Source organism: Peromyscus californicus, unplaced genomic scaffold (assembly GCF_007827085.1).
Source record: "Peromyscus californicus insignis strain IS unplaced genomic scaffold, ASM782708v3 Scaffold_15__1_contigs__length_86483966, whole genome shotgun sequence".
Classification (NCBI taxonomy): Eukaryota; Metazoa; Chordata; class Mammalia; order Rodentia; family Cricetidae; genus Peromyscus; species Peromyscus californicus.
Genome location: NW_026294447.1, coordinates 50,376,698 through 50,641,642, shown reverse-complemented (window position 1 = coordinate 50,641,642; position 264,945 = coordinate 50,376,698). Strand labels below are relative to the sequence as shown.

The window sequence follows — 264,945 nt, the reverse complement described above, 5'->3', positions numbered from 1 at the left end:
TTGTTTTTCCATATGAAGTTGAGTATTATTTTTTCCAGGTCTGTGAAGAATTCTGTTGGTATTTTGATGGGGATTGCATTGAATCTGTAGATTGCTTTTGGTAAGATTGCCATTTTTACTATGTTAGTCCTGCCTATCCATGAGCATGGGAGATCTTTCCATTTTCTGACATCTTCTTCAATTTCTTTTTTCAGGGACTTAAAGTTCTTGTCATATAGGTCCTTCACTTGCTTGGTTAGTGTTACCCCAAGGTATTTTATGTCATTTGTGGCTATAGTAAAGGGTGATGTATCTCTGATTTCCTTCTCCGCTTCTTTGTCCATTGTATATAGGAGGGCTACTGATTTTTTTGAGTTGATCTTGTATCCTGCTATGTTGCTGAAGGTGTTTATAAGCTGTATCAGTTCCTTGGTGGAATCTTTGGGGTCGCTCAAGTATACTATCATGTCATCTGCAAATAGGGAAAGCTTGACTTCTTCCTTTCCAATTTGTATCCCCTTAATCTCCTTATGTTGTCTTATTGCTCTGGCTAGAACTTCAAGTACTATATTGAATAAGTATGGGGAGAGTGGACAGCCTTGCCTCGTTCCTGATTTTAGTGGAATTGCTTTGAGTTTCTCTCCATTTAATTTGATGTTGGCTGTTGGCTTGCTGTAAATTGCCTTTATTATGTTTAGGTATGTTCCCTGTATTCCTGATCGCTCCAATACCTTTATCATGAAGGGGTGTTGGATTTTGTCAAATGCCTTTTCTGCATCCAGTGAGATGATCATATGGTTTTTTTCTTTGAGTTTGTTTATATAGTGTATTACATTGACGGACTTTCGTATGTTGAACCACCCTTGCATCCCTGGAATGAATCCTACTTGATCATGGTGGATAATTGTTTTGATGTGTTCTTGGAGTCTGTTTGCCAGTATTTTATTGAGTATTTTTGCATCAATGTTCATGAGGGAGATCGGTCTGTAGTTCTCTTTCTTTGTTGTATCCTTGTTTGGTTTAGGAATTAGGGTAATTGTAGCCTCGTAGAAGGAGTTTGGTAATGTTCCTTCTGTTTCTATTGTGTGGAACAATTTAGAGAGTATTGGTATTAACTCTTCTTTGAAGATCTGGTAGAATTCTGCGCTGAAACCATCTGGTCCTGGGCTTTTTTTGGTTGGGAGACTTTTAATGACTGTTTCTATTTCATTAGGGGTTATTGGACTATTTAAATAGTTTATCTGGTCTTGATTTAACTTAGGTATGTGGTTTAAGCAATGGCAGTGCTGTCGCCTCACTATTCTGCTGGTATTTGTTTGTTTGTTTGTTTGCTTGCTTGCTTTTTGAGACAGGGTTTCATTTCACTATGTAGCCCTGACTGGCTTTGAATTCTCTATGTAGACAAAGCTGGACTTCACAGAGATCCCACTGTCTTGCCTCCTGAGTGCTAGGATTGACATGCACCAACGACCATGCCCATCTTCTGCTGGTCTTACCAAATGACTTTCAACATTTTTTTCCCTCACTCTCTGTAACCTTTCTGAACAGTAGCTGTATCCTGCTTTGAAATCATCTCTTCTCTTAGCTTGAATGCTGTTATGTTCTGCTTATTTTCTTAGCGCCTTTCTAGCCCTTCCTTTTCCTTTCTGTTGACTCACCTTCATGTACCTGACCTTAATTTAGCTATTTCTCAGGGCTCAAACCTAAACTATTTTTTTAAAATTCTACATTGACTCAGGCAACTTCATCCATTTCCATGGATGTTTGCTTATGGGCTGAAAGCTTCCAAATGTATATATTTATTCAAATCTTGTTTTCCATTTCTACTATTAGCTAATATGCACATATTTTTGAACACATTGTAAACTAATTTCCCTTTTTTTTCACAAATTTGGTATTCACTTTTCCCCATCTGAGTAAAAGGTTATCATCTGTCTGGTTGGCCATCCAACCTAGGGGTCACCTTCTGAACAGAAAAAACATTTATCTATTTTAAACACAACACCAAATATGTGTTTTCCATACCAAGTATAATAATTCTCCAATTCTTTGGGCACCAATTGGCTGCCATATAATTTAGCACAAGTCTGGCATTACCTTGAATTAATGCAGAGCCTACAGGTTAAGGCCTCAGTTTCACAAGGCTGCTGGCACCCTGTCCCAGCCCCAGCCCCACTTTATATGCTAATCACAGTGGTAAGGTTTCATGTTAACCATAATAAATGCCTTATTTGGTTTTGTGTTACAACTTGCTATAACTCTTCCTTGTAATTTTTCTTAGGATAGTTCACAGAATCCAGAGAAATATTTTATTTACATAGCAGTGTGTTATAAAGGACAAAATTTAGGAGCCATCACAGAAGAGAGATACATAAAGTATAGGCCATGATTATGGACTTTATATGTACTGTACTGGCTGATTTTTTTTTTTTTTTTTGGTTTTTCGAGACAGGGTTTCTCTGTGTAGCTTTGTGCCTCTCCTGGAACTCACTTGGTAGCCCAGGCTGGCTTCGAACTCACAGAGATCCACCTGGCTCTGCCTCCCGAGTGCTGGGATTAAAGGCGTGCGCCACCACCGCCTGGCTGTACTGGCTGATTTTATGTCAGCTTGATACAGTTATCTGAGAGGAGGGACTCCCATTTGAGAAGAAATCTTCATAAGATTGGGCTGTAGGCACTAATTAATTTTCTCAATTAGTGATTGATAGGGGAGGTCCACCCTAGTCTGGTGACCCTGAGTTACATGGGGAGCAAGCCAATAAACAGTATCTCTCTTTGGCTTCTGCATCAGTTCCTGCCTCCAGGTTCCTACCCTGTTTGAGTTCCTGCCCTGACTTCCTTCAGTGATGGACTATGGATGTGGAAGCATAAGCCAAATAACCCCTCCCCCACCACACACAACTTGCTTTTGGTCATAGTGTTTCATCATAGCAATAGTAACCCAAACCAAGACATAAACCTTCTTACACCACCTTCTTGGTACTTACTATGTTCACCAGTTAAGAGTATCTCTGAAACTATTTGGTTTATTATACAGGCCTTGATCAATTGCAAGCATTGGCTATAGCTGAATGAACTCAATCTCTAGGCCCTTTTCCTTCCCCAGGAGTTACTAGGTGGTACTGAAAGTTCCAGCCTCCAGATCACATGATTGGTTTCCCAGGAATTCAGTCCCAATTGCATATTTAGGAGATTTCCAAAAGCCAACTCATTAACTTTAGGGCACATTGAGAGGGGTTTGCTGTGACTAAGAAGATGATTCTTTCACCTTAATTGTTTTGAAGCTACATCAAGAGCTAGGCTTTAATAAAAAGTGCAACAGGATTATTCTGTGAACTTAAGGGCTTTAAGAGTTATGTGGCACTAATAGGGAAAAATTAAATATGTATTTATTATATCAGTGTTACATATTGGAACCTTTTCCTCTCTCATCTCTGGTATTTATTCTATTTAGAAATATACATTCTTAATAGGTCTTGAATCCACCCATTCTTCATCTCAAGTGTCTTTTCCTTATTCAGTGGCAACATTATCTTCCATTTGGATATTGTAGTTTACCCATAATTGACCTGTTGCCTGCCTTTGTTCCTCTCCTGTAAATTATCCCAGCAGCCAGAGGAATGCTTTTTAAATACAAATATAATTGCCATACTTTAGTTTCCATTATTCTTGGTATGAACTCCAAAATCCTTAGCAGTCTACCAAGTTTGTTTATTCTTTGGGGATCAATATAAAGGGACTTGTTTATTATACTAGCAAGTGATTGATTAGCAGGAGGAAAATCAAAGGCACATAAATTTTAGTAATATTTACATAGCTGTTATTAGAAAACAGAATTTGGGTTTATAAACCTTTTTAATGAACTTAGAGACTGAGCTTCAAGGTAGATAAAATGTGGAAATATGACTAGGATATGTTAATTATAATAGAAGGTAAGTGTTCTTTCAGTTAGTTCTGTTTACATAAACTCTTGATGTTAACTCTCTAGTAATAATCATTCCTTTAACTGGTAGTAGTGGAGACATTATAAAGGATAATTTATGTCCTCCTTTTTTTTCTAGGTAAGAGAAGGGTAGAGAACTGTATTAGTTATTTTCTGTTGCTGTGATGAAACACCATGACCAAGGCAACTTATAGAAGGATGAGTTTTTTGTACTTACAGTTCCAGGAGGATAAGACTGTTGCTATCTCAGTAGGGAAACATACATGGTGGCTGTAGCAACAAGCTGAGAGCTCACATCTTGAACTAAGCAGGATGCAGACAAAATGAACTGGGAATAGTGCATAGCTTTTAAACCTCAAAACCCACCAGTGGCATACTTCTTCCAGCAATGGCATATCCCTTAAATTTACCGAAACAACATAATCAACTGGGACCAAATACTCAAACATCAGTGCCTATGGGGACTGTCATTCAAACCACAAAACCTCTTCCTCTATCTATTGATTCTCGAATACCTTCAGGTCAAATAATTCTTATGCCAAAGTGGCTTATTGTCAGGTTCCAAATATGATCCCTTTTAGCATGTCATGCTCTAAAGAATTATTGAATTACTTAGAATTATGAGAGGTATATTGTTTGTTTTTAATGATCAATCATGTGGCATGGCATAAACCACAGAGAAGCTTATGAAAATGAAAGTTATGCTCAAAGGTCCTGAGATAAGGAGGTATGCCACATAAGGAGCCTTATAGAAGGAAACAGGCTTAACCAAGCAGGTGAGGAACAGAGTTTAGAAGAGGACTGGTAGGCAAGTGCTTTTTATTGGGGAACAAAGAGTACACAAGTGAATGGTGATAGGATTTCACATGTGTTTACATACAACTAGGTCACAGAATAGCAAATAGAAGGATTTATGGCAGAGACCTGCCACAGGTAGCATGTCATTGTCTGTGCAGAGTATTCATACACTGGGAGTATAGGGACGTGAGGCACCAGGAAAATGGAAAATTTCAAACATTTACAATAGCCCTGCATAATCTAGCTATGCTTTCTGTTCTCATTCCATTATAAACTACCCACTCCCTCAGTTTTCAGTGCTTGGAACACAGTCCAGATCTAGATATCTTTTTTTTTCTTCCTTTTTTTTTTTCTACTCTGCAACACAATTCAGCTCCACATATCAGCCACGGATTCCCCCATTCTTCCCCCTCCCGCCCCCCCTCCCCCTTCCCCCAATCCACCCCTCCATTCCCACCTCCTCCAGGGCAAAGCCTCCCCAGAGGACTGAGATCTACCTGGCAGACCCAGTCCAGGCAGGTCCAGTTCCCTCCTCCCAGGCCGAGCCAAGCGATCCTGCATAGGCCCCAGGTTTCAAACAGCCACCTCATGCAATGAGCACAGGACCCGGTCCCACTGCCTGGATGCCTCCCAAACAGACTAACCCAATCAACTGTCTCACCCATTCAGAGGGCCCGATCCAGTTGGGGACCCCTCAGCCATTGGTTCATAGCTCATATGTTTCCATTCGTTTGGCTATTTGTCCCTGTGCTTTATCCAGCCTTGGTCTCAATAATTCTCGCTCATATAAACCCTCCTCTTTCTCACTAATTGGACTCCCAGAGATCCACCCGGGGCCTAGCCATGGATCTCTGCATCCAGATTCCTCAGTAGTTGGATGGGGTTTCTAGCACGACAATTAGGGTGTTTGGCCATCCCATCACCAGAGTAGGTCAGTTCGGGCTGTCTCTCGACCATTGCCAGCAGTCTGTTGTGGGGGTATCTTTGTGGATTTCTGTGGGCATCTCTAGCACTTTGCTTCTTCCTATTCTCATGTGGTCTTCATTTACCATGGTCTCCTATTCCTTGTTCTCCCTCTCTGTTCTTGATCCAGCTGGGATCTCCCACTCCCCCAAGCTCTCTTTCCCTCGACCCTCGCCTTTCATTACCCCCATTCATCTCCAGGCTGTTCATGTAGATCTCTTCCATTTCTCCGTCATTGGGCGATCCCCGTGTCTTTCTTGGGGTCCTGTTTTCCAGGTAGCCTCCCTGGTGATGTGGGTAGCAGTCTAGTCATCCTTGTTCCACATCTAGTATCCTCCTATGAGTGAGTACATACCATGTTTGTCTTTCTGAGTCTGGGTTACCTCACTCAGGATGATTTTTTCTAGATCCATCCATTTGTCTGCAAACCTCATGATGTCATTGTTTTTCTCTGCTGAGTAGTATTCCATTGTGTATATGTACCACATTTTATTTATCCATTCTTCAGTTGAAGGGCATCTGGGTTGTTTCCATGTTCTGGCTATTACAAACAATGCTGCTATGAACATACCTGAACAAGTGTCCTTGTGGTATGATTGAGCATTCCTTGGGTATATGCCCAAGAGTGGTATAGCTGGGTCTTGGGGGAGATTGATTCCCAATTTTCTAAGAAAGCGCCATATTGATTTCCAAAGTGGTTGTACAAGCTTGCATTCCCACCAGCAGTGGAGGAGAGCTCCCCTAGCTCCACATCCTCTCCAGCATAATTTGCCTTCAGTGTTTTTGATCTTAGCCATTCTGACAGGCATAAGGTGGTATCTCAGAGTTGTTTTGATTTGCATTTCCCTGATGATTAGGGATGTTGAGCAATTCCTTAAATGTCTTTCAGCCATTTGAGCTTCCACTGTTGAGAATTCTCTGTTTAGTTCTATAACCCATTTCTTAATTGGACTGTTGGGCATTTTGATGTCTAATTTCTTGAGTTCTTTATATATTCTGGATATTAGTCCTCTGTCAGATGTGGGGTTGGTGAAGACCTTTTCCCATTCTGTAGGCTATCACTTTGCCTTGTTGACCGTATCCTTTGCTCTACAAAAGCTTCTCAGTTTGAAGAAGTCCCATTGATTGATTGTTTCTTTCAGTGTCTGTGCTACTGGTGTTGATATTTAGGAAGTGATCTCCTATGCCAGTGCGTTCAAGACTACTTCCTACTTTCTCTTCTAGCAGGTTCAGAGTAGCTGGATTTATGTTGAGGTCCTTGATCCACTTGGACTTAGGTTTTGGGCACAGTGATAGATATGGATCTATTTGCAGCCTTCTACATGTTGATATCCAGTTATGCCAGCACCATTTGTTGAAGATGCTTTCTTTTTTCCATTGTGCACTTTTGGCTTCTTTGTCAAAAATTATATGTTCATAGGTGTGAGGATTAATGTCAGGGTCTTCAATTTGATTCCATTGGTCCACATGTTGGTTTTTATGCCAGTACCAAGCTGTTTTTATTACTGTAGCTCTATAGTAGAGCTTGAAGTCAGGGATCGAGATGCCTCCAGAGGTTGTGTTATTGTACAGGATTCTTTTGGCTATCCTGGGTTTTTTGTTTTTTTCATATGAAGTTGAGTATTATTCTTTCCAGGTCTGTGAAGAATTGGGATGGTATTTTGATGGGGATTGCATTGAATCTATAGATTGCTTTTGGTAAGATTGCCATTTTTACTATGTTAGTCCTGCCTTATCCATGAGTATGGGAGATCTTTCCATTTTCTGACATCTTCAATTTCTTTTTTCAGGGACTTAAAGTTCTTGTCATATAGGTCCTTCACTTGCTTGGTTAGTGTTACCCTAAGGTATTTTATGTCATTTGTGGCTATTGTAAAGGGTGATGTATCTCTGATTTCCTTCTGAGCTTCTTTGTCCATTGTATATAGGAGGGCTACTGATTTTTTTGAGTTGATCTTGTATCCTGCTATGTTGCTGAAGCTGTATCAGTTCCTTGGTGGAATCTTTGGGGTCGCTCAAGTATACTATCATGTCATCTGCAAATAGGGAAAGCTTGACTTCTTCCTTTCCAATTTGTATCCCCTTAATCTCCTTATGTTGTCTTATTGCTCTGGCTAGAACTTCAAGTACTATATTGAATAAGTATGGGGAGAGCGGACAGGCTTGCCTCATTCCTGATTTTAGTGGAATTGCTTTGAGTTTCTCTCCATTTAATTTGATGTTGGCTTTTGGCTTGCTGTAAATTGCCTTTATTATGTTTAGGTATGTTCCCTGTATTCCTGATTGCTCCAAGACCTTTATCATGAAGGGGTGTTAGATTTCGTCAAATGCCTTTTCTGCATCTAGTGAGATGATCATGTGGTTTTTTTCTTTGAGTTTGTTTATATGGTGTATTACATTGACGTACTTTCGTATGTTGAACCACCCTTGAATCCCTGGAATGAAGCCTACTTGATCATGGTGGATAATTGTTTTGATGTGTTCTTGGAGTCTGTTTGCCAGTATTTTATTGAGTATTTTTGCATCAATGTTCATGAGGGAGATCGGTCTGTAGTTCTCTTTCTTTGTTGTATCCTTGTTTGGTTTAGGAATCAGCGTAATTGTAGCCTCATAGAAGGAGTTTGGTAATGTTTCTTCTGTTTCTATTGTGTGGAACAATTTAGAGAGTATTGGTATTAACTCTTCTTTGAAGATCTGGTAGAAGTCTGCACTGAAACCATCTGGTCCTGGGCTTTTTTTTGTTTGGGAGACTTTTAATGACTGTTTCTATTTTCTTAGGGGTTATTGGACTATTTAAATAGTTTATCTGGTCTTGATTTAACTTAGGTATGTGGTACCTATCCAGAAAGTTATCCATTTCTTTTAAGTTTTCCAGTTTTGTGGAGTAGAGGTTTTTGAAGTATGATCTGATGATTCTTTGGATTTCCTCAATGTCTGTTGTTATGTCCCCCTTTTCATTTCTGATTTTGTTGATTTGGATGCTCTCTCTCTGTCTTTTGGTCAGTTTGGATAAGGGCTTGTCTATCTTGTTGATTTTCTGAAAGAACCAATTCTTTGTTTCGTTAATTTTTTTGTATTGTTCTCTTTGTTTCTATTTTACTGATTTCAGCTCTCACTTTGATAATTTTCTGGCGTCTATTTTTCCTGGGAGACTTTGCTTCTTCTTGTTCTAGAGCTTTCAGGTGTGCTGTTAAGTCACTAGTGTGAGATTTCTCCAACGTATTTATGTGGGCATTTAGTAGTATGAATTTCCCTCTTAGCACTGCTTTCATAGTGTCCCATAGGTTTGGGTATGTGGTACCTTCATTTTCGTTGATCTCTAGGAAGTCTTTAATTTCTTTCTTTATTTCTTCCTTAACCCATTGGTGATTCAGTTGAGTATTATTCAGTTTCCATGAGATGGTAGGTTTTCTGTAGTTTTTGTTGTTGTTGAAATCTAACTTTAGACCATGGTGGTCTGATAGAACACAGGAGGTTATTCCAAATGTTTTGTATCTGTTGAGATTTGTTTTGTGGCCAAGTATGTGGTCGATTTTAGAGAAGGTTCCTTGGGGTGCTGAGAAGAAGGCATATTCTTTTTTGTTAGGATGGAATGTTCTGTAGATATCGATTAAGTCCATTTGAGTCATGACATCAGTTAAGTCCTTTATTTCTCTGTTAAATTTTGATTTGGGAGATCTGTCCAGTGGTGAAAGTGGGGTGTTGAGGTCTCCCACTATTAATGTGTGGGGTTTTATATGTGGTTTAAGCTTTAGTAATGTTTCTTTTACATATGTGGGTGCCCTTGTGTTTGGGGCATAAATGTTCCGAATTGAAACTTCATTTTGGTGGATCTTTCCTGTGATGAATATGTAATGCCCTTCTTGATCTCTTTTGATTGATTTTAGTTTGAAGTCTATTTTGCTGGATATCAGGATGGCTACACCCGCTTGTTTCTTAAGACCATTTGATTGGAAAGTCTTTTCCCAGCCTTTTATTTTTAGGTAGTGTCTATCTTTGAATTTGAGATGTGTTTCTTATATGCAGCAGAAAGATGGGTCCTGCTTTCGTATCCATTCTGTAAGCCTATGTCTTTTTATAGGTGAATTAAGTCCATTGATATTGAGGGATATTAATGACCAGTCATTGTTCAGTCCTGTTATTTTTGGTGGTAATGTGTGTGTACTTCTCTTCGTTGGGGTTTACTGCTGTGGCTTTATCTATTGCCTGTGTTTTGGAGGGTGTATCTGACTTCCTTAGGTTGGAATTTTCCTTCTAGTGCTTTCTGTAGGGCTGGGTTTGTGGATAAGTATTGTTTAAATCTGGTTTTTGTCTTGGAATGTCTTGTTCGCTCCATCTATGATGATAGAAAGTTTTGCTGGGTATATTAGTCTAGGCTGGCATCCATGGTCTCTTAGTGTCTGCATTACATCTGTCCAGGTCCTTCTGGCTTTCAAAGTCTCCATTGAGAATTCAGGTGTTATTCTGATGGGTTTGCCTTTATACGTCACTTGGCCTTTTTCCTTTGCTGCTCTTAATATTCTTTCTTTATTCTGTACGTTTTGTTGTTTAATTATTATGTGGCGAGGGGACTTTTTTGGGGGTCTAGTCTGTTTGGTGTTCTATAGGTTTCTTGTATCTTCATAGGCATTTCCTTCTTTAAGTTGGGAAAGTTTTCTTCTATGATCTTGTTAAATATATTTTCTGTGCCCTTGAGTGGTATTATTCTCTTTCTTCTACCCCTATTATTCGTAGGTTTGGTCTTTTCATGGTGTCCCAAATTTCTTGGACATTTTGGTTCTTGACTTTGTTGGCTTTAGTGTTTTCTTTGACTGATGAATCTATTTCTTCTACTGTATCTTCAATGCCAGAGATCCTCTCTTCCATCTCTTGCATTCTGTTGGTTATACTTGCATCTGAAGTTCCCGATTGTTTACTCAGATTTTCTATTTCCAGCATTCCCTCTGTTTGTGTCTCCTTTTTTTTTCTATTTCCCTTTTCAAGTCTTGGACTATTTCCTTCATTTGTTTCATTGCTTTCTCTTGATTTTCTTTCAGTACTTTATTGTTTTCTTCCAGGACTTTATTGTTTTCTTCTAATTTGTTTGCCCTTTCCTCTAGTTGTTTACAGCGTTCTTTCCATTTTTTTTTGTCTTTTCCTCTAGTCAAGCCTCTACCTTCTTCATGATGTCCTTCATAAGGCTGTTTTCTTCTGCTTCTTCCAATTTCTGATGTTCAGGTCTAGATGTTGGAGGAGGGCTAGGGCCTGGTGATGCTGTATTGCTCTTCATTTTGTTGTATGTATTTCTGCCTTGACATCTGCCCAACTCCTTGTGGTTCATTCTTGGTCTTATCAGAGCACTTGTTTCAGACAGAGCTGACAGATTCAGGAAGTCTTTCTCTCTTGTCCAGATGGGAGCTCTCTTGTCCAAATGGGAACTCCGGGACAGGATGGGAGCTCTTGTCTCTCTCTCTCTCTCTGTTCCAGAAGGGAAGTCCGGGGCAGGATGGGAGCTGGGGGCCGGCCTCTAAGTCTCAGGAAGTGGCTGGGGTCTCAGGCAGATGGGCGTGGGGGCAGGGTGTGGAGATTGCAGGGTCTGCCGGGGGTCTTGGAGAAGGGGATCCTTCCCAGTGGGGCTAGAAGGGAACCTGCCCAGTGACCAGAACCTGTGGCCAAGTTGGGCAGGTCTTCCCCGGAGTGGCTGGTGCCCAGGGATGGGGTCCGGGCTAAGCCAGGACACTTACCTCTGGTCCAAAAGGGAAGTCCGGGCTAGATTGATATCTTATTAGTGCTTGTTTCATCTATGTGGAATATTTTCCCTCTTCACTCTTCCCTTTGCTTGATTGCTCCCCTTTGCTTGATTGCTCCCATTTCCTCTTTCTCAGTAGCCCACTTAAGTCTGTCCCTCAAAAAAATAATTTTTTTACTTTCAAGTAATACTTGGTTCTGTTTTAATATGTTTTATTGTTTTTCTCTATTACAATTGTGGCTTGAGTGAGAAATGGTCCCCAGTAAGCTCATGTATTTGAATATTTGGTCCTCAGTTAGTGGTGCTATTAGAGGAGGTTATGGAACATTTAGGAGGTGTAACCTTCCTGGAAGAAGTGCATTTCTGGGGGAAGGCTTGGAGGATTTATAATCTTGCCCCACTTCCTCTTCTTTTTCTGTGTGCGTAAAATATGATAATCAGCTTCCTGTTCCTGCTGGCATGCCAATAACATACCTTGCCAATATGGTCTCTAGCCCTCTGGAATTTTAAGCCAAAATAAACTCTTCCATAGATTGTTTTTAGTCATGGTATTTTGTCATTGCAACAGAAAAGTACTAATACCAATATTTAATTGCAAAACTTTAATGTCTCTCCTGCATTTCTATGAAAGTAGAGAATTCTTTGCTGCACTCTAAGCCTAGTACAGTACCTGGTCATAAGAGGTACATAGTCAATATTTATTTACTGATTTAACTGATAGATAGTGTTTGGGATGTTGGGGCTATAACAGTGAACAAACAGAAAAAAAATGAACAAATACATTGAGTCAGATTTTATGAGTGAAAAAGCCAGTATCTTGAGAGATAATGCTAAATTATGTATCATTATTACATTTACTTTAAAAATTTTATTGATGTATTTCTTAATTATTGAAAGGAGAAAGGCTAATGGGCGGTGGTGGCGCACACCTTTAATCCCAGCACTTGGGAGGCAGAGCCAGGTGGATGTCTGTGAGTTCGAGGCCAGCCTGGTCTACAGAGCGAGATCCAGGAAAGGTGCAAAACTACACAGAGAAACGCTGTCTCAAAAAACAAAAAACAAAAAAAAAGAAAGAAAAAAAGAAAGGAGAAAGGTGATTGCTTCATATTTTAGTTCAAATTATCAAGACTTAAAAATCTTGAAATTCTAGATTGCTGAGATAGCCATAAAATTTTACCTTATTATTATTTGGTAGAAGCTTCATAGTTATCATTTTCAAGAATAAAACCTTGTTAATTTATTTAAAATACATTTTGCAAGGAATGAGTTAAATTTCATTTCTGTACAAAATATAATGAATACTTAGATTCGAGTCCAGTGTGGAAAACTTTAATATGTAAATGGCCTATTTAAGTAGAAAGAAACTTAGTAAAAATGGTTGCTATTTATTGGTCTAAACAGTGTTCAGAAGATTTCTGTAGGAAAGAGGGTGAATAGGATAGTAATATGATAGTTCAGTTCCTGGTGAAACAGATTGAGCATTTTGGAGTTCATTGGATTTAGCTAGGAGACTGTAAGAAAAGCAAAGCTAACCCATGCAGGTCTCACTACTAAGGATGATCTTCTTTACTTATCTTGGACAACTGATTAAGTCAGAGGTAACCAAGGTGGGAAGGACTGAGTAATGTCTTACCTCATAATGAAAGAAAACTTTTCAGATAAAACTGGCCAGAAAGAGACTTGTAAAATGAAGAAAAGCTGTTGAGAAAGAGTTAAGGATGGAAAAGTAGGAAGATAAAAGTACATTTGGGCAGTGAACTTATGTGCTTATTACTATATAAATTTATATAACACATGTTAGATTATGAAACTCTTAATTTAAAAATTCTTCACAGAAATGCTAATCTTCATTGTTTAATTTTTGATCTTCAAATGTTCATATCAATGATGTTATTAGATTATTATTCAGATTTTTTCTTTTTTAAAAAATGAGTACATTTAAATACATTATTAGAAACTGGGCATGGCAGCTCATGTCTGTAGTTCAACACCTGAGAGGCTAAGGAAGGAAGATCCAGAGTTCAAGTCCAGTTTTGGTTACATAGGAAGTTGCATGCTAGTATGGCCCACAGAGAAGGAGGTGAAGGTAGGGTTGGAGGAGGAATATGTATTTAATCCACAAAGGAAAAAAATCATATATCAAAGGATTGAAAAGAATCATCTCAGAATTCTCTTTTCCTCCCTCCCTCCCTCCTTCCTTCCCTCCCCTTTCTCTCTTTCTCTTTCTCTGTTTATTTTTTCTCCTCTCATATATTGTATCCTGACCACAGTTTTCCCTCCCCTCACTCCTTCCAGTCCCTCCCTCCCCAACTCCCCTCTCCCCTCTCCCCTCTCTCCCAAGATCACTCCTCCTCCTCCTCCTCCTCCTCAATTTCCCTTCAGAAAAGAGCAGTCTTCCCAGGGATATCAACTGAACATGGCAGGACAAGTTACAATAAGACCTGGCACATACCTTTATATCAAGGGTGGATGAGGCAACACAATAGGAGGAAAGGGGTCCCAAAAGCAGGCAGATGAGTCAGACACCCCCTACTCCCACTGTTAGGAAACAAACTGTTGTGATTGTTTAAAAAAATGCTCATTTGAAAGTCAATTTTTAAAAATCTGGATTACTTTTATATTTGGAATTTGATGGCTTTAAAAGTTGATAGAGATGAAGTTGGTTTTATAAATATTAATTTAATGTTAGTGACCTTGAACCAAAAAGTGACCATAACCATCTTTTGATTATAGGAAATTTTCTTTAGAAGACTAAAGAAAAAATATTTTCAGTTTTCTGTTTACTTCTTGTGTACATGCTCATACCTGGGTGTACAACACACATGCCTTTTTCTGTATAGCATTATGGAAATCATCAGTGGAAATAAGCAAGAGGCATAACCTAAAAGTGAGGCCATCGGCCCAAGTTCTCTGAATTTTTTAGGGACCTCCACTTGGGTAAGGAGGAATCCTAAACTTTACCACAGAAAAAAATTTTAGAATGAGCCAGTATTAAGTAGAGTTGAAGTTTATTAAAAATAGAATGAAAACACCCAGGGAAAGTGCAGGGCACACCCAAGAGTATAGTTGTGTTTCTCAAATAAGAGTGGCTTTTTGATGTCCTTGTGGTGACTATATACAGGATTTTAGAGACTTGGCATTTCCTTGCTTGACAGGATTCTAAGGGATCTTTTCTCCTCTCTTCTCCTTTTCAATAATTGCACATTATTGATTATATATATATAATTATATAAACAAATCATATATAAAATATATATCATTATAGATATATGTAGGGTTGACTTGGATGGGATTATAATCTTACCAAATAAAACCAGAACCCACTAGTGTTTCATAAGAAAGTTTGACTATGTTCTTATAGAGTAAATGAAGTTTCTAGTAAGATTCCTAGAAAAATGGGTGTCTTAGGGTTTCTATTGCTGTGAAGAGACACTATGACCATGTCAATCTTATAAAGGAAAATATTTAATTGGGTGCTGGCTTACAGTTCAGAGGTTTAGTCCATTGTCATCATGGTGGGAGGCATGGCTGCGTGTAGGCAGACATGGTACTGGTGGAGAGGTAGCTGAGAGTTCTGCATCTGGATTGGCAGGCAGCAGGAAGAGAGAATGAGACACCAGACCTGGTTTGAACATCTGAAACTGCAAAGCCTACCCCTAGTGACACACTTCCTCCAACCAGGCCATACCTATTCCAACAAAGACACACCTCCTGATAGTGCCACTCCTTATGGGGGTCATTTTCATTCAAACCACTGCTTTCTTAGTTCAGAAGACAGTAACTCACAGAAACAAGAGAAGAATAAAATGTTTGGAATAATGCCTTAGTTTTTGGCTTAGATTGCATATGGTTTGAAAGAATAGGATTTGCTCATCCTGTCTAGCATTCTCCCTCTGCTATATAGGCAATAAATAATAAATGCTCTATGGATTTCTATTCTTGGTTCCTTCTGGAAAGATGAGTTTGAAGTTTTTCCTGATAGTTTTACCTGGATCGATAAATAAAACAATTGTTTGTGACTATTTTTTTTCTTCAGTACATGTGAGGGATATCATGTACTCCACCACAAAAGTAAATAACATTGACAACCATTTCCACTCAGGTTGTAACTTGAAAAAGTCCTCTAAGCTGCTCGTTTGAGAATAACTGAAATAAGTAAACCATGATGAAATCCATACCTGTGTTCAACTATATATTACAGTTTCTTTTTAGGGAGTTCACACATTAAAATGTAATTAGGAGGGCTCAGCGAGATGTCTCAGAGGGTGAAAACACTTGCCACTAAATCTGATGACCTGAGTTTGATTTCCGGGACTTACATAGTAGGAGAAGAGAACCGATTACTACAAGCTGTCCTCTGATTTCTGTATACATACCATGACATGTGTGCATCCACCACACCACACCACAGACACACACATACACACACAGACACACACAGACACACACACACACACACACATACACACACAAACAAACAATAAGTAATAAAGTAATTTATAGCCAGGATTTTAAAATTTCACCATCACATTTTCCTTATTAATATTACTATCTTAATAAGGAGTAAGGGAAATGAGCTAGGCATATTATTTTAAAAATCAGGATGTTGAGAGATATAAATTTTTGGCCTTTGGTTTATATTTAAAAAACATTGGGTTAATAAGTCAAACTATTCCTTTGTAAAATAGAAATAATTCTTTTCAGAAACCTGTGTGATTGGTATTGCTTGCCTTATATAGACAGCATATGAGCCTGATTGTTGTTTGAGAAAGTAGGTGGGGTTAACTTGGGAGACCAAGACTTCTAGGGATGCTTCACTTAAGAAAAGTCTCTAGGTGCAGTCTGGGTCTAGTTATGTAATGCTTAAATTTTAATTTTGTTAAAATGCTAATAAGAATTGACTCAGCTAACAACACTTTCCAAGTCTAATGTACAAATACCAGTTTACTGATGTATAAATGGAAGTTATTCTCTCCAATGACAAATATTTATTATGTCTGCCTTCACAATGTTTCTGATTTATTTCAAGACATGTATGAATTTTAATCTTAGAAGTCATGTCATTTTTTTGGGGAATGTAAAATCAAAGCAAAGGGAAGGAGACTGGAGACAGACATATTATCCAGGCTGTAGCTGTGGTCATTGTAACATCCTGCCCTATACAGGCATCTACTAAAGAGCCTTCCCATCAGATGCCCATATTTAGTGCAGTCCTCACATAGCACATTTGCCTCTTTGATCTTTCCTTTTGCTATATTTCATTATAACCATCCCCACCTGTTTACATAGTCTTTGGTCAGGCGAGTTACCATTTTATTGATGAGATTTCAGCCTACAAAATTAGAATCACATTTTATGACTCCCAAACTTTTTACCAGTTCATCCTAAATGCAGATTTAGGAATTCTCCTCTTTTGCTAATAATTACATGTTAAAATCTCTGTTTCTAACTTTTTATTAGAAGTATTTGGAATGTTTGATACAATTAATATTCTCTTCCTTACCAGTTTAGTACACACTTGAGAAAGTTGTTTTGGTTTGGTTTTGGTTTTGGTTGTTGTTTTGCAGAGTCGTGGTGGTAATGTACTTTATTTCTAGATTTCTGGACTAGAAAGTATGACATCATTCATAAAGAAGCCAGGCAGAGTTTTGATTGCTAGTTGGTAGGCTCCTTACCCCCAAGAAAAATAAGAGAAAATGATCAGTTTCTACCTTGCCAAAGAAAATCTCAGGTCATCATCACAGTTATGTGAATCTACAGTCCAACAATATGTCATTTTGGACTTTGGATGACTGGAGCTGAGAGTTTCCAAATAGTGATCTGCTTTCCAAAGACAGGGAAATTTGTTCTTATAGAAAGGTCTATTTCTGTCTTCATGTGTTCTTCACACTCTAACAAAATTTTGAGTTATACTGCAGGGACATTTGAAGGTGTTACAAATGCACTTTTGATACAACCTGGCACTTTAATGTTTTTATTTGAAGGTGTCAATGTTTTGTCATTTTTCTGTTTGAGGAAGAAAGTGATTAGAAACGGAGTTTGCAGTCCAAGACTGGCGGAAGAAATGTAGTTTTTCTAGTATTCTAAAAATTTATGGATACTATAGACACAGTCTATATTACAATATTTTCTGTAACTTCTATCATTTCCTCAAAATAAGATCCATAATGTTACCTAAAATTTAAGGAAGAATACTATCTTTCTTACCTTTTCCTGGGGGCAAGGGTACTAAAAACTTATTTGAAAGAAAATTATTATCTGCATTTTTATGAAAATGCAATTTTTATTGTAATTTTCAAGTTATAAAAATATGAACATATCAAAAATACAGTCTAGTCCATATATAAGCAGTTCCAGCCATTTGAAAATCATACAGATTATGGAATTATACAGAATATGGATAAAACAACACACAATGGTTCAATTCTCTTATTATATGGAGCATATATATTTTAGCTTTCTGTGTGAACCAGTGGGTCTTTGTTTCTTATTGTGTCTTCTCTTGGGGCTCTTTTCCTTCTGTTGGCTTGCCTTGTCCAGCTTCGAAATGATGGTTTTTGTTTTGTCTTATTATATTTTATTTTTCTATGTTTTATTGTTATCTCTAAAATACATATGCAGAAGACCTACTGCAGACCCATGTCAACCCTGTGCTTGCCGCCTGGGTCTTTGTCAGTTCATAGGAGCTTTGCTTGTTGGATTTTGAGAGCCTTATTCTCCTGATGTATGTTCTTCATCACCTCTGGCTCTTACACTCTTTCTGCGTCCTCTTCTGAGGGGTTCCCTGAGTTCTTAGGAAAGGGATTTAATGGAGACACCCCATTTAGAGCTGTGTGTTCTCCCCATGTGTTATGTCTGGCTGTGGGTCTCTATATTTGTTCCCATATGCTGCGGGAGGAAGCTTTTCTGATGACAGCTAAATAAGACACTGATCTATAAGTATATCAGAATGGTACTCCTATCTCCTTCATTATTTGAATATTTCATTAGGATCACCTTCATATATTTTAGGAAGCTTCCATGGCATTAGGTTTCCATAGCACCCTCATATGCCTCACAATTCTAGCTGTCTCTGACCACATTCTTCCCTTAACCCCAACTTCTCCTTCCCCTCCCCATCTGATCATCCCATTCCTGTTTTTCCTACCTCAGTCCACCCATAAAATCTATTCTATTTCCCTCTTCCAGGGAGATCCATGTGTCCCCCCAAGTTCCTTCCTCTATACCTAACCTCTCTGGGTTTATGAATAATAGTTTGGATGTTATTTACTTAACAGCTAATGTCCACATATAAGCAAATATATACCATATTTATCTTTCTGGGTCTTGAGGAGCAGAAGGAGAGGTGAAGATCTTCAGTCAGCCTACCACTTCCCTGGCAGGAGTGACCTTTGGGTTAGAATGGGAATTCAGTAATAATAATGTATTAGAAATACAGTATGTATTTCTGGGCCAAAGGAAATTACTAGTTTTAAAATTGAATAATAAAATCTCAGTACCTGATAGCATTACCTTTGGTCTCAGAGTTTGTATGTGGATACCTTGAATGCAATATTGTCCTTTAGGACTGAAATTGTTTTCTTTTGCTCAAAATGCTTTCCCTAGTGACTTCTTCTTTCTCTTTTAGTTTTAACCATGTGGTTGATCTGAGAAACATAGGCCCTTAGAGCCAAAATAAATGTTCCATATTAAAAAAAATAAAAAACCTTGTCAGTCCCATGCAAGTTCTCTGGAGGTTTAGTCTCTGTGAGCCCCCATGAGCCCAGGTCAGTTGATTCTGTATGTTTTCCTGTGGTGTCTTTGGCCCATCTGGCTCCCATAATCCTTCTTTTCTCTCTTCCACAGGATTTCCCAATGTTCACCTAATGTTTGGCTATGGGTCTCTGCATCTGTTTCCATCCGTTTCTGGGTGAAGCCTCTCTGATGACAATTGGACTGGGCAATAATTTATGAGTGTAGCAGAATATCATTAGGAATCATTTCATTGACTTTTCTTTTTTGCAGTCATGTTTGGTTCTATCCTAGGTCTCTGGGTTATCCACCTTCTGTGTCCTGGTGCTCTAGGCATTGTTGTGGGTGGGCTCTCTCTTATAGTATGGGTCTCAAGCTGAACCAGTCATTGGTTAGCCACTCCCATAATTTCCATGCCACCTTTGTCTCAGCACATCTTGTAGGCAGGGCAAATTGTAGGTCAGAGGTTATATGGCCGGGCTGGGGTCCCAATCCCTCCACTGGGAGTCTTGTCTGGTTATAGGAAATGGCTGGTTCAGCCACCATATCTCCCATTGCTAAGATTCTTAGCTAGTGTCACCCTCATAACTTCTTGGGAGTTTCCATTGCAGTAGGTTTCTTAGCTCATCTCAGAGATGCCTCTGCTTCCAGTTGTCTTTTCCAGTATTCTCTCCCTCCATCCTCCCCCAACCTGATTCCTCCTGTTTCTATGCCCACCCACCCCCATTCAGACCTCTCCTCCACCCTTGATGTCTATTCTCTTTCCTCTTTACAGTGAGATTACACGTGCCTCCCCACCCACCTCCCCCCACAGGGTCTTCCTTGTTACTTAGCTTCTTTGGATCTGTGGATTGTAGCATGGTCATGTAGATGAAATTCTAAATAGTCTTAGTAAATAAGAAACACAGAGCCAAATACAGGGGTAATAGCCAAAGAAATCAGAGAATTAGTGAAGAGCCACTGACTACCCTTTAGCTTACCACCAAGTTGTAGTTTCCCACATGAGAGAGAGACCTTCTTCCTGTGTGACTTGTCTTTTTATTGCCTTTCTGTTCTGCCTTCTCATTGGCTCTAAACCCAACCAAGTGACTTCCTCATCACTACCTGTCTATACAGACCTCCAGGTCTCTATGATTGGTACTGGGATCAAAGGTTCGGGTCACTATGCTTGGCTGTGTCCTTGACCACACAGAGACTCTGCCGGCCATGTGATCAGATTAAGGGCATGTGCCACCACCGCTGGACTTCTGCTTAATGGCTTGCTTTTACTTCTGATCTCCAGGCAACTTTGTTTATTAACATACAAATAAAATCACATTTCAGCATAAATAAAATATCACCATATGGTTATCCTTTACAGCTAATATCCACCTATAAGTAAGTACATAACCACGTTTGTCTTTCTGGCTTTGAGTTACCTCATTCAGGGTGATCTTTTCTAGTTCCATCCATTTGCCAGCAAATTTCATGATGTTATTTTTAATACTCCATTGTGTAAATGTACCACATTTTCTTTATCAATTCTTTGGTCGAGGGACCAACAATTCTAGGGTGTTTCCAGTTTCTGAGTATAACAAATAAAGCTTCTATGAACATAGTTGAGCAAGTGCCCTTGTGTTGTGGTAGAGTGTCCTTTGGATATATGCCCAGGACTGGTATATCTGAGTCTTGAGGTAAATTGATGGCCAATTTTCTGAGAAACCACTGTATTGATTTCCAAAGTGGCTGTCAGGTTTTTATTCCCACTAACAATTGAGGAGTGATCCCCTTGTTTCATATCCTTGCCAGCATGAGCTGTCGCTTGTATTTTTGGTCTTAGCCATTCTGACAGCTGTAAGATGGAATCTCAGAGTCCTTTTGATTTGCATTTCCCTGATGGCTAAGGATGTTAAACATTTCTTATTCATTTGAGATTCTTTTATTGAGAATTCCCTGTTTAGATCTGTACCCCATTTTTAATTGGGTTATTTGTTTTGTTGATGTCTATTTTCTTGAGTTTTTTTTTTAAATATATTTTGGAAATCAGCCCTCTGTCACATATAGGGTTGCTGAAGATCTTTTCCCATTCTCTAGGCTGTCATTTTTGTTCTATTAATGGTGTCCTTTGCCTTATAGAAGCTTTTCAGTTTCATGAGGTCCCATTTATTATTTGTTGATCTTAGTCCTTGCATGATTGATGTTCTATTTAGGAAGTTGTCTCCTGTGCCAATGTGTTCAAGACTGTTCATCACTTTCTCTTCTATCACATTCAATGTATCCAGTTTTATGTTGAGGTCTTTGATTCACTTGGACTTGAATTTTGTACAGGGTAATAGATATGGATCTATTTGCATTCTTCTACATGCTGACATCCAGTTATACCAGCATCATTTGTTAAAGTTGTTTTATTTCATTGTGTACTTCTGGCTTCTTTATCAAAAATTTGGTGTCTATAGGTGTGTGGATTTATGTCTGGGTCTTCGATTCGTTTCCATTGATCAATGTGTCTGTTTTTAATGCCAATACCATATAGTTTTTATTACTGCAGCTCTGTAGTACAGTTTGAAATCAGGGATGGTGATACCTCCAGAAGTTCTTCTATTGTACAGGATTGTTTTAGCTACCCTGGTTTTTTTTTATTTTTCCATATGAGTATTGTATTTCAAGTTCTGTAAAGAATTATGTTGGAATTTTGATGGAAATTGTGTTGAATCTGTAGATTGTTTTGGGTAAGATGGCCATTTTTACTATGTTAATCCTGCCAATCCATGAGCATGGGAGATCTTTCCATCTTTTGATATCTTCAGTTTCTTCAAACATTTGACATTCTTGATATACAGATCTTTCACTTGCTTGGTTAGAGTTACTCCAACATATTTTATGTTATTTATGGCTATTGTGAAAGATATTGTTCCCTGACTTGGGCCCTCTGTACATGTGTTGCAGTTGCATGGCTTGGTCTTCTTGTGGGACTCCTGGCAGAGGGAGCAGGGGCTGTTTTGGATGCTGTTGCCTGCTCTTAGGACCCTTTCCTCCTTCTGGGTTGCCTTGCCTAGCCTTGGTAAGAGATAAGGTGCATAGTCTCACTGCAACTTGATATCCCATGGCTGACTGATACACATGGAAAGCCTATACTTTTCTGAAGAGAAGGAAGAGGGAGTGGATGGAGGGGGGAGAGACTGGAGGAGAGGAAGGAGGGAGAGGAAACTGTGATCAGTCTGGGAAATTAATTAATTGATTAATAGAAAAATTTTTTAAAAATTAAAAAAAGATGAATGATGGCACCTAAAAAAGAAACCTTGATTCAAATAAATGGCTTACATAAGTTTATTAGGTAATTAATAACAGAGTTGAGTCAATGATTCTTAGATATTAGGTTTAGTAATCAACAATTTAATAGATAGCAAGTACTTGTTATATCTAGAGGAAATATGTTGAGCAATATATTTGATTAAAATTATTTTAGAATATATAACAGCATTATAACATAAGTCACAGTCCATTTTAGTAGGAAAAGAGGAAATGTAAAATATTTATCCAGATAAGAGGCTTATAGTTTTATATAATTAAAATTTGATCAGTTTGTTATCTTTGCCATAGTTATTGATCAAATTATTTTTTATTTTTATGAAAGGTTTATTGTTTGTTATTTTGTTTTGTTTGTGAGACAAGATCTCATGTAACCCAGGCTGGTTTGAACTAATTATGTTGCAAAGAATGCTAAACTCTTGGTCCTCCTGACTACCCTTCTCAGCTGCTGGAAGTATAGGCATGATCAAAAACATTTGGCTTCATTGTTAATAACATTGTTAAAGTTGTCAGGGTAGGGATGTTTGCCTGCTTCTAAGAACTATTTTTTAATGTATATTTGGATCATCTGCTTTACCATTACATAACCAATTAGAAGCCAACCTACTCAATTATATTCATTCCTTTCCCTGTCTTAAGTGGTAAAATCAGGTTTTTTGATATGTCTAGAAAGGAAATATAACTTATTAGGAGTTTTTACTTTGCTGTGATGCTTTGTTGTTTCTCGATCATGTTTAAAAAAAAGAAAAAGGCATCTTACTTTTAGTGTTTTTGTTTCATTGTTTATACTGGGGACTGAACCCAGGACTTGGCACATGCAAGTGCCCTGTACTGAGCTACATCTCCAGCCAAAGGTTTTTTTGTTCCTTGTTTTTAAACACACATAAGTGACAGTAAAATGACCTTCATTTGTTGGTGCCTTCTGTTGTGCCCCTTTACTTTGAGGGTGAAAATATATTTCATTTAAATATATTGGAAAAGTTGGGTTAGAATTTTAGTGGGTGTTTGTTTATTGGTTGGTTTTAGTCAGTGGATGTTAATTCTACTTTTTTTATAGTGATCCTGTGAGATGCAAATCATGATAACATGTGAAGAAATTTCTCTATTTTTAAGTTTACAGGTAGTTTTACTGTAAACATCGTGAGTTGGTTTAAAATGTGTGCTTTGCTGCTGACTAAAACACTGCATTGTATTATTAAGAGCAAATACTCACCTTTGAAACCTTAATCTACAGTCCAAACTTCATTTCTTCTAAACAGAAATTAGCTTGATAATTAATAGTAAATAGTCATAGTACCTTTTGGTGGAACATATTAGGCAATATCTTGATTCTTGTAATAAATGAGTGTGTCTACCAAAGATACTATAGAGTTGACAATGTGCCTCTCCTTGATTGATCCCTAATGAACAAGACTTAGGGAAAAGACAGGATACAGCCTCTTCTCAATATATCTATCTTAGACAAGTTGCTCAAATGAAAATCTTGGGTTCTGTTTCACCTGCTACTTTACCTACCAAATGGCAGTTGCTTGTCTTTCAGAGTTTTAAGTACCTTAGACAATTTTCTATACATTAAAAAATTATCAAACATCAAAGAGATGTCAATATATAAGATCTACTTTAAAAATCTTAAGTTTGTTCTTAAATCAGAGAAATCAACAGTCAAGGGATAATCTTTTCATTTTAGCCTACCTACTGTGGTTACTGGTACAAGGTACCTTTTTGATAATGAATTTTATTCCTAGAGTTTCCTGTTGGCAGTATGGAGTTTTCTTAGCACTATGTAACATTAACTAGTTATGCAATATGTTGGCTCTTACTGCCAGTTCTTTGTTTAAAAAATATCAGCAGTGTTGTGCTGTGGGATGTTCTGTATGCTCTGAATGTTTTGCTTTGATTGGCTAATAAATAAAGTGCTGATTGGCCAGGCAGGAAGTACAGGCAGGACAAAGAGAGAGAAGAAGGCTGGGAAGTGGAATGCTGAGGCAGGGGGAGCCACTGCCAGCCACTGCCATTAGTAGCAACATGTAAGATACCGGTAAGCCATGAGCCATGTGGCAAGGTATAGATTTATAGAAATGGGTTAATTTAAGATGTAAGAACTAGATAACAAGAAGCCTGAGCCATTAGGCCAAACAGTTTAAATAATATAAGTGTCTGTGTGTTTATTTGGATCTGAGTGACTGCGGGCCTGGGTAGGACTGGAGATAACTCCAGCTACACTGTTGGCTAACAAGAATGTGAAGTCAGAGTTAGTATGACATCATTCTGTCATCTGTCACATGAATAAACTGGATTCATGAGTGAAATGTTATATATCCATTGTTTTTAAGATTGCAGCTCCTGCTGTCTCTCCTATGGATAGCTAGTTGATCTGTGGTCCTCCTATATAAAAATCTCAAGATCTGTCTAGAATAAACCTTTCTAAATCTTGAACCAAAATGTATCTGTAGTGTATGCTGGTTTTAGAGATGCCATAAACAACATACTGTTTGTTTTTAATCATTCTAATAATCATATTTTTAAAAGTTATTATCAAACCTAATTATAAGACTTAGTTCTTAACTTTGGCATTATTGACATTTGGGGCTGGAAAATTCTTTGTTGGAAAGGAGCTGGATGCTTTCCTGTGCACTGTGGAGTGATCAACAGAATCTCTGACCTCTACTCAACTGTAGATCACTGCCTGTAATTATCATTGTCAAAAATGTATCCAAAATATAGTTGGACATTCTGTAGGATTCAAAATTGTCATTGGTTTGAGTACCATTCCTCTAAGAAAATAGAATGTTAGAGAAAAGCCATAACAATTCGCTAATTTTTATTTTCTCATTTTTATATGGCTGTGACTTGCTTAAGATCTTACAGTTGTTTAGTTACAGAGATTGAAACTTGGCTCTCCTAACTTCCCAGTTAACTTTTTCCTTCCACCTCATGCTTGGTTTGAGTTTAAGATACTCCAAACATATGCCAGAGGAATTGCTTAGTGGTTAAGAACACTTGCTGCTCTTGCAGAGTATCTGGGTTCAGTTCCCAGCACCTACATAGTGGTCCACATCTGTAGTATCAGTTCCAGCAGATCTGACATTCTTTTCTGGCCTCCATGGGCACTAGGCATGCACATGGTGTACATATGTGCATGGAAGCACTTACATATACACATACAAATAAATCTTGAAAAAAAGTTATTCTGGATATCTGTTATGAGCTTATCCAAGTACGTGCATGAGTTCATTATAGTGCAGACATCTATTTAGTAACCTATACTATGTTTATATAATTTGTAGTTCTCTTGCCCATATCATTTTGGACTGTTTATCCCAAAAGCAACCCTGAGTTCATGTGAAAGTAGCTTACTTCTCAAGAAAAAGTGATATAGAAGTGAACAAAACAGGGAGAAGAAAACCAAACAAGGGTGCAATGTCAGGCAAAATTTCAAGCAAATAATTTTAACACAGTCTCACAAGAGAGCTCTGGAGACACTGCACTTCATGTTTTACAATCATTTAGATTATGTATAAGAGGAAAAATTGGAGAATTTATGCTTTCTATTAGTCACTGTTTAAGAGAGAATTTCTTTTTTTTTTTTCTTTTTTTTTTATTTCCATTTTTTTTTTATTAATTTATTTTGCAATACAATTCAGTTCTACATATCAGTCACGGATTCCCTTGTTCTCCCCCCTCCCGTCCCCCTCACCTTCCCCCCAAACCCCCCCCATTCCCATCTCCTCCAGGGCAAAGCCTTCCCCACAGACTGAGGTCAACCTGGTAGACTCAGTCCAGGTAGGTCTACTCCCCTCCTCCCAGGCCGAGCCAAACAATCCTGCATAGGCCCCAGGTTTCAAACAGCCAACTCATGCAATGAGCACAAGATCTGGTCCCACTGCCTGGATGCCTCCCAAACAGATTAAGCCAATCAACTGAAGAGAGAATTTCTTAATCACCACATTAGAGACATTTTCAGGAAAGTTCATTGTTCTTGACTATGGGTGTCTGTCTTGTGCATTATAACATGTTTAGCATCATCCCTGGCTTCTACTTGCTAGATGCCATGAATATACCAACCCTCTTTCCTTTTCTTGTGGTGGTTAATATTGATTGTCAGCTTGTAAGGCTCTAGAATCACCTAAGAGACAAGCTCTGGACATGTCTGTGAGGGGATATCTAGATTAGATTAATTGAGGTAGGAAGACCCACTCTAAATATGGGTGGTACCATTTCCTGAGCTAGAGTGTAGGACCAAAAAGAAGGAGAAATCAAAAATTAAAATGCTGACGCAAGTATTCAAAGCTATTTGCTTCTGAACTGAAGTTACAATTTGACCAGTTGACTCAAGCCATTGTAGCCATGACTTCCTTGCCATGATGGACTGTACCTTTAAACCATGATCCAAAATAAACCCTTCCTTTCTTAATTTTCTGTTGTCATGTATTTTGTCACAGCAAGGAGACAGGTAAGTACTACACTTCTCACTTAGGATAAAAATCTTTTCATTATTTTTACTACTGGAGTCAAAACTGTCCCCTCATTGAAAACCATTGATATAAGTGTTGCCCTTGATGCAGTGTAAATTCTGAGGAACTCTGGTATAACAGGGTGACCTTGACTATCAGGTCATTCTTCAGTGACATTCCTGATGGGGAGAACCAGCAGATCAGAAAATAAAGAAGATAGAAAAGTTGAGATCAGTAGATCTTTCACAAGCTGCCTATATCAAGCATGTTTGTTAAGAAGTGCAGCATCTTATACACTACATGCAGCGGGGAAATGGGACAAGAATCAGCAAGGTAGCAGTGTTGCATAAGGGAAACACGGGATATCTTAAGTGTGTTGTAGACCAAACACACAGTGGCCTTAGGACTGATAACTCCAGTGTAGGGTGAGGGGCAGATCAAATTCCCAGGAAACAAAACCTTAACATCTTTGAGGCTCTGCCCCTAGCCCCACAACCAACTTTGCCAAGTCTACCACGGGGGGACACTGAACTAGTGTTCCTTTTGTCCTTTCATCAGGGCATCTAAGAAAATCTTGAATTCACCTGGCTCCCAATACCAGGCAAAATATTGTTTGGTAGTTCAGAAGTATGAGGGCTCCTGTGGAAGGAAAATATAATATACATATTTTTTTCTTTACTTGCAACTTTCTCTTTCCCTAATAGTTCCCTAATAACCTATGCTGTAGAATGTAGAGGGTCCAAAGGGGGGGAAAAGCAGGTTTGAAGGGGATGTTGTGTACTGGATTATTAATAGTGATAAAAACCTAAGAAATTACATGTTGCCCAATAATTGATCCCTAAGAAAGTAAACCATGTGAAGATTTAGAAGAACCTTCTAGACAGAGAGAATATGGAAAAATCCATAGGATGCATTCATGAGATTGAAAGAAAGCTGGCTTGGGTAGCTGAGTGGGAACAATGAAAGGGGCGCGAGACTAAATTGGAGAAGTTAAAAATGCAGTAGGGGGCAGGCAGTGGGTCTAGATTATCAAGTAATGACCTCATCAGCCAGTTGGGAATTATTTGATTGTTCAATGATGGGAAGGCATTTAAGAAACTCACAAGTTTCTAATTCACATTTCCAAAGAGATTATTGTTGTTCCTGTGTTTTAGGATGGGAGTAAACAAATTACACTGGTGTAATCTTTTTGAGAGATAGTGATATCTTTTGTCAGACAAATATATCTCAATGGGAAAGTACAAAGAAACGAGATAAACTTTAGAAACACAACCAACTGAACAAATTAGCTGACAGAATGCTGGGATGAAAGAAAAGAAGGATAATTCCCAAAGTTTGAGATTATGCTACTGGATAAATGATATAAAAAATGCTGAGTAGAAGATCTATTGTAAAAGGGAGACATGATTAAAAAACAATTTTGATTATATTAGATTTGAGATGAGGCATCCCAATAGATTCAATAGGGCAGCTGGATATATGCAAGTTCAGACATTAAATCTGGCTTGGTGATATAGTTTAAATGTGTTTTATATGCTGAAACTTAGTACCAGTGTGGCAGTATTGTTGGGTAGTAAACCTTTAAGTGGTGGAGCCTCATGCAAAATTATTAGTTCTTTAAGAAGGGTTAGTGCTTTTTTTAAATAAAAAAATTGAAATGTTAGTTCAGGAATAGTCTTCAAAATATGTTGGCCTAAGAAGAGTGTGCCTGGCCCTTTTCAGCTCCTGTTTTCCTTACTGATGCATATGCCCCTATGAATATTTCTCTCCCAAGTTCATACAGACAGAGAGAACATCATAGAGATGCAGGTACCATATTGTGTGGGTCTCTAAAACTTGAGCTAAATAAATTTATAAGTCACTCAAGTATTTTGGTACACCAATAGAAAATAGATCAAGACAATATCTTCTCAGTGTAATTTATTTCCTTATTATGTTTCCATGTCTAGATGTGTAAGATTGGGTGCCCCAGACTTTGTGCATATATGTTTAGGATAGTAATGCCTTACTGTTGCCTTTGATTAGAATGAAGTATCTTTTCTGTTTAGTTTTAGTTTGAAGTCTATTTTGGCAGATATTAGGATGGTGACAACTGTTTGCTTCCTGGTCCTATTTGATTGGGATACTTTGTCCATCCTTTTACTCTCAGGTAGTGTCCATTTTTAAAGCTAAGATGTATGTCTTGTAAACAGATAGATGGATTTTGTTTCTTGATCATTCAATCAGGCTGTATCTTTTGATTGGAGAATTGAGGCCATTAATATTTAAAGCTATTGTTCAAATGTGTTTGTTGATTTTGGTTAATGTGTTGTTGATTTTTGCTGTTGTTGTTTGTGTTCACATTGAAACTTTATTTTTTAGTAACTATGGCTTCCTATTTCTTTCCATAGTCTCTTGGCTAGTCTCATTTACTTAGTTTTTAATTATTGCTTCATTTGACATTTTAGTGCTTGTGTAAAGCCTACTCTGGCCTGTAGTCCTTTATTCCACATCATTGTAAGTTCCTGAGACTTTGTTCTTGAGAGTCTCCAAGCAATGAAATTACTTGAAGACCTTGGGAAAGGAGATTGAGTTAATAAACAAAGCAGTTACAGGTGATGGAATAAACAATTGTGATATGAATTACATGGCACTGTTTTTCTACAGATAGTTCACCCATGCTATACTTGGAGGCATTATCTTTTGACATAAACAAGAAGACATATCCTGAATCTTCTCTATTCTATAGATATCTTCCTGGGGTTTTCATTTCCAAAGAGCATTTATCTGTGATTTTTTCCAGTAAAATATTTTTGCTTGAATTATGTTTTGGCTCTATTCACTACAGTCTTAATTACATATCTTAAGTAAAGCATTTTGCATTGATTATGTCTTTACCCTGTTGGTTTTATAGTTGTCTGTTTTTATTTTTAAAATTATTTTCCTACAATAGATATTTTTCAGGTGTGTTGTATTTCTCAGAACCCTATATTCTTGTTTGAGTGGTCCCTATTGTAGAAGTGTTGGTATGAAACAATGCAAAATGTTACATAGTCAATAAATATTTCAGCTATCTATTCAGATTGACCCAGGCTTGTGACCTAGATTTGATAAGTAAAACATGCCCCCATGAACAGAATCTGGAGCAGATTATGATGAAAGGAAGAGGGGCAATAGAGAATCTTAGTAACATGTAGTTTCCATCTGCTATCCAATGTTCAAGTGAGGTGAGATAGTGTGATAAGCTGTCAGTGGTTTGTGTTACAGCAGCAACAGTGTACTCATGACATGATACTTAGTTGTTGTCTTAGATCCTATGTTCTTGCCCATTTTCTGAAGCTGTTCTCCCAGCTCAGCATCCTGAGTAACTGGGTACCATGTATGCTCCACTATGCTCATCTGTCCTCACTATTTTTACCATATCATCCATGTAGTTGTCAACTTTTTATCAAACCCTTTTCTCCTTGAGCAGTCTATATTAAAAATAAATGTATAATAAATTTAGGTTAACTGAGTCTATTCAAACTGAATGGTGTTAACCTATCAGCAAATGAAGAATTAAACAACCATAAGCTACAGAAGACTATCAGGTGCATTGTAGCTTTGCCATAATTATTCTCAGCACAATGACTAGTAGTTATACATCTCTCCATTGACTACTGCCAATGCAAAAGAAACCTCTCTGAGTGAAGTTGATAGCAGCACAGGACTATGGATATAAACATAAATAGTTGGAAGACAATTTGACAGTATAATCATTTAACAAAATAATAAAGAGAAATTGCATCCTAGGGCCTATGACCTTCCCAGCTGTGAGATTACAATACCAGGGATGAAAGTTGAGTGCCCTAAATACAGCACCACCAAGGCTCAGAGAACATCATGAAAGAGGAGGTAGGAATAATGTAAGATCTAGAGGAAGAGAAGAAATGCTGTGAAATGCTTTTCTCTGGACATGAAAAGGCTTTCATACTCATGACTCATAACAGGTATGGCTATCTGTGCAAGAGTTCAAGCCAGCCAAAAATTCAGATAAATGGGGTAGATGATCAACAGGATCCATTTCTTACTGAGGAACTATTGACAATACATAGGTCCTGGGAGAGAAAGAATCATTCTTTTTGAGAATTTGGCCACTAGTAGCTTTACCACACGAATTGGATGGCACCCATACCACATACTATAGGCAGTACTGACTAGACTTAGTGAGTTAAAAAAATAATTTAAAAATACAGGAAGTGAGGCAGGACAGGTTTGGAAGAATATTGGAGAATTAGAGCTGGTAAATGAGGATTAGAAGTGATCCAGTCCTCCTCCTCCATTTCCCTTCAGAAAAGGACTAGCCTCCCAGGGATATCAACCAAACATAGCATATCAAATTGCAGTAAGACTGGGCACATCCCCTCATATTAAGGTTGGATGAGGCAACTCAGTAGGAAGAAAAGTGTCCCATAAGCAGGCAAAAAAGTGAGAGACAGCCCCTGACCCCACTGTTAGGTGTCCCACAAGAGCACCAAGCTACACAACCATAACATATATGCAGAGAACCTAGGTCAGACCCATACAGGCTCTCTGATTGTTGGTTCAGTCTCTGTGGACCCCTACAAGCCCAGATTAGTTGATTCTGTGGGCCGTTTTCTTGTGTCCCTGACCCTCTGGTTTTTACAGTCCTTCCTCCTCTTCCACAGAATTCCTCAAGCTCTGACTAATGTTTGGTTGTGAGTCTTTGCATTAGCTCCCATTGGTTGCTGGATGAAGCCTCTTTAATGACGGTTATACTAGGCTCTGGTCTACAATTATCAGTTTTGTTCTTAGTTCAAGACTGCCTTCACTATTCAGTCTTTTGTGATTCCACTTGAATTTTTATTGCATATATTTTTATTGGTACAAAATAGCTCAAATACATGTCTATGATACCTATTTCTGTTGTACTTGGAAGTTTAACCATCATAACATTTTATAGTAATGTATTATTATTTATTTGTGAGATACCAAAAACTGTGGATTTTTTTTGTGTCATGCTGCATGTAGCTGTGATACCTCATTAAATTCAAATGATCCCAATATCTCTCTCTCTACCTTTACCCTCAAGTTTCTTACCATGTGAATTCTTTAGCAATGCTCATGTTTAAGAGAATTTTTAACATTATATTAAATATATATTAAATATATTTTTCTATGAAAAACTTGACACAGACATTCATCAATGTAATTTAGTGAGCTATATTTAGTAAACTTTGTGTTATTGAACACTTTTTTTGTATTCTTTTTTTGGTTCATACTTTTTAAATATGCTTTTTTTTTATGAAGCTCTTCATGAAAGGTTGCCTTAAGTGTCAATGTATAGAGACAGGATGGCCTTTTGACTGTTATGTTTTCACTTATTTACTCAAATAAGCATCTGAACACTCTAAAATGGATATTATATTAAAGATGATAGGTTTGGAAAACTACTACTTCTCATAGATTTTCAAAGAAAATCTGCTATACTCTTGATGGAGGCAGTTAGTTGGAAATTCCAACTGCCTATCCTTTAGATTTTTCTTAGCAGGCTTCTGTACTTAGTAGCAGCTGATTGGCTGTTACCAAAGTTAAGTGGACTGTTAAGGTAGTCAACTGTAAAAACTCAGCTAAGGCAGTCAACTGTGAAAACTCAGCTCTTGATAGTTGGATCTTTAATCTATATAGAAGAAACAAGGCTAAAATGTAAACAATAAAACAAAAGACAACGAGGGAGACATACAATTAAAGGTAATTATAGTAATGAATACTAAAATAAGCTTCCTGCCATAATGTTAATTGATGTAATCACTTTTCTGTGACAATCAAATAGCTACAAATGAGACAAATGGGGAGGAGACAGGCTTGTTCTTTGGTTGAATTCACAATGTTTGTTGTCACAGACTAGAAACACCCCAAACACACTGTCTCAGACAGTTGTGTAAATTCAGTTCTTGATACTGTCTCTGCAATCTACACAGAAGAAACAGGAGTAAAACATAAAAAGAAAAGGCAACCAGGGAGGAATTAGAGGTAATTATTATAATAATGAATATTAAAATAAGCTCCCTGCTATAATATTAATTTGGTGTAATCACTTTTCTATGACAGTGGAATAGTTACAAATGAACTGGGTAGGAAGAAGGTAGGATCTATCTTTGATACAATTTGCAGTGTTTGGTACCAAAGAAGAGGGAAATTCCAAATGTCTGGTTTGTCGTAGACAGGTATATAAAGCCCATAATAATTAAAGTTGTCTGACTATTGTCAGTTTAGCTGTTAAGTGAGTTGGAAAAAAAATTAAAAGACATTGCCATTTATCATTGTGTAGCTTCCAAGTCTGACTCTGACTAGTGAAAAAGATAGTATAATTGTCTGATAAGATGAAACATCTAAATTTAATAAATTGAAATTTATGTAACTGAAGAAAGAAGTTGTAGAGGTAATCAAATACTTCCCTGTAAAGAAACTGTCAGATATAACAAGCACAGACAGTGTAGAATAACTGTTATATTAATCTGAATTAATATTAATAGTAATATTCAGTATTGATATTAATACTGAATAAAATGTGAACTTAGAGAAACAGCTTACTGAAAAAAATTTTAATTGTTCAAGATTAACTCAAACCAAAATTTCTCTCGATACGAAGTTCCAGTTGGAAAAAGGAATATCAACATAGGAAAAAAGGTTATATTGATGGTAAAATGAGATAAAGATATGTGTCACCAGTTTAATGATAGGTCAAATATAATAATTCCTCATACACTTGAATTTTTTTATTTTGTGGCATCTTCATGTGTTGACTGAATTTGTTAAGTCCAAAGATCTTGTTTCTAAGCTAATCTGTTACTAGGTAGTAATGATCTTTAACATGCTTTTATTAGTTACTTTTTTTATTACTGTGATAAAATGCCATTGCAAAGCAACTTACAGAAGAAAGAGTGTATTTGGGCTTCTGGTTCCAGAGGGTTACTCTCTATGATGGTGGAGCAAAAGCAAAGGGCAAGAGCAGGAAGCTGAGGGCTCATATCTTGACCTGCAAGCATAAAAGAGAAAGATTGAACTCTCAAAGCCTGCCTTGAGTGACATACTTCCTCCAACAAAGGTGGCACCTCATAAACCTAAACAGTGCCATCAGTTGAGGACCAAGTGTTCAAATGTCTGTGATTATAAGGGGCAAATCATCCAAACCACCATGGACCCTAAAGTTCATTCTGTCACTAAACTAAGAGAGTACATAAATAATCTTGAATCCTGAAAAAAGGTCTATGCAGTTAGTAACAGAGCCATAGGGAACCTGAGACCACTTCTGCTGTGTCTCCCTTGAATTAACTCTCTCAAATCTCTTTCCTCCCTGAGTGTTTAAAATGTTTCACAGTAAGTTCTTAGTTCTTTGGTCAAAGATAAACCATAGCCTAATCCAATAAAATTAAATTAGCTATTTTATGCCTAATTAATAAAAGGAATTAGAGAAATATTGAGGATAACAATAATATAGGTCAACCAAACTGGAGACCTAGAGTACAATGCATTTCTGTTAAACTAATGAGAAAAGCTTATGGGTTCTAATGGTGTTATATCATTTAATTTGAATGTTTAGGTAAATAATACAAGATTTTGATAAGAGCATTGTTTTCTAAATTAAACAATGACTGTATCTCAACTTACCACTCAAATTATTCTTACAAAAAAATATAATTGAGCAAGCACCATGCTGGTATACTTTATCATACTAGTTGTTTCCTCTTCCCTGTGACAACTTGTTTCTTAAGGTGACTGAAAGCATGGATTTTTTTTTAATTGAAAAAAATGTTTTCATACAAAATATTATGATCACAGTTTCCCCTCCTCCAACTTCTCTTTAATCCTTCTCATCTCCCCACCCAACTCCATGCCCTTTTAACCTCTCTCCCTTTAAAATTCAGACAAGTAAATGAAAGAGAAAAAACACAAGAAACACACATATACAGATACACAAAACCATAAAATCCCCAAATTGGAAACTATAACATATAAGCCAAAGACCAGTAGCACCAACAAACAAACAAACAAACAAACAAACAAAACCCCCAAAAATTTCTAAACAAAGCAATTTGAGAACAAAAGGCCACAAAAATTCCATTGAGTTTGTTTTGTTTTGTGTTAGCCATAGAACCTACTCTTAAGTTTGGTTAATATACCCAGTGAGACTCCATTGAAGGAAACTAATTTTTCCTTTGCAAGCTGATGTCAATTGGCGATAGTTTTTTGGTTAGGGATGGGAGACCATGTCCTCTTCCCTCCTTCATACTGGGATCCCATCTGGCTTAAACCTGTCTAGGTCCTGGGCATGCTACCTAATCTCTGTGAGTTCATATGTGGATCAGTCCTGTTGTGTCTGGAAGACACTGGTGGAGTCATCCATCCGTTCTAGCTCTTAAAATCTTTCTACCTCCTCTTTTGCAGAGCTCCCTGAGCCCTGAGGGGAGTAGTTTGATGAAGACATCCCATTTAGGACTGAATATTCCAAAATCTCTCACTCTCAGTGCATTGTCTACTTTTGGGTCTCTGTGTTAGTTCTCATCTATTGCAAGAGAAAGTTTCTCTGATGATGACTGAGTGAAGCACTGATCTATGGGTATATCAGAATGTTGATAGGAGTCATGTTATTGCTATGTTCCTTTAGCAGAACAATATTATTTGGTTTTACAGTAGGCCTATGACCTATCCAGTCTCAGGCTTTTGGCAAGCTGAGCAGTGTTAGGGTTCCATCTTATGGAGTAGGCTTTAAATCCAATCAGAAAAGTGATCATGCAGGCAGATCACCTTTGTAGATCACAGAGTTTGTAGCTGGGTTTGTAGTTACCTTTCTCTACTGGTAGCTTGATAAGTACCTTTCAGTACCATGAACTCTAGAGAGTAGGGGTGAAATCTCTAGTTAGGATAAGCTCAACATATCTGTAGTCACTGAGATATGTAAGCATTGTCTTCATCAATAGGGCCTTGCCATTAGTTTGTGGAGAACAAATAATACATGAATTTTTCAATTTTTCCAAGGTTGTTGTGATGGTGCATGCCTTTGATCCTGGCACAAGGAGGCAGAGGCAGGTGGATCTCTGTGGGTTGAAGAATAGACTGGTATCCATAGTAACTTGCAGGCCAGCATAGAGAGACTCTTTCTCTAAAAATAACCAAGTAAATAAAAAATAGACTTTCTTGAAAATATAAAAATGGTAAATTCAAAATCCAATGGATATTTGAATATTCTGCCAATAAATATTCTTAAATAAGCAAAGCAAATTTTAAGGGAGGGAACACACTAATTAGTTGAGACGTTATCAAGAGCCTTCCAGAGTCTGAGATTTCAGTCTACTTGAAGTTGTCAAGTCAGGCTTATACCTATTTTCTTGGGTCCTGACAATAGAAATGAAATTCCTAGGTTAGAGAAAAAAGGCATCATTGCTCACAGAGAGAAGCATAGCCAGAGTATCATCATGAAGCTCTTTCTAATTCCTTCACTTCCAAAGTCCAATAGCATTTCCCAAGGTTCCATAACAAAGTACCATACACTGGGTAGATTAAGCAACAGAATGTTTTTTCACAACATTCTTCTGGGGGCCAGAAGCCTGAGATCAAAGTGTTACCATGGTTGATTTCTACTGAGGGCCCTGACAGAATGATCTAGTCTGGCCTCTCCCATGAGTTTATAGATGATTGTCTTGTCCCTGTCTTTGCTTTATCTTCTCTTTGTGTAACTCTGTGCCCAAGTTTACTCAGCTTTTTTTTCCGGTTAGAGCATCTTTCAATGACCTCATTCTCTAAATAGGATCTCAATATAGATAGGGGTTAGGACTTCAATATGTGAGTTTTGTTATAAATTACTCAATCTATAACAGATACTTACACAGGTCATGAGATGAATCACAGGGGATTCACTAACATTAGGAGAATCACCATGGAAACTGGCCTGCTGTTGCAACTCTTTCACATCTTTTGGCAGCAAACACAACCCTGAGAAAAGCCCTGGATCAAGAGCACCAGAGACTTGCATTCTTACTATACTTCGTTTGGGACCATGTAGACTTCATCTAAATCTAGGTATTCAAAATATTGTCAAAATAGTAAAAGAAAAAAGAAAGATTGTCAGTTTTATCATCCTTAGAGCATTTACTGATCTAGGCAGATTCTTGATCTGTATATCTTATATAGATCATATAGATCTTAATCTAATATGAATCTCACTTCTCCTACTGTTACTTATATTGAAGAAAATCCCAAGCCCCAACCTCTCTGTTTCTCACTATGACCATACTTTACATATTTTAAATACAAATAGGAGATAAATTAGAATGTAGTCATGTTGCGTGTCTATTTCAGGGATTTGTTGGTTGGCCAATTGTTAATTGGGTGCTGGGGATTAAACCCAGGGCTTTGTGCTTGCTAGGCAAGCACTCTACCTCCCTCTTTATCATCTACTTTTTTCACATGATAAAAAATAGTCTTAATTTGAAGAGATGCTTTCTTTACCTTTGTGTAGTTGTTTTTATGTCTAAAAATGCAAAATAATATTTTCAGAGTAACTGAATAGAAATAACTTATATTTATTCCAACAGATGGAATCACCGCTTATATATGTTATGATTTTACTTTTGAATGTGTTTGAATTTTCATCAGGAATGATATATAATAAACGTAAGTATCAGACTCTCTCCTTTTCAGGAGTTCTTATTCATAACCTTTCCTCATTTACAGTTCAAATATTGTCCATTTAATATTTTTTCTTGACAATATTTTAACATTATTTTTATACATTATCTATTTGCTCTGGCCCAGGTGTCCAGTATTGTCATTGTGAACCCATTATTACCATGTTGTGTATTCCAACTTTTTTAAATAACATATTGTCACTTCCAAGTCATTGAATATTCACCATTAACAGCAGATTAATCATGGCAAATACTTTATTATTTGAACAGATATAAACTTTTTCCTTGATGTATGAATTCTTAGGCTATCAAATTAAAAGGAAATTTTCCTGAAAAAAAAAAAAAAGTATGTGGATAGAATTAGTTCACAAGTGAGTTACTCCACTCATACCCAGAGAGTCCTGCCCCTAGGACCCATCCCTGGGACACAACCAGTCCCCTGGAACACCCACCCAGCTCTGTCCCAGTTGCTAGCCAGCAGGCAAAACTCCTGCTGTAAGGTCCCCTCTCACCACCACCTCCACCAGACCCTGGAATCTACATGCCCTGCCCCCACACCCATACACCTGAGACCCCAGAAACTTCCTGAGGCACAAAAACCAAACTGCCAGCTCTCATTGGACCAAGAGGTGAGTGACTCTGCTCATACCCAGGGAGTCCTGCCCCAGGACCCTTCCCTGGGATACAACCAGTCCCTGGGAACACCCACTCAACTCTGTCCTGCCAGCCAGCAGGCAAAACTCCTGCAGGAAGGCCCCCCCCAAAAAAAACTCCCCCACCAGACCCTGCAATCTGCATGCCTTGCCCCTATATCTATCTGCCTGAGACCCCAGCAACTTCTGGAGGCATGGAAAGCAAACCACCAGCTCTCATTGGACCAAGAGAGGAGGAAATGGGCAGATGTCAAGGCAAAAATACATATAATAACATAAAGAGCAATACAGCATCACCAGAACCTAGCCCTCTTTCAACAGCAAGACCTGAACATCACAATGTAGAAGAAGCAGAAGAAAGCAACCTTAAGAATAGCATCATGAAGATGCTAGAGGCCTTTCAAGAAAAAATGGAGAATGAAATTGAGGAAAAGACAAACAAAAAATTGGAAGAAACCAATAAAGAAATAGAGGAAAAGACAATTAAAATTTGGAAGAAATCAATAAACCCTTAAAGCCATGAAAACCAAGAAAAAGCAATTAAACATGTGAAGGAAACAGGTCAAGAACTGAAAAGGGAAATAGAAACAATGAAGAAGACACAAACAGAGCGAATGCTGGAAATAGAAAATCTGAGTAAATGAACAGGAAACACAGATGCAAGCATAACCAACAGAATACAAGAGATGGAAGAGAAAATCACTGGTGTAGAGGATACAATAGAGGAAATAGATTCATCAGTCAAAGAAAATACCAAAGCCAAAAAAGTCATAGCACAAAACGTCCAGGAAATCTGAGACACCATGAAAAGGCCAAAGCTAAGAATAATAGGGATAGAAGGAGGAGAAGAATACCAACTCAAAGGCACAGAAAATATATTCACAAGATCATAGAAGAAAACTTGCCCAACTTAAAGAAGAAAATACCTATGAAGATACAGGAAGTCTATAGAACACCAAACAGACTAAACGCCTCCCAAAAGTCCCGTTGCCACATAATAAACAACTAAACGTACAGAACAAAGAAAGAATATTTAGAACAGCAAAGGAAAAAAGGCCAAGTGATTTATAAAGGCAAACCCATCAGAATAACACCTGACTTCTCAATGGAGACTTTGAAAGTCAGAAGGACCTGGACAGATATAATGGAGACACTAAGAGACCATGGATGCCAGGCTAGACTAATATGCCCAGCAAAACAATCACCATGGACAGAGTGAACAAGACATTCCAAGACAAAAACCAGATTTAAGCAATACTTATCCACAAATCCAGCCCTACAGAAAGCTCTAGAAGGAAAATTCCAACCTAAGGAATTCAGATACACCCATGAAAACACAGGCAATAGATAACCCCACAGCAGTAAATCCCAAAGAACAGAAAAATACACAAACTACCACCAAAAGATAACAGGAATTAACCATCACTGGTCATTAATATCCCTCAATATCAATGGAATTAATTCACCTATAAAAAGACACAGGCTAACAGAATGGATACAAAGGCAGGACCCATCTTTCTGCTGCATACAAGAAACACCTCGATTTCAAGGAGACAGTACCTCAGAATAAAAGGCTGGGAAAGGTCTTTCTAATCAAATGGTCTTAAGAAGCAAGCTGGTGTAGCTATCCTAATATATGACAAAATAGACTTCAAACTAAAATCAATCAAAAGAGGTCAAGAAGGACATTACATCCTCATCACAGGAAAGATCCACAAAGATGAAGTTTCACTTCTGAACATTTATGCCCCAAATACAAGGGCACCCACATATGTAAAAGAAACATTATTAAAACTCAAATCACACATCAAACCCCATACATTAATAGTGGGAGACTTCAACACCCTGCTCTCACCACTGGAAAGATCTGCCAAATGGAAACTTAACAGAGAAATAATGGGTTTAACTGATGTTATGACTCAAATGGACTTAATCGATATCTACAGAACATTTCACCCTAACAAAAAAGAATATACCTTCTTCTCAGCACCCCATGGAACCTTCTCAAAAAACGACCACATACTCAGTCACAAAGCAAATCTCAACAGATACAAAAAATTGGAATAACCTCCTGTATTCTATCAGACCACCATGGTTTAAAGTTAGACTTCAACAACAACAAAAATTACAGAAAGCCTACAATCTCATGGAAACTGAATAATGCTCAACTGAATCACCAGTTGGTCAAGGAAGAAATAAAGAAAGATATTAAAGACTTCCTAGAAATCAATGAAAATGAATATACTACATAACCAAACTTATGGGACACTATGAAAGCAGTGCTAAGAGGAAAATTCATACCACTAAATGCCCACATAAATACGTTGGAGAAATCTCAAACTAGTGACTTAACAACACACTTGAAAGCTCTAGAACAAGGAGAAGCAAAGTCACCCAGGAGGATTAGAGGCCAGGAAATAATCAAATTGAGAGCTGAAATCAATAAAATAGAAACAGAGAACAACACAAAGAGTTGGTTCTTTGAGAAAATCAACAAGATAGACAAGCCCTTATCCAGACTAGCCAGAAGGCAGAGAGAGCATCCAAATTAACAAAATCAGAAATGAAAAGGGAGACATAACAACAGACATGGAGGGAATCCAGAGAATCATCAGGTCATACTTCAAAAACCTGTATTCCACAAAATTGGAAAATCTGAAAGAAATGGACAATTTTCTGGATAGGTACCACATACCTAAGTTAAATCAAGACAAGATAAACTATTTAAATAGACCAATAACCCCTAAAGAAATAGAATCAGTCATTAAGTCTCCCAACCAAAAAAAAAAGCCCAGGACCAGATGGATTCAACACAGAATTCTACCAGAGTTTCAAAGAAGAGTTAATACCAATACTCTTTAAATTGTTCCACACAATAGAAACAGAAGGAACGTTACCAAACTCCTTCTATGAGGCTACAGTTACTCTGATTCCCAAGCAAAACAAAGATGCAACTAAGAAAATTACAGACCAATCTTCCTCATGAACATTGATGCAAAAATACTCAATAAAATATTGGCAAACAGACTCCAAGAACACATCAAAACAGTTATCCATCATTATCAAGTAGGCTTCATCCCAGAGATGCATGGTTGGTTCAACATATGAAATTTAGTCAATGTAATACACCATATAAACAAACTGAAAGAAAAAAACCACATGATCATTTCATGAGATGCTGAAAAGGCCTTTCACAAAATCCAACACCCCTTCATGGTAAAGATCTTGGAGACATCAGGAATACAGGGAACATACCTAAACATAATAAAGACAATTTACAGCAAGCCCATAGCCAACATCAAATTAAATGGAGAGAAACTCAAAGCAATTCCATTAAAATCAGGAACAAGACAAGGCTGTCCGCTCTCCCCATATTTATTCAATATAGTACTTGAAGTTCTAGCTAGAGCAATAAGACAGCAAAAGGAGATAAAGGCGATACAAATTAGAAAGGTAGAAATCAAACTTTCACTATTTGCAGATAACATGATAGTATACAGAAGTGACCCCAAAAATTCAACCAAGGAGCTCTTACAGCTGATGAACACCTTCAGTAACATGGCAGGATACAAGATTAACTCAAAAAAAATATCAGTAGCCTTCCTATATATAATTGACAGACAGGCTGAGAAGGAAATCAGAGATACATCACCCTTTACAATAGCCGCAAATGATATAAAATACCTTGGGATAACTCTAAGCAAGCGAAGGACCTGTATGACAAGAACTTTAAGTCCCTGAAGAAAGAAATTGAAGATGTCAGAAAATGGAAAGATCTCCCATACTCATGGAAAGGTAGGATTAACCTACCTATCCATGGCAATCTTACTAAAAGCAATCTATAAATTCAAGGCAATCTCTGTCAAAATCCCAACACAATTCTTCACAGACCTGGAAAGAATAATCCTGAACTTCATTTGGAAAAACAAAGAATGCACAATAGCCAAAAGAATCCTGTACAATAAAACAACCTCTGGAGGCATCTCGATCCCTGACTTCAAGCTCTACTATAGAGCTACAGTAATAAAAACAGCTTGGTACTGGCATAAAAGCTGACATGTGACCCAATAGAATTGAATTGAAGACCATGACATTGATCCGCACATGTATGAACACCTAATTTTTGACCAAGAAGCCAAACTGCAATGGAAAAAAGAAAGCATCTTCAACAAATGGTGCTGGCATAACTGGATGTCAGCATGTAGAAGATTGCAAATAGATCCATATCTGTCACCGTACACATAACTTAAGTTCAAGTGGATCAAAGACCTCAACATAAATCCAGCTACTCTGAACCTGCTAGAAGAGAAAGTAGGAAGTAGTCTTGAACACATTGGCACTGGAGATAACTTCCTAAATATAACACCAGTAGCACAGACACTGAGAGCCACAATTAATAAATGGGACCTCCTGAAACTGAGAAGGTTTTGTCGGGCAAAGGACATGGTCAATAAGACAAAATGACAGCCTACAGAATGGAAAGTTTTTCACCAACCCCACATCTGACAGAGGGCTGATCTCCAGAATATATAAAGACCTCAAGAAACTAGACAGCAAAATACCTAATAGTCTAATTTAACAATGGTCTATAGAGCTAAACAGAGAAATCTCAGCAGAAGAAGCTCAAATGGCTGAAAGACATTTAAGGAATTGCTCAACATCCTTAGTCATCAGGGAAATGCAAATCAAAATGACTCTGAGATACCATCTTACACTTGTCAGCATGGCTAAGATCAAAAACACTGAAGACAGCTTCCGTTGGAGAGGATGTGGAGCAAGGGGAACACTCCTCCACTGTTGGTGGGAATGCAATCTTGTACAACCACTTTGGAAATCAGTATGACGCTTTCTCAGAAAATTGGAAATCACTCTCCCTTAAGACCCAGCTATACCGCTCTTGGGCATATACCCAAGGTATGCTTAATCTTACCACAAAGACACATGCTCAATTATGTTCATAGCAGCATTATTTGTAATAGCCAGAACCTGGAAACAACCTAGATGCCCTTCAACTGAAGAATGGAAAAAGAAAATGTGATACATATACACAATGGAGTACTACTCAGCAGAGAAAAACAATGACATCATGAGGTTTGTAGGCAAATGGATGAAACTAGAAAATATCCTGAGTGAGATAACCCAGACTCAGAAAGACAAACATGGTATGTACTCACTCATAGTGGATACTAGATGTAAAGCAAAGATAACCAGACTGTAACTCACAGCTCCAGGGAGCCTAGCTAGTAAAGAGGACCCTAGGAAAGACACAGGAATCACATAGCAACAGAGAAATGGATGAGATCTACATGAGCAAACTGGGTGTGGGGGGGGCGGGTAATGGAGTATAAGGGTCGTGGGAAAGAGAGCTTAGGAGAGTGGGAGATCCTAGCTGGATCAGGAACAGAGTGGGAGAACAAGGAAAGAGATACCATGATAAATCCACAAAGATGACTCCACTATAGACTACTGGCAATGGTTGAGAAGGTGCCTGAGCTGACCTACTCTGGTGATTGGATGGTTGAACACCCTAACTGTCATGATAGAACCCACATCCAGTGACTGATGGAAGCAGATGCAGAGATGCACAGCCAACCCCCAGGCAGAGCTCCAGGAGTCCAATCGACAAGAGAGCGGACGGATTCTATGAGCAAGAGATATGGAGACCATGATTGGAAAAAATACAGAGACAACTAGCCAAATTAGTGGAAACACATGAACTGTGAACCAATAGCTGAGGAGCCCCCATGGTACTGGACTAGGCCCTCTGGATAAATGAGACAGTTGTTTAGCTTGAACTGTTTAGGGGGTCCCCAGGCAGTGAGAATGGAAACTGTCCTTAGTGCATGAGCCTGCTTTTGGAACCTAGTGCCTACGGTGAGACACTGTGCAGCCTTGGTGCAGGGAGGAAGGGACTGGACCTGCCTCATCTGAATATACCAGGCTCTGCTGACTCCCAAGGGGAGACCTTGCCTTGGAGGAGGTGGGAATGGGAGGTGGGCTTGGGGGGAAGGCTGGGGTTGGGAGGAGGGAGGACAGGGAAATCTGTGGTTGATATGTAAAATGAATAGAAATGAATAAAAAAAAAGATTAGAGACAGTCCCATAAAACAAAACAAAACAAACAAACAAAAAACCCAACCAACCAACCAACCAAACAAACAAACAAAAGAATTAGTTCACAAAACTTTCAGAATAGAAAAAATTTGTTAAGAAAAAAAATCTACTTCCATCGTGTACACATTTTTGAGTTCTTTCTGCATCCTAGAAAGCATGTTAGAATACAGTGATGTTTAATAAATAGATAGATAGAAGAATTCAGACTTTCTATTCACAAATGTGTTGCAGAGTTTGATGAGATATGAATTGTTCCAGTTTTTAGTTCCAAACATTGTAGTAGGGGATTTCTGACATATCTGTGGATATAAGCCAACATTGGAGAGTCACAGAAGGAGAGGTGTCAGAGAAAAGAGTGATTGTATCAGGCTGTGGAAAAGCAGGTTGTTAGGGCCAGCTTTATATAAAAGCAAACAGTCTGTCTAGGTCTTTAAAGTGGGTAAAATTTGCATATGCACGTATGAGAAAGAGTATGTTTCAAAAGCAGTATCAGGACACATGATAAACAATAGTTTGGAGATAGTAAATTGCAGAGTATGTGAGGGAAGCAGTGCATAGTTCAATCTGATGAGAAAGAAGGGATGCAATCAAACTATTCTGAAAGACTGGGAGCTGGTACATTTCAGAGGTGCTTGCACGTGAGGCAAAGAAATACTGATTTCAAACTATAATCATCGGGAGGCTATTTACACTGATATGTTTACATAGACAAATTTAATAATAACACTGAAAAATTATGTTGTACAAACAATATGCAGTATAAAGTAAACTTATTCTTAGTTCTTATGTAAATCTAATTAAGTAGGTGGAAGAGTAACATACTACAGCTATAGTTTGGATCAATATGGCAGAATAGAGTGAGAAACACTTTTATCCTATCCTGTTAGATTCTATGGCTGATGTTTGTGAACTAATGAAAGACAGACAAACAGGAGAAAAAGCATGTAATTTCACTTGATTTCAATATTTTATGTGTTATTGAGATCTTTGTAGAAAGAAGTGAGATTCTAAAGAAGTGGTTAAACCCATGGGTTAATGTACTATTATCAACGAAAAGTAACAAGTTGGGGAGAGAGGACAAGAAAAGAAAAAGGGTTTGGGGATGATAAACAGAGGAAGTCTGTTAAGAAATATAATATATGAGGGAAATGATGGAAGATAAACACTTTTAATACATTCAAAGAAACTCAGTATCAACTCTTTTGCTGTTGATGGGAAAAGTATGGTTTCTTTTAGCTTGAAATCATCCCAGTGGTAAAGTGCCTTATGTGCAGGGTAGCATGTTCTGATCTCTTCCAGCAGCAGTATGTGAACTAAATTGGTGATGGGAGGAGTTTTGTTGTTTCTGGTTACATCTTCATTGTTATACCTGTGTAACTGTGAGCAGAAAAATGAGTGCATATAATAAATGACACTAATCCTGAGTTTTCTAATTCTTGTCTATAATTTGGATCCTTCCAGGGAATTTTTTTAAACAATCCAATCCATTTCCATGTAGTGGAAGCATGGGTTTGAGTTCTAGTAGTTGCAACTACAGTCTCCAACCCAATGGAACAGTCCAAACACAGCTCTGTTCTGTAATAGAGGGATTTTAAAGACTTTATTATTTTAAGCTATTTTTTCTATGACTGTCTATACACATTTTCTTTCTCTCTTCAGCTTCTAAGCACATTTTTAAACATATTGTACCTTTTTAGGGGTTTTCTGTGTCTGTACATGGCTTTACTAAACATCTACAGTGTTATCTGATCACATGAGATGAATCTTAAATAGCTATGTCGGCCATCTGGCATGACTCACCTTAGTGCATGGTGCTGGTGCATGGCACTGGAGGCCAACTTCAGCCTGCAGGCAGTCTCTTTACACTGGGCCTATCCAAGAGACCTTTGTCACCAGGATGCCCTGCCAGGAAGGTACATTTGACTCAATGTTTTGATTTTTTTTTTTAAGATTTCTTAGGCCTTATGTGGATACATGTGGCTGGATGTTGGACACCATATGTAGACAGATTTTTTTTTGAGCCACCAGCTCACAAAAAAACAGACACAGACTTACTATTGATTATGATAGCTCACCCTTAGCTTAGATTTGTTCCTAACTAGTTCTTATAACTTACATTAAGCCATATCTTTTAATCTACATTCTTTTACATAACTTGGTTACCTTTACTCTGTACTGCCCATCCGGCTTCCTCTCCATCTGGCTGGAGACTCTACCTTTCTTCTTCCCAGAGTTCTCTGTCCAGAAGTCCCTGCTAGACCTGCTGCCTAGCTCTTAGCCATTTAGCTTTTTATGAAACCAATCAACATGACATATCTTCATACAGTATAAAGGAATATTCCATAACAAGGCTCCGAAAATAATAGTCTTTCTCACAATGCCATGCTTTGTCCTGTCAGACTAATCAACCCTGTTCTTTTGCTAAGTAGTCCAAGCCTGTGTTTCAAACTATAGGGTTACATGTTACATTTTCCATTGTACCCATTACAACCTCTTTTCTCCAAGGTAAGATGAAAGGATCCTCTTTCCAACCTCTTCCTGCCAGTAGCTCTCTATGAGAGCAAAAACTCCATCTCTAGCCTGGTGTGATGGTTTAAATCTGCAATTCCAGCACTCAGTAGGTGAAGATAGGAAGATGGTAGTTATTTTGAGTACATCCTGGGCAACATAGCAAGTTCAAGACAATCCAGCACAAAATTATGAAATCCTGTCTCAAAAGCACCAAAACTTTGCTCCAGTTTTTAATCATCTTATGCTTATAACAAGAGTGAGGAACTGGAGAGTTTGGTAAAGTCCATAGTTTTTGTCACCTTCTGCATTCTTGACATCATGGTCTAGCATACCTTGCACTATATTTTAATGCTTTAGCCAACCCCTCCTTTTATGACTCCTAATAGCATATCTTTAAGAAGAAAAAATGTGCACAGTTTGGGTTTTCTCTAAACACAGTGAGTTCAAAATTACAATTCTGTTCTTGGAGGATGGGAAGGTAATTTAGACAGAATCTCATATAGCCTAGGATGGCTTCTGACTGTTGATCCTCCTGCCTCCATTTCTTGAGACCTAGAATTGCATATGTGCATCTCCACACCCAGCTTTAAATTTATAATTCTTTTGTTTTTCAAGACAGGGATTTTCTGTGTAGCCTTGCCTGTCCTGGAACTCACTTTGTAGACCATGCTGGCCTTGAACTCACAGAGACTGACCTTCCTCGGCTTCTTAAGTACTGGGACTGAAGGCTAAGGCGTGCACCATCACTGCCCGGCTATTAATGTTTGTTCTTTAAAAAGTGATTTATCACCCAGCAGTGGTGGCACACACTTTCAATCCCAGCACTTGGCATATCACCGAGTTCAAGGCCAGCCTCATTTACAAAGTGAGTTCCAGGATAGCAGAGGGTACACAGAGAAACCCTGTCTCAGGAATAATAAAAAGAAAAGAAAAAGAAAGAAAAAAAGAAAGGAAAAAAAAACATGTTTTATCAGTTTGAAAAATGTGGTACTTTTCATGTAAGTCCTTCTGTTTTGACCTGTTTGTTTTTGTTGTTGTTTAGGTGAGAAGGAGAACTACTTTGTTTGTTCCAGTGAAGAGGTCCCCTCAGACAATCAAATAATCAAGTTGTTTCTTTCCATGGACAGTTTGGTAAAGTCCACTAACTGTATGTATTACAGCCCTTTGGGCCCTTTTAAGGCCTGATACAAATGCAATGGCATTATAGTCTCTCAAGTGCTTTTTACTGTCCAGACAGGAAGGTGAGATTCAATGGAATTGTGTCTGTAGCTGGATAGGGAGGTTTATTTCATTTAGCCATTGAGGATCCTGGGTAGCCATGCTCTGTGAGCATTGTTAATGAATGCCTACTTCCCTTTTCTAGACCAGCTGCAACAATCTTCAACTGATATGAAACCAATTTGTTCTTTTGAATTTTGACAGAAGTAGCATGTCAGAGAAACATACTTCACATGACCTTAAGAAAGAGATTGTTCTTGTATAACAAGGACCATGTTGTGGTTGTCATTTTGTGTAAGCGATAGTATGACCTTTCCAATCAAGTGATGGGACATTTTTAAACAATCAAACAACAAAATAAAATAAAACAGAATATTAAAATAGTCATGGGCTATGGCCATGTATAATGGCTTATTGAGAGAGTGCTTACCTACCGTGCTCAAAGCCTTGAGTTCAACACACACACACACACACACACACACACACACACACACACACACACACACACACACTTGAAAATCCATGTAGCAATTGCTAGCAAAAACAGATGTTAATAAAAAAAAAAACAGATTGTCTAAAAATCGATGACAAATACAATAGAAACACAGAATAACTTTCCAGGAAGACACATAATTTATCCCTAAGTCTCCTTTAACTTGGTCCCTAATTTGATATACAAAATATATACTTAATTTAGGTTTTGAAGTAACAATGCATGAGAAGCCTGTGCCCTTTTTGTTTGTGATTTTGTACTATAGGAAAGGAAAGGTAGACTTACAAAGCTGGGACCAGATTGCTTAACACTTTGGTTTTAGTTTTTTATTTAAAAAATTATTTGTAGAATTATTTATTTTATTTTATTTTTATGGAAGTTTTGCCTGCATCTCCTTATGTGTACTACATAGGTGCACATATATATATGCATGCCTGATCCAGAAGAGTTCATTGAATCTGTTAGAATTACAGAGTTGTTAGCCACAATGTGGGTTCTAGGTCCTGTGGAAGAGCAACAAGGCTCTTAACCACTGAGCCATCTCTAGTTTCCATTTTTAGTTTTAAAATTAGTATTCTAGCCCATTTTTACATAGTTATAGTGAAGTACATGTCACCTTGGCATTGTTTTAAATCATTACTTACATCTTTAAAGTGTTTGTGTGTACAATCAAAATGTTCTGTGTTCATTATGAAATTTAATTTCATGCATGGCCTTTTCTGAGGGAAATCTTTTGCTCTGATGACTCTATTAAAAATAGGACTTTCCAGACCAGATCAGTAAGATATCTAGTAAGTAAAGACAGTTGCCACCAAGCCTGATGACCTGGGTTTGATTAATAGATCCTATATGGTAGACAGAACTGATGGCCACAAATTGTCCTCTGACCTCCACATGCATGCATGCTGTGGCAGAGGTGCTCATACATGCATATGTACACACACACACACATATACACACACACACACACACACACACACACACACACAAATAAAATGTAATTAAAAATTTAAATCAGATGTACTTCCTCAACACCTGTGTTCCCACTCCCCCTTCACTGTTTTATTCTATGATTGATGCTGTATTTACTCTCTTGGTCTGTCTTTCCCTTTATCTATCTATAACTTCACCCACTACTCCATAAACCAGTTTGTCTGCCTGACAACCCCCACTAGACTGTACATTCTTGAGTGGCAGGGATTATGTCAGTTTATTCTCCTTCATATCCCTAACACCTTCTACTCTGCCCAACATATGGTAGATATTTTTAATGTTGTTGTCAAGGTCTCCCCCTTTATTTTCATTATTTAGGCAGGACAGTGTCTACCACTTAGCTCAGAATAGGCTGGAATTGGATATTCTTCTGCCTTGACCTTCTGAGTAGTAGAATTATAGGTGTGTGCCTCTGAGCCGTTTCCCCATTTTTAAGGAAGAGAACTTGAAATTTGGGAAGCTCCCAAAATATTCTTTTCAATTAAGATTCACTTATTTTATTTTCTGTGCATGCATGTTTTCACTGCATGTATGCGTAACATGTACATGCCTGGTGCTTAGAGAGGTCAGAAGTGCATGTTTTGGTTCCCATTACTGTAGTGACAAACTGTTGTGGACCTCCATGTGTGTGCTGTGAACGGAACCCAAATTTTCTGCATGAGGAGCAAGTGCTTCTAACTGCCACACCATCTTGCCAATCCCAGATAAAGTATTCTCAATTAGTAGGAGAGACAAGAGATAAATCTCAGTGTCTGTCTTAGGTTTTCAGTACAATTCAGCATTCATAATGTGACATTGCCACATCCCTTTTTAAAATTTTTTATTAATGCACATTTTTATCGATTCTTTGGGAATTTCACATCATGCACCACAATTCCACTTATTTCTCAGTTCCTCGGTATCTGCCCTTCATCTTTGTAGTGTCTCTCCCCAAAAGAAAAACTAAAAAAAGAAATAATAAGATAAAAAATAGTAAATAAATAAAATAAAAATATAAAAATAAAATAAAAATGAAAATAAGAATATTAATTAAAAAACAAACACAAGGAAACAAACTCCACTTCATTCCTCCATCTTCCCACCTCTCCATCAACTCTTCATTTGTCTTGGTGGCCCTGGTACCTGCTGTGTATCATGCCCTTTTGTCCAAACAGCTTTACTTGCAAATGTTAATTGTGTCATGTGTTGTTGGTCAGGTTCAAGTCCTCTGGCTTCTGATACTCCATCAATACTGGACTCTCACTGAAACTCCTCTCAGATATCCTGCAGTTATGATTCCATAGGACTAGTCCATTCCCATGCTCCAGGGGATTATACATGGGGTAGATGTTGGAGAGTGTCCACTCAAAGCCCTGGATGTGTGTCTGGGTGGTAGTCGGGTTATTCTGACTAGGCTGCTGTGACCACCCTCTGCAGCTTAGGAGTAGAGCTAGCTCTCCTACACCCGAGGTGAGGGGTGGGAGCAACTTTCCCAAGTGTGTGTATGTCAGGAGAAGTGGGGAGGAGGCATTCCTATTAGGGGTGGGGCCAGCTTTCCAGTCCAGGAAAATCAGGGTACCTTATCCCAGGGCTGGCGAGGGGTGGGGCTAGCTCAGCACGGGTCCTTGTACTTCAACACAAGTTTCAACACATGATTCTTATAAGTAAATTGTAATTCTGTGGATTTGGTCCCAGGTTTTGAAACCAAAATGTGAGTTTTGCAACTCTGAGGAAAGGGGTCCTGACTCCCTGGGAGTCAGGCAACACCTTGAGCTGCTAAGGGCGCTCTGGTGGCTGGAGCTAAAAGGAGGCAGCCCAACCCTAGATGGGTGAGGTATCCTGGACACCTCTGCTCTGGAGGTGTCCTGGACACCTGGAGCTGGTTAGGACAGCTCTGATGGCTGGTGCTGCAAAGAAGCAGAAATTTTCTGACTGCTCAGGAGAGTCAAGCCTGGAACTGCTTCAGCAGGGAAGGGTATCCTGACTGTTTGGGAAAGTTAGTCCTGGAGCTGCCAGGATCTCTGCAGGGAAAGATATCCTGACTGTTGGGGAGTCAGGCTATACTTGGTGTGATGGGGGATGGTCTCCCAGCAGGATATCGCAGTCCTTCTCCTCTCTTGGAAAGTTGCTACAGCTGAGCTTTGTTCAGCCTCCACCTAAGGGGGCTTCCTACAGAGCTCTGCTTCTCTGGCCTAAGAAATTGCAAAAATGAAGCAGCCTCCTCAGGCTCCAGAGAAAAGTGTTACTTTTTCAGCTCTCTCTTGCTCTGTCCACTGAGGGACATCTCAGCAAGGATCTTCTGTTCAGCTTCCCCTTTCTCAGTCCACTATGGGACGTCTCAGCAAGGTTCTTCTCTATGCCAGTGAATGAAAACTCTTTTGAGAAAGAGATTTATTTGGGTAAGAGGAGTCCAGGAGAGTAGCTGCCTCTACCAGGGTGGAGAGAACAGCTCACAACTGACCAGGCAGGGCGATTTATATAGGATGTCTTGGGGGTGGAGTCAACCAGTAATTATTTTTTTTCTGCCCAGGGATTGGCCAGTTTTGTGGGCTAGGGACAGAGATGGCCCTGATTTCAGGACCAAACTGTATTTCTTTAACTGACCTTTTTTGGCTTTTTGACACTACCTCTAAGGCCAGGGCACATTTCTTTCACTGACTCTGATTCTAGGGGCCAAGATTGTTTCTTTGGTACTGGTTTCAAAATCAGGGCATGTTTCCTTGGTTCATTTCTCTGGCTCAGGTCCCAAACCCAGGCTATGTTTCTTTCCCTGGTCCTGGGCTCCAGAGTCATGATTCTACTGCCTTGCTCTGTGATTTGTTGGTTTCACAAGTCCCTTAGCCAGGATCAGAGATGGCTCTGATTTGAGCCAAACTGTATTTTTTCACTGGCCTTTTCTGAGCAGTCTTTCCCTAGTTCTGTGCTCTAGGGGTCAGGGTGGGTTTCTTTTGCCAGCCCTTTTCCCTACACTTCTCATGGACCCCTGTGGTAACACAGGCAAGAGAGATCAACATAGACCCCAGCTGCAACAGAACCATGGACCTAGATATGCCATCAGTCCCAGCTTAAACCTGGATTTTACCATGGCCCTGGGTAGCAGTGCAGGCTTCTCAGATTGACCTGGTCCCCAGACTCCAACATGGCCCCATGTGTCACCTCAGACCACAGCCAGTGGCATAGCCTTCAGTGACCTCAACACAGACCCTAGCTGCTTTAGGATTGAAGACCCAGACATGGCCCCTCCCATATCTTGGGCCCATACATCAACACGGTCCCCAGTGGCAGCAAAGGCCAGCCTAATCTGTTTGGCCCTGGTGGCAGCATGACCCACAGGAAACCACATAGCCTCGCGTGTTGGCCCAGATCCCAGGCATCTGAACTGCCTTTGGTGGTAACCAGAGCCATGAACATCAATGCAGACCCTGGCTGCAATAGGGCCATGGGCCCAGACATGGCCCCCAGCAGCAGCTCAGCCCCAAATGACAACATGGCCACTGGTGGCAGCACAGGCCACTCAGGTTCACAAGGTCTCAGCAGCACCACAGCCCTTGGACCCCAACATGGCCATAGGTGGCAGCCCAGAAGCTGGGCATTCTTGTGGCCTTTGGTGACAATGTGGGCCATGGACATCAATTGCAGTAGGACCACAGACCTAGATATGGTCCTAGACAGAAACCCAAGCCTGGATGCCACCATAGCCCCAGTAGCTTCATAGGCCACTCAGATCTGCATCAATCTGGTGGCAAGGTGGCTCTCTGATAACAAAATGGCCCCATGTGGGGGGGCCCAGACCCTGGCATCCTCATGACCTTCGAAGGTAACAGGTTCCATGGATATCAACACAGACCTTTGCTGTGGTAGGTCTACAGACCCAAAGATGGCCCTCACCTCTCTCCATAGCTCCGGGTGGCAGCCCAGTCATGCAGATTGGGATGGCTTCTGCTGTCACATGGCCCTCAGACACCAATGTGGCCATATGTGGTAGTGTTCCAGACCTTGGGCATCCTCAGGGCCTTTGGTGGTAACAGGAGTTATGGATATCAACATAGACTGGCTGCTGCAGGGCCACAAACCTGGACATAGCCTTTGGCAGCAGTCCAGAACCCAACACGACTGTGGCCCCGGGTGGCAAGCAGGCCTCCCACAGTACTTTGTTCCTCATTGCCTTGGCCTCTTCACATCTGTGTCTGTCCACAGGACAGGAACCCTTCAGCCTCTCTCTCTCTCTCCCATATTTCACCATGTGTTTGCTCACCATAATGGTGCTCAACTGCCTGGCACAGTAAGGCAGTTGTGAGCCTGTAGTTCTCTCCCTGCCTAGGGCAAATCGCCTTATGTAGCAGGAATCTTAAAAGTTATTATTAATAAAATGAAACCTGAGGCCAGGTATTGGGGTGAATGCTGGAAGATCAGAGAAGCAGAACAAGCCACAGCTACCTCACTTTGCCAGTTCCTCAGCTGATTTTGTTTCCTCAGACTGGAAGCTTCTAAGTCCTTATCCAAAATGGGTCTCAGCTGAACTGCTGCTCAAAAGCCTAAAAGCTTAACCAGCCAAAATCTTAACCAGCCAAATGCTTCTAGTTTCTGGTCTCCATGCCTTACTGTTTTTGCCATCACTCCCTGGGATTAAAGGCTCACTTCTTGGGATTAAAGGCATGTGTCACCATGTCTGGCTGTTTCCAATGTGGCCTTGAACTCACAGAGATCCAGAGGGATTTCTGCCTCTGGAATGCTGGGATTGAAGGTATGTGCTACCACTGCCTATCCTCTATGTTTAATATTGTGGCTGTCCTGTTCTCTGACCCTATATAAGTTTATTAGGGTGCACAATATTTTGGGGAACACAATACCACCACATTTCCCCCTTTTTTGTCTAAAATTAAAAAAGCTTATAACTAATACAAGAAAAATTATATCCAATAAGTATATACAATATATACAGTCAAGAATTACATTAACAATGTTTAGTCGATTAACATTTGACAGATTCAGACAAAAAACTCCATTATATATATTAACAATGTCCAGTCCAGTAACATTTGATAAACTCAGACAAAACTTTTTCATTACTTATCCTATTTAAAATAAGTAGTTCCTTTTAAAAAGTATTTTTTCTTTTTAATAGATTCAGTAATCTACCTTTTGTCATTTTTATATCTTCCCCTTTTTCTTTATAGAATAGATTCAATGATCTACCCATTTATCCTGTATTTTTTTACCTTTTTCCTCAGAGTAGATCTACCTCATATCTATATTCTCTTTTTTTTCCTTTTTTTTTAAACAAAACCTCTGAATCTAATGTCCATGTTCAGCTTTCTTCCTGACCATTAACAATTAACAACTTGTAACCAACCATTGTAAACAATGACAATATCCAAAACTCATTAAACAACCAAAAACCTCCCATCCTACCTCTTGGGAATGTGGGCGTTGTTTTCTTAAAATTACTTCCTGCTTTCTGGGGGTGAAGTCGTCTTTAGGGAATCTTGAAAAGAAAATTTTGGGGTTAATTGTCAAGTCCTGTATCATTTGTCCAGTCTCTGTATAATAGGAAATTTCAGGGCTTGTCACAAGTCCTTGTTCAAGTAGTCTGTCAGGCTGGATCATCTCAGCTAGTCATCTCAAAATTGTCCTGACCATTTTGTAGTCCAAAGTCGATCTTTTGGTGGTGTTAATCAGCTTAATGTTTTTACCATAGTCCATGTGGAATCATCTTTGTGGAGTCCCATCTTCCTTTTGAAGATTTCAAAGTTGCTGTTAGGCGTGGTCATGGTTCCCTGCAAATTTATTTTATTTATTTGTTTGTTTATTTATTTATTTATTTATTTATTTATTTATTTTTGTGCCTCCTCTGTGGTTTGGAGCAATCACAGTCTGATAAATGTCTGTCTCTCGGAACCATGAATGTTCTTCCCTAGAAGAGAAAATCTTCACAGCAATTTCTCCCCACCATTTGTCTTGCCAAACTTTTCCAAGCTGACCTTTGCCAATGCTTTCTTGTAACATGATGGTCCTGGCAATTCTTCTCTGAACAAGCAGCAGTAAACTCCTCATCCCAGGTATCATCACCGCAGTCACCAACACAAAGAGAAGGAACCAGCAACTCTGAGCAGCAGCCACTGCCTCCATGGTCCCACCACTGTTTGTGGCTCGGCCATGGCTGAAGCTTCTCCTAGCTTGGCCTCAAACTCAGGATCTTCCTGCCTCTGCCTTCTTCAGTAAATCCAACCAGTGTGTCACCACAACTGGCTGAGTGTAGCTTGGGTCTGAGCTGGGGCCCGCAAGGCCACAGGCAAGAGGCTTTTTCGTGAATTCGTACCACGAACATTGGGCACCAGCCTTAGGCAGGTGTGTGTGTGTGTGTGTGTGTGTGTGTGTGTGTGTGTGTCCCCATCTCTGCCCGCTCGGTCCTAATGGCACCTCTCAGGTCTGTAGTTTCTTCTTCCTGCCCAGGGCAAACAGCCCTGAGAAGGCACATGTATGTCCATCTCTGCCTGTTCTCCATGTCCCTTTTAAAACTGGGAAGTGGACAATAAATTTAAATCCTTTTTAATTTAGTCACAAAACGATACTTTTAATAAAATGATATTTTCCTTTTTTTCTCTTTGGTTTTTCAAGACAGGATTTCTCTGTGTAGCTTTGTTCCTTTCCTAGAACTCACTTTGTAGACCAGGATGGCCTCCAGCTCATAGAGATCCGCCTGCCTCTGCCTCCCGAGTGCTGGGATTAAAGGCATGCACCACCACCATCTAGCTAATAATATTTTCTACATGTGAAACTAGTTGGTTTTCATTTTATGGTTATGAAAAATTTAAACTTACCATTTTTATGACTAAAACACTCTAATAAAGATGAATTGAAAAACCTTAGGGCACTAAATAAGTTACTGAGTTCCAAGGACATGCTTATAAAAATAGGTCTTCCTCACTGGAGATGGTAATTATTAAATATTTTTATCAGCAATTATTTTTAACAAACTTATCCTCACTAATATATTAATATAATATGCTTCTCCATGTCAAATTCTCATTACTTGTTATATTTCTTTCTTTCCTAAAGAAAGTCTACTGTTCAATCCGACATGAAAACAAAGATACTTCAAGGGCACTTTTGAGTGTATTTACATCAGGAGGCCTTGCTCCCAAACTGATAATCTCAAACAGTACATACCATGATGACTTCCACTTTAACTTATCTCTGGTAATTATGCTTTGTTTTATACTATGCTATGTTATTGAGAAGAAGCATACTTTCTCTTACTGGATATCTTTTTACAAGTTGGAAATTAAGTAATATATCTCTAAAAATGTTTTAAGTCCAATAATACACGTTGGAATATTGGAATATTTCTTTGCACTGTGTGAAAAAGGTATGTCACTGTGACTAGTTTAATAAAAAGCTAAATGGCCAATGCTTGGCAGAATTTTTGGGGCAGAGAATGCTGGAAAGAGAAGGGTAGAATTGCAAGGAGATGCCAGGAATGCAGAGCAAGCAGCACGGGCTTTGCAAAGTAAAGGTAACCAAGCTACATAAAAGAATGTAGACTAAAAGATATGGATTAATTTAAATTATAAAAACTAGTTAGAAACAAGCCTAAGCTATCAGCTAAGCTAGCTTGATAATTAATATGAAGTCTCCTTGTAGTTTTGGGAGCTGGCAGGCAGGACAGAAAATCTGCCTACAAGTACAGCATATGTTGTTAATTAAGAAATCATATATTTTTCAAGTACTTAGAACACATTAAAAAAGAAAATGATGATGGTGGTGGTGATGGTGATGATGATAAAAAACACATTAACTAGGCATAACGGCACATGCTTGTAATTCCAATTCTACTCAGGAGGTAGAGATATGAGAATTGCTGTAAGTTCAAGGCCATCCTGGAATACAGAGCAAAATCCTTTCTCTGCACCCCCTTTAAAAAATAAATCACTTAGAAGAAAAGCATTTGAAGCAATTAATTATTTCTGTTGCTTCTGAAGATCTGACATCATTTCTGGTAGCTTCAATTTCTTCCAGCATTTTCAGTGGCAGTCAAATGTCAGTGAACTACAGTTGATCCCCACCATCTATAAAAATTGTACATAATTTTAAACGAAGTTATCATGATGAATTCACATACCATTCAACTCACCCACTGTAAGTTCATTGGTTTTTAGTATATTCAGAGTTGTACAGGCTCACTAGTATATAATTCCAGAACATTCATCATCTTGAAAGACAACATGATGTCATTAACAGTCACTTCTCATACTTCTTCTAATTCTTCAGCCCTGAGCAACCACTGTTCTGCTCATGTTCTCTCTCCCTTTACATAGATTTTCTAAATCTGCATAGCCCATATAAATAAAATACAATATCTAGTATTAGTAGCTGCCTACTTCAGTTTTCATAATGTACCCAAGCTCCATACATAGCAAGGGAAATGTCAATGCTTTATTATTTCTATGAGTAAATAATACTTTACTATAGACATAGCACATTTGTTTGTCTATCAGAAGGTAAATATTGGACTTGTTCCTATCTGTGGTTCTTATTACTGCTGCTGCTGTGTATATGGTTCTTTTTGTGAAAATAGGTTTTCATTTATTTGAGATACATATCCAGGAATGGAATTGTTGGGTTATATGGTGAGGAACTGTTTTCCAAGGTAGTGGTACTCTTTTCTTTTCCCAACCCTGACTACTTGATCACAATTTGTCTCTGTCCTCAGCAATGGTTATTATAATCTCCTAGAATACATAAAATGCTACTTCATCATGGTTTTGATTTGCATGTCTTTAATGCTGTCTATCAATTCTTATGCTTATTGGCCACTTAATATCTTATTAGGGGAAATGGCTATTCTGATTCCTTAGGGTCCATTGTTAATGGGGACTTTTATGTTTTCATAGATAATTTATAGATGTTATTTATATATGAGTTTGCTCATAAGATATATAATATGCAAATATTTTCTTCTCTATGGTTTATATTTTCACATCATCCAATACAAGAAAGTTTTTTTTTTCTTTTGAGGACTTTTAAAGGTTTTGTTACTTGTGCATTTTGTGTCATGTGTAGAAAAATCATCTCCTGATCCAAGTTTACCCCTATCCTTGTTCCAGGATTCTATAGTTTTTGCTTTATTTTTTTGCACTTTGAATAACTCTGTCGTCCATTTTTTGTATACTACAGTACATAATAGTCATTTTTGGAGTAGCTATGGTTGATGTATTTAACGTTGAAAAATGAAAACAATTTGGGGGTCCTGTTAAAACATTTAAAATACAGACACAGTCAGGACAGGAATGATCTCAGCCCAATTCCTGAGGTGGGGTGAAGGAGTTGAGCCCAGTCTCCATCTGGAACAGGCTTCTCCTTCAAGCTGAGACAGTCTCAAGACAGGAAGACCTCAGCCCTATCTCTGTGAGCTGACAGCATTGAGTCATCACAAAGAAAGAGCTGCATTGAGTGAGGATTGGTTCCTGAAGTGTCCCTGGGTTTTCTGTAGGTGGCTTCAATTCTGAAGAAGAGAATAGTGGTCCTGAGTGGGTGTCTGAAGACAAAGAGCCAACACCCAACAGAGGTCCTCTTTCTTAAAAAGGGAACACTGTGTCCCTTTTTCTTAATAGCAAGAAAACAAAAATCCAGGGAAGTCATTAGAAATAATCCTCTCCCCTGCTGTACCTTTAAAGTGTCTGCCAGGAAAGATGAGAAGAGCTGACTACACTCTCAGTGGGGCTCTTCTTTGGTAGGAGAGCAGCCAGAGAAGAAGCTGCTATTGCTGGCCAGAGCTTATTTCTTCTTCTTCCTCTGGCCTTACTTTCTTGGGATTCTGTTGCTCTGTGTTTTGTGTCTGGGAGGTCTAGGGAAACAGCAAGACCAGTCTTCCTTAACAGAACCTGATCCATATCGCTCATCTCTTTTAGGATTTTGGTATTGGGAGTGGCACAGATGGAGTAGAAGAAGCTCAGTCCTGGGGTCACCTCTGTAGGTCCTCCAGTTTGAAGGAGCTTTAAGAATCCTGGTTCCGCCGGGCGGTGGTGGTGCACGCCTTTAATCCCAGCACTCGGGAGGCAGAGCCAGGCGGATCTCTGTGAGTTCGAGGCCAGCCTGGTCTCCAAAGCGAGTACCAGGAAAGGCGCAAAAGCCACACAGAGAAACCCTGTCTCGAAAAACCAAAAAAGAAAAAAAAGAATCCTGGTTCCACTCAGTAGTACCCAAGCTGTCTTGTTCTTGCTGGTGGTTCTGGCATTTTGTGGGGTCACAGCCACAAGCCACACTACAGTCCAACCCTTTTTTCCTGAACCCATAGTGTTTGTTACTACACCATCCTCTGCTAGAACACTCTTGGATGGTCTTCCTGAACACCTTAGCCTGTTTCCTTGGTTTCAACTCCTCATCATTGGCATCACCATCTTCAGACTCATTTACAGAATGCTCTGAAAGATATGTTAGATACTCAATGTCTATGCTCTGTTCCAGAAACTTGTCTCCAACACGGGATGGTTTGGGTGGAGATGGAATGTAGTCAAAGGAAGAATCTGGAGATAGAAGGTCATCCTTAGGAAGATGAGATTTCTGGCCTTTGGCACCTTGAAGGATGCCAAGTTTCTGTCTGATGGCTTCATTCTCTTGGAGAAGCTGCAGCTTTTTTAAACACAGTTCTTGCATTTTCCTAAACTGTTCCTCCTGACTCTGCAGTGTGTTCAGCAGCTGCTGCTCCTTCCCACTGATCAACACCTCCAGGTTCTCTGCTTCTCTGCTCTTTGTCTTTGCTGCAGCTGACTGAGAAGAGAGAGCACCTTCTCTTGGTGCATTTGCTCTACCTTGAGCAACTCAGCTTTCCATTCTGTCTCTACCACAACATGACTCTGCTCCTCAACCAGCACCTTCTGCATTTTAGAATAGCCAGCCTGGCTCTGTTTCAGGTTGTTTTCAAGCTTGATGACCCATATTTTGGAGGATACCAGCTCTCCAACCAAATATATTAGGGCACATTTGTCTTCCAGAATAGTATTGATATTCTCCTAGTGTCGTTTTGACCTGTCTTCACTTTCTGCATCCAGGAGCTTTTGCTGTAGGTCAGCAATCTGAGCACTCCTGAGTTCCATTTCAGACTCTAGGCTTTTAATCTTCTTTGTAATAGAATCCTCTGACTCTGAAGCATGACCACATACTTCATCTCTAGCAAAGATTCTCCTCTGGAGCTTAAGGGGTAGGTTCTCTCCAGGTTCCTTGTTTTCTTTAAGTTGACCCACAACCAGGGCTAGGATCTTTCGCTCTTCAAGAAGGTCATTCAGATGGTGTTTGACTTCCTCAGTACTGACCCATAACTTCAATTACGTTTCTAAGCCAGTTCTTCACTCATGTTTCTGTGCCTTCTGTTCCACAGCTCTGAGTTTCTTTTTGTTTATCTGTGGCTTCCTGTTGCTTTTGGAGGGCATACTTGAGGTGCTTGTTGGTAGCTGCTGCCTCTTCAGTTTTCCACCTGAGCACACTGGACTGTTTCTGGAAGTCTCTTTTAAGTCTGAGCAGCTTGTATTGCCTTTTATGGTCTTGTTCTTTTAACTGGATTACTTCTCTGTCCTTTGGTTTCTTCCACTGTCTAGACTTCTCAGCATCTTCCTTCATCTGACACACTAACTTTACTCACTGGGTTTTCATCATCTGTATCTCCAGAGTCAGTTTGGAGACAGTCTTCTCAGTGGACTCTTTCAGTTTCAGAAGCTTGGACTGTTCATTTAGTTTCTTCTTCAAATCAGCTATTTGAGCCTTCAGCTCTTGTAGACGTTTGTTGTGATGCTCATTCAACGTGGCCTGGTTGACATCCTTCTTGGCTGCCTGAAGTTCCAGAAGCAATTGTTCCTTTTCCTTCTGCAGACTGCTGACTTCTAATTCTAGACTTTTGATGTTAGCCTCATACTGACACTGAATGGGCTGTTGTTGGCCACCACTGAAAGTTATCTTCCTAGCCAAGGCCTCTTTCAGTGCAAGAGCTTTATTCAACTCAGTGAGTTCCTTAGACATCTGAGCTTGATGTAGAATGTGCTGTGTGGTGAACACATCAGAGACCTACTAGTTTCTGGACTGATGACCACCTGACCATCTAGTTCCATTGCCGATTCAGTGGCTGCAGCTTGGAAAGCAGCAGGTTTTGTCTGATAGATGAATAACAACTTGTTGCAGACTATGAATTATCTCTACATTTCTATTAATTCCTGGTCTTCCAAAGTCTCCATTAGCTTTTGAAGATCCAGTTTACAGGCTGCATGATGCCTGAGCTCTGGTAGCTTGGTGTTAACTTTCTCGTTTTTTTGTTCTGTAGCAATGATCCTTTCCAACATCTGCACTTTCTGACCCGCTGCCTCACTCAGAACATGACTTAAATTTTCATTCTCTTCTACCAGGGACTGGTTCTTTTTCCATCAGAGATTGGAGAGTCTCTGATGGTTCTACATTTATAGATCTATGCAAGCTACTTGCATGATCCTGTAGCAACAAGACCTGTAGCTATTGAACCTGATGCTTCAGATGATTAAGTTCAGTATTAAGAATAGATTTGTTCTTGATTTTTCTGGCTCTGTCAGCACAGTGTAGGGTATTTAATGTTTCCTGTAGACTGGAGTCAGGAGGACTCACACAAGCAATCATAAGACTGTTCCTGTTGCCTCCCAGAGAATCTTGAAGCAGGCGAGTTAACCTGGAATCTCTGTAGGGCACAAAGCTACCCTTTTTGCTGTCTCCAAGAGCACTGATTACATTTCCCAAGCATAGGAGTCCTTGGTTAATATGAATACCCTCTTTCAGGGGGTCCCCTTCGGCCTTGGTTTTCTTCTGTCTTTCTGATCCAGCAAGATCTACAAGACACAGCTTAGAGTGAAAGCTGCTGTTCTTGTCAGTTTTCTTGCTTTGCCTTATGGAAATTGTGACGATGGCATGAGATCGGAAAGACTGTGAATTCATAGCTGTGGCAGCCACAGTCCTAGAATTGTTTCCCTGCTCTAAAAAGGAAACTGAGGGCTCACAGTGGCACCATAGAGGACTTCTCCTGCCTCCAACCTCTAGAGACCTGATTTTCAGTTAAGTTTTGGTATCTGTTTAGTTCTCAATTTCTGTTTCAGTTTCAGTTTCTGATAAGGCAGGTAAAGGAGATATTGCATACCAGGCATGATTCCGCACTTATAGCACCAGTCAATCAGAAACATTAGTGTGGCTGCTGCTTGTTTAGACAATCATGTTTAGGATGACCTAATTCCCTCCTGGTTGTCTATAAAAGGAGCCTTCGAGCTTCTCTGGGATTCATCACCATTTTGTTGTGTGGCTGACCCCTGCATGCAGAATTTTTTCTCTCAAGAAATAAATGATCTTGCTTTTGCATATGTGAATGGTGTTCTTTTTTGGGTTGATCTGCAAACTCTAACTTTTAGGGGCTCCTCTGGGATAGCCACCCCCACAAAGACCCCCAACACATTGAATATTTAAGGAACTGGGCCAGTAAGTGAGAGTTCTCTGTCTTTGTTCATTTCTGTTATATGTAAGTTTGTAACTCTCAAGCCAATCCTGGAGGCTGGGTGCTCCAGGCAGACATACTAGTGGTACCTGCACCAGGTGGTTCAAGAGACATCTTGGACACACCAGAGGAGGACTAGGTCCCATTTGAAATTCAAGTGGGACAGAGCAGGTTGTTCCTGCCAGACAGGGCTTGCTTATAGTAAAAGAGGCCTTCATTCTGATTTTGGCTCCTTTTTTGTGTGCAGTACTGGTACATTGTCTGATGTGTTGAGTTGTCTTTCTGTGTTTTTGTCTTGTAACTACTTTTATTATTTTAGAAGAGATGGGACAGACAACCTTGATCTCTTTGAGCCTTTTACTGAACTATTATAAGGACTTCCAGACTCAAGCCACTAACCTAGGACTTGTTGGCCAGAAAGGAAAGCTCTCTAGCTTTTGCAGGAACTGTTGCTGGAGAATTTCTCTCCAGCTCCCGCCGCCAAATCCCGCCAGTCCCAGAGCCCACTTATAAAATAAACACAAAGACTCTTACATTATTTAAACTGCTTGGCCATTAGCTCAGGCCTATCATTGTCTAGCTCTTACTCTTATATTTAGCCCATTTCTATTAATCTTTACTTTGCCACATGGCTCGTGGCTTACCAGTACTTTACATCTTCCTTGTCCTGGCGGCGGCTCCAGCCAGTCTCCCCTTTCCTTCCTCCTTTCTCAATTCTCCTCTCTGTTAGTCCCGCCTATACTTCCTGTCTGGCTATTGGCCAATCAGAGTTTATTTACATATAGCGATATCCACAACAGGAACAAATGGCCAACTCTCAGTGGAGGATGGCCTGAGGAAAAAAGGTGAAGCAGAGACTGGGCAATAGGCCCTGTCTACAAAAAGACCATTGTGCCTACTACAAAAAGCTGGGACACTGGAAAAATGAATGCCCTGAACAACAATGCTCAGGGACCAAGGTACTAGAGCTGAGAAAACTGAGTGATTGAAGGGGATGGGGCTTGGCCACCCTCCCTGAGCCTTGGATAACCCTAAGATTGGAGGGGAGGCCCACTGTCTTCCTGGTGTACACAGGAGCACAATACTCCATGCTAAAACAACTTCTGAGCCAAATGTCCCCAAAATAATCATGGGTACAAGGGGCCACAGGAATGAGCTGATATTCATGGATCACCTGAAGATCAGTGGACATAGGTAAGGGACTGGTAACCCACTCCTTCATGGTCATTCCCGAGTGCCCGTACCCCTTGAGGGACCTGCTGACCAAAATGGGAGCCCACATCCACTTTGAAAGGCTGAGATCATGGTGACTGACCAAAAAGGGGAACCCCTAAATATCCTTACTATGGCCCTTGTAGATGAGTGGAAGCTGTTTACAGATCTCTCAGAATGGGAAAGATATGAGGAGGCAAGGAGCTTGCTATGACAATGACTTCAGGAAATTCTCCAAGCCTGGGTGGAGATTGGAGGGTCAGGACTGGCCAAACTGGCCAAAATGGCCCCCTGTGGTGGTACAACTGAAGGCCAGTGCTATACCAGCCTGCATCAGGTAATACCCAATGTCCAGAGATGCTAAGCAAGGGATTGCCTCCCACATCAGTTACCTGAGGACCTAGGCATCCTTGTCCCTTGCCAGTCCACCTGGAATACACCCCTGCTGCTTGTCAAAAAGCTCAACTCCACTGACTATAGGCCTGTCCAGGACCTTGCAGAAGTAAACAAGTGGGTAGAGGACATTTATCCCACTGTGCCCAACCCATATACCCTTCTTAGCACCCTGCCACCTTAATGGGTTGTCTATACAGTGCTAGACCTCAAGGATGCCTTCTTCAGCTTGCCAGCCAGTCAGCATCTGTTTGCCTTTGAATGGTCGAATCTGGATTACTGGTTCAATGGACTACTGACCTGGACAAGGCTTCCCCAATGATTCAAGAATTCCCCCACTATTTTCAGTGAAGCCCTCCACGAGGATTTGAGTGAGTGCAGACAGGCCCACCTGAGTGTGGATGACTTGCTGATTGCTGCAGATTCTCCAGAGGCCTGTGAGACTGCTACTGAGGGATTGTTTAAAACTATGGGGACTCTGGGGACCATGTGCCTATGAGGAAACCTCAGCTCTGCTAGATTGAGGTAACACCCCTGGGGTACCTACTCAAGGTGGGTAGAAGATGGCTGTCAAAGGCAAGAAAAGAGACCATTCTAAGAATCCCCCAGCCCACTAACCATCAGGAGGTGAGAGAGTTTTGGGGGTTGGCTGGATTCTGTAGGTTTTAGATACCCGAGTTTGCTGAATTGGCTAGACCATTATGCAGAGCAACCCAGTGCAGAGAGATTTCCCTAGAACTGAATGAGCAAATGGAAGTAGCCTTCAACAAAATCAAAACAGCCTTGCTAGAGGCACCAGCATTGGTCTTGCTGCTTTTCACAAAGCCATTTCACCTATACATGGATAAAAAGAAAGGGATAGCCGAAGGATTCATAACCCAGACTCTCATACCTTGGAAGAGGCTAGTGGCCTATTTGTCAAAGAAGCTAGATTGGTGGCAATAGGATGGCTCCCATACCTCCACATAATAGGAGCAACAGCGTTGCTGGTCATTGACTCAGACAAACTGACTCTTGGCCTGGCCCTTATAGTAACCACACCACATACTATAGAAGGGTCCTCAAACATCCACATGATAGATTGCTGACCAATGCTAGGCTGACTCACTACAAGACTTTGCTCTTTAATCCCTCCAAGTCCATTTTACCTCCAGTAGTGCTCTCAACCCAGCCACCCTATTCCCAGACCCAGACCAAGATAGCCCTCTACATGACTGCCAGGAAATTTTGAGCCACCTACAAGGCACAAGGCCAGACTTTGGTGACTCACCTTTAAAGGAGTGAGCCAACATCACCTGATACATGGATGACAGTAGCTTCATGAAGGATGGCACCAGGTATGCATGGGCAGCAGTGACTATGGAAGAAGCAATTGTCTGGACAGAAACCCTGCCCCCAGGTACCTTGGCCCAAAGGGCTGAGCTAATGACCCTAACCAAGGTCTTACAGATGGTGCAAGGGAAGAGTTTTTATATATATATATATATATATATATATATATATATATATATATATATATATATATATATATATATATATATATAATCTTCCAGGTATGGACTTCCTGTCTTATTAGGCTCAGACAATGGACGTGCTTTTGCCAATGTGCACATCCATGGTGCCATCTATAAGTAAAGGGGCCTCCTGACAGCAGAAGGAATGACTATCAAGAACAAGCAGGAGATCCTTAATCTCCTGCAAGTCGTATGGCTGCCCCTCAAAATGGCTGTCATGCACTGCCTGGGACATCAAAAATGAGAGGACTCTATTTCTAAGGGAAACAAGAGGGCAGATGCAGCCACACGAGAAGCAGCTTTCAGGTGGCAGCTGCCCTGATAATCAACATGCCTAAACTAGCAGCCCCAGCCTTGCCCGAAAACCCTGCCTATACCAAGAAGGAACTTCAGAGGATTTGAACTTGCATCATTGCCTACAAAAAAGGACAGATGGTATAGGACTCCTGATGGGCATATTATCCTCCCTTCACACTTTGCCAGCCAGTTAGTCTGGTAGACACATCAAAGTACTCATTTGGGGGCTAGGAAAATATAAGACCTACTAAGAAGAGCAAACTTCAAGGTGTTTGACCTGAGACCAAAAAATGGAGGAAGCTGTAGCCTGCTGCCCAACATGTTGTCTGGTGAATGCCAAATCAGGCACAGGAGTGTCAATGGGGAGCAGAGAAAGAGTAACATGGCCTGGTGCAAAGTGGGAAATTGACTTCATTGAGGTGAAAGCCTGGGCTCTATGGCTACAGGTACCTATTGGTCTTTATAGATACCTTTTTAGGAAAGACTGAAGCTTACCCTACCAAGAATAAGACAGCCACTGTTGTGGCCAAGAAACTTCTAGAAGATATCATCTTCCAGGTATGGACTTCCTGTCTTATTAGGCTCAGACAATGGACCTGCTTTCATCTCTCAGTCTTGTTCCAGGTGCAGAAACAGCTTTGGCCCCAAATACATGGTGTCTATGAGAAGGCACTTCTGTCTGCTCCTCACAGGTTTCCAGCCAGGGGACTTGGTGACAAAAGACACTGAAAGGAGACCTTGCAGCCTGGCTAGAAGGGACCCTACACCATCATCCTGACAACACAGCTGTCAAAGTAGATGGGGTCCTCGCCTGGATACACCAATCCCATGTGAAGCCCATAGATCCACACACTGACTCTGAGGATTACACCCTGGAGGAGACCAACCCTGGAATGTGGAGAATTGTTACGCATCCACAGGACCCTCTCAAATTAAGAATCCAGAAAGTCATGGAACCAGCTTAGTGATGGGCTTGCTCCTATGCTTCCTATGCTTCGGTTTCCTTGGTTTATGTCTGCTGGGGTTTTCCAACCAGGACCTTGCAGGGTGCCAAAATCCCCATAAGCCCTTTAACAGTTACCTAGAAGGTCATTGGCACAGATGGGGAGATCTTGAATGAACCCCCACCCCCACTCTGCCCACTTAGGGGACTTGGTTTCCTGATCTGTACTTTGACTTGGGGGCCCTCTTAGCAACCTATTATTCTGATTCATGACTGCGACAACATTTCCACCATTTCTATGTTTGTCCTAGATATAATCTGAAGACTCAAAAGGGGACCTGCGGGAGAGGAAGGAAGAGACTATTTCTGTGCCTTACAGAGTTGTGTCTCCACAGACCACACCTGGTGTAAGGCCTCTAAGAATGGGGACCTTATCAAACTAAAAAGGGCAAGTGAACCACCCTGCCAGCCACTCAGGTGTTATCAAAGACTCTATGACGCTCCTCAGAAAAAGCAACAGAATGAGGGATGAATGAATCACTATTTAACTGGTCACCCTAGACTTTGGTATCTGCCTTGGTTGGTCCCTTGGTCCTTCTGATGCTGTTCCTAACTTGTGGACACTGTATAATCAATGCTCTGGTCAAGTTTATCAAAAAGATTTCCACAGTACAGCTGCTGGTCCTAAGACAGCAGTACAAACCACTAAGTCAGGACCTGGTAGGCCCTGACACAGAGACATCCCTAGGATTCAAAATGAACCACTACTCAAGGAGGGAATGAGAGGCCACAGTAGCACCATGGTGGGCTTCTCCAGTCCCCAGCCTCTACTATTTAAGTTTTGGTATCTTTTTAGGTCTCAGTTTCTGTTTCAGTTTCAGTTTCTGATAAGACAGGTAAGGGAGATACTGCATATCAGCCACAATTCAGTACTTATAGCACCAGCCAATCAGAAACATATTAGTGTGGCTGCTGCTCGTTTGGACAATCATGTTTAGGATGACCTAATTCCCTCATAGTTGTCTATAAAAGGAGCCTTGGAACTTCTCTGGAGGATCATCACCATTTTGTTGTGTGGCTGACCCCTGCATGCAGGAATTCTCTCAAAAATACAGTTTGTAAGCAATATAAGTCTCTGTGTTTACTTGGTCGGGTCTGAGCGTCTGTGGGATTGGCAGGTGAGAGAGATTTGTCCTGACTGTGGGTCAGGCAGGAAAACTCTAGCTACAAATGGCACCCAACGTGTTGGCAAGAGTTTCCAACTAAAAACTGAGAAAAAAGATTCTAAAACGGAGCTAAAAACAGTTCCTAATTGTCTCTCTCAAATGAGTGGCAGCTGCTGGTTTGAGCTACTGGTGGGTTCCTAGCGTGTGCGCCCAACCTGCAGTATGGCGGGAATGAGGCCTCTGCAAATGGCACATTAAGCTGCGTGGTGGATTTAGCCTTTGCTAGTACAAAACAAAAAAAGAGGTTTCTGGGCTACACGCTTGCTGGATAAAAGCATAGACCCACGATAGCTCCCAGAGCTGGCTTTAAGTGTACCACTGCCATGTTGGGAAGCTGAGGTGGGTGGAGCCAGCAGCTACAGCCGCTGCAGTTTAAAGCAATAGATTCACAATAAGACAGATTCAGATGTAATTGTTTACAATGTGTGTAAAATATACATAGGCTTGAAAGAGACAAAAAAGGTGATATATACAGTTATAGAAACAAATACATAGTTTTAAAAAATAAAGTCTTTAAAGAGACAGTAAAATTAATATAAAAAATAAGCCACATGAAGATGAATATCACACAGAGAATCTGAATTGTGTTGTCTTTGGGATTCTTAACTGGAGAGAGATATTTGATTGTAAAGGAAGCTGAGTTAAACCAATATGCATATTTTAAAGGTACCTTGACTTCAAAATTTGGATATAAGGATATGTTGCTTTGGAAAGGAGACTCTGCTTTTGTTCCCACAGAAAGCCAGAGGCTATGGATTTGTTCCAGATTAAGATACATCAAGTTTGACCAGCCAAGACCCCTTGAAAGGTCTCTGATGACACCATGGCCCAGATGATCCAATATCCATAATGGTTTGAAGGCAACTGGCTCAGACAATACAGCCTCATGGACTATTCCATAATCCTAAAATTTTCTTTGTGTCCCCATAAGATACAGCGCCCCCCTCCAGCAGGAAGTAGTAAGAGAAGCTACGCCCAAATTCCCAAATTATATGTAATTTTATTTTGTTAAGGTTAAAACCTTCCTTTTTGAAAAAAAAATGGGGGAAGTGCTGTGGGATGTTCTGTATGCCAAATGTGTTGCTGATTAGTCAATAAATAAATCACTGATTGGCCAGTGGCCAGGCAGGAAGTATAGGCGGGACAAGGAGGAGAATAAAGCTGGGAAGTGGAAGGCTGAGTCAGAGAGACACTGCCAGCCGCCACAGTGAGAAACAGCATGTGAAGATGCCGGTAAGCCACGAGCCATGTGGCAAGGTATAGATTTATAGAAATGGATTAATTTAAGCTGTAAGAACAGTTAGCAAGAAACCTGCCATGGCCATACAGTTTGTAAGTGATATAAGTCTCTGTGTTTACTTGGTCGGGTCTGAGTGTCTGTGGGACTGGCAGGTGAGAGATATTTGTCCTGACTGTGGGCCAGGCAGGAAAACTCTAGCTACACCTGATTTTCAATTAAGTTTTGGTATCTTTTTAGGTCTCAGTTTCTGTTTCAGTTTCAGTTTCTGATAAGACAGGTGAGGGAGATACTCCATATCAGCCACAATTCAGCACTTATAGCACCAGCCAATCAGAAACATATTAGTGTGGCTGCTGCTCATTTGGACAATCATGTTTAAGATGACCTAATTCCCTCATAGTTGTCTATAAAAGGAGCCTTGGAACTTCTCTGGGGGATCATCACCATTTTGTTGTGTGGCTGACCCCTGCATGCAGGAATTCTTCTCTCAAAAAATAAATGCTCTTACTTTTGCATACGTGAATGGTGGTCTTTTGTGGGGTGATCTGTGGACCCTAAGAAAACCATGTCAAAGGCAGCTGGAACCATCTTCTCCATGAGTCCCACAATCTTTATTCCTGCCTTGGGATTCTCTCAGATATGTATTTGAGAAGCTTTCTCAGGAGGTAAGCAAAAAGGTCCAAAATTTCTTCATTGCAAATCTCCAAGAAAGACACTCTCAGTGTAAACTCAGAGTCTCTCTCTTCATCCATTTCTCTAAAAAGAAGTTGTATTACCCTAGGAATGATGCTGATGGTTAGTTCATTGTCTTGGTCTGCACTATATGTACCTCCCATAGAATAGTTTTTTCCAGAGCCAGTCTGTCCATAAGCCAGGACAATGGCATTGTATGCCTTCAAGGGGTGGTGCTACTGCTGTGTTGAAGACCTCCTCTAGTTCAGTGAAGGGGTCAAAATGAAATCGTAGGTAAAGGATTTATCAGTAGCAATCACCACCTGAGTCTTTCCAGGCACAAAGGACAGGCACATCTGATAGCCCTCACCAATCTCTTTAGGGACCAGAGGGAGGCAACGCAAGGCCACTCTCACAGGAATTCCCTTTACCTCTTCTTTCATGATCCTAGTTGAGCGTCTGCTCAAACTAATCACCCTTCAATTGGTCTTCTCTGTCTCCTGGACCCCTCCCAACTGGAGTTTTAACTGCTGTTTCTGCCAGCCAATCAGAGAGCAGGCAGCCTGTGGCAGAGCCCAAGAGTGCTACAGTCATTGTTTTGGTGCACTCCAGCACCTTACATTGAGGAATGTTGTTTTTTCCTGCTGGATTGTTTTAGCATCTCTGTTGAAAACTACACTACTACTTTTATCTGTGATCCTAACCCTTATGTTAATGCCACATTGTCTTGATAGCAGGGCATTGTGCTAAATTTTGACAAAGCCTCAATTCACTTTTCTTCAATTGACTGCTTTTTTCCTAGTCTGAGTCCCTTTGGTTCCCTAAGTTTTAGGATAACCGTGCCAGTGTCTACAAAATAGTCTCCTGAGATTGTGTTCAATATGTAAGTAAATTGCTTAACATTGCCATTTTAATAATGTAGAGTTTCCAAATGATAACCATGTGACATCTTTGCATTTATTTAGATCTTTGATTTCTGCCAACAATGTCATGTGGTCATCATTTGTTCCATTAAATCTACTCCCAACATATAATTTTCTTTCATTTTATAATTTTGCTAAACATATTGTGAGTTCTAACATATTTATTAGTCACCTAAATTTCAAAAGATAATTTTTCCAAATATACCATTTTTCAGTGGATTAATTTTCTTCCAGAATTTGGAACATTCTAAAGTCATATAACACTATTGTTTCTAGATAAGAAGTTAGCTTTAAATTGCAGTCATTCTCTCTGTATGTAATGTGTCATTCTTCTCTGCACATGTTTACATTTTTCTCTTTGTACTTTTCTGACTGGGTATCTGAGCTGCATATTTTGTGTCTGCCGAATTTTGAAAGCCTTCAGTAATTATTTCTGCATTGTTTTTTGCTCTTTTGTTTGTTTGTCTTCTTCTTAGGACTCTTAATTTTAGAAGTCTTAGAAAGCAAGATATTGTCCTACAAGTCTCTAAAACTATTGTTTCTTTAGTCACTTTCATTTTTTTCTAAATTTGACAGATACATGAAAATATAAAATCTGTATGTGTAAGTGGGGTATCAGATGGTATTTCAATAAATGTACATATTGTACAACATTTGCATTAGATTAAATTACTCTCTTCTCAAATATGTATCATGTTTGTTCTTGTTTTTGTTTAGGGTTGTTGTTTCTTTTATTTGAGATAGCATCTCATGTCTTATGGTAAATATATTAAAGTCCTGTTTTATAACTTTTTGAGATACATAATATATATTATTACTATCTCCAGCCATGCTACTGCTTCCTTCTCCTTTATGATTGAGTCAATTGTATATCCCTGAATTCCCTTTTTCCTTGTCTATCTTATTCAATTTTCTATTGAGGCTACTTAGTATGTATTTTACTTCAGTTGTTCTACTTTACAGCCTTATTTTTTGCATTTATCTTCTTTTTTTTTTCATTTTATTAAGAGATTTTTCTATTCGTTTTACATATCAACCACGGATTCCCCTGTCCTCCCTCCTCCCAACCCCAGCCTTCCCCCCCCCAACCCACCCCCTATTCACATCTCCTCTAAGGCAAGGTCTCCCCTTGGGAGTCAGCAGAGCCTGGTACATTCAGTTGAGGCAGGTCCAATCCCCTCCTCCCTGCACCAAGGCTGATCAAAGTGTCTCAGCATAGACACTAGGTTCCAAAAAACAGGCTCATGCACTAAGGACAGTTTCCATTCTCACTGCCTGGGGGCCCCCTAAACAGTTCAAGCTAAATAACTGTCTCACTTATCCAGAGGGCCTAGTTCAGTACCATGGGGGCTCCTCAGCTATTGGTTCACAGTTCATGTGTTTCCACTAGTTTGGCTAGTTGTCCCTGTACTTTTCCAATCATGGTCTCGATATCTCTTGCTCATATAATCCCTCCTCTCTCTCATCGATTTTCTTTGTGTCTTTTCTACTCTCTTTGGAATTATCTATGCATTCATTCATTGGGACAGTTTCCTTCAGTCTATGCACAGATTTGTAAAAATAGTATTTAATCCATTGCCTGTTAGCCAAACTGAGTCAACTGACTGTCTGCATTTGCCCCCATAGTATCAGTTACATTTGCCTATTGTCATTGTTTTGTTTGAAAACTGGACACTGTAGGTAACATCTTGTGGCAACTCTGGATTCTGGTTCTTCTAAGAAATTTTATTTTTACTGCTAGTCTAAAAAACAGATAATTTCCTTGGTTAAAAAAAAAAAGAAAAAAAGAAAAGAAAAAAACTGCAAACTATTTTACCTGTAGTTTTGATTATCCTGCTAGTTTTTAGCTTCCACTGCTTTTTCTTTTTAGAGCTGTTCTGGGAGTATTCTCTACATTGGTGTAGCAGGAGTATTTAGACATGTTTTCTATGTAAATTTTAGAGCTCCCCATATTTATTGCTCTCCTGTTCCTGGGATTTCCCTCTTAAATTTCCAAATGTTCTGCCAGCCCCATGACTTGACTGTGACTTATCTAGTCAGTAATGCTTTAGCTTTGTGCTTGCTGGGCAGTTCCAACATGTGGCCATAAAACTACAAACAATGATGTAAAATATTCTTGAATGTGTGTGTGTGTGTGTGTGTGTGTGTGTGTGTGTGTGTGTGTGTGTGTGATTTTACTCATATGTGACTGTAACACGGGAAACATCCCTAACAGTGAAATTTGCTATTGAAAACCCTTTATCTATAAGTGGACCATATGTATATATATTTGGATATTTTTGACTTATTTTATTTTTAAATTATTGGGCAGGATATACCAAAATAAGTGTTGTTATTAATGTTGTAAAATAATGTATGCTGATTTCTTCTTTCTTCAAGTTCAACAATCGGGCTCTCTGGTTCATTGATATTCCTAGAGAAAGCATCACAGTAAACACAGGTAAGAGGGATCTGAAGTAATTCTTGTACTCATGGGTCTGTATTACCAAATTTAGCAAATAAAAGCATTGACTTCATGTAATAAATCACATCTTATCTCATGTGTTGTGTGACAGGTATTTCCTGGGGAGACGCAAAACACATGTGTACTCACCCCAGAAAGGGAGCCAGCAGCAGACTGAAGTAATTATTGTACCAGTGTCCATTTTGGGGAACCACTGAGTTTTTTCAGGGGTTTTCTAAGCAAGTTGTGAGGGGTTCCTCATGAGGAACAGGGATAACTCAAGTGTGGCTGCAGCTCCAGAAAGCTCACCCTAACTTGGGTTGTAACTCCCCAAACCTGCAACCCTGTAGATTTGTACAAGCTTGCTACAGTTCCACAGTTGGGACATCTCTCTTTCCTGGGATGTCTAGTCAGTCTCTACCCTCTGCAAATGTTTACTCCCCCTCACATAGTTGGGTGGAGGCACAAAGAATCTTCCACAATTCTGTTCTGGATTTGTAACCCTTGGTTTACCTACTGAAACTTGTGAGCTAAGGCCTGCCCCCATGAGGAAATGTTTTGATTTGGAGAGAACATTATAATTTGGAGGAATGTTCCATACAACATCATATAAATGCCTCATATAATGTGTGTGACATACTAATAATTATTTGTGGTTTATCTGAAATTCAAATTTAACTGGGTATTTTATCTGGCAGTCTTACAAGTTATGTGGGATAATATGTTTATATTATATAGCAATATATTTTTATACCATGCTTTATTTAAAACAAACTCATTTTCTAGAAGTTCGAAATTGTAATATTGAGGAAATTGGGCCTTGATATATTTTATTGAAGTGGAATTAATTTGAAAATGTTACAGGATGTAATATGTGATGTATTATTTTGTTATGGAATCTACTCATAAGTGGTGTGTGGAAGTACAACATCACATACTGCTGTAAATACCCAGAGGGAGAAGAGGAGGAATATTAAATTCCAGGAGTTGAGAATATTGAGCTAGTGGACCAAATTAATACCTTTTCAGTCATGGGATATACTCCCATATGTGAAAAATGGTGGGACTCTTATGATATATGCAAAATAAATACTGAATTAATTTTGCCTATAGAAAATAAAAATATTTATTTTTTATTTCATTTTTTAAAAATTTCAACATCTCCCTGCCTTAGCCATCATAATTGCCTATAAGCCATTCATCTAGGGATAGAACATAATTCTCCCTTCAAAAGTTGTCATGTGGACTGGTGCTGTTATTTATTATTAGATTTGTTTTGGCAACCATATATTTGAGATTTCATGAGTGCATCTTTCCTGTCATATAGAAGATACAATCTTGCAAGTAACATCCTGGTCCTCACTAGCTCTCACAATCTTTCCACCACACCAGTGGTTCCACAATGTTCTCTGAGCCTTAGGTGTAGGGGTTGTGTTATAAGTGTAGCTAGGCACTCTATGTGCAGCCAGAAGTTTTCCTGTGTCCCGCAGCAAAGTGATCCTAAATAAACACACAGAGGCTAAAATATATTTCAGGGATTTTATCCTTAGTGAAACATTAGCCCTTAATATTTTATTTTGAAACTGGATCTAACTATGTAGCTCTGACTGACCTGGAATTTGGCTTTGAGGACACAAAGATCTTCCTGCCTCTGCCTCCAGAGTGCTGGGATTAAAGGAATGTGCCAAACACACCCAGCAGTATTTTATTTTTAAAACAGCCTTACTGCATAATTGTACAATAATTCTTCAGTTCAATTTTAGTTCATTTCATCACCAAGGGCAGAAGCTCTATGGCCATCTGTAGTCATCACCAAGTCTTTTCTCCTCACTACCTGTCACCTTTCCCAAATACCTAAAACCAACAATATCTCATTTATTTCTGTCTCTGTTTGTCTTCATATTCTGACCCTTTCCATCCTCCTATTTAAGTATAATTACGTGCCCATGACAGACATCGTCCTATCTCTCCCTAGAACCTAACCACCCAAGACTCTGGGAACCACCATTCAGTTCTGACCTATAAAAGCAACTTCTTTATATTTACATGTAAATTAGACAATGCTAGTATTTGTCATTCTATGCATGGGTTATTTCATCTAATAACTGTTCTCTAGATTCATCCATGTTGTCTCAAATAACAAGATGTCATAGTATTCATATGAGTGTGGGTATACTGTGGGAGCCGTTTTCAGGTTCCTCGTGGCTTTACCCAGCAGGTCTGATAGAGAGGATGATTGGACCATGGGCCAGAGTGCAGGTGTCTGAGATGGTCTGCACTTGGCTGTGCTGGAGGGGAGGTCTTTTGCTTCACCCCCTTGGCATTTCTATAAATACCTTAGGGAAGAGATAGTCAGGGCCTATTGGAATAGGTTCCAGGTCCTCTCGAGGCTATCCTATATTTTCTGTCTGTTTATCTCCACATTCTAAATCCTTCTATCTAATACTTCCTGCTGCTTGCACTCAAGAAAACTCTGGGGAGCTGTGGGGTTGGTGGGTAAACACCTGGCAGTATACTACATTTTCAGTATTCATGCCAATGAAAATGGATATTTTGGGTAACTGTTCTGATTATGGTGAATAGTACTACAAAAATAAGATGGCGGCAGACAGGCATCTCCTTGACATATTGATCTCACTACCTTTGGCTACATACCCAGTGGTAGGATTGCTGGATTATTTTTAATATTTTGAGAAGTCTCCACACTGTTTTCCCTGAAAACATTAATTTACATGACTATAACAGTGTTAAAGGGTTGCTAGTTCCCAACATCTTTACCAACACTTATTATCTTTTGTCTTTTTGGTTATGGATATTCTATCATGCATAAAATGATATCATGTCATGGTTTGAATCACATTTCCATGGTGATTAGTAATGTTTAATATACCAGCTGGTCATTTGCATGTCTTCGGAGAACTGCCCATCTTAAAATATATTTGCTTTCTTGTTATTGAACTATCATGGAATCTCTGGGATGAATCCTAAGGTGAATGATCATTTTACTGTGCTAATGATTTATGTTTTCTAGTATTTTCAAAGATTTATTTATTATTATTTTATCTGAGTGTTTTGTCTACACATACGCATGTGCACCATGTGGGTACAGAGTTCACAGAGGCCAAAAGTGAGTGTTTGAAGCCCTGGAACTGGAGGTAGAGATGGCTGTGGTGGCCCTGTGGTTGCTGCCAGCTGAACCTGGATCCTCTAGAAGAGCAGCCAGTGCTTTTAACCACTGAGCAATTGTGGTGATATTGTGTTCCCCAAAATATTGTGTATCCTAATAAACTTATCTGGGGTCAGAGAACAGAAAAGCCACAATATTAAACATAGAGGTTAGGCAGTGGTAGCACACGCCTTTAATCCTAGCATTCCAGAGACAGAAATCCCTCTGGATCTCTGTGAGTTCAAGGCTGCATTGGAAACAGCCAGACATGGTGACTCACACCTTTAATCCCAGAAAGCAGCCTTTAATCCCAGGGAGTGGTGGTAGAAAGCAGAAAGGTTTATAAGGCATGAGGACCAGAAACGAGAAGCATTTGGCTGGTTAAGCTTTCAGGCTCTGGAGCAACACGGTTCAGCTGAGATTGATTCTGGATGAGGATTCAGAGACTTCCAGTCTGAGGAAACAGGACCAGCTGAGGAATTGGCAAGGTGAGATAGCTATGGCTTGTTCTGTCTCTCTGACCATCCAGCATTTCACCCCAACAACTGGCCCCGGGTTTGATCTTATTAATAAGAACTGTTAAGATTCATGCTACAAGCAATCTCTTCAGCTCCTGGTATTTGTTTGAGGATATGTTACCTTAAGGTTCATCAGGAATGTTGACTTGGCATTTTCTCTTTATGGTCTGCCCTTATCTGGTTTGGTATCAGGGTGATACTGACCTTGCAGAATGTATTTAAAAGTATTCCTTCTATTTCATTTATGGGCACTAGTTTGATAAGAAATGCTATTAATTCTTCCTTACACATTTGGTCAAATTCATTATTGCCACCCTCAGGTCCTGTACTTTCCTTTGACAGGTACTTTAAAATAATATTATACTGTTTCACAAAAGGGATATGGTTTTCTTTTTCCTTTCTGTAGCTGTCAGAGAGTAATGGAATTTTCCCTAGTTTCAGCCCTGAGAAAATTCCTCCCAGAGTCATGAGGAAGATACTGCATTCAGATTGGAGTATCTGAGGGAAAGGAATCTATGTACACTATGCTCTTTTGTCTGTTTACTGTATTCCTTTATGACAAAACTCTATCTGTACAGCTTCAGTTCTGTCCTGAGTCTCAGTTCTTCTTTGTACTTACTTTTTCTGTCCCCTCATAGCTCTGGTAATAACTAAGCCCTTATGCTTTTGGTCTCATCTTTGTCCTTTGTTCCTTAGTCCTCCATCTATCCTTACTGACTCCTTACCCCTGGCTCTGATAAACTCTACAAGAGATCTGTTTTACCCTCTACAGAATCTCTGTCTTTCTCTCTTCTCTCTGGCCATGCAGTTCTGTGTCTGCCTCTGGAATTCTGCTTCAGTCTTTCCTGAACCTGGTTATGCAAAAACCTCCTTTGTTCTCAGTCAATTTTTTTGGAAAGCCACTAGGCCTGAAGGCAAGGAATGGTCTGAGCTTCATTTGCACAAGAAGCAAAGCTATGCATATACAGCTGCTTGTCTCCTAGGCTCAGCAGGGGCGTTAGTTACCTAGAGGTTCAGCAGGTTTGAGAAGCTGAACTGTTTGCCAAATGGTCTAGTAATATATGGACCCACAAGAAATTCATAGCAAGGCACAGCTGAATATTAAGGCTGTATTAACACCAAATATTCAGTGATAAATGTGTTGGTTATGCCGCCGAGCTGCCCCTCGTGGCGGCCATGCCCGCGGAGGAGCGTGCCCGCGGAGGAGCGTGCTGATTGAAAGAATCTTAGCCATGGTTACCTTTTTAGAGCTTTATTGCGGGGGGGGGGGGGGGGGGGGGGGGGGGGGGGGGAGAGACAAAGAAAGACAGAGAGAGAGAGAGAGAGAGAGAGACAAGGGGGGGAAGGGAGAGAGGGGGGACCGACGGGGGGAAAGGAGCGCAAAGGAGAGGGGACAGAGAGAGCCCACAGAGGGCCCAACCGCTTTTTAGGCTGGGAAGCCGGCGAAGGCTGATGATGTAATTAAAGGACGTAAATAAGGACCAAAAACCTTACATCCCAGACTTTCCCTTATTATAAAAAAGCAGGTAGATGGGACTAGGGGTGTCGTCCCTCTCAAAAACTGCTTCCAGCTGACTTTTGGACGTTGGTTGGCTCTGGGGGGAATGGAGAAGGGGAGTCTTCCGAGGTAGACAGGCGTTGTGGGATGTTGTCTGTCATCCGTTTGCTCTGGAGACATGTATCCCTCTTGGCTGTGGCTGGGAACTTTCTGTTTGACAAGATGCTGGTGACACAGAAAAAACTTAGAGAGATAAAAGAATCATTATTATTTTATGTTGACATTTATCTGAGGTAAAATCCGGCCTGTCCCTATGGATTTTGAAACATGTTAAGCTTTATCAGAGACAGATTATTTTAAAGTACCTGTTTCCTTTATTGGTTCAGCATCTAGGAGACAGGTGATCAATTGTTAAAAGCATCTCATAGTAATAGATGTTTACATTAAAGTCTTTTTGTAGCGCCCCAGACGCTTTTGGGTCTGGGGGTGTAAATACCTTTTTGCTGTTACAGTTTCTTATTTGATGATCTCTGGTCTCCGGTTCTGTGGTGGTCCTGTACCATTAGCTGAACAGTGAGTTAGAACAGGAAACTGGGAAGAGAAAAGCTTGTGGTACATGAGAATTTTTTTTTTTTTTTTTTTTTTTTTAATTAGGGACAAGGCAAAGATCAGGGCCCTGTCTGTATGCACATGAGAAACACAGGCAGTGGATCTGGAATGAAGCAATGAGCTCTTATTTTAGGTGGAAATCTTTTTTTATTAAGTAACTCTGAAAGTGCAATTAAATCAGGTGAGGTGGGTAAGGCTGTCCTCTGTACCTGACAATAAAGGAGAGGTGGCATCCCAAAAACTCCCAGGACTGAGTCAGTGGCTCTGGTGTCCAGAAGGAAAGAATCGGATCGCTTCCCTGCTGCGTTCTGGGTTCCCTGCCATGTCTGTAGCCAAGCCTAGGTCTGCTGAAGGTCTTAGCTTGATGTACCCATGCATCTTGGTGCCTGTGGGGCAGTCAGCTGACTCTGTCTTTCTAGGTGGCACTTTTAACAAGGCTATCCATGGCCTGGCAGGGCATTCTCTAGCCCGTGGCCTTTTCCTCACTTAAAACAGGGACCCAACAGCTTTTGGGAGTCAGCGAGTGCCAGCACTTGGCAATTTTGTTTTCGGGCTTTATCTCTTCCCTGGCACATCTTAAATGCCACAGATGACTCTTTTGCCTGTGGGGTCAGGAGCCCTTGCTCTCCAGATGCTTAAGTTTTAGTCGGGGAGGTCTGGGGAACAAGAGACGGATTTTACTCTATGTCCTGAAATTTTTTTTTTTTTTTCCTGCTGATTGATGGCTTAAGGACAGCTTTTGGAAGATCTGCCAGTAGACAGACTATAAACCGATACTTTTTGGAAGACTTGTCTGAAGGCTATAAGCAGGTTTTTTTGGCTTAAGAGCCATCCTGACTACTGTAAACTTATTTGTATGGATCTTAGATGCTTTTAGACCGGTCTGTGCTTCTCAAGGCAGTTTGAGAATGAGTGGGTGGAGTTAAGGTGAGTTAGGGCGAGTCCTAGAAGCCACCCGAACCGGAGGACCAGAGATCATCAAATAAGAAACTGTAACAGCTAAAAGGTATTTACACCCCCAGACCCAAAAGCGTCTGGGCGCTACAAAAGACTTTAATGTAAACATCTATTACTATGAGATGCTTTTAACAATTGATCACCTGTCTCCTAGATGCTGAACCAATAAAGGAAACAGGTACTTTAAAATAATCTGTCTCTGATAAAGCTTAACATGTTTCAAAATCCATAGGGACAGGCCGGATTTACCTCAGATAAATGTCAACATAAAATAATAATGATTCTTTTATCTCTCTAAGTTTTTTCTGTGTCACCAGCATCTTGTCAAACAGAAAGTTCCCAGCCACAGCCAAGAGGGATACATGTCTCCAGAGCAAACGGATGACAGACAACATCCCACAACGCCTGTCTACCTCGGAAGACTCCCCTTCTCCATTCCCCCCCAGAGCCAACCAACGTCCAAAAGTCAGCTGGAAGCAGTTTTTGAGAGGGACGACACCCCTAGTCCCATCTACCTGCTTTTTTATAATAAGGGAAAGTCTGGGATGTAAGGTTTTGGTCCTTATTTACGTCCTTTAATTACATCATCAGCCTTCGCCGGCTTCCCAGCCTAAAAAGCGGTTGGGCCCTCTGTGGGCTCTCTCTGTCCCCTCTCCTTTGCGCTCCTTCCCCCCGTCGGTCCCCCCTCTCTCCCTTCCCCCCCTTGTCTCTCTCTCTCTCTCTCTCTCTCTCTCTGTCTTTCTTTGTCTCCCCCCCCCCCCCCCCCCGCAATAAAGCTCTAAAAAGGTAACCATGGCTAAGATTCTTTCAATCAGCACGCTCCTCCGCAGGCACGCTCCTCCGCGGGCATGGCTTCCGCGGGCATGGCTGCCGCGGGCGGTGACCAGCCACGAGGGGCAGCTCGGCGGCATAACCAACAAAATGGCTTCCCATTTGATGGACACTTGGTCAGTTAAAGTATAGCTTTAATACACAGCTGAATCTCTATAATGTATTGTTGCAGCCCACAAGAGGAGAGAAATTAGGATCTAAATTTACTAGCATTAAGATACATTACTGTGGCAGTAAAATCATTTCATAATTCTTTTCCATTATTTCACCAGAAAATAAGTTTTCAGAAAAATATGTGAAATGTGACACATAGATGTAGTGAAAAATGACTATAAAAGGAAAAGGTATTGTTGTTGGTAGTGTTAACATTCTTCCATTTCATCAACATAACATGTAAAAAGTTGTTTATCTCTTGTTTTTAGACATCGCAGCTGTAGAAGAATGGATAATAAAGGTCACAATGCATAAAGGATTAAACATTTATGATACTGAAGGGACCCTACTGGATCTTGTCCGAGGTAAATATCAGCACATAAAGTAGAATGGAATTCACATACTGTTTGGAAAAACTTTGATGACTACCACACAGTGCCAAATCCCAGATGGCCATGACCACAGCCTGATGGAGCAAAGAAGGAACATATATATGGCAGTATGCAGAAATAGGATTGGTCTGTTTGAGGAGCTGAGAGGACCCCTTCTTGTTGAAGCACAGAAAATGATGGCTTGGTTGGTGTCCCTTGAGTTTGGAAAGGCTGGCAGGGATTGTGAGAAAAGTGAGGGCTTTTTACTAGCTATAACAAAAAGGCATCAACTGAGTACATTGAGTAGGAAGGTGATACATTCTGACTTAAGCTTTGGAAAAGGTCCCAGGGTTGGGGTGCTTGTTAGCCAGAGACCTACTCTTGGGGAAGGATGGCAGGAATGGAATAAAGGCCATAGCTAGCAGCTGTTGTATCACCACACCCCAAGAGCTGCCTGTAAACCTCAGGCTGTGGTGCATGCAGTGCAGAAGGTGAGCAGTAGCAGCCCAAAGAATACACATTGTAAGTAGAGCAGATGGGATTCCTGATAGCCAGGGGTGAGGGAAGTGGGGCATCAAGGATGAACCCTCTGCTTCTTCTGGAGCAATCAAGTCGAGCAGTATCAGTTCCTGGAAGTTAGAGATAGGAGGAGCAACACAAGGAAGTGGGAGTCAAGGAGAAAGGTGAGGGTGTGCTTCTAAGTCTTTATTCACTACTAACCTCACAAGAGGTGCTTAAAAATTCTGTCTGTGCTGCTTTATATCTAATACAGACTGCAATAGACCCAAGCTGTGTGTCTAAATTCTGTGTTGTATACATAAACCGTTTTTAATCACAGGTCAACAGTGACCTTCATATTGGTCACTACTTTTCTCTCTCTTACTTGAAAGCAGACAAACCTTAATTGCTCTCTAGTTTTTTATTTTTGTTTTTTGTTTTTTCCCCCCCAGAAACAGAATTGTTCTTTAATCAGAACAATTGAAGAACCTCAGTCTCTTCAGGAGTGGAGACTGTGCAAGTGGCAGATGAGGGGTTAGGGACTTCATAGGACAAGAATGGGAACTTTGGAAATATGTTTCCATAGGCAAGTCAGTTCCCTTGCAGTTGAAAAAGTGGTAATTGTGGGAGCCCGTTTTTAGGGTCCCCCATGGCTTTACCCAGCAGGTCTGCATAGAGAGGATGATTGGACCATGGGCCAGGCCTGAGTACAGGTGTCTGAGATGGTCTGCACTTGGCTGTGCTGGGGGTGGGGGGGGGGGGTGGGGGGGGTGGGGGGTTGTCTTTTGCTCCACCCGTTGGCATTTCTATAAATACCCTAGGGCAGAGACAGTCAGGGCTCATTGGAATAAGTTCCAGGCCCTCTTGAGGCTATCCTGTATTTTCTATCTGTTTATCTCCACATCCTAAATGCTTCTATCTAATATTTCCTGCTGTTTACACTCAAGAAAACTCTGGGGAGCTGTGGGGTTGGTGAGTAAATGACCCGCAGAATGGCACCATGAACAGGGACTAAAAAAAAAGGGGGGGGGGACTAAATATAAATGAACAGGGACTAAAGGCAAAGGAAAATAATAGCTTTATTATAGAGTTTTTGATGAAAGTGTGTTGTCAGGTCCTGCCAGTCAAAAAAAAGGGACATGTCCGGTGTTGTAATGGAATATGAATATTAATAAGGGCAGGGGTTTTTATTCTCCAGAGAAAAGAAGAAAACGGACTGGAAGGATATCCTACGCTGCAGCGCAAAAATCTCTTCTATCAAATTTTCTATCTTCTATTTAATTTTTATCTGTGAAAAATAAGTATAAGGTATAGTGTAGTAATATAGTGTAGGAAAAACTTAGAAGTGTAAGATTGTGTAGGAAAATTTAAGTTTACTATGAATGTATTTTCAAGCTGACAAAAGTCTTTCAGGGCAATTTCGCCATCTTTAGCCTTTTGAACAAACAACCTGCAATGAATGATTCCTTTGCAAATCTAATTAAGAGGAAAAGGAAACAGGCATTCAAAAAGAAATGACTGCTTTATAGATGGGAACAAACTTCAGAAAATCTAGCCATCTATAGAGTTTCTTTAAGATATAAGCTTGCAAGAATTATCTAAGGTAGTCTTAAGACATGTAGTAATAAGCTTGTAAAAAAGTAAAGATGCTAGTTGTAAATGTAAGTTTAAATAAGAATATAGAATGAATATAAGTAAATAAGAAATATATTTGCTAAAGTAGTTCTATAGTTTCCTTAAGGAGTATAAATAAGTAGATATGAATATGTTATATGTGAGTTTGTAAAAAAAAGTGTAAATGTTGAATTTGAGTCTAAATGCTTTGCAAGATATGTGAGTTTGTTAAAAAAGTGTAAATGTTAAGTGTGAGTCTATTCTTAATGTATATGACGAAAGAACCTGAGACACAGACGTTAGTGTCCTATCAGACTGCAAAGCAGGCAGTCTGAGCGATTTTCAAAAGCTCCAGAAGCCGCTAAGAAGCTAAGAATGGTGGATGCCAGAACCAGCACAAGGCATCCCCAGTTGAGATCCATGGAAAATCAACGCAACAGAGAAAAACCTGAGCTAACAGCAAAAACGGTGCAGTTTAAAATATTACTGTAACTAAGGTCTCTGGCTTGAGAATGAAAGCTGCAGAGACACTTGTTTGAACAAAAATTGTTAAACTACAAAAAGTTTTTGGTTGTAAAACATTTCTTCATATTTGGAAGTGAAAGTCTGATACCAGATTTACTTTAAAAAAAAACTTTTTGAACTTAAAAAAATGAGATAAAACTACAAAAAGATTTTTGTATGGATTTCTTCATATTTGGAAAGCTCATACTAGAATTTATTATTTAAATTTTGAGACTTAAAAAATGAAATGAACAAGTGATTTCATTGCTATGGGACAATTTTGAATTTACTTGTAGTAATGGCCTAAGAACTGTTTTCTGGAATTATTTGTGTTAAAAATGGAACTGTTTAAATGAAGAAATTTATTGTTTCTACCTAGACTCAAAATGCAGTTTTGTGTATGCATATATGCTGTGGGATGTTCTGTATGGCAAATGTGTTGCTGATTAGTCAATAAATAAAACACTGATTGGCCATTGGCTAGGCAGGAAGTGTAGGCGGGACAAGGAGGAGAATAAAGCTGGGAAGTGGAAGGCTGAGTCAGAGAGACACTGCCAGCTACCACGATGAGAAACAGCATGTGAAGATGCCGGTAAGCCACTAGTCACGTGGCAAAGTATAGATTAATGGAAATGGATTAATTTAAGCTGTAAGAACAGTTAGCAAGAAGCCTGCCACGGCCATACAGTTTGTAACCAATATAAGTCTCTGTGTTTACTTGGTCGGGTTTGAGTGGCTGTGGGACTGGCAGGTGAGAAAGATTTTTCCTGACTGTGGACAAGGCAGGAAAACTCTAGCTACACATATATGCTGGTGATTCATAAATTGTTTTGTGTTAAAAATGGAACTGTTTTATGGAACTGTTTATGTAAAAATGGAATTACTTATGGAACTGGTTTTGTGTTACAAATGAAAGTGTTTAAATGGAAAAGTTTGGGTTTTCTAACTAGGCTTGAGATTTTGCTTAAAAAATTATAAAGAAAAGGGAGAGTTAATATTCCTTAGTCTATTTAATTTAAAAAATATTTTCTTGTTATTTGAGTGAATTAATGTTATGTTTTGTTAGTAAGAAATGCAAATGGGTACACTGAGATTCCTTTAAAATGTAAAGAATTTTATTAAGAAACTGCTTTTGGATGTTTTGCTAAAAATTTTCAAAGTGTTAATGGTTAGATTGAGAATACTGCTTTTCAATATGGGTTTGTAGAAATTGTATAAGTTTGAGTTTTTTCTAACTGGGTTCGAGATTTTGTTTAAAAAATTGTAAAGAAAAGGAGGAGTTATGAGTGAATTAACGTTGAATGTATATTTGCAGAAATTGTTAACCTATTGATATTAATGCATCCTGGTTTTGTGGTTAAGGAAATATTTAAGTTTGACATGAAAACATCATGTTTTTCCTATGTTCTGTTAGCAAGAAAATTCAAATGATTCTATTAAGAGTTAAAGTCGTAAGACTGAGAAAATTGTAACTATATATAGCACCATATATGTTAATTCAAATAGTTCTGTTAAGAGTTTGCTTTGAGATGTAAAATTGAGAGAATTGTAACTGTACAGCAATATTTATGTTAACCTGTTATTAGTAATGATAAAGCTAAGGGATTCTTTAAGTTTGAAATTACATTAAGAGTTTTTGGTTTAGAAAGGGCTTGATGCAGCTAAAGACTACTGTAGTCACCTTGGACCTAATCCAAAAAAGAAATACCATCCATATCATCCTCTACTTTCATACTGGGAGGTATAACAGCTATGGAGATTGCTGTAAGCTTAATAATGAGTTATTTTTTATATGTTAAGAAAGGTTGACTTGTGGAAGCCCGTTTTTTGGTTCCTCGTGGCTTTACCCAGCAGGTCTGATAGAGAGGATGATTGGACCACGGGCCAGAGTGCAGGTGTCTGAGATGGTCTGCACTTGGCTGTGCTGGAGGGGAGGTCTTTTGCTCCACCCCCTTGGCATTTCTATAAATACCCTGGGGCAGAGACAGTCAGGGCCTATTGGAATAGGTTCCAGGCCCTCTCGAGGCTATCCTATATTTACTATCTGTTTATCTCCACGTCCTAAATCCTAATATTTCCTGCTGCTTGCACTCAAGAAAACTCTGGGGAGCTGTGGGGTTGGTGGGTAAATGCCCCGCAGGTAATTACCAAAACGGGTCAGTGTGTTGATCCTACCAGAAGCTTACCAAAGGTGTTTATCAGTCAAATCAAATTTGCTGATCAATTTCTCGATCACCTGAGGCTTTTAGATCACTAACACTCTCTAGTTCTTATGACTTAAAATATAGCATCTGACCCCAAGCAGCTTTTTCTTAAAGTCAGAGGCACTGTCAATCCAAAACATCCTTGTTCTCTAAGGTCTGGTATGAATGGCCTGCAAACACATTGCAGCCTATGAAGTCAGCTCCTTACCAGAAGATTCTCTGAAGTCCTGAGCAACTTCCTGCTGAGTTACTGTAGTTGACATTGTTTCTTTCCCCTTCTGGCTGTAGCTAGACTGCATAATAAGCAAACAGAGAAATTGAACTGCTTTTCTTGCTTTACACAAAGTAGGGGGAAGGGAAGAGGAAGTTTCCCAAGGTATTTGGGTCTAGACACAGTTGATTTTTTCTGAAAGTTTGAGGAGCTATAACTGCATTGTAGAATATAAACAGCTAAGAACTGATTATTAAGTGTCTCTGTTGTTAGAAGTTCTTTGACTGTTTTTTTAAAATCACACAGTAGTAGTCTTTCAAGTTGACCTGGACCACTTTTGTACTTTTCTGTTACTTTGGTCTCTGATTTTTCCAACACAGGAAAAACGTTTTTCTTTTGAAATTTTTAAATAAGAAAGTTTTTTTTGTTTGTTTGTGTTTTTCCAATGTTCATTTTCCCCAGGAGAAAAGAGAATTCCTGTTTTTATATATGAAAATTTGACTTTAGCTTCAAGTAATTTCATATCCTTGTAGGTATTGTAAGTTTTAAAATTGTAGTCCTTGTCTGATTAAGTCTTCCATAGAGGATCGTTGCCTACTCCAGCCTGGTAAATAAGAGTTCCAGTGATGCTCGGGGCTACACTGAGATCCTGAGGAGAGCCCCACCCATTCTTGCATTTCATGGAATGCTTCTCAGAGAGGAAAGAACAGATATGGAGAAAAGCAGGAAACTTCTGAGTTAGAGCTTGGCAAAAGCAAAAGCAGAGGAATTTTAAAAAAAGAAAAAAAAACACCTGATTTTCATTTCAATAGGAAGGTGATATGCAGTTTTTGATAGGCTGAAGATGTCTCACACTGGATTGATTTTTTCTGTTAGTCCACTCCCAACTTCTACCTATTTTCTAGAGGCCTTGGTCTCTTGTTCACTGATGAAAACGTCTCTTTTTCTCTGTATATACTCTGGGTTTATTCTTCTTTTTATTTACCTACTGTTGTTTTGATGAGATTGCAAAAGGAGCAAAAGGAAATATATGCTTTTGAAGCAGATCCCTTAGTTACAGATATCCCTGTTCTGTGTTCCGGCTTTTGTAATTCTAAGCACAGACCATGTGACCATGTATTTTCTATGTTTGGCTAAATTAATATCTCTTATCCTAAATGTTCTTCAGCAGTATGACCTTTCTCCAGAGTGTTATCAATAGAATTCCATTTTCTCCTTTGCAAAATAAAAACTGGCCCATTTTTAACTGATGAAGAGTGAGATCATATTATACCCATGTATAAAGTTTTTATGTTTGTAGGTGTTTTGCCAGTATAAATGTCTGTGCATCAGGTGTGTGCCTGGTGCCCTGGGATGCCAGAAGAGAGTACTGAATCTGCTAGAACTGGAGCTTCAGACAATACTGAGCTGCTCTGTGGGTGCTGGAAATCAAACCCAGCTCCCTTCAAAGATCAGCCAGTGTTCTTAACCACTGAACTATCTCTCCAGCCTCTACTATATCCCCTACCTGCTTTGGACAACCAAATATTTCCTTTACATAGTTTTTCCAAAATTTTTAAAGAAAAATACTGATGTTCCTGTTTCAAGAGTACTGCCATGTTTAAATGCCTACATTTGTCTTCCACAGAGCCTATTCTGCAGTGGACTCTTGGATCTAAAATGAGTAACTCACAGGTCAAAAAATTGTTTCCACACATGATAGACATCAAAGTGGCAAAGTGCCCCTGTGCCAATGATGTGGCATTATTTGGCTTTATTTTGAACTCGACATATAATGGTAAGTTTACAGTCTGATTGGACGTTAGAAATAACCAGTTGTTTTATATTTGTTAAGGGTGGTTTTAAGTGGAAATACACACTAAATGCATACAGAGTAAAATCTATTGTTTGTCACTCCACCTCTTTTACTTGCCAGTGTGATATGCTAGGAGAGATACTCCTATGTTGTGGCCTTTTGTCATTTGAATGGTGACTTCAAACTGGGCATGATGGTGTATGCCTAGAATCCCAGCTATTTGGCAGTCTAAGGCAGAGCAGTTGAGTTGAGTTTAAGGTTAACCTGAGCCACTTATTAGAGCTTGCTTCAAAACAAATTAACCAAATCAATCAACCAGTTGGTAGCTACCTTGATTCACCTGTCCTCTGTTCTTTGTAAGCTTGTTGCATCTTCCCAGAGCTTGTTTATTGCTTCTAGTCTGTCTCCTTATTTCTTCTATGCATAAATCAATTTTGTTATTCCTGAGACACTCTTATTGTATTTATACATATGTATTTTTCAATTATTGTTAAATATCTAATGGCATATGGAGGAAAAAATAGCTGTTTTTCTCTAGATGTTTGTTTATCACACTTGTGGCATCAAATGTATGGATTTCTCACACTGAGCAATTTTCCTGTTTACTGAAGATGCCAAGTGGATATCCTGTGATTCACTTCAACTCTGGCAATAGGTAGAGTCAGCATCAACTCTCAAAAGTTAAAAAGACTCTACCTCCTATTTCAGATTCCAGTCACAAGTGCCAGGTTATGACCTGTGCTTCTAACCTGGCTGTTATAAATTGAAGAATCCCATAAGTCCCTTCTTAAATTCAAGAATTTGTTGGACTGTTCAAAAAACTGAGGATAACTCTCATGCACATTTACCAGGGTATTGTCAAGGATGTTACAAAGAATGCAGGTGAAGAGCCAAACAAAGAGGTACCAAGAGTAAGATCTAGACAGGTTCCAATCACAGGAGTTCTGTTCCATGGCATTGCATTATACCATCTCTCAGGACATGGATATGTATGTCAACCTACAAGCTCCAAATCCTGTAATTTACATAATCTCATGAAGGCTTCACTTCATAGGAATGATCAATCATTGACTCAACTCTAGCCTCTCTCCCCTTCCTGAGTCAGAATATGTATGAAGCTACAAGTTTCAACTCAAAGGATGGCTTATTCTTGGTTGTGTCAAAATGAAGCTGAATATCTTTCTAGCTACCAGTTTTCAGAAACTCATCAAAGTAGACAGTGAATGCAAACTTTGTATTTCCTATGAGAAGTACATGATCACAAAAGTTGCTGCTGGTGCTCTGGGTGAAGAATGAAAGGATTATATTATCAGAATGACAAAGTTTTCTCATTAAGCAAGGTGTCTGGACCCACTGCAGAGTGTGTCTGCTGTTGAGTAAGGGGGATTCATGTTATAGGCCAAGAAGAATGGAGGAGAAAATGTGCAAATCTGTTCAGGGATGCTTTTTGGATGCCCATCTGAGTCTTATCAGATTTGGGAAGGGAGAGAGAGAAAGAGAGAGAGAGAGAGAGAGAGAGAGAGAGAGAGAGAGAGAGAGAGAATGAGAATTGATTGTTGGTCTCATAGATAGTATTCTACTTCTCTAGTTGAGGCTCTAAAGAGCTAGCAGAATATGTACACTTTTCAATCTCTCTAAAGAAGATAGTTTCCCTCAGTGTTGTGTCAAAAAGCCTTTAAACAAAGAAGGTAAGAAGCCTAGATTGAAAACTCCCAACATTCATTGTCTTTTACCACATGTGCCCTCCAATAAAAACATTATGAAATTGCTATGAAAAACCAACACACCAAGAAAAGTGAGGCAGAGGCTGTAGAACAAAAAAACTTTGGTATAAAAGAATGAAGAAAGTCAAAGAAAAATACCTGCAACAGATTTCCTGGAAACATAGATAGTCCTCAATGAAAGCTTTTGCTTCATTTGTTGCTTTGAGACAGGATCTTAGTAGGTAGCCTTGGCTGGCCTGGAGCTCACTCTGTAGTCCAGGCTGGCTTTAAACTCAGAGAAGAGATCCACCTGACTCTGCTCTCAAATCCTGGGATTAAACACACATGCCACTAATCCAAGGAAGTTTCTCCTAAATCTGAATGCAGTCAGTATTAAGCATCCTTAACAGTAACAACAAATAAATGATCAAACCTTAAAAAAATTGAGAACAAAACAGAAAACTTTCCTTAGTGTACTTTGTAATATAGTAATAGATTCGGTCAATGTATTTAGCATAGTAATAGAAAAATAGTCTTCTTCCAAATTAGTGTGATTTCCTAATGTCTTAGAGTCTGTTACATACCTCTAGGTCTAAATGTTTTCTGCTTCTGAATCAGTTTAGTCATAAATCATGTTGTCTTACTTACCTCTGCTATTCCTATACTAGACACAATGTTAACCCAAATGGAAACTCAGCCCATTTCCTTCTTTGTTCCATGGATACCTCTTTTCTTTATCCAGCCACAGATACTAGCTGTCCATCCACCAAAGTAGAGCAGCCATGCTCACCTCCTCATGTTCTATCAGAGTATCCATATGGTAGTCAGAGGAGGCAGGGACTAGTCTTGACTTCCTGAGTACAAGTCACCTTTTAAGAATGAATCAGCTTCTGTAACCTATTTGTTAGATAAATCTACTCTCCTCCCCCTCAGATACCCACCACTGTTCTGAAGCCAAATCAAGTTGCCACAGCCTACCCAACAGTTCCTTGATGAGACCCTGGTTAATCATCTGGCCTTTATACCACTTGGAGTCAGTGGTGAGAATAGTAAATTTCTTACCAGCATTTTCTCTACAACACTCTTAAAATATCCCCTTGAGTCCCCCAGCAGTCACCACCAGAAATCTCAGCCTCTCAGATCACTTGCTACATCCCATTGCACATGGGGCATTCTTTAATCTGATTCACATTTCTTACCTTTCTCGCTATTCAAATCCTTTCATTAGAAATTGTATTCTGGGAATGGGGCCAGGCTTAGGCCCGCTGACCAGCTCCTGGCATGGAGCCACTGCAGCTGTGACCTGTGCTGCTTGCCCCACAGGCAACAAGCACAGAAATTCTGCCCACTGGTCAGCACCTATGACAGGGAGATGTCCTGGTGCTCACTCAGAAATGTCATAACTGAATAGGACAGTCTGTAGCTAGAGTTTTCCTGCCTGGCCCACAGTCAGGACAAATCTCTCTCACCTGCCAGTCCCACAGCCGCTCAAACCCGACCAAGTAAACACAGAGACTTACATTGGTTACAAACTGTATGGCCGTGGCAGGCTTCTTGCTAACTGTTCTTACAGCTTAAATTAATCCATTTTCATTAATCTATATCTTGCCACATGGCTCGTGGCTTACCGGCATCTTCACATGCGGCTTGTCATCATGGCGGCTGGCAGTGTCTCTCTGCCTCAGCCTTCCACTTCCCAGCGCTATTCTCCTCCTTGTCCCGCCTATACTTCCTGCCTGGCCACTGACCAATCAGTGATTTATTTATTGACCAATCAGCAACACATTTGACATACAGACCATCCCATAGCACTTCCCCTTTTCTTTTCTTAAAAAGGAAGGTTTTAACCTTTACACATCTCCAAAGTCAGTTTGGTATATTTGGGAATTTGGGCGTAGCTTCTCTTACTACTTCCTGCTGGAGGGGGGCGCTGTATCTTATGGGGACACAAAGAACATTTTAGGGTTATGGAGTAGTCCATGAGGGTGTATCGTCTGAGCCAGTTGCCTTGAAACGGTTCTGGATGTTGGATCATCTGGGCCATGGTGTCATCGGAGACCTTTCAGGTGGTCTTGGCTGGTCAAACCTGATGTATCTTAATATGGAACAAATCCATAGCCTCTGGCTTTCTGTGGAAACAAAAGCAGAGTCTCCTTTCCAAAGTAACATATCCTTATATCCAAATTTTGAAGTCAAGGTACCTTTAAAATGTACATTTTGGCATAACTCAACAGCTTTTGTAATCAAATGTTTTTCTTCAGTTACGAATATCAAAGAGAACATAATCCAGATTTTCTGTGTGGTAGCCATCTTTACATGGCTTATTTTTTTATATTAGCTTGAGCCTATTGCTTTGAACTGCAGCCTTCTAAGCCTGAAACGGCGCTGGCACTGCTGGCTCCGCCCACTTCAGCTTCCCAACATGGCGGTGATACGTTTTCCGCCAGCTCTGGGAGCCATCAACTCTCAGAAATAGTGGGTCTATGCTTCTATCAAAGCAGCATGTAGCCCAGAAACCTCTTTTTTTTTTTGTACTAGCAAAGGCTAAATCCACCACACAGCTTAATGTGCCACTTGCAGAGGCCTCATTCCCGCCATACTGCAGGTCGAGCATGCACGCATGCTAGGAACCCGCCAGTAGCTCAAACCCGCAGCTGCCGCTCATTTGAGAGAGACAATTAGGAACTGTTTTTAGCTCCGTTTTAGAATCTTTTTTTCTCAGGTTTTAGGTGGAAACTCTTACCACCACGTTGGACGCCATTTGTTGCTAGAGTTTTACTGCCTGGCCCACAGTCAGGACAAATCTCTCTCACCTGCCAGTCCCAAGCTGCTCAAACCCGATCAAGTAAACACAGAGACTTATATTGGTTACAAACTGTATGGCCGTGGCAGGCTTCTTGCTAACTGTTCTTACAGCTTAAATTAATCCATTTCTATTAATCTATACCTTGCCACGTGGCTTGTGGCTTACCGGTACTTTACATCTTCCTTATCCTGATGGCGGCTGGTAGTGTCTCCCCCACCCAGCTTCCTGTTCTCTCAATTCTCCTCTCTGTTAGTCCCGCCTATACTTCCTGCCTGGCTACTGCCAATCAGTGATTTATTCATTGACCAATCAGCAACACATTTGACATACAGACCATACCACAGCAACAGTCAACCCCCAGTATGGAGCCATTGCAGCTGCAGCCTGAGGTGCTTGCCCTGCTGGGAGATGGAGAGTGCTGGGTAATAGAGCTGCCTGCAAGCTACAAGCATCAAGGTCAAGCCTGATGAGCCTTGGGGTGGCAGACATAGAGGGCAGGGAAGTGTGTGACAACCAGTCGCTTGCACAGAACCTGCCCCAAGATGCCCTGCCTAGCTGCAACATCACCTTGACTCTGGGCAACAGCAGAATATCTGAAACCAGTATCTTGGCAATGGTCTAGTATTTATGGTGCTTCAGAAACCAGAAACGTAGACTAATATTTGCATGCAAAGCTGTCTGTACAATATATGTATATATATGTTATATATGCATATGTATATACATGTGTATATATGTTTGTGTGTATATATGTACATATATGTATGTATGATAGATAGATAGATAGATAGATAGATAGATAGATAGATAGATAGATATAATGTAATACAGGACAGTTTTCAATGCCACTATGATGAATGAATATTTTCAGGAGAGGTGGGAAGACAGGAATGGAGTGGTGATTAAGTGGTGGAGAAAAATAGAACTAGAGACTCAACAGTGGTGGTAATTGTGACAGAGGCTTCAGAGGATAGGGGAACATGTCATTACTGAATAGGGTCAACAGAGTGATATGCTGCACTCTGCAGCTTATATTCTCGTTCAGCCCCTCAACAGCTCCCTAGCCACATGATCATCCTGGTTCTGAGCAATGACAGGATGTCCAAGATGAAGTACGGTCCATTTTCTGGTTTGGACCTCCTTGTAAGACCTCTATGGTCCATGATGCCCTGGAGGCCACTTTAGTACCTATGATCCACTGCCCCAAGCCATGATGAAGCTGGAGGTTAATGTGGGTACCCATGGTCTTACAGCAGCTGGGAGCCATGTTGATATCCCTGGCCAGAGATACCACTAGAGGCCATACAGATGTCCTTGGTCTGAGCTGCTGTCTGAGACCATTCTTAAATCCGTGAGCTATGCTTCCACCTGGGGCCATGTTGATGTGGGTAGCTTGTGCTGCCTACTGAAGCTATGGTGATGTTCAGGTCTAAGCTGCCTTGGAGGGCCATGTCTGGTTCTGTGGTCCTATTGCAGGCTGAGACTGTGTTGATGTCTGTGACCCATGTTGCCACCAATGGTCATGGGGATGTCTGTGGTCTATGCTGCAGCCTGGAATGATGTTGATGTCCACTGGCCATGCTGCTGCTGGGGGTCATATTGATATGGATGGTTTGAACCACCACCTGAAGCCATAGGGATGTTTGTGTCTGGGCTGCTGCCAATAGCCACGTCTGAGTCTGTGGTCCTAATGCAGCCAACATCTGTATTGATGTCCATGGCCTGTGGTACCATTGAAGGCTATGCAGATGTCCATGGTCTATGCTGCTGCCGAGGGCTGTGACTGGCTCCATGATCCATGCAACGGCAGAGGTCTATACTGCCATCAGAGACCATGCTGCAGTCTGTGTCATGTACTGATGCTAGAGACCATGTGGATGTCTGTGGTCCAAGTGGTCACCCGAAACCATGTGGAAGTCCATGATTCATGCCCCTGCTGACTATGAATGGCATGGGAGACACTTTTGCCATGGTATTGGTGACTTAAGACTCATAGTTGAGAAAGAGAAACATGGAAGGCTTCCATGACAACCCCTACTCCCACCCCACCCCACCCAAAAAGTAACAGCTTAGACAGGAAGTTATTGAAGATAACTCTTAAAAAGTGTGATGGGTGTGTTTAAGTGTAGCTCTCTTACTGAGGGCTTCTGGCAGGGGTGTGGGTTTTCTCTAAAAGGCCACCAGAATTTTGACCATGCTCCAGTGAGTATATGGGCAACACAAATTGGAATTGTTTGTTTTGTTTTGTATATTGTTTTTGTTTTCTTATGTTTTTTTGGTTTTGTTTTGCTTCTGCCTCCTTCTTCTTGTTTTGGTGGTTGGGGGGTCCCAAGGGTGGGAGGATGGACCTGGGAGGGCTGGGAAGTGATATGCTTGGGGCTCATAATGTGAAATCCCCTAATAATCAATAAAAATATAATGGAATAAAAAAGAAATTGTATTCTTATGGTAGTTTGAATGTAATTGATCCCCAAAAGCTCATAGGGAGTGGCACTATTAGGAGGTATGTCTTTGTTGGAGTAAGTGTGGCCTTGTTGGAGGAAGTGTGTCACCATGGGGGCAAGCTTTAAGTTCTCATACATGCTCAAGATAGCACCAAGTGAGGTAGACCACTTCCTGTTGCCTGCAAGATGTAGGACTCTCAGATACTTCTCCAGCACCATGTCTGCCTGAATGCCACCATATCCCACCATGATAATAATGGACTGAACCTCTGAAATGTAATCGAGCCACCCCAATCTAATATTTTCCTCTATAAGAGTTGCCATGGTCGTGGTGTCTCTTCATAGCAATAGGGACCCTAACTAAGACAGAACTTGATACTAGGGACTGGGGTATTGCTGTGATAGGCTGGACCATTTTTTTTTTTTTTGAAGGAATGTGGACTTTGGGACTATGAATTAGAAAAGCAGTTGAACACTTTAAGTGCTACTTAATGGACCTTACTAGTAGGAGCATGGAAGACAGTGGTGCTAAGAGTTGTTTGAACTGTGTGTGTGTGTGTGTGAAGATGTTTCAGAGGAGAAAAAGAATAATATGTGGCCTAGAGACTTGGTGAAGAAAGTAGCTGCCTTTTGCCCTTGTCTGAAGAGTCTACCTGAGGCTAAAGTGAAGACTTTTGGATTAATTCCATTGGCAGAGGAAATCTCAAAACAGCCTAGTATAGACTCTGTCGTGTGGTTATTAATGGTAACTCTAATGACGATTTATAATGAAAAGGAGCAAGCTGAGTGAATAATGCAAAATGTACAATTTGAGGGGAAAATGAGTACTAGGAAATGGAATGGAGCTTAGTGTTGTGTTCAAGGTTATAAACAGATTAAGAAATGGAATAAAGGGAGTAGTAACCTCAGGCCAATATCCCACCCAATTAAGTTACCAACTTCTGAAAAGAAATTAAAGAAAAGTTTAGAGTTGGTGTGGTGGTGCATGCCTTAATCTCAACACTCAGAAGGCAGAGGCTGGCAGATCCCTGAGTTTGAGGCCTGGTCTACAGACCAAGTTTTATGACAGCCAAATTTAGGCAGTGAAAAGCAGAAAACTGGTGAAGATGTCATTGAAAGAGGAGGTCATGTTCCAGCCCCAGTAAGCAGCAGAACTTGGCAGCTTTAGCCATGTGGTTCTGGCTTTAGAGTTAAGGATAGAAGAAACAGGCTGTGGAATTTATCCTCACACCTAAAAAAGCCACTAAGGCCAGGCATGTGTCAGGGTATCCCTGAATGGAGGCCCAGAGAAGCCATTACGTGAAACTGTGAAGTTGAAGTCTAGGTTGCCCTGGAGACCTCAAGATGTTAAAGATGTCAGAGCCGAAGGATGCCTGCCAAGGAAAATTGCTAACAGGGAGTGGAACAAACCCAAGAGAAAGAAATGTGTTGCAGTTAACAAAGCTGAAAGGAGTTGGAGATGTGAAGAGCTCTTTGACATCAGATACGGAGTTGCAGAGTTTGGAGTTTGCCAAGCTGGTTTTTGGTCTTCCTTTGGTCCACTATTTCCTCCTCGCTATGCTCCCTTCCCTACATTTTGGAATGGTAATGTATATCCTGTTCCATTATATTGCAAATATGTGGTCTGGTTTTTTTTTTTTTCATTTTGAGTTTATAGGGGATTACAGTTAAGAGATTACATGAATCTCAAAAGAGACTTTGAACTTTGGGCTTTTAAACATTGTTGAGACTGTTATAGACTAAGGGGACTTTTGAAGTTGAACTAAATGTATTTTGCATTATAAAATTGTTACAAGCTTATGGAGGCTGGGGAGTGTAATGTGGTAATTTGAATGTAATTGGCCCCCATAAGCTCATAGGAAGTGGTACTATTGGGAAGTGTGGCCTTGTTAGAGGAAGTGTGTCACTTTGGGGGCAGGCTTAGAGGTCTCATATATGCTCAAGATACCAACCAAGTGAGCATATCACTTCCCATTGCCTACAAGATGTAGGACTCTCAGCCACTTCTCTAGCACCATGTCTGCCTGCATGCTGCCATGTCCCACCATGATGATAATGGACTGAACCTCTAAACTGTAAGTAAGCCACCCCAATTAAATATTCTCCTTTATAGGAGTTACCATGGCCATGATGTCTCTTCACAGCCATAGAAACCCTCACTAAGACAATTCTGTTATATATATATTCTTATATATATAAGACAATCCAGCACTCAGAGCCTGAAGCAGGAGTATTGTTGCAGGCAGCTTATCTGACTTAGTGAATTCTAAACTATCCTGAGCCACAATACCTCAACAGTAAGAGGGGAAGAGCAAGCAAGTGAATGAGAGAGAGAGAGAGAGAGAGAGAGAGAGAGAGAGAGAGAGAGAGCGCAAATAGTATGAGAGGAAAGGAGAAAGGAATGAAGAGGAAAGGATTTAGCAAGTATCTTTCTTTTTGGAGTGTGGTGTGTGTGTGTGTGTGTGTATACATGCACATGCATATTCCACTGTGTGCAGGTATATATAGAGGCCAGATTGACCATAAGAAGTATACTTGCTCAGTTGCTCTTCAGGTTATTTTTGAGACATGGTCTCTCACTGAACCTAGGTCTGACCAATTTGGCTGAACTGATGATCCTTTCTGTGCCTCCTTAGTCTGGGATTATAGGTATGCTACTATACCTGAATATTTTTTACGTGGGCACACGGGATAGAACTCAAATTATCAATCATACACGGAAAGTACCCTACTAATTGAGCTCTCACCACAGTTCTTTTTAATGTTTTTAATCAAAAATATTAAAATCCCTCTTTGATTCTCTTATTCAGTTTTTTTCCCTTGAAGTCTTGCACTGCTGACTAAATTGAGCTCTTAAAGTAGGCATATCTTTTGTTTAGAAATATATTTTCAGGGAGAAAGGATTTTCTTTGTACTCATATGTGTACTAACTGGGGACTACATATTACTATAACAAAGATAAACTAACAGGTCAGAGGGCACAAGTTTTTTTTTAACTGATATTTGCATAAAAAAGAATTCACAGAAAATAAAATTAAAGTGATTAAATTTGATGTTTATATATTACTTAAACAAAGGAAATGTATCTCTGTTGAAGGGACAGTATTTTGTTGATAGAAGTAACTTGTCCATATGTGAGAAAACTAGTGGAAAATACAGACATATGTAACCATACCACTTGAGAGGTGACAGGAATTCAAGGTTATCTCTAGCTACATATCAAGGTTAAAGTCAGCTGGAGCTGCATAAGACCCTTCCCCTACCTCCCATGCTGACTGATTTCATGTTAACATAACACACTAAAGTTCACTTGAGAAGAAGGACTCTCAATTGAGAAAATGCATTTATAGGATTGGCTTATAGGCAACTCTGTTGGGCATTTTCTTGATTAATGGTTGATGTTTGAGTACCCAATCCACTGTGAGAAGTGCAAACCCTGAAAAAATGGCCTTGAGTCATATAAGAAAGCAGGATGAACAAGCCATGAGGAGCAAGCTGGTAAGAAGCACTTTTTCATGGCTTCTGCTTCAGTTTCTGCTTCCAAGTTCCTGCTTGACTTCCTACCCTTATTACCTCTCATTATTGGACTGTTACCTGGAAATGTAAGATTAAATAAACTCTTTCCTTCCCAAGTTGCTTCTGGCCAGTGTTTATCACAGAAAAACAAAAAACAAAAACAAACAAACAAAAACAACAACCCCCCCCCCCAGTAATTCAGATGCACACCCTTAAAAAGATACTGATTTTTTCCTCAAGAGGAAGGAAGGTAGGAAGGAAAAATATAAATGAATGAATGAGTGAGTGGGGATTATTTTAGTAAAATCTGTTTATGCCAACTTGTCTTTGTGTCTGTGATAGTTTAAATTGATTGTTTAAAATGAGGACATGACTACTCTAAAGTATGGTTGAAGGGAAGGTTTTTATTGTAGATATGAAGGAGAGTATAGCCAGAAGCATCTGCAAGAATAAAGAGCAGGAAGAGAAAGTAGTAGATTGAACATGGTCAGAAGAATGGAGCAGGCCATTAGAGGGGTTAGGAGAGAGCAAGAGAGGAGTACCAAGAGAAGGGGGTAAGAGAGAGGACCAAGAGGGCACATGGCCAAAATGTCAGGTTTATAGAGGAAGGAGAAGCTGGGAGAAGGGAAGCCTGTGAGCTGGAGTAATGTAGGGTAGAGGGAGGGTGTGAAAGAAGAGTTGAGAGCTGGAGGAGTCAGCATGCTCTTTGGTATGTTGACAGGCATCACAGTTAGCCATTTGTTCCCAGTTTCTTTTGGACCAGACAGTGATCTTGATAAGATTTGGAATCATAGGAAGGAAGAACCTCTGGACATGCCTGTAAGGGATTATTACTTAGATTAGGTTAACTGAGGTGGAAAGATCCACCTGAGCTGTGGGTGGTACCATTCCACAGGTTGGAATCCTATATGGAATAAAAACAAGGAAATAAGCTGAGCACAGGCATTATATATCTCTGCTTCATGACCATCTGCCTCTTCAAGTTTACTTTTCTACCATCAAATAAACCAATCTGGCCAAATAAACCCTTTCTCCCTTAATCACAGCAACAGGGAAAGTAAGTGCTCCACTGCGTATCCTCTGTGTCCAGGAATGAAAGTCCTCTTTATTTCCCACAAGAGGTAATTTATGCCATACTTTTAGGCAATAAAGGAGGTCAGAGCCTTCATCTCTTCATTCTGTTGCTTTTGCCTCAAAATAATCATTAAGCCAGAGTTGCATAGTCTATAGTGGCACATTGTGGTCTTCTCCAACATAAACAAATACTTACTAAAATATAGCTTAAATGATATTTTTAGAATAAACCAATACATTAAGAGGATTTATCCTAAGAAAGTAGTACTCACAGAGATAACTATTCTAGGAATCAATGAGGTGATTCATAAAATCCTATGGTGTACCCTGCAACTACTTCATCCTCTCAATGCCTTGGGGAGTGAAAGTGAGATTCAAAGATAAGAGATGAGGTGTTGTGATGACTATTCTTGGTTGCCAACTTAACTGCATATGTAATTAACTAAAACCCAAGTAGATGGGTACTTCTGTGAAAGATTTTTCTTAAATAAATCATTGGAAGTAGCTAGACCCACCTATAATCCAGATTATGTGAGGAGGGAAGATCCACCTTTAATCTGGGCCATACCTCCTGATGGCAGCCTTTGTAAAGGACACAAAAGAAGGAAGTTTTTCTTCTTCCCAGCTTGCCCTTGCTGTCACTGTCAAGTCTATTCCTTCACTGACATTAGACCCCACTTCTTTAGGATTCCGGTATACACTGAAAACCAGCTGAGACAACCAGACTTATGGAGTGAACAACTACTGAATTCTTGGACTTTCTGTTGATAGATTTAGACTAGCTACACCACGGCCTATAAGCCACTCTTTTAAATTATGTGTGTGTGTGTGTGTGTGTGTGTGTGTGTGTGTGTGTGTAGGTTTTGTTCCTATAAGTTTTGTTCCTCTAGAGAACACTGACTAATGCAGACTTTGGTACCAGAAATGGTTCTAGAGCAACTGAAATATAAGGATGAATTTTTTAAGTTTCTGGAATCAGCTTCCCAATTTACTGACACCTACAGTTACTGAAGGCTCCCCTAGAAGGTCAGAGAATACTCAAAGCCCATGGTGTGAACTATTTTACAGACTTACTGAGATTAATGCATTTGATTATAATGCTTTGATGATTTTGAGAAGCAAGAAACTGAGTGACTATATATAAAACTTCTGACAATTTGTGAAAAAAAATTAAGGAAAATAATGATGCTGGATGGTTGATCCAAGATCTCTGGATAAATTGACAAAGAAAAAGAATGAGCTTTATGATAAGATCAACCAACTTGTAACATCTCAGAATGTGTTGGAAGACAGCAATGAATTCAGTGTAAAACCGACTAGCTTCAGATGTGCATAAAGAGTTTAAAGGTTTCTAATTTTGCCCTATAAGAGAATCTTCTCTGTACAAGTCACAGAGCTCAAGTTACAGAATATCAAACTGAAGTCTCATCATAAGATTAATAGGATTACAACAAAAATTCATGTCCCAGCTGGAAGGGAGGGGCATAATTAGTGATTAAAATAGGAGCATTAATTTATAAAGAATGGAATTCTGTATCTTAGGATTGAGATGTGTGGGATCTTTGAAGCCTCAGATTCTCAAGGGTTTATCTTACCCAAGGAAGTAGTCTCTCCACCCTCAGCAGAAGATATATTCCTACCCTAACTCCTCAAAAATTGCCTTATCCTCCTTTGAGTGAGGACATTATTCCTTAATAGTCTGCTAAACCAGCAGTGACTCTCCCTGAAAGAGATGCCAGCTTGGACATCAGGGTCCAAGAGGTGCCTATAGCCAGATTTAAGGCCAAGCAGGCTTCTAGAGGGGAGGTAGAAAGTGTAGTCTATGAGGATGTGTTCTACACCACTAAAGAGCTTAATGAGTTTGCTAATTCATTCAATCAGAAGTCTAGGGAATATGTGTGGGAATGGATTTTAAGGATGTAGAATAATGGTGGAAGGAACATAAAACTGGATCAGGTTGAGGTTATTAATATGGGCCCACTGGGTGGAGATTCTAGGTTTAATATGGAAGCTCACACAGTTCAAAAGAAAGGTGTCAAATGTTTGTTTGAATGGTAGGCTGAGGCATTTGTCAAAGGATGGCCTACCTGAAAGAGGTTGGGGATGCCTGATACTGCTTGGCTTAGAGTTGATAAAGGGCTTTTAAGGCTCAGGGAAATTGCAATGTTAGAGTAGGTATGCTGTGTAACACTTCACAATGGAAAACCCAGGATGCCCACCAGTGATCTTTTAAGATGTAAAATGGGGAGGAGGCACCAGCACATTTGAAGAGCTTTGTTGTCACCCTTTTTCTTGTGGTGATCTTTGGGTTAGAAACATATCTTGCTCAATTGGATGAATTAAATGCGGTGGGATTAGTTGGGACTTGAGTAGCAGGGGAACTAGTAGCAGTAATGAATTGCCAAAGACAAGGTGATCGAGTTATAATGGATAGCATAGACAAAGCAATATCCTTAATAACCTGACCCATAATGGGCAGCACAGGCAGAATGATTTTTATGATGGTATGACTGGTGTGGACCTTTAATACTGGCTAATCAATCATGATATTTCCAGGCATGAAATAGATAAGATGCCTACTGCAGTTTTGTTTGATCTATGTAAGTGGAAACATTCTCAAATGAAAGAAAGGCTACATTCTTTCTGGATTGTGGCAAAATAAAATCTTGAGCTGGTAACCAAGTTCCAGAGTTGAGCCAGTTTACAGACCCAGAACCCCTTGAATGAAGGGAAGGCCAAGTCCTCCTTAGGAAGGACTTTGCTAAAATACCTAGGAGTTTTACTATTAGCCTTTCTCCAAAGCAGCATATGGCCTTTTTCAAGGACAACTGTACACTGGGGCAAAGAGAAAATATCAGGCTTTTCAGGGTCTATTGGATACTAGTTCAGAACTGACACTGATTCCCAGTGAGCCCATGAAGCATTGTGGCCCTCCAGTTAAAGAAGGGGTTTAGGGAGGTCAGGTGATTAATGGAGTTTTGACTGAAGACAGGCATACAGTAGTTTCCTGAGTCAACCTGTTGTTATTCCCCACTTCAGAATATATAATTGGGATAGATATACTTAGAAATTGCCAGAATTCCCACTGGTTCCCTATTTGTGGAATGATAGCAATTATGGTTGTAAAGGCCAAATGGAATCCATTGGAGTTGCCAGTGCCAGGGAAAATAGTGAATCAAAGACAATTATGACAGCCCAGGAGACATTGTGGAAGTTAGTGCCAGCATCAAAGACTTGAAAGATGCAGGAGTAGTGGTTCCCATTTTATCTCCCTTTTACTTTCCTAACTGGTCAGTGCAGAAGACAGATGTATCTTGGAGAATGACAGTTGCCTATCAAAAGCTATCAGTAATGACTCTGATTGCAGCTGCTATACCAGATACTATGTCCATACTAGAGCAGATTAACATATCTCCTGGTACATGATATCCATCTATTTATCTAGCAAATGCTTTTTTCTTGGTATCTGTCCATAAGGACCACCAGAAGCATTTTGCTTTCATTTGTAAAGGCCAGCAGTATACATTTACAGTCCTCCCTCAAGGATATGTTAACTCTCCCATCCCGTGTCATAACTTAGAAGGAATCTTGATCATCTGTCTCTTCCATAAAATATCATATAGGTCCACTATCTTGATGACATTATGCTGATTGGACCAAGTGAGCAGGAGGTAGCAACAATTTTGGACATGTTGATAACACATATGCATATCAGAAGATGGGAAATAAATCCAATCAAAATTCAAATGCCTTCTACCTCAGTGAAGTTTTTAGGAGTGCAGTGATGTGAGACACACATAAATATTCCTTCTAAAGTGAAGGATAAGTTATTGTACCTGTCCCCTTCAAACACCAAGAATGAAGTGCAAAGTTTAGTGGACCTCTGGATTCTCATTCCTTGTTTGAATGTGTTATTCTTGCCCATATACCAGTGATGCAGAGAGCTGTTAGCTTTGTGTGGGTCCTGAAACAGGAGAGGCTTTTCAACAGGTCCAGGCTGCTTGAAAGGCTGCTCTACCACATGGACTATATGATGCAGCATACCCAGTGATACTTGAGGTGTCAGTGGCAGATGGGAATGCTGTTGGGAGCCTTTGGCAGGCCCCTACTGGGGAATCACAGAAGGCACCTTTGGGATTTTGGAGCAAGGCTCTACCATCATCTGCAGACAACCATTCTCTCTTTGAGAGACACCTCTTGGCATGCTAATGGGCTTTAGTGAAAACTGAACATTTGACAATAGGCCACCAAGTTACCATACAAACTGAGCTGCCCATCATGAGCTAGAAGTGGACCGCTACTGCATTACATCCTGTTAGTGGGACAATCCTGAAGGCACCAGCAAAGGTAATGTTCTCAGTTGGCAGGACTTCCAGTATCACACATGTTCATATATTTTGTTTGGAAGGAGAAATAGCCAGATGTGTGATTGTTTACTGGTTCATGTGCCATGGCCAATGGATTGGCTAGATGTCAGGGACTGGAAAGAGTATGGTTGAAATCTTTGTGAGAAAGACATCTGGGGAAGAAATATGTGGATAGATCTCTCCAAATTGGTGAAGGATGTGAAGATACTTGTATCCCATGTGAATGTGCATCAACAATTTACTTCAGAAGGGAGGGATTCAATAATCAAGTAGATAGGACAATACATTCTATGAACAGTTAGGCTCTTTCCCCTTCCATCCTTTTCATTACCTAATGATTCAATGAACAAAGGGCTGTGGTGGCAGAGATGGAGGATTTGCATGAGTTTGACAGCATGGACTGCCACTCATCAAAGCTGACCTGGACACAGCTGCTACTAAGTACCAGATCTGCCAACAGCAGAGAACAACACAGTGCCCCACATATGGCAGCATTCCCCTGGGGGAACCCCTATTGGCTGGTGGCAGATTGATTACACTGGACAACTTCCTCAAGAGAAAGGACAGTTTTGTCTTCCTAGAGGTCCCATTTAACTTAATGTACCAGGGCCTGCTGACTCCCCATGGGAGGCCTTGTCTTGGAGGAGGTGGGAATTGGGGGTGGGTTGGAGGGAAGGCTGGGGGATGAGCAAGGAGGGACAGGGGAATCTGTGGTTGATATGTAAAATGAATAGAAAATCTCTTAATAAAAAACCAGAAAAAAATATTTTTGCAGATATTTGTGTTTTCTTTCTTGATTTCTTTATATGCAATATAATACCAATTAAGAAATATTAATTGTTATTGTATTTTTAAGTTTTGAGATACTAAAAGAATGTCCCTCAAGAGTCATTACCACTTTTCCTAATATTTAGAATGTGTTTTTAGTTGTATGAGTCATTATTAAAGCATGTTAGGCCTAATTATGACCTGGTTAAGTTTATAGTCTGTTTGTGGTTGTGGGTGGAAAAGTTATATCATGTGAGGCATAATTATGACCTGGGTATTGGTTTCATTTGGAAATTAAGCATGACATAGGAGATATGAATGTTTGTGAAGTTGACAAGGGGTGGACTCGTGATGGCTATTCTTGGTTGTCAGCCTCACTATATCGAGAATCAACTAAAACCCAAAGTGCCTGGTAAACCTCTGATGTATTAGTCTTAATTAAATAATTTTAAGTAGCCAGACTCACCTTTAATCAGAGCCACAACTTCTGGTGGCATCCTTATAAAGGACATGGAAGAAGGAAGCTTTTGTTCCTTGCCTGCTTGCCCTTACCCTCACTAGCAAGTGCATTCCTTCACTGGCATTATAGCCTACTCCTTTAGGATTCTGGCATATACTCAAGTCCAGCTGGGACATCCAGCTAGTGGGCTGAACAACTACTGTATTTCTGGACTTTCCATTGGTAGACAGTCATTGTTGGACTAACTGGACTACAGCCTGTATGTCATTCTAATAACCCCCCCCCCCCATATAATATGTATGTATTTATAACCTATACACATATGTGTTTGTTTTTATTTGGAAATTTGGATTCTTGATGACTAAATATATATTCCATAGATAGATAGATAGATAGATAGATTCATTCTATCAGTTCTAGAGAACTTTGACTAATTCAGTGTGGAGGAACATGGGTTAGAAGATGGAGTAGATTTGAATTCACAGAATTGAGGTCTGCAAACTTGCCTGACTATAATTTATTTTCCTTTCATGGTAGGTGTTTACATAGGCAAAACTACTTCTGGATTTTGGGAATATAATGAAACCACATGGCATAACCTGACAGATATCATCTATTCACAACTTAAAGATGGTAACTTTTCTGGCTGTCTTTATCTTCATCATTTCATTTATTTTGAAACTCATTCAGTATTTCTCAAATGTCTTTCTAAATATCTCTCTGTTTCTAACCTATGGTGTGATTTTATTTCTTTCTTCAGAACACCAAGGGCTTACAATAATAGATATGGTTTTAACAAATCATTTTTTAGTCATCCTCACCTCTTTGGGTCTTTTTGTAAGTAGTGATCTTCGTTATCCAGTCATTTCACAAATACAGGTATGAAAATTTCTTTGTAATTCTTTGATAACTCTTAATATCTTCTGTGGTATAAAAAGAAATAGTTTTTAATTTAGTTATGAATAGTATATCTTAGAACTAAAAATTAAAAAGATGCAAAGCATGGAACCACAACCTTTTCCTTTGCTTCATAGTATTTGAATTATAAGTTTTAATTGTCATTAGTTTTATTGCTGTACCATTTATAGCAAATTTTAAACATATGCAATGGGAAAGACATCATCTATCTACTTGTCTATTTATTTACTGGCTAATATGTTTCCAAAATGCTGTAAGGTAATTTATATAGCTAAATGTTATATTAAAATTAACAGAAATTAAATGTCAAAAGAAATGATACATGTCTAAAATGATGGAGATGACAACTACCCTGATAAGATAATTACTGTACAAATATATTGAAATCTCATGCTGTTCCTATACATGTGTAAAATTACAAGTTAATCAAAAATAAAGCAGACTCTAAAATTATTCATATAACTGGGAGTCAATCCCGTTGGGAAATTTGTGATGGCAAATGAAAATTATTCCACCAATAAGCAAGGAAAAGTGAGGTTGAGACTGTTTATCCAGGCCTAGCTACAGGGACTAGAAAGTTTCCACAGGCAAAAAGACAGAGGAAGTAAAGAAAAGATAACATAACTGTGGGAAAAAGAGAAGAGAAATATACATACCATGATGTTCCATCAAGAGACTGGAGGAGAAGCTACATTAACGTTTGGCCATATACCTGCTGGAATACAAAAGAAAACAAAGGGTATTTTTGTGTGAGTGTGTGGTGCATCCTTAAATAAAAAGGTTTTTTACACCTTCTGAAAAGCAACTAAATTTTTACTTTCTCTTTTTTTTTCTTTCTTTCCTCCAGCTTTCAAGAGAGGACTTTTGTGGTTTTGAAAGGGTAAGACTTTTCATTTCCTAATATGGTTTAGAACATACATATTCACTTGGTAACTTGCAAAGCAATAATTCACAATCTAGATATTTCTTTCCACCATAAAATTATTTTCAGTTTAAACTAAAAACATACTTCCATAACTATCAGGCCCTGGTCATTTCAGCGGGCACCTTTCCTCTAATGGGTTCTCTTTTGGCTTGTGGAGATTGCTCAGGCCATGCTCTACACAAAGATGACCAGAAGAAGAGGGTGAGGCCTGGAATCTGACAAAAGTTTTACTTCCCAATCCACCTGCTCTGACTCTACCCAGAAAAAGGAGCCCTGCTATTTTGGACAAAAACTGCCATGGGATCTGACCACAACTCTACTTCTGTCCTTTGGGGGCACTCTTTCCTCTATTAGTTTGCTTCTCTGTTACAAAATCAGTCTGCCATATAAGGCCATTCTCAACACATAAGCATGCATTGTCAGTTTTGAAACTACAAGGAAAATTATAAATATTCATTCCCAGGCCTTCGGATGTCCCCTTCTATTCTGTCTTGTGTTGTACACAGTCGCTACAAGAAAGAAACCAAACTTACTTCTCAGGAACCAAATAGAACTAACTGTGATATCTAAGTATTGGTGGGAGGAAAAGTGAAATAGAGAACTGGGAAATCAGTAGAGAAAACAAATAAATGATGGAAAGAACAAGTGGAAATAGTTTATCTCTTATCTCAAATTTGCATGCTGATTCAGCCAACTGCCAATCAAAAATGTTGTGTGCTAGTGATATAGCTCAATGATTGAGTCTTTGCCTTGCATGCTCAGGCTCTGAGTTCATTTACCAGCAACACCAATGTATTCAGTGTATACAAACACTGACTTGTGGTTTTACTGAAATACAATGTGGAAATTATTTCCCCAAACTCAGGGCACTCTGTTTAAACAGTAGAATATGAACTACAATAATGAGATCATGTCTCGTGGCAACACAGGGCAGCAAAGGAAAGGCAAGTAGAGGATCCTGCAGAGAGAGCTCACCCTCAGAACTCCAGGAACTATCAAATGGTTTTTCTTATTAATGGGGTGGGGGAGTGGCTTTGAGAGACCAGAGAGAAGACTGCTAGAAAGGAGAGCTGAGTTTTTTTGGAGCCTCATATGACAGACTGAAGGACACCTTCAGGGAAAGGCTTTCCATGGTGAAATTCCAATGTGTGGAAACAGCCACTCAAAGAAGTAGAGAGCATTGCCTTCTCACATTCTGGCATTGCCAGAGTTTGATGTATTCTGAAAAGCACTCTTGAGTTCTCCCTTCAAAACTATGTCTGAGCTCATCTGGGGTTCTAGCAGAACACAGTCATTAAAATCAAGGATGTTTGAGAATGGTAGTGGTGAAGTAGAGCAACAAAATTTAGCTAACAAATCATGAGCATACACAGAATAACTACTATGCTCATTTTTATTGACTCCCTGATGTTAAAGAAAAAAGGAACACTAAGTACTACCATGCTCATTGTTATTGACTCTGAGATGTTAAAAGAACAAAGGAACACTGAGTTCCTACCATGTGCTGTGGATATTGCTCTGTATAAATAAAATGCTGATTGGCCAGTAGCCAGGCAGGAAGTTTAGGCAGGACAAGCAGATAAGAAAATTCTGGGAACAAGAAGGCTGAGTCAGAAGACGCTGCCAGCCACCACCATGAGTACCAACATGTAAGATACTGGTAAGCCACGAGCCATGTGGCAAGGTATAGATTTATACAAATGGGTTAATTTAAGATATAAGAACAGATAGCAAGAAGCCTGCCACAGCCATACAGTTTATAAGTAATATAAGTCTCTGTGTGTTTACTTGGCTGTGAGACTGGTGGGTGAGAGAGATTTGTCCTGACTGTGGGCCAGGCAGGACCAGGAAAACTCCATCTACAAATGGTGCCCAACAGGTTGGCAAGAGTTTCCACCTAAAACCTGAGAAAAAAGATTCTAAAATGGAGCTAAAAACAACTTCCTAGGTCTCTCTCTCAAGTTAGCGGCACCCTGTGGATTTGAGCTACTCTATTGTGGGTTCTGGTGTGTGTGCAGTGTTGACCTATGCTATGTTACACAGAGCTGTCTCCAAGATGCCCACTATGCTGTGTGTTGGATATAGTTTTTGCTAGTTTAAAAAAAAAAAAAAGGTTTCTGGGCTACATGCTGCTTTGATAAAAGCATAGACCCACTGTTTCTGAGAGTTGATGGCTGCCAGAGCTGGCGGTAAACATATCACCTCCATGTTGGGAAGCTGAGGTGGGCGGAGGCACGAGCCACCAGCCACAGCAACTGTTTTGGTCTTACAAATGCTGCAGTTTAAAACAATAGATTCACAATAAGACAGATTCAGATGGAACAAGACTTTAAATGCTTTACAATGTGTGTAAAAATGCACATAGGCTCGGAAGAGAGAGAACAAGGAATGTATACAGTTATATAAAGAAATAGTTTTTAAAATTAAAGTCTTTAAAGAGACAGTAAAGGTAGTATAAAAAATAAGCCATGTAAAGATGGATATCACACAGAGAATCTGGATTGTGTTGTCTTTGGGATTCTTAGCTGCAGAAAGACATTTGATTGTAAAAGCTGTTGAGTTAAGCCTATATATATAAAAGGTACCTTGACTTCAAAATTTGGATGTAAGGATATGTTTCTTTGGAAAGGAGAGTCTGCTTTTGTTTCCACAGAAAGCCAGAGGATATGGATTTGTTCCAGTTTAAGATACATCAGATTTGACCAGCCAAGACCCCCGAAAAGTCTCCAGTGACACCATGGCCCAGATGATCCAACATTCAGAATGGTTTCAAGGCAACTGGCTCAGACAATACAGCCTCACAAACTACCCCATAAGCCTGAAATTTTCTTTGTGTCCCCATAAGATACAGTGCCCTCATCCAACAGGAGTAAGAGAAGCTATGCCCAAATTCCCAAATATACCAAGCTGGCTTTGGAGATGGAATTGGCTCACTCCTTCTCTAAACCCAGGCATACTGCCAAAAAAAAAAGGTTAAGAAATTCTTGTGTCCCAAATCAGAAGAGCCCTCTGGTATGGGACAGAAAAAAACCAGTATTTTTATTTAAAACAGGTTGATTATAAATGCAATCTTTTTAAAGAAAAAAAGGGGATATGATGTAGATATGATAGGATGAAAGGGTAGATTTAAGAACCTGCTTTTAAAGAGCAACAACTTGTTTGAAATGTTTTACATTGGTATAGAATTTAGTTTATTGATACAAATTTAAACTTAATTTTGTTATACTATGTGTATATTTTTACTCTTGTTTAAGGTATTATGTTTGTACGGCTCATTTAAAATTGTAATGGACAGTTAAGAAATGGATTAATAATTAGTCGTCTATGATAATCATACTTGTAGCCATGTTAGTTAAGTTTTCTAGGTATACATAAATATATTTCAGATAGATAGGTAATCTTCAAACACTTCAAAGACCTACAGAATATGGCATTTAAAATGTTTTAAAAATTTAGACTTTCTAAACAGTGAGACATGTCTGCTCCTGGCAGCACCGGACTTACCACAGAGAGGAGGATGGGAATTGAAGACACTCTATATAGAGTTTATCTTCTTTTGGCAAAAATGGCCATTTGGGCAAGAAACTGTTCTTGCCTGGACTGCTTGATCTACTGGACATGCAGGACCCATAGGAAGGTGACCACTGAACTTTGCTTGGCAAAATTGTCCTTAAGGTTCCTGCTTTGCAGAGGAAACTGCTAGACATTTTACGGGACACAGAGAAAAGTGACTGAGAGACTCTAGGCCTGTGGGCTGAAGACAGATGCCCCAACTTTACAAAAGAACTTTGGATGACTGTCCAGGTTGCCAGCTGTCTGTCCTCTCTAGTAAGACTCTCGAAAGTTGCTTGCATCCTTCTCCCATTTCTCAGGTAATATTATATCCTTCTGAGGTCTTTGATGTAGTTGAAGACTAGATAGTTATAATTTTTCCTTAGTTATGATAAAAGGTAAGTTAGATATGAAACCTTAGACTCACAAATATAGGATGGATAGGATATCATCTTTAATTTTGCCAAATACAAATAGACTAGATATTATAAATAGACTAGATGGTATAACTGTAATTCTTGCTTGGTAATTGTTTTGTTATATGTAATTTTACTATGTGAAAGTTAAAACCTCCCTTTTTGAAAAAAAGAAAAGGGGAAGTGCTATGGCTATACCTCTGTATAAATAAAATGCTGATTGGCCAGTAGCCAGGCAGGAAGTATAGGCAGGACAAGCAGATAAGAGAATTCTGGGAACAGGAAGGCTGAGTCAGAAGATGCTGCCAGCCACCACCATGAGTACCAACATGTTAGATACTGGTAAACCACGAGCCATGTGGCAAGGTATAAATTTATAGAAATGAGTTAATTTAAGATATAAGAACAGATAGCAAGAAGCCTGCCACAGCCATACAGTTTATAAGTAATATAAGTCTCTGTGTGTTTACTTGGCTGTGGGACTGGTGGGTGAGAGAGATTTGTCCTGACCGTGGGCCAGGCAGGACCAGGAAATCTCCAGCTACAACCATGCTCATTGTTATAGACTCTGAGATATTAAAAAAAAAGGAAGCATGACATGGTGGCACATGTCTTTAAACCTAGTACTTGGGAAGCAGAGGCAGGCAAGATCTCTGTGAGTTCAAAGCCAGCCTGGTCTCATCTACATGATGATTTCCAGGACAGCCAGGACTGAAACACTATCTCAAAACAAACAAAAAAGAAGAAGCAGAAGAGAGAAAAAGAAAGGAGGAACAGAAAAGAAAGGCAACCAACATGCATTAGGAGTTTTTGTAGCACAAAAAGACTTTCTGGGACTAAATTCCACAATTGTCATTAAAAGTAAAATAAAAATGATGGCTAGCATAGTCACTGAGTAGATGCAGACTAGTGTCACAGAAGGGGAAGATAAAGAAACATCTCCATGTTTGGGAGAAGTTGCTAGAAATTTCAGAGCAGTGATGATCCTTCAAGAACTGGTCCAGAAGTTCTACAAGGTGAGTGATACAGTTCTCAGAAGGGAGACCAGGTCCCTCACACCTGAGAACATCATAAAACCTTTGCATACCTGTCTCTGATTTGAATATGATTGAAAGTTTTTTCTCCCTGCATGTTGGTTCTTTTATGTTCAAGTAGAAGAAAATGTGTCTCTTTCCTTCTTCCTGTGAATTGCATCTCTCTCTGATTCTTGTGATGAAGGAACCCATTGACTTGGTAACAGAGTCATGCTAAAGTAAGCACTCAGTAAATATCGTTGAACAAATAGATTAGCAGTTTACTTTGGAAGAGAAATAGAATTTTCGGAAAGAAAAGAAAACAAAGAGCAACAAAATAATAGAAGACAATTGCAGTGAAATTGAAAATGATCCAAGGCTAGGGATCTAATTCAGTTGGTAGAATATGTGACTAACATACACTAAGCCCTGGGTTCCATTGCCAGGACTTCATATATTAGGCATGATTATGCACAACTGTGATCCCAGCACTCAGGAGGTAGAAAGAAGAGGATGAGATATACAAGGTCATCCTCATAGCAAGTTAAAGGCCAACCTAGGTGACATGAGATTCTATCTTTAAAAATATTGAATGAATGGCAAGCTTGCGGGGGGAAAAAAAGCACATATGCTCAAATTCTACTAATGCTTCTAAACTAGAAGATTAGAGAGAAATGGTACACAAGTTTCCTGTGATAGTTGATTGATCTGATAGATTCCTAAAGCATTTGGTAAAACACACTTCTCGATATATCTGTGAGAGTGTTTCCAGAATGCTTCAGTGCAGATCCTAAGATGGGGAGAGCCACCCTGAAGGCATGTTGAGCCATACAGTAGCCTGGGTTGAACTAAAAGGTGGAAAGACAAGCTCACATGAAGACAGGCTGAACTTTTCTTGGTGGGGAGCAGGTATTTATGCACTTTTTTCTTTGCCACTATGGACTATAGGAGAACATCAGATAGCAGATTCTTTAGCCTGTGAACATGTACTTGCATCAACAACTCCCCAGGTTGCTTCCAGGTCTTCTCCTTGGACTTGGGTTGTGTAATTGGTCCTTTCTGTTCTGAAGCTTCCAGCTTCTTAGCCTGAGAAACAACTGATATTCTAGCTCTCTAATGTGTGGAGCCATGGGGGACAAATTAGTCTCTGACTGTATAACCCTATCTAATAAATCGCCTGTTGTGTATGTTATATTGATTCTGTTCTCCTAGGAAACCTCACCTAATATTGTTCTAAATAGGGAGCTCAAAAGCAAAACATGCCTCACTGTTAGATCCCATTAAAAATCGCTGACATTCAAAGACAGTGAAATCAGTATCTACACACTATTGATACAAAAGAACAAAGTCCAGAACAAAAGAAATGAATGAGAATGGGAGCTTCAATTAAGTACAAGGCAAAAAGTTGAGGAAATAGTGATGAGCAGTGACTGGCTGGTTAAGTGTCTGATGAGGGACCACTTCCTGGTTTACAGAGAGCTGTCCCTTCCCTATGACCTTACTTGGCAGAAGGAGTGGGGATAGATCTCTGGATTCTGTATAATAAGGGCACTGGTCTTACCTATCCAGTCTCCTTCAAATCAGGAAAGGCATCAAACTCTTCTACTTAATCACCTCTCAAAGGCTTGCTTCCAAATATCCTCTTGAGGACAAATGACAGAAACCAAACTAAACTGATTTCAGCAAAAGAGAGGAAGCTGTTGGCTCTTTGAAATCATAGGGAATTTAAAGGGTGAGTCTGACTTCCTGACAAGCTGGATTCCCTTGAATATCAGATGTCCATGAGTCTCTGTCCTCAAATTTGGCTGTGCTGTTCTTTACACTAGCTTTATTCTAAGTAAATGTTCCCCATCCATTAGTAAGAATAGCCGCCAGGCTTGTAGCCACCTTTGGCTATCCCAAAAGGAATAAAGTCTTTCCTTCATCTCTCAGAGTGGTTTTCATTGCTCATGTGATCCAAGTCGTGTGTTCATTCCTAACCTGTGACTCTGGGTCAGGACAGTATTCTGGACTCATCCTTGGCATGAGGTCAGCCTCGTATAAATTAAATTATCCCTAAGGACAATCACTTGGCTACTTCAGTTTGGATTCATCTAGAAAAAAAATGCAGAAATAATCTAAACAGAAGGAAGAGGCATAGTTCAATGCCCAAAAAGGTTCTATATTAAAATTTCCCAGATTAATAATAATGATTATGCTATCCTGAAACGTGAAGGTTTTTATGAGAACTCAAAAGTTTTATTTTTAACAGCTTAATTTGAGTGATGATATAGCATAATAAAAAAAGTCATGGGCCATTCATTCTGAAAAGGTCTTTTTGTTTGTTTAGCATTTTATTAAGGTCATCTTTTTAACGTGTTCAGCCCTATGGTGTTTTGTATCAACCACTACCAGGATCAGTTTTAGGACATTTTAAATGTTTCCATGAACAAGTTATATCGATTTTATCACTGTCCCATCTATAAAAGTATAAGGATTTCCTTGTCAGCTGGAAAGTCAAAATCTTCCCCTAAAAAACCTTCTCATCTTATTATAGTTAATATTCAACAAAAATAATGTTACTTTGTTCACTGCTTCTCCCTTATGATCAGTTTGCAATGCCTTTTTATTGCTGCTACTTGCCATTGTCAGGCTTCTGATCAGTTTCCTTATGCCATGTTGCAGCTAATGTGGAATTAAAAAAATACGTGTATGCCCCATTCTAACTGTGGTGAAAGGTTCAAGGAGCTTCTGGTGGGAAAGATAAATCATAACCAAGAACATTCTCATGCATTTGTATTTCCTTTAGTGACTGGTGACAATGTGCATTCCAGTTTCTTGTCCCCATTCTGCAACCTCTTACATGTGCACAGTTTTTATGTCTTAATTTGACTCACATCCACAAATGATCAAAACCTTGGAATTTTTAAAGTAAATTTGTAACTGAAAGTTTTCCTGTGTCCCACCTGGTCAGGACAAATCTCTCTCACCCGCCAGTCCCGCAGCCACTCAGACCCAAATAAACACACACAAGCTAATATTATTTTTAAACTATGGCCCTGGCAGGCTTCTTGTTATCTAGTTCTTATATCTTAAATTAACCCATTTTTATAAATCTATACTTTGCCATGTGGCTTGTGGCTTACCGGTACTTTTACATCTTGCTTCTCATGGCAGTGGCTAGCAGGGTCTCCTCTGCTCTGTCTTTCTCCTTCCTCTCTACCTGTTTGGATTTTCTGCCTGATTCTAAGCTGCCATGCCATAGGCCAAATGGCTTTATTTATCAACCAATCAGAGCAACATATTATCATAGCATAAAAGAAAGACATTCCCCCATCATAAATTTCTTTCTGTTTAAAATCCTAACTTCAGATATGACCCAATTACTGTTTTCATTTATGTATTTGTATAGGTTGACTATATCAAAGGAAAACTGTGGTATAATGAAAAATGTTTTGCAAACAGAGAAAGTTTTGAAGGTAAATTTTATGACATGTTAGCAGACTTTTATCACTGTAGATTACATATATAGATTAAATAAAATGCATTAAACTCAACATTGAATAAAATGTGAAGATAACTATTATATATGAATTAGTGGCCTAAAAATGATAAAGCCAGGCTTGGTAGTGGTTTATACTTGCTATTCCTTTAACACTCTGGAGGCGTAAACAGGAACACTGCAGGCTTGAGGCTACCCTGGGCTACATACTGACAGCTTTTCTAAAAATGAATGGGAGTGACACTTCTGCCTAAATGCAAGATAACTGTATCCAAATATCCATTAATAGATGGTACACAACTGGTATCGGTTTTATGTGGGCAGGTTTACTAACACTAACTCTTCCTAAGTCTGTATGTGTAGATATCATTCATAATTTCTTCACCTTTGTACTTTACAGTTGATTATGTTACTATCACTTTCGACAGAAACAGGACCCTAAGTGAGGTATGATATAGAACACTTTCAAAGGTAGGACATTTTGTTAAGCATAATTTCAAGAATTGTTGTTCATCTAAAATATGGTACTTAAACACACAAAAAAACTTAACCACCCCCAGTGGTGTCTCCTGGTAGACTTAATAGCAAATACCTACATTTGTTAAAACCCAGTGACTCTAGTCAAATAATCCATACCAGAGAAGAAACTTTCTTTGATGTGTCTTTTGAAATTGAATCCACCCCAAAGAAAGTAACAGATATTAAAGAATTAAAACTATGATTTGTGAGCCAGGTGTGGTGGCACACAGCTGTAATTCTAACAATCAGTAGGTGGAGGCAGAAGAATCACAAATTCAATATGAACTTGGATTACAGAGTTCTAGGCCTCCCTAGGTTCACATAGTAAGAACATGTCTTAAAAAGCCTCTGTATATGTGTGTGTGTGTGTGTGTGTGTGTGTGTGTGTGTGTACATGTGCGCACATGTGCATGTGAGAGAGAGAGAGAGAGAGAAAGAGAGTGACTGATTTATATGTGGCCTGTCAGAACAACACAATGATTCATTAGCTTATTTTCTACAATAACTAGTTGTGTTAACAATATTAACTCTTCTTTTCTCTGTTTATAGTCCAGTTCTTGTTTTTATAGTAAAGAACCATTTCTTTACTGGTTGCCTTGCTTACCTTCTACTATTACAAGTGCAAGATTTCTTCCACATGTGGTAACATTTCTTATTGACCAAGAAACTAAAACTGGAATTTATCTCTTCCATAATCGGGTAAGTCTTACAGCTCAGAGCTGTTTGCTCTATCACCAAGCACTGCAAATTGTCTTAGCAGACATTTCCAATTTGTCATGATCTCAGGAATAGGAACTGATAAAATTACTTAAGATCTATAGAATAGTTTGGCACTGAATTTTTTTTTTAAATTGCTTCCTGATTATTCTTTACTCATTCTCCAGGAGAATATAAGATGAATATTTTCCATATAAATCTAAAGTTCTTTGAAAGGGTTAGTTTAGATGAACAACAACAAAAAAAAAGGGAACCCATGTCACAGATACATATTTTCTGTTGTATAAGTCCTTAACTGGCTGTTAATTAGAATTATTCTCAGAGTCATTAGAAAATTTAGGGGTTCTCTAGGTGGCTGTTTAGCACTCACTTCTAAGTGTGAGATATATATCACCCCTCAAAAGCCCATTTAACCTTAAAATAAGCTGCTTTTTCATCTGCATTGTTTTTAAGGCAGAATTACCCTATGTAGCACTCAATATCCTTGAACTCACAGTAATATGCCTGCTTCTGAGTCTGAGTGTTAGGATTAAAGGCTTGTGCCACCATCCCTGCCTATGCTGAACATATTTTAGGTTAAACTGATGTTTACCTGGGGAAAAAAGTTACTTTTATGGTAGAAAGGGTTCAGGAGAACAACAGGACAGGAGCAGGTGATAGTGTTTGTCCATGTAGGTATCTCTCTCAGAGCCATAAGACTTCCCTGGAAAAATGATTTAGGATAGATCTTATTTGCTCTCTTTTTTTCTGAGACTAGTAGATCTGCTGTGAAAATGGTTGGCAGTTTCATTTTCAAGAATTTGCTGCTATTAGTCAAACAAGAAAAGAGCTAAGACAGCTTTCCCCCCTGTGTATTAGTGAAAGTCTTCATCTTAACTCTATCTTTATACCAAGATGGCATTTATAGGGTGTCACAGTCTTGTTCCTTCCAAGACTATGACCCAGTAGAATTGGGATTTTTGCCAGGTACCCACATGTGTCATGAAAGGCATGAGCATGGACACTGGAGTCTATCTGGTTCTTTTAGTAATGACTTACAAACCTCTCAATGCCATTTATTTTACAACTTTGAACAAATTCCTTAGTTTCCTATGCTACATCTCAGCATCTATAAAATGGACAGGTAGGGGTAATGGAGTAGAGTTACCAGTGATTGCTAATCTTTCCATTTCTTTGATGTGATAATGGGTATGGCCTGCTCTTAATTTAAACTGAATCATGAGAATGTCTAGAAATTATAACAAGGACAAAGAATGATAGAATAAATCTTATGAGTTCCTTGTGTTTTATCTAGAATTCCAAAAGAACCTCTGTCTCTGTGTCAGTGCTCAAGGATGAGATACCATATTCTCAACCAAAATTTCCAAATTTCCGATTTCCCATCTCATTCTCTAATCCAGTTGGAATGGTGTTCCATCCCCGAAGCCACTTTCTGTATGTTTATGGCAATCAGGTATGCAGCCATAAAATTTATTCTTTTGTAATTAGAGTAAGTAGTCCAGCTTCTTTAGACTGGGTGCCTATGTACATAAAGAGCAGGGGGACTCTGCTGATCTGGAGGGGAGAAGTAGACGGGAATGCAATACATGTCTATCAACTGTTCGTTTGGGTTAAGCTTAGTGGTCTGTAGTCAGTTGTAACCTTTCAGTTTGTTCACTGGCTGATAAAAACGAGCCATGGAGCACCATGGTTCTTTATATTGTTAGGGTAATCTATTTACAACTCGTTACAACTCTAGAACCTAAATTTTGCCATTAGTCCTCCGAAAGTATGTTTTATCTGGTATTTCTGGCACTTGACATTACCTACTTTCTCTCTGACTTTGTCTATGTATTCTCTTCTGACTCTACTGTTTTCTGAGTTCTTTCTGGTGATGTTCTCTATTCTCGGGCCTCCAGTCTTGGTAGACTGAAATCTTTGTAAAGCTTGGCAAAATACCTCTGTCAACAGCCGTGTTCAAAGTCAGGAGCACAAAATATCACACATGAAGAAATTCAGTACCAAGAAAGCACTGTGGTGACTTCCAGTGAATGCACACAGTTCACTTTCACAGTGGGATTTCTCCCCTGGAAATGAAAATTATGATGGCTGCAATTTAGTCAAGAAAGAGAACAGAGTTTCTCTGTGAGATTGTGAGATCCACATGACAGGTTACAGTTTTACTTCCAAGATACAAGCTCCTCAATCATTAACTTCAAAGTGTGATTTCTATTTTGATAGAAAGTGGCTAAAGACTCCCGAGATTGACAGTCTAATCTAGAATTGTTGTTCACTTGATGACTATCTCAGGACATCTATTGCTTATGAATAACTCCCTCTAGCAATCACACATATGGAAAGACAAGCAGTACCAATTTAAACTTACTGAAAACAATCAGGGAAGCAAAACACAGTGACTCCCACTGGCGATCCCAGCAGACTGGAGGCTGTGGTGGGTGGACTACTGTCAGTCCAAGGCCAGTTTTGGCTCCAGTGTGAGATTCTGTCTCAAAGAAAAACAACCTGGGCAACAGACAAGGCCTACCAAAAGTTGTTCAGGTTGATTTTTAGCACCTTACCTCATTGTTAATTCATTCAGTCTCTGTCACCTTGACATAACACATACTTGATTATTAACACATACTTGATTTCTATCAAAGTTGTGCCTCCCAACTTGCAAATCTAGTGTATATGTGCATAGAAACCATTTTTATTTTAACAATGCTTATGATTTCTTGGCTTACGGTCTCTACTCTATACAAAATTGCAGATGTATAAGGTGACATCGTGGCATTAGAGCTTCTTGAAACTCTTTTATTTTAGTTCCTATACTAACAGTTCAGAACCTCTAATTTCTCTTCTGTCCATTGATATTTTTACCCATACATCTTACTGTGTCTAGATTGCTTCACACATCCTGTAGGCAAATATCTAACATCCCTGAGCTTGCTTTATCTCAATCTGTCCATTTTGTTTTCTTTGTATTACCCTGACTGTATTAGAATTCTGAGACTTTAGCTAGCAATTTGCTCTCATTTTTTTTTGCCAGTGTGACTGCTTCATAATTTTTTTGTTCTAGAATTCTTAGGCTGTGTATAGAAAACTGATTTTTGGAAGAGTTTACTGTACCTGTCATGATTTCATGGCTAGAAAGCATGTAAATCAGGAACATTGCCAATAGACTCTATGATTCAAATTTTTCATATGTATATTTTGACTATGGGCAATAATTAGCTGGAATTGAAGTGAAAAGGCTTTAGATGGTTGTAGATGTAATTCTAAATGGTCTTATTAAATAAGAAACACAGAGCCAAATAAAGATTTAAAAGCCCAGAGATCAGAGCAGTAGCCAAGAGCTAAGACCACCTTATCTTGGGCTGGAGAGATGGCTCAGAGGTTAAGAGCACTGACTGCTCTTCCAGAGGTCCTAGGTTCAATTCCCAGGAACCACATGGTAGCTCACAACTATCTATAGTGAGATCTGGTGCCCTCTTCTGGCCTGCAGTCATACATGCTGTATACATAAATAAATAAATCTTAAAAAAAAATCACCTTATCTTACAACTCGATGCTGTCCTTCCCCTGAGAGAGAGACCTTCCTGTGTCCTGTCTTTTTATTGCCTTTCTGTTCTGCCTTCTCATTGGCTCTAAACCCAACCACATGACTTCCTTGTCACTGCCTGTCTATACAGACCTCCAGATCTCTATGTTTGGTACTGGGATTAAAGGCATGTGTCACCATGCTGACGGTGTCCTTGAACACATAGAGACTCTGTCTGCCATGTGATCAGATTAAGGGTGTGTGCTACCACTGCCAGACTTCTTAATGGCTATGGCCTCTGATCTCCAGGCAACTTTATTTATTAACATACAAATAAAATCACATTTCAGCACAAATAAAATATCACCATAGATGGTGTTCAACAAAACTAGTCTAAGAAATGAGACAGAGTCTCATTCTTCATAGTGGACTGAGAAATTAAGAGACCAAACAATCAGAACAACTTTTGTGGAAACAAATATGTAATGGCTAATATTGATGTGATTTTTAAGAGTACTAGCATAAAAAGCCCTGTTTTCATAAGCTACAGTGTTAATGATACTTATATTAGGAATAAAAGATCCTGGTGTATTACTAGTTGCTTGGGCATATATATCCTATGAGACAGAGTCTTACACTCTAGTCCAGGTTATCCTAGACTGCACTATATAGCTTAAGCTAGTCTTAAACTTGCCTGCATTACCCTCCCAAGTGCTAGGATTATAGAATTGTACCTCTATCCCCAGCTTGGAGAGATGAAAAAAATACAATATAGACTCCACAATATTTAAGGAATACAAGAATATAGGTCTGACAATGGAAGGGAGAATTAAAAATAACAATAATGAAAGAATTCATAGAAAGTATTTTCAACAGGAAAACCTAATAGCTAAAATGAGAAATGACATGAAGAGGCATTTCATTGAAACGAAAATAGAAACAAACATGTGAAGAGATGGTACAGTTCCTAAGTATCATAAAAATACAAATCAAAAATGCAGTATGTGGGGCTGGGAAGTTGACTCAGCTAGTTTCACTTGTTCTGAAAGTACAAGGACCTGGGTTCAAATCCCCAACACCCATGTAAAAGGCTGAGCATGACTGTGCATATATATAACAACTGCACTAGGGAGCAGACAGGCAGACCCAGAGGGCTCACTGCCCAGCCAGTGTGTCCAAAACAATAAACTTCCTGTTCAATAAAAGACTTTGTCTCAGTAAGATAGAGAGCACAATAGAGGAATCCATTCAATGTCATCCTGTAATCTCCCCATGCATGTAAAACACACACACACACACACACACACACACACACACACACACACACACACACACACACACGTGAGAGAGAGAGAGACAGACAGACAGACAGAGACAGAGAGATAGACAGACAGAGACAGAGAGAGACAGAGACAGAGAGACAGAGACAGAGACAGAGCGAAACAGGGGGGAGAGAATGAGAATGCAATATCCCTCAGCCACTTAGTTGATCTAATTACTTCTGGCAATATAAAACATTGGAATGATAGATAAATCAAGTGCGTGTGTGGGAAGGTAGTCAGTGTGTGACTGAGTTCGTGATGGATATAGAAATGTGAGAAAAATAGTACTGCATGGTTTTTCTTTTGTAGGAAGATCAAGCTAATAGCTAATTTTGAAAATTAGAGGCAGTTGTTAGTAAGGTATTATCTCTTTATTCCTTTAGGTATGGATTTCAATGGATGGTGGCAATACTTTTGAATTAGTGTGTGACTTTCTAAGTAACTATGTAAGGAAGACTGCTCATAGTTTTTATACTTCAGAAATATCTTTGATTACAAAAAATGGAAGGATTTACATGACAAAGGCAGGTAAGGAATTTTCTATCTGGAATTGTAAATTTGTTCTACATGTGGGTAATGGATTTGTTAGATCTACAGAGACAAATCATATGAACAGCCATAAAAAAAGAAGAACCCTGGGTTAGTGTGGTGGTATTTTACTTGTACTGAAATGTGATTTTAATTGTATGTTAATAAATAAAGTTGCCTGGGGGTCAGAGCTATTAGAACCATAGCAAGTGCGTGGCGGCGGTGGCACACGCCTTTAAGGACCTGGAGGGCGGTACATACAGGCAGTGACGAGGCAGTCACGTGTTTGGGTTTACAACCAATGAGAAGAACAGCTAGACTATATAAAGACATACACACAGGAAGTAGGTCCTTTTCGGAGAGCTCTCTTGACTGAAGAGGATCGCTGAAGCAGGAAGGGTGAGGCTCTTAGCTCTGACCTCTTGGCTTTCTTCTCTGAATCGGCCCTGTGTTTCTTATTTAATAAGACGGTTGGTTACATCTACAGGTTAGCATGCTGTATTCTCGATGCTGTGTACTTTTCCCAAACCAATAATTGTACATGCCACAATGGAGATAGAATTTTGCTCCACATGTTATAGACAGCATATCATTTAATACTCATGAACACAATGCAAAAGACGGTGGTGTTTGCTTTGAACTTGCTGATAAAGTAGATCATCTTAGGTCACAGAAACTTAAGAGGTGTCACTATATGAATGATTGTTTGCCCTCCATCTTCTCACAGTGCCCTTGATCAAGCAACAAGGCTGTCAGCTAGTTCCACAATGAAAGAAACAGCTAGTAGTGACTGACCTAACCTACCGTTGCCTGTTCCCTTCCAATACAGTTGAATGCTGCCAACCAGACTCGGGACCTGAATCATGAAGGGAATGGTCCTCATATCTCTGTATGCCTCTGATCTGCATTTTCATTTTCTCATTCTCTCATTGAGTTTTTGAAATCTTCTTGTAGTGAATTATTTTTTCTATTTTGTTAATGATTTTTATTAAAATATGATTACATTATTTCCCCTTCCCTTTCTTCACTCTAACCCCTTCCATGTATGTTGCCCCTCTTTCTCTCAAATTCCTATCTTTCATTAAGTGTTGTGAAATTTATACCCACAGGCACACAATCTGTTCAGTCCATATACTGTATATAATAATATATAATGTGATGTTACCTATATATATTATTTCAGCACTGACCACTTGATATGGGCAAACCTATCAGGATACTCTTTCCTGGGGAAGGCTATTTTTCCTGCTCTCAGCATTACTTTCCTATAGTTCTTCTTCTAGGGTTTGGGGCCCATGAGAGTTCCCCCTTCCATATTATCATGTCTGTTGGTAATTTGTTCAGGTCTTGTTTGGGAGTCATATTGTTGGGACTTCATAGATATTCATAGAAATATCCCCTGATATTTATAGTGGATACACACAGAAGAAACCCTGACTCCCCTTTCTGGCTCTTCTAGTCTTTCTTCCACAATATTACCTGAGCCTATGGTGCAAGAGTTGTATGGTCAGTGTATCAGTTGTAGCTGAGAACCACGTGATCACTTGTTCTCTGCCTTTTGATTAGTTGTGCTTCCCTGTAATGGCTGTCCATTGAAAATAAAAATTTCTTTGACAAAGGGTGAAAGCTACATTTAACTATGGATATAATGATAAATATTTGGAATACAATTAGGAATTATGCTGGTTTAGTAAAGTGGTGGTTATAAATTCTCATCTAAGATCCATGATTTCAGAAACCCAGAGTAGTTACTTAGGTTTCTACCAGTCATGACTTTCCTCTTGTTGATAAGAATAGTAAGAGAGCTGTTGGTTACTACCAAGGTATATGTCTTAGGGATTCTATTTCTGTGAAGTGACACCATGACCAAGGCAACTCTTATAAAGAAATACATTTAATTGTGGCAGTTCATTTACAGATGAGAGGTTCAGTCCATTATCATCATGGTGGAACATGGTGGCATGTAGGCAGACATTGTGCTGGAGAGGTTGCTAAGAGTCCTATCTTGCAGACAACAGGAAATTGTCTGACTCACTGGGAGTATCTTGAGCATTGGAGACCTCAAAGCTCACCCCCACAGTGACACACTTCCTTCAACAAAGCCACTCCCTTTAGAGGCCATTTTCCTTCAAACCACATGCCACTATTTCACTCTTAGGGTTATCATGCCATATTGGTACTTGTGTAATTCATAGGTTTGATACCTGCGTGGAACTAATGGCTGCTTCCTTCCCTTGGAAGCTTACATGGTACCTTCTTGGTACTGTGAAAGCTAGTTCTCAAAGAAGGATGCTTTCAAGTCAGATTCAGCATGGATCCTCTTTTCAAACTGCAAAGTGACTTCAGCAATAGGACTTACCATCAACCTCTGGGAAGCAACCAAGGGCAACAGCAATAGCCTATAATGCTTGGGAAATTTTGGGGCTTCCCAGACCAACAACTTGAGAGTTTCTCATGCCTAGTATTGGGGTATTTGTTAGATAGTCTGTGGCTCTTGGAGCATTATCAGCCCAGGTGAGAAATTTCATTTCAAAAATTACATGTATGTACACACACACATAAACACATACATATGTAATTTTTTGTAAATGGATAATCATATGATTCCTTATGTTGTGATCTTTTTGAAAAGCTTTAAAATACTGCTGAGTAGAAAGTGTATTTCTCAGTGTTTAGGCAGAATGTAATGTAGAGATCTGTTAAGTACATTTGATATATGATGTCATTTAATTCTAATGTTTCTCTGCTTATTTTACATTTAGATGACCTGTCTGTTTGACAAAGTGGGTTTTGAAATCACCTACTATTGATGAGTTGATGGCAATCTGTGTCTTTAATTTTACTAGTATACTTTTTAAGATAGTGTAAGCATTTGAGTTTGGTATGCCTATGCTTAGGAGGGTAGTATTTTCTCAGTTAATTGTGCTCTTGATTAGAATGAAGTGTCTCTCTTTATCTCTTCTGGTTAGTTTTAGTTTCAAGTCTATTTTGTCAGATATTAGTATGGCCACACTTATTTGATTCCTGGTCTCATTTCACTTTCTATCACCATTTCACTTTATGGTGGTACCCATCTTTAATGCTAAAGTGAGTTTCTTGTAGACAATAAATAGGTGCATTTTGTATCTTGATCCATTCCACCAGCCTCTTTCTTTTGATTGGAGAATTTAAGCCATTAATATTTAAAATCATTCTTAAAAAACTATGTGTTGTTTGCAGTGATACTGTTTGTGTTTTTTGTGTTTTAGTAATTATAGCATCATTTATTTTCTTTGTAGACTCTCCTGGCTGTGCTTATTCCTCTCTTCAGCTGAAACTATTGCTTCCTGTATTTTGTTTAGGATTGGTCCACTGGGTATAAATTCTTTTTTTTAAATTTTATATTACTTGCATTTCTAATGCTTTATTTATATAGTTTTTTTGTAGAATATGTATGTTATATCTATGATATTGAAAACAACAAGCGTTTATTTAAGAAATACCAGTGATTAGAATGAAGAAATCATTTATGGCTCAGTTTAACTCCAGTTGCTTCTATTGTAATATCTTATTCAATTGTCAGACTAGGCAATGAGTACCAAGCCGTTTCTGTCTTCTGTCTATCTTTGTAGCTAGTCACCCATCTATCTATCATATCCACCATTTCTCTTTCTAGTTCATCTGTCTTTGTCCTATCTATTTCTCTCTCTCTTTCTTTCTCTCTCTCTCCCTCTCTCCATCCATTTTATCTATTTCTATACATCATTTGTAGCATCAATTGATCAACCTACCTATATCTATCATCTGTCTCATCTGTTAATCAACCATCTATATATCTGTCTAACTCCATGATCTATTCACTATCTTTTTTCTCCCACTTCATCATTTGTCTCAGATACATTTTTTTTTTTTTTTTTTTTTTTGGTTTTTCGAGACAGTGTTTCTCTGTGTAGCTTTGCGCCTTTCCTGGAACTCGCTTTGGAGACCAGGCTGGCCTTGAACTCACAGAGATCCACCTGCCTCTGCCTCCTGAGTGCTGGGATTAAAGGCGTGCGCCACCACCGCCCGGCTCAGATACATTTTTTATTAAGAGATTTTTCTATTCATTTTACATACCAACCACAGATTCCGCTGTCCTCCCTACTTTCGTCTCCCACCCTTCCCCCACAACCCATCCCCCCATTACCGCCTCCTCCAAGGCAAAGTCTCCCATGGGGAGTCAGCAGAGCCTGGTAGATTCAGTTGAGGCAGGTCCAAGCCCCTCCTTCCTGCACTAAAGCTGTGCAAAGTGTTTCACCATAGGCACTAGGTTCCAAAAAGCCGGCTCATGCATTAGGGACAGGTCCCAATCCCATTGCCTGGGGGCCCCCTAAACAGTTCAAGCTAAACAACTTTCTCGCTTATCCAGAGGGCCTAGTCCAGTACCATGGGGGCTCCTCAGCTATTGGTCCACAGTTCAAGTGTTTCCACTAGTTTGGTTAGTTGTCTCTGTACTTTTTCCAGTCATGGTCTCGATATCCCTTGCTCATAGAATCCCTCCTCTTTCTCATTGATTGGACTCCTGGAGCTCGGCCTGACACCCAACCATGGATCTCTGCATCTGCTTCCATCAGTCACTGGATGAGGGCTCTATGATGACACTTAGGGTATTCAGCCATCTGATCACAAGAGTAGACCAGTTCAGCCACCCTCTTGACTATTGCCAGTAGTCTATGGTGGAGTCACCCTTGTGGATTCCTAGGAACCTCCCTAGCACTCTGCTTCACCCTATTCCCATGATGTCTTTATTTATCATGGTATCTCTTTCCTTGTTCTCCCACTTCTTGTTCTCCCACTCTGTTCCCATTCTAGCTCAAACCTCCTGCTTCCCTAAGCTCATATCCCTCATCCCTTGCCCTCCCTTACCACCCCTCACCCCAGTTTGCTCATGTAGATCTCATCCATTTCTCCATTTCAGGGCGATCCATGCATCCTTCCTAGGGTTCTCCTTATTAGCTAGCCTCCCTGGAGCTGTGGTTCGCAGTCTGGTTATCCTTTGCTTTGTATCTAGTATCCACTTATAAGTGAGTACATACCATGTTTGTCCATCTCAGTCTGGGTTGCCTCACTCAGGATGATGTTTTCTAGTTCCACCCATTTGCCTACAAATCTCATGATGTCATTGTTTTTCTCTGCTGAGTAGTACGCCATTGTGTATATGTACCACATTTTTTTAAAATCCATTCTTCAGTTGAGAGGCATCTAGGTTGTTTCCATGCTCTGGCTATTACAAACAATGCTGTTATGAATACAGTTGAGCATGTGTCCTTATGGTATGATTGAGCATTCCTTGGGTATATGCCCAAGAGTGGTATAGCTGGATCTTGAGACAGATTGATTCCCAATTTTCTGAGAAACCACCATACTGATTTCCAAAGTGGCTGTACAAGTTTGCATTCCTACCAACAGTATAGGAGTGTTCCCCTTGTTCCACATCCTCTCCAACATAAGCTGTCTTCAGTGTTTTTGATCTTAGCCATTCTGACAGGGGTTAGATGGTATTTCAGAGTAATTTTGATTTGCATTTCCCTGATGACTAAGGATGTTGAGCAATTCCTTAAATGTCTTTCAGCCATTTGAGATTCTTCTGTTGAGAATTCTCTGTTTAGCTCTATGGCTCATTTTTTAATTGGACTGTTAGGTATTTTGATGTCTAGTTTCTTGAGTTATTTATATGTTCTGGAAATCAGCCCTCTGTCAGATGTGGGGTTGGTGAAGATCTTTTCCCATTCTGTAGGCTGTTGTTTTCTTTTATTGACTCTGTCCTTTGCCCTACAAAACCTTCTCATTTTCAGGAGGTCCCATTTATTAATTGTTGCTCTCAGTGTCCCTGCTACTGGTATTATATTTAAGAAGTGATCTCTGGGGCCAATGCGTTCAGGACTACTTCCTACTTTCTCTTCTATCAGGTTCAGAGTAACTGGATTTATGTTGAGGTCTTTGATCCACTTGGACTTAAGTTTTGTGCACGGTGACCAATATGGATTCTTTTGCAGTCTTCTACATTATAATCAAAATATTAAAAATATATAACAAAAAAACACTAGCAATGGTGAAACACCAAGTCACATATAAAGTCAAGCCCATCAGAAAAAGAGCAAATTACTCACCTGAGACTTGGTAAGATGTATTGCAAGTTTTAAAAGACAATAGCACCCAAACCCAGACTACTATTTCCAGCAAAGGTATCTGTCATAATTTCAGGAAAAATTAAAACTTTCAATGATAAAAATAGGCTAGAATAATGTATGACCACTATGTAGCTAGAGTTTTCTCTCTGGGTCTTGCCAAGCTCTGGCAGTCCAACAGCCCACTTATAAAATAATCACTCAGACACTTATATTATTTAAACTGTTTGGCCTAAGGCTCAGGCTTCTTGCTAGCTGCTCTTATATCTTAAATTAACTCATTTCTATTAGTCTATAAGTTTCCATGTGGCTCGTGGCTTACCAGTACCTTACATCTCGCTTGTCATGGCTGTGGCTGGCAGCGTCTCTCTCCTCAGCCTTCCTGTTCCCACAATTCTCTTCTTTCCTTGTCCTGCCTATACTTCCTGCCTGGCTACTGGCCAATCAGTGTTTTATTTATTAACTAATCAGAGCAACACATTTAACATACAGAACATCCCACAGCAGCACTAAGTCAACTCTACAGAAAATACTTGAAGGAATTCTTCAGACTGAAGAGTTAAACATATCCATCCATGGAGCCAGAGGAATGAATAAACCATGCTAGAATAATAGTTAAGTAAGACAAGAAGAGATTAAAAACTAGACACTCAAAATCTACAAAATAACAATTAATACATATCTTTCAGTAATTATTCTAATTATTAATGGTTTAATTTTCCAATCTAAAAACACAGCCTACTTAATATTGCACTAGCAGTAACCCTCATTTGCTGCTTCCAAGAAACATATCTTACCTTAAGCATGGGACTATATATGGGACTATATAGTGAAAAGATAGGAAAAGATGTTTCATACAGATAGGCCTAGAAGATGAGCAGGTGTTTCTCTTATAATACCTGGTAAAATAGATTTCAAAGCATCTAGTGAGAAAAGATGAAGATGGCTACTTCACACTGATTTAAGGAATGATCCTTCAAGAGGACATTATGATATGCCCCAAATATAGGTGCAGACAATTATATCTGTAGCAGGCTTTCTTTTGGGCCACCAACCAGCTCCCAAAGCATGACATGGAGACTTATTATTAGTTACCAATGCTTGGCCTTATGTTATGCTTGTCCTACTAGCTCTTATAATTTATTTTAATCTGTGTGTCTTCATCTACATTTTGTCTCATGGCTTTTTACCTTTCTTTCTGTATGTCCATTTCCCTGCTTACTCCATGTCTGTCTGTCTGGCAGCTTCCTGGCTGTCTAGTCTTGGGCATCTCCCTCTCTTTCTCCCTTGTTCTCCTCTCTTCTCAAGCCTAGATTCCTCCTCTTATTTATTCTCTCTGTACACCAGCCCCACATATCCCTCTACTGCCTAGCTATTGGCCATTCAGCTTTTTATTAGACTAATCAGGAGCCTTAGGCAGGCAAAGCAATACATCTTTACACCATTAAACAACTGCAGCATAAACAGATGTAACACACCACTACATAGTTAAAGTAATACATACATTAAGCAAATACTATTAGCTGTTAAGTCACAGATTAACTCTAGCACAGAAGTAGAGGGTGACTTCACTATCTCATTATTGCCAACTGACAAGTCTTCTCAACAAATCAGAGAGAAAAGTATGCAAATTCAATGACACCATAGGCCAAAAGAACTGAGTAGACACTGCAGAATTTCCTATCCAAATGCTGCAGAATACATTCTTCTCAGCAATCCATAGAACTTTCTCCAAAAAGACCACACAAAGCAATCTCAACCATTACAGGAAAACTGAAATAATTCTATGTATTCTACCTGATCACAATGGAATACGAATTTGAATCAACATCAAGAAGAACCATAGAGCATACACAAAATCATGAAGACTAAGTAACATACTAATGAATGAAGAAAACAAAAAGAACATTCTTGTTTTATTTTATTTCGATTTTTATAGTTTATCTGTATGAATGTTTTGATTGCATGTATGTTTGTGTGAAAGTTGCATGCCGTGGTGTCCACAGAGGCCAGAAGAGGGTCTTGGATCTCCTGGGACTGGAGTTACAAATGATGGTGAGCTGCCATGTAGGTAGTGGGAATCAAAACTGATCCTTATGGAAGACCAGCCAGTGAGCTTTTACCACTGAGCCATCTCTCCTGCCCCTGTAAAAAGAAAAAACTTTAAAACCCTAGAATCAAATAAAAATGAAAACACAAAATATCAAAATTTATGGGGTACAGTGATACAATGAAAATGGTCCTAAGTGAGGAGTTTGTAGCTCTAAGTGCCTAAAAACCAGAGAGATTTCAAATAATGAAACACCTTTGGGCCCTAGAAAAACAAGAAGAAGGCAAACACCAAATCAGTATACAGAGAGAAATCACTAAGATCAACATAGAAATTCATAAAAATGCAAACAAACAAGTGCCAAGAATCAATGAAACAAAGAGTTGGTTCATTAAAGAAATGAGCAAGATTGACAAACCCTTAACAAAACTAACTGAAAGAAAGAGAAGACCAAAATTAGAGACAAAAGGGGGTGTTACAACAAATACCAATGAAATTCACAAAATAATTAGGTCTTACTTTAAAAACATATAAAAACATTCTACTAAATTGGACAATCTAAAGGAAATGTTTAAATTTCTTGGTATGTGTGACCAACCAAAATTAAGCCAAGATGAGATACACAATTTGAATGTATATAACAAGCCATGAGACTGAAGCAATTAATAAAAATCTCCCACAACAACAGCAAAATGTCCAGCCCCTGTTGAACTGACTGGTTTGTTTTACTACACCTTCAAAGGACTAACACCAATGCTTCTAAAACTAGTCTATAAAATAGAAATGAAGAAATATTACCAAACTTTCTCTCTCTCTTTCTCTCTTTAAAAACAGGACCTCATTTGATGTAGCTCTGACTGACCTGGAACACAAGAAATGTACCAGACTGGCCTCAGACTCACAGAAATACACCTTCCTCTGCCTCCCAAGTGCTGGGTTTAAATGTGTGCACCACTATGCCAAGCCTTTTTAATTCTTATTGAAACTGGTATTCCCTGATAACAAAGCAAATAAAGATACAACAACAACAAAAGCACAAATTTATCTGAAGAACTTAGACTAAAAAATTCTCAAAAAAGCACTTGCAAACAAAATTTAAGAACTCATCAAAAATATTGCTCACCATCATCAAGTTTGGTTTACTTCAGAGATTCTGGAATGGCTCAGTATATGTAAAGCTATAAATGTTATAAATCACAAAATGGACTCTAGCATAGAAATTACATGGTCATCAGACACACAAAAAATTATTTGACAAAATCCAACATCCCTTCATTTTTAAAGTCCTAAAAATCTGAGAACACAGTGAACATATATTAGTATAATAAGGAGTATATATAAAAAGCCTATGGGCAACATGTTAAAAAAATCAAAGAATCCTATTCACAGTAGCCCTTAAAAATGAAATATGTTTGTGGATTTCTGTGGGCCTCTCTAGCACTTTGCTTCTTCCTATTCTCATGTGGTCTTCATTTACCATGGTCTCCTATTCCTTGTTCTCCCTCTCTGTTGTTGATCCAGCTGGGATCTCCCGCTCCCCCAAGCTCTCTTTCCCTCGACCCTCGCCCTTCATTACCCCGACTCATGTCCAGGCTGTTCATGTAGATCTCTTCCATTTCTCTGTCATTGGGTGATCCCCGTGTCTTTCTTGGGGTCCTGTTTTCCAGGTAGCCTCCCTGGTGATGTGAGTAGCAGTCCAGTGATCCTTGTTCCACATCTAGTATCCTCCTATGAGTGAGTACATACCATGTTTGTCTTTCTGAGTCTGGGTTACCTCACTCAGGGTGATTTTTTCTAGATCCATCCATTTGTCTGCAAACCTCATGATGACATTGTTTTTCTCTGCTGAGTAGTATTCCATTGTGTATATGTACCACATTTTGTTTATCCATTCTTCAGTTGAAGGGTATCTAGGTTGTTTTCATGTTCTGGCTATTACAAACAATGCTGCTATGAACATAGCTGAACAAGTGTTCTTGTGGTGTGGTTGAGCATTCCTTGGGTATATGCCCAAGAGTGGTATAGTCTGCTGGCAATGGTCAAGATACAGCCCGAACTGACCTACTCTGGTGATGGGATGGCCAAACATCCTAATTGTCATGCTAGAAACCCCATCCAACTACTGAGGTATCTGGATGCAGAGATCCATGGCTAGGCCCCGGGTGGATCTCTGGGAGTCCAATTAGCGAGAATTGTTGAGACCAAGGTTGGATAAAGCACAGGGACAAATAGCCAAACAAATGGAAACACATGAACTATGAACCAATGGCTGAGGGGTCACCAACTGGATCGGGCCCTCTGAATGGGTGAGACAGTTGATTGGCTTGATCTGTTTGGGAGGCATCCAGGCAGTGGGACCGGGTCCTGTGTTCATTGCATGAGTTGGCTGTTTGAAACCTGGGGCCTATGCAGGGTTGCTTGGCTCGGCCTTGGAGGAGGGGACTGGACCTACCTGGACTGAGTCTACCAGGTTGATCTCAGTCCGCTGGGGAGGCTTTGCCTTGGAGGAGGTGGGAATGGGGGGTGGGCTGGGGAAGGTGAGGGGGGCCGGAGGGGGGAGAACAAGGGAATCCGTGGCTGATATGTAGAACTGAATTGTATTGCAAAATAAAAATTAAAATTAAAAAAAAGAAATATGTTGTAATAAATCTAACAATGGATGTGAAGGATCTCTACAATAAAAATTTTAAAACACTGAAGAATTAAGTTGAGAAAAACACTAGAGAATGGAAAGACTTCCAATGTTCATGAATTGGAAGAATTAATGTTTTGAAACTGGCTATCCTACCAAAAGCAATCTACATATTCCATACAGTCACAATCAAAGTCTAGTTCTGTTCATCACAGAAACAGAAAAAATAAAATTCTTACAGAAGCACAAGAGATCCTAGATAGACAGAAATCTAATTTAATAGTTTTGGGAAGAGGAAACTCCACTAGGGAGACTCAACATCTTTCTTCCATATGCTTTGATTAGACAACCCCTTTGTTCTGTTCTACCTGCCCACTTTGCTGGACATGTTCTGTAATGAAGTGGAACTGCAAAAGACTGTCTAAGGATGTAACACAAAGTAACATGTATTTTTACTAATTTAGAAGTCTAAGAGCCCTACTCTCACTCTTAATTTAAATGAGCAAAATTTTTACGGGTATAATATAAAATTTCTTCTAGTTATATTATAGCAGTATCAAGAGAGTTCTGTTTGTTTCCTAACAGGATTAACAAGATACACTAACAGTGGAAAAATTCTTGATAATATTTTCACATTATACTATGATCACTTGGGATTCATACACAAACTGACTCCAGAACGCTTTGACACTGATTTATCACGTTCAGGCTCTGGAACGTCTTCTACTATTTTTGGAACGGTCAGTAACATGATGCACTGAAACTGTTTGCCTTATTTTGAGAACAGATGCCACATTCTATGTGCAGGCCAATGAAACAGTGTTTACCTTAATACAAACCCTTTTAAAGTTTTAAAATTGTGTGTGTGTGTGTGTGTGTGTGTGTGTGTGTGTGTGTGTGTGTACATATAAGGGCAGGTGTTTGTGGAGGCAGGTGTTTTTTTGAGGTGGTGGGTCTACCCTAAAGCTGAAGTTCAAGGCAGTTGTGAGCCACTTGGCAGGGTACCTGCAAACCAAACTCAGGTCTATTGCAAGAGCAAGTATGTGCTCTTAACAGCTGAGCCATATCTCCAGACCCATCAGAACACTCTTTGCTCAGGGAAAACTTTGTGTACAACATTGAACACCTCCAAAATCTTCTCTAAGCCCCACAGGTATCCTCATACAAGATTTCACAGCAGAACAACAACATGTCTAAAACAGATCTGTTACAAGCAACTCAGCTCCTGGTTTATTTTCTACCTTCCAATGTTGGCCTTGAAGAAACATGGTTTTTGATTCACCTTTCACCTTCCATGTTAAATAGTCATGCTCCCTAGTTTATTCCTTGTTTAATGCCAACAGAGCACAGTTTTACTAACCTTCACAGATGATAATAAATACCTATTTTTAATAATTACAATATATAATGTGATATATATATATATATATATATATATATATTTACTGGCAGCTAGATAGAAAATCAATACTCATCAAGAAAGCAGCCAAGAGTAAAATGTGTTTCAGTAGGGGTTGGTAAAACTGTCATTTGTCTTTAAAAAACAGAAAATAGAATAGGTCTCTTTATAAGTCAGTCCAAGCCTAGAGAGGTAACTCTGTGCCTAAGAGCATTTGCCACTCTTCCAGAGGACCAGAATTTGGTGCTCAGAACCCACATGGTGACTCAATCATTCATAACTATAGCTCCAGAATATCCAATACACATTTATTACCTCTAAGAGCAGTAAGTACACATATGTGGCACATATATGCAAGCTGTGCTGGTTGGGTTTTGTCAACTTGACATAAACCCAGAGACATCTGGGAAGAATAATGTCATTTGAGGAATTGGTTACATCAGACTGGCTTGGAGCAATGTCTTTGAGGCGTTTTCTTGATAACTGATTAATGTGGGTAGTCACAGCAAGAAGCATTCTTTTATGTCCTCTGCTTCATTTCCTGCCTCTAGGTTCCTGACAAGTCCATTCCCTAATTTTCCTTCCTAGTGGACTATAAGCTATAATCTGAAATAAACCATTTCCTCCCAAGTTCCTTATGATCAGCACTATAAAGTAAACTAGCATACAAGCAAAGTAATCATACGCATATGATAAGAATAAATATATTAAAATATACAATAGTTAAAAGATCAATCTGTATACCAGGCCAAGGCTACAGGTGGAGAGGAAGGTGCTCTAGCATCCTCTGTCTGAGACATGCACACAAAGGAAAGAGAGGAATTCCATGAGAGGGATTGCCAACATGTTCTCTGATCCTTGGGTCTGGATTCTGCAAATATGCACAGTAGATGATGTGAGCAGTCTGCTAGACGTAACCTAAAAAAGCAGCCGTGTCAAATTTCACTAACATCACAGTTTTGCAGAAAGTAGCTTAGTTCCCTTAAGTGAAAGTTGAAATTGTTACGATGGAGAAACTATAGAAATTCTTATACTCAGGACAAATTTGAAGAACACTGATTCAACAGCTTTATTTCTTTCTCTCTACAAATGATACATGCATCCTCTCTGGAAAAAAGCAATCATTAACTCTTACTGTGTCAGACATTGCTGTGGACTCTTCATTTTATAACAACTATTTGTCCTCATTTACTTAGGGAGGTAAGCAAGGCACACAGAATAAATAATTACCCAAATTATGTTGGGATATTAGAATCAGATTTTTCACTGAGGCAGTTGATTCCTTTTAGCCACCCTATTTCCCTATCCCTTTCATTCTTGGTGAGTACCCTAAATTCAAACACTGGGAGGAAAGCATGACAGAAAATGCTTATTGGAGGCAGCACTTGATGGATATAACCCAAAACAGACTACAGTCTCTACAAGCATGAAAACACACACACACACACACACACACACACACACACACACACACACACACACACACACACACACACACACACTTTGTCTCCTAAGCAACAGGATCAACTCCAACTACCATTTTGAAGCTAGTATTCATCTCTATTTTCACCAACTAAAATGTCCCAGAACTGGACAGTTCAGGATGAAAGAATTAGATGTCAGAAATCTAGGAAAATGTTGCCTTAAGGGACAGTCTGTAAGTTATGTAAGTCCAAGGAATAGAATATACTAGCAGAGACCAGAACTAGGAGGCTCAAGGCACAGACCTTGAGACTCAGAGCAGCAGTGCTCAAAGGAGAGACTCTTTATTGGACCCAGTAAAAACTCCCAGGAAGAACCCCATTATGACAAGATCTTCTGTGTTCAGGATGGTGTCACCATAGATGACCCAACTCTAAAATCTGCACCTCCAAACTCAACACCTCAGCCTCCTACAAAGGGCACGGGAACCTCAAACTGTGTCTTAATTATCAGACTTCCTTTTCCTCCACTGCAGAAAACTGAGTTTTTTCTTTCACATATATAGATATTCAGATATATCCAAAGAGCATATAGGTATATTGCTCCAATCAATAAGCAAAGCAGAATTATTTTGATATGAATGGGAAACAAGTTTGCTGTTTGAATTGCATTATAATTGAAGCAAAAGACATTCAACATACAATATTTCCTTTCCTCCAATTTCAGCCACCTGATTTGGGATTTGATACTGCACTAGCTCCACAGTATCTCTCCCCCAATGAAATGATTTTCTTTGCATATGTACCGCTGAGTGAACCTAACAGCAAGCTATACAAAAGGACGTTCAATAATATTCACATTGGGAAAGTGATAAACTACAGGTAATTGATGATTTATTCACACTTAGAATACATACTGGTTTTCAAATCTAAAACTTTAACCTACTTTTTTTGAGGATTTTTTTATTTTAATAAGTTTTTTAATGTCTTTCATGACAAAATATATTTGAGACAGATTCTCACTACATAGTCTTTGCTGACCTAAAACTTTCTATGTTGAACAGGCTGGCCTGAACTCCCTGAGATCTCCCTGCATCTGCCTCTTACTGGATTTCCTTGGCTTTTGATTATCTGTGTGACTATGGGATTCAGTTTGTCAGGTTTCCATAAGGGAGAAAAAAGTCTTTTAACAGAAATTATATCTTGAAGCAACTAAATTCTGCTTTATGTCTGTAATTAGTTTGTGAGTAGAATTTATTTATCTTTCTCAAGAGCCTTAATCATTCCATGTAATTATTTTTCTTTTGTTTTGAAATTTTTATTCTCTCATTGAGGGTGTGTGTGTGTGTGTGTGTGTACCACATGTGGGATCAGAGGACAACCCACAGAGATTCAACTACTGGGCCATCTTGCTGGTGGCTAATTCTACTTAATTCCCTTAGAAATTTAGAAACAAGACACATTCCTGATACTCTTTAGTGGGTGAAGAATTGTGTTACACTTCCCTCTTCTGTAAAGTGTACTAGCCTGTGCACTCCAGGGGACTGTCTTCATTTTCTTACACCATCACTTACAGCTTCCTCTTTCTAGGGAAGAAGGGCAGGGGGAGGAGGAAGGCAGAGTTGGAGAGAGAATCCTCAGACAGCACTGACTGACTTTTTGAAGCCTGTGTGCAAGTTTCTGATACCCAATACTCTGTGGATTACTGGTTTTGCTTTCCATGAAACAAAGTTCAGAGAATCAGGTGATGCAGTAGCCTGCTTCTTCCTATTCTCTGATTCTCCCCAGGTTGACTGTGCTGCCAGTGTCTCTAGTCACTGTCTTGCCCCAGTCTTTGTCATGAACCTGCAAAGGAAACCCATGGAGCTTTCACTGAGTACAAAGTCCCTTTGCCCAAGTGCTGTAGCCTTTCCAGACTCACATGTTGGCACAGACTTGGCCTTTGGCATTTGTAACAGTTTAGGCTGATGCTTACTTTCTTGTGTCATGGTCAGCACTGTTTCCTTTCCCCATGCTCTTCTTCCATGATGGAAATGATCCTGGTGTTTGGTGTTTCCCTCCAGTTGCTAATCCCACTTTATTTCAGGTTAGTTCTGGCTTATTTCATTTTCTATTGCTATTAAAAACACTTAAAACTGGGTGATTTATAGAGAAAGGGGGTTTACCTGGGCTTTTGATTCCAGCCACTAGAATATCCAGGTTAAGATGTCTAACTGTGGTCAGGGCAGTGGCCTTACTTGATGGTGGAAGGTAGATTGAAGGACAACTGGATGTTCAAGAAACAGAAAACTGATGTCTCTTCCTAACCATTCTATTCCTTAGATAGGGCTGTACTCCCATGATGCAAACACCTCCTGTATTAGTCAGTGTTCTCTAGAGGAACAGGACTTATAGAATGGGTAATAGAACGTCTTACAGGCTGTGGTCCAGCTAGTCCCACAATCGACTAATGGAAGGTTCAATAATCCAATAGTTGTTTCAGCCCACGAGGCTGGATGTCTCAGCTGGTCTTCAGTATATTCCAGAATTTCAAATAAGTATGCTCTAATGCCAGGAAGGAATGGACTTGCCAATGAGAGCAAGAGCAAGCAGGCAAAAAGCTAAAATATTTCTCTTCCATGTTGTTTTTAAAGACTGCAAACAGAAGGTGTACCCCTGATTAAAAGTGTATCTTCCCACCTCAAAAGATCCAGATTAAAAGTGAGTCTTCTCACTTCAAATTATTTAGTTAAGAAAAAATCCCTCACTGGTGTACACAGTCACTTGTGTTTTAGTTGATTACAGATGTAGTCAAGTTGACAACAAGAAAAGCCATCTCATCTCCACTGGACTCCACTCTACAGCACTGCTCTGTGGAGGATAAAGTCTCAGCATGAGTCTCAGTGGCCACAAATAATATTCAAAGTATGTCTGTCTAATGGCTATAAGGGAAGAGACAAGTTAATATTTTCTTTTCCTGTAATTGAAATAAAAGCGAAATCTCATATCCCTTTGTATGGTAATCTTGTATTTGCTAAATTCTTTTAATAATTCTGGTGCTTTTTCTACATATTCCTTTAGATTTTCCTAGTAGGCATAGATATACTTCTAAGTAAATAATCACATCACCTGCAAATAATTTCTGCTTCTTTCTTAACTTTCTTAGCATATTATAGCTTTTTCCTATTACAGTCTGCAGGTCTAATAATAAGCACCTTAAGTAGAAACTATCTGGCTTCCTTGTTTCTCCTGATTTTTAAAAGAATAGTTTAAACATTTCACCATGATGTGATCTTTCTACTGTTTTTGACCCTTTAAAAAGCTTTTTCTTGTTAGGAGATTTGTGATGTGCTGATTGGAGAAATGGATCAGTGAGTAAGAAACTTGCTGAACAAGTATGAGAGTCCGAGGTGAGGTCTCCAGCAGTCATGTAAAAAAACAGGCATGCAATGGTGTACCTGAGATCCCAGCTCTGGAAGGCAGTGGCAGGAGAATCCCAGAGGCTCACTGGCCAATCAGTCTAGTCCATTCATAATCTCTATTTTCATGGAGAGACCCTGCCCCCTCCAAAAATGTAGATGAAGCTGGAGAGATGGCTCAGTAATTAAGAGCTCCCACTGCTGTTGCAGAGGGCCCAAGTCTAATTACTAGTTCCACGTCATGCAGGAGGCAGCTCACAGTTGCCAAAGATTTGGTTATTTGGGCTTTTAATTTTTTAAAGCATATGTTGAGCTAATCTGCCCAATTTTCCCATTTTGTTTTGATGAATATTATGAGTTATAGTGTAGATGTAATGATGTTATCTTGGTTATTTTGTGTTAATTATCATACACTTATGGACTCATTTGCTAACATTTAGAATTATAGATCTGTGTTCAAAATTGAAGTTAAAATTTTTCACATATATTTGCCCTTGAAATATTTTATGGTCTGTTATCAAGATTATAAAACCTCATAAATATTGTCTTCTAGAAAATTCTTAGGATAGTAATTTTCTGTGCTTTGAAATTTTGCTTTTGGAAATTGATTGAAATTTACTCTATGTCTTGGGAATAAAACTATTATACAATCAATTATTGTGAATATATTTGAGGGGAGTAGTATTTTTTACTTCTGCCCTTTTAGGAATATTTCATATATAGGTCTAATGCAATAAGACTTTTTCTCAATTAGTGATTGATGGGGGAGGGCCCAGCCCATTGTAGGTGGTACCATCCCTGGGCTGGTGGTCCTCAGTTCTATAAGAAAGCAGGCTGAGCAAGCCAGGGGAAGCAAGCCAGTAAGCAGCAGCCCTCCATGACCTCTGCACCAGCTCCCATCTCCAGGATCTTTCCCTATTTGAGATCCCATCATGACTTCCCCCAATGATGAACAGCAATATGGAAGTGTAAGCCAAACAAACCCTTTTCTCTCCAACTGGCCTTTTGGCCATAGTGTTTTGTCACAGAAATAAAAACCATAACTAAGACAGACAGTATAGGCTACATGAGGATGTCATCAGAAACCATTGTAAAATGTTATGTTGGAGAATGAAACATTCACATTTTTTGAAAATTCACTCTGACTGTAATGGAAAGGGTGAAACAAGATAAGAGTAAAAGGCGTCTGACGCCTTAGAACCTGGGAGAAGAGAATGAATGGTGCTGAAACAGGTGCGTCTGGGAGACGGGAGGCCCTGGTGGACTATGATAGTTATGAGGAGTCAAGAGCCATGTAGGTGGCAGACAAGATGGTGCAGCCAGTAAAACACTTGCTGTACAAGCCTAATGACTTGCACTTGATCTCTGTAACCCGCAAGGGATAGAGAGAACCCACTCCCAAAAGTTATCCTCTGAGATTTACACACAGGTGGCATAGTCACACACACATCACACATACTAAGCATCCTAATAAGTCCATTTTCAAAAATAGTCGTGTAGGCGTTTGGTCTGCAGCTCAAGTGAATGTTGTCATTTTCTGAGATGAAGAGCATGGACATTCAGCAGGATAACAGTAAATTTCACATTAGACATATGCAGTTCCAAATGTCTGGTGGGTATTTAAAAGATGAGATGAAGACAACATGGACAGTTGGGTGTATGAATTCATTGTGCAGGAAAGATCAGTTACCCAGCATGTGGCAGTTGTTCACATATGTATGGGTAGCTCTACTGCAGGAGATTGTGTAAATACAGAAGAGGCATTCCAGGAACAGAGATTGGACCCTGGAGTGAAGGCTGAAGATGAGCAGTCAGGGGAAGAAAAGCCTATAAAAAGGAGGCCTCTAAATCCAGAAAAAGAAGTGCTTCCGGGGCTTCAGAGATGGCTCAGAGGTTAAGAGCACCAACTGCTCTTACAGAGGTCCTGAGTTCAATTCCCAGCACCCACATGGTGTCTCACAACCATCTGTAATGAGATCTGGCACCCTCTTCTGTATAGATAATAAATAATTCTTTAAAAAAAGAAATGCTTCCAAAAGCTTTTCAGTGCTTGGAGTAGCTAAAATAAGGACCAAGAAGTCACTTTGGATTTGGAGGCACTCTGGAGTAGAGTGACCTGGGTGAAAGCAATTTCATTGATGTGAGGTGCAGAAGATAGAAGGAGCTGGAGAGAGAGAGCAGTTATTGCATGGGAGCCTCCAATGCACCCATTCACACTGATGACAGTCAACTTTATCCAGTGTTGGCCCACTCAATAGTTATTCCACTCTACCTCCAGAACACACTGACCCCTAAATGTAAGCCCATCCTTTAATGCCCGAGTCCCCTTTCTTTTTTTTTTTTTTTTTTTTTTTTTTTGGTTTTTCGAGACAGGGTTTCTCTGTGTAGCTTTGCGCCTTTCCTGGAACTCGCTTTGGAGACCAGGCTGGCCTCGAACTCTCAGAGATCCGCCTGGCTCTGCCTCCCGAGTGCTGGGATTAAAGGCGTGCGCCACCACCGCCCGGCCCCCTTTCTTTTTTAAATGGTTGTTTCTCTCTTCCCCTTGAACTACACAGAATGTGCTCACCTAAAGCAATTCTTGACACTTAAAGACTCCAAATGAGAGAGGTTGGAGGACAGCTTTGGTAATTGAGTTGGCTGCTGGCTCTGGCCATTGACTTCAGACACAAAGAGCTTAACTTCTTAAAAATTAATGAACCGTGGTTTTTGTTAATTTATTGGAGCTTTACAACACAGTTGAGAAGAACAGAAAGTTCTCATGGACTCCACCACTACTCTCATTTTCCACACTGTCCACACGTGGCCCCAGAGTTGTACAGTTGCTCCAACTGATAACCTATATGGACATAATTTCACCCAGAGTTCATCATTTGTGGCAGGGTTCACTTTTTTTTTTTGAGAGAGAAATTGCTCTGTAGCCCAAAGCTGGCCTCAAACCCTCAATCCTCCTGCCTCATCCTCCTGAGTGCCAGCGTAACAGGCATGTACCACAATGCCCCCACCAGGCTTCACTCTTGATATCCATTCTCAGCGTTGGAACAAATGTCTGGCAGCATTAAAGCACAGACATAATAGTCTTGGTGTACTAACATTCCGCTGTGGCTCATCTATTAACCCTTGCCTTCCCAGCTCCTGGCAACATCTTTGTTGTTGTTGTTGTTGCTGTCTCCTTAGTTTTACCATTTCTAGAATGCCACACAATTGAAGTTACTCACCCCTTTGAGATTTGCTTCTGCCTCTTGAAATATGCCTGCAAGATTCCTATTACCTGGCTTAAACAAGACCTGAACAATTATTACATCACTAGACATGCTAACATAGAAGGGGAAATTTCATAGGGCCCCACTAATAAATAAAGAACTAGAGGCAACTAGAGAGGTGGGAAAATCACCTTCCTCAGGCATGAACCCCTCAGTTGGTTATCCAATAGCAAGTTGTCAGTCTTGACATCATGTACATACTAAATGTACTAAGCAGATTATAAATATACAACAAATAGAGGAAAAGAGGTAATGAATTTGAAAGGGAGAAAGATGAGAGAGGAGCTGATGTGAGAGGAAAAGGAAATGGGAAATGTTTTCATTATATTTTCAAAAAATTAAAAGATACCTATTAATTTCTAATGACTTGATAATTATTTAGTGATGACTAGTATTCCATTGTGTGTTTGAAAACGTTATATAGTATTCACCCATTGTTTTAATTTATTTTTATTGTTTTATGCATGGGTTTTTTGCCTATACATGCATCTATCTGTGCACTATGTGCATGCAGTGCCCATGGAGGCCAGAAGAGGGCATTGAATCTCCAGGAACTGAAGTTACAGATGTTTATGAACTGCCATGTGGGTGTTGGGAATCAAACCAGGTCCTCTGGAAGAGCAGCTGGTGGTCTTAAATGCTGAGCATCTCCCCAGCCCCAACCTATTCACCAACTGGAAGACATTCCAGCTGCTCCTGATGAACAAAATGCTAGCAGTATCCACATGTAGGCTTTGATAAACATATCTTTTCAGTTCACTTAGGTAAATACCTAGGAATATTGCATATGGTAAGAATATGTTTGAAATTAAAAGAAAATGCCTAACTCACCATACCTTTTTACATTCCCATCAGCAATGAATTAGAATTTCTTTCATACATTCTTAGCAACATTTGACATTGTTAGTGTTTAAGGTTTTGTTATTTTAAATTTCCAGTCCCCTGATGATATATGATGTGTTGCTCTTTCTGTGCTTACTTGCCATCTACCCCCTACACTCTCTTTCTCTCTCTCTCTCTCTCTCTCTCTCTCTCTCTCTCTCTCTCTCTCTCTCTCTCTCTCTCTCTCTCTCGTGTGTGTGTGTGTGTGTGTGTGTGTGTGTGTGTGTGTGTGTGTGTGAACCCATCTCCTCAGTGTTGGGATTATAAGACCTCTCTACCTTACTCTGTTTGCTCCCTCTTTCTTCTCTTCTCACTCTCCACTCTCTCTTTTTTGGCCATGTTCAGTCTGGACCCTTCCAGATGCCTCTGATTATTTTCTCCTTCTTAGCTACACTAAATCTCCTCCACCATACCTAGGAGCAGTCATGTCTCTTCATTTTTTATTTTTTTCATTCGAATGCAAAGTGTCAAATTGCTTTCTAGGAAACTTGTCTTAATTTACAATCACAGCAGTAGTGAATATGCAGCTATTTCCATTCAAATATCATCTCTGTGGAATTCTGACATCTAAAGATATTTATAGGCTGGGGATGTGGATCAGAGGTATAGCATTGGCCTAACAGTCATGATGTTCTAGGTTTGATCTCCACACAAAAGAGATGATAGATAGATATGCAGATGATAGATAATAAATAGATAGATAATAGATAGATAGATAATGATAGATGATAAATAGGTAGATGGTCGATAGATGGTACATAGATGGTAGATAGATAGATGATAGATAAGTAATAATAGGTAGGTAAGATAGTAGACAGATAGATGGATGGATGATAGTTATTTTTTCCCATTTTAAGTGTGAAAACATATGTTGTATAGGCCATTTTGTTGGTGTCTAGAAACTTTGAACAACCGTTTGCCAAATAGTCATTTGTTAGCTGGTAAATTCCTATCATCAATCCTAGTATTGGTATATTTTATTTGTAAACTATATGTTAATATGCCTGCTTATTTAAGCCATTGGGATATCCATTTTATATGTTTGTCATTTTGCTTTTAGTAAAAATGGAAATGCTTACATCAGAAAATTGCTAGTACATACCAATCGTCCTTTGGGATTTCATACCTCGGTTCTCACAGAAATAATAGAACCTTTTGGAGTAGAAAATTATTCGGATAGTGCTTCTGTACATGGTTCTCTTAAAATTTATTATACTGGAAACATTTTCTACCACATTGAAATTACAACAGCAGGTAAGTATAAAAATGTAATCTATCTCTGATGGTTACAAAAAATAAAGTTACTTTTTGAGAAGACTTCATGTTCCTTTATGTTTTAATGTATGCATGTGTGTGTGTGTGTGTGTGTGTGTGTGTGTGTGTGTGTGTGTGTATATGTGTGTGTGTATGTGTGTGTGTAAGTGTATCTGAACATTGAACCTAAAGCCTTGAATACACTGGGCAAGTGCTCTACCACTACAGTACTGTTCTTACTCTGCAATTCTAGTTCAACTGGCAATTAACCATAGTTTCCAGATACTTAGGTTGCAGGATCAGTTGTTCATAATATAACAAAACATACCTACAACTTCACTACTATGTCCTCAGAAGTAGTGTGTATTATTTATTACAGTGAGACTTATTTTATCCTAAACAGTGATCAGAGGATGTAAGAGAAAATAGGATTTTTGTGTCAATTAAAAATACATTTGGAATGCATTTTTAAAAAAACTTTTTAAAAAAGTGGCCAGGAATGATGATGCAACACCTTTAATCTAAGCACTTAGGCAAAGGCTGGAAGATCTTTGTGAGTTTCAGGCCAATCTGATATAGATATCAAGTTCCAAGCTAGGTAAGGAGGTATAGAGAGACTTTGTGTCAATTTTTTTCAAAGAATATGACTATTTTGCCCTACTTAATAAAAATGAATTTTAACAGGATGGTGGTGATGTACACCCTTAATCCTAGCACTCCGGAGGCAGAGGCAGGGATATCACTGTGAATTCAAGGCCAACCTGGTCTATAGAGTGAGTTCCAAGACAAACAGGGCTACACAGAGAAACCCTGTCTCAAAAACCAAAAGTGAAAAACAAAAAAGAGAGAGAGAAAGAAAGAGAATTTGAATCTTTGTCATAAAGGATGTTTCTATTTCTAAATATTATCTGGTAGATAACACAACCAAAGTTAATAGGGTTTGGGGCTAGATAGGTAGCTCAATGATTAAAAGTATATACTGCTTTTGTGGAAAACCCAAGTTCAGTTCCCATCACCAACCTCAGCACTCAGAACAACCTGGAACTCCAACTCCAGGGGATTCAATGTCTCTGCTCTCTGAGGGCACCTATACCCACATACACAAATGCATAATAACTACGCATAATTAAAACTTTTTTTTTTTTTTTTTTTTTTTTAGTCTTTCAAGACAGAGTTTCTCTGTGTAGCTTTGAAGCCTGTCCTGGAACTCGCTCTGCAGAACAGGCTGGCCTTGAGCTCACAGAGATCTGCCTGCCTCTGTCTCCCAAGTGCTGAGATTAAAGGCATGAGCCACCACCACCCGGCAAATTAAAACCTTTTTAATTTAGTGAAGGATTTAGTTTTTACTCTGAGTAACTGTGAAGGTTTTGCTAGAAAATGACTGATCTGATTTGAGGTTAACAAGATCGCTTTGTCTTTGTGACTAGGCAGGAGACATAGACAGGCCACAGAGGAAGGCAGAGAAGCCAGCCAAAGGCAAGTCATTGGGTGGGAGATCATGTCAAACCTTAGGTTCCTTTTTCTTCTCCAATTGTCAAACCTGCACCTTGTCAAGCCAAGCATGCACAAGGCTCTGGGTTCAATCTCCAGCACACAGAGAGAGGTAAAAGAGAGGAAGAAGGACTGTGGTAAATCTGAAGGCCACCAGGTGGTTCACTTCTGAACCCTAGCACTTGGGATTCTGAGACAGGAAAATCATGAATTTGGGGTGAGCCTCAGCTACATAGTAAGAACCTGTATTGTTTTTCTTTTTTACTGAAAAAAACAAAATATATTTTGATCAAGTTTCCCCTCCCTCCAATTCTTCCCAGATACTCCCTAGCACTCTATTCTTCCAACTTTATGTTCCCCCTAAAAACAAACAACAAACACACAATACTCCCCCACAAAAACAGAAACCAAAATATACAAAGGAACAATAAGACAAAATGCCCAAACAAAACAAAATAAGACAAAAAATCTACAAAAATACCATTGAGTTTGTTTTGTGTTTGCTGACTCTTCCTGGGTATGAGACCTACCCTGCCTGAGCAGGCTCTCTCTCTCTCTGTCTCTCTGTCTCTCTGTCTCTCTGTCTCTCTCTCTGTCTCTCTGTCTCTCTGTCTCTCTGTCTCTCTGTCTCTCTGTCTCTCTCTCTCTCTCTCTCTCTCTCTCTCTCTCTCTCTCTGTGTGTGTGTGTGTGTGTGTTTCCATATCTACTCCTGGAAGTGTCTATAGTAGTGAGGCACTAACACGTGTATATAGAAGAATGTCATTGAAAGTCATTTTATTGCTATGTTCCTTTAGCAAAATAATAGTATTTAATTTTCCCCTAGGCCATAGCATATATAGTCTCAAGTTCTTCACCACTTTATCAGTGTCAAGTGTGACTTCTATCTCATAGAGTGGGCCTTAAATCCATTCAAAAAGTGGTTGATTACTTCCATAATATTTGTGGCAGTGTTGTGCCAGTATGTCTTGCAGACAGATCACTGTTGTATATCACAGGATTTGTAGCAGGGTTGATAATTAACTATCTCCTCCGGCAGCATGCATGCAGAGTACCTTCTAGTACCATGAACACTAATCATAGGTATGAAGCTTCTAGTTAGGTACCAGCTTGACTTCTCTGTGTTTAATGAGATATATTAAATGTTGTCTTCATTGAAGGGCCTTACCAGCAGTTTGTGGAGAGTAACCAATGCCTTTGGTGATAGCCTGTGATGCTTGTGGCTTTTCTTTTTTTTTTTTTTTTTTTTTTTTGGTTTTTCGAGACAGGGTTTCTCTGTGTAGCTTTGCGCCTTTCCTGGAACTCACTTGGTAGCCCAGGCTGGCCTCGAACTCACAGAGATCCGCCTGGCTCTGCCTCCCGAGTGCTGGGATTAAAGGCGTGCGCCACCACCGCCCGGCGCTTGTGGCTTTTCATGGGGCCCTTTAGCCAACAACTCAACAAGATGTAACCCATTCCTGGCACTGGAGGTTTTACATGGTGGCATAAAATGTCTAGTTGGAACATTGTCCTCCTTATTATTTGGTGACTCCATTTAGATTCCTTTTATATATGAACATATTTTAGGCACAGTAGTAGGTTTCCATATGATTTTTAAATGACCTTTGATGTTGATTATTCCTCCCGTGTATTCCCTCCTTTTACTCTTCTCTTGAATCCGTATCCCTATTTGATCCTCCTATTTTAGTTTCCCTTTGTCTCTCCATAACAATATATTCTGTATATTTGGATCTTCTTTCTCCATCTTTTAGTTAATTTGACTAATGATTTTTCAATCTTCTATTTTCTCTAAGAACCAACTCTTCATTTCAAGATTTTTTTGTATTGTTTTTATTGTTTGTTTTGATTTCATTCCTGAGGTTGATTATTTCTTGCTGTCTGTTCTTTTGGGGTGTTAATTCTTCTTGTTCTAGAGCTTTCAGCTGTGCCACTAAGTTACTAATATGAGATCTCTCCAACTTTTAATGTAGGCACTTAGTGCTGTGAACTTTCCTCTTACAGCTGCCTTCATTGTGTCCCATAGGTTTGGGTATGTTGTGTTTTCATTTTCATTATTTCTTTCTTAATATCTGTCTTGACCCATTTTTCATTCAGTGGTGAGTTGGTGTCCATGAGTTTGTATACTTCCTGTTGTTGTTGATATCCAACTGTAATCCATGGCAGTCAGATAGGATGCACGGTGTTACTTCACTTTTCTTGTATCTGTTGAGACTTTCTTTGTATCCAAGTATGTGGTCAATTGTGGAGAAAGTTCCATGAGCTGCTGAGAAGAAACTATATTCTTTGTGTGGGGGTGAAATACTCTGTTAGGTTCATTTGATTTATGATATTCATCTCCAGCATTTCTCTTTTTAGTTTTTGTCTGGATGACTTGTCTATTGGTGAGGACCAAAGTTCAGATCCCAGCACCCATGTCAGTAGTCTCACTACTGTCTGTAACTCAAACTCCAAGGAATCTAATGCCCTCTTCTATCCTCTCTGCAAACCTAGACACACATGTATGTCTATACACATGCAGAGGCACATAGATGCACAAGTAAATACAAATAATTTTTAAACTTTTCAAAGAATTCTTTGTATGTTTGAGATATGAGTCTATTATCAGATATGTGTATTGCAAAATTTGTCCCAGTCTATGACTTGTCTATTAATTCAATTAACAATGTCATAAAACAGAAACTTAATTCCAATGAAATTAAGTATCTTGCTCATAGACCTGTTGTTAGCCGTCTATCTGTAACCTTATTGCCAAACTAAAAGCTGTCTAGAATTATCTTTGAAAAGATCTAAGTGTGGCATTCCACATCGAGAATTATGATCCATTTGACTAAATTTTATGAAGTTGTAAGTTCTTTATCTAAATTGTTTCTTTGCTTCTGCATATACTAGTCTTCCTGCCATGTATTAAGAAGACTGTACTTAATCTCTTCAATTTCCTTTGCTTTTTTCTGAGGGATTAGTTTCAGTATATGTGTGAGTTTATTTCTAGATTTTTTTGTTCAATTTCCTTAATGTCCAGTCTTTCCCCCAAAACACATAGTCTGAATGACTGCAGCTATATGGTAAGTTTGAAAATGATAGTAACAATTCTATAAATTTGTTTTATAAACTTATAGAATTACTATAATGTTATAGATTATTATATTAACCATTCTCTTCTTTTGTCTGTCCATGTAACATAACTAAAATTTGAATATTGATAAAAATTAATTTTTAGGATTTTGATTGGAATTGTATTAAATATCAATCTTTCAAACTCTCCTTCTCTCCCATATTTTTCTTACTATATAGCCAAGGTCAACCTCAGAATCAGATTCCTCTGCCTTCTTCTTTTTTCTTGATGGTACATGATGGATGCTATGGTTTTTAATTTGAAAACTAGAGCTGGAAAGTTAGCTGAGCAGTTAAAAGCATTTGTGTTTCTTGCAGAGGACCCAGTTTGATTTGCAGCACCCACACGGTGGCTCACAGCCATCTGTAACTCCAGTCCCAGAGGACCCGACATCCTCTTCTGCCTCCGCTAGCACCAGGCGTGTACATGGTGTCCTTACATACATGCAGCCAAAACAATCATACACATAATAAATCTGATTTTTTCATTTAAATTAGAAGTCTAAATATTCATGGTTGAAATACAGGAAATTATTGACAAAGAACAAAAGGAAGGAAGGAAAAGACAGGTAAAGAATGAAGGAGGAGAGAGAGAAGGAAGATTCTCCTGTTTTTTTCCCTGCTAGAAACTTGTTTTAGATTTATATCTTTCAGCTAATGTGTACGCATTTTGCTTACACATATGTATGTGTACTATGAACACAGTACCTGTGGAAGTCAGAGGAAACAGTTGAGTCACCAGGACTGGAGTGACAAATGGTTGTAACCACCATGTGGGTTTTGGGAACCAGACTTGGGTCCTATGAAGAATAGCAAAAGCCTTTGACAACTGACCCATCTCTCCAGGCTTTCTGCTGAGAATTTTATAGAAAAATGGTAAACATTAAAGTATAGCTTTGTGTACCACATATTCTTAATGAACTTTCTATAAAATGATGTGTTTTAATTGTAACTGAAGTTTAGAAAATGTGTTCTCAAGCCATGTCATATTTTTAAAACTCAGATAAAACATTTGTTAATTATGGTCACATTTGCTGAGTCAACATTAAATGTTTTCTTTTATACCAAATCTTCTGTTTTATCTCCAGCTTCCTACGCAAAATTTACAGTTGAAGATGTAGAAAAGACTGTGGTGAGACCTGGCTACAGCAGCTTCCTGATCACAGAATTTAGAGATCTAAAGAATGTTTTATCCCTGGCTACTATGCCTCATAAAATAAAATCAACTTTGCTATTCCCAGTAAGGTCTTGGTTCTTATACAACTTTGGCTCAACTAAAGGACGGAATTGGACCATAAGTTTAAAACCATGTAATTATTGGGTTCAACAAGATGATCATGATATTGTATCCCTCAACGTTTTGAAGTATATTGATGTGGGAAACAAAGAAAATTATGAACTTAAGTTGATCCCTAATACAAGAGGTAAGTTCTCTTTTATAGAAAAAGTAAAAAGGAGTTATTTCTTTTCTTAAGTATAAAACATAATTCTTTGCTATTCAGTTTGGCTTCTGTGATTGCTAGGATTCCACTAGTAACAGAGTTATGTTCTAATTATGGTTAATGACTGCATTCTAGGTTCTGTATTAAATGTTTTATAGATATTTTTAATGTTTAGAGTCACCCTAAAAGTCTAGATGATAATCATTTTATCAATGAGGAAATAAAGGTAAATTAACAGTCAAGGCTTATATCATATTGTAGCATTTTTTTGTTGTCCTTCTAAATGAAACCCTTTTAATTTCTTTGGTATGGCAATATTTATCTTAGTTATTTTTATTTTGTGTCTATGAGTGTATTGCCTGCAATAACTGCCCCATGTGTCTGCGCATGGAGGCTAGAAGAGGGTATCAAATCCCCTGGAACTCAGTGACACATGTGTGAGATACCATGTGAATGCTAGATATCAAACCAAGTTCCTCTACAAGAACATCAAGTGCCCTTAACCACTGAGCTGTCTCTCTAGCCCCTATTTCAGGTATTGAATTCAAGTCCAAATGGATTTTACATAAAATACTATAGTATATCTTATATTTCAGCATATTTATTGTAAAAACATGTGAAGCTAGTCTGTAGATGTATCCAACCATCTTATTAAATAAGAAACACAGAGCCAATTCAGAGAAGAAAGCCAAGAGGTTAGAGCTAAGATCCTCACCCTTCCTGCTTCAGCGATCCTCTTCAGCCAAGAGAGCTCTTGAAAAGGAGCTACTTCCTGTGTGTTTGTCTTTATAAAGACTTTCGGTTCTGCCTTCTCATTGGTTGTAAACCCATGCCTCGTCACTGCCTGTCTGTAAAGACTTCCAGGTCTTCTATGGTTGGAATTGAGATTAAAGGCATGTGTCTCCAATGCTAGCTGTATCTTTTTACACACAGAGATCTACCTAGCTCTGTCTACCAAGTGCTGGGATTAAAGGCATGCGCCACCACCGCCACGCTCTTGCTATGGCTCTAATAGTTCTGACCCCCAAACAACTTTATTTATTAACATACAATTAAAATCACATTTCAGTACAAGTAAAATACCACCACACTAGACTGGCAAGATGTCTCAGCAAATTAGGGCACTTTCCACCAAGACTGTTACCTGAGAACCACAATCAACATAGTAAAGGGAGAGAAGTAAGAACCAAGTCCCACAAGTGGTCCTTCAACCTTCCAAAGAGCACCATCTCATGCACAGATCCACATTAATATGCAAGACACTCACTCACACACATATTACTAAATATGTAAATAAATAAATAAAAATACAATAACAATTAAAAATCTGAGGGTTAATGAGATGGCTCCGTGGATTTGAGCACTTGCCATGCAACTCAGACAACCCAAGTTTGACTTTTAGATCCCACAATGGAAACAGAGAATTGACTCCCAAAAGTGGTCCTTTGACCTGAACATGCCCACCATGGAATCCAAGAACACATACATACAAACACATCATATATACACAATAATAATGAATTAGTAAAAACAACAATATAAGAACTTTTAAGAATTTAAAGTATGCAAAACCAAGACTGTCAGAGCTAAAGTTTCTCTGTGGTAATAGGGTTTGTTGAATCATTACAGATACTAGCCAGCAATGGGCCAAGTCCTGGGACAACTACCAGTAGCAGGGCTAGATAGCAATTGGAGAAAGGAAAGATAAGTTCTGTACATTGAAATGACATAGATTATAGATAAGAGCAGTGAGAGAACTCAAAATAGGGGCAGTTTTGAAGTAGATGGATCATCAACAAGCAGGACAGAGTTGCACCTGCTGGGAACCATTATGATTTAACTAAGTTTCCAATGTATGCATATATTGTCATTGTGAAAGAGTCACCAGTGTTGAGGAGACAAGTGTTGGTAGGTAAGAATCAGGTTTATTATGTACCCTGAAGAAGGAAGAACTATTTCCTTAAAGCTGTCATCCTAGCTCGGAGCTTGTGATGGTTTCTGTTGTCAACTTGACAAATAAGATTCACCTGGGGAAAAAGGCCTCTGAGCGTGCATGTGAGGGATTATCTTGATTACCTTAATTGATGTGGGAAGACCCATCTTAATTGTAGGTGGACCCATTCACCTGGACTGTGGGAAGTGGAGCAAGCAAACTGAGTACCGGTGTGCGTTAGTGTACTGTTCTCTGCTTCTTGGCTGTGGATGAAATGCCCAGCTGCTTCAACTTGACTGCTCCACCAGGATGGACTGTACCTTGAGCTGTGGGCTGAAGTAAACTCTTCTTTTTGTATGCTGCTCTTGTCAGATTTCTATCATAGCAACAAGGAAGAGCTAAGACAGGGCCAAAGGATGTTTTTATGGGCAGAGTCAGTGAGGCTGCAGGCTGGACAGGCTTGGTAAGGAAGAGTCTGTGTCTTTTCTAGAACATCATAATGGATTTTGCCCTTACTAGTTTGCTAAGGAAGGGCTAGAAGTCTAAATATGACTAAAGAGATGAGTACTGGAGAAAGCAGAAGAGAGATGTGCAGTCAATGTGGCACATTGAGAAGAAAATAGATAAAGAGGCCTAGGTCTGTCTTTGAGTACTGACATGTTTCAGGTTTCTATAGAGGATGAGTTGGAGCAGTAGAAATAATCTAACAATTTCAGTCAAGGTGTGGTCTGGTTGTTCATCCTCAATTCTGGGCCTACATGTTGCTTCAGAGTTCATACTGCTGCCAAAGCCAGAAGAGACAAACCAGTTCCTGTGAGATGATTGCTCCTGCTTGTGTGTACAGCTCCTGTTATTCCCAGTAACATCAGGTTTAGGACAATGATTGGGAATGGAGTTCTGGACAGCACATGGAAAGACTCAGGGAAAAATGCTTCAGTTACTCTTACTTCATCTTTGAAAGGGCCTGAGACAGATTAGGTGCTGTGGGGTTTCAGGCCTCCTGCCTCATAATAACAGCCCTTAAGATGCAGTGAAACTCTGGCAAAGTCAGTTGCCAACCCATAGTGGCAGATGCTGCACTGAGTGTGAAACATCCATTCCATCCCTGAGTGCAAGTCCATCCCCCCTCTTTCCTATTGGTTGGATGATACAGAAGGTAAAGACTTTCCCATCTGACATCTCAGCTTCATCATCCCTCATGCCCCCAGCCTCTCACCATCCCAAATTTATTCCCTAATCCTGTTTTGCAAATGTTCAGTCTTATAAATCAGCTGTTGTGAAGTTGTCCTGTGATGTAACTGCCCCAGCATCTGCTTTAGTCATGCCCCCACCCCTGGCCTCTTTTGATGCATACACTTAGTCACATAGTAGGCTATCTGGATTTTTTATTTTATTAAGCTGCATTTTGTTTGTGTTTGTGAGGGTATATCATTCCACACATGGACTACAGTGCATGTGTGGACATCAGGGAACAACTTTTGGGAGTAAGGTCTCTCCATCTACCCTATGGTTCCCTAGAATGGAACTCAGGTCATCTGTATTGTAAAGAGCAAGTGCCTTTACCCCAACTCTGTATTTTCCCACTAGAGATAAACCTTGAAAGAAGTTCACCAAAAGGCACACAAGCAGATGTCAGCCTTTGGGATGGGAGACCCAACATCTCATGTTTCTCTGAAGCCATAAGACATCTGTGTATTGAAAAAAAACATATTTTATTTCTTATAATATTCCTAATTTTTTAAGTATACTCTTTGAATAATTAATATGTTCATATAAAGTTAAACAGGAGTCTGGTGATGTCGGACTTTCTTTGGACTGCCAGCTTCCAAATAATGACTTGGAAACTTTTTATTAATTATGAAAGCTTGGTCTTAGCTTAAGCTTGTTCCCAGATAGCTCTTATAACCTTATATAACTGATTTATATTAATCTACATTCTGTCGTGTGGCTCATTACCTATGTACTTATGTTCAAATCCCTCAGTGTCTGGCTAGCGAATTTTATGCACCTCAGATTCTGTCCCAGAGTTTCTCTCTCTCTCTGGAAGTCCTGCTTATCCTCTCCTGCCTGATTATTGGCCATTCAGCTCTTTATTAAAACAATCAGGTGCCTTAGAGAGGCAAGGTAAAATAGTGACACATCTTTACATAGTGTGATTAAATAGCCTGCAACAGTCTGGTCCAAAGTAAAGGACAGATCTGAAATGAAGATGGGAATGCCAGGCTTTTGTCTTTTTGGTTTCCTGGTGGACCCTAGTGAAAGTTGATGTTTTATAACAAAAGCAGTTTCTAGGTGCCTGTTATCCGACAAGTCAGAGATGTCAAACTTTTTATCCCATTTGAGTCACTCTTCAGATGTCTGCAAGTTCATGTGAAGCTTCAATGCTTTTAGCCAAGCTTTTAAGGCCCTACAAAGTGGCATGCACAACTGTTAGAGCTCACATAGCAGAGGTCTTATCCACATAAAGACAAATGTGAAGACACTAATGTATGACATCCAAAATTCATAATATCTTAATTTCTATAGGTGCCACTTATCTATTAAGAGGTAAGGGGCCCAGAGTTTCTTTGTCTTCTATCCCCTGGCTGTCACTAACTGCCTTGGCTTTGCCTCTGAGTGGGTACAAATCCAGTAAACAACACCAGGAGTGAAGGAAAGGCTTTCTTCTTCCATCAAGAAAGAATACACTGGGAATAATTTCCAAAGCAATTTCGCTCGGGGGGAAAAAAAGGCAAAAAGCTGTGCTTTTCTTTTCCTTTACTGAGAAAACGTATCCATACTTTCATAGGTGTGTTATTAGATGGAAACATCCTTGAGTATGCTCAGTTCAAGTTCAAGGTCATGAGTTGTTCAAAAGAGGGGGTGGCAGCTGGGAATTCCATAGGGCAGAAAATGTAGTATTTCAGTGAGCAAAGTTTACCCTAGGTTGCCTAAAAAGAGTGAGTCAGAGAGACTGGGATGTTTTCTGATTCCTAGGTTTCTCTGGAGGAGATTTTCCCAAACCAGTCAATATCACCTACAAGTCTCTGAAGGAGCACTAGAGAGATGGCTCCCATGGCTCTTTATAGAACTGAGTTCAGTTCCCAGCGCACACAAAAACTTTTCAGGGATAGCAATAGTCATTTAAAGGGCATCAGCTTCCTCAGCTCCATAGTTGTATGTAATTGTACCTACAAATACCTGCCTAGTACCAAACATAACCAGTAGTACCCAAGTGACCTTGCTATCCTTTGAGAACCTGGATGAGAAGTGAGGAGTGGAAGGGAAATCCATGTTCTGAGGGAAATATCTGTGAAGGTAAAGTTTTCTAAGAACTATTAAATTGCCAATCATTATTGAGTTGTTTCTACAATTTTCATTATGTAATGTTAGCTGTTGGCACTGTTTCCATAGGTATGAAACTACTTCAAGTCCCACCAGTCATTGTGGTTGTTGGAAACCCAGCCTTACTGGAAGTTAAGACGGAAGGCTATTTTGATGTCATTGATAGTTACAATTTGAAGGTTCACATAGCTAGCAATTTTTTCCAAAAAGTAAGTTTTTTTAAAATTTCAAAACAATCTATTAGATATAGAAAATATAGACTTAGTAGCTATGAAAGACAAACAATCTTTCCATCAAGTGTAAGTAAGTACATTTCACATGTGTGATATTTTATAAGGAAGAGTGGAGGTTTTGATAAAGGTTAACCATATGAGGTCTGGTCAAGTGTGTTGTACACCTTTAATTTCAGCACTCTGGTGTAGATGTAACCAACCATCTTATTAAATAAGAAACACAGAGCCAATTCAGAGAAGAAAGCCAAGCGGTCAGAGCTAAGAGCCTCACCCTTCCTGATTCAGAGATCCTCTTCAGCCAAGAGAGTTCTCCGAAAGGGACCTACTTCCTGTGTGTATGTCTTTATATAGTCTAGCTGTTCTGCCTTCTCATTGGTTGTAAACCCAAACACGTGACTGCCTTGTCACTGCCTGTATGTACCGCCCTCCAGGTCCTTAAAGGCATGTGCCACCACTGCCACACACTTGCTATGGCTCTAATAGCTTTGACCCCCAGGCAACTTTATTTATTAACATACAATTAAAATCACATTTCAGTACAAATAAAATACCACCACACTCTGGGGGCAGGTGCAGGCAGAGATATCTGAGAATTGAGGCCAGCCTGGTATATATAGTGTATTCCAGACCAGCCAGGGCTACATAGTAAGAGAATCTTTAAAAAAAATAAAAAATGAAAAGCTTTTATATTTTTACATTTTTAAACTTTTTTTCTAATTTTATCTTTTGTTTTCTCTTCATTGTTAATCAAAATTTCTCTCTTGCTCTTTTCTGCTCCTCCAGTTCATTTTCTTTTTTTCTTCTTTTTCTTTCTTTTTCCTGACCCCTACCCCTTCCTGATTCCATATTTTATCTTAAATGTTTTGAACCTCAAACCACACTCCACATAATTTTTGTGTAAGGCAAATTGCTAAACAGTCTTATTAGTAAAAAAAAAAAAAAAAAAAAAAAAACAAACAAAAAAAAAAAAAAACTGGAGGAAGATATTGGGAAAAAACTGAGAGATCAGAAAAGCAGAAAGAAATCAGCCACATTTCTACCACTTAGAGATCCTCAGCCAAAGAGAGCTATTTCCTGTATACCCATGCTTATATGCCTTTCTGTTCTGAATCTCACACCTTCTCTCTGCATAGCTACATCACTTCCTGTCTGGCTATACAGACCTCCAGACCTCTATGGTTAGTGCTGTGATTAAAGGCACGTGTCACCATGCCTGGCTCTGTTCCCCAGTGTGGCCTTGAACTCACAGGGCTCTAGATGGATCTCTGCCTCCCAAATGCTAGGATTAAAGGTGTGTGCTGCTATTGCCTGACTTCTATTTTTAATATAGTGGCTGGCTTTTTCCTCTGATCCTCAGATAAGTTTTATTAGGGTGCACAATTTATTGGGGGACACAATATATTACCACATTTTTGGCCATTTTATTTTATATGGTTATTGATAGCATAGTACTTGGCTTTAATATGTTTTATTATATTCTTATATCTGGTTTAGTTTGGTTGTGCTACTTATATGTCAGTTTATTTCCCTCCCTACGTGCTGCTAGGGTTCTAATGGTCAGCTTTAACTACCAACTTGGCATAATCTACAATCACCTGGGAAAGGTGTCTCAATAAACTTGTCTAAATCACATTGGCCTATGAGCATACATAAAAAAAAAATTTGTTAAGTAGATTAATAGAGGTGGCAATACCCACCCTGGATATTAGAAACAAAGAAACAAAATTAACAGACTTCAAGACAAAAACACTCGGTGTTGGGAATGTGGCTCAGTTGGTAAAGTGCTTGTCTGGCATCCATGAATCCTGGGGTTACATATACCAGGTACATTACTGCATACTTATAGTACCAGCACTTAGAAGGTGGAGGCAGGAGAAAAAAATCAATGCAAGTCCTCTGATCTGTACAACACACACACACACACACACACACACACACACACACACACACACACACAAATAAATGTAGAAAAAACTAACCACAAAGCATGAGACTACCTCAGTCAGTCTGTGTCAAGGGTTTTAAATAGCTCCTTTAATGTTGTTTTGCATCTACTACTTGTTGATATTTATTCTCTTCCTTTGGCTGGCTTGCTCCATGCTTAATAAACTCATTCAATCAAAACCAAAAACATAACTATCATGATCATTCTCTGGATCATTACAAACAATGTATTGAGGTGTTCCCAGGATTCTAACCTTCATTCCTTGATGTTTCCAGGGTTCCACTTCACTATCACTTGTTATGTGGGAAGCCTCAACTTCATGCTCCGTAACTACAATGTTGCCCATCATGAAGAGCAGTTGCAGCTACCTCAAGACTCTATACCACATTCCTGGCAGACAAATACCACCTGAAGACTGGATTAGTGGAGTTCACAAGGACAGTCAGGGTTTCAATCTGATCAAAACTCTGCCGGTAAGAAATCTAATTGTAGCACCTTTAAGAGAACAAGTGGTGTATTTCTCCTGTGTGCTCCCATGGGCAGTCTGTGTTAGCATTTCTGCTCTGAGGTGCTCTAGCACTGCCATCATTTTCAAACTGTGGGTCATTTTGAGAACATGATGGTGAGGATCCATTTGTAAACTGAGAAAACCTTCTGAACTAACTGTGTTTCGTACTAACTCCTCTCATTACAATTAGTATCATCATACGATGATGGTATAATCTTGGGCTTTTGTGATACGTGCAGCTATTTTGATTTACAATGACGTGTCTCAAACTGATGCATCTGATTGGTCCTATTTCTCTTTGGGTTTAGGTTTGTTTGGTTTTTTTGTTGTTGTTGTTGTTTCCTCAGATAAAGTTACAAAAGGTTGAACTTGAACTTTCAGTTCTGCTGTGGATAATCTTATTTCAATATAGTAATTTTGCTTTTGTTTTGTTAGACTTGTGAGTCTAACAAATAATTTTGTTTTTGTGTGTATGAGAGTGGCCAATATGCACGTGTGCAAGTGTGTGTGCAGGTATGTTTGCCCATGTGGTGTGGAGACCAGCAGTTAACATCAGAATGTCTTCCTCAATTGTTTCTCTGCCTTATTTCTGAGGCAAGATCTCTCACTGAGCCTAGAGATCACCATTTTCCCTTAACTGGCCAATGAGCTCCCAAGATAGTCCTGTCTCTGTCCCCAGCATTGGGGTTACCAGTTCATACTGCCACAATTGGTGTTTTTACTTGGGTACTAGGATCCAAACTCAGGCCCTCACACTTGAGTAGCAGACACTAACTACCAGCTGAGACATCTGATCAGCCATTTTAGTTGTGTTTTGTTTTATTTGGGGATTCTTATGACCATTTTAAAACTAAAAATTAGTTTTAGTTTTGTGACAGAAAAAAAAATAATAAAATTTGAAGGTGTGTTATAACTGTGTCATGAGCCTCTTCTGTAAAATGCTTGGATACACCTGCATTAACTTTACGACAGCTGTTTTAAGTAGTAAAAGTAATTTTCACCTCTTTACAAGTCAGGATTACATTATCACAGGGTAAGGTTTTTTGAAGCTACAGAAACTTAGGGGTATGGATACTGAAGAGGAGTTTACTGTAATGTGTGGAGCTGAATGTGAAATATTTGCATTGAACAGTTGTCTAGAAAAACAAAATATTTGTGCCTTGATGAATAATAACATATGGCCCTCTTTCTTTGCTTAAACACTTGCAGATAAACTACAGACCTCCATCCAATATGGGAATTTCTATTCCACTCACAGATAATATTTATCATGCAGACCCTAGCAAACCCAGACCAAGAAGTCTATTTCACAAGTCAAAGGTAAATAATTTGTCTCTAAATGAACTAATGCAGTGTTTGTTTTATATTTAAGAAATCACTGTGCTGATTACATGGGTTAGCTGGTAAAGGCACTTGACATCAAGCCTGAACCTCAGTCTGACCCCCAGGAAGCAGTAGAAGGAAAAAAATGATTCCTGCTAGTTTTCTCTAAACTCTACCCACTTCATGACAAATGCACCTCACACATACACACACAGATACACACCTGATACATACATATTAACATATATGTATATATATATATATATATACTTGTTTACTTGAAATTTTAATAGAGATACCCTTTATTTAGAGTGTACATGGGCACAGTTATGGGAATTTAATGAAAAAGTTCAACCATTTTTATTACTCCAGGACTACTGCTGTCCCTTTTTTAGCTACTCCAACTTTGACCCTTTCAGCTACTCTCACACTACTTTCCAGCTATGGTACTTTTTGAATGTAATTGGCCCCCATAAGCTCATAGGGAGTGGCACTATTAGGAGATGTGGCCTTGTTGGAGAAAGTGTGGTCTTGTCAGAGGAGGCTGGATAATACACACCTTTAATCCAGACCTTAAGGCTGGAGGGCACACTTTTAATGTGGGCCACACCTTCTGTTGGAAGTGTGTCATTATGAAGTCTTTTTCTCAAGCTTCACTCAGTGTGACAGTTAGTCGACTTCCTGTCCTCTGTAAGATATAGCACCCTCAGCTCCAGCACCACATCTTCCTGCATGCTGCCATGTTCCCCTTCATGATGATGATGGACTGAACCTCTGAACTATAAGCCAACCACCTCAATGAAATGTTTTTCTTTATAAGAGTTGTCGTGGTCATGGTGTCTCCTCACAGCAATAGAACACTGACTAAGACAGCAGCCAAGAGGCTCATATGGATGCTCTCCTTGACTTCTCGGATCCCATGTAGATTTCAAAGGACACAGGTAGAGGAAGAGCCTTGTGTTTTGAAAGGAATGGTGTCCAAAAGGAAAGGCCACTCTTTGTCCTAACATAGTCATATTAAAACTCCTGCTATGTTATTAGTAGAAAGTAGGCTGGCTCCCTGGAGTTGGCTGACACCTACCAGGAGGTGAAGTGAGCATGACAGAACACAGGGAAGCATTAGGGGTCAGAGAAAAGGTGTATTATCTGGGGAACACCTATGGTGCCTGGTATGCAAACACACATACACAAGCACTACACAAATTATCACTTCTCTTGCTGAAAACAAGTCAATGTCTTCCCATTGCTTTCAAAGGAAAAACATGACTTTGGCATCACACCTGACCCTTGTCAATGAGAGGCAGACAGACAAAGCCTGAGGAATTTCCCATTAGGGACCTCCACTAAGTGAAGCTGAAATCTTGACTATACCACAGAAGAGCATTCAGGATGAATCAGACCCAAGAAGAGCTCAGTTTGGACAGTGAAGTCAAGGCATACTACATACCTTAGCCTTAAGCATTGTTAAGCACTGTTGCTCAGAGAGAGGTACCTGAGGTGTCATATGCATGATTCTGTGGCCTGCAAAATTACATTGCTAAAAGATGTGACTTACAGCCATGTCAAAGATTCAGTAAAATTTAAAATTAGGCCAAGTTTTAAAAGTAAGCTTTTAAAAAGCATATGTACTTGTTGGTTTATCTCCGTTATGTATTTCCTTTTGGCCTGATGTGTTGAGACCAACATCCCAGCATGCTAGAGGCAAAGGCAGATGAATCTCTGTGAGGTGTCAAGCTAAGGCCTTGACCAGTGGGAGAATTTCCTTTTGTAAAAGAAATGTTAAGATGGTTTGTGAGGTTCCTTGTTCAAGTTTCAAGCTGAGGATGGTGTGCTACTATAATTAAACCCAAAGGGCACATTAGTTCTGGCCCTAAGCACACATGGCCCACTTGTTTCAATATTCTGGTATTGTGTGATTTTGTTTGTATTCTGAGAAATAAAGCTTGCCTGGAGATCAGAGGGTGGAGCCAGCCACTAGTTAACCCTAGAGGCCAGGCATTAGAGGCTCTTGCCTTTAATCCCAGCATGATCGGGAGGTGGAGACAGGAATATAAGGTGGGTAGAGACAGGATCTCACCCCCAATTGGTCTGAGGATTCATAGAGGAAAGAAGTCACTAGCAGCTACTCCTTTCCTTCTCTGATCTTTCAGGTTATTACCCCAATATTTGACTCCTGGTTTTAAATTGATAAGACTAAATAGAATCACACTTCATTCTGGAATGAAAGATCACTCAGAAAAAGGATTATTACCTCTGTACAAAATCCATATAGAGATTTGATTTCTTTCAGATATATCGAAGTTCTTGACACTAAGCCAAAGACAAATACAGAGTAGGTTCTGGGGTGAGGGACTTCCCCTTCCCCTGTTTCCTTAATATTCTCTGTCCTTGCACCATACTTCAACATGAGTGCCTGAGCTCACTCTATCCTAGTCATGTTGGCCTCTTTTTCTGTTTCTCTGATATGTTTCACCTCAGACCTTTGCAGCTGCAGGAAAGCCTTTTATCTTCTGTCAGTATCTTCTGTCAGATGTCATACCTCACTGTCACCTTTGACAGGTTTCCACTTTAATGCTCTGCTACAGTGAGGCCTTCCCTGACCAATCCACACAGAAAGATAACCCTGCCTCTACCATCTCTGGTTCCCCATTTCCTCCTATTTTCTCCATATCATGTATTACTTATATATACATTTTACTTGTTTGCTTTATTTTTGTGCCTTCTGACCCCACAAGAAAGTAAGCTAATCAAACAAGACTGATTTCTTTTTGGTTTGCTTTATTTTCCTGATACTGAAGGTCAAGGCAAAGCCTTGGACATGCTAGTCAGAGTTTTGTTTGTTTTTGACCTTTTCCTACTATATCCCCAGTATCCCAACGAGCATCAGACAAAGGAGTGTTCAGAAAATGTTGAACAGGTGTATTATGATGGCACACACACATGTAATCTCAGCAGTTCAGGAGCCAAAGTCAGGAACATAGGGAGTTTGAGGTTAGCCTGGGTGATAGTGTAAATCTGAGGCCTCTTTTAGTTACATTATTAGACACTGTTTCAAAAAAAAAAAAAAAAACGAGTTGAACAAACTAATAATACACATTGTATGCATGTTTTTATACACACAAAATATTCAGAGGTAAACAACTCCTTGCTGAATCTTGGATTTAAGGGCAAGAAATTCTGCTCCAAGTAGTGAGCCACCAAGACACTGAGTTCTCCAACTCCATTTTCTCCCAAAGATAAAACCTGTTTTGTTACTATGCCATTCCATCTATGGACATAAGACATTTTGCTTGTATATCCTTACATTCCTAGGGTCCCCCTCCTCCATGGTTTCCCTGTGCTAAGTAGGAAATATATCTAATTCATACCAAGTAATTAAGAGGGAGATTTGACCCTTTGTTTATTTTGTTTTGTATAGTTGAGGAAGGTCTTGCTGTATAGTCCAGGCTAGATCAAACTTGCTGTACAGTCCATGCTGACTTAGAACTCCTGATCAAAGTGCTGAGTTTGTTGACATGTGTCGCCACAGCTACCCCTGAAGAGGGTTTTTTTGCAGGATTTGGGGGCTGTGACAGCTGTACATGTCAGCACTTCTGGTGTTATCAGGCACTGATCAGCATTCTCTAAGTTACATGCATGACATATGGTATCTTTACAGGCTTTCACTCTAGTCAGAGAAACTCGCTATGAAATGAAGTTACCAAGAGGAAGTTGTGTTTTTGTGAAGTGTTTCTGAACAGAATGTCTATGTGTAACCTTGTGGAATTGTTAAATTACATTACAGAAATATTGTTGCATTATGACTTTCATAATCTCACCTCCTGGACAAGCACTGTATGCAGATCTATACTCTCAGTGCCTCTTATTTTATCATTAATGAATTTTCTTTTCTTCTTGCAATTTTATTATTCAGATAATAACTATTTCCTAAACACTTAATTTGGAAAAACTCTAAAGTATGAAAACAAATCAACCTATGTTCCTCTGTCTACAGGTAACAGGACAATTCAAGCAGTGTTATAATGTTCCCAGTCGGGAAATGTGCAACTGCACAGAACATCAAAAGTTTTCACATGCTGTTGCTTTCTCAGACTGCAAAGAAAAGGTAAAACAATTTGTAATTACCTGATGATGGAGTTTTATGAAAATCTTCATGTTTTATGTAAACTGCACATATGACTACAAATAAAACTCTGATTTTAGACAACATATAGGGTTGGGCATAAAGTTAGCAGTCAGGTATCATGATGGTTGTCACTTTACACACTAACTTAGATTAGTATTTCCTTTGTTATCTGTGTGTGGATGTGTGATGTGGTGTGCATGTTTGCACATATGCTGTAGTATGGGTGTGGTGTTCAGAAGACAGCCTTGGGTATCAGTACTTACCTTCCATTTTGCTGTCACTTGTCACTGCACATGGAAGACAAGCTGTCCGTCAAGCTTCTCAGTGTTCCCATCTGTGCTTCATCCCACCACAGCAGCACTGGAATTACAGACTATAGGTGGGTGCTGGTTCTCCAAACTCAGGTCCTCATGATTATACAGTGAGCGTTTCACCCATTGAGCCATCTCTCCAGCCCTGCTCTTTTGTGGTTTTGAGATAGAGTTTTGATATGTAACCCAGGCTGGCCTTGTATTCTTAATCATCCTGCTACAACCTCCTAAATCCAGAAAGAATAATTGAGCATTTTCTACCTACTATACATTTCTTCAAGTCTCCCCTATAATTTATTTAACTCACTGTATTTGAGTTACAGAGAAGGCAGACTGAAAACCATACTGTTCCTTTTATTTAATTAATTTTCATTTATTTTATATATCGACTATAATTTCTCCTCCCTCCTGTCCTCCTGTTCTCTCCCTGCCTCCCAGCTATCCCTTTCCCCATCCACTCCCCCTCAGTCTCCATTCAGAAATGGGCAGGCCTCCCATGGGAGTTAACAAAGCATGGAACATCAAGTTGAGGCAGGACCAAGCTCCTCCCCCTGCATCAAGGCTGAGCAAGGCAATCCAGCATGGGGAATAGGTTCCCAAAAGCCAGCTCAAGGACCAAGGAAAGGTCCTGATCTCACCACTAGGAGACCCACAAGCATACCAAACTACAAAACTGTCACATACATGCAGAGGGCCTAGGTCAGTCCCATGCAGGCTCCCTAACTGTTGGTCCAGAATCTATGAGCTCTCAAGTGCTCAGGTCAGCTGTCATGACCTTGAACCCTTGGATTGTACAATCCCTCCTCCCTTTCTTCAGCAGGACTCCTGGAGCTCAGCCCAGTGCTTAGCTGTGGATCTCTGCATCTGCTTCATTCAGGTACTGGATGAATGCTCTTTGATGACAATTAGGATAGTCACCAATCTGACTACAGTAGATTGTCAGTTCAGGAACCCTCTCTATTATTGCTAGGGTCTTAGCTGGGGTCATCCTTGAGGACTACTGGGAGTTTCCCTGGCTCCAAGTTCCTCCTTAACCCTGAAATGTTCCCCTATCAAGATGACTCTTTCATTACTCTCCCCCTCCATCCTGCTCCCAACCTACCTCCCTTACCCAGCCTAAGCAACCTGCTCCCTCAAGTTCCCATCCCCCACTCCCAACACTCACCCCTGGTTTACCCTGAGTAGATCTTTTATTTCCCCTACCCAGGGAAATCCATGCATCCCTCTTTGGACACTCCTTGTTATCTAGCCTCTCTGGGGCTGTGGATTATAGTCTGGTTATCATTTGCTTTACATATAATATCCACTTATGAGTGAGTACATACCATGTTTGTCTCTCTGGGTCTGAGTTATCTCACTCAGAATGATTTTTTTCTACTTTCATCTATTTGTCTGCAAATTTCATAGGGTCATTGTTTTTTTCTTTTAATTAAGAAATTTTTTTCATTCATTTTACACACCAAAGACCCCCTCTTCCCTTCTCCTGCCACCCCAGCTACTGACTCCCAACCTACTCCCCAATGTTCACCACAAGAAGGCAAGGGCCTCCCATGGGGTGGCACATCTAGTAGAGGCAAGTCCAAGTCCTTCTTTCTGCCTCAAGGCTGCACAAGGTGTCCCATCATGGGTAGTGGGCTCCAAGAAGCCCACTCATGCACCAGAGATGGATTGTGATCCTACCACCAGGGGACTCCCAAGCAGATAAAGGTACACAACTGTCTCACCATATAGAGGGCCTAGTCCAGTCCCATGCAGGCTCCACAGCCATTGATCCAACTTTCATTAGTTCCCACTAGTTTGGTTTGGTCGTCTTTGCAGGTTTCCCCATCATGATCCTGATGCACTTGCTCACAGAATCCCTCTCCTCTCTCTTTGACTGGACTTCTGGATTCTGCCTGGTGTTTGGTTGTGAATATCTACATCTGATTCCATCAGTCATTGGAGAAAGGCTCTGTGATGACAGTTAGGGTATTCACCAGTCTGATCTCTGGGGTAAGCCAGTTCAGTTCAGGTACCCTCTCCACTATTACTAGTAGTCCAAGTTGGGGGTCATCCTTGGGGTTTCCTGGCAACTTTACTAGCACCAGGTTTGTCTATCCCCACGATATCTCCCTCTATCATGGTATCTCCTTCATTGCTTTCCCATTCCATCCCTGTTCCTGCTCAACCATTCCATTCCCTTATGTTCTCATACCCTATCCCCTACCCTCCATTTCCCACCCCTCATCCCCAGGTTACTCAGGGAGATCTTATCTATGTCCCCTTCCCAGTGTGGTCCATGTGTCCCTATTTGGGTCTCCCTTGTTAGCTTCTCTGGAGTTGTGGGTTGTTGTCAAGTTATCCTTTGCTTTATATCTAGTATCCACTTATGAGTGAGTAAACACTTATGAGTGAGTCTGGGTTACCTCACTCAGGATGACATTTTCTAGTTCCATCCATTTGCCTGCAAATTTCATGATGTCATTGTTTTTCTCTGCTGAGTACTACTCCATTGTGTATATGTACCACATTTTCTTAATCCATTCTTCAGTTGAGGGGCATCTAGGTTGTTTCCACGTTCTGGCTATTATGAATGGTGCTGCTACGAACATAGTTGAGCATGTGTCCCTGTGGTATGATTGAGCAATCCTTGGGTATATGCCCAAGAGTGGTATCCTTGGGTCTTGAGGAAGATTGATTCCCAATTTTCTGAGAAGCTCCCACACTGATTTCCAAAGTGGCTGTACAATTTTGTACTCCCACCAACAGTGGAGGAGTGTTTCCCTTGATCCACATCCTCTCCAACATAAGCTATCTGCAGTGCTATTGATCTTACTCATTTGGACAGTTGGAAGAGAGTATCTCAGAGTCATTTTAATTTGCATCTCCCTGATGACTAAGGATGCTGAGCAATTCCTTAAATGTCTTTCAGCCTTTTGAAATTCCTCCTTTGAGAATTCTCTGTTTAGTTCTATAGCCCATTTTTTAATTGGATTGTTCAGTATTTTGATACCTAGTTTCTTGAGTTCTTTATGTATTTTGGAGATCAGCCCTCTGTCAGATGTGGGGTTGGTGAAAATCTTTTCCCATTTTGTAGGCTGTCATTTTGTCCTATTTGCTGTGTCTTTTGCCTTACAGAAGCTTTTCAGTTTCAGGAGGTCCCATTTATTAATTGTTCTCAGTGTCTGTACTACTAGTGTTATATATAGGAAATGATCTCCTGTGCCAATGCGTTCAAGACTATTTCCTACTTTCTATTCTGCTGGTCAGTGTAACTGGGTTTATATTGAGGTCTTTGATCCACTTAGACTTAAGTTTTGTGCACGGTGACAGATATGGATCTATTTGCAATCTTCTACATGTTGATGCCCAGTTATGCCAACACCATTTGTTGAAGATGTTTTCTTTTTTCCATTGTACAGTTTTGCCTTCTATGTCAAAAATCAGGTGTTCATAGGTGTGTGGGTTAATGCTAGGGTCTTCAATTCAATTCCATTGTTCAACATGTCAATTTTTATGCCAATACCAAGCTGTTTTTGTTACTATAGCTCTATAGTAGAGCTTGATGCCACCAATGGTGATGCCTCCAGAGGTGGCTTTGTTGTGCAGATTTTTTGGCTATCCTGGGTTTTCTGTTTTTCCAAATGAAGTTTAGTATTGTTCTTTCCTGATATGTGAAGAATTGTGTTAGGATTTTGATAGGGATTGCATTGAATCCTTTGATTGCTTTTGGTAAATTGCCATTTTTATTATATTAATCCTACCTGGCCATGAGGATGGGAGATCTTTCCATTTTCTGATATCTTCTTCAATTTCTTTCTTCAGAGATTTAAAGTTCTTGTCATATAGGTCTTTCACTTGCTTAGTTAGAGTTACCCCAAGGTATTTTATATTTTGTGGCTGTTTTAAAGAGTTATGTTTCTCTGACTTCTTTCTAAGCCCATTTATCATTTGTACATAGGAGGGCTACTGAATTTTTTTTAGTTAAGCTTGTATCCTGCCACAATACTGAAGGTGTTTATCAACTGTAGGAGTTCCCTGGTAGAGTTTTTAGGGTCACTTATATATACTATCATATCATCTGCAAATAATGAAAGTTTGACTTCTTCCTCTTCAATTTGGATCCCCATGATCTCCTTTTGTTGTTATATTGCTCTAGCTAGAACTTCAAGTACTATATTGAATAAATATGGGGAGAGTGGACAGCCTTGTCTTATTCCTGATTTTAGTGGAATCTGTTTGAATTTCTCTTCACTTAATATAATGTTGGCTTTTGGCTTGCTGTAAATTGCCTTTTTTATGTTTAGGTATGTTCCTTGTAGCCCTCATATCTCTAAGACCTTTATCATGAAGAGGTGTTGGAATTTGTCAAAGGCCTTTTTGGCATCTAATGAAATAATCATATAGCTTTTTTTCTCTCAGTTTGTTTATATGATGTATTACATTGACAGACTTTCATATGTTGAACCATCCTTGCATCTCGAGGATGGAGACTACCCCACATCTGACAAAGGGCTGATCTCCAAAATATATAATTTTTTGATGTATACTTGGAGTTGGTTTGCCAATATTTTATTGAGTATTTTTGCATCAGTGTTCATGAGGGATATTGGTCTAGAATTCTCTTTCCTTGTTGCAATGTTTATTTGGCTTGGGAATCAGAGTAACTGTAGCCTCATAAAAGGAGTTAGGTAACATTCCTTCTGTTTCTATTGTGTGGAAGAATTTGAAGAGTATTGGTACTAACTATTCATTGAAAATCTGGTAGAATTCTGTGTTGAAACCATCTTGTCCAGGGCATTTTTTTTTGGTTGGGAGATTTTAATGACTTTTTCTATTTCTTTGGGGGTTATTGGTCTATTTAAATAGTTTATCTGGTCTTGATTTAACTTTGGTATGTGGAATCTATCAAAAAATTCTTCATTTATTTTAGATTTTTCCAGTTTTGTAGAGTACAGGTGTTTGAAGTATGGCCTGATGATTCTCTGGATTTCCTCCATGTCTGTGGTTATGTCTCATTTTTAAATCTGATTTTGTTAATTCAGTGGCCTCTCTCTGCCTTTTGGTTGGTTTGGATAAGGGCTTGTCTATCTTGTTGATTTTCTCAAAGGACCAACTCTTTGTTTCATTGATTCTTTGTATTGTGCTCTTTGTTTCTATTTTATTGATTTCAGCTCTCAATTTGATTATTTCCTGGCCTCTATTCCTCCTGGGTTACTTTGCTTCTTTTTGTTCTAGAACTTTAGGTGTGCTGTTAAGTCACTAGTGTGAGATTTCTCCAACTTCTTTATGTGGGCATTTAGTGCTATGAATTTTCCTCTTAGCACTGCTTTCACAGTGTCCCATAACTTTGGGTATGTTGTACATTCATTTTCATTGAATTATAGGAAGTCTTTAATATCTTTCTTTATTTTTTCCTTGACCCATTGGCATTCAGTTGAGTACTATTCAGTTTCCATGAGATTGTAGGATTTCTGTAATTTGTGTTGTCATTGAAATCTAACTTTAAATCATGGTGGAATACAGAAAGTTTTCCCAATTTTTTTGTATCTGTTTGAGATTTGTGACTGAGTATATGATCAATTTTAGAGAAGGTTCCATGGGGTGCTGAGAAGGAGGTGTATTCTTTTTTGTTAGGGTGCAATGTTCTGTAGATAAAAACTGAGTCCATTTGAGTCATAACATCTTTTAGGTCCCTTATTTCTCTGTTAAGTTTCGATCTGGCACATCTATCCAGTGGTGAGAGTGTGGTGTTGAAGTCTCCCACTATTAATGTTTAGGGTTTGATGTGTGATTTAAACTTTAGTTGTTGATGTAATTCTAAATGGTCTTATTAAATAAGAAACACAGAGCCAAATAAAGAGTTAAAAGCCCAAAGATTGAGTAGTAGCCAAGAGCTAAGACCACCTTATCTTACCACACTCTGCTGCCCTTCCCCTGAGAGAGGGATCTTCTTCCTGTGTCCTGTCTTTTTATTGACTTTCTGTTCTGCCTTCTCATTATTTCTAAACTCAACTACAACATGACTTCTTCATCACTGCCTGTCATACAGACCTCCAGGTCTCTATGGTTGGTACTGGGATTAAAGACGTGTGTCACCATGCTGGCTATGTCCTTGAACACACAGAGATTTTGCCTGCCATGTGATCAGATTAAGGGCATGTGCTACCACTACCAGACTTCTGCTTAATGACTTGCTCTTAGCTCTGATCCCCAGGCAACATTATTAATATATAAATAAATTTACATTTTAGCACAAATAAAATATCACCATATTTCCCACTTCTATCCTAATAAAAAAAGGAAAAAAGTTATAACTAATATAAAAAACTATATACAATAAGTACAACTATATACAATATGTACAAGCAATAAATACCTAAACAATGTCTAGTCCATTTGCATTTGACAAATTCAGAGAAAATAATTCCATTATCTATCCTCTTTTGGTAAGTCCAAAATGTACCTGATGTATTTTCTATCCCAACTTATATTACTAACAGAACTATTTTATAATGTCTTTCAAATTTATACACTTACACCTCTTTAGTGAGTTTCTTTTCTAAAATTCTTAACAAGGAAAACTATAACTGTAACTATCTATTCTTTAACTAACTATAACTATAATCATAACTATCTAATCTTCATCTCCCTCAAAGACCCAAGAAGGAAATAATATTACCTAAAAAAACAGGAAGTGCATGCAAGCAGCTTCCAAAAAATTGTGAGTTGACAGAAACATCCAGCTGCCTGGACAGTCACCTGAGGTTCCTCTGCAGTGTTGGGGCATCATCTTCAGCCTATAGGCTGCTTGTCCGACAGACTCATTTGTGAAGTAGAATGTATACAAGGCCAACAGTACAACGTTACATTTGGTGACAGTAGTCCACGTACCAGAAACACCTGAATTCTACTAGTGTCCTGTCGTAATTCAGGATTTTAAATTCTGGAAATTGTTGATGTTATTTTAATTCAGCTGTCCATTGTTCTTGGCTTGTGTGTGTGGCTTCATCTCAGCATCCCATCCTTCTCCGCATCCCTCTATTAAATGCCAGTCTACCATTGAGAGGTTAGACTCTGTCAGCTTAGTTACTCTTTCAAGAATAACAGTTTCAGCTGCTGTTGCACTGCACATCAGAAGCCATCAGTCCACTGCCAGTTCAGCTGCCTTCAAAGAAAGGGGAACTATACCTTTTCCGGATTGTAAAGGCCACTTCAGGGATGGTGCCATATTGTCCTGGCCTCAGAATATGCCTTTTGTTAAAGCCACAACCACACTTGTCTTGTCAAGAATCAGTAGTCCTTTGTTTCGTGTCCTGTCTGTCCATTTTGTCCTGTTTGTCAGCAGTCAATTCTAGGATACTTTGTTGTCCAGTGGCTAACTTTTGCCACAGTGAAAGTTAATTCGATATGCAGTTTCTTCAATGCCCATATTTGCTCTGAAGTAGATTGGTACTGCCAGGAGCCGTCATGTCTCATAGTCATAAAAAAAGAAAAAATTTCTAAGTTATTAAAACATTTTACATGCCATATTCTATAGATCTATGAAGGGTTTGAAGATTGATTTGAAAACTTATCTAATATGACTATAAGTTCGATTGTAATGTCTAACTAAAAACTTTCATTCCTTTATATCCTAAGAGTTGGTACTAATAACATTCAAGGATCAGCAAATTGCATTATATTGTTAACTGAATGGTATAAGTACAATATCTTGAACAAGATTAGAAATGTAAGTATAGCATTTTCTAACAATATCAATCTCAATATATATAATTTGTATACAATATACAAAAATCCAATCCAATGTAAAGTATTTAAAACTAGTCATTGTCTTTTAAAAGTAGATTCAAAAATCTATCTTTTTATCTATATCATATCTATATCTTCTCTTTATTTTTCCAAGTAGATTCAATAATCTACCCTCTATTCCATGATTTCCATATACCCTTTTTTTTTTAACAAGAACCTTAAATCTAATATCCTTTGCTTAGCCATTTTCCTAACCCTTAACAAAAACTTCTAGCCAACCTTCCTAAACAATGAAAATTGTCCCAGACACAAAACCCATTAAAAGACCAAAAAAACCACTCGCTCCACACCACCTCTTTGGGAATGTGGGCATCGTATTCTTAAAATTGCTTCTGGCTGGATATGGGCGAAGGTATCTTTATTCTGAAAAGAAAAATTTTGGGTTAATTGTCAAATTCTAGGAAGGTAGCTATATCCTTTGTTGTCCAGTCTGTGCATAATGCCAAAGTTCAGGACTTATTTCAAGTCTTTATTCAAGTAGTCTGTGTGAAACTGGATCTCAGAATTGCTCTTAGTAGTTTGTAGTCCAAAGCTGATCTGTAGATGTTGTTTGTCAGCTTAGTGCTATTATTATTGTCCAGGTAGAATACTTGTTGTTGTTGTGGGGCCTCATCTTGTTCCTGGAGACTTCAAATTTGATATTAGGCCTGGTCATGATTTCCTGCGGAACACTGATAAAACTCAAACACAAAGACATGTATAGACAGCTAATTGAAGCCTTTTTTCTACAATTAGTTAGTACTCTGTATAACCATTAATATCTTAACAAAGTTTAAAATATATTAATCTTGTAAATTGATATAAAATTCATACTTTAAGAAAAGTTTAAAGAATCAGAATAGAATGAAAGAATTGAGATTAATAGTAATAGAATAATCCCTTAAATTTTTGGTAGTTTGTTTGTTTTCTCCTGTCCCATATCAGAAGATGGCTCTTTCTTCTGGCATGATACAGGGAGTTTGTATTTTCCTTTTAAGCAACATGCTTGGGTTTAAAGAAGGAGAGAGCCATTCTCCAACTCCAAAGGCAGCTTTAATTTTTAATTGTATTGAGACTACAAGAAGACCAATAGTTTTCAATGTCTTTAGAGAAGAGTAGAAACAAACATTTAGGAAGACTTATGAAATTTTATTGATGATAGACCTATAGGCCATTTTACTCTTTTTCTTGAGACTTTTTTTTTTTTAGAGGATTTGTCCTTTTTCTTCAGATGACTCATTTGTCCAGGGTTCTTCAGATTCCTTAGCCTTCATTCTCCTAAAAGACAAAAACAAACACCTTTCCTCAAAACTAACTTTGGAAAGGTTCCCTTTAGGCAAGTTATATCTGATAAATTGAAAAGGCATGTATTAATGGTATAAGTTAGTTTCAATTGGATGGTCATGCTGGTTGATGAACTATCACCTCTTCTAATTAAGAGGTCTCTCTTGTTCAAATCAAACCTTTATCAGTTTTGATGGTATCCACAGCTTATCTTCTCCTATAGAAACAAAAGCAATACCTCATCCCCAAAGTAACACATATCCTGGTTTCCATTCTGAGGTCAGCACATCCTTAAAGTATATGGGCTAATTTACTTCTGCAGTTTTTTTCTATTATCCAATGTCTCTTTGCAGCTGCTGTTCCTTTCTCATTAGCACTGAGAAAATTCAAAGTTAATAGAGCATTATGATGTAGCATGAATCTTAAAAGTTCTTATCAATAAAAACAAACTTGGAGCCAGGTATTGGGGTGAATGCTGGAAGATCAGAGAAGCAGAACAAGCCACAGCTACCTCACCTTGCCAATTCCTCAGCTGATCCTGTTTCCTCAGACTGGAAGCTTCTAAGTCCTCATCCAAATGGACCTCAGCTGAACTGTGCTTCTCGAAAGCCTGAAGCTTAACCAGGCTAGTTCCTGGTCTTCATGCCTTATATACCTTTCTGCTTTCTGCCACCACTTCCTGGGATCATCATTTATTCTTATTGTTAATTTTGGTATTTGTTCATTTATAGAAGTTTGCCAAAAAAATTTCTTTATACTTTCTACTGAATTTTCTGTTCTCTCTGTCTCAGCTGTTCCATCACCCCAAGCAGCCTTGTTTATTCCAATAGGCATTTGGTTATTTAATTGCTCTAAGTAGAAGTTTCTTCTATGACTGCAGGAAAGGTCTGAACTGGATTTGCTGTGGGGGCCTGCCTGAGGCCCCTCTGGGAGTTTCCTGAAGACTGAGGCAAAGGATTTCCTTGTCTGTCCCTTATTGATCTACATTCATTGGTCCAGTGTTTACCTTTACCAAACTTTCTGCATATTCCAGAAGGAAGGGGCATTCTGTTGCCATTGTTCCTTGGAGAAACATTGTTTCTAGGAATGCTATGTTTACAGTCTGTTTTCAAATGTCCTTGATTTCCACATCCAAAACATCTGACATTCTTCAAACCTCTTGAAATTGCTTCTCCTATCCACATATCATCGTGGTCATGAGCCTCAACATTAAACGTGTCTTTAATCCAAACTTCCAAGGGTTCAACTCTTGCCTATAATGGCTGATTATTCTCTTGCATGCTGCATTCAAGTTCTCAAAAGCCAAAGATTCAAGTATTATCTGGCTAAATTCTGAATTCGGGACCATTCTATTTACTGCTGAAGTCAGTCTTTGTTAAGAAACCCATGAAGGATTCTTTTGGGCCCTGTATAACTTTTGTGAATGACTCAGTTTTCTTTCCTGCTTCCTCAATTCTGTCCCATGCATTCAAGGCTGCCATTTGACATAGAATTAGGGTTTGGTTATCATATAAACACTGTCTTTGTATTGCAGCATTTTGGCCTTCTCCAACAAGCTGATCCTGGGAGATTTCCACACCTCTAGCCCTCCACTGACTTTCTATGGTTTTAGCTTCATCTCTGAACCACATTTGCCACTGCAGCTGTGCCCCGGGTTCTAGGAGAACATTTACCAGCTCTTTCCAGTCCTGTGGAATAATCTTATTACAAGCTGACCAGTAGTTTAACATTTGCTTTACAAATGGGGAATACATGCCATAAGATACTATTGCCTCCTTAAACCTTCTTAAATCTAACATTTCAATGGGAGTCCAATTATTTTGTGCATTCACTTGACCAGGTAGCTGCTGTATGGTTACTGCATAAATTAAGTTTGATTGTTTGAAAACAGGCTTTCTTTCTATAACCTTATAATCCAACCATGTAATATAATTTCACCATTAAATTCTTCTGTCTGAGTCTGAATTTCTCTATAATTCATTTTAACAGGTTTTTCTAAAGCTTTTATCCTGCCACTTAAATTGACTATCTTTTTAAATAGTAAAATAAGAATAAGGAAAGTAATAATATGCATAATTGGTGTAATATATATCCCATCAACATTATTCTTCTCATATAAATGTTCCATTTTCAGACTGCCTAATGTTTTATCAAATAAAGACCAATTCCTTCTAATGTACAAATAATACCCATTTTTTTAATGTGGAAAAAAATTTTCTCTTTTAAGTAGTTTTTTCCTTTTAAAATATCTGCTATCTTAATTGACTTACCAAGTCTGTGTAGAACAGTAGAAATCTCAGGGAATTTCAAAACAGCTACCTAGTGTCTGAGATGGGAATCCAAAGAGCAAGAGAGAAAGAAAGAAAGAAAGAAAGAAAGAAAGAAAGAAGAAAGGAAGGGAGAAAGGAAGAAGAAAGGAAGGGAGAAAGGAAGGAAGGAAGGGTAGCCACGCATTCTAGCTAAAAGCTGAAATCCAGTCACGTGCTCCCACTTGAGCTGATTAAAGCCTGAGCTGCAACTTCCTTAAGCTCTGACCACATGAGTTGGTGATTTGGCCACAAGCAGCTTCAACTGCAGCTACGATCAAGTGCAGCTCTGACTGAGTGCAACTGGACAGGTACCTTTGGCCAGGCCTTGGGCCTGAAACTCTGGCCAAGTCGGGGCCAAGCCGGACCCAGCTGGGCTGAGCTGGGCAGAGCCGGGCCTGTAACCACCAACGGTTTTTAATGAATTCTTATGACATGGGTGCCAAATGTAGACATAATTCTAAATGGTCTTATTAAATAAGAAACACAGAGCCAAATAAAGAGTTAAAAGCTCAGAGATTGAGCAATAGCCAAGAGCTAAGACCACCTTATCTTACCACTCGCTGATGTCACTTCTCCTGAGAGAGCTTTTCCTGTGTCCTGTCTTTTTATTGACTTTCTGTTCTGCCTTCTCATTATTTCTAAACCCAACTACATGACTTCTTTGTCACTGCCTGTCATACAGACCTCCAGGTCTCTATGGTTGGTACTGGGATTAAAGACGTGTGTCACCATGCTGGCTATGTCCTTGAACACACAGAGATTTTGCCTGCCATGTGATCAGATTAAGGGCATGTGCTACCACTACCAGACTTCTGATTAATGACTTGCTTGCTCTTAGCTCTGATCCCCAGGCAACATTATTAATACATAAATAAAATTACATTTCAGCACAAATAAAATATCACCATATTTATTAATGTTTCTTTTACATATTTTGGTGCTCTTGTATTTGGGGCATAAATGTTCAGAATTGAAACTTCATCTTGGTAGATCTTTTCTGTGATGAGTATGTAATGTCCTTCCCTATTTCTTTTAATTGACTTTAGTTTGAAGTCTATTTTGTTAGATATTAGGATAGCTACACCAGCTTGCTTCTTTTTTTATTTTTATTTATTTATTTATTTATTTTGAGACAGGGTATCTCTGTGTAGCTTTGGACCCTTCCTGGATCTCACTCTGTAGACCAGGCTGGCCTCGAACTCACAAAGATCCGCTTGTCTCTGCCTTCCAAGTGCTGGGATTAAAGGCGTGCACCACCACCGCCCAGCTACTAGCTTGCTTCTTAAGTCCATTTGATTGGAAAGTTTTTTCCCAGCCTTTTTCTCTGAGTTAGTGTCTGTCTTTAGGTTGAGGTGTGTTTCTTGTATGCAGCAGAAGGATGGGTCCTGATTTCATATCCATTCTGTTATCCTGTGTGTTTTTATAGGTAAATCAAGTCCCTTGATATTAAGGGTTATTAATGACCAGTGATTGTTAATTCCTGTTATCTTTTGGTGGTAGAGTTCTTGTACTTCTCCTCTTTGGGATTTACTGTTGTGGGGTGTAGCATGAATCTTAAAAGTTCTTATTAATAAAATCAAACCCGGGGCCAGTTATTGGGGTGAAATGCTGGATGGTCAGAGAGACAGAACAAGCCACAGCTAACCTCACCTGGCCAACTTCTCGGCTGATCTTGTTTCCTCAGACTGGAAGCCTCTGTGTCCTCATATTCAAATGGTTATGGCTGAACTGTGCTGCTCAAAACCTAAAAGCTTAACCAGCCAAATGCTTCTAGTTTCTAGCCCTCACACCTTATATACCTTTCTGCTTTCTACCATCACTCCCCGGGATTAAAGGCTTGCTTTCTGGGATTAAAGGTGTGAGTCACCATGCTTGGCTGTATCCTTGAACACATGAATTTCTGCCTCTGGAATGCTAGGATTAAAGGCGTGTGCTACCACTGCCTAATTTCTATGTTTAATATTGTGGCTGTTCTGTCTCTGACCCCAGATAAGTTTATTAGGGTGCACAATATTTTGGGGAACACAATACCACCACAGTGGGGTTATCTATTGCCTGTGTTTTCGTGGGTGCATCTGACTTCCTTAGTTTGGATTTTTCCTTCTAGTTCTTTCTATAGGGCTGGATTTATAGATAGGTATTGTTTAAATGGTTTTGTCTTGGGATGTCTTGTTCACTCTGTCTATGGTGATTTTCCTGGGTATATTAGTCTAGGCTGGCCTCCATGGTCTCTTAGTGTCTGCATTACATCTGTCCAGGACCTTCTGGCTTTCAAAGTCTCCATTGAGAAGTTGGGTGTTATTCTGACGGGTCTGACTTTATAAGTCACTTGACATTTTTCCTTTGCTGCTCTTAATATTCTTTATTCTGTGTGTTTAGTGGTTTAATTATTTTGTGGCGAGGGGACTCTTTTAGGGTCTAGTCTGTTTGTAGTTCTATAAGCTTCTTGTGTCTTCATAGGTATTTCTTTAAGTTGGGAAAGTTTTCTTGTATGATTTCTTAAATATATTTTCTGTGCCTTCGAGTAGATATTCTTCTCCTTCTTCTATCCCTATTATTCTTAGATTTGGCCTTTTCATGGTTGCCCAGATTTCCTGGACATTTTGTGTTGTGACTTATTTGGCTTTGTTGTTTTCTTGGACTGACAAATCTATTTCCTCTATTGTATCCTCTACACCAGAGATTCTTTCTTCCATCTCTTGTATTCTGTTGGTTATGCTTGCATCTGTGTTTCCTGTTCATTTACTCAGATTTTCTATTTCCAGCATTCCCTCTGTTTGTGTCTTCTTCATTGTTTCTTTTTCACTTTTCAGTTCTTGAAATGTTTCCTTCACATGTTTAATTGGTTTTTCATGGTTTTCTTTGCTTTCTTTACGGGATTTATTGATTTCTTCCAATTTGTTATTCGTCTTTTCCTCAGTTTCTTTATTGATTTCTTCCAATTTTTGTTTTTCTTTCCCTCAATTTCTTTAAGGAAATTTTTCATTTCTGCTTTAAAGGCCTCTAGCATCTTCATGAAGTTATTTTTAAGGTCACTTTCTTCTCCTTTTCTACATTGTGATATTCAGGTCTTGCTATTGTAGAAGGACTAGGTTCTGGTGATGCTATATTGTTCTTTATATTGTTGTATGTATTTTTGCACTGATGTCTACCCATCTCTTCCTCTAATAGGTGTAAGAGGTGCCTGTGTCTGAGCGAGCTGCTATTGGTCCACTCTGTGCTTGCTGTGTCTGTGTCTCAGGGGGCCCCTCTGGGACCAATCTTAGCTCTTGGTCTAATTGGAGCTAGCAGATTCTGTATCTCAGAGAGATGCTCTTGGTCCAGTCCACGCTAGCTGATTCTGTGACTCAGGGAGCTGCTCTTGGTCTTATCAAGGCTCTTGGTCCAGTCAGAGCTGGTGGATCTGTGTCTGAGGAAGCCTCTCTTGGTTCAATGAGAACTGGTAGATTCTGTGTCTCAATAAGCCACTGGTGTCTCAGGGGGATGGGTATTGAGGTAGGGCATGGGTCTGGTAGATTGCTTGGTTCAATGGGGGATTTTGGTGGGGAAGTCTGCCTGAAGGAATCTTCCTTGCTGGCTGACAACTCAGGCAGAGATGGTTGGGGATTCCTGGGGACTGGCTGTGTCCCAGGGCCTGGGTCCTAGAGGCAGGAATCTTTGGGTAAGAGAAGAGTCACTCACCTCTTGGAACAATGAGAGCTGGTGGATTCCTTATCTCAAGAAGTTACTAGGTAGCAGGCAGATGGGTGTTGGGGTAGGGTGTAGGTCTTGTAGCTCCAAGGGTCCACTGGGGGGTTTTGGTGGGGGGCCTGGCCACAGGAGTTTTCTCTGCTGGCTGGCAACTGGGGCAGAGATGGGTCAGGACATTGTTTTTTTTACATCTGAGTAATACTCCATTGTGTAAATGTACTACATTTCCCTTATACATTCTTCAGGTAAACCATACTGTTAACAGGCACCAAAGCTGGGTTTGAATGCTGAATCCAGAGCCTGAGTTACCAAGTATGTGTGAGAGAGTGTGACAAGTAGAGACATGGGGTAAGGTATAAAAGAGACAGGAAAGACTCCATTGATTGAGGGCCACATAGGATACGATTTAGCCAAAATAGTTCAAGTTTCTTCATAATAATCACTGTGAAAAAGGAAAACAAAAGTTGTGAGTTTCAACATATTTGATGGCACACACCTGTAGTCTCAGCACCTGGGAATCTGAGAAGGGAGATTGCTATGAGTTTGAGGCCTGCAAAGGCTACCTAGTGAGCTACAGTCCAGCCTAGACTACATTGCAAGATCCTGTCTTAAAAGATCTCGCTTCGAAAAAAGTTTTTTGGGGGATTTCTACATGAGATGACAGACTAGAAAATACCTCTGTGTGGCCTAGTGAAGGGGAAGAGTCAGCAAGAGAAATACTAGACTAAGACTAAATACTAGACAAAGAGAAAAACAAAAAAAGTTCTAAAAATTCACAAAGCACACCTGAAAACTACCAAGAAAAAGATGAGTGAGAGACACAATGTAAAGAAGCCAAGTCACATGCAGTTCCAACTATGGCTTCGTGGCAGGGAGGAGGGGACAGAAGTCTCATCTAAAAGTGGTATTGGAAATTGAACCCTCAAGTGACAGCTGATCAAATCCAGTCATTGGTGACTGATGCCTGTATACTCAGCTCTAGGGAAATGGAAACAGGAGGATCAAGAGTTCAAGGCCAGCCTTGGCTACATAGCAAGTTCAAGACTAGCCTTGTCTATATAAGACTGTATGCATCTTTAAAGAGGGTGAGGAAGACTGAGATTTAGCTCAATGGCAGAGTGCCTGTTTAACATGTACAAAGTCTTGGGTTCTTGGTACATGCCTTTAATCTCTACACTTAGGAGGCAGAGGCAGGCATTTTTCTGAGAGTCTGAGGCCAGTGTGGTCTATGTAACAAGTCCCAGGCTATCTAGAACTACATAGAGAGAACCTGTCTCAAATAAATGAATATAATGGGGGATGGTCTAGGAGGTGTCTAGGTCAATAAACTTTTCCTTGCAAGCACCCTCTTAAGAAAGTCCTAGGCATGAGGGTACTTACCTGGCAAGACAGATGCACAAGGATCCCAGAGCCTTGCTGGCCAGCTAGTCTAACCAAATCACTGAGGCCCAGGTTCAATCAGAGACCCTTCCTCCAAAAATAATATGGGCAGTGTTTGTGGATAACACTAGACATTGACTCCTGCCATCCACACAGAGACACCTGCACACAAGTGCACAAATACACAAACACATATACATATGAACACACAAAGATGTTTTGTTTTGTTTGAGATAAGCTTTCACATTGCAGTTCTGGTTTATTATACCAATAATAAGCTTTCTGAGAAAAAAGTCCTATTTATAGTATCTGAAGAAACAAAGAAGGGGGAGGGATGAAAGGAGGAAGGGAGGGAGGGAGAAAGGAAGGAAGGAAAGATGGAAGAAAGGACACTTAACCTAAAAAATAAAAGAGCTCTTAATTAAAAACTTATAAGACAATGAAGACTGAAACTAAAGAAGACACCAGAAGATGGAAGTGTCTCCCATGCTCATGAACTGATGTGATTCATGTTGTGAAATGACTCTTACCCAAAGCAGTCTACAAATTCAATGTGATCCCCATCAGAATCCAGTGATGTTCTTTACAGAAGTAGGAAACAATCAAAAAATCCATAGGTAAGCTCAAACACTCTTGAATAGCCACAGGCATCTTAAGCATAAAGAGCAGCGATGAAGAGACCATAATGCCTCATCTCAGTTTATATTAAAATCAGTACTGATGAGGTAGCTCAGTGGACACGGGTATCTGTTGCGTTTGTCACCACGACTGACAAGCTGAGTTCAGTCTGTGGGATCCACCTGGTAGAAAGAAAGATTTACTTCTCCAAGTTACCCTCTGACCTTCACATGCATTCTATGATACTTGAGCACTTGGGCACTTGCACACACATGCATACACACACAATTAATAATAATAATAGTAATCAATTAACTTAATGTAATTTTTAAGAACTGTGTGACCCAGATGTACCACACCTGGATAGACACCCAAAGAACTTAGTCACTATACCACCAGAGATGCATGCATATACATGTCTATTACTGCAATACTCAATAACTAAGAAATGAAAACATTGACACATGGATAAACAATATGTTGTGCTATGGAATGTGTTTCTGAATGCTGTGAATATGTGTTGCTCCTATTGGCTAATAAATAAAGCTGTTTTGGCCTATGGCAAGGCAGTTTAGAGGTAGGTGGGAAATCCAAGGAGAGAGACAGGAAGACAAAGATGGAATGGGGACATGCTAGCCAGCCACCCAAGGAGCAAGATGCCAGCAGACCAGTAAAGCCACAGAACATGTGGCAAAATATAGATTAGTAGAAATGGGTTAATTTAAGATATAAGACCTACTAGCAATTAATTAATATTAAGCCTCTGAGTAATTACTTTATAAGTGACTGTGGAACCGCAGACCAGGCAGGACCGGAGAAACCTTCCAGCTACAATGTTGTACAAGTGTATTTTTCAGTTATAAAGAAACATTAAATCATGACATTTGCAGGAAGATGGCTAGTACTGGAAATCATTATGTTAAGTAAGGTAAGTCCCGCTTAGAAGAGAAGTGCTATGTTTTTCCTCATACAAAGACTCCACACTTAAATTTATATTGGGGGAGTAGAAAGTAGAAAAGAGACCGCACAAGAGGAGGAAGAGATCTTAAATGGGGTGTTTAAGAGAATTTATGTGACCTAAAAGCAGAGGAGAAGTCAGGTGGTGGAGGCACACACCTTTAATCCTAGCGCTCTAGAGGCAGAGAGAGGTGGATATCTGTGAGTTTGAGGCCAGCCTGGTCTACAGAATGAGTTCCAGGACAGCCAAGGCTACACAGACAAACCCTGTCTGGAAAAATAAAGAAAAAGCAGAAGAGAAGTCTGTCTGGAGAGAAGAAGGGGACCTGAAGAGGAGTGAAAAAAAAAAAACACCTAAAGTATAATGACTTTATTTATTCCATAATAAATATATATAATAAACATATATATATATATATACACATTAGGAAAATTCCATAATTACACCTATCATTTTTTATACTTACTTTATAAACATTGTTTCTAAAAGTTGTGACTCTCATTACCATGTTTGCTGCCTTGGAATGTATGGATTGTGTTGTGGTAGACTGTTTTCATGCCCGAAAGACAGAGACTCTAAGAAACACTCCTCTTAGAATAGACAAGATTCTATGAAAATGCCATTCACTACTTGATGAGGAATAATAGTATTGAGTTCTCCCGACTCATATGCATTCATGGAATTTGTATTTTAGGTTCATCGTTTCAAGTTTCCAGTCACACAATACCCAGTTGCTTTGGAAATTTTCACTGAAAAAGAAAAATTTGCCGTGGAACCTCCATATTTGGTTACCATGACTGAAGTGAATATGAGGCAAAACTGGCAACTAAGTATGGTTTTCTGTCTCCTATGCTTATCTCACAAGCCATTATATCATTAGTGCGCTTTTAAATGAGTGGATTGCAAAGCCTGTTCACAGGGAAAATAGCCAGGAGTTTTGTGGAAAAGGATTTGAATCATTGGCATGTTGACATTTACCTCTGTCATTTCCTTTTATGTTCTCAACACTTCCAGTATCCTGGATTCAGTGGTATACGGCCAGATTTTTTTATTTGAACTGCAGGGCTGAAGAGATACTCAGTGCTTAAAAGAGTATAATGCTCTTGCAGAGGACCTATGTCAAGCAGATCACATAACTGTAACTCCAGTTCCAGTGCACCCTATGCCTATATATCTGCAGGAGCCTGTACATACCCACATACAAACATAATTACAAATATGGAGACAGGAGAGGTGGCTCAGTGGTTAAAAGCACTGGCTGTGCTTCCAGAGGACCTGGGTTCAATTCCCAACACCCACATGGCAGCTCACAACTGTCTATAACACCAGTTCCAGGGGATATGAAACCTTCAGACCAATGCACATAAAATAAAATCAAATAAATTAAAAAAATAAATATCTAACAAATAATTTGTAGCACAAAATGAATCTGAAAGTCCTGTTGTGGATTCGTAGCAACAATGATGAGGTTTGTGCTGTGTACCAGTTGAGTGTCTTTATTATTCACTATGACAACAGTTATCTAAATGTTCTAGGTATTGTCAGATATCCTGTAGGATATTTCTAATTATTTAAGGGAACTTTGGTGACTATGATTTTTAGCTGAATGTGGTACTATGCAGTGGTAATCCCAGTACCTGGTAGGTAAAGGCAGGCATTCAAGGACAGTTTCCGTTTTATAGTGAGATGGGACCAACCTGGGCTACATGAGACAGTGTCCCAAAAAGAAGAAAGAAAGTGTGGCTTTTTATGGTAAAGAGCTGAAAAGAGACAGACATATTTTACAATACAAAAGGAAATTTACTTAAATTCTGTTTTACCTCAAAATACATTTAGTTATATATTTTGTGCTTATTCATGTGTGAATATTTTCAGGTGATAGATAGATAGATAGATAGATAGATAGATAGATAGATAGATAGATAGGTAGATAGATAGATAGATAGATAGATAGATAGATAGATAGATAGATAGGTAGATAGATAGATAGATAGATAGATAGATAGATAGATAGATAGATAGATAGACAGACAGGCACACAGACAGACAGATATGTAAGAGCTGGGCCTGTAGCTCAGTGGTAGAATGCTTGCCTAGAATGTTGGCAGCCATTGTTGTCCCACAGTAAGACAGGGAGGTGGCAGATAGGTCTGGTGAAGTGGGTAGATGAAGTTAATTGGAGTTTTGATTAGTCATCACTGTATCACTGAGTTTGCAGACATTTGGTAGTCAGTGAGTCTTACTCTGATAGATTTCATTTTTATTCTTTTTCTCTTTTCCCCAGCCTCATCATGGTTTCCCATCCCTCCTCTCCTCTCAGTCGCTCCTCACATGATCACCTCTTCCCCACCATCCACTCTTTCTCCATTCTCTTCAGAAAAGTTTGTCTGCAAATTTAATACCTTCTTGAAGTGAAAACTCCAGGAAAGAAAGTAAAGCTCCCATATTCCATGATTAATATTTACAGTTTCTGTGGTATCCTGGTGGCTCTTACCAGGTTTGGAGCATTGACTTTTAAATTTGGAAGCATTTTACAAGCTGACTCTGAAACTATTAAGTTAGTCATGGTGAGAATATTCCCAATGGAAATTAGCTAAGGAGACAGTCAGGGCTTCAGTTATTCACGTTAGCTCCTCTCAACATTATACCCCGAGGATTTATAATACCTACATCGATTCACTGGTTTAGAAAGAATGACAAGGTAGGTGTGAAGAGCTGCTTACTTCTCCTGGAGAACCCTTAAGCAATCCTATGGTGCAACTGCACCGCCATCTTAGTAAAATCATTTGCCTACCACTATGAAAAACACAAACCATGACATGTCAGGATTGGTTTCTCATGAGTCAGAGGCTAGAAGGAACTCAGGATGCAGCTAGGTAGTCAGGCACTCTCTCCTTTCTTGAGGAGGGCACTGGAGCAATGGGAGGCAGTCAGTCTAATCTCCCTGAAGAGAAGTAAGGATGTACTTTGGTGGTAGAGTGCTTGTCTAGTGTGAACAAGGCACTGGGGTTCAATCCCCAGTACCAGAAAATTTATTATTTTTTTTCTGCATATGGGTGTTTTTGCTACATGTCTGTGCATCACTTGCATGCCTAGTACACTCAGAGGCCAGAAGAGGCCGTCTAGAACTGGAGTCACAGATGATTGTGAGTTGCTACATGGCTGCTGGGAATCAAACCCAGGTCCTCTACAAGAGCAGCCTATGCTCTTAACCGCTCAACCATCTCTCTAGCCTCTAAGTACCAGACACTTTTTATAAATGAAAATAGGAAATTCTCCCTTGAGCCCATACCCACACTTGGGTGTGTCTTATTTTCTGTAACTCTTTGAGATGTACATATCCATGCTCTGGGGTATACAGTTTGCTTTCTTTTGAGTGTCTCTTTTTCTCTCTTAGCTCTTCTGCTTAAGCCTATATTAAAGTATTCTTTAGTAAAACGCAACTCTAAAGGTACTTACAAAGTCAGCCAAAATTAAGAGTTTGAGTTACCTTTGCAATGTGACACTGTAGATATAATACTAAACAGTCTTATTAAATAAGAAACACAGAGCCAAATAAAGAGTTAAAAGCCCAAGAGGTCAGAACACTAGCAAATAGCCTTAAGCTTACCAGCTGCTGCCATCCTTCCCATGAGAAAAGAGAGCTACTTCCTGTGTGTCTGTATTTTTTTTATTGACTTTCTGTTCTACCTTCTCATTGGTTCTAAACCCAACCACATGACTTCTTCACTGCCTGTCTATACAGACCTCCAGGTCTCTATGGTTAGTACTTGGATTAAAGGCCTATGTCACCAAACAGGCTATGTCCTTGAATACACAGACTCTGCCTGCCATGTGATCAGATTAAGGGCGTGTGCTACCACTGCCAGACTTCTGCTAAATGATTGCTATTAGCTCTGCCCCCCAGGCAACTTTATTATTTAACATACAAATAAAATCACATTTCAGCCCAAATAAAATATCACCATATTACACAATAGAAAATTTCATTGTTCCTTACTATCTATAACAACTTTTAGGTAACATATGAAAATGTAAGTGTGCTTTAAATATATTTCATATATTTCAGAACACAATATGCCAGAAAACGTTAAGAAAATGAAGGATTACTTAGAGCCACTGCTTAACACTCCAGTGTATAATCCTTTAGGTCTCAACATAAGTATAAGGGTGAGTTGACAGCATTTTCATTTTTACCATGTACACTTTAGAGTTAAACATGTATGCTAAAGTAAGACTTAACGTTTAGATGTTGGTGATTGGTGGGAATAGCAGCTTTAGATATATAAAAGGGTTTCTCTTTTCTTTATTCCCTGGTTGTCTTATTTCTAAAGGAATCTGAATGCTGAACATTAATTGACTATTTTCTAAGAGATAGGTCAGATCAATTGGCTAAAGGGAAGCAGAAAAGCTGTTTCCAAAAGTTGGGGTCACAGGAATACATAAAGCACAGGTAAGTGTGAAAAACAGTGAAAATGCAGAGATATGTTAAAACCACATATATGAAGGCTAACTCCAAGTGTTCATGAAAGCCAAATTGTTTTACATTTTACTTTCAATATGAAAATAAAACTACATCATTGAGTTCCTGTTTTAATACCTCTACATTTTACATGTGATGTTCATGTCAGAATCCTTGGCAGTCCTTATAAATGACATCTATGAATGTGGCTCCCATCAATACTTTTGTTTAAAGGAACACACATGTTGATAATGACCATCTGTGTTTGTTCCACAGGGCTCTGAACTGTTTCACTTCAAGGTGTCTGTGGTCCCTGGGGTCAGCTTTTGTAACTTAGAAGAAGAATTTCAGGTACAGTAAATGCATAAAGTATGGAATGAGATGATGACTGAGAAAATGACACAGCACTTGTCAATCCAAGTTATGGATAAGGATGAAAACATGGGTAGAATTTGTGTGCCAAGTATGGCTTGACCAGACTGTGGCCAAGAATGAGAGTGTGGGTGGTAGAGGATGCTGAATGTCCACAGAATTCTGGGTGGAATTCTTCTGTGTGGTTTATTGTGGTATCACAATGACCAGTATTTTACATTACTGCATCCAGAAAATGTAACCACTTTGCTTTTTCTTTTCAGATTTATGTTGATGAAGTACCGTTGCCTTTTCCAGCACATACACTAATTGCTGTTGCAACATCCGTAGTGCTAGGGGGATTAATTTTTGTATCATTTATATTCCGACTGCGTAACATCCACCCATTGAGAGCATTCTGGAGATATGTTAGAGGAAATACTGCAAACCCATCAACTATAAGTATCAGCTCAGAAGGAAAAGTCTGGATAGTGAACAAATGATAATTATATCTATTTCCCAGTTCTATTAAACATGTCCATACAATATATTTATATTTTAAAAATTCACATTAGGCACAATGCTATAGAGTTATTATACTATTATAATTCTAGTTGCTGTTAGTCAGTAGTTCCAATTTCCAATTTCTTATTTTTGATACATAGAAAATTACTTTAACACTTTTTTTTTGTTTAGATGGTTTTGGAAAACATAAATGATAACCAATTCTCTGTGGAATGGGTTTTCTGCATTATTCAGCTCATATGATCTAGAGTTCATTTTGTAGGGTCAGGTTCTAGATAGAATAGTGGTACAATAAGGGTACCATTACACCGTTTGAGTCAGACATGGAGAGACTAATCAGTGGATATGTTTTCAGAGCCTTGAAGGAAATAAAAAAGAAGAAGTCATTTCGGTTTCTTAAAGAAGGCTAAATGGTTTGTGGTATCTAATAAGAGGGGACGATGACTCCATCATGGAGTACTCGAAGAATATAGTGGTTGAGCCGGGTGTTGGTTTCAAACATGCAGCGTACAGAACTCCAAAGGATATGCTTCCGTGTGCTTCTGGTGAACTTGTCCCCAGGATCCAGAAAGTGATGGCTACACCCAGGTATCAGACCTGGCACACATGGCAGAGGTTTGTGAGGGAGGACAGTGCTATGGGTTCATTTGGGCATGGAGGAGGAACAGGGTGAACTACTCAGAAATGGCCATCCTCTCAGGGACTGTAAAGTTTAAAGTCAGGAGCATTCCCTTCTTTTATAATCACCTCTTACTAAGAAAAATAAGATTACCATGAATGAGAAGAGATCTCAGAGCCCCAAGTGTCATGGGCACTTATTAGGAAGAAAAGCTTAAGGAGTGTTGGAGCTGGAATGATGGCTCAGTGGCTTAGAGCACTTGTTGCTCTTGCTGAGGGTGTGGGTTGAATTTCAGCACCCGTGTGGTAGCTCACAACCATCTGATTCTTCTCTATTCTAAGCATATCTCACTGCTTGCCTCAGCTATGTTTTCTCATCACTGTGACCAGATACCTGACATTAACAAATGAAAGGAAGAAAAACTTCCTGGGGCTCACAGTTCCCTAGAGTAGTCAAGCATGTTAGGGAAAACATAGTAGTGACATGAGCTCCTCTCCATGTTGGCTGGAGAATAAAGCAGCTGGTCCTATCAACAGATGTGTAACAGAAAGTTAACCACAAGTGTGGTCTATCTATAACCTGATACTGTGTCCACCATCTGTGCACTGCGTCCAAACATTTCCTCTGCTCCCAAAACAATGCCAGCAGCTGGAAACCAGTTTATCAACTAGAGGCCTGTGAGTGACCTTCAAAACACAATCCAAATCATCAGTAAGTAATTGAATAGCCCCATTTTGTCTTAACTATGGTTTGTTCTTTATCACTTTTGCTAACATGCTCATTTGCATTGGACAATCACGTAGAACCATCCTGCTACTGGATGCATACCATGTTTTGAGATCTTCCCAGAATCCTTCATAGTAAGTTTATTTAATTTTCCCTTACCTGTATGGTGACATAACACCTGGAATCCCAGCACACAAGAGGATAAAGCAGGAAGATTTGGTGACAGCCTGGACTATACAATAAGCCCCTGTCTCAAAACTAAAAAAAAAAAAAAAAAAAAAAAAAGAAAAAGTTTTGTTGTTATTTTTTAAACTTTTCCCTGACCTATTTTTTCTTATCTCACTTTATATATTCTGGTACCTGTCATTGAACACTCTCAGAATCTAATACCATCACTATTTTCCTCTCTTGCCAGTACATGCTGACATAGTTTTTGTAAAACAGGTATCTGACACAGAATTTATATTGTGGTGGTGTGAAAGAAAATGGCCTCCAAAAGTAGTGGCACTATTAGGAGCTGTGGCTTTGTTGAAGGAAGTGGGTCACTGTGGAGGTGGGCTTTGAGGGCTCATATATGCTTAAGCCATGCCCAGTGAGATAGAATACTTCCTGTTGCCTGCAAGATGTAGGACTCTTAGCTACTTCTCCACCATATCTGCCAGAATGCCACCATGTCCCAGCATGATGATAATGGACTGAACCTCTGAACTGTAAGTGAGCTACCCCAATTACATGTTCCCTTTATAACAGTTGCTGTGGTCATAGTATCTCTTCACAGCAGTAGAAACCCTAACTAAGGGAAAAGTTGGTACCAGCGACTGTAGTATTTCTAGGATAGGCCTAATTATAGTTTTGTTTGGAGGAATTTGGACTTTGATACTTTGAGTTAGGAAAGCAGTGGAATGCTTTAAGCACTGCTTAATGGGCCATATTAGTAGGAGCATGGAAGAGAGTGACGCTAAGAATTATTTGAGCTGTCGGGAGCTCACCCAAGTGGTTTCAAAGGAGAAGAATTTTAGTATGTTGCCTACAGATTGTTCTGGTGATATTTTGGTGAAGAGTTTGGCTACTTTTTGCCCTTGTTTGAAAAGTCTGCCTGAGGCTAAAGTGAAAAGTTTTGGATTAATTCTGTTGACAGAAGAAATCTCAAAACAGCCTAGTATAGACTCTGTCGTGTGGTCATTAATGTTAATTCTGATGAGGATTTATAATGAAAAAGAGCAAGCTGAGCAAATGAAAATACAAAATGTACAGATTGAGAAAAGGGGCATCAGGAAGTGGAATAAAGCTAAATCCTGTGTTCAAGGAGATAAACAGATTAAGAAATGGAATAATGGGAGTGGTAAGCTCAGAGCAAGATCCTACCCAGCTAAGTTTCCAACTTGTGGAAGGAATTAAAGAAGCTTAGAGCCAGGTGTAGTGTTGCACACCTTTGATCCCATCACTGGGAAGGCAGAGGCTGGCAGATCTCTGAGTGTGAGGCGAGCCTGATCTAGAGAGCAAGTTCAAAGTCAGCCAAGCTTAGGCAGTAAGGGTAGCAATCAAAAACAGAAATCTAGTGAACTATAATTGAAAGAGGGGGTCATATTCCAGCCCCAGCAAGCAGCAGAACTTGACAGCTATGGCCACATGGTTCTGGCTTTAGAGTTAAGGAAAGAAGAAACTGGTTATAGAATTTGCCTCTGCAGCCGAGAAAAGCTGATGAGGTTTGGCATGTATCAGGAGTGTCCCTGAATTGAGGCCTAGATAGGCCATTTTTTGAAGCTGTGAAGTTGAAGCCTGGATTACCATGGAGACCCCAAGATGTTAGAGATGGAAGAGTTGTGGGATACCTGCCAAGAAAAGCTGCTAACAGGGATTGGAACCAGCCCCCAAAAAGAAATGTGCTGCAGTCAAGTGTTTTGACATCAGACATGGAAATGCAGAGTTTGCAGGTGCCCAGCTGGTTTTCAGCCTTACTTTGGTCCAGTATTTCCTCATGCTCCCTTCTCTATGTTTTGGAATGGTAATGTATATCCTGTGCCATTATATGTTGGAAGTATGAGATCTGCTTTTTTATTTTGATTTTAGAGGGGGATTACAGTTAGATTGCCATGAGTCTCAGAAGAGACTTTGGACTTTAAAACAAGTATGAGACTGTTATAGATGACTATGGGGACTTTTGAAGCTGCACTGAATGCATTTTTACACTATGGTATGGCTACAAGCCTTGGGGTCCTGGGAGTAGATTGTGGTGGTTTGAAAAAAAATGGCCCCTAAAGGGAGTGGTACTGTTAGGAGGTGTGGCTTTGTTGGAGAGTGAGTGTTGCCGTGTTGGAGGAAATGTGTCACTGTGGAGGCAGACTTTGAGGGTTCATATATGATCAAGCCATGCCCATGTTAGACAGAACACTTCTTGTTGCCTGCAAGATGTAGAACTCTCAGCTATTCTCCATAGCCTGTCTGCCTACATGCCATCATGTCCAATCACGATGACAGTGGACTGAACCTCTGAGTTGTAAGCAAGCCACCCCGATTAAATGTATCCTTTATAAGAGTTACTGTGGTCATGATGTCTCTTCACAGTAATAGAAACCTTAACTAAGACATATACCTAGCATATTTTTTAACGATTCTCAAATATCAATAATAAGAAACTAAAAAAAATCTTGTTTTTAAAAGGATAATTATTTGAACATATACTTCAGCAGAAAAATAAAAACATGAGTCTATAGTGTGGATCCTGAATTCCACTCTTCCCCAAAAACCTATTTGTTAAAGGCTGGTAATGTTGTTGGGAATTAAATGAAAAAAAAAAAAAAAAACCTTTGAATGCTTGGTGTTGTGGGATGCCTTTAATCCCAGTACTTAAAAGGCAAAGACAGGTGGACCTCTATGAGTTCTGGGCAAGCCTGGGCTACACAGTGAAAACCCATATCAAAAAAAAAGAGAGAAGAAAAAATGAAAAGAAGGAGGAGAAGAAGGAGGAGGAGGAGGAAGAAGAGGAAGTAGTTTGAGGGATGGTGCCTAGCAGGATGTTCTTAGGTCTTGGAGCATATGCCTTTAAAATTGGAGTTTTGAAGCTGGAAACATGGCTCAGTGGTTAAAAGCACTTGTTGCTTTTTCACAGGACCTAGGTTCCATTGCCAGCACCCACATGGTGGCTCACAACTGTCCAGTTCCAAGGGATTTGATGACCTCTTTTGATCTCCATGGGCACCAGGCCTGCATATGATGCAAATACATACATGCATGCAAAACAGTCATACAAATAAATTTTAAAAATAAGAAATTATTATGGAATTTCGGTCTTTTCTCCACTCTACCTGGACATTGAGTAAATAGGTGGCTCCATCACATACTCCTCCCTACCATTGCCATCCATCACCTCTACTACCAGAGATCTAAAAGCAATGATTCTTCCAAGTCATGGGCTGAAGCAGCTAAAACACTGACCCAAAATAAACATTTTCTCTTTTCAAATTAATTATCTCAGATATTTTGTTACAGTGATTAAAAAGTAACACAACATGGCAAATAATGACATGAAAAGCAACCTATAGACAACAAATCATGGCACAGAAGGATGGCTCAATGGGAAAAAGTGCCTGCCACCAATCTGGATGACCTGATCTCTGGGCCTCACATGGTGGAGTGGGTGAACTGACGCCTGCAAGTTGTCCACTGACTTCCACATGAGTGCAGTAGCACAGAGAGTCCATACACAATAAATAAATAAATGTAATAAGTTGTAGAAACCTTCCCCTGGATCTTTTTGTAAGCCCTATTTAAGCTTTAACAACAAAATTGAGCCAGTGTGATAATGCATGCCCATAATCTCAGCACTTGAGATGTTGAGGCCAGAGATCACCATGAGTTCAAAGCCATCTTGGGGTACGTAGTAAATTCCAGGTCAGACTTTGACTCAACAAAATTTGACAGGCACTTTTCACTTTTGAAAATAAATGAGATGATTCCAAATACTAAATAAAATACAGCAATACAACATATGAATCTAGTAGTGCATGCTAGAATTCAAAGACAATTAAATTCCAGAAACAACACATATTATTACAAACTAGATATATTAAAAGAGATCATTAGAGAGCTGGAGATATAGCTCAGCAGTCAATTCTTCTTGCTGCTCTTGCAGAAGACCTGAGTTTGGTTCCTTGCACCTACACTTAAGAAGTATGTGGTAGTTTGAGTGTATTTGGCCCCTAAGGAGGCACTATTAGGAGATGTGGCCTTGTTGAAGCAAGTGTGGTCTTGTTAGAGGAGGCTGAATGACACATGCCTTTTAATCCAGACCTTGAGGCTGGAGGACACACCTTTAATCTGGGCTACACTTTCTGTTGGAATTGTATCACTATGGGGGCAGGCTTTGAGGTTTCATATACTCAGGATAGCACCCAGTGTGTCGACTTCCTATTGCCTCTGAGTCAAGATGTAGGACTCTCAGCTCCAGCACCATGTCTGCCTGCATGTGCTATTCTCCCCTTCATGATCATAATGGACTGAACTTCTGAAACTATAAGCGAGCCACCCTCAATTAAATGTTTCCTTTATAAGACTTGCCATGGTCATGATGTCTCTTCCCAGCAATAAAAACCTAAGACAAAGTACCTAGTGAAATCTGGTAGCTCTGTTTTTAAAAAATATGAACATTTTCCCTGAGCACACTGTCAAACATTTAATCCTAGCACTCAGGAGGCAAACAAGTTTAGACTTAATTTCTCAGTTTCATGGAATGGCCTCTTAAAGTCTCCTAGGAGGGAAACTATCTAGTATTGACTATATATACACACACAGGCACACACAGACACACACACACACACACACACACACACACACACACACACACACACACACACTTTTTTAATTTTTAAAAATGTGTCTTTATCATGTATCTTAACCCCATTCATTCCCTTTCCCTTCTCACCTGCCCTCAACCCCTGCACCCCACTCAAACAAAATTCAAGAGAAAAAAGGAAGAAAATAAAATGAGAAAAATACAAGAGGGGAAGAAATTAAAAATCTCATCAGGGGAAGCTGCAGTGAGACCCAACAATTCACACCATATACTCCTTTGCCCATACATCTCTGCTCGCAAATATTCATTGCAAAGAGTCATTGGTCTGGGTCGAGGGCCCTGGTATCCACTACAGGTTTGATGCTGAGCCCCCACTAGGACTCTTCCTGGACATCCTGCTGCCGCCCTGTGTTGTGGAAATCCTGCAACTTTGGGTCTGTAGGTCAGATCTCTTCCCGTGCTCCAACAGATCATAGATAGAGTGAATGTTGGGGCAGGCCAAGTCATAATCCTGGGTCTGGGCCTGAGAGGCTGTATGGTTGGTCCACCAGATGGAAAATGGGGACAGCTCTCCCATGCTCACATCTTCAGGCCTAGCTTACTCACATCTTCACTAATAGGATTGGCTCTATTGTGTTGCCCTGGTGAGGTACAGGGCCTGCTCTCCCAAGGGTTGCACCTGGTGGGTGTTAGGGACAGCTCTCTCACTCTTTTTTTTTTTTTTTTTTTGGTACTCTCTTTTTTTTTTATTTTTATTTTTTTTTTATTAATTTATTTTGCAATACAATTCAGTTCTACATATCAGCCACGGATTCCCTTGTTCTCCCCCCTCCCGTCCCCCTCACCTTCCCCCCAACCCCCCCCCCCCATTCCCATCTCCTCCAGGGCAAAGCCTTCCCCACAGACTGAGGTCAACCTGGTAAACTCAGTCCAGGTAGGTCTAGTCCCCTCCTCCCAGGCCGAGCCAAACAATCCTGCATAGGCCCCAGGTTTCAAACAGCCAACTCATGCAATGAGCACAAGATCTGGTCCCACTGCCTGGATGCCTCCCAAACAGATCAAGCCAATCAACTGTCTCATCCATTCAGAGGGCCTGATCCTGTGGGGACCCCTCAGCCATTGGTTCATAGTTCATGTGTTTCCATTCATTTGGCTATTTGTCCCTGTGCTTTATCCAACCTTGGTCTCAACAATTCTCGCTCATATAAACCCTCCTCATTCTCGCTAATTGGACTCCCAGAGATCCACCCGGGGCCTAGTCTTGGATCTCTGCATCCAGATCCCTCAGTAGTTGGATGAGGTTTCTAGCACAACAATTAGGGTGTTTGGCCATCCCATCACCAGAGTAGGTCAGTTCGGGCTGTCTCTCGACCACTGCCAGCAGTCTGTTGTGTGGGTATCTTTGTGGATTTCTGTGGGCCTCTCTAGCACTTTGCTTCTTCCTATTCTCATGTGGTCTTTATTTACCATGGTCTCCTATTCCTTGTTCTCCCTCTCTGTTGTTGATCCAGCTGGGATCTCCCGCTCCCCCAAGCTCTCTTTCCCTCAACCCTCGCCTTTCATTACCCCCACTCATGTCCAGGCTGTTCATGTAGATCTCATTCCATTTCTCTGTCATTGGGTGATCCCTGTGTCTTTCTTGGGGTCCTGTTTTCCAGGTAGCCTCCCTGGTGATGTGAGTAGCAGACAAGTCATCCTTGTTTCATGTCTAGTATCCTGCTATGAGTGAGTACATACCATGTTTGTCTTTCTGAGTCTGGGTTACCTCACTCAGGATGATTTTTTCTAGATCCATCCATTTGTCTGCAAACCTCATGATGCCATTGTTTTTCTCTGCTGAGTAGTATTCCATTGTGTATATGTACCACATTTTGTTTATCCATTCTTCAGTTGAAGGGCATCTGGGTTGTTTCCATGTTCTGGCTATTACAAACAATGCTGATATGAACATAACTGAACAAGTGCTCTTATGGTGTGGTTGCAGCTCTCTCACTCTTATGATCACAGGGCAGCTCTCTCACCTCCTCCAGGCTTTGATGGGGTTGGGCATCTCTTCCCAGCCCATGCCACTATGTGGCAGATAAGGGTTGGGGCTAGATCTACCATGCTCACATTCTCAGGGTTGGCTCACCTGTGCTCTCATCAACAAGGTCATCTGCTGTGCTGCCCAGACAAGGTACAGGGCTCACTTTCCTGTTTCTGTGTGTTGCTGGTGGTTAAGGGATCAGCTCCATCACCATCTCAGCCCACTCCCTCCCTCTCTTATATCTTCAGATATGAACCATATTCTCTCTCTCTCTCTCTCTCTCTCTCTCTCTCTCTCTCTCTCTCTCTCTTTCTCCCCTCTCTCATCTCCTCTGCCCATAAGACACCATACCTACCATAGCTCTGTTCCCTCTGATAGTGTCCATCTGGCTGGGTGGGCTCATATTTTCGCATCAGAGTCTAGGGTGGGCAGCCCCAGGCCTGGTGTAGGTCTCCCTGTCTCACTAAGGTCACCATGACGCTGGGCTGGGTATGCTTCCTCATCATGAGATCATATGGCACCAGGTAGGCTCCTGGTTGGTGTGTTTGGCTGCACTCTGTCCACCCTGGCAGCATGGTGTGGGGTGGGCACTTGGCTGGAGTTCCTCTGTGGGCAAAGATTAGAATACCCTGCCCCTGCTTAGCTGCATTGTGTCCATCACTCATTCAGGCCCAGATTGGGAAGGTAGCTCCTGCTTGATTGTGGCCCCTGCAGATCCAAGAGTCTGGGGGAACCACACACACACTTTTTTTAAAAATGAAAATCTAAAAGAACAACGTATAAGTGGAAAAAAAGTACGAATGGCCAATTAATACATGAAAATATTCAACAACCTTAGTTATCAGGAAATTAATTGCAAGCCAAAACTATATTTGAATTCCATCTCACCTCAGTTGGAATGGCTATCATCAAGAATAAGAATGCTGACAAGGACAGGGTTGGGGAGAGAACTTTATTGCATTGCTGAAATGAATATAAGCTAGAGAATGAATGAACTTCATTGCATTGCTGAAATGAATATAAGCTAGAGAGTCTGTGACTAATCTCAAAAGTATAGTTTTGCTTTTTTTTTTGCCTCATCTAAAAAAGCATTTCTCAAGAGATTTTCACCTTTTACTGGTTTTATACATTCAGATGATACTTTTAAGTATTTAATCACCTTGTGTTGATGTCATATAGAATGATATGAGGATCACCTTTTGTTCTTCTGTGTGTGAGGGTCTAGTTTTCTCTGCACTGTTTATAGAATAGAGGGACATTACTCCTTTGTGTATTCTTGGCACCTTTGTCAAAAACACATCTCATTGAAAGAATTTATTTCTAGGATCCCTGCCCTCTTCCATCAGGAAGTGTGTTTGTACACCAGCATCCACTGTTTTCATTAGTGTTGCCTCTAGTTTTGCCCTTTGTGTTCAAGATTGCTTTAGCCATTTGAAATAGTTTCTATTTCTGTCAACAGTTCTATACTGTAACCCTCAGCAACCTGAGGAATTCCCTAATGTTTTAGAGACCTCAACACATCTTAAGCTGTGATATGTAGTTTCAACACAGAAAAGAGTTTCAGGCCTAGCCAGCATGATGAAGTGGAGATAAAGATTTATATTAAAGATATTAAGAAAATATCACTCAAGAAGATGATACTAAAGAGCATGGATATGGGCTTCTCTAAGGGAGAGTCACGAAAGTAAGACATCCTAGTATGGACATGATTTCCTCAAGGGAAAGTATGACATATCCAAATTTAGGTGTGGGCTTCTTAAGGCAGAGTCACAATCTTAACATCACCCATATGTACCATTTTGGTGGCTTTTGGGTTTTATCTCAAAAGATTGCTAAGGAATATTTTTTTCTTTCTCTCTTTTAATAAGTAAAAACATAGGAGAGATATATAGGTACCTTGGACAGATTTATAATTGGATGAGGTAAAAGCAGAAGTCACAAGAAATTTCATATATGTTCTTTCCCTACTAATGGGGTTTCTGGTACAATTCCTGGAAAAATTCAGGTTTACAGATAGGAAGGGAGAAAGGCCTTAAACAGTTGTTTGTTGTGTCAAAATCCATGCTTCTTTGTTAGTGGAAGGCTTCAACAAATGTCTCGGTGAGGGACTCCTCTCTCTTCTCCTGTCCCCAAGATTTTTCCTGTCTTTCCATACTATATCATTTGCATACAAAGTTTTAAGGTTTTTTCTTTTTCTATTTTTTTTTACTATTTATTATTATTAAGAAATTTTCTATTCATTTTACATACCAACCACAGATTCCCCTGTCTTCCCTCCTCCTGTCCCCCAGCCTTCCCTCCCAACTCATACCCCATTCCCACCTCCTCCAAGGCAAGATCTCCAATGGGGAGTCAGCAGAGCCTGCTGCATTCAGTTGAGGTAGGTCCAAGCTCTTCCTCCCTGCACCAAGGCTGCACAAAGTGTTTCACCATAGGCACTATGCTCCAAAACGGGCTCATGCACTAGGGACCAGTTCCGATCCCACTGTCTGGGGGCCCCCTATACAGTTTAAGCTGAACAACTGTCTCGCCTATCCAGAGGGCCTAGTCCAGTACCATAGGGGCTCCTCAGCTATTGGTCCACAGTACATGCATTTCCACTAGTTTGGCTAGTTGTCTCTGTACTTTTTCTCATCATGGTCTCGATGTCCCTTGCTCATAGAATCCCTCCTCTCTCTCATTGATTGAACTCCTGGAGCTTGGCCTGACACCCAACCATGGATCTCTGCATCTGATTCCATTAGTCACTGGATGAGGGCTCTATGATGACACTTAGGGTATTCAGCCATCTGATCTCTAGAGTAGGCCAGTTCAGGCACCCTCTTGACTATTGCCAGTAGCCTATGGTGGGGTCATCTTTGGGGATTCCTGGGAACCTCCCTAGCACTCTGTTTCTCCCCATTCCCATGATATCTTCATTTATCATGGCACCTCTTTCCTTGCTCTCCCACTCTGTCCCTGCTCCAGCTTGAATCTCCTGTTCCCCTATGTTCTCATCCCCCATCCCTTGCCCTCCATTACCACCCCACACTCGCAGTTTGTTCATGTTGATCTCATCTATTTCTCCTTCGCTGGGTGATCTATGTGTCCTTCCTAGGGTCCTCCTTACTAACTAGCCTTCCTGGAGCTGTGGGTTGCAGTCTGGTTATCCTTTGCTTTACATCTAGTATCCACTTATGAGTGAGTACATACCATGTTTATCTTTCTGAGACTGGGTTATCTCATTTAGGATGATATATTTTAGTTCCATCCATTTGCCTGCAAATTTCATGATGTCATTGTTTTTCCTCTGCTGAGTATATATGTACCACATTTTCTTTATCCATTCTTCAGTTGAGGGACATCTATGTTGTTTCCAGGTTCTGGATATTATGAATAATGTTGCTGTGAACATAATTGAGCATGTGTCTCTGAGAAAATTGTCATTGGTATTTTTATTTGGATTGCATCTGTTTCATGAGTTTTCCTGGACAGATGTAGAGTTGGTACTAGAGTCTTATCCTTAGTTAACTTTAACTCCCTATGTTTACTGTAGTGGGTAGCAATTCTAACCTTGATCTGGAAGTTCCAACCCCCATTGAGGCTTCAGTAACTGTCACGCCTATAAGGCGGGACCAAGAGAGGACCCTGAAGACCCGAGATCCGGATGCACAGTCTCTCTTGGTTCCTGGACCCTGAATGTTAGAGGTAGACCAAGCAGAGTTCTCTAGAGAATACTGTCGGACTCTGCCACACCTTTCCTAGACCCTGCAACCTACCTATCCCTTCATTTGTAAGTTATGCCACTAAATAAACCTCCCTTTTAACTACATGCAGTGGCCTTAATAATTTCACCAATAGTATACCCTAGTCCTTCAAGGCCATTTACAGCTGGGAGGCAAGAGGAAGCGGCTGAGAAAACTAGTGCTGAGTTCAGTGAGAGATCCTGCTTGGAAGGAAAGGTGTAGAGTGGTAGAGGAGGAGAATGCATATACACAAATGTGCCCATGCACTCACAAATAAACATCTATTATGGAACCAATCAGGCATACCTTTGAGAATGCCTATGATGGCTCTTCCAAGGAGCATTAACAGAAAAAGGAAACCATGTGGTGTTACTAAACCATGGGTTAGAGTCTCAGATTGAGTAAAAGGCAGGGGAGGGGCATGGAGGAGGGGCAGCTGAGCATTGCATTCTCTTTTCTCTGCTTTGTAGCTAGAATTCATGTCTGGTACTGTAAACCTGGTCCAAGTCCTGAGGGTAAAGAGGACAATGGGGTCTAGCAGGGAAACTCCTAATGTTGTGTTGCTAAATGGTTATGATATGCTTCTCAGATTACCTTCTGAAGGTTTGTTTATGGCTATAGCTTTATAGATTAGTGCTGCTGCAGTCACATTCAGTCAAAGAAAGCTTTTTTTACAATGGGCCTTGGCAACTGAAGAGACTCACAATTGGTTAAAATGATAAGAATAAGTGACTAATGAATACTAATCCATAAATGAAACCTGTACAACTTTCTTTGAGGTTCATGCAACATCATAAAGAGGGGGCAGAATTTTAAAACTACAGGAGTGGGTGGAGGGTTATAGAATGTGATCTTTCAGGGATGACAAAACCACTGTACTTGAACTCATAACAGCTGTGGCTACAAGACCTGCAAAAGATTGGTTCCATAAAGACCCTGTCATGGAAGGAGAGGGTACCATAGAGCTTGTAGAAAGACAGTATAATGCTTTCTGGGGAAGAAAGAGACATTTTCTTCAGTAGTGTGTGGTGTTGACACTGTTAAAGTGCCTATACTCTAGCCCTTCACCCATGCTCCTGTAAGCAATCCCAATGAAAGTCAGTGAAACACACATAGGTCAAAGTAGAAGGGGGACTAGTTACATCATTACCTGTCACCAGGTGCCTTTGCACTGTCAGCTGTATAACATGTGCACCCTTTAAAAGGGCCTGCCAGAGTCACAGCACCAATGTAATAGTTTAGTGGTGGAAGGTGACCTTGACAGGTTGGAGCCAAGAGGCATCACAAAGTCACACCATGCAACAGAGTTCACTTGGGAGGTTTATTGGGGGAAGATACAAAGACAACATCTGAGCTAGAGCAGAAGGAAAGAGACAGGGGGCAAGAAGGGCCTGCCTTTTGTAAGGGGATATAGTGCATGCACATAGGGAGAGTGCTCTACTCAGTGGCTACAGTAGCTACAGTGTCACAACTTGGCTGCTGCTGATAACATGTCCTGCTAGGTCCCTGAGAGCAGACCAGTGTAAATGCCTGAATGCTAACAGATTGTTCTTGTGATATTTTGAAGAAAGTGGCTGCTTTTTACCCTTGTCCAAAGAGTCTACCTGAGGCTAAAGTGAAGAGATTTGGATTAATTCCATTGTCAGAGGAAATCTCAAAACAGCCTAGCATAGACTCTGTTGTGTGGTCATTAGTGGTAACTCTAATGAAGATTTATAATAAAGAAGAGCAAGCTGAGCAGGGTAAATTATGAAATGTAAAAGCTAAGGAGAAAAAGAATATCAAGAAGTGGAATGGAGCTAAGTCCTGTGTTCAAGGACATAAATGGATTAAGAAATGGAGTAAATGGAGTGGTGACCTCAGGGCAAGATCCCACCCAGCTAAATTCCAACTTGTGAAAAGGAACTAAAGAAAAATTTAGAGTGGGCTGTGGTGGTGCATGCTTTTAATCCCAGTACTCTGGAGACAGAGGCAAGCAGATCTCCAAGTTGGAGGTCAGCTCGGTCTACAGATAGAGTTCCAGGACAGCCAAGCTTAGGCAGTGAAAGAAACCATTGAAAGCTGGTGAAGATGTAATTGAACAAATGAGCCATGTTCTAGTCCCAGTAAGCAGCAGAACTTGGTATCACTGGCCACGTGGTTCTGGAGTTAGAGAAGGGGTCAAAGGAATTTGCCTCAATGTCTAAGAAAAGCTGTAACCAGAAGCTTTTCTGTGTCCCGCCTGGACCTGAAGCACCTTATAAAAGAATCATTCAGAGGCTTAATATTAATTATAAACTATTTGGTATGTGGCTCAGGCTTATTGTTAGCTAGCTATTACATCTTAAATTAACCCATTTTTATTAATCTATGTATCGCCATGTGTCTTGTGACTTTATCTGTGTTCTAATTTATCTTGCTCCCCTGGCAGATTACAGCATCTCTCTGCAATTAAAAATCCCAAAGAACAATAATATATACTATCCAGACTCTCTGTGTATTTTCCATCTTTATGTGACTTATTTTATTTTATTTTACATACCAACCACTATTCCCCCTGCCTCCCCTTCTCCCATTACCCACCACTACCTCCCCACATTACACCCTCCATTCACTCCTCATGGAGGTAAGGCCTCCCTTGGGTAGTCAATACCAGCTACCATACCAAGCTGACAGGACTAAGCCCCTCACCCCTGCATCAAGGCTCAGTAAAACATCTCACCATAGGGAATGGGCTCTAAACTTTCAGTTGGTGTACCCAAGATAGGTCCTCGTCCCATTGCCAGCAGCCCCACAAACAGATCAAGCCACACAACTGTCACTCACATTCAGAGGGCTGAGTTCAGTTCCATACAGGCTCCCCAGCTGTCAGTCCAGAGTACGTGAGCTCTCACTAGCTCTGGTCAACTATCTCTGTGGTTTTTCCCATCATGATCTTGACCGCCTTTGCTCATATAGTCCATGCTCTCTCTCTTTTCAACTGAACTCCAGGAGCACAGCCAAGTTCTTGGCTGAAGGTCTCTGCATCTGCTTCCATCAGTCACTGGATATAGGTTCTATGATGATAATTAGGGTAGTCACCAATCTTAGTACTTTATTCCTTTTTTAAGGACTTCACTATTTCTTTAAAATTATAAATCTCTTTTTTATGACTATACCTTCTCTTTTCTCTCTCAAGCCTAGGCATATTTTAAACAGACTGTAACCCATTTAGAGGGTTTTTTTCCTTCTGTTTTATTGTGTATCTGTAATCCTTTTTTGACCACTGTTTTAAACTGCTAAGTGCTCAGCCTTCCAATATAGCAGAGGTACGTTTACTACCAGCTCTGGGAGCCATGCTCACCACTGCAATTCTAGGAATTAATATTAAGTAGCATGTAGTTGTGTTCTTTTTTTTTAATCATTTTTACATATCTTCTTTTTTTATTAAAAAAATTATTCATTTTACATACCAGTCCTAAATCTACTTCTTGTCCCTCCTCCTGCTCCCTCTTCTGGCTACCTCCCCCTGACCCAACTCCCATACATCTTCTTTACTCAGCAAAACCTGTTATGTTCAGTTGAGGCAGGACCAGTCCCCTCACCCCTGCATCAAGGTTGAACAAGGCACCTGTCCATAGGTAATGGGCTCCAGAAAACCAGCACATGGGCCAGGGATAGATTATGATCCCACTGCCAGGAGCCCCTCAGACAGACAAAGCTACACAACTGTCTCCCACATGCAGAGGTCCTAGATCAGTCCCATACAGGTTCCAGAGCTGTTGGTCTAAAGTTCATGAGTTCCTATGAGCTTGGTTCAGTTCTGTCTATAGATTTCCCCATCAGGATCTTGACTGTGCCCCCACCTTGCTCATATAATCCCTCTTCACTCTCTTTGACTGGTCTCCTGGAGCTTGGCCTGGTGTTTAGCTGTGGATCTCTGCATCTGCTTCCATCAGTTACTGGATGAAGGCTCTGTTATGACAGGGTATTCACCAATCTGATTACTGGGGTAGGTCAGTTCAGGCAGCCTCTCTATTGGTAGTAGTCTAATCTGGGGTCATCCTTGTGGATTCCTGGGAATTTACCTAGCACCAGGTTTCTTCCTTACTCCATAATGTTTCCCTCTATCAAGATATCTCTTTCATTGCTCTCCCACTCCATCCCTCCTCCAGCTCGACCATCACATTGCCTCAAGCTCTCATCCCTCTTCCCTTCTCCTCTATTTCCAACCCCATCCCCAGTTTACTCATGGAGATCTCATCTGTTTCCTCTTTCCAAGGTGATCCATACATCCCTTTTAGGGTCCTCCTTGTTTCCTAGCTTCTCTGGAGCTATGGGTTGTAGTCTGGTTATCCTTTGCTTTACATCTATATCTGCTTATGAATGAGTACATACCATGTTTGTCTTTCTGAGTCTGGGTTACCTCACTCAAGATGATATTTTCTAGTTCCATCCATTTGCCTGCAAATTTCATGATGGATGTCATTGTTTTTCACAGCTGAGTAATACTCTATCGTATTTATGTACCACATTTTCTTTGTCCATTCTTTGGTTGAGGAGCTCTAGGTTGCTTCCAGGTTCTGGCTATTATGAATTATGCTGCTATGAACAGAGTTGAGCAAGTGTCTTTGTTGTATGATTGATCATCCCTTGAGTATATGCCCAAGAGTGGCATCATTGGATCTTCAGGTGGATTGATTTTCTATTTTCTGAGAAGTCACTATACTGATTTCCAAAGTGGCTGTACATGTTTGTACTTCCACCAAGAGTGGAGTACCGTGTTCCACACCCTCTTCAACATAATCTGTCTGCAATGTTTTTGATCTTAGCCATTCTGACAGGTGTAAGATGGTATCTCAGGGTCATTTTGATTTGAATTTCCCTGATGACTAATGATGTTGAGCAATTCCTTAAATGTCTTCTGGCCATTTGAGATTCTTCTGTTGAGTCTTCTCTGTTTTGAATTTATACCCCATTTTTAAGTGGATTGTTTGGTATTTTGATGTCTAATTTCTTGAGTTCTTAATATATTTTGGAGATCAGCCCTCTGTCAGATGTAGGGTTGGTGAAGATCCCATTATATAGGCTGCCAATTGGTCTTATTGACAGTGTCCTTTGCCTTACAAAACTTTTCAGTTTCAGTAGGTAACTTTTATTAATCGTTGATCTCAGTGTCTGTGCTACTGCTGTTATATTTAGGAAGTAGTTTTCTGTGTCAATACATTCTAGGCTAGTTCCTAATTTCTCTTCTATCAGGTTCAGTGTAGTTGGATTTATGTTGAGGTCTTTAATCCACTTGGACTTGAGTTTTGTGCATGGTAATAGATATGGATCTATTTGCAGTCTTCTACATGTTGACATCCAGTCATACCAGCACCATTTGTTGAAGATGCTTTCTTTTTTCCATTGTACAGTTTTGGCTTCTTTGTCAAAATTCAGATGTGTGGATTAATGTCAGGGTCTTCAATTTGATTCCATTGGTCCAGATGTTGGTTTTAAGCTAATACCAAGCTGTTTTTATTACTATAACTCTATAGTAGAGCTTGAAGTCAGGGATGGTGATGCCTCAAGAATGTGCTTTATTGTAAAAGATTGTTTTAACTATCCTAGGTTCTTTGTTTTTCCACATGAAGTTGAGTATTGTTCTTTTGAAGTCTATGAAGAATTCTGTTGAGATTTTGATGGGGATTGCATTGAATCTGTAGATTGTCTTTGATAAGATTGCCATTTTTTATTATGTTGGTTCTACCTATCCATGAGTATGGGAGATCTTTCCATTTTCTGATATCTTCTTTGATTTCTTTCTTCAGAGACTTAAAGTTCTTGTCATACAGGTCTTTCACTTGCTTGGTTAGAGTGACCCCAATGTATTTTATATTATTTGTGGCTGCTGTAAAGTATGATGTTTCTCTGATTTATTTCTTGGCCCATTTCTCATTTGTATATAAGAGGACTACTGATTTTTTTTTTAGTTAATCTTATGTACTGCCACATTACTGAAGTTGTTTCTCAGTTGTATGACTTCCCTGGTAGAATTTTTGGGGTCATTTGTGTAGACTATCATATCATTTGCAAATAGTGAAATTTTTACTTCTTCCTTTCCAATTTGTATCCCCTTGATGTCCTTTTGTTGTCTTATTTCTGTAGCTAGAACTTCAAGTACTATATTAAATAGATATGGGGAGAGTGGGCAGCCTTGTCTTGGTCCTGGTTTTAGTGGAATCACTTTGAATTCCTTTCCATTTAATTTGATGTTGGCTGTGGGCTTGCTGTAAACTGCCTTTATTGTGTTTAGGCATGTTCCTTGTATTCATGCTCTCTCCGAGACCTTTATCATGAAGGGGTATTGGATTTATTCAAAGGCTTTTTTAGCATCTAATGAGAAGATCATGTGTTTTTTTCTTTCATTTTGTTTATATGATGGATTACATTGACAGATTTTCATATGTTGAATCATCCCTGCATCTCTAAAATGAAGCCTACTTGATCATGTGGATGACTTTTTGATGTGTTCTTTGATTCAGTTTGCCAGTATTGTATTGAGTATTTTTGCATCAATGTTCATGAGGGTAATTGGGCTGTAATTCTTTTTCTTTGTTGCATCTTTGTGTGGTTTGGGTATCAGGATAACTGTAGCCTCATAGACAGAGTTAGACAATGTTCCTTCTGTTTCTATTGTGTGGACCAATTTGAAGAATTTTGGTATTAGCTCTTCCTTGAAGTTCTGGTTGAATTCTGCACTGAAACCATCTGGCCCTGTTTTTTTTTTTTTGTTGTTGTTGTTGTTGTTGTTGTTGTTGTGAGATTTTAATGACTGCTTCTATTTCCATAGGGGTTATAGGTCTATTTAAATTGTTTATCTGGTCTTGATTTAATTTGGGTATATGGTGCCTATCCAGAAAATTGTCCATTTCTTTTAGATTTTTCCAATCTTGTGGAGTACAGATTTTGGATGTATGACCCAATGATTCTCTGGATTTCATCATTGTCTGTTGTTATTTCTCCCTTTTCATTTTTGATTTTGTTATTTTGGATATTCTCTTTCTGCCTTTTGGTTAGTTTGGATAAGAGTTTGACTATCTTGTTGATTTTCTCAAAGATCCAACTTTTTGTTTTATTGATTCTTTTTTTTATAATTCATTTAATTTTACGTATCAGCCATGGCTTCCCGTCTTCCCTCCTCTCACCCACCCCGCCCTTCCCCCAGTCCATCTCCCATTCCCACCTCCTCAAAGGCAAGGACTCCCCTGGGGATTCAGCTCAGCCTGGTAGATTCAACTGAGGCAGGTCTGACCAGTCCCCTCCTCCCTTCACTTAGGCTGAGCGAAGTGTCCCAGCATAGGTCCTAGGTTCCAAAAAGCCAGCTCATGTACTAAGAATAGGTCCTGGTCCTACTGCCAGGGGGCCTCCTAAATAGTTTAAGCTAATCAACTATTTCACTTATCCAGAGGGCCTGATCCAGTTCTACGGGGGTGGGGGTCCTCAGCTATTGGTTCATAGTTCATGAGTTTTCAATAGTTTGGCTATTTGTCCCTGTGCTTTTTCCAATCATGCTCTCAATATCTCTTGCTCATATAATCCCTCCTCTCTCTTGCCGACTGGACTCCTGGATCTCCACCTGGGGCTTGGCCATGGATCTCTGCATCTGTTTTCATAAGTCACTGGATGTGAGTTCTATCATGACAGTTAGGGTGTTGGGATCATCAAAGTAGGTCAGTTAGGGTTTCTCTTGACCATTGCCAGTAGTCTATTGTGGAGGTGTCTTTGTGGATTTCTGGGGACCTCTCTAGCACTTTGCCTCTTCCTATTCCCATGGGGTCTTCATTATCATGGTATCTCTTTCCTTGTTCTCCCTCTCTGTTCTTGATCCAGCTGGGATCTCCCATTCCCCTAAGCTCTCTTTCCCCCGACTCTTGCCCTTCATTACGCCTCCCTCACGTCCAGTTTGTTCATGTATATCTCATCTATTTCTCTGTCATTGGGAGAACCCTGTGTCTTGCCTAGGGTCCTCTTTACTAGGTAGCCTCCCTGGAGTTGTGAGTAGCAGTCTAGTCATTCTTTGCTTTACATCAAGTATCCACCTATGAGTGAGTACATATCATGTTTGTCTTTCTGAGTCTGGGTTACCTCACTCAGGATGATTTTTTTCTAGATCCATCCATTTACCTGCAAACCTCATGATGTCATTGTTTTCCTCTGCTGAGTAGTACGCCATTGTGTATATGTACCACATTTTATTTATCCATTCTTCAGTTGAAGGGCATCTCGGTTGTTTCCATGTTCTGGCTATTACAAACAATGCTGCTATGAACATTGTGGTATGATTGAACATTCCTTGGGTATAATGCCCAAGAGTCGTATAGCTGGATCTTGGGGGAGATTGATTCCCAATTTTCTAAGAAAGCTCCATATTGATTTCCAAAGTGGCTGTACAAGTTTGCATTCCCACCAACAGTGTAGGAGTATTACCCTTGCTCCACATCCTCTCCAGCATAATTTGTCTTCAGTGTTTTTGATCTTAGCCATTCTGACAGGTGTAAGGTGGTATCTCAGAGTCGTTTTGATTTGCATTTCCCTGATGACTAAGGATGTTGAGCAATTCCTTAAATGTCTTTCAGCCATTTGAGCTTCTTCTGTTGAGAATTCTCTGTTTAGCTCTATAGCTCATTTCCTAATTGGACTGTTGGGCATTTTGATGTCTAATTTCTTGAGTTCTTTACATATTCTGGATATCATCCCTCTGTCAGATGTGGGGTTGGTGAAGATCTTTTCCAATTCTGTAGGCTGTCACTTTGTCTTGTTGACCATGTCCTTTGCTCTACAAAAGCTTCTCAGTTTCAAGAAGTCCCATTTATTAATTGTTTCTCTCAGTGTCTGTGCTACTGGTATTATATTTAGGAAGTGATCTCTGGGGCCAATGCATTCAAGACTACTTCCTACTTTCTCTTCTAGCAGGTTCAGAGTAACTGGATTTTAATCCACTTGGACTTAGGTTTTGTGCACAATGACAGATATGGATCTATTTGCAGCCTCCTAATTGTTGACATCCAGTTATGCCAGCACCATTTGTTGAAGATGTTTTCTTTTTTCCATTGTACATTTTTGGCTTCTTGGTAAAAAATTAAATTTTCATAGGTGTGTGGATTAATGTCAGGGTCTTCAATTGGATTCCATTGGTCCACATGTTGGTTTTTATGCCAGTACCAAGCTGCTTTTATTACTGTAGCTTTATAGTAGAGCTTGAAGTCAGGGATCGAGATACCTCCAGAGGTTGTTTTATTGTACAAGATTCCTTTGGCTATCCTGAGTTTTTTGTTTTTCCATATGAAGTTGAATATTGTTCTTTCCAGGTCTGTGAAGAATTGTGTTGGGATTTTGATGGGGATTGCATTGAATCTATAGATTGCTTTTGATAGGATTTCCATTTTTACTATGTTAATCCTGCCTACCTATGAGCATGGGAGATCTTTCCATTTTCTGACATCTTGTTCAATTTCTTTTTTCAGGGACTTAAAGTGCTTGTCATACAGGTACTTCACTTGTTTAGTTAGAGTTACCCCAAGGTATTTTATATCATTTGTGGCTATTGTAAAGGGTGATGTATCCCTGATATCCTTCTCAGCCTTTTTGTCAATTGTATATAGTAGGGCTACTGATTTTTTTGAGTTAATCTTGTATCCTGCTACATTGCTGTAGGTGTTTATAAGCTGCATGAGTTCCTTGGTCAAATTTTTGGGGGTCACTCAAGTATACTATCATGTCATCTGCAAATAGGGAAAGCTTGACTTCTTCCTTTCCAATTTGTATCCCCTTAATCTCCTTATGTAGTCTTATTGCTCTGGCTAGAACTTCAACTACTATATTGAATAAGTATGTGGAGAGCAGACAGCCTTGTCTTGTTTCTGATTTTAGTGGAATCACTTTGAGTTTCTCTCTATTTAATTTGATGTTGGCTGATGACTTGCTGTAAATTGCCTTTATTATGTTTAGGTATGTTCCCTGTATTCCTGCTCTCTCCAAGACCTTTATCATGAAGGGGTGTTGGATTTTGTCAAATGCCTTTTCAGCATCTAATGAGATGATCATGTGTTTTTTTTCTTTTAGTTTGTTTATATGGTATATTACATTGACAGACTTTCTTATGTTGAACCACCCTTGCATCCCTGGGATGAAGCCTACTTGATCATGGTGGATAATTGCTTTAATGTGTTCTTGGAGTCTGTTTGCCAGTATTTTATTGAGTATTTTTGCATCAATGTTCATGAGGGAGATCGGTCTGTAGTTCTCTTTCTTTGTTGCATCTTTATTTGGCTTGAGGATCAGGGTAATTGTAGCCTCATAGAAGGAGTTTGGTAATCTTCCTTCTGTTTCTATTGTGTGGAACAATTTAAAGAGTATTGATATTAGCTCTTCTTGAAGATCTGGTAGAATTTTGTGCTGAAACCATCTGGTCCTGGGCTTTTTTTTTTTTTTTTTTTGGTTAGGAGACTTTTAATGACTGATTCTATTTCCTTAGTGGTTATTGGACTATTTAAATAGTTCATTTGGTCTTGATTTAACTTAAGTATGTGGTACCTATCCAGAAAATTATCAGTTGCTTTTAGATTTTCCAGTTTTGTGGAGTAGAGGTTTTTGAAGTATGACCTGATGATTCTCTGGATTTCCTCAGTCTTAGTTGTTATTTCTCCCTTTTCATTTCTGATTTTGCTAATTTGGATGCTCTCTCTCTGCCTTTTGGTTAGTTTGGATAGGGCTTGTCTATCTTGTTGATTTTCTCAAAGAACCAATTCTTTGTTTTGTTGATTCTTTGTATTGTTCTCTTTGTTTCTATTTTATTGATTTTAGCCCTCAATTTGATTATTTCCTGGCGTCTACTCCTCCTAGGTGAGTTTCCTTCTTTTTTTTTTTCTAGAGCTTTCAGGTGTACTTTTAAGTCACTAATTTAAATTTCTCCAAATTCTTTATGTAGACATTTAGAGCTATGACTTTTCCTCTTAGTACTGCTTTCATAGTGTCCCATTATTTTGGGTATGTTGTATGTTCATTTTCATTGAATCCTAGGAAGTCTTCAATTTCTTTATTTCTTCCTTGACCCAGTGGTGATTCAGTTGATCATTATTTGGTTTCCATGAGATTGTAGGAATTCTGTTATTTTTGTTGTTGTTTAAATCTAAATTTAAGCCATGGTGGTCTGATAGAATACAGGAGGTTATTCCATTTTTTTGTATCTTATGAGATTTGCTTTGTGACTGAGTATGTAGACAATTTTAAAGAAGGTTCCATGGACTGTATATTCTTTTGTGTTTGGGTGGAATGTCTTGTAGATGTCTACTATGCCATTTGAGTCATAACAACTGTTAGTTACCTTATTTCTCTGTTAAGTTCCTGTCTGACAGACCTGTCCATTGGTGACAGTGAGGTGCTGATATCTCCCCCTATTAGTGTGTGGGATTTGATGTGGTATTTAATCTCTAGTAATGTTTCTTTTACATATGTGGGTGCCCTTGTATTTGGGATATAAATGTTCAGACTTCATCTTGATGGATTTTTCCTGTGCTGTATATATAATGTCCTTCTGGATCTCTTTTGATTAATTTTAGTTTGAAGTCTATTTGGTTAGATATTAGGATAGCTACACCAGCTTGCTTCTTAAGTTCATTTGATTGAAAAGACTTTTCCCAACCCTTTATTCTGAGGTAATATTTATGTTTGAAGCTGAGGTGTGTTTCTTGTATGCAGCAGAAGGATGAATCCTGTTTTTGTATCCATTGTGTTAGCCTTTGTCTTTTTATTGTTGAATGGAGTCCATTGATATTAATGACCACTGATTTTTAATTCCTCTTAAATTTTGGTGGTAGTGTGTGTATGTGTGTTTCCCTACTTTGGGATTTTTTGGTGTGGTATTATCTATTGCCTGTATTTTTGTGAGTGTATCTAGCTTCCTTAGGTTGGATTTTTCCTTCTAGTACTTTCTGTAGGGCTGGATTTGTGAATAGGTATTGTTTAAATCTGGTTTTGTCATGAAATAGCTTGTTCACTCCATATATGGTGATTCAGAGTTGTACTAGATATAATTGTCTAGGCTGGCTTCTGTGGTATCTTAATGTCTGAAAAATGTCTGTTCAAGAACTTCTGGCTTTTAGAGTTTCCATTGAGAAGTTGGTTATTAGTTTGATGGTTCTGCCTTTATATGATACTTGGCCTTTTTCTTTGCAGCTCTTAATGTTCTTTCTTTATTCTGTATGTTTAGTGGTTTGATTATTATGTGGTGAGGAGACTTTGGGGGGGGGTCCAGTCTATTTGGTGTTCTATCAGCTTCTTGTATCTTCATAGGCATTTCCTTCTTTAAGTTGGGAAAGTTTTCTTCTATGATTTTGTTGAATATATTTCTGTGCCTTTGAGCTAGTATTCTTCTCATTCTTCTATCCCTATTATTCTTAGGTCTGGTCTTTTCATGGTGTTCCAAATTTCCTGAACATTTTGTGTTATGACTTTATTGGCTTTAATGTTTTCTTTGACTGGTTAATCTATTTCCTCTATCATATTTTCAACGCCAGCATTTCTCTCTTCCATCTCTTGTATTCTGTTGGTTATGCTTACATCTGTAGTTCCTATTCATTTACTCAGATTTTCCATTTCCTGAATTCCCTCAGTTTGTGTCTTCTTTACTGTCTCTACTTCAATTTTCAAGTCTTGAACTGTTTCCTTCACCTGTTTGATAGCTTTTTCTTGGTTTTTTTTTTTACTTTCTTTAAGGGATTTATTGATTTCTTCCAATTTTTTATTTGTCTTTTCCTTAATTTCTTTAAGGGAATTTTTCATTTCCTCTTTAAAGGCCTCTATCATCTTTATAAAGTCTGCTTCTTCTATGTTGGGATGTTTAAGTCTTGCTGTGATAGAACCGCTAGTTTCTGGTGGTGCCATATTACTTGCTCTTTATGTTTTGAACATTTTCTTGCACTGGCATCTACCCATCTCTTCACACAACCAGTGTAAAATGGTATCTGTGTCTCAGGAAGCTGCTCTTGGTCCAATTGGTACTGGGTGTGTTTGTGGCTCAGGGACCTGCTGGAGTCTCGGGGAGATGAGTGGGTTTGGGGGACAGAGTGGGACTTGTAGATTGCAGGGTCCAATGGGGGTAGTGGTGGGAAGGCCTGCCCATAGGAGTCTTGCCTGCTGCCTGCAACTGTAGCTATATTCTTAAGCCTGCAACTGTGCAGCAGTGGCAGCAGCAGTGGTGGGGAGATGCCTCTCTCTACAATATAGCCTGTGGGAAAGACTGCAGGAGCCTGCCATGCTGGTCATCCCATGACAGCTGTTGGGAGACACTTGTCTGCACTGCTATTGGCATGAGACTGTGAGGCTAGAAAGCCCAGTGTGGCTCTGTTTCTGTGTGTTCAGAATCTTTTTAAAGCTTTTTCAGGTCTATGTGAATCAATGCCTGATGGTGGGTGCCAAATGTAACCAGAAGCCTTATTATGTCCTGCTTGGCTCTGAAGCAGCTTATAAAAGAAAATTGCTGAGGCCAGGCATATGTTACAGGTGTCCCTGAATGAAGGGCTAGAGAGGTCATTGCATTAAGCTATGAAGTTGAAGCCTGGATTGCCTTGGAGATCCCAAGATGTTAGAAATGCCAGAGCAATTGGATACCTGCTGAAGAAAGCTGCTAAATGGGATTAGAACCAGCCCAAGAGAAAGAAGTGTGTTGCAGTCAACAAAGGTGAAAGGAATTGGATATCTGAAGAGCATTTTGGCATCAGACATGGAGACACAAAGTTTGAAGTTTGCCCAGCTGGTTTTCAGTCTTGCTTTGGTCCAATATTTCCTCACTGCCCTGTGTTTTGGAACTGTAATGTAGATCCTGTGCCATTATATATTGGAAGTATGTGATCTAGTTTTTCATTTTGATTTTACAGGGAGATTACAGTTAAGAGATTGCCATCAGTCTGAGAAGAGACTTTGGACTTTAAAACAAGCATGAGACTGTTACAGATGACTATGGGGACTTTCAAAGTTGAACTGAATGCATTTTTGCATTATGATAGGGCTACAAGCCTTTTGGATCCAGGGAGTAGATTGCGGTGATTTAAAAAAAAATGGCCCCCAAAGAGAATGGCACTATTAGGAGGTATGGCTTTGTTGGAGTAGGTGTGGCCTTATTGGAGGAAGTGTGTCACTGTGGAGGCAGACCTTGAGGTCTCATATATGCTTGAGCCATGCTCAACAAGACAGTCCATTTCTTGTTGCCTGCATATCTGCATGTAGCAGCTCCTTCTCCAGCACCATGTCTGCCTGCATGCCACCATGCTCCTCACTGTGATGATAATGGACTAAACCTCTGAAACTGTAAGCTGCCACCTCAATTAAATGTTTCCTTTATAAGAGTTGCCATGGTCATGGTGTCTCTTCACAGCAATAGAAACACCAACTAATACAACATGTATATACCCACATTCTAGACCTTAAATTATAATTAAAGTTTACATAACTTAAATAAACATGATGTATACACTTTTAGAAGTAATGTCAATATTTAAAGTAAAAGTGAAATGAAACAAAATACTAGGCTGTTTTGGCTGAGCCAGGGTGGACTAAAGGACCTCTCCTTCCTGCAATGCTGTCCGATCTGCCTGCTGAGTGCTACAAAGACATGAGCTGAAGCTGCCACTCTCTATATAGCCTAGTCAGTTTACAAAGATCAATCACAGGACTATGCCCGCATTTTGTTATAACATTATGCCAATGTTATAACAATAAAGCTAAGTATAAAGTTAAAAAGTAGCCATTCTCCTTTTAAAACAACTAGTAAGATAAGCACTCTATGCCATAAAAAAATCACACCATTTTTAACCTCAAGATCTTAAATTTGACTCATAGAAAAAGTTATTAGTTTTTTTTAAGTGCCTAAATTTTAAAGACTTGATTTTTTGTATAAATTTTATCTGAAATATAGGAGAATTGATATTGTGGGTGGAAATACTATTCTATAAATCACACTTTTATATTATTATTATTATTGTTACTATTATTTTGGTTTTATGAGACAGGGTCCCTATATATAGACCTGCCTGTCCTGGAACTAACTTTGTAGACCAGTCTGGCCTTGAGCTCTTCTGTAAATAGATCATGACTAAATGTCTAAATTCAATAAATAGACTCTAATAATTTGAAATCCTATCAATATTTCATATCTGTAAAGACTCAATCTTGCTTCTTTTCTAATATATCCTTGGACTCTGCAATAGAGGTCCTCCACTGCTTGACTGTTTTTTTCCCTCTTCTATGTGTTCCTAGTCTTTCACTGAGCCTTTAGACAGATACTTTAGACAGATATCACTCTCCTGTCAGCCTTCCCCCTGTATTAGCTGTGCACATTCCCCAGCACATGATGCTGATGACACCCAGTGGCAAGCCAAAGAGAATGCAGCCCATAAATGGACAACTTTTGAATACAGATGCAATTGAAGATTTGGCACCAAATACTTTTTTCAATCTCTGCAAAATGCTATCCCTTCCTTGGACTGGTGTTGAACTGTCCAAAATGCTCTTAATGAACTGGACCCTGTCACTGGCTTCCTTACCATGCCTATGTCACAAAAAGTATTGTTGGTTTGAAGTGTTCAGTATAACTGCAGATGGGATTATCTTGTCAGTTCACCCTAGAGTAAGGTGATATATAGTCATTTCCACCCATATAACCAAACTAAAAACCTCTATGGAAGTGTTCCCTGTTATCTCTAACATCTTCCTGAATAACTGAATTTAGTATGGTATATTTGAGAGATATCTTTTTCTTATCAATTACTACAATGACCACAAGCTTTCCCAAGTCTCCAAGATCATACAGGAGGAAGCCATCCATAGTTAGGTAGTTCTGGAATCGAGTAAATCTCTGCTAATAGATGGGATCCACCTTCATACTCATTGTATACAGGGTAAACAAGCACAGTAGCCATCTACTTCAGTGCCACAAACTCAGGAAATTCTGAGACAGAAATATGCAAACACAATTAATTCCCAAACAGCATCTATGTATTTCTCTTTCAAACGTGATTCTCCCACCAATATACACCAAAAACATATGATGTGTCTTTGACAAAAGGACAAACATTTCCTGATGTGGAAGTGACTGAACCAGCATCCCACTCTGTGAGCAAATTCAATAATATATCATCTTTACTTCATGGTCCTTTGTAATTTTATGTCAAGTCTCACTTTAATAGTTTATTGTTGGATAACTCCAAAATCCAAACTCTGAAGCAATGTATCAACAAGCTGCATGCCATCTTTCCAATTTTCTTTAAATAATTTATGTAGATCTCTACTGGCTGGTTTTGTAAGGCATTTTCTCAAGTAGTGATCAATGGGGGAGGTCCCAACCCATGGTGGGTGGGGTCACATCTGGTCTGGTGGTCCTGGGTTCTCTAAAAAGGTGGGCTGAGCAAGCCAAGGAAAGCAAGCCAGTAAGCAGCTCTCCTCCATGGCCTCTGCATCAGCTCCTCCCTCGAGAATCCTGCCCTGTTTGAGTTCCTATCCTGACTTCCTTCAGCAGTGAACAGTGATATGGGCCTGTAAGACAAATAAATCCTTTCCTCCCCAATGTGGTCATGGTGTTTCATAGCAGCAATAATCACCCCAACTAAGACAAGAACTTCTACAAATCCTTTACACACACCCAGGTCAAGAAAAATAACTACAGTGCAAAGGGCTGCCCAGCTCCTCCAACCCACAGCACACTTGACTGGGTACAGCATAGTCTGAACATGAAGAGAAAGACAGAAACACCTGTGCCAGGCACCTGCCGGCCAGGAAATAGGAAATGGAAATTGTTTTATAAGAGATAGATAGATAGATAGATAGATAGATAGATAGATAGATAGAGACAAATATAGATACATAGATGTTAGATAGATAGATAGATAGATGAATGATACATAGATAGATACATAGATATATAGAGACAGAAATATATATATATATATATATATATATATATATATATATATATATATATATATAGAGAGAGAGAGAGAGAGAGAGAGAGAGAGAGAGAGACATGATTTGTTTTGTTTTGAAGTCAGGGACCCCTGTGCCATTTTATTCCAGTCTGAAATACTTGCTCTCACTATTGAAATCCTCTGGTAATTCCCAGGACATATCTTTCACTGGTCTTCTGACTTTCCTGTCATGCTGGAGTATGTAGTAACTTCCTAAGAATGAGACATGGTATCTAAATTTGTAAGTTCTAGCTGTATTCAAGAATATAGCAGAAACAGACTAGTTCTAAAGAGACATTTACTTGAAGGAAAATGGGATGCTTACATTTCTCATCCAGGAGATAACTAGAAAAGTAGGCCTAGAAGATAAACATTGAACAGCTCCAGGAAAGGCTGTGGAATCAACCTCTGGAAGGGACTCTCATCACTAGTCTAGAACCTGCTTGCTCTGGCACAGGCCATAAGCTTGACACTGCATATAGAACAACTAGGAACAAACCTTCATTAAATGTTGTGTGAGAACATAGGAAAATGGAAATTCCTACAATAAGAAAACTTGTCAAACACTGAGTGTCCAAAATTCAGGCTGTGTTCATTATATTTCTGATGCGTAAAAAGCGATTATTTTGCACTCATACTTCCCACCTAGACTGGTTAATATTAAGTTCTAGGTGAAAAGTAAACCCTTCAAATGTTGCTTCTTTTTCTTCCAGCATTCTGTATTGCTAATTTATGGAAGTATGAATCTTTTTCCTTCCTAGGATATTTTTCCTGAAAGCTTAAAGGAGTACTTACCCTTGCTCTGAGATCTCATATGAAACAGAAAGGTATGAACACTGTCTTACTATGGGGATCTTTTCCGACTATGTAGTTGTGTGGTTTGGGGTTTGGGTTTTTTCATTTTTTGTTTTTGGTTTGTTTGTTTATTTGTTTGCTTGTTTTTGGCAAGTCTACAGGAAAAGGGCAGAATTTGATTGTCAATCCAACTTTCTTAATTCAGGAGTGGCTTGAAGTTCAGTGTTTAAGTAGATGGAATATTTAATCATAGAGGTGGTACATTTTCAAGTTTGTTGTTCTTTATATTTTTAAAAAGACCTTTACTTACCACTATTTGATTTCTTTACTTTCTCTTCACCTCAAATATCTGAGAATCTCTTCTCCTTCAAGAGCAGCTACCTTTTCTTTATAATGATGCCTTCTTAAACTTCACAAATATTTTCAAGGCTGAATGTTCAATTCTTCTAGGTTTCAGCTTTGCTTGGATTATCCCCTCTTAGGCAGAAATCTACTTGAGGAACTTCTGTGTGTCTCATCACTGTGGGACTCTAGCTGCCTTGGTAGCATGCTGTCCTTAGCTAAGGCCATTGTTTTCTGTGGACACTGGAGCTGGTACTTCAGTTTTAGATGCCTATATTCCAGCTTTTGTGTAAGTTGAACATGTTAGTGATTTTTGTCTCTTGGTTGTTACAGGATATTTTATTGTCTTTATGGCTTTTTTTCAGAACATATGAAGAAATTCCATTATAGGTAGCTACCATTTATCTCCTATAGAGTTTTATATGTTTATTAAAGATTTTATTTTAAAGCCAAGTTTTGGTGGCACATGCCTTTAATTCCAGCACTAAGGAGCCAGAGGCAGGTGGATCTCTGTGAATTCAAAGCCAGCGTGGTCTAACGAGTGAGTTCTAGGACAGCCAGGGCTACACAGAGAAACTGTTGAAAAAAATATTGTGAGAATGTATGTCTCTGTGTGAGTATATGCATTTGTGTGTGCGGATGACTGCATAGTCCAGAAGAGGGCATCAATCCCCTAGAGCTAGAGTTACATAATTTTGAGCAGTCTGAGGTGGGTGCTGGGAACCAAACTTAGGTCTTCTGGAAAAGAAACAAGTATTCTTAACCACTGAACCATTTGTCCATCCCTTATGTGTTTATTAAAGAAAAAAGATTGGCCTAGCTGAACTAGATTCCATAAAACATTGGAGCCCCAAATTAAGATTTTTTTCAGTAATCCCATGCTGGCCGAGGGGTGTGTGTGTGTGTGTGTGTGTGTGTGTGTGTGTGTGTGTGTGTGTGTGTGTGTGTGCGCGCGTGTGTGTGTGTGTGTGTGTTACAAAGCTCTGGAGCAAAGGAGGACTTTGCCTCATGGGAAGAGATAGACTTACCACAATTTTAAAATCTTATCCAGTTAAATTAATATATGCACACTTTCTGACATTTGTTTCATCTAGTGTATGGGATTCTGACAGTGGTGCAGGAAAAACAGACATTGGAGTCTTCCACCCAGAAGTTAGACTAAGTTGTAAATAATACATTTTCCTTTACTAACCTTTGTTTCCTAATTTCTTTTGAACTACAAGGAAATTAAGGTGGTAGACTTATGGACCTATAACCAAAATTATGGCTACCATCTACTGAAGGAAAGGAATGAAGTATTTCTTTTGTCTTTCCTTAAGCACAGTACCTCTGGGTGACCAAATTCATAGTGGATGAAGCAAATTTTATCTCCATAGAAATATTTGTACTCAGATGTCAGGCTTGGAGGCACATTCCTGTAATCCCAGTACACAAGAGGCTGACACAGGAGGATAGCATGGCATGTTTGAGGTCAGCCTAGACTGTAGGAAGATCCTATGTGTGTGTGTATGTGTGTATGTGTGTGTGTGTGTGTGTGTGTGTGTGTGTGTGTGAGAGAGAGAGAGAGAGAGAGAGAGAGATTAAGAAAGAAAGAGCAGTAAAAAAATATTATAAAATATCACTGTCCTATAACCACTGATGAGTTCAATCCATCTAGCCAATAAGTAACTGCTACATCAGGGATTGAAAGAGGAAAGCTGCTTGACATCATATGCTAGCTAACAGAGTCATCCCACACACAGGAAGGAAGGAATGGAGGAAGGGAGGGAGGGAGGGATAGAGGGAGGGAGGAAGGAAGGAATTGTGTTGATTTCTCTATAGATTATGTGTCTTAATACTTGGGTCCCCAGTTGGTGTTTGGGAAGTATTTGGAGGTGTGGTCTTGTTGGAGGAGGTGTGTCACTGGGGGGTGGGCTTTGAGGTTTCAAAAGCCCATACAATTCCCAGTTATCACTCTCTGTCTGGTACTTGTGGATAAGATGTAAGCCCTAGTTTATTTCTCAACACTCTGCCTGCCTGCTTATTGTCACACTTCCTGCCATGATGGTCATGGATCATGAGTCTCAAATTAAATGCTTTCTTTTATAAGTTGCCTTGGTCATGGTATCTTATCACATCAATAAAAAAATAATAAGACAACCATCAACCTTCTAAATCTCCAACAATTTACTGGATAAATGTAGCCTTATGGTATAAAATACATTGTTATTATAAAATCATTAGCATAAAAAATGTACAATCATCAAAATCTAGACTATGAAAACAGAGATAATTGATTCTTTAACTAGCCAGGTACAAGGGAAAATTGAGACAATGATTGGAGGGAAGAAAATGATCTGCTTACAAATTTAAATACTTGAAAAGTACAGACACATGACACCTTTCAGTGTCATACTCAATGATGGGCAGTATGGATGACAGTGTCCTATAAGAATATAATGGGACTGAAAGATTCTTGTAGGCTACTTATTTTATAGTTTATTTAATATTATAACACCATATATTACCAATGTTGGTGATGATAATGATGGTGTAGCCAAACCCTCCATGCTATCAATCATATAAAGTACAGCACCTGCACTTATGGATAGAATGTAATACTTAATGGTGACAATAGATGATTACATGACTGGTTTGTGTATTTACTATATTATAACTGTTTATTATTCTATTAGTGTATACTCCTACTTAGAAATGAAAGTTATTTGTGTAATAGTAGGCTGCAATATGCTCACAGAAGTCTAATTCAGCTTGTGTTTACACTGTATCTTGATTATATCAAGAGGCCACACAAAACGATTGATTGTCTTCTACAATGTAAGTTTGTGTAAGTACTCTATGTTGTTTGCTCAAGGATGAAGTCACCTAAGGACACATTTCTAGGATGCACCACTACATGAAGTGATACATGACTGTAACTACACATCAACCAGGGGCAAAGTATAGATTTTATTAGATCTGGATTCCTACAACCACTGAGGAAGCATAAGCAGCCACTGAGTAGATGTACAGGAATCATTATTAATTGTAGGCATGAAATGATATAATTTTATTTCATTGTTAGAAAAAGACATCTCCTCTTAGCATTGAACAATGTTGGGGGGGTGTTGGGAAATAGTTCATTCAATAGAGTGCTTGTCAGACAAGCACAAGGACCTGAGTTCTAGTCTCCAGGACCATTATAAAAAGTCACTGGGAAGGCAGCAACAGGCAGATTTCTAGATCCTTTTGGCCACCCAGTCTAGTTAATCTGTGAGCTCCAGGTTCAGTGAGAGACCCTGCCTGGAAAAAGTATTTACCACCTTTTATTGCAAGAAACAACCTACAACAAAAAGGAGTCTCCAGTGTCTGGGAAAGGAGTTATTACTACTAAATAATAATACTTTATTGTGTACTAATAATATTAATAATACTTTGTTGTGTTCTGCACTTTCTTTCAGATAGAGGACTAACTTCTTTCATTCAAGGTCACCAGAAAAGAAGAAAAGAATATTTCTTACACAGGCTTTCCCAGGGATACATTAAACTGTGACCAGTTTACTTCTGTGATAGGTATACAAAACAGAGGCCATGTGAAGCTTCTTTTGAAAAACAGCATGGATATAAAATGGAATTAACTAGCATCATTACAACATTACTTGCTAGCTTTACATTCATTTATGCATATCTGGTACTGGGGAAGTCGTTCAGATTCATTCTGGCAACCTGAGTCTGACACCCAACAAAGAGCATCCACACAGCAGTGAATATGGGAGAAAATTAGCAAATTCTATGCACACACAGCTCTTTGTAACCTTTGCACCCTGTGTGTTTACTTGTTTATCTTGCAGTAAGTTCATTTGTCAGTCATACCTTTTAAGTCCTATTTATTTTTCAAGACAAGTGTGAAGCTCTTCATGACAGGTTGCCTTAAGTGTCAATGTATAGAGACAGGATGACCTTTTGACTGTTATGTTTTCACTTATTTACTCAAATAAGCATCTGAACACTCTAAGATGGATAGTATATTAAAGATGATAGGTTTGGAAAACTACTACTTCTCATAGATTTTCAAAGAAAATCTGCTATACTCTTGATGGAGGCAGTTATTTGGAAATTCCAACTGCCTATCCTTTAGATTTTTCTTAGCAGGCTTCTGTACTTAGTAGCAGCTGATTGGCTGTTACCAAAGTTAAGTGGACTGTTAAGGTAGTCAACTGTAAAAACTCAGCTAAGGCAGTCAACTGTGAAAACTCAGCTCTTGATAGTTGGATCTTTAATCTATACAGAAGAAACAAGGCTAAAATGTAAACAACAAAACAAAAGACAACGAGGGAGACATACAGTTAAAGGTAATTATAGTAATGAATACTAAAATAAGCTTCCTGCCATAATATTAATTGATGTAATCACTTTTCTGTGACAATCAAATAGCTACAAATGAGACAAATGGGGAGGAGACAGGCTTGTTCTTTGGTTGAATTCACAATGTTTGTTGTCACAGACTAGAAACACCCCAAACACACTGTCTCAGACAGTTGTGTAAACTCAGTTCTTGATACTGTCTCTGCAGTCCACAGTGTAGACTCTACACAGAAGAAACAGGAGTAAAAAATAAAAAGAAAAGACAACCAGGGAGGAATTAGAGGTAATTATTATAATAATGAATATTAAAATAAGCTCCCTGCTATAATATTAATTTGGTGTAATCACTTTTCTATGACAATGGAATAGTTACAAATGAACTGGGTAGGGAGAAGGTAGGATCCATCTTTGATACAATTTGCAGTGTTTGGTTCCAGAGTAGAGGGAAATTTCAAATGTCTGGTTTGTCATAGACAAGTATATAAAGCCCATAATAATTAAAGGTATGGGTAACTAGAGACATCTAACTGTTGTCAGTTTAACTGTTAATGAAAAAAAAGTAAATGACATTGCCATTTACAGTTCTGTAGATTCCAAGTTTGACTCTGACTAGTAAAAAAGATAGTATAATTGTCTGATGAGACGTCTGAATTTAATAAATTGAAATTTATGTAACTGAAGAAAGAAGTTGTAGAGGTAATCAAATACTTCCCTGTAAAGAAACTGTCAGATATAATAAGCACAGACAGTGTAGAATAACTATGATATTAATCTTAATTAATATTAATAGTAATACTCAGTATTACTATTAATCCTGAAAAAAATGTGAACTTAGAGAAACAACTAACTGAAAAAAATTTCAATTGTTCAAGATTCACTCAAACTAAAATCTCTCTAGATACGAGGTGCCAGTTGAAAAAAAGGGAATATCAACTTAGGAAAAATGGTTATATTGAAGGAAAAATGAGATAAAGATATGTATCACCAGTTTAATGATAGGTCAAATATAATTATTTCTGATACACTTGAATTTTTTATTTTGTGGTACCTTCATGTGTTGAATGAATCTGTTGAGTCCAAAGATCTTGTTTCTAAGCTAATCTGTTACTAGGTAGTAATGATCTTGAAACATGCTTTTATTAGTTACTTTTTTATTGCTGTGATAAAATGCCATTGCCAAAGCAACCTACAGAAGAACGAGTGTATTTGGGCTTCTAGTCCCAGAGGGTTAGACACTATGATGGCAGAGCAAAAGCATAGGGCCAGAGCAGGAAGCTGAAGGCTCACATCTTGACCTGCAAACATAAAAGAAAAAGATTGAACTCTCCAAGCCTGACTTGAGTGACATACTTCCTCCAACATAAACCTCTTAAACAATGCCATCAATTGAGGACCAATTGTTCAAATGTCTGAGACTATAAGGGGCAAATAATTCAAACCACCGTGGACCCTAAAGTGTATTCTGTCACTAAACTAAACCTGTTTCCTCCCTGAGTGTTTAAAATCTTTCACAGTAAGTTCTTGGTTTTTGGTCAAAGATAAACCACACCCTAATTCTATAAAATTAAATTAGCTGTTTTATGCCTACTTAATAAAAGAAATTAGAGAAATATTGAGGATAACAACAATATAGATCAACCAAACTGGAGACCTAGAGTACAATGCATTTCTATTAAACTAATGAGCTTATGGGTTCTAATGGTGTTATATCATTTAATTTGAATGTTTAGGTAAATAATACAAGATTTTGATAATAGCATTGTTTGCTAAATTAAACAATGACCATATCTCAACTTAACACTCAAACTATTCTTACGAAAAAATATAATTGAGCAAGCACCATGCTGGTATACTTTATCATACTAGTTGTTTCATCTTCCCTGTGACAACTTGTTTCTTAAGGTGACTGAAAACGTGGACTTTTTAAATAAAAAAATGTTTTCATACAAAAAATTATGATCACAGTTTCCCCTCCTCCATCTCCTCCTTGATCTGTATCATCTCTCCACCGAACTCCATGCCTTTTTTAGCCTCTCTCCCTTTAAAAATCATACAAGTAAATGAAAGAGAAAAAACACAAGAAACACACATACACAGATACACAAAACCATAAAACCCCCAAATTGGAAACCATTATATATAAGCCAAAAACCAGTAGGATCAAAAAAATATGCCTAAACAAAGCAATATGAGACCAAAAGTCCACAAAAAAATGTCATTGAGTTTGTTTTGTTTTGTGTTGGCCATCTACTACTAAGCATGGAACCTACCCTTAAGTTTGGTTAACATACCCAGTGAGACTCCATTGAAGGAAATTAATTTTTCCTATGCAAGCTGATGTCAACGGGCAATAGCTTTTTGGTTAGGGATGGGAGCCCATGTCCACTCCCCTCCTTCATACTGGGATCCCATCTGGCTTAAACCTGTCCAGGTCCTGTGCATGCTGCCATAATTTCTGTGAGTTCATATCCTGTGGATCTGTTCTGTTGTGTCTGGAAGACATTGCTTGGAGTGATCCATCCGTTCTAGCTCTTAAAATCTTCCCACCTCCTCATGTGCAGAGCTCCTTGAGCCCTAAGGGGAGTGTTTTGATGAAGACATCCCATTTAGGACTGAATATTCCAAAATCTCTCACTCTCAGTGCATTGTCTAATTGTGAGTCTCTGTGTTAGTTCCCATCTATTACATGAGAAAGTTTCTCTGATGATGTCTGAGTGAAGCACTGATCTATGGCTATATCAGAATGTTGATAGGAGTCATGTTATTGCTATGTTCCTTTAGCAGAACAATATTATTTGGTTTTATGGTAGGCCTATGACCTATCCAGTCTCAGGCTCTTGGCAAGCTGAGCAGTGTTAGGGTTCCATCTCATGGAGCAGGCAGATCACCTTTGTAGGTCACAGGGTTTGTAGCTGGGTTCCGGTTACCTTTCTCTACTGGTAGCTTGATAAGTACCTTTCAGTACCATGAACTCTAGAGAGTAGGGGTGAAATCTCTAGTTAGGATCAGCTCAACATATCTGTAGTCACTGAGATATGTAAGCATTGTCTTCAACAATAGGGCCTTGCCATTAGTTTGTGGAGAACAAATAATACATGAATTTTTCAATTTTTCCAAGGTTGTTGTGATGGTGCATGCCTTTGATCCTGGCACAAGGAGGCAGAGGCAGGTGGATCTCTGTAGGTTGAAGAACAGACTGGTATCCATAGTGACTTGCAGGCCAGCACAGTGAAACTCTTTCTCTAAAAATAATGAAGTAAAGAAAAAAATAGACTTTCCTAAAAATATAAAAATGGTAAATTCAAAATCCAATGGATATTTGAACATTCTGCCAATAAATATTCCTAAATAAGCAAAGCAAATTTTGAGGGAGGGAACATACTAATTAGTTGACATGTTATCAGGAGCCCTCCAGAGCCTGAGATTTCAGTCTACTTGAAGTTGTCAAGTCAGGCTTATACCTATTTCTTGGGTCCTGACAATAGACATGAGATTGCTAGGTTAGAGACAAAAGGCATCATTGCTCAGAGAGAGAAGCATAGCCAGAGTATCATCATGAAGCTCTTTCTAATTCCTTCACTCCCAAAGTCCAACAGCATTTCCTAGGGTTCCATAACAAAGTACCATACACTGGGTAGATTAAACAACAGAATGTTTTTTCACAATTCTGGAGGTCAGAAGTCTGAGGTCAAAGTGTTACCATGGTTGATTTCCACTGAGGGCCCTGAGAGAATGATCTAGTCTGGCCTCTCCCAGGAGTTTATAGATGATTGTCTTGTCCCTGTCTTTGCTTTATCTTCTCTTTGTGTAACTCTGTGCCCAAGTTTATCCAGCTTTTAAGGATATTAGATGTTTTCAGTTAGAGTATCTTTCAATGACCTCATTCTCTAAATAGGATGTCATTCTAGGGGTTAGGACTTCAATATGTAAGTTTTGTTATAAATGACTCAGTCTATAACAGATACTTACACAAGCTATGAGCATCACAGAGGAAGAACACTGACTTTAGAAGAGTCGCCATGGAAACTGGCCTGCTGTTGCAACTCCCTCACATCTTTTGGCTGCAAACATAACCCTGAGAAAAGCCCTGGATCAAGAGAACCAGAGACTTGCATTCTTACTATACTCAACAAGAACATGCAAGGAAGCTTGGGATCATATAGACTGCCTCTAAATCTAGGTGTTCAAAATATTGTCAAAATAGTAAAAGAAAAAAAGGATTGTCAGTTTTATCATCCTTAGAGCATTTACTGATCTAGGCAGCTTCTTGATCTTATAATTAATCTAATATCATGAATCTCACTTCTCCCACTGTTACCTGTATTGAAGAAAATCCCAAGCCCCACCCTCTCTGTCTCTCAGGATGACCATATTTTACATATTTTAAATACACAGTAGGAGATAAACTAGAATGTTGTCATGTTGCATATGTATTTCAGGGATTTGTTGGTTTTTCAATTGTTAATTGGGCACTGGGGATTAAACCCAGGGCTGTGTGCTTCCTAGGCAAGGACTCTACCTCCTTCTTTATTATCTGCTTTTGTCCCATGATAAAAAATATTATTAACTTGAAGGGGTGTTTTCTTTACCTTTGTGTAGTTGTTTTTATGTCTAAAAATGCAAAATAATATTTTCAGAGTAACTGAATAGAAATAACTTATATTTATTCCAACAGATGAAATCACCACTTATATATGTTATGATTTTACTTTTGAATGTGTTTGAATTTTCATCAGGAATGGTATATAATAAACGTAAGTATCAGACTGTCTCCTTTGCAGGAGTTTTATTCATAACCTTTCCTCATTTACAGTTCAAATATTTTCCATTTAATATTTTTTTCTTGACAGTATTTTCCCATTGTTTTCATGTATTACCTATATGCTCTGACCTGGGTGTCTAGTAATGTCATTGTGAACCCATTATTACCAAGTTGTGTATTCAAACTTTTTTTAATAGCACTTTGTCACTTCCAAGTCATAGAATGTTCACCATTAACAGCAGATTAATCATGGCAAATATTTTATTATTTGGACAGATATAAATTTTTTTCTTGATGTATGAATTCTCAGTCTATCAAAGTAAATTTTTCTGAAAAAATTATGTGGATAGAATTAGTTCACAAAACTTTAAGAATAGAAAAAATTTGTTAAGGGAAAAAAATCTACTTTCATCATGTACACTTTTTTGAGATCTTTCTGCATCCTAGAATGCATGCTAGAATACAGTGGTGTTTAATAAATGGATAGATAGAAGAATTCAGACTTTCTATTCAGAAATGTGTTGCAGAATTTGATTAGATATGAATTGTTCCAGTTTTTAGTTCCAAACATTGTAGTAGGGGATTTCTGACATATCTGTGGATATAAGCCAACACTGGAGAGTCACAGAAGGAGAGGTGTCAGAGAAAAGAGTGATTGTATCTGGCTGTGGAAAAGCAGGTTGTTAGGGCCAGCTTTATATAAAAGCAAACAGTCTGTCTAGGTCTTTAAAGTGGGTAAAATTTGCATATGCACATATGAGAAAGAGTATGTTTCAAAGGCAGTATCAGGACACATGATAAACAATAGTTTGGAGGTAGTAAATTGAGAATATGTGAGAGAAGCAGTGCATAGTTCAATCTGATGTGAAAGAAGAGATACAATTAAACTATTTGGAAGGACTGGGAGCTGGTACATTTCATAGAGGTGCTTGCATGTGAGGCAAAGAAATATTGATTTCAAACTATAATCATCGGGATGCTATTTACACTGATATGTTTACATAGACAAATTTAATAATAACACTGAAACAATTATGTTGTACAAACAATATGCAGTATAAAGTAAACTTATTCTTAGTTCTTATGTAAATCTAATTAAGTAGGTGGAAGAGTAACATACTACAGCTAAAGTTTGGATCAATATGGCAGAATAGAGTGAGAAACACTTTTATCCTATCCTGTTAGATTCTATGGCTGATGTTTGTGATCTAATGAAAGACAGACAAACAGGAGAAAATGAATGTAAATTTCAATATTCTTTGTGCCTTTGAGGTCTTTGTAGAAAGAAGTGAGATTCTAAAGAAGTGGTTAAACCCATGGGTTAATGTACCATTATCAACGAAAAGTAACAAGTTGAGGAGAGAGGACAAGAGAAGAAAAAGGGTTTGGGGATGATAAACAGAGGAAGTCTGTTAGGAAATATACAGGAGGGAAATGATGGAAGATAAACACTTTTAATACATTTGAGCAGACTCAGTATCAACTCTCTTGCTGTTGATGGGGGAAATTTGGTTTCTTTTAGCTTGAAATCATCCCAGTGGTAAAGTGCCTTATGTGCAGGGTAGCATGTTTGATCTCTTCCAGCAGCAGTATGTGAACTAAATTGGTGGTGGGAGGAGTTTTGTTGCTTCTGGTTACATCTTCATTGCTATACCTGTGTAACTGTGAGCAGAAAAATGAGTGCATATAATAAATGACACTGTTCTACAAGTTTGTTCCAAAGTGTCTCTTTATTCTATTTGGAGCAGACATACCCTCAGTAATTACACATTTGTGATGTCTAAAAATGTTAAAGATGCCACATCTCTGGTTCCATCTTTCTAGAGACACTTAGATATTATTGTTATGATCCTAGTGTTAAAATCTAGCAACTCTATGCTCTAAGAGTTTCTAGACAGAAGGATCCTTCAGGCAAAGGCACACACAGAACTGGAATTTGCTTCCGTCTCTGGCCACATTTTTTATGACTTCCCCTGACTCATCTTTTATAACCCAACATCCAAAGAGGCTGTTGATGTGATATTTAACTCACAAAATGATACAAAAGTCAAGGGCTATCAGTTCATTTCATTGAGACAAATGGGAAATAGCTTTTATTTGAAGGAGCTCTCAAAGTGAGTTTAAATCTGAGCAAAGTGCAGAAGTCAAAAGAATCTGTGAGCATTGCGGATGGGCTTGGGTGTAGGTTTAGTGCAAGACAATGGAAAGAAGGCCTGGTTGTTGAAAGGTTGTCTCGAAGAAGAGATGAAGAATAGACCTTTCTCTAGTCTGATTTACTGTCAGATATATGACCTGTAAGCCCAATGTTCCTAATCTTGGTTGCTTCTTTTTTTTAATCTTTTTTTAATTTTATAATTTAATTTAATTCTACATATCAGCCAAGGATTCCCTTGTTCTCCCCCCTTCCCCCTCCCCGCCTTCTCCCCAGCCCATCCCCCATTCCCATCTCCTCCAGGGCAAAGACTCCCCTGAGGATTGAGTTCAGCCTGGTAGATTCAGTCCAGGCAGGGCCAGTCCCCTCCTCCCAGGCTGAACCAAGTGTCCCTGTATAAGTCCCAGGTTTCAAACAGCCAACTCATGCACTGAGTACAGGACCCGGTACTCATCCACTGCCTGGATGCCTCCCAAACAGATCAAGCTAATCAACTGTCTCACTTATCCAGAGGGCCTGATCCAGTTGGGGGCTCCTCAGCTATTGGTTCATAGTTCATGTGTTTCCATTAGTTTGGCTAAAGAAATGCTATTTTCACTGTTAGTCTAAAAAGCAGATAATTTCCTTGGTAAAAAAGAAAACTGCAAACTGTTTTACCTGTAGTTCTGATGGTTAATATCCAGGTAGTTTGTTTTTTGTTTTTTTGTTTTTTGTTTGTTTGTTTGGTTGGTTTTTTTTTTTTTTTTTGGCTTCCACTGATTTTTGTTAGGGTCCATGAGAAATCTCATAAAAGACCACCACTCACATATGCAATCAACAAGAGCATTTATTAAAATTACCAACATGTTGGGAGCAAGAAAGAGGAGGGTTTGTATGAGTGAGAATTGTTGAGACCAAGGTTGGATAAAGCACAGGGACAAAGAGCCAAACGAATGGCGCTCCACCTGGGGCCTGGCCGTGAATCTCTGCATCTGGTTCCCTCAGTCATTGGATGGGGTTTCTAGCATGACAATTAGGGTGTTCCCATCCTATCACCAGAGTAGGTCAGTTAAGGCTGTCTCTCGACCATTGCCAGTAGTCTATTGTGGGGGTATCTTTGTGGATTTCTGTGGGCCTCTCTAGCACTTTGCTTCTTCCTATTCTCATGTGGTCTTCATTTATCATGGTCTTTTATTCCTTGTTCTCCCTCTCTGTTCTTGATCCAGCTGGGATCTCCCGCTCCCCTAAGCTCTCTTTCTCTCGATCCTTGCCCTTCATTACCCCCAATCACGTCCATGTTGTTCATGTAGATCTCATCCATTTCTCTGTCATTGGGTGATCCCTGTGTCTTTCTTGGGGTCCTATTTTCTAGGTAGCCTCCCTGGAGTTTTGGTTGCTTCTTAAAGTGGTACAGGTGTCATAAAGTGTTGCGGGGATTATTGTAACATGGCATGTAAACCCTGTGGATGGCTCAAAGTATGTAATTCCAAACAGCTAGGCTTTTTGTTTGTTTATCTTCTCTTTTTTCCACATCTATTCAATAAGTATAATCAGTGAAGTTTTTTGTTAGTTTTTTAGCAGAGAAGAAATTTGGACTTTAGAATTCTATTATAGCTTAAAAGTAATTTTGGGAGCACTTTCAAGGACAGATAAAGGAGATAAATGTATGATCTGAAAGTGCTTTGAAAAATGCTTAACATAACTCTCAGACACCGATGCTGCACTTGCCATGCTTACACTGATAGTCTGACACACAAATTCATGAACAGCATTGAAACATTTATGTTGTCCAATCAATATGCAGTATAGAGTAAATTTATTCTTAGTTCTAAAATCTAATCCTGAATTTTCTAATTCTGGTCTAAAATTCAAGTCCTTCCAGGGAATTTTTTTTTAAAATAATCCAATCCATTTCCAAGCAGTGGAAGCACTGATTTGAGTTCTAGTAGTTGCAACTACAGTCTCCAACCCAATGGAACACTCCAAACACAGCTCTGTTCTATAATAGAAGGATTTTAAAGACTTTATTATTTTAAGTTATTTTTTCTATGGCTGTCTATACCCATTTTCTTTTCTCTCTTAAGCATCTAAGCACATTTTTAAACATATTGTACCATTTTAGGGGTTTTCTGTGTCTGTACATGGCTTTACTAAGCATCTGCAATGTTCTCTGATCACATGAGATGAATCTTAAATAGCTATGTCTGCCATCTGGCATGGCTCACCTTAGTGCCTGGTGCTGGTGCATGGAACTGGAGGCCAACTCCAGCCTGCAGGCAGTCTCTGTACACTGAGCCTATCCAAGAGACCTTTGTCACCAGGATGCCCTGCCAGGAAAGTACATTTGACTCAATGTTTTTTTTAGCTCTCTCAGGCCTTATGTGGATACATGTGGCTGGATGTTGGACACCATATGTAGACAGATTTTTCTTTGAGCCACCAGCTCACAAAAAAAAAATGATACAGGCTTACTATTGATTATGAAAACTCACCCTTAGCTTAGATTTGTTCCTAACTAGTTCTTATAACTTACATTAAGCCATATCTTTTAATCTACATTCTTTTACATAACTTGGTTACTTTTACTCTGTACTGCCCATCCGGCTTCCTCTCCATCTGGCTGGAGACTCTACCTTTCTTCTTCCCAGAGCTCTCTATCCAGAAGTCCCTGCTAGACCTGCTGCCTAGCTCTTAGCCATTTAGCTTTTTATTAAACCAATCACCATAACACATCTTCACACAGTGTAAAGGAATTTTCCATAACAAGGCTCCTAAAATAATAGTCTTTCTCACAATGCCATGCTTTGTCCTGTCAGACTAATCAACCCTGTTCTTTTGCTAAGTAGGAGTCCAAGCCTGTGTTTCAAACTATAGGATTACATGTTACATTTTCCACTGTACCCATTACAACCCCTTTTCTCCAAGGCAAGATGAAAGGATCCTCTTTCCAACCTCTTCCTGCCAGTAGCTCTCTATGAGAGCAAAAATTCCATCTCAAGCCTGGTGTGATGGTGTAAATCTGCAATTCCAGCACTCAATAGGTGAAGATAGGAAGATGGTAGTTATTTTGAGTACATCCTGGGCAACATAGCAAGTTCAAGACAATCCAGCACAAAATTATGAAATCTTGTCTCAAAACCCCCAAAACTTTGCTCCAGTTTTTAATCATCTTATGCTTATAACAAGAGTGAGGAACTGGAGAGTTTGGTAAAGTCCATAGTTTTTGTCACCTTCTGCATTCTTGACATCATGGTCTAGCATACCTTGTACTATATTTTAATGCTTTAGCCAACCCCTCCTTTTATGACTCCTAATAGCATATCTTTAAGAAGAAAAAATGTGCACAGTTTGGGTTTTCTCTAAACACAGTGAGTTCAAAATTACAATTCTGTTCTTGGAGGATGGGAAGGTAATTTAGACAGAATCTCATGTAGCCTAGGATGGCTTCTGACTGTTGATCCTCTTGCCTCCATTTCTTGAGACCTAGAATTGCATATGTGCATCTCCACACCCAGCTTTAAATTTATAATTCTTTTGTTTTTCAAGACAGGGATTTTCTGTGTAGCCTTGCCTGTCCTGGAACTCACTTTGTAGACCATGCTGGCCTTGAACTCACAGAGACTGACCTTCCTCGGCTTCTTAAGTACTGGGACTGAAGGCTAAGGCGTGCACCATCACTGCCCGGCTATTAATGTTTGTTCTTTAAAAAGTGATTTATCACCCAGCAGTGGTGGCACACACTTTCAATCCCAGCACTTGGCATATCACCGAGTTCAAGGCCAGCCTCATTTACAAAGTGAGTTCCAGGATAGCAGAGGGTACACAGAGAAACCCTGTCTCAGGAATAATAAAAAGAAAAGAAAAGAAAAGAAAAAGAAAGGAAAAAACATGTTTTATCAGTTTGAAAAATGTGGTACTTTTCATGTAAGTCCTTCTATCTTGACCTGTTTGTTTTTGTTGTTGTTTAGGTGAGAAGGAGAACCACTTTGTTTGTTCCAGTGAAGAGGTCCCCTCAGACAATCAAATAATCAAGTTGTTTCTTTCCATGGACAGTTTGGTAAAGTCCACTAACTGTATGTATTATAGACTTTGGGACTTTTTAAGGCCTGATATAAATGCAATGGCACTATAGTCTCTCAAGTGCTTTCTACTGTCCAGACAGGAAGGTGAGATTCTATGGAATTGTGTCTGTACCTGGATAGGGAGATAGATTTCATTTAGCCATTGAGCATCCTGGGTAGCCATGCTCTGTGAGTGTTGTTAATAATTGATGCCTACCTCCCTTTTTTAGACCAGCTGCAACAATCTTCAACTGATATGAAACCAATTAGTTCTTTTGAAGTTTGACAGAAGTAGCATGTCAGAGAAGCACACCTCACATGAACTTAAGAAATAGTACTTGTATAACAAGGACCATGCTGTGGTTGTCATTTTGTGTAAGTGATGGTATGACCTTTCCGTTCAAGAGATGGGGCATTTTTAAGCAATCAAACAACAACATAAAATAAAACAGAATATTAAAATAGTCATGGGCTATGGCCATGTATAATGGCTCAGTGAGAGAGTGCTTACCTACTGTGCTCAAAGCCTTGAGTTCAACACACACACTTGAAAATCCATGTAGCACTTGCTAGCAGAAACAGATGTTAATAAAAAAAGCATAGATTATCTAAAAATCGATGACAAATACAATAGAAACACAGAATAACTTTCCAGGAAGACACATAATTTATCCCTAACTCTCTTTTAACTTGGTCCCTAATTCTGTTTGATATATAAAATATATACTTAATTTAGGTTTTGAAGTAACAATGCATGAGAAGCCTGTGCCCTTTTTGTTTGTGATTTTGTACTATAGGAAAGGAAAGGTAGACTTACAAAGCTGGGACCAGATTGCTTAACACTTTGGTTTTAGTTCTTTATTTAAAAAATTATTTGTAGAATTATTTATTTTATTTTATTTTTATGGATGTTTTGCCTGCATCTCCTTATGTGTACTATATAGGTGCACATATATACATGCATGCCTGATCCAGAAGAGTTCATTGCATCTGTTGGAGTTACAGAGTTATTAGCCACAATGTGGGTTCTAGGTCCTGTGGAAGAGCAACAAGGCTCTTAACACTGAGCCATCTCTAGTTTCCATTTTTAGTTTTAAAATTAGTATTCTAGCCCATTTTTTTTTATTAATTTATTTTGCAATACAATTCAGTTCTACATATCAGCCACGGATTCCCTTGTTCTCCCCCCTCCCGTCCCCCTCACCTTCCCCCCAACCCCCGCCCCCCATTCCCATCTCCTCCAGGGCAAAGCCTTCCCCACAGACTGAGGTCAACCTGGTAGACTCAGTCCAGGTAGGTCTAGTCCCCTCCTCCCAGGCCGAGCCAAACAATCCTGCATAGGCCCCAGGTTTCAAACAGCCAACTCATGCAATGAGCACAAGATCTGGTCCCACTGCCTGGGTGCCTCCCAAACAGATCAAGTCAATCAACTGTCTCATCCATTCAGAGGGCCTGATCCAGTGGGGACCCCTCAGCCATTGGTTCATAGTTCATGTGTTTCCATTCATTTGGCTATTTGTCCCTGTGCTTTATCCAACCTTGGTCTCAACAATTCTCGCTCATATAAACCCTCCTCATTCTCGCTAATTGGACTCCCAGAGATCCACCCGGGGCCTAGTCATGGATTTCTGCATCCAGATCCCTCAGTAGTTGGATGAGGTTTCTAGCACAACAATTAGGGTGTTTGGCCATCCCATCACCAGAGTAGGTCAGTTCGGGCTGTCTCTCGACCACTGCCAGCAGTCTGTTGTGTGGGTATCTTTGTGGATTTCTGTGGGCCTCTCTAGCACTTTGCTTCTTCCTGTTCTCATGTGGTCTTTATTTACCATGGTCTCCTATTCCTTGTTCTCCCTCTCTGTTGTTGATCCAGCTGGGATCTCCCGCTCCCCCAAGCTCTCTTTCCCTCAACCCTCGCCTTTCATTACCCCCACTCATGTCCAGGCTGTTCATGTAGATCTCATTCCATTTCTCTGTCATTGGGTGATCCCTGTGTCTTTCTTGGGGTCCTGTTTTCCAGGTAGCCTCCCTGGTGATGTGAGTAGCAGACAAGTCATCCTTGTTTCATGTCTAGTATCCTGCTATGAGTGAGTACATACCATGTTTGTCTTTCTGAGTCTGGGTTACCTCACTCAGGATGATTTTTTCTAGATCCATCCATTTGTCTGCAAACCTCATGATGCCATTGTTTTTCTCTGCTGAGTAGTATTCCATTGTGTATATGTACCACATTTTGTTTATCCATTCTTCAGTTGAAGGGCATCTGGGTTGTTTCCATGTTCTGGCTATTACAAACAATGCTGATATGAACATAACTGAACAAGTGCTCTTATGGTGTGGTTGAGCATTTCTTGGGTATATGCCCAAGAGTGGTATAGCTGGATCTTGGGGGAGATTGATTCCCAATTTTCTAAGAAAGCGCCATATTGATTTCCAAAGTGGTTGTACAAGCTTGCATTCCCACCAGCAGTGGAGGAGAGTTCCCCTAGCTCCACATCCTCTCCAGCATAAGGTGTCTTCAGTGTTTTTGATCTTAGCCATTCTGACAGGCGTAAGGTGGTATCTCAGAGTTGTTTTGATTTGCATTTCCCTGATGATTAGGGATGTTGAGCAGTTCCTTAAATGTCTTTCGGCCATTTGAGTTTCCTCTGTTGAGAATTCTCTGTTTAGTTCTATAGCCCATTTCTTAATTGGACTGTTGGGCATTTTGATGTCTAATTTCTTGAATTCCTTATATATTCTGGAATATATTATATACTCTGTCAGATGTGGGGTTGGTGAAGATCTTTTCCCATTCTGTAGGCTGTCGCTTTGCCTTGTTGACCGTATCCTTTGCTCTACAAAAGCTTCTCAGTTTCAAGAGGTCCCATTGATTGATTGTTTGTCTCAGAGTCTGTGCTACTGGTGTTCTATTTAGGAAGTAGTCTCCTATGCCAATGCGTTCAAGACTACTTCCTACTTTCTCTTCTAGCAGGTTCAGAGTAGCTGGATTTATGTTGAGGTCCTTGATCCACTTGGACTTAAGTTTTGTGCACGGTGATAGATATGGATCTATTTGCAGTCTTCTACATGTTGATATCCAGTTTTGCCAGCACCATTTGTTGAAGATGCTTTCTTTTTTCCATTGTGCACTTTTGGCTTCTTTGTCAAAAATCATATGTTCATAGGTGTGCGGATTAATGTCAGGGTCTTCAATTGGATTCCATTGGTCCACATGTCGGTTTTTATGCCAGTACCAAGCAGTTTTTATTACTGTAGCTCTATAGTAGAGCTTGAAGTCAGGGATCGTGATGCCTCCAGAAGTTGTGTTATTGTACAGGATTCCTTTGGCTATCCTGGGTTTTTTGTTTTTCCATATGAAGTTGAGTATTATTTTTTCCAGGTCTGTGAAGAATTGTGTTGGTATTTTGATGGGGATTGCATTGAATCTGTAGATTGCTTTTGGTAAGATTGCCATTTTTACTATGTTAGTCCTGCCTATCCATGAGCATGGGAGATCTTTCCATTTTCTGACATCTTCTTCAATTTCTTTTTTCAGGGACTTAAAGTTCTTGTCATATAGGTCCTTCACTTGCTTGGTTAGTGTTACCCCAAGGTATTTTATGTCATTTGTGGCTATAGTAAAGGGTGATGTATCTCTGATTTCCTTCTCCGCTTCTTTGTCCATTGTATATAGGAGGGCTACTGATTTTTTTGAGTTGATCTTGTATCCTGCTATGTTGCTGAAGGTGTTTATAAGCTGTATCAGTTCCTTGGTGGAATCTTTGGGGTCGCTCAAGTATACTATCATGTCATCTGCAAATAGGGAAAGCTTGACTTCTTCCTTTCCAATTTGTATCCCCTTAATCTCCTTATGTTGTCTTATTGCTCTGGCTAGAACTTCAAGTACTATATTGAATAAGTATGGGGAGAGTGGACAGCCTTGCCTCGTTCCTGATTTTAGTGGAATTGCTTTGAGTTTCTCTCCATTTAATTTGATGTTGGCTGTTGGCTTGCTGTAAATTGCCTTTATTATGTTTAGGTATGTTCCCTGTATTCCTGATCGCTCCAATACCTTTATCATGAAGGGGTGTTGGATTTTGTCAAATGCCTTTTCTGCATCCAGTGAGATGATCATATGGTTTTTTTCTTTGAGTTTGTTTATATGGTGTATTACATTGACGGACTTTCATATGTTGAACCACCCTTGCATCCCTGGAATGAATCCTACTTGATCATGGTGGATAATTGTTTTGATGTGTTCTTGGAGTCTGTTTGCCAGTATTTTATTGAGTATTTTTGCATCAATGTTCATGAGGGAGATCGGTCTGTAGTTCTCTTTCTTTGTTGTATCCTTGTTTGGTTTAGGAATTAGGGTAATTGTAGCCTCGTAGAAGGAGTTTGGTAATGTTCCTTCTGTTTCTATTGTGTGGAACAATTTAGAGAGTATTGGTATTAACTCTTCTTTGAAGATCTGGTAGAATTCTGCGCTGAAACCATCTGGTCCTGGGCTTTTTTGGTTGGGAGACTTTTAATGACTGTTTCTATTTCATTAGGGGTTATTGGACTATTTAAATAGTTTATCTGGTCTTGATTTAACTTAGGTATGTGGTACCTATCCAGAAAGTCATCCATTTCTTTTAGGTTTTCCAGTTTTGTCGAATAGAGGTTTTTGAAGTATGACCTGATGATTCTCTGGATTTCCTCAATGTCTGTTGTTATGTCCCCCTTTTCATTTCTGATTTTGTTGATTTGGATGCTCTCTCTCTGTCTTTTGGTTAGTTTGGATAAGGGCTTGTCTATCTTGTTGATTTTCTCAAAGAACCAACTCTTTGTTTCATTAATTTTTTGTATTGTTCTCTTTGTTTCTATTTTATTGATTTCAGCTCTCACTTTGATAATTTCCTGGCGTCTATTTTTCCTGGGAGACTGTGCTTCTTCTTGTTCTAGAGCTTTCAGGTATGCTGTTAAGTCTCTAGTGTGAGATTTCTCCAACTTATTTATGTGGGCATTTAGTGCTATGAATTTCCCTCTTAGTACTGCTTTCATAGTGTCCCATAAATTTGGATATGTGGTGTCTTCATTTTCATTGATCTCTAGGAAGTCTTTAATTTCTTTCTTTATTTCTTCCTTAACCCATTGGTGATTCAGTTGGGTATTATTCAGTTTCCATGAGATTGCAGGTTTTCTGTAGTTTTTGTTGTTGTTGAAATCCAACTTTAGACCATGGTAGTCTGATAGAACACAGGAGGTTATTCCAATTGTTTTGTATCTGTTTAGATTTGTTTTGTGGCCAAGTATGTGGTCAATTTTAGAGAAGGTTCCATGGGGTGCTGAGAAGAAGGTATATTCTTTTTTGTTAGGATGGAATGTTCTGTAGATATCGATTAAGTCCATTTGAGTCATGACATCAGTTAAGTCCTTTATTTCTCTGTTAAGTTTCAATTTGGGAGATCTGTCCAGTGGTGAAAGTGGGGTGTTGAGGTCTCCCACTATTAATGTGTGGGGTTTTATATGTGATTTAAGCTTTAGTAATGTTTCTTTTACATATGTGGGTGCCCTTGTGTTTGGGGCATAAATATTCAGAACTGAGACTTCATCTTGGTGGATCTTTCCTGTGATGAGTATGTAATGCCCTTCTTGATCTCTTTTGATTGATTTTAGTTTGAAGTCTATTTTGCTGGATATCAGGATGGCTACACCCGCTTGTTTCTTAAGACCGTTTGATTGGAAAGTCTTTTCCCAGCCTTTTATTTTTAGGTAGTGTCTATCTTTGAATTTGAGATGTGTTTCTTGTATGCAGCAGAAAGATGGGTCCTGCTTTTGTATCCATTCTGTAAGCCTATGTCTTTTTATAGGTGAATTAAGTCCATTGATATTGAGGGAAATTAATGACCAGTGATTGTTCATTCCTGTTATTTTTTGGTGGTGATGTGTGTGTACTTCTCTTCATTGGGGTTTACTGCTGTGGCTTTATCTGTTGCCTGTGTTTTCGAGGGTGTATCTGACTTCCTTAGATTGGAATTTTCCTTCTAGTGCTTTCTGTAGGGCTGGGTTTGTGGATAAGTATTGTTTAAATCTGGCTTTGTCATGGAATATCTTGTTCACTCCATCTATGGTGATTGAAAGTTTTGCTGGGTATATTAGTCTAGGTTGACATCCATGGTCTCTTAGTGTCTGCATTACATCTGTCCAGGTTCTTCTGGCTTTCAAAGTCTCCATTGAGAAATCGGGTGTTATTCTGATGGGTTTGCCTTTATATGTCACTTGGCGTTTTTCCTTTGCTGCTCTTAATATTCTTTCTTTATTCTGTACGTTTAGTTGTTTAACTATTATGTGGCGAGGGGACTTTTTTTGGGGGTCTAGTCTGTTTGGTGTTCTATAAGCTTCTTGTATCTTCATAGGCATTTCCTTCTTTAAGTTGGGAAAGTTTTCTTCTATGATCTTGTTGAATATATTTTCTGTGCCCTTGAGTTGGTATTCTTCTCCTTCTTCGACCCCTATTATTCTTAGGTTTGGTCTTTTCATGGTGTCCCAAATTTCTTGGACATTTTGGTTCATGACTTTGTTGGCTTTAGTGTTTTCTTTGACTGATGAATGTATTTCTTCTACTGTATCTTCAACGCTAGAGATCCTCTCTTCCATCTCTTGCATTCTGTTGATTATACTTGCATCTGAAGTTCCCAATCGTTTTCTCAGATTTTCTATTTCCAGCATTCCCTCTGTTTGTGTCTTCTTCATTTTTTCTATTTTCCTTTTCAGGTCTTGGACTGTTTCCTTCATTTGTTTCATTGATTTTTCTTGATTTTCTCTCAGTATTTTATTGTTTTCTTCCAGGACTTTATTGATTTCTTCTAATTTGTTTGCCCTTTCCTCTAGTTGTTTACAGCGTTCTTCACATTTTTTTGTCTTTTCCTCTACGCAAGCCTCTAGCTTCTTCATGATGTCATTCATAAGGCTGTTTTATTCTGCTTCTTCTAATTTCTGATGTTCAGGTCTAGGTGTTGGAGGAGGGCTAGGGCCTGGTGATGCTGTATTGCTATTCATTTTGTTGTATATGTTTCTGCCTTGACGTCTGCCCATCTCCTTGTGGTTCGTTCTTGGCCTTATCCGCACACTTGGTTCAGACAGACCAGTGTTCCAAAAGGGAAGTCAGTGTTCCAAAAGGGAAGTCCGGAGCAAGATGGGAGCTGGGGGCCGGCCTCTAAGTCTCAGGAAGAGGCTTGGGGCTCAGGCGGATGGGCGTGGGGGCAGGGCGTGGAGACTGCAGGGTCTGCCAGGGGTCTTGGAGAAGGGGATCCTTCCTGGTGGGCCTAGCAGGGAACCTGCCCGGTGGCCAGAACCTGGGGCCGAGTTGGGCAGGTCTTCCCTGGAGTGGCTGGTGCCCAGGGATGGGGTCTGGGGCAAGGAAGGGTACTCACGAGTCTATTCTAGCCCATTTTTACATAGTTATAGTGAAGTACATGTCACCTTGGCATTGTTTTAAATCATTACTTACATCTTTAAAGTGTTTGTGTGTACAATCAAAATGTTCTGTGTTCATTATGAAATTTAATTTCATGCATGGCCTTTTCTGAGGGAAATCTTTTGCTCTGATGACTCTATTAAAAATAGGACTTTCCAGACCAGATCAGTAAGATATCTAGTAAGTAAAAGCAGTTGCCACCAAGCCTGATGACCTGGGTTTGATTAATAGATCCTATATGGTAGACAGAACTGATGGCCACAAATTGTCCTCTGACTTCCACATGCATGCTGTGGCAGACATACTCATACATGCATACACACACACACACACACACACACACACACAAATGTGATTAAAAATTTAAATCAGATGTACTTCCTCAACACCTGTGTTCCCACTCCCCCTTCACTGTTTTATTCTATGATTGATGCTGTATTTACTCTCTTGGTCTGTCTTTCCCTTTATCTATCTATAACTTCACCCACTACTCCATCTAACCAGATTGTCTGCCTGACAACCCCCACTAGACTGTAAATTCTTGAGTGGAAGGGATTATGTCAGTTTATTCTCCTCCATATCCCTAACACCTTCTACTCTGCCCAACACATGGTAGATATTTTTAATGTTGTTGTCAAGGTCTCCCCCTTTATTTTCATTATTTAGGCAGGACAGTGTCTACCACTTAGCTCAGAATAGCCTGGAATTTAGTATTCTTCTACCTCGGCCTTCTGAGTAGTAGAATTATAGGTGTGTGCCTCTGAGCCGTTTCCCCATTTTTAAGGGAGAGAACTTGAGGTTTAGGAAGCTCCCAAAGTATTCTTTTCAATTAAGATTCACTTATTTCATTTTCTGTGCATGCATGTTTTCACTGCATGTATGCATATCATGTACATGCCTGGTGCTTAGAGAGGTCAGAAGTGCGTGTTTTGGTTCCCATTACTGTAGTGACAAACTGTTGTGGACCTCCATGTGTGTTCTGTGAACAGAACCCAAATTTTCTAAATGAAGAGCAAGTGCTTCTAACTGCCACAACATCTTCCCAGTTCCAGACAAAGTATTCTCAATTAGTAGGAGAGACAAGACATAAATCTCAGTGTCTGTCTTAGGTTTTCAGTACAATTCAGCATTCATGATGTGACATTGCCACATCCCTTTTTAAAATTTTTTATTAATGCACCTTTTTATCGATTCTTTGGGAATTTCACATCATGCACCACAATTCCATTTATTTCTCAGTTCCTCGGTATCTGCCCTTCACCTTTGTAGTGTCTCCCCCCAAAGGAAAACAAAAAAAAGAAATAATAAGATAAAAAGTAGTAAATAAATAAAATAAATATATAAAAATAAAATAAAATAAAAATGCAAATAATATTAATTAAAAAACAAACAAAAGGAAACAAACTCCACTTTGTTCTTCCATCTTTCCCACCTCTCCATCAACTCTTCATTTGTCTTGGTGGCCTTGGTACCTAATGTGTATCATGTCCTTTTATCCAAACAGCTTTACTTGCAAATGTTAATTGTGTAATGTGTTGTTGGTCAGGTTCAAGGCCTCTGGCTTCTGATACTCCATCAATACTGGACTTTCACTGAAACTCCTCTCAGATATCCTGCTGTTATGATTCCATAGGACTAGTCCATTCCCATGCTCCAGGGGATTATACATGGGGTAGATGTTGGAGAGTGTCCACTCAAAGCCCTGGATGTGTGTCTGGGTGGTAGTCGGGTTATTCTGACTAGGCTGCTGGAACCACCCTCTGAAGCTTAGGAGTAGAGCTAGCTCTCCTACACCCGAGGTGAGGGGTGGGAGCAACTTTCCCAAGTGTGTGTATGTCAGAAGAAGTGGGGAGCAGGCTTTCCTATTAGGGGTAGGGCCAGCTTTCCAGTGCCAGGGTAATCAAGGTCCCTTATCCCAGGGCTGGCAAGGAGTGGGGCTAGCTCAGCACGGGCCCTTGTACTTCAACAGAGGTTTCAACACATGGTTCTTATAAGTAAATTTGTTGTAACTCTGTGGATTTGGTCCCAGGTTTTGAAACCAAAATGTGAGTTTTGCAGCTCTGAGGAAAGGGGTCCTGACTACCTGGGAGTAAGGCAACACCTTGAGCTGCTTAGAACAGCTCTGGTGGCTGGAGCTACAAGGAGGCAGCCCAACCCTAGATGGGTGAGGTATCCTGGACACCTCTGCTCTGGAGGTGTCCTGGACACCTGGAGCTGGTTAGGACAGCTCTGATGGCTGGTGCTGCAAAGAAGCAACCCAACCCTGGAAGGGAAATTTTCTGACTGCTCAGGAGAGTCAAGCCTGGAACTGCTTCAGCAGGGAAGGGTATCCTGACTGTTTGGGAAAATCAGTCTTAGAGCTGCCAGGATCTCTGCAGGGAAGGGTATCCTGACTGTTGGGGAGTCAGCCTATACCTAGTGTGATGGGGGATGGTCTCCCCGCAGGATATAGCAATCCTGCTCCTCTCCTTGAAGGACGCTACAGCTGAGCTTTGCTCGGCCTCTACGTAAGGAGGCCTCTACCTAAGGAGGCTTCCTAGCAGAGCTCTGTTTCTCTGGCCTAAGAAACTGCAAAAATGTAGCAATCTACTCCAGAGAAAAGTGTTACATTTCAGCTCTCTGTAGCTAGAGTTTTCCTGCCTGGCCCACAGTCAGGACAAATCTCTCTCACCTGCCAGTCCCACAGCCGCTCAGACCCAACCAAGTAAACACAGAGACTTATATTGGTTACAAACTGTATGGCCGTGGCAGGCTTCTTACTAACTGTTCTTACAGCTTAAATTAATCCATTTCCATTAATCTATACCTTGCCACGTGACTAGTGGCTTACTGGCATCTTCACATGCTGTTTCTCATCATGGCAGCTGGCAGTGTCTCTCTGACTCAGCCTTCCACTTCCCAGCTTTATTCTCCTCCTTGTCCCACCTATACTTCCTCCTGCCTGGCTACTGGCCAATCAGTGATTTATTTATTGGCCAATCAGCAACACTCTTGACATGCAGAACATCCCACAGCACTTCCCCTTTTCTTTTTTTTTCAAAAAGGAAGGTTTTAACCTTAACAAAGTAAAATGACATATAATTTGGGAATTTGGGCGTAGCTTCTCTTACTACTTCCTGCTGGAGGGGGGCGCTGTATCTTATGGGGACACAAAGAAAATTTTAGGATCATGGAGTAGTCCGTGAGGCTGTATCGTCTGAGCCAGTTGCCTTGAAACCATTCTGGATGTTGGATCATCTGGGCCATGGTGTCATCGGAGACCTTTCAGGGGGTCTTGGCTGGTCAAACCTGATGTATCTTAATCTGGAACAAACCCATAGCCTCTGGCTTACTGTGGGAACAAAAGCAGAGTCTCCTTTCCAAAGCAACACATCCCTACATCCAAATTTTAAAGTCAAGGTACCTTTAAAATATACATTTTGGCATAACTCAACAGCTTTTACAATCAAATGTTTTTCTGCAGTTAAAAATCCCAAATACAACACAATCCAGATTCTCTGTGTAATATTCATCTTCACGTGGCTTATTTTTTATATTAATTTTACTGTCTCTTTAAAGACTTTATTTTTTAAAACTATATATTTGTTTCTATAACTGTATATATCACCTTTTTTGTCTCTTTCAAGCCTATGTATATTTTACACACATTGTAAACAATTACATCTGAATCTGTCTTATTGTGAATCTATTGCTTTAAACTGTAGCATTCTAAGACTGAAACAGCACTATGGCTGCTGGCTCTGCCCACCTCAGCTTCCCAACATGGCGGTAGTACGTTTACCACCAGCTCTGGGAGCTATCGTGGGTCTATGCTTTTATCCAGCAAGCGTGTAGCCCAGAAACCTCTTTTTTTGTTTTGTACTAGCAAAGGCTAAATCCACCACGCAGCTTAATGTGCCATTTGCAGAGGCCTCATTCCCGCCATACTGCAGGTCGAGTGCACACACTAGGAACCCACCAGTAGCTCAAACCGGCAGCTGCCACTCATTTGAGAGAGACAATTAGGAAGCTGTTTTTAGCTCTGTTTTAGAATCTTTTCTCAGGTTTTAGGTGGAAACTCTTGCCACCACGTTGGGCACCATTTGTAGCTAGAGTTTTCCTGCCTGGCCCACTGTCAGGACAAATCTCTCTCACCTGCCAGTCCCACAGCTGCTCAGACCCAACCAAGTAAACACAGAGACTTATATTGGTTACAAACTGTATGGCCGTGGCAGGCTTCTTGCTAACTGTTCTTACAGCTTAAATTAATCCATTTCTATTAATCTATACCTTGCCACATGGCTCGTGGCTTACCAGCATCTTCACATGCTGTTTGTCATCATGGCAGCTGGCAGTGTCTCTGACTCAGCCTTCCACTTCCCAGCTTTATTCTCCTCCTTGTCCCGCCTATACTTCCTCCTGCCTGGTCACTGGCCAATCAGTGATTTATTTATTGACCAATCAGCAACACACTTGACATACAGAACATCCCACAGCAGCTCTCACTTGCTCTGTCCACTGAGGGACATCTCAACAAGGATCTTCTGTTCAGCTCCACCTTTCTCAGTCCACTATGGGACGTCTCAGCAAGGTTCTTCTCTATGCCAGTGAATGAAGGTCTTCACACCCAAAACTCTTTTGAGAAAGAGATTTATTTGGGAAAGAGGATTCCAGGGGAGTAGCTGCCTCTACCAGGGTGGAGAGAACAGCTCACAACTGACTAGGCAGGGCAGTTTATACAGGATGTCTTGGGAGTGGAGTCAACCACTGATTGGTTAGTTTTTTTTCTGCCCAAGGATTGGCCAGTTTTGTGGGACAGGGACAGAAATAGCCCTGATTTCAGGGCTAAACTGTGTTTCTTTTACTGGCCTTTCTTGGCTTTTTGACACTACCTCTAAGGCCAGGGCACATTTCTTTCACTGACTCTGATTCTAGGGGCCAAGATTATTTCTTTGGTACTGGTTTCAAAGTCAGGGCATGTTTCCTTAGTTGGTTTCTCTGGCTCAGGTTCCAAACCCAGGCTGTTTCTTTCCCTGGTCCTGGGCCCCAGGGTCATGATTCTAGTGTCTTGCTCTGTGATTTGTTGGTTTCACAAGTCACTTGGCCAGGATCAGAGATGGCTCTGATTTGAGCCAAACTGTATTCTTTCACTGGCCTTATCTGAGCAGTCTTTCCTAGTTCTGTGCTCTAGGGTCAGGTTGGGTTTCTTTTGCCAGTCCTTTTCCCTACACTTCTCATGGACCCCTGTCGTAACACAGGCAAGAAACATCAACACAGACCCCAGCTGCAGCAGAACCATACATCTAGTTATGCCATTAGCCCCAGCTTAAACCTGGATTTTACCATGGCCCTGGGTAGCAGTGCAGGCCTCTCAGATTGGCATGGACCTGGCCTCAGCCTGGTCCCCAGACTCCAACATGGCCCTATGTGTCACCTCAGACCATAGGCATTGGCATAGCCTTCAGTGACCTCAACACAGACCCCAGCTGCTTTAGGATTGCAGACCCAGACATGGCCCCTCCCATATCTTGGGCCCATACATCAACACGGTTCCCAGTGGCAGCAAAGGCCAGCTTAATCTGTATGGCCCTGGTGGCAGCATGACCCACAGGAAACCACATAGCCTCGCGTGTTGGCCCAGATCCCAGGCACCTGTACTGCCTTTGGTGGTAACCAGAGCCATGAACATCAATGCAGACCCTGGCCACAATAGGGCCAAGGGCCCAGACATGGCCCCCAGCAGCAGCTCAGCCCCAAATGACAACATGGTCACTGGTGGCAGTACAGACCACTCATGTCCACATGGTCTCAGCAGCAACACAGCCCTTGGACCCCAACATGGCCATAGGTGGCAGCCCAGAAGCTGGGCATCCTTGTGGCCTTTGGTGACAATATGGGCCATGGACATCAACACAGACCCCAGCTGCAGTAGGACCACAGACCTAGATATGGTCATAGACAAAAACCCAGGCCTGGATGCCACCATAGCCCCAGGTGGCTTCACAGGCCACTCAGATCTGCATCAATCTGGTGGCAAGGTGGCCCTCAGATAACAAAATGGCCCCAGATGGGGACCCAGACCCCAGCATCCACATGACCTTCAAAGGTGCCTTGGATATCAATACAGCCCTTTGCTATGGTAGGTCTACAGACCCAAAGATGGCCATATGTGGTCATGTCCCAGACCTTGGGAAACCTCAGGGCCTTTGGTAATAACAGGAGTTATGGATATCAACATAGACTGGCTGCTTCAGGGCCATAAACCTGGACATAGCCTTTGGCAGCAGTCCAGGACCCAACACTACCATGGCCCCGGGTGGCAAGCAGGACTCCTACAGTATCCTGTTCCTCATCGCCTTTACCTCTTCACATCTGTGTCTCTCCACCGGACAGGAACCCTTCAGCCTCTCTCTCTCTCTCTCATATTCCACCATGTGTTTGCTTACCATAATGGTGCTCAACTGCCTGGCACAGTAAGGCAGTTGTGAGCCTGTAGTTATCTCCCTGCCTAGGGCAAATCACCTTAGGCAGATGTGTGTGTGTATGTGTGTGTGTGTGTGTGTGTGTGTGTGTGTGTGTGTGTGTGTCCATCACTGCCCACTCGGTCCTAATGGCACCTCTCAGGCCTGTAGTTTCTTCTCCCTGCCCAGGGCAGACAGCCCTGAGCAGGCATGTGTATGTCCATCTCTGCCTGCTCTCCATGTCCCTTTTAAAACTGGGAAGTGGACAATAAATTTAAATCCTTTTCAATTTAGTCACAAAACAATACTTTTAATAAAATCATATTTTCTACATGTGAGACTAGTTGGTTTTCATTTTATGGTTATGAAAAATATAAACTCACCATTTTTATGACTAAAACACTCTCATAAGGATGAATTGAAAAACCTTAGGAAACTAGATAGGTTACTGAGTTCCAAGGACATGCTTATAAAAATAGGTTTTCCTCACTGGAGATGGTAATTATTAAAGATAGAAATTTTTTATCAACAATTATTTTTCTCAAACTTTTCCTCACTAATAATGTAATATGCTTCTCTATATCAATTTCTCATTACTTGTTGTATTTCTTTCTTCCCTAAAGAAAGTCTACTGTTTCTTCCAAAGTGAAAGCAAAGATACTTCAAGGGCTTATTTGAGTGTATTTACATCAGGAGGCCTTGCTCCCAAACTGATAATCTCTAACAGTACATACCATGAAGACTTCCACTTTAACTTATCTCTGGTAATTATGCTTTATTTTATACTATGTTATGTTAATGAGAAGAAGCATATTCTCACTTATTGGATATCTTTTTATAAGTTGGAAATTAAGTAATGTTGTATCTCTACAGATATTTTAAATCCAATAATACATGTTATGGAATATTCACTTACACTGTGTGAAGATATGTCACTGTGACTGGTTTAATAAAAATCTAAATGGCTGTAGCTTGGCCGGATTTGGGGGTAGAGAGAATGCTGGGAAGAGAAGGGTAAAGTTCTAAGGAGATATCAGGGATTCAGAGCAAGCAGCATGGGCTTTACAAAGTAAAGGTAACCAAACTACATAAAAGAATGTAGACTAAAAGATATGGGTTAATTTAAATTATAAAAACTAGTTAGAAACAAGCCTAAGCTATCAGCTAAGCTAGCTTCATAATTAATATGAAGTCTCTGTTTGGTTTTGGGAACTGGCAGCCAGGACAGAAAAATATGCCTACAAATACAGTATAAGTTGTTAATTAAGAAGTCATATATTTTTCAAGTACCTAGAATACATTAAAAAAGAAAATGATGATGGTGGTGATGATGGTGATGATGATAATGGCACATGCCTGTAATTCCAGCATTCGGTAGGTGGAGACATGAGGATTGCTGTAAGTTCAAGGCCATCCTGGAATACAGAGCAAAATCCTTTCTCTCCATCCCCTTTAAAAAATAAATCACTTAGAAGAAATGCATTTGAAGTAATTAATATTTCTGTTGCTTCTGAAGATCTGACATCATTTCTGCTAGCTTCGATTTCTTCCAGCATTTTCAGTGGCAGTCAAATGGCAGTGAACTAGAGTTGATCTCTACCATCTGTAAAAATTGTACCTTAATTTTAAACCAATTTATCAAGATAAATTCACATACCATTCAACTCACCCACTGAAAGTCTATATATAGTTCATTGGTTTTTAGTATATTCAGAGTTGTACAGGCTCACTAATATATAATTCCAGAACATTTCATCATCTTGAAAGACAACATGAAGTCATTAACTGTCACTCCTCACACTTCTTCCAATTTTCAGCCCTAAGCAACCACTATTCTGCTCACGTTCTCTCTCCCTCTCCATAGATTTTCTAATTCTTCATAGCCCATATAAATAAAATACAATACTTAGTATTGGTAGCCACCTACTTCAGTTTTCATAGTGTGCTCAAGTTCCATACACAACATGGGAAATGTCAATGCTTTGTTCTTTCTATGGGTAAGTAATACTCTACTGTAGACATAGCACATTTTGTTTATCCTTCAGAAGGTGAATATTGGACTATTTTCTATCTGTGGCTCTTATAACTGCTGCTGCTGTATATGGTTCTTTTTGTGGAAATAGGTTTTCATTTATTTGGGATACATAGTCAGGAATGGAATTGTTGGGTTATATGGTGAGGAACTGCTGTTTTCCAAGGTAGTAGTACTCTTTTCTTTTCCTATCCCTGACTACTTGGTCACAATTTGTCTACATCCTCACCAATGTTAACTATAATCTCCAAGAATATATAAAATGCCACCTCATCATGGTTTTGATTTGCATGTCTTTAATGCTGTCTATCACTTCTTGGGCTTATTGGTCACTTGAAATTTTTCTTAGGGGAAATGGTTATTCCAATTCCTTGCCCACTGTTATTGGGGTTTCTGTTTACACTGATAAATTATCAAAGTTATTTATATATTCCAGGTACAGCTCGCTTATAAGATAGGTGATTTGCAAATATTTTCTTCTACTCTAAAAGTTAAAAGTTTTGTGGCTTGTGCATTTTGTGTAATGTGTAGAAAACTCATCTCCTGGTCCAAGAGCTTACAGGTTTACCCCATCTTTGTTCCAGGATTCTATAGTTTTTACTTTCCTTTTTGCACATTGAAAATTTGTCATCCATTTTTTTATACTACAATACATAAGACTCATTTTGGAATAGCTACAGTTGATATATTTAACATTGAAAAATGAAAACAATTTGGGGGTCCTGTTAAAATATTTAAATTACAGACACAGTCAGGACAGGAATGATCTCAGCCCAATTCCTGAGATGGGGTGAAGGACTTGAGCCCAGCCTCCATCTGGAACAGGCTTCTCCTTCAAGCTGAGATAGGTTCAAGAGAAGAAGACCTCAGCCCCGTCTATGTGAGCAGACAACATTGAGAAGCTGCTATTGCTGGCCAGAGCTCATTTCTTCTTCTTCCCTGCGGCCTTATTTTCTTGGGATTCTGTTGCTCTATGTTTTATGTCTGTGAGATCTGAAAAAATGGCAAGAGCAGTCTTCCTTGACAGAACCCGATCCATATTGTTCATCCCTTTTAGGATCTTAGTATTGGGAGTGGCACAGACAGGGTTGAAGAAGCTCAGTTTGGGGTCACCTCTGTAGGATCCTCCAGTTTGAAGGAGCTTAAGAATCCTGGTTCCACTCAATAGTGCCCAAGCTATCTTGTTCTTGCTGACAGTTCCAGCACTTTCTGGGGTCACATCCACAGGCCACACTGCAGTCCAACCCTTGTTTCCTGCACCCATTAGTGTTTGTTCCTATACCATCCTCTGCAGGAACCTGTTTCCTTGGTTTCAGCTCCTCATCATTGGCATCACCATCTTCAGACTCATTTACAGAATGCTCTGAAAGATATGTTAGATACTCAATGTCTGTGCTCTGTTCCAGGAACTTGTCTCCAACACGGGATGGTTTGGGTGGAGGTGGAATGTAGTCAAAGGAAGAATCTGGAGATGGAAGGTCTTCCTTAGGAAGATGAGATTTCTGGCCTTTGGCACCTTGAAAGATGCTAAGTTTCTGTCTGATGGCTTCATTCTCTTGCAAAAGCTGCTGATTTTGCTCACATACTTCTTGAATTTTCCTAAACTGTTCCTCCTGATTCTGCAGTGTGTTCAGCAGCTGCTGCTCCTTTCCACTGATTGACACCTCCAGCTGCTTCTCTGCTCTTTGGCTTTGCTGCAGCTAGCTGACTGAGAAGGTAGAGCACCTTCTCTTAGTGCATTTGCTCTACCTTGAGCAACTCAGCTTTCCATTCTGTCTCTACCACATGACTCTGCTCCTCAACCAGCACCTTTTGCATTTTAGAATAGCCAGTCTGGCTCTGTTTCAGGTTGTTTTCAAGCTTGATGACCCATATTTTGGAGGATATCAGCTCTCCGACCAAATATATTAGGGCACATTTGGCTTCCAGAATAGTATCGATATTCTCCCAGTGTTGTTTTGACCTGTCTTCACTTTCTGCATCCAGGAGCTTTTGCTGTAGGTCAGCAATCTGAGCACTCCTGAGTTCCATTTCAGACTCTAGGCTTTTTTTTTTTTTTTTTTTTTTTTTTGGTTTTTTTTCGAGACAGGGTTTCTCTGTGTAGCTTTGCGCCTTTCCTGGAACTCGCTTTGGAGACCAGGCTGGCCTCGAACTCACAGAGATCCGCCTGGCTCTGCCTCCCGAGTGCTGGGATTAAAGGCGTGCGCCACCACCGCCCGGCCAGACTCTAGGCTTTTAATCTACTTTGTCATAGAATCCTCTGGCTCTGAAACATGACCACATACTTCATCTCTAGGAAATGTGCTCCTCTGGAGCGTAGGCGGTGGGTTCTCCCCACTTTCCTTGTTTTCTTTAAGTTGACCCACATCCAGGGCTAGGATCTTTCACTCTTCAGGAAGGTCAATCAGATGGCGTTTGACTTCTTCAGTACTGACCATAACTTCAATTTCATTTCTAAGCCAGTTCTTCACTCATGTTTCTGTGCCTTCTGTTCCACAGCTCTGAGTTTCTTTTTGTTTATCTGTGGCTTCCTGTTGCTTTTGGAGGGCATACTTGAGGTGCTTGTTGGTAGCTGCTGCCTCTTCAGTTTTCCACCTGAGCACACTGGACTGTTTCTGGAAGTCTCTTTCAAGTCTGAGCAGCTTGTATTGCCTTTTATGGTCTTGTTCTTTTAACTGGATTACTTCTCTGTCCTTTGGTTTCTTCCACTGTCTAGACTTCTCAGCATCTTCCTTCATCTGACACACTAACTTTACTCACTGGGTTTTCATCATCTGTATCTCCAGAGTCAGTTTGGAGACAGTCTTCTCAGTGGACTCTTTCAGTTTCAGAAGCTTGGACTGTTCATTTAGTTTCTTCTTCAAATCAGCTATTTGAGCCTTCAGCTCTTGTAGACGTTTGTTGTGATGCTCATTCAACGTGGCCTGGTTGACATCCTTCTTGGCTGCCTGAAGTTCCAGAAGCAATTGTTCCTTTTCCTTTTGCAGACTGCTGACTTCTAATTCTAGACTTTTGATGTTAGCCTCATACTGACACTGAATGGGCTGTTGTTGGCCACCACTGAAAGTTATCTTCCTAGCTAGGTCCTCTTTCAGTGCAAGAGCTTTATTAAACTCAGCAGAGTTCCTTAGATATCTGAACTTGATGTATCAGGGACTATGGGGATCCAGCCCCTCGATAGTCCCCTCCCAGGGTCCAGGAAGAATCTACAACCAGCTGATAATTAATCTTTGATGAAAAGAAATGAATCTATGTACACAAAACTTAGTTCATACACTTTATTCTTCTGTGATAGTTCTCTCTCTTCACAGCTTCTATTCTGCTCTCATGTCTAGCTCCTTTCTTGCCTGATTTCTCTCTATATTCTAGTTCTAGTCCTAGTCCCTTCTAGGTTCTCATCTATCTAGTTCTTTTCCCTATCAGCTCCTCTCCCATCTCCTTCTCTCTCATCTGGGTCTTCCTTATCTTTTTCTTCCCCATCTGGCTCTACCTCATCTTCCATCTCATTCCTCTAGTCCTCTCTTCTAGCCCTTCAATCTAGTTCTTCCCCATCTCAGTTTGTTCCTCTCAAGTTCTTCCCCATCTATTTCTTCCATTCTCTTTTCTCTTCTCCGTCCTGTGCCCTGGAAGTCCTGGTATATAAAGGGAGGGTCCGAGCAAAATTGTGTAAAGCTATTATTTAATGTCCACTTTTCCTAGGCGGTGTCTCCTTGTGGAATTTACCTTAAGTCAGGAGACTTGCATGTGGGCTGCTATCATGGTTAGTCCTCGGAAGTTGGGCACCCCCCCCCCCCGGGCGGTGTCTCCTTGTGGAATTTAAGTCAGGAGACTTGCACAAGGGCTGTTATCATTGTTATCCTCGGAAGTTGGGCACCTACCTGGGTGGTATTTCCTGTAGTACTTGAAAGTGGCTAAGGGAGATATCTGATTCCAGAGAAAGCCTTTCCCCAGGCTGTTCTCCAAATACCTGGAATGTGTATGTCCAAAGAGTGATCAGTCCACACTGTTAGCCCATCTTAGGGAAAAGTCAATTGGGAAAACTATGAAGGCACACATGATTTTCATAACAGAATACAGCTGATATATAACAAGCTAAGTAACACCAAAAATTCCTTGGGATTTGGATTCCTCTGAAGGAATTCCCTGATTTCTCCAGGTAGTGACTTTGCCATAACCAGCTGAGTTCTTATGATATATTCCTGCAGCCTGCAGCATTGATGTAGAGTGTGCTGTGTGGTAAATGCATCGGAAGACCTACTAGTCTCTGGACTGATGGTAATTTGACCATCTAGTGCCATTGCCAATTCTGTGGCTGCAGCTACAAAAGCAATGGTTTTATCTGACCGACAAATAATAACTTGTTGCAGACTGCAAATTAGTTCTGCATTTTCTATTAATTTCTGGTTTTCCAAAGTCTCTATAGCTTTTGAAGATCCATTTTACAGGCTGCATGATGCTTGAGCTCTTGTAGCTTGGTGTTACTTTTCTCATTTGCTTGTTCTGTAGCAATGATCCTTTCCAACATCTGACCAGCTGCCTTGCTCAGAACGTGACTTAAATTTTCATTCTCTTCTACCAGGGATTACTTCTTTTACATCAGAGATTGGAGGGTCTCTTTTGGTTCTATGTTTATAAATCCAGGCAGACTACTTCCCCCGGGCCTGGAGCAGCAAGACTTGTAGCTGTTGAACCTGATACTTCAGATGATTAAATTCAGCATATTTCTTTCACTGGCTGTGATTCTAGGGAAAAAGAATGTTTCTTTGGTACTGGTTTCAGAGTCAAGGCATGCTCCTTTGGTTATGGGTTCAGGGATAAAGTATTTTTTTTCACTGTCTTGGGTCTCAGATCTGGGGTGTGTTTCTTTCACTGGTTCTTGGATCCAAGGTGTAGGTAGGTTTCTTTAGCTAGCCCCTTTTCCCTACAATCCATTACCTGTTAGCTAAACTGAGTCAACTGACTCTATATTTGCCCCCATAATATCAGTGGTAGGGTCCTGGAGAAGTCCCACAAAAGACCACCATCCACATATGCAATCAGCAAGACCATTTATTTTCCAGCATGCTGGGGCCGTCCATCCTACTCAAAGGCAAAATGGCAATGACCCCAAGAGAAGCTCCCAGGCTTCTTTTAAGCACAACCAAAGGGAATTCCTAGGGCAGTTAGGTCATCTCAGATATGATTGGCTTAAGCAAGTGGCAATCATAGTAGTATGTTCTAATGGGCTAGGGCCAGTCACAGGCTGGTTAAGGCTACAGCTTTTCCTTTTGGGGGCAAGCCTAGATGAGTCCCAGGCTTTGTCCTTATTTGGTTATTACCTTGAGCTATCGACTGCAGAGGCTAGCTTGCCTAGTATGTGTTGACTGTTGGGACTGGCTCAGGCCTGGTATGTACTTGATCCCTCATCCCTGCTGTCAGAGGTATTGAAGATTGATTGTCCGTTGTTCATGGCTCTTGCTCAGAAACTGCCTCCTCGGTTCCAAGAAGCAGGAACTGAGACCTAGTTCTTAATTGAGTTATTATGGCAGGCTGTCATGATATTTGGCTGGCCCTCTCAATCAGTTACATTTGCCTTTTTTTCCTCTATTGTCATTGTTTTGGTTGAAAACTGGATATGGAAGGCAGCATGTGGCAACTCTGGATTCTGGTTCATTCTTCTAAGAAATGCAATTTTTACTGTTAGTCTAAAGCAGATAATTTCTTTGGTAAAAAAGAAAAAAACTGCAAACTGTCTTACCTGTAGTTCTGATGGTTAATATGCTGCTAGTTTTTTTCTTCCATTGCTTTTTGTTAGGTTCCATGAGAAATCTCATAAAAGACCACCACTCACATATGCAATCAACAAGAGCATTTATTAAAATTACCAACATGTTGGGGGCTGACCATCTGACAAAGTAGCAATTGGTGACACCAAGAGAAGCTTGTCAGCTCCTTCTTAGCAGGGCTAGGGGAATTTCTCGGAGGAGAGATTAGTCTGGGGGATGATTGGTGAAGAAAAGATTAGTCTGGGGGCTGATTGGTGGGTGGCTCTAGTGGTTAAGGACTTTCCAGCAACAGAGTAGGGAGAGCCATCTTTAGCTAGCAGATGGCTGTGGGGTGCCTGTTGATTGGTTGCCCCTGAGTTGTGGTCTTCCTGAGAACTGTTTGTTCAACTTCAGTAAACTGAAACTAAAGCCTGGTCCCTGACAGGGCTATTAGAAATCTGTCATGGCTCCCCGACCCTCTTACTTTTCTTTTTAAAGCTGTTCTGGGAGTGTTTTCTACACTGGTGTAGCAGGAGGATTTAGACATGTTTTTGATGTGAATTTTAAAGCTCCCCATTCTTAATGCTCTCCTGTTCCTGGCATTTCCACGTTAAATTTCCAAATGTTTTGCTAGCCCCATGCCTTGACTCTGTAATGATTCAGCTTTGTGCTTCCTGGGCTGTTCTAACATGTAACATGTGAATATATATCTTACTATCAATGCGAACAATATGCTATTACAAACAATGATGCAGTGTGTGTGTGTGTGTGTGTGTGTGTGTGTGTGTGTGTGTGTGTGTGTATGATTTCACTCATATGTGGGTGTAACATGGGGATAATCCCTAAGAGTGAAATTTGCTATTGAAAACCCTTTCTCTATAAGTGGACCTTATGTATATATATTTGGATATTTTTGATTAATTTAATTTTTAAATTATTGGGCAGGATGCCAAAGTAAGTGTTGTTATCAATGTTGTAAAATAATGTATGCTGGTTTTTTCTTTCTTCAAGTTCAACAATCGGGCTCTCTGGTTCATTGATATTCCTAGAGAAAGCATCACAGTAAACACAGGTAAGAAGGATCTGAAGTAATTCTTGTACTCATGGGTCTGCATTGCCAAATTTAGCAAATAAAAGCATTGACTTCATGGAATAAATTACACCTTATCTCATGTGTTGTTGACAGACATTTCCTGGGGACATGCAACACACATATCTACTCTGTCTACTCACCCCAGAAAGGGAGCCAGCAGCAGACTGAAGTAACTATTGTACCAGTGTCCATTTTGGAGTTTTTTCAGAGGCTTCCTAAGCAAGTTGTGATGGGTTCCTCATGAGTAACAGGGATAACTCAAGTGTGGCTGCACCACCAGAAAGCTCACCCTAACTTGGGTTGTGACTCCCCAAACCTGCAGCCCTGTAGCTTTCTACAAGCTTGCTGCAGCTCCTCAGTCAGGACATCTCTCTTTCCTGGGATGTCTAGTCAATCTCTACCCTCTGCAACTGTTTACTCCCCCTTACATAGTTGGGTGAAGGCACAAAGAATCTTCCACAATTCTGTTCTGGATTTGTACCCTTTGGTCTACCTACTGAAACTGGTGAGCCAAGGCCTGCCCTGTGGAGGAAATGTTTTGATTTGGAGAGAACATTATAATTTGGAGGAATGTTCCATTAAACATCATATGAATGCCTCATATACTTGTATGGGACATACTAATAATTATTTGTGGTTTATCTAAAATTCAAATTTAACTGGGCATTTTCTCTGGCAGTCTTACAAGTTGACTGGGCTAACATGTTTGTATTATATAGCAGTATGTATTTTTATACCATCCCTTATTTAAAACAAACCCATTTTCTAGAAGTTGGAAATTGTAATACTGGGGAAATTGGGCCTTGATATTTTTATTGAACTGGAATTAATCTGAAAATGTTACAGGATGTAATATGTGATGTATTATTTTGTTATGAAATCTACTCATAAATGGTGTGTGGAAGTATAACATCACATACTGCTGTAAATACCCAGAGGGAGAAGAGGAGGAATATCAAATTCCAGGAGTTGGGAATATTGAGCTAGTGGACCAAATTAATATCTTTTCAGTCATGGGATATATTCTTATATTTGAAAAATGGTGGAACTCTAAAGATATGTGCAAAATAAATACTGAATTAATTTTGCCTATAGAAATTAAAATATTGATTTTTTATTTTATTTTTTATTTCAACATCTCCCTGCCTCAGCCATCATAATTGCCTATAGCCATTTGTCTAAGGATGGAACATAATTCTCCCTTCAAAAGTTGTTGGGTGGATTGGTGCTGTTATTTATTATTCAGATTTGTTTTGGCAACCATATATTTTTGATTTCATGAGTGCATCTTTCCTGTCATATAGAAGATGCAATCTTGCAAGTAACATCCTGGTCCTCACTAGCTCTCACAATCTTTCCACCACCACACCAGTGGTTCCACAATGTTCTCTGAGCCTTAGGTGTAGGGGTTGTGTTATACATGTAGCTGGGCACTCTATGTGCAGCCAGAAGTTTTCCTGTGTCCTGCAGCCACTTGGTTCCAAATAAACACACAGAGGCTTATATTAATTACAAACTGTTTGGTCTATGGCTCAGGCTTATAGCTATCTAGCTCTTTCATCTTGTATTTACCCAATTCTATTAATCTGGGTATTGCCACGTGTCTTGTGACTTTACCAGTGTTCCATTTCATCTTGTTCCCCTGGCAGCACTCAGTGTCTCTCTGACTCCACCTTTCTTCTCCTTGTATCTCTCTTGGATTTCCCAACTGGCTATATCCTATTTTGCCATAGGCCAAAACAGCTTCTTTATTAACCAATAGTAACAACCCATATTCACAGTGTACAGAAAGACCATCCCACAGGACTCCATGGTCTGTTGTTCTCTACATTTTGACCAATTATGACTTTCTCTAATAGTCTTTGCTGTGAAAAGAAGCCTCTGTGACAAGAGGCAAGAGCTACATGTGTCTGTGGCTATAAGGAAAAGTATTAAGAATGCAGTTAGAAGTCAGGCATGGTGGCACACACCTTTAATCTCAGCACTAAGGAGGCATGGGCAGGCAGATCTCTGTGAATTTGAGACCAATCTAGTCTACAAAGAGAGTTCCAGGACAGCCAGAGCTGTTACATAGAGAAATCTGTCTCAAAAGAATGAGGAAGAGGAGGAGGAGGAGAAAAGGAAGAATAAGAATAAGAATAAGAATAAGAATAAGAATAAGAAGAAGAAGAAGAAGAAGAAGAAGAAGAAGAAGAAGAAGAAGAAGAAGAAGAAGAAGAAGAAGAAGAAGAAGAGAATGCAGTTAGAGATTATAGTGATTTGGAAAAATAGTAGTAATAGGTCCTCTTCTAGATTCCATGGCTTCATCAGCCATAGGTAGTTAGCTAAGTGCACAATACCCAGCATTACTTCCCTACTACTGTGTGAGCTTTTAGTCCAATTAGTCAGCTGTTAGCTACTACCAAGATACAAGTGCCAATCTGGCACCTCTAGGGATAGCTTTGCTGTGCTGGTCATTGTTGTGATTTATACTAATCACAACTTGGTAGGACTATTGATTGGGTTTCTCACTTGGCAGTTTGCATAACTCCTTCCATTACTATGATGGGTAGTCCTCAGGGAGGAACCTTTGGATCAGATCCAGTTTTATTCCTTCAAGTTGTTTTGGAATATTTGTACACTGTGTGAAGATATATTGCTGTGATTGATTTAATGAAGAGTTGAATGGCCAATAGCTTGGCAGGAGGTATAGGTGGGATTTCTGGGGAGAGAATGGAAGAGGAGGAGGAATCTAGGGGCAGGAGAAGCCAAGATACACAGAAGGGAAACAGAAGGTACAAGATGGAAGAGCGATAATGCCATGCGATAGAACAAAAATTAATTTAAATGGGTTAATTTAAGTTATAAGAGCTAGTTAAGAACGAGCTTAAGCTATATAGGCTGAGCTTTCATAATTAATAAGAAATCTCCATTATGTCATGGAGATTTTGGATTTTGGAGCTGGCTGATGAGACAGAGAAATCTTGTTACATATGACACCTAATATGGGGTTTGAATATCCAAATATAGGGCCTGAAAAAACTAAGAAAAGTTCTGGACAAGGAGCCAGATATGGGTTCCTAGTCCTGCAGTCTCTCAGGTGGGCCAATACTCAGCAGCATACAGAGATTCCTGTCTGCTACCTGAAGCCTGGAGCTAGCTGCCATCCCCATGCACCAGTGCCATGTGCTAAGCTGAGTCACTCAGCAGCTGACAGCAGTTTAAGATCTGTCTCATGTGGTCAGATTATGATGCAGGCACTTAGTAAAGCCAGGTTCAGATACAGCAAACCTCTAAAAAGGGACTGTATGTATACAAACATGCTTAAATACTGAAGAGAGAAAAGAAAATGAGTATAAACAATCATAGAAAAAATAGTTTAAAAATAATAAAGTAAAATTTTTAAAGAAAGAATAAAGTAATATAAAAAATAAGCCACCTAAAGATGGGAAATACATAGGGCATCTGGATCCTGCATGGTACTTTGTTGACTTGGAATTTTTTGAATGTTGATGAGCAAATAACAGCTGCTGAGAGACATTGGATTATGGAAAGGACTGCTGGATTAAACCAGCCTATATATTTTAGAAATGTTTTGGCTTCAGGATGTAAGTCGAGAAATGAATTGTGTTAGGGGAGAGGTTATGCCTTTGTTTCCACAGGAAACAAAAGGCTGTGGATTCCTTCAAAGTAAATAGAGATCAGATTTGACCAGGGGAGACCTCCTGATGATCTTGGCTACAGACATGAGAAAGGAAGACAGAAAAGACTACAAGACAGGTGACATGTATGCTGATACCTCAGCTTGGGAATGGCTCTGAGACTGGATGAGACATGATAAATCTTGTTTGTTACAGAGTCATTATGACTTATTAATTACATGCCATACTTTTATATTACAGTTTGGTTATATGGTACAAACAAACATAAAGTTAGCAAATGCCTTTTACCTGCTCAAACATAAAACAAAAAACATCTTTAGCTGACTTGTACACACTATACATTCCTTACTTGTATTAATACAGATATATATGTTACCTTTAAATATTTGTGTGTTGCTGAGTGGTGGGAGCACATGCCTTTATTCCAAGCATGTAGGGAGGCAGAGGCAGGTGGATCTCTAAGTTCAGCGTAGCCTCATCTACAAAATGAGTTCTAGGACAGTCAGAAATGTTACACAGAGAAACATTGTCTTGAAAAACCAAAAAAAGAAAAAAGAAAAGTTTGTGTGTTTTCAGAAAAAGAAGAACAGGACTTTACACCAATAAAAGCAATAGCCCAGATGATCCAGCCTCTCAGAATGCCTCAGTTGCAGTTTTCTCAAAATTCTGCGTCCAGAACTTCAAAGCTGCTATCCAAGATGGACCAGCCTCACAGAGTATTCCAGCCAAGAGTTCAGATCAGCTCTAGACTTTCCTATTACACAGAGCCTAAGCAAACAAACAAATAAACAAAAATATTACAGCTAGTTTTCCCTGGACTTGACCATTATCTCCATTTTCTCAGGGTCCCCTAAAAAAGCTATCATCCCCAGGCAACAGGAAGTAATTTTAAGAATATAATGCCCACATTCCAAAGAGGTGGGGTGGGTAGTTTTTTTGGTCATTTGGTGGATTATAGATGTTTTTCATTGTTTAGGGAGACTGGTTAAAAGTTGTTAGTGGTCATGGTCAGAAAAAAAGCTGAACAAAGTAAATTAGATTCAGAGATCTAGTTCTGAAAAGAAAAAGAGGTGATATAGAAATCTTAGGATAAAAGGTAGACTATTGAATCTACTTTCAAACTAAAAAAAAAACTAATACTCTCAAATATTTTAGATTGTATAGATTTTTGTGTATTGATACAAACTTAAGGTTATTTTTGTCAGAACATACTCTACATATGTTTCTTTTATTTAAAATATTTTTGTGTATAGATAAAAATTTCATTATTTTTATTATATGTGTGTGTGTTTCTACTTTTCTTTAAGATATTGTACCTATGCAGCTCATTTAACAATGTAATGTAAACTTCTTTTCTTGAAAGTTATTATTATAAACTATTCAGGATAATTAAAAACCCATTTTAGTAGTTAGTCACCTATAATAATCAAACCTGTAATCATGTTAGGTATGCTTTCAAGGTCTAATAGAGATATATTTTAAATAGATAGATGTTCTTCAAACACTTCAATTACCTACAGAATATGACATTTAAAATGCTTAAAAACAATAGGCTTTTAATGACAGTGAGATACATCTGCTCCTTAAAGCTCCAATCTACTTCAAAAAGGGATGATGGGAATCAAAGAACCTCCATAGGGAGTTTACTTTTATTGTGGCAGAGTTATCCACTGGGCAAGAAACTGTCTTAGCCTTGACTGCTGACAGTATGCTGTCCAAATTGGACAAGCAGGACACAAAAGAAGAATACGACTGAACTTTGTGAAGACAAGATAGGATAGTCCTTCAAAACTTTCCTGATTCACAAAAAAGTCTGTCAGATATTCTAAGCCTGTAGGCAAAAGATGGATGTCCCAACATTGCAGAGGACCCTTGGGTGACTGTCCAGGCAACCAGCTGTCTCTGTCATTTCTATAGGTTTGAAAGTTGCTTGCTCTGTACTTCATATTTACTCAGGTAATATTGTATCTCTCTGGGGTCTTTGATGGGGTTGAATACTATTTAGTTATAGTTACAGTTTTTCTTGTTAACAAATTCAGAAAAGAAACTCAAAAAAGAAGTGTAAAGTATAGAAGGTTGAGAGGCATAAAAGATTGAATTGTTTATCTAAAAAAATAATACAAGTTTAATAGCAAATGCCTTAGGTATAAAACTTTAAATTCACCAAGATAGGATAGATAAAAGTACTTTCTCCAAAGTTGCCAAATATAAGTGGAATGGGCATTATGAATGTAATTCTTACCTGGTAATTATTCTTATTTTATGTAGTCTTACTATGGTAGCATTAAAACCTTTCCTTTTTATTTAGACAAGAAGGGGGAAATATTGTGGGATATTTGTACACTGTGTGAAGATGTATTGCTATGATCGGTTTAACAAAGAGCTGAACAGCCAGTAGCTAGGCAGGAGGTATAGGTGAGATTTCTGGGGAGAGAAAGGAAGAGGAAGAGGAAAGGGGCAGGAGAAGCTAGGAGACAGAGAGAGGAAATAGAAGGTGCAAGATAGGAGAGAGGTAATGCCATGTGATAAAACGTAGATTAAGTTATAAGAGCTAGTTAGGAAAAAGCCTAAGCTATAGGCTGTGTTTTCAAATTAATAATAAGTCTCCATGTCATTATTTGGGAGCTGGCTGGTTACACCAGGTCCCATAACTAAAATATATGATATCTTCAGAATCAGGGACTTACCTTCAGATTCTGAGAGACAACCAAAGGCAACTGCAATAGCCTATATTGTTTTGGGAGTTGCTTGGTCTCCCTAGACCAACAGAACCTCATGAGGAAGTTTCTCATGCCTGGTTCTGAAGTTTTTATTAGTCTGTGGCTTATGTGGGAAGCTTTAGCACCCCATGTAGAGTAACTTCATTTATCCTATGTGTATGTGCATGTTGTATATACATACACTTCCATAGATTGTATGTAATTCAGGCAAATATAAAATAATATGATTCCCTATGGCTTTTTTAATCCTTGGTGTTATAGCTCTTCCTTCCTTCTTCCCTCAGCATTGCCCTCACTCCACACTCTGCAATAAGGCACCCTCTCATTTTTTCCATTTTAAATTTATTTCATTCACTTATTTGCTTATATTTTTTTGGGGACATGATCTCCCTATGTAGCTCTAGCTGGCCTGGAATTTACAAAGATCTGCCTTCATCTGCCTTCCAAGGGCACATACCACACCCAGCTAAGAAATTTTAGTTTGTAGAAACCAATGGCAAAAATGCAGCCACGTTACACAAAGGAAATACAAATAAGAAATAGAAAGCAATTGAGAACCCAGGAAATACTGTCACCATGCCTTGCTTAACTTTTTATGTTTTCCAGAATCTATTTTCTTTCTCTGAAGACTGGCTTTCTAAAGCTAACTTAGTAGTTTTGAATCTTTGTATATATTTTTCCTAGAGGTCAGCCCAATTCCAGATTCCCAGGAGACTATCATCACTTTGCTCATTGATGGTCCAAAATTTACTTACGTGCCAATAAAATATGCACCCAAAGGAACACTGGGAGAGTGGAATAGGACTTGGGCAGACCTACCTCTCTAACTATGGGGTAATAGTGTGCCCTACTAAATGAAGAGGGGTGAGGATAGGGCAGAAGTGACAGATAAGGAAAGGTCAACAATAAAGACAGAAACTGTAGCTGTGAGAGATGACATGGACTGTATCACTATCTTTATCTTTTATTCATCTACTAAAAATTGACTCTACAGTAAAATGCTTTTCACACAGGCATGAGGAGCTGTGGTCATATCCCTAGGAGCCATGTAAAGCTTGACTTTGTAGTGTGCACCTGTATTCCAGTGTTCCTATGGAGAGATGGTAGTAGAGACAGGAGAATCCCCAGAGATTTCTTTGCCCTACAAAATATCAAAAAAGATACCATGCTTCAAACAAGGTGAAAGTCACAGATTGATACCCAAGGTTGTCCTCATACAGCCATACTGCATGGAACCTGTATGTCTGAACTAATGGAATTTTTTTTAATGTTTTATGATTTATTTATTTTTACTAAAAGCTCATCTTAAATTTTACTCTTTAAATTGTACCTTCATTCGTGTAAAGTAAAATATTTTTACTATAGACACAATTTTGACAATTAGTTCTTCTATTGTGTATCCATAGCTTAGGCCATTCTGACAGGGGTAAGATTAAATCTGGAAGTAGATTTAATTTGTATTTCCCTGATATCTACATACTTTGAACATTTTAAAGCATTTCTCAGCTATTTCTGTTTCATCTCTTGAGAACTCAGTTTTTCAATTGTTATTATAGACCATTACACTTAACATAATTGTTTATTTGATTCTATTGAAATCTACCATCTTAGCTGGGTGGTGGTGGTGCATGCCTTTAATTCCAGCACTCAGGAGGCAGAGGCAGGTGGATCTCTGTGAGTTCGAGGCCAGCCTGGGCTAAAGAGTGAGTTCCAGGAAAGGCGCAAAGCTACACAGTGAAACCCTGTCTCAAAAAAACCAAAAGAAAGAAAGAAGAAAGAAAGAAAGAAAGAAAGAAAGAAAGAAAGAAAGAAAGAAAGAAAGAAAGAAAGAAAGAAAGAAAGAAAAAGAAAAAGAAAAAGAAAAGAAATCTACCATCTTGCAAATGGAACAAAGTTTTACTTACCTGTTAGTTGCCTTCAGATTTACTATTACTATTTCCCCTTTTCTGTCTTCATTTTATGTAAATTTCTTTTATGATTCCATTTTACCTCTACTATTGGGACATTATGTCTTCATTTTTTCAATGTTTTACTATATATTTTAACTAATTACCATCTACTCTTATACAATATATTTCAGGGATTTTATCTTTAGTGAAATATTAGCCCTTCATTTTTTTTTTATTTTATAGTTTCACCAAGGGCAGAAGCCCTATGGCCATCTGTAGTCAT

At 39.6% G+C, this 264,945-nt stretch overlaps 2 protein-coding genes and 3 pseudogenes across 2 annotated transcripts in view; 2 read left to right on the top strand and 3 right to left on the bottom strand.

Moving 5' to 3' along the window:
- The first annotated feature begins 37,458 nt into the window (after positions 1-37,458).
- LOC128110627 (cation channel sperm-associated auxiliary subunit beta-like) lies at positions 37,459-188,359 on the top strand. Its single transcript, XM_052738259.1, has 26 exons — positions 37,459-37,537; positions 47,871-47,959; positions 56,571-56,711; positions 73,806-73,866; positions 81,871-81,966; positions 88,631-88,780; positions 106,474-106,569; positions 106,697-106,815; positions 107,702-107,734; positions 116,152-116,218; positions 116,642-116,688; positions 117,310-117,459; positions 118,772-118,930; positions 122,703-122,847; positions 134,261-134,415; positions 137,223-137,377; positions 145,096-145,289; positions 150,978-151,313; positions 156,658-156,797; positions 159,042-159,239; positions 160,484-160,594; positions 164,592-164,702; positions 183,738-183,873; positions 187,113-187,213; positions 187,782-187,856; positions 188,141-188,359. The coding sequence occupies exons 1-26, from the start codon at positions 37,459-37,461 to the stop codon at positions 188,357-188,359; spliced, it is 3,363 nt and encodes a 1,120-aa protein (XP_052594219.1).
- LOC128110506 (chromosome-associated kinesin KIF4A-like) lies at positions 59,226-70,946 on the bottom strand (annotated as a pseudogene).
- Positions 188,360-215,563: 27,204 nt separating the features above from the next.
- On the bottom strand, positions 215,564-216,488 carry LOC128110626 (protein disulfide-isomerase TMX3-like; annotated as a pseudogene).
- A 10,895-nt stretch (positions 216,489-227,383) lies between these two features.
- LOC128110625 (cation channel sperm-associated auxiliary subunit beta-like) overlaps positions 227,384-264,945 on the top strand; it is a 195,021-nt gene continuing 157,459 nt past the window's right edge. The window contains exons 1-4 of the mRNA XM_052738258.1: positions 227,384-227,462; positions 233,570-233,658; positions 248,167-248,307; positions 256,331-256,391. Of these exons, the coding sequence (XP_052594218.1) occupies positions 227,384-227,462; positions 233,570-233,658; positions 248,167-248,307; positions 256,331-256,391 (370 nt within the window). The remainder of the gene's footprint in view (positions 227,463-233,569; positions 233,659-248,166; positions 248,308-256,330; positions 256,392-264,945) is intronic.
- On the bottom strand, positions 250,426-255,896 carry LOC128110593 (chromosome-associated kinesin KIF4A-like; annotated as a pseudogene).

Excerpts from the sequence above, each read along its gene's own strand:
- LOC128110627 (XM_052738259.1), top strand. The coding sequence starts at position 37,459 with ATGGAATCACCGCTTATATATGTTATGATTTTACTTTTGAATGTGTTT. Across the intron at positions 116,689-117,309 it reads GAAACAGGACCCTAAGTGAG|TCCAGTTCTTGTTTTTATAG; the intron begins GTATGATATAGA and ends CTCTGTTTATAG. Across the intron at positions 156,798-159,041 it reads CTAGCAATTTTTTCCAAAAA|GGTTCCACTTCACTATCACT; the intron begins GTAAGTTTTTTT and ends TGATGTTTCCAG.